Source organism: Pelecanus crispus, chromosome 3 (genome assembly GCF_030463565.1).
Source record: "Pelecanus crispus isolate bPelCri1 chromosome 3, bPelCri1.pri, whole genome shotgun sequence".
In the NCBI taxonomy this organism is placed as follows: domain Eukaryota; kingdom Metazoa; phylum Chordata; class Aves; order Pelecaniformes; family Pelecanidae; genus Pelecanus; species Pelecanus crispus.
In genome coordinates this window covers 21833806-22077598 of record NC_134645.1, presented here as the reverse complement: position 1 = coordinate 22077598, position 243793 = coordinate 21833806, and the positions used below count along the sequence as shown (strand labels likewise).

General features: G+C 38.8%; 1 protein-coding gene across 1 annotated transcript; it reads right to left on the bottom strand.

Moving 5' to 3' along the window:
* Positions 1–16072: 16072 nt before the first annotated feature.
* Positions 16073–148280, bottom strand: CHRM3 (cholinergic receptor muscarinic 3). The gene is made up of 2 exons (XM_075707864.1): positions 148183–148280; positions 16073–17894 (listed from the first exon to the last, which is right to left on the bottom strand). Exons 1-2 carry the CDS (start codon positions 148278–148280, stop codon positions 16073–16075), a joined length of 1920 nt encoding a protein of 639 aa, XP_075563979.1.
* Between the last annotated feature and the right edge of the window lie 95513 nt (positions 148281–243793).

Sequence of the window (243793 nt, the reverse complement as noted above, 5' to 3'; positions counted from 1 at the left end):
GCAGCTCCTTTCTTCTTTGGTCTACTCTGGAAAAGGCATTCACAACAAGTTTAACACCCTGTATTTACAGAGAATTCAAACTGCTCAAATATAAATAAATATAAAATTATGAGAAAGTTCAGAAAGCTAATGGCAAGATGTTATTCACTCTTGCTTTCTGTAACAGTGTTAGACCAATCTGTACATATGCTTCATATATTTTTGCAGCCTTCTTTGCAGTTCTTTATTGCAATTTAACAGTTCTTACCATTGGAGATATTCCATCTCGCCTAACCATCTACCATCTAGTCATTCTCCTTATGTTTCTTCAAACAACATATAGGGGAAGGGCTGGACATTCTACATGTCCTATTACTGTTGCAAATCACTCAAGCAAAATATATCCCTATTCAGAGGGGAGAGAGATCAGACTTATGCTTGAGAATTAGGACAACTTAGTTTCATTATACATCAAGTCAAAGAACAGCTCCTGAATCTGATGCTAATTCTTAAAGTGAAATATGTGGAAACCTCAGGTTATTTTCTTCCATGCACAGTCCTTCTTTTCCTCCTCCCCCCCCATCTCAACAAAATACTGATGTTTATTCTCAGAAGGGAAGATGTTGGCAAGTGTATAGCTTCCAAATCCAGGCAGCATGCTCTGCCACATTTGTGTATTACATATCCACAATAATTATGAATATCCATAATAAAACCATAATTATGCATAAACCCATAGTTGCTCCACATCATCCCCCTCTGCCTTGTCTATGCTCAGTAGATGTCTCATGTTAACAGTTATATCCCCTTCACATTTTCTTCCACCTTTCCACTGCTAAGTTTCTTCAGGGAACGCTGTTGTCGTCAAAGCTGTGTACAAGTTTTTTGCCTGTATAGATTGGATTTGTGTTCAGTGGCTCCTGTCCTGCCCTCCATCCCCACATATGTCAAGAGGAAAAGACACTTGGGAAAGAACTTCACAATCTTCACAGCCTGGGAGCCACAAAAAAAAACCCCACCCAAACCACCCACCAAAACCCTGTTTCCACAGTGTCTGTAGCCTTTTATTGTTACAGGTACAGACAGGAGAGGCCTATCATTGCAGGCCCTACAAAAAAGATTGTCCCCATCTTTCTTATAAGCCCCCTTTAAGTACTGAAAGGTCACAGTAAGGTCTCCCTGGAGCCTTCTCTCCAGGCTGAACAACCCAAACTCTCTCAGCCTGGCTTTGTAGGAGAGGTGCTCCAGCCCTCGGATCATTTTGGTGGCCCTCTTCTGGACCCGCTCCAGCAGGTCCATGTCCTTCTTGTGCTGAGGGCCCCAGAGCTGGATGCAGTGCTCCAGGTGGGGTCTCACCAGAGCAGAGGGGCAGAATCACCTCCCTCGACCTGCTGGCCACGCTGCTTTTGATGCAGCCCAGGATACGGCTGGCTTTCTGGGCTGCAAGCGCACATTGCCGGCTCATGTCCAGCTTTTCATCTACCAGTACCCCCAAGTCCTTCTCCGCAGGGCTGCTCCCAATCCCTTCATCCCCCTGCCAAACAGCCACACTTCATAGCTACAAAAAGATACTTATCTACCATATTTCAGAGCCACAGACCTGTGTATCTAAGTGATAGTGCAAATCCTTGCTGAAGTAACTGCAAGAAAGCAGGTGGAAGCGTTGAGGAACAGACTGAGTAATACAACCTCAGGTTTTGTTTGAGCAGCATTAGGAGCTGCGTTACTTTTTCTTTTAACCCAACCAAATGGAAGAAATACAAAAATTGCCATGAAACCTTTTCAGTAAGCCAACAATTTCCCATGCTTCCCCACTGATTTACCACTTCACAGCAGAATAAATGGCTTCAGATGAGATACAAACAACTCACCGGAATCCACATCTAGTTGCACACCCAAAAAGCTGTGAAGGGTTGTATCAGCTGTCTGACAGAAATGCTGAAAAACACAGCATATGGATATTTGTACAATGAAGCAGAAATGAATTTCCATTTTGAAAGCCTCATCAGGAAACAGCTTGCTGGCTGAGGAAAAGGATTTGTGCTTTTACATTTTCTTCTCATATCAGGCAGATGTATTGAGCTGCCAAAGTGGTAGACATTATTCTGGTTACAAGTCATGGGGATAGCTTATTGTTTTATTTAATAAAGCAGCCTGAATTATATTTATAAAGAGTGCAGCAGAGCCATTTGCATTAGGGTAAAGGCTGAGGGTTTTCAGAGAATTAAGAATGAATAGTTTTTAAGAAATTATGTTAAGGCTTCTGAACTGGAGCTGACTATGCAGTTTGGAGGTGCCTGCATCAGGAATTTTCTTTAGCCCCCATCCACAGTTACTTTAAAATTGCTTAAAAGCATCTTTAAAAACTTAATCTGGGATTTTAATCTATAGCTATCAGTGTCATAGCCTTACTTGAAGCAACTGATGTTTGTATGCAGCACCAATAACTCTCAAGAGTTTTCAAAACACAGGGCTTTCACCACTGGCATCCCAATAACCAGACCTTGGTTAAGACTATGCTGCACACTTGAGCCAAGCTAATCTCCCAGCCCATTTCAGCCACACAAGCCACTGCGAGAAGGTCCCAGACTCACCAGAAACAGCAACCAGCAGCAGCCTCCACCTCCCAGCTAGCATTTCTGTTAAGCACAACAGTCTGCCCCTGCCTTCCCCTTTTCTCTCTTACAGTGTAAATAGGTTAGTTTCTATCAGCTGGGAAGGCATTCCTAAGCTGGGTGGAGGGTTACTGCTTTCAGGTGACTGGCAGTAATTGCTAATGTGTGTCGTCTCCCTCCCGAGCCTGGCACAAGCAGATCAGTGTAGATCCTCTGCCGCTCCCTGCATCCAGCTGTGCTCCAGCTGCTTGAGTTACTCTGTGATCTACAGTTTGTATTTATTACTGACAGGGTGACAATGACAATAAAATTATTCCATCCTGGAATAAAAAGAAGAAAAATGGACAGGTGAAGTTTGATAGTGATCAAAAGGAAAGGCTCATGACACAAGCAGATAACAGGACATCAAGCAAGAAAATAGTCCACCTTTGTAGTAACTATACAAAGTAAACAAAGCCACTTCACAACATACATTTGTTTTCCTTTTATATTATGTGCGGCCAATGTTCAGGGTCTTCCCTTTGTTTTTTAGTATTTTGTGTATTTCTTCTAGCACTTTACTGCAGAGACCATCGTATAAAGCAAAACTTACTGTTTCTAGCTCCCTTTACTATCAATGTTATCTTTACATATAAGTTCCTCAGAACAGCAAGGAGTAAAATCAATTGAATCACTGTAGGAAACTTCTCCAGTTATGCCCATTGCTCACATGCCTTCTGCTGCACAGTGGCTGTAGATATGACACTCAGAAGACTGTAGATGATTGCATTCCCTAGCAACAAGTGCTCTTTGACATATGGAAAATACATTTGCCCTCTGTTACACACATAGCCTTTGGGTTGGACCAAGGGAAAAGCTGGACACGTGCAAGCACTCCATATGGCCGGGAATTTGCTGGTACATCCTGTCGTGTACAAGGGGTGGGAAGTACTTCAGCTGCCCATGGTTTGTGCTTATGGAGGCAGGTTTTAAAGCATTTCCTGCAAGGTGGAGGGAAATTGGAGAAGAGCTTTTTCACTGAATCAGATCTCAACATCAGGACTGATTTTCTAAGGTGCTCTGTAACTTCTACTCACGCTTGTTTTCGTAAGAGGTCTGAATGCCCAGCACTTTACAGAGCCCGAAAGGACTCATGGTATGATGTGGAAACCTTTCAATTAAAAAGTAAAACCAAAACTGGTAGGAAAAGAGAAAGAGTTTCAACTTTTTGTTCCCATTCACTTTCTGACGTCCTCTTGGGGTGATGCACTGAAGTGGTAATCTCTTCCTAGGGCTTCTGCACAATGTATCCCCGAAGTCTCGTGGCTGCACAGGCAAGAATAGCCCATGTATTGACTGAGCACTGGAAGACATACCATTAAAAACTCAGTACGCTATCTGTTTTAGTAAGGAACAGAATTAAAAGTATTAAAATAAAACTAAAAAATGTACTGGATATAAATGACAGCTGTGACGGGAAAAGGAGAACATCTTTCATGTTTTTATTGCTGCCTTAGAAGCAATTGATAAACAGTACACTTCATATATAAATGAGCATGTGTCAATATATGACAACAAAAATAAATTACAGTGACATAGTATTTAACTTTACAAGGTTGTACAAAATTTCCAAATATGAATAGATTTCAACTTAAAAATTTGAAATAAGTTAAAACTTCAACTATTCTGAAGACTTGAAAAATATACATACAATTTCACTCAATCACATCATTTACAGTATGATTTTTTTTAAGCTGTTTAGTCTTATACACCCATAGATTTTTGACTGTATTAGTGGAATATATCCTGCTATATGCAGCTTTACTGCACTGGGACAGTGAAAGGGGTTCCCTGAGGGCACAGAACAGGCTTTGAGTGTTTATATTTTAAGTAATTCAATTACATTTATTAACTAGAAATACAAAACCAAAGCACTATTTATCTGTCCTATAAAGAGAGACTGATTTATCTGCTCTTGCTGGAATTTCCATTGATGCCACTGAGAATTTTGAAGAAGGCTTAACAGCAGGATTGAGCTAAAATAAGTCTGTTCAGCCAGGATGAATTAGGTCACATTATTTAATGAAATATTTGAAGAATATCTGTTTTGTATTAGATCTCATTATAGGCTACGTAGATATATATGCACTGAGATATTTGCTTCCACAACTAATAGGAAAATATACTTGATATGGTACTTTAAAGTGATAGGATGGATTACGGATTGGTATTTTAACACCTCAATTATATGTACTTGACTATTTTATTAAATTTTATGAAGATTAAAAGCACTGGACAAATCCCCTTGTCTGTGAGCGTGTGATAACTGACAATGCCAAGGGTCTAATTCAAGCTGTAAAATAAGGTAGGGTAGAGGAGATTCATACCACAGCTGGATTGCTCCTGACACCTAAGATAACTTAGTTAATCTAAAGCTGGTGCAAACAGACCCTGTGCACTGTCAAAAGGGCAAAAGCTTGCTAATTCAGAAACCATTAGTAAGGAAACAGATAAAGGAAGAAATTTGAACAAACTGGCAGACGTGAGAAAATTGCTCAATTGTCAAAAATACAGGAAGACACTTGTGGAGCCAGAGGTGAGTCTTAAACTGTCTGCGATGAACTTGGGAAGAAAGGAAAAGGAAATCCAAGATGCCTATTTGTGCAACTGCATTTTCTCTTCTCCGAATATGCTAAAATATCTATGAGTGCTGCATCGGTAACCTGCAATCTTTCCTCCAAACAAATAAATGTTATATGTACATCATTTAAATGAGAAAGAAAAAAAGGACAAGTCATAAATGGACCAGAAATGGGCAATTCCTCATTTCCATTTTTCTGTAATGCTATTGGGAATAAAGGCAACCGAAGTTTAAAATTAAGCTGGAAACGATTTTAGAAGCCACCGTTTTTGTTGTGTGGCTATGCTGTCATCATGCAGCAGGAAGGAGGAAGGGAACTGGAAGGCGATACACGGCCACTGATGGCTTGCTGTGCTTGCTCTACGTTCTCCCAGAGAATTTCCTGCAGGCTCGTGCCCGGTGAGAGGAGGGAGCAGGACGTGAGGGAGGAGGTTTGGGATGCAAAGGAGAGGCCACACAGCGCAGCCCCATATTGTGGTCCAGGGGCCTGCCCACCCCTGCCCACCCTGGGAGGGGGAAATGTGCATTTCAGAAGCACAGTGGGGGTCTTTCCATCTGGAGCTGGGCTTGGATCAGCCTCCAGAAAAGGCTAGTGATCGCAGCTGCTAAGAGAGCACAGAGCAATTTCACCAAGCAACCAACTGTGTCACTGAGTGAATTAATAGCAGCCAAAGAATATTGCCACATATGAGTGGAGTCAAAATTTCCTCCTACAAATCTATGACTGCAAAGAGAGTCCTCCCAGGCTGAGGGGAATGACAGCTTCCCCAAAGGAAAGGGTCTACACAATGAAGACTTCCAAACACTTTCTCTAGATTGTTTACCCCTCTTGCAACTTCTAATCTCAAATTACTTTAATCAAAGCAATTACATTTTTCTTAATTGCTTGTTTTGTGTTCTGCCCCTGCGTTGGGTTCAGAGAGGAAAAAAGAACATGGAAGTACATTTCAAAAGTTCAAGCAACATCTAGTGGTTACGTAAACCTTACCTCAGCAACTGCTTGGCACACAGTGTATTATTGTACAATCAGATATGACTTTTATATCACATCATTTACTTTTTATCTTAACTAGCAAGCCACTCTATGAGCAGCAACTAAAGAAATGAGTTTTATCAGCTTATATTAATACAATTGTTATCAGGGGCATACAGGGTAAAAGTCATTTGTAGATTACAATAATAAATTTCAAGGAAAGTTCCACATGGGAAGGTGCCACCTGATTAGCTTTATGTGGAGGAGATGTTAAAGTATCTTGGCAGGAGAAAATCTCTTAAGAGCACAATGTTCCACCATGGTAGTTCAGTGGGAGCCAAGTTTTGACAGCACATTTTGGGCTGATACCCATGCAGTGAAAGGAGAAATGTGAGAGCTCACAAGACACCTGACCTGGGCCAAAGCGTTCACATGGCCGTCCACCTTCTGCCCTCAGGACTGCAGTGCTGGCAGTCATTCCAGAGGGGAGGACACCTACAAAAGCATCTGAGTCTCAGTATGTGTTCTCTTACTCTAGTTTTTATTAGTTGTGAAAGGGAAGGCTCCTCTAAAACATTGCTGCTGAGGAAAACAATTGCTTTCCATCATTATCCACCTCTACGCTTCCAGTTAATGTGCTAGTGTTTTGCAAAACACTGCCAAAATGAGCTAGGACTGATTATTCTTTCTGAGAGTTTACCAAGACACAGAATTTAATTAGTCAGCAGAAGAATTGCTATGCAGTTCAGGGAGCTGTTTGCAAAAAAGAGCAACTTGGTCAATAATTTAAAAAATGTTAATATTTTTTATAGTATCTAAATGGATGGCTACGACTAGATCGATAGATACCAGACTTTGAGTGAATGCTCAAGCACTGTCTTTTTATTAGCAGAAGGTGAGTGTCTTTCTTCTACTCCTTCCTAATTATTTCATAAGTTTACAGAAAGTTCAGCTCCACTGGTTTTGGCTGAAGAAAATCAGCGTTTGATAAGGAGTAAAACTACAAATCCTTTTTTATGAAAGTGATTTCTGGGCCACTTAATTACTGCCTGTGATTTGCCCATATACTTCAAAATCAGAAAGAACCAGGAAAATGCCAATTTATTTAAAATATTCAAGCCTTAAAAATATATATTCAGATATTGTCTCTGGAACTTGTTTTGCCCCGTAATCAGAAGTATGGCACAGAAAGCTTTCAGGTAATAGGAACAGGAAAACATATCAGGAAACACATAAAATACGTTCATCAGATTCCTGTAACGTTATCTCCCTTTGTAACACAAAAATACCTGCTATCTCCAAACAGAAGCAGGAAGCTTATGACTCTTTCCTGTTACAACTTGTCTTGACTGGTGTGGCCCACACCCTTCCGCCAGCGGCGGGGAAGGGGCAGGAGCTTGCTTCCAGCTTTGTGCTAAGCAGGAGTCCCGCGACTGTCGGTGCAGGGCTCTTGAGTGGAAGAGGGGCAAAAATTCTGTGATCGACTCTGCGGCAGGAAGAATTGGGGTATGAGCCAGCTGGGTGAGGGGACACCTCTAGAAACCCAGGAATAATTTGTGTGAAAAAAAATTATGTCTCCTTCACTGACCTCTTCTAATGTCTACAGCTTACAACTGCAAAACTTCACATTATGTTTAGCATGTTCTTCATTCTTTCAGAAAGCAATGAATTGTAATTCATGCTTTTTTAGGCTGTAACTTTTGAATAGGCATTTTTGTGCACTAAGTATACTGATTTCAACGATCCTTCCTTATGCAGCTTGCTTCTGAGACCGGGCATGAATCTGTAGTCTTACTTTGTATTTCACCTCTAACGGTGGATACTGTGTCAGTCAATATGCATTGTACAGAGTACAAAAAAACCCGCATCCATGCTGTTTAGTTTAAGTTTCTCTTGCATTCAGTGGTGGGGTAGTTCTTCATACTGATAATTCCTGTCTCACAGCAGGGAGAAAAATGCATGAGCCTAAGTCTCCTCAGACAGTACCAATAAATGGGGAAATGCGCAACTATTTCTGTAGCTACACTATTTTGAAAATGAGCCTGAAAGGACCTTCCATCATAATTCAGTGAAGTGTGTGGGTAGTGCAGGAGCTAAAGTCTCTTCTGTCCTTATACGCAGAAGTTTTTGTTCAGATTAGCCTATGGTCAAGAAACCACACCCATTTTGAACAAAGGAGCCAAATATTTACTCAGAGATTCTTCCACAGTCTGAACAGTGGAAAGGTTTTGTCCTAATAACACTCAGTTGTAAAATAAACATCGTAAATGAAGATATGAGGCAAGCAAATGGAATGTGTTTCTGAATCAGAAAAATTCACACCACTGGAGGAAAAAAGCTGCTTAACTCTAGCTACATCTGATTTAATATAATTTTGCAGGTGCTAAAACATGGCATACTTTATATTGATGGAAGAGGGCATTGAATAGGTATATTCAATAGGACAGCACTGAATCCATACGAAAAGTAAAAATAATGAGTGGCGAAAAAGTACTGAGCATCAGGATACACTGCACAGGTCTGTTCCTTGTGATGTATCTGCACAACACACAGTGCAGCACTGTGCAGGGTTCAAAGTAAATCGGGTTATATCTTTTACCCTCATGGTGTTAATTGGCCTGTGACACAACGATAATCATTCTTCAAGCAGACTCATTAAGCACAAATTAATGAAGGCCATTTCCTCAGCCCTTTGACATCTCTAGACTAGGCAGTATTTGAGGAGTGACTATAGTTGCCTCGTTACCCAAAGATTTCAATCCAGAAGAAAAATAGTCTCAAGAGGACTGGATATTTTGAAGCTACATAAGGTATCAGATTCTTGTCCAGAGACTTTCTTTCCATGGTAGTGTACAAGTTTTCTTGAGTATTTTAAGTAAATTAACTATGCCCCTATGAATGATTTGAAAAGTAAATTTAAGTTCTCTCTGTACAGTAACGTCTTGTGCTTTTCTGATTATTAGCCATGGTCAAGTAATGACTACCAGAGCATTCCAAGCATTCTTTCATTCCAGATACTGCACTAAATAACTTTTGTCCTGGAGAGAGTAAGAATTTCCCATCAAATTCCTGGAAAATGCATATATGTGCATGCACATACACCCAGACCAACAAATCCTGCTTTCATATTAATGCCTAATTATTTAGTCCTAGACTGCTATAATAAGGATCTCTTCACAGAGGCCTGGGTGGGGTGTCGGGCTGCTATGCCAACAGAGTGACATGTGCTTTTGGCTTACAGAGTCAGTCATACGCTGAACTTTTTTGGGCACTGTTTACATGTGTTTATTCACCCTTATGCAGGGAAGATGTTCACATCTATGAAAACTTTAAATGTCTTGGGTTTTTTTCCATGCTTTCTGCCAAGTTAAATAAATTTTATAGCTTCACTAGCTTGGAAAAAAGGTAGGTGTCCTCACCACAGTTGAGCTGAATGGTTTTATCACCATTTTCGGAAGACCTTCCCTGAGGCCATCATCATACAACCCAGTTAAACTCAGTCAAGTTTTTATTGTTTACAGAAACAGAAAAGGGTGAATTATCCAGATGTACTGTGCATTTCCCAGTCCTACCAGGCAAATGAGGTTTTTAAAGCTTGCACAATTCCACCTGTGGGACTGGCAAATTAAAAGTATTATTCCATGCAACAGAAAGGGCAAAGCAATAGGACGGGCTGAGGGAGGATGATAATTTTTTCCTCTCGTTTCTAATGGGAGGAGTGCTGTTCTTGTTATCTTAAATAATTTGCAGTGGTGACTTGCTTTATTTTGCCTCTATTTATTTGTGACATTTGCCTCAAACTGTTTTAATAGTGGCTGGATTCCTGTACCCATGCTGAGAAACTGACAGTGATGTTCACATGAACATAGGAGCTTCTCATATATGAACTCATATATATCTACTGTCAGAAATAGAGGCCTTTATTTTCCTATTTGGCAACACCAGAGTGATTTTGGTTAAGCTAATGGAGTTAAACCTTGCACAGTATTGATACAATAGCTCAATAAAAATGAAATCTGGTCATGCATTTCTAAATTTTGGGTAATGTCTGAAGAGCCAGCACAACACACTGAAAACACCACATTCAGAAATAAAGACAATGAAATTGGAGAAATATGCACTAAGGAAAGATGTGGAAATTTGGAGCTAGGCAGAGTAGACTTAAACACAGTTCCACTGTCCAGTTACAACTGACGAGGCATCAAAGGTAACATTTACCACAGCTGACAATTTCAGCAGAAGTTTGTATATATATCTGTATACATTACTTCAGGTGTGTGTGCGTCTCTCTGTATGTACATACACAGTACTATGTCATACATATATTATCCATCTGAGATATACGTAGTGCATAGAGATGTATAGGTACAACATGCATACCACATGATACATGTTGGAATAAGCCACAAAATAAGTAGCACTTATCTCAATGTTTTCCTGTGTTACCTGTACTCTTTCCATTAAATAATCTCTGTCAGGGCTAATTGAAACTCCCCTGAACCATTTTAATATTCAAAATTAAGCAAAAAATCCTCAAACACATCTAGGAGGGTATCTGGAAATAACTACAACAATCTTTCTTGAGAAAAAAAAAATTACAATCTATGTTATATTTTGAATGTACAGTGTGGGTGGTCAGAAGTAGTCAAAGTCCTGAATGCCAGTATGGCACAGTTAATGAGTTTGCCAATTAAGACGGTGAAGACCTGTCAGTGACATCAAATACTGTGATGGTCAGTCTCAGCCAATTGTGGTGCCACAGCATTTGAAATGGAATAAACACAGTGTATAGTTCCAAACACCCCTACTCATACTCGTTTCCAACAAATAGCATGATTAGATTAGCTACCCCCTGTCTGCTTACCTTAAAAGCTGAAATAAACATGCCCAAGTAACAGACATTACAAGTTAGTATTTTCCCCAATATCTGTCTGGCAGCTCCCAAAAGTAGAAGTAGAAAAGTGCAGAACCTACAAATGATCTATGCCTGATACAAGCAAAATCCTAATTAAATAAGGTTTTAAATTCTATGAAAACCTGAATGTCATACATGGTTTAGCTAAGCTTCCAAATAGAAGTGCTTGGGTATCATGGGAGTCCAGTTCATGAGGCAGAAAAGACAGCCATCATTATGAACACCTCAACTCCACCAGACATCTGTACATATCCTTTGGGTTAACAAGAAGCCATCTACAAATATACATCATTTTGACCTGCTCCCAGAAGCAAGTGCAGTGGTATTTGCATGGGTAAATACATAAAAGATAAAAGGAGTATACAAAAAAGAAAATCACAGAAGCTGGAAGCAAGTTGTGAAAAGGGACAGTAGATTTACACGGGTCAAAGAATATTCAGAGTTACCACAATGAATATGTATGTTTTTAGAAATTTTCAAATGCGTTACAATACGTGATGATTCATGAACTGGATGAAGTTCAAGCTAGTGGGGGCTTGGCAGAACATCCTTATGGGCAGGTCATCCCCGATGCCCCAGAGAAGGTCAGGTTTGGTGAACAGCCAACTTGTGATACAGACCATTTCTGCTGATAAGGACCTGGAATATGTGGATCCTGATCCAGTTCCTTTTGGTAAGTCTTATACATCCTTAGAAAAGAAAGTATCAGACCTCAACACTAACAACTGCTAGAGCTAGTAATGTGCCTTCTGACAGTCTAAGAGCAGCTTAACTTTGCATGGGAATAAATTCAAAGGAAAGAAAAAGCCTGATACCAAGACAAGCTTGTAAAGCACATTTTATGAAAAGAATCTGGGAGCCATTTGGAAGAGTGTGAGTGTTGGGAATCTCAAATATAAATTTGAACAGGGATGCATAAATAGTCAGATGGTCAAGGGGGCAAGTGAAATACAGTTTATAAATAGCTTAGCATGATACTCCATGACTATCCCTACCGTATACACGTTAGCATGATGCTAACCATATATTCAACATTACTGGTGCTGCCGATCGTGATCCTTTTGCTTTGATGTTTGCATTCTGTAGAGGCAAACCGAGTGTACTTTGGGACTTGCATTCACTTCTTACATATACAAGGTTGATAATGAGCCAAGACTTTTTAGAATATTCTTGCAGAAGAAATAAGGAAATATAATAAGACAAAATAAGAAAGTGAAGTTGTACATAATTGAGAAAGGTCACCAACTGCCTCAGAACATCTGTGTGGGTATCCTCACAAAACTGCCAGATTCCTTTAGGTCATTTATTGTTCAGGATATATAGATCCACAGGTTTAGACCCTGGGAACTGCTCAGGCCTTTCCTGTATCTGTTCAGCTTTCGAATAGTGCCACACTGATCTGCAGTTTACATTTGTAGGAAGCGTGTTATGCTGGGCTAGGATGAAGTGCTTCATGCACCATGACACCTGTCCCTGGATCTTTGGATCAGACGTTTCTCACAGCCTATACTGATACAGAAGCAGTAAACTTCTACCACAATTTTACATGAAGAAAGCCAAGCATATATTAGAATGTATTTTGTTTTCTTAGAGCTGTTCACTGGCTGACAGTGATTGGGGTCTATTCTACAAAGCTTTCTCTAGACAACCCAATGACTCCTGTCTGGCTATTGCCTCTGATTTTTTGATCCTTTTTGTATGGAGTCTAATCTTGTATTATTGCAATTAATGGAGATGATGCCCGGTCTCTGAAAAACCCGCTTTCTGTGTGAGGAGTGTTAATGGGACTGAGCTGTTTGTCTGCCCTCAGAATGATGCTTTCTGTCATGTTTCTGACCTAATTTTCCTCAAAACAGATGAAATATTACATCATTTGTACTTTTTAAGAGTAGCGCTGTGTCAGATTATACCTTTTGGTCTTGCATTGTTCTTCTTCTGCAACCTATCATGTGCGCCTGTGTTCATAAATAATATATCCACTTATGAATATAGCTAAAATTTTTGTGTGTGCATGGATTTAAAGCAAACACATAGACATCTAAAATACAAATTAATTTGATCCCCACTGTACTTGTAACACAGCCAAATTCTTAATATATTATAGTGCATATTACATTAAATAAATAATAACTAAATTGATCTATGCTACAATATGTGTATACATACACATTTTATGATGCCTGTAAATAACATTTTAAAGCCTGTTCACACATCAAAAGACAGGTTGTTTATTTCTCTGTTAAAACAATCCAAGGGTTTAACTCTTCCTATTATGTAAACAGTGGTGACAGCTGCTTTCAAGGAAGGTTACCTTCATTAAAAAGAATAGTTTCCCATCGTAAAATCAATACTAATATACCATAAAACCCCCTGATGAACTCTGGCTTCCTTACGTGCTCTCAGAATTTGTGTGTTAGGGGCAAAGCACTACTCTAGATATCAGAAGATAATAATATGGCAATATATATAGATATAGATATATATTTAAATGTTAAAACGTTAGTTAGGTCAACTTGAGTAATGAATATACTTCAAATATATGCTTCTTTCTATAAATAAAGCTCATTAATTTGCTTTGCAACATGGGTGCCTTATAAGTCTTTGGTTGTATGTGGCTACCAAACTGGTAAATGGGTTCTGGATATATTTAGCTCAAAATGCACTTGGACATATAGATGAAGCTTTAACTTTTTTGTGTGTTTTATGCTAAACTTGTACTTGCAGTAGACTTGCAATATCATTTACAAGCTTACCTTTAGGTAGACATTTTAAACAACTCATACAAAATAAAGATTTGTATGTCAAGAGTATTTGTTTTAGTGACAAGAAAGCTAGGTATACTCTATTCATTTCTCAAGCAGACCTTTATGAATCACTTTAAAAGGACGCTACAGCTGAAGACTGAAGAGCAATAATTATCAACATTAAATAAAACATTTGGTGAAGTATGTATAAATATTTCTTCATATGAACATAACACAAAATTAAATAGTTCAGATACACAGACACCATTTAATATATTTCCACTGTTGTCAAAATCATCTGTAAACACCATCTCACACTGAATACAAAAGCAGCTTTTACATCAGTTCTGTGTTCACAACACTGATGCCCCTTTGTAAAAGAAGATATTTATTTTGTTTTATTTTCAGCAAAATAAGAGTCTAAGCAATTAAAAAAAAAGTTTCAGTCAGTTCAAAGGAGAATACAAAATTATCTTTCAACATGTAACTAAATCAGATTTAGAACAATAGTGTAAAGTACAATCCTTTCCCCAGGGGATCTGTGACTTTTATAAATCATGTTTGGTGCAGACCACATCACAAATACCAGGAAATACTGGTCATGTCTAAGCTATAAATATTAAAGCCCTTTTAAAATTTTCGTTATAAAAAATTGCCAGGTTACTAATGGCAATAGCCACGTTTTTCGCAACACCGAATAACCTGACATTAAACAGACGTAGGTGCACTTTTCTTAATGATTTTTAAAAGAGATTCTGGAAAAGAAACACTTTTCAGTGAGCATCCTTCATGTGCAAAAATAAAGCATTTCTTCTACGCAAATCTTTTGCATTTGAAGATCACCTGTGCAGAAAGTGCAAGCGGGGGGTTCCACCAAGTTAAGACAGAAAATTACAACTCGACCTTTCATTGGAAGCCTTACGGATACTGTGCATTGGATCTGAGCTAGCTCTGAGAATGGTGGTGCATCCACATGGTGCAACTCAGGACAAGGCATCGCAGTGTCCGTGTGTGCCCCAAGAGCAGCGTAGCTGCCCGAGCACGAAACGGGGCTCCTGCTAATGGCTGCACCTACCTGGTTCCTGAGCAACTCCCTCTGAGCCTCAGCACTCTGCGGCCCATATGTGGACTCTCGCCATCCTACACCCTACAAAGATAACGTCATACTCTGCCCTGAATGTAGCCTTCAATTCCTTTCACCTTCGTCTCTTTTAAAGAGGCGTGATAACTTTGGGAAGAGAGACTGTGCTCAAGATTAAGGTTTTATTGGGCATGTGCCCCATTATAAAACTCTGTAGACTACTAGGCTCACAGGCTACGCTTTGGTTCTCTCCATTTGAAATGTGGACACCATATTTTGGTTTCAAAGATAAACTTGAATTTCAGGTGGCAAATAATGAGATACATATTTATAATATGATTTTCTGATTTTTTTTTTTTTTAAATTTCACTCATATAATTGTGATGGGGGACCCTGTAAAACCTAGAAGAATAGATCACCTCTTTCCTGGTATGTGTGTATTTTAGAGGTGTGAATGTATGTTATGCATACATACACACTCACACACACATATACATAACATGAGCTGCACACATAGAAACTCGGCAATCAGGAATCAAGGGGTACAATTAGCAATACACCGGAAGAGAATTAGACAGGAAGCTCTACCTGGACAAGAAGAAGCAATTTTGCAACCTATACAGTGTCTCAAATAATTTCATAATCCCGTTTCGCTAGCTTGCTACATCTGTATGTGACTTGAATTGAAAGTTGTTGGATTCCTTGGAAACAGAAGAGTTGGGCTAGCTAGATGTGCTTACCTGAGATCCCAGAGTGTATTATAATCAAAGAGCTGGGCAGATCAGTAATGGGTTTATAATTGCTATACAGCTTCTTGCAAATTTGTAGGAAAACTTTATTAAGTCTTTCATTCCTTAGTAAAAATGTTAAAGTTTGTTAGTTTTTGCTGAATGCAGACTTGATTTTTATATTAAACTGGATTTATTAAAAGGATACATAAGCCTGGCAGCTGCTTTCACGTCTTGATATTTAAATGTTTGAATCAGCACCCTGGAACCACCCTTGCACCCCAACCCATCCCGTCCCATCCTGTCCCATCCCCTCCTATCCCGTCCCATCCCGTCTCATCCCATCCTGTCCCATCCCGTCCTGTCCCATCCCATTCCCCCTTTGTTATTTTTTTTAACTGTTTAAAAAATACTATTCTATGAAGCCTCCCTAGGGATCCGCTTATGAAAAATGACGGACTGCCTTTGCTGATACTGCTGTTTGCGTCGTTTTCGTTTGTCACACTGGCACAGCAGTAGCATCTTGAAAGTGTTTCTGAATGTTTTGTTACACAGTGCATAGCACACGGGGTTCACTGTGCTATTGATGTAGCAAAGCCAGTACCCCAGGTTCCAGAAAGTTTTGGGGATACAGTTGCAAAAGGTGTTCACCAGAACCATGATGTTATATGGGGTCCAGGTAATGATGAAGGCAAACAAAATGGCACTGAGTGTCTGTGCTGCTTTCTTTTCTTTGATAAGTGACATTCGTTTTCGCTTTGTGATCTGACTTCTGGTCTTCAAGGCAAACTTTTTTGCCAGAGTTGCTTCCTTGAAGGACAAGGGCAGGGCTGCAGATGTCTTGGTCACTGATGAGATGCCATCAGAAGCTGTGGTTGTCTCTGCTGACCCTGGTTGAACCGGAAGCTTAGAAAAGCTCTTTTGGAAATTTCCACCATCCTGAACACTTCTGGGAGGCTGCAATTTTTTAGGTTTCTTTTCCTTCGATTCTGCGTCGGATTTCTGCAGTTCATCCCCTGACTCATGCAAATCTTCCGAGGAGGGTAGTTTCGTGGAATTGAGGATGGCGCTGTGACCAGGAAGCTTCAGTACGATTGAATAGATGGCTCTGGTCTCTGCTGCGATGTCTTCTTCGTCAGAGGAGGCTGAATTTTCAAGGGAGGCAGCAGCGTCGTTGTTGTTCCAGCTGTCGCTGCTGCTGTGCTCTTGGTCCCCCTGGTCTGTATTGGGTTCCCAGCTCTTCATTGTGAGCCAGAAGTGGCAGCGTCTGTATTTCCTTCGGGTAGAGCGTTTCATGCTCTGCTGTTGCAGCTCGTAGCTGCTGCAGCTCCGGGAGCTGCCTGTCTGGTGTACGAAGCGGGCTGCCTCTGCTTCACTGCCTGAAGCCTGCAGCCCTGCTAACTCTTTGGTGCGTTTCTCGGTCTCCTTGTAGATCCTCCAATACAAAATACTCATAATGGTGACTGGCAAGTAAAAGGCAGCTATGGCAGTGCCAAAAGTGATGATAGGTTCACTTAGAAACTGGATGAAACATTCATCAGGAGGTACAGTCCTCTTCCCAACAAAATACTGCCAGAACAAGATGGCAGGGGCCCAAAGAACAAAAGAGATGATCCATGCTAAACCAATCATCACCCCAGCCCTTTTGGTTGTTCGTTTGGCTCTGTACGTAAGCGGCCTAGTGATGGAAAAATACCTGTCAAAACTTATGACAAGGAGATTCATGACAGAGGCATTACTGGCGACATAGTCAATGGAGAGCCAAAGATCACAGGCCAAGCTTCCCAAAGCCCAGTGGTCCATGATGATGTATGTGGTGTAAAGATTCATGGAAATAACACCAATGATCAAATCTGCACAAGCAAGACTCAACAAGAAGTAGTTGTTGACCGTTTTCAGTTGTTTGTTAACCTTAAATGCAACAATCACGAGGATGTTTCCTATGATGGTCACCAGTGCAAGGATCCCAGTGAGGAAAGCAATCAAAACTACTTGCCAGATAGCGTGTCCACCCAGAGGGTCTTTGCTTGTGGCATTTAAGGACATGTTTGTTGATTCCACAGTGGAGAAGGGAAAACTCACTGTGGTCTGAGGGAAATCATAGCTGCCAATGAGCGATTCTGCTTCATCAAGAAGTCCCAGTCCATGTGAATCTCTCTTCCAGAAGGAGCTCACATTTGAAAACAGGGGCGAGGCCGAACTGTTATTTTGCATGATCATTGTGGCTCTCTGACATAGTCTGCAGGAGGGAAAAACCAAAAAACAAGTGAACAGGTGAAGACGGTAAATAGATAATCATCCGCATACTCATACATAAAATCCCTTCAGCACTTTGAAAGATGTCTTTAAAAGCCAAGCTGCCTGTGACACATTCCAAGTCAGATGTGTACGTGGTAACACATCTTAGTGCTCAGCTTACAGCTGTGAATTTGAGCTCTTTTGTAGTAATCATGTACTGTTTTCTTAAAAACATTCAGTCACAGAAGAACCAAAATCCCAGGAGAATATGGACCCGCAGTAGTATTAAAATGCCCCCTAACTCCAGCTCTTAATTAAAACACTCCCTGATGGATCTACCCTCTCTCTCAACTCTACATCTCAACAGCCCACTCTCCTGGAGCCTTCAAAAACTAAATGCCAGACACATGCAGCCACAAATACTCCAAGTTTGAATCAATGCTGGTCCCCAGTCCTATCCTGGCACTAGCAAAACACAGCCCCAGGCTCTGCTGCCTCCAGTTACAGCTAATGACAAACAAAAATATTGTTCTATCTTTTCTTGAACTATAGAGATACAAGCCAGTGTCATTTCACTGTGTCAATCTACTCTAATCTGTGAGGCTGCAGAGATCATTTCATTTTCATCTACATTTTGGCTACCTGATAAAGGTACTAAAAGTTCTCATTAGCACTTTTTCACATGCCACTGTTCGGTTTTCATGCACATTTTTATACTTGGACTAAGGATTTTGTACATCTAATGACTTCAAAATGTCTTTGGGGCAACACATGTTAAAATTTCCTTTAAAAATATGGTCTCTAGAGTCAGGAAGAAATGTTTGGCAGATGTATGTCAAAGCAATAATTAAACACTTTAGAAAAAGAGGAAAAACGCATGAAAGGGATTCATAATTAAGCCTTAATCCTTTTCCCCAAGTACTTACGTAAAATGAAGACATGCTCAGAATAGGAATTTGCATTTCCCTTATTTCATTAACTTCCGTGGTCAACCGACTAGATTAATTGTAATAAATCAATTATATCATCAAGCAGGAAGAATTCTGATGCTAAAGTCCATTGCTGATAGTAAATGTTAAACAACATATGCTGTCAAAGAGAAATGTTTGTTCGTTTTCTAACTGTGATTCCCTCCAGAGTCAATATATTATGGCATGAGATAATAATGAGTATCACGATGCACTGGTGTTACACAAAATATTTACCCAAAAGGGGAGGTTTTGGGTTTGGTTCTTCAATTATTTTCTACATTCTGTTTTACCTTAACTGTACTTGGTTTTGTTAGCAAGCCATAAGACACTATGTGATTTTAAAAGGTGCAGCTTCTTTGACATATGCAGTAAACAGACCACAATTTCTTCCCTTAACCCACACACAATAACTAACACAACACCCCTCATATTTTGATATGTAGTGTAAATGAGATATTAATTTTTCTCTTTATTAATAGGAAGACAAGTTTACAATGATGCTGTCTTATCTTAATGTAATTCAACCCACTTTTAATGCATTCATCATCATATCAGGCAAATGTGAACATAATAATAACAATAATAACAACAGTAAATATTGCTCTGGGAAATCACACAGTTAAATTTAACTCTTTTCCTGATAGAAAGATTGAAAATGTCAACCAACTTAAACAATTTCTAAAAAGAAAAATGGTAAGAATTTTATAAACTGTAAAATAACATCATAGAATCATAGAATCATAGAATCGTTTAGGTTGGAAAAGACCTTTAAGATCATCCAGTCCAACCATTAACCCACACTACCAAGTCTACTCTAAGCCAATCAAGGGTAGACTAGACTAAACCATGTCCCCAAGTGCCACATCTACCCGTTTTTTGAACACTTCCAGGGATGGTGACTCCACCACCTCTCTGGGCAACCTGTTCCAATTCTTGACCACCCTTTCCATAAAGAAATTTTTCCTAATTTCCAACCTAAACCTCCCCTGGCGCAGCTTAAGCCCATAACATTGATAACTTTGATTTTCTTAAAATCAAAGTAGGTTGAAACTAAAATTAACTTCTATCAAAAAACTGACATTCCAAGTTTTCTTTTCTTTGCAAAGTTCACAGGAAAGAAATGTGCAGTTTTGCATGAAATTTCAGGCAAAAAGACATTCTGAAAATTTGTCAAGCTGCTCCTCTAAAATGCTCAATGTATTTTACCATTTTAATTGTTCCTTTCCCAAGAAGATCTAAACAAAATTTTCTGAAAAAAAATCCACCATGTTTTTGCCATCTATTAGAGAAGCTGTGGGACACAAGATATTTCTTTTTTTTCTTCCTCAAGATATACTACTTCTGACTATGGGGGTGGTGTAGTTCAGGCCACCAAGCATACAGCAACATCTCCTCACCAATCCCTATCATTCTGTTTCAAAGAAGCTGCAGAAGTCAAATCTGCACTGAGAGAGAGATAGATTCATCCCATCTACACTAATGAAATGAAAGTCTGCAGAAAGCCATTTGCAAAAAGGCAAGCAGAGGTCTGGATGAGAAGCATGTTCTTGCTTTCATTCACACCCCATCAGGCACACTCATACCAGCTCACTTCTTTGCCTTGACCAAAGACAATATTCATTTACATGCCTATAAAAATGGAGATCCCACTTACTCAAAAATTACAAATGAAAGCCCATGGAAGCCCAACGTACAAGAATGTTCACGTTTAAAAAAGACAGTGAAGCAGTATTCAAGTTTGGCTTGCCCCTTCCAATGCCTGGGTGAAACAAAACCACAGTTCACTTGTGAGCAACCACTTAAGCAAGTGTTGACAATGTTCTTGCCAGTTTTTATGGGCCAGGATGGTTAGTTACGGTGGGGAAAAAAGTCTTTGACTTAAACAGGATTGCTGGAAACCATCGTTCTTGTAATGTTTTACTTAGGAAGCAGGCAGCTTTTCCAGAACTGTCAGATAGGATGAGGTCAAAACCAGAATAGTATCAGAGAGATCCGAAATAATGATATTTACTAAATATATGCCAGAAATGATTAATGTTATAGGGTGCAGACCTTTCTTCGCTGACATTAGGGACAGAGAGCAGAGGATGAAAGCCAGAAAGCATGCCCTTCGTAGACATACACTTGTAAAATTTCTACAAGGTAACAGCCAACATAGTCAAGTGTATTGATTGTGAAGTCTGACAGGTAAGTTTAGATGGCAATGATATCATTATGCTGTTTTTTCATAAAAAAAGACAAGCTGGTATCTTCTAATACACAAGAAAGGACCAGGCAGAAGATACTGATAAAGGAAATGAAACTTTCACTACGGGGCATAGAACAAAAACCGGTATCACTTAGAAGTGATGGTAGAAATAACACTATTACTGAGAAATAAAAATAGTTGACAGTTTGGTAGTACTTCCCATTTTCATTGCATAACACAACCGTAAACTAACCTAAGTATTAGCCTTGGAAGTCCAAAACAACTACCACATAAAAGATACAAATAATCTTGCAAAATTAATGTGTAAACGCTGCACTATCACTAAGTCCATAAAATGATTGTGAATCCTGTTTAATTGTACACTTTGAAATGGAGTTGCAATGTAAATTAACCAATAAATCCTTTCAGAAACGCCGTATTTCAAAAGACTTAGCACGAGGAAGCCTGGGAAAACTGTATTTCAGCTGCAGTCTTTCAGAGGCTGAACAAGCGCTGGAACTAAACCTTTATTTCTCAGGTCAGTTCTCCCATCCACTGGACTTCAAAGTAACTTCTCTAAGCCACTGTTTCAATGAAAACCTGCACAGTCCTCAGCAGTCCAGTGACTGAGGAAGAGGAGAGTGAGAGCAACCCACCGACAGCTCCCTGCTGCCCAATGCAATCCTGCAAGCTGGAACTCGGCTTTTTAAACCCCTCAGGTATTAAGGGGACCCCTAAACTTGTTTTGACTGGATTATTTGATAAATTGGAAGTGCTGGCAGGATGATGAGTACGGTCTTTTGTTATTCTGGCTCTTCTACAAGCTCCTGTAATTGAACTGTTTAATTTAATACAAAAATGTATTACCCATATGTTCATCTGCATGGAAAACACACCATCACTACCACCACCACCATAACATGCCAGATCAGCGCAACTGGATATTCTTCCCTTTAGGAAGCCAAAGCAAGCTAAGTTATCCATCATTTTCCAAAACTGCCATGCATTTTCTGCTTTCTCTAGAAGAAGTGTGACAGGGAAAGAGAAGGTCTCCTGGGTCCAAGAAAAAGGACAGCACGCCCTGCAGCGCAGCCTGCCAGCACCTGCCCAGTAAGCCCAGCTCAAAGACAGAATGATGTGCGACCAAGTGGGAAAGCAGCCACAAATATCTTGGTAAAACAAACAGTGCAGCACAGCCTGAGTGAGGCAAACAAACCAAACTGTGAAGTGAGTATAGGTTTATGTACCAGGATAAGAGTTTACAAATCGTTGGTACGGTACACTACATTACAATTTCAAGTCAGGGAGTAACAAAGGAAACTATTTTTAGCCCAAGAATGTATCATTACTTACCTAAGATTACTGCTATGCTATTCACCATGGTTTGGGGTTTTTTGTTCTTGTTTCTGCTCTTTAATAAGAGCTTATGGAATGAACAGGCCAGAGAACACCAGAGGCAATGTACCCTTCCCAGCATTATTCAGGAAAAGCACAGTACGGGCAATGGCTATGCAAACTTTCACATACATCCTTCCCAATGCACCCAACGCAGGAGCAGAGGCTCCTGCTCCATTGGAGGGACTGAGGTATTTGATATCCCACTGAGACCCATTGGAAGGGAAGGAGAAAGCAGCTACAGAAATCATCGCTAATTTCAGAAAATGGGTATAACACAGATTTAAAAGCCTGAATTTTTGGAATAGCCTAATTTATTGCAAATTGCTGTAAATAGAAAGTAAAATAGAATAGATGGTAGGAACAGTTCTGTCACACATTTTCACTGCATTTAATTTCTCTTTGCTTATTTCATATTTCAGCAGTTTTGTTAATACTTCACATTTCAATTTACCATATTTTTTCCTTTCCTTAAACCTTCCTATTCACAAACAGACAACCTCCATTTTTGCAGAGAAGTATGTTTTCTTGCTGTCTTTAAAGGGCTCTAAGATGCATTTTCTGGGAAGTCAGATGGCACTCTATGGGCTTGGCTGTGTGTGAGCTCAAAACCAGCAAACCTTGACGATTGAAGAATTTCACATCTCATCTGTTTTCACAGACAAGAAAATTGCTTAACTTATTTTTCTGTTTTCCTCTGCATTGCTATTGTATACAGATTAGCCTAAACAGCAGAGAACTCCATGCAGTGAATTATAAAACTGTTTTATAACATGAAGAAACCAAGCCTTTAGAATGCTTAATGCACTTACCTAAACCAGCACATAAGCTTTGTTCTAAAACTAATATTTGGTAAAATAAAAATAGATATGAATTTTAAAGTTTTCCTGAAATTATTCCCAAGATTACATATACTTATTTTTCAAATCACACATAGCAGGTTTTTTTTCAAAACACAATAAAGAATTTTAAAAACTTGAAATGAAAAAAAATGAAGATGCAAGTATTCACACTAGCATTCACGATTTTACATTTATTATATAGCAGCTCACATCACTTGCAGCTAGTGTAACACAAGATACAGGATTCCTTATGAATGCGTATGTGATAATAGGAAGCACAGTGTAATTATCAGTGGGCAGCACCTCAGATTTACCATGACTTGTACTGATGATTAAATATATTACACTCAATATAGGTTTGCCTCTTTGCGGAATGAGAATACAGAGCCACAGAAATCGATCCCATTATGAAATATCCTGGCCACTGTCTTATATGTTCACAGTCGATACAGACAAATAACTGATATAATCTCATACTTTTTTATATATGTACAAATAAGAATATATACGTACAAATGTCACATATAAAATGTGACAAAAATATGTGTATTTATATCTGCAAATGAAAGTATATGTTTGCAGATATTTATACACATATGTGTGTATATATATGCATGTGTATATAGCTATGCATATGTGTATATACATACACACACACATATATCTGCATATATATATACACATACACTTTTGTCACATTATTCCAAATATTGTAATAAGGAAAGATTATATTTTTTTACTAATTAGGTATCAATTTGATGTAGATAAAGCTCAGTCAAACATAGAATCATAGAATCATAGACTCGTTTAGGTTGGAAAAGACCTTTAAGATCATCCAGTCCAACCATTAACCTACGCTACCAAGTCTACTCTAAGCCAATCAAGGGTAGACTAGACTAAACCATGTCCCCAAGTGCCACATCTACCCGTTTTTTGAACACTTCCAGGGATGGTGACTCCACCACCTCTCTGGGCAGCCTGTTCCAATTCTTGACCACCCCTTCCATAAAGAAATTTTTCCTAATTTCCAACCTAAACCTCCCCTGGCGCAGCTTAAGCCCATTTCCCATTAAAAAAAAAAAAGCCCATATCCCACTAAAACTTCAACTCAAGCTCTTCCATTTTCCATCCATAAAGATGTTTTGCTTAGGCTTACTAAAATTACATAGATTTAATGTCAGAGCTTTAAAATCACTTTTGTGATCAATGAATTAGATTTGCTTATTAGTTGCTTACTGTGTTGCTGCTGTTAGTGTGTGAGGTCTAGCATGAGCAAACTAGGAACTAACTTCTTTAGTCATACGTGTTATTCCCCTTCCTTTGGAGAGGGTTTAGAGAACCTAACGCACAGCACTGAACTACCTGATCTGCATCCCCTGCTGCCCTGCAGTCAGCAGAAGGGAGCATCCCCCCAGGGAGCAGAGGCAGGGGGATGCTACCTAAAGTGTTCCTGCTGGGACGCGTAAGGATGCCACATTGGGAGCCCCTGAGACTGCCCACCTAACACAGCCAGGAAATTTGGTATCTAAAGCTGGGCCACGGGAAGAGCCTCTTTTATGCCTTAATTTGCCAATTAGCTTTTCTCAAACATCTGCCATCTCCTTACACTGCCCAGCTGTACCTGCAGCATCTACTGCGGGCCTTGCTTCCTTATACTCTGTTTGCTTTTACAATATTTGCATTTCCAAACACCTTACTTCATGTAGTATGAACACTTCACTGAGGGTTTTTATATTATGATAGGAACGTAACTTTGAATACTAATGTTTTAATGTCCAGTGATTTCAGTGGAAACATCTGCTTATTTACACAGCTACAAAAGTAAGAATAAATACCATGTTACCACTAGTACAAGAAAAGAAAAAAAAGAAAAAAACAGACATGTTGCATCTGTTGCCATTTCAAAAATCCAGATGTGTATCTCTGATCCTTTGCACTTAAGACTTCCATTTAAGATTGAATTTGTTACGTGAACTGTGTAATTCCCTCGCATAATTTTTCCAAATATGCCTTATATAACAAACACACATCCTGGTCTGCATAGTGAAAAGGACGGTGATTTTAACAGATATCCACATGGACTAAATAAGTGTTTCTCTGCTATTTATTATTTATTTATTCTTTAGCCTCAGTGACCCAACATACTCATTCACTTTTAGTTTCAAAATAATCCTATCTTGAAATCCTCCGAAATGAGTCCAGGGAGAAGCTTCAGAAACGAGCTACTAATCTCAGTTGTGATATGGCCTAAGGGCAGTGAAGGTTTATCAGGTGCAGCAGCAGCAGGCTCGCTGAAGGAACCGCGCTCTTCTTTCTCAGGCACGTGCACTTAGCGGTTGTTGTCTGAACAACTCATACAGAACAAAGTGAAACCTTCAGAAGCCTGAGCTTGGATGTGTCTACAGTTTTCGTATGCTTGAAAACCAGAGCAAATTAGGCCTTGCTTAATTAAGATTACAGTAAATATTGACTATCAGCTTGAATGGTTAAATCTATGAGGTGTGTTCTTGAAAGGAAATTATTTAAATTCCAGGCAGCTTCTCTTTCAGAGAGCTTTATTAAAATCACATCCCATCTGTCTAACTGATATTGGAGGAAACGGACACGCAGTCCAAAGCGAAGTCAGAATTACAAACAAATACTGAGAGTTTTACTCACTTGAGCACCCCAGTGACATTAATGCTGTGCATTGCAGGTGTCTGGGGACAGGAAGGTTTGGCTGAAGGGTGGGGTTACTACGTTGAATTTAAACGTGAAATTAGATTGAGATGAAAGAAGAATCACAGCCATTTAATTATCTCATTGATGCGTGAGGGGTGTATATTTTTTCCTTTGAGTAAAAACCTATCTATCTTAATTTCAATATTTTATTATATATATACACTTTTTTACATAGTATTGCTTAATATTTTGTTATTTATTATGATGTTGAATCGAAGTCATGATCTAAAATTTCATCGCGCGCTCAGATATCTCTTTATGAAATACTGTCCATTGACTCCACAGATAATCCTCCCAATGACGTATTTAAAGATCACATTAAAATGTTGATCATGTGAAATAAAGTAATGGGAATACTTACACTTAACTATATCGTCTTTCTAGATGTTGTTAAATGCTAGAATATGTTGAATAAGCATGGAAAAATCTGTCTCTAGATAGAGAGAGAAAAAAATTCAAGCCTTCTAAGTGAATTTCTCCTCTTCTACTAAAACGGCATCCTTCTCTAAAAAAGGAATTATGTTTGAGCAAATGAATATCAAGAAGAGCTTGTTACCAATGCTAGATAAAACAAGTAAATTTTACTGGATTTGTAATCCAGTTCTACTTTTAGTAATCCTTGCATGCATTTAAAATCCACATTTAATGTAAATATTAGCCTTTAAGAACATTTACAGGGAACAACAGGCTTATTAGCAGACCTCTTTACTATCTTTAATGAAACTGCTTTAAAACAAAGTAATCAACTGATTATGCTATAAAAATAAATACATTTTTGCTTTTACCATTTGCTCACTGACACAATATACCACCAGAGAAAACTGGGAAACAGCACAAACATTTTTCAAGTATCAAAGAAGACAGAGAGCCTGGACACTGAGCTTTAAAGAAGTTCACCTGACACCTGACACATTTTTCTAAATTTCATTTATCTGCAAGAAGAAAATTAAATGACAAAATGCTGTCAAGCCTTGAAATCAGAAAATTGAAAATATTTTTTTCTGGAAACCCTTTCCACGGAGGGAAATAAATAGCCCAAACTAAAACATAAATAAACACTCAAACCACAGTTTTGATTTTCTGCCTTTTCAAAACCTATGTTTTTTTCTACGCAAAATAATTTCATTTTCTGCCAGCCTCAAGCTGAATCTCAGATATTTTTTGACAAACGCTCGTGAAAGCAGCTGAGCTCCACTTTGGTATTTATTTAGGGAAAATAATAAAAAATGTTTGTATTTACATCAAGGTCTGGCAAAGAGCTATCAAAGTCTCCAGTCCAGATGTCATGTTTACCTGGTGTCAGGTCCTGTTATATGAAAGATGTCTAACATACATCATTTAAATGTGTTAAATAACATGAGTTTAAAGTTCTCATGAGTCTGAGAGAATCCTAAAAGGTTCTAAACTGTACTTTTGCTGACCACTACATTTTATACTGTAATTATGGCATTGCACACTGGTGCTAAAAATGCAGACCACCTACTATAGCTTTTGTTGATGATGGATAGTTTGGCAATTTTACATAAGATGCAATAAAGTGACTTGAACAATGCTAGGAAACACTCTATTACGGGAAATTTATTATTATTGGCTTTGGTGATTGAAATATTATTGCTATCTACTGCGGCAAAACCAACACTCCCACACGGCACAGATGGTTTACTTAAAAAGCTGAAAGGAAAAAAAAATTGTTGAGAGGTTTCAGACAGAGGAAAAAAATTGCTAAGAAATAGCTATTAACTAATGAAATATATATATATATATTTGGACACTGGAACCATTTATAATGAAATTTTATGAGAGAATCTTTGTGTCAGAATGATATGTTTTTAATCACATTGCTTATTTGTTCTAAATAATGCTCTAAAACTTGCAATCATAGTAATGTTCTAAAGCATTTTAGTTTGGTTTCAAGTGAAAATTGGCATAGTTGGTCAGAAAATAACATTTTCAGAGTGTGTGTTTATTTAATTGTATTACAGAAGAGAAATTCCTAACAGTTGAGATTTGGGAATATCCTTTCATACTGATAATTTGATCAAAGAATAAAAGCATATGAAATTTGCCAGTAATTTATTAAGGAATGGATCTATTGCCAGGGAGGTGAAGAGCTCTGGGTGTGCCCTTTTTATGAATTGTATTTCTTTAATACAATTGAAAGGAAAATGCTATGATGTAGTTGAAACAGAATATTTTTTACCTTAATGGAACACCTTGGTAATAAATCAGACGAAAAGAGAAAATGCTTTGTTTCAACAAGTCACTGGAAATATTTGTATACTACTACGTTTCATTATTCACGGGTCTTTCCATCGGTTTAAAAGTGTAGTTGAATACCCACTAGGTGGCACAATCGTCATTCAGAAGCAAGTCTGGACTTTGCAACCAAATCTTAACTAGTCTTTCATAAAGCTTATGTCTTATACGTGGAAATTATAACCAAATTATATCTATTCCTTGATAGGGACAGCAGCTAAAAGAAATGCATGTCATCCAAATATTGGTCTGAATCAAACTAGCAGCCAAATTACTGACAACTGCGTTTTGTGTTGTAGCCTACCAACTTTTTTTTTTTTTTTCCTGGAATAGACACATATGAAAGTCCTGGTGGAATCCGGTAATTTAATCAAAATGGCCCATTCCAAACTCTGACCCCCCGTATGCAGGCTGCCAGCCTCTGGGAAATCAATCGTAGCAAGCAGTGCAGACTTTAATGTAAGCAAACAATTGTTCTTTATTCAGATACAGACAAGTAATTAAATAATGCTGCAGTGCTATAATCTTTTTTAGGGTTTGTTTGCAGGGTTGTTTGGGGTTTTTTTTGGCTGTTTGCTTTTTTGAGTTACACAGCAAGATAAATGGAGACACGCCCAATGAAAATAGTCCTGACAGAGAAGGAGGAGGTGCTAATGAAAAATTTATTTTGAGTTACTCTACATAAATGCCTGTTGGTAACCCTCGTGGCAGGGTCCTCTTCCTACTAGCATGTCATTAGGTTGCTATATATTTGTTTGCTTGAATATCTGCCTTTTCTGCCTACTTGAAATATATCCCAGGAGTTTAAAGTTCTTTGAACTACAGTCTTAAAAAATCAGTTCTAGTATAAAGAGTGCACATTCACAAAGCTGTGATTTTATTCAGTGTGCGGAATGGACCTGCCACAGCAATTAATCGCAGTTGCACAGCAGAGCACAGGATTTTTTAAGACCCTCTTGCCTTATGGTTCTAGGAGGTATGTAGTAAAGGAGGCATGAGACTGAGGAGGAAATAGGAAGGACTCGCAGTTAAGTAAGTTAAATGTGGAACTCAAGTGTACTCCTAATTCTGTCGCAGGGTTTCCATATGCTACAGGAGGAGTGACTTATGCAGATCTTTAAAATAATATCACCTTGCCTTGAAAGGATACTTCGAAGCTGAATTTAGTAACACAGAGGAATTCCTCAACTTTCGTATATGCACTTTTGCAAAATGAACGATCTCGAACTGTATCTTTGCAGGTTTTCGCTGGCATGCTTCTAAAATGTTAAAATCATTCCATCAACAAAAAAGACGCTTTTTAAATTCAGAAACTATATATTCATCTACTATACTACAAGTTTTCTACTCACTATCTAGCTAACACACTCACGGTCCTCTGCACTCCCTCCTTGTTGCTGTTTCTGAGGATTCATGCATTCTAACATGGCAAATAGAAAGACATGGAGATATAATTACATTAGCTGTAAAGGTTGCTATCTAAGGAACAGGATTTTGCTTCTAAAATAAGAAGGTAAAGCAAACTCACAATTGTTTTCATTTGCTCTTTCAAATCTATAAAACATGCATTTTCTAAGCCCATTACAGTCTAGGATAATCAACAAAAGACTTAAAATCAGGAGTCCTAGCTAAATTAGAAGGAAAATATTTCTCACAGCTTTGCTAGGGTTGCTCAAATGGCAAATATAATATGTTACTTCTAGAAAGCAAGTGCAAAGCTAGAAGAAAGAGAATCTGCACCTAGAAAAAAATATCTCCTGCCCTGAAAGGTCAGAGGAATTTTAATGCTTGAACTAAGAATAGGGATGCACACTGCATGTGGTTTAACCGAGTCCCATTGCCCAAAAAAAGAAGTATTAATGCTTCATTAAGTATTAAGTATTTCCTTCCATTTATCTGCCTTTATCTTCCAGCTGCCCCAATTTTATGCCTTGGTTTGACAGTTAGCTGTACTTCCAGGTTTCTGTGGGTCTATCTGACCAATTATTTTTTAGGATCAGAAAAGAATTCCCTATTTGGTTGCCATTCAGGAGGGTATTTTGTTTGTTGTTTTTTTTAACCTTTCTTGGCAGTCCTATAGTGATACATGTGGGTAAAAGCTCCTAGGACTGAGAAGTCTTAATTAGGTAAGTACATGCAGCAATCCGTGGACAGACTCCAGATGAAGTAAATGGATTTTGGATTTCTGCTGGTGGACATGAGAGCAAAGGACACATGGAAACCTCAGTTGCTGCTCTGGGTACACTACCCTTCCATTTCTTGCAGAATGAAAGGTTTACTGTAGAAGGGCCAGTGTAGGCTCTGCCTCTTGTTCGCTTGCACCTGAGCAACAGCTCCCAGAGATGTTTTAAATTCAGCATTCCCAGTTTGCAGGAATTGTGAGCTGGTTCCCTGTGTTCAGAGAGAAGCTTGTACTGCAGGGTCACTATGTCCTCCTAAAAAACCTGCCCTGTGGGTCAGGGGATGCCCTTTGGAGAGGAAGAGGTGCAGGTAGGGTTTGCACCGGGGCTGGGGTACTAGGGGAAAAGCGAATGATCATCGTAAACTGCAGGTGCTTGTGAATGCTGCTGTGTTAAAAGCTCCTGGAGCCCTGCATGAAATTTCACTGTACAAACAGCAACAATTTGGATAAAGATAAAAGGAACACAGATTATAAAATACAGTGGAAGGAGTGAGAGAAGGCAAAACAACTCAATAGGTAGAGCATGGTAAAAAGATTATTAAGATGCAATCTGATAATTCCTTATAGGAACCTGAAGTCAGCATAGAAAACAGGGAGGGCATGCAGGCAATCATCCCTTTTGGGATAAGGATTCTTGTATCTCAAAGTAGCAACAAAATCACTTGAAATAAAAAGACTTTGCCATTAGTTGGAGCAGCAATTCTCTGTCTTCAGTCCTCCCTCTTCCCACGGTAGCCCTCATGGCTTACTCTGTAAGAAAGTGAGGCTATTACAACCACAGCTATAGTTAGGAGAGGAGTCCAGATACAATGGAGTGAAGATGTCAAGAACAGCTGGGGCTTGTAACTCCCTTCTAGAGAAATAAGCATGTTCAGTGATGAAGTATTCAAAATTAAGCAAGAAAACCAATTGCTTGAGAGCTGCTGGAAAAAATGCCTTTATCCTAAAGAACCTAAATTTTTGTTTGTCACAGCAGAAATACAAATTCAAAGAGTAGCAAGGGAAGGACAAGGGTTCTGTTAATAATATCAGATGTTTACAGAGCAAGATGGGTGCACAGAGTTGTTTTGGCATATATTATAAAAAATTCAATGTCTTATTTCTCCTATGTGTCACAGCAAAAGTGCCAGCGATGACCTTAGTGAAGAGAAGGAAGAAGCCACACTGCCTCCCAGACTTTCAGGAAACCCACACCTTGTGTTAAATAAATATGTTAAAAAAAAAAATCCCTCACCCAGTTACTTCAGTTTTACACCATTTCAGCTGAGACAGAGATCTGATCGCAGATGCTTGGTACGGTAGCATGAAGAACAGAGCTAAAAAGAGAACCAGGTTTCCAAAGAGACTAGGCGTTACGGAGGAGCCAGTGACTCGGCGCAGCGACCTGTGGCCAGGTGATGGCAGACAAACGTGAGCCTCTGCGTCAAGTCCTTCTTCCTGCCACTCCGGCTGCCGCAGAGCAAGTGCCTGAGCAAATCCACCATGCTTGCTCCTGAAATAGTCACTGCACAGGACCTCTCTGATTCAGTATTGTTTTAGGAGAGAAAGGAGGCGGGGAAAACTCGGTCTCAATAAAGCAAGAAGCATTAAAAATGACAGGCAAGAAAAAGAAAAGCCACTTGTTCCCAGGCTTATCCTTACATCAGCGAGTTGCCGTAGCAGAAGAACGGCACAGATAAGCAGTGGCCCATCTGATGCGCTGATGCCGCCGGTGATACCAGCAGGCAGCTAACGGACCCGGCCGCGCTGCGAGCCCCCACGGCTCCTTGCTGCTTGGGAGGCAGTGGTGGCTGAAAGGGAGCGAGTCTATGGTATCTCAATGAACCCACGGGCACAAGGAAAACACAATGCCTGGTTTTATCTGTATGCGCATGAAATACAGGGGGAGAGGGCACGTGGGAGGAAACTGGAGCTGGCTCCTCAAGCTGCTCGGTGCTGAAATATGATAAGAGGCTCGAGTCCACATCCTGACTGCCTTCGTTATCTTTTCTGTTTAAGTGACATTCACATTTTAGTGATAACTAATAATTTTCAAGGGTCAGTCCAGAAGTGATGTGCAAGGCATGTAACCATGTTATCATGAAAGTGAACACATGAATATTGCGTTAACATTTGAAAAACCTTGGTCTTCAGGATGTCAAACACTGTTGCATTGTATGATTATTGCCAGCAATAGCCAGGCAAGACTGAACAGTGCAGGAATGTGCCTGAGCTGCTATATTTATGCACAGCGTTTCCAGCAGAGTGGGATCTTTTGGTAATCCTTGTAGCTACAAGCATCCTGCATCCTGAGTTCTTCTGTGCACTTCAATGTATTGTTCTCAGATGTACAAACAAACAAACAAAATACAACCACTGTTCCCTCATTTGCTTCCCTTGGTAGTGCAGCAGAGCTCAAAGTTGCTCATACACAAAAACTTCTATGTCATAAATCCCTCATGACTTTACAGACGATGAGAAGTATTACATCAGTGGTCAGTTAAAACAACATGTATCCCTGGTTGCCCAAGAAGGAAGCAGTTTTCAGCATTTTAGGTTTTGGTCCAAGAGAGCTCTTGATATTTCTTTCTAAAAATGTTAAAGAGACTTTTGAGGGCACAAAATACTGTGAGATGCTCAAGGTCCACCAAAATAAAAACCAGTGTAACCAGTCTTATCTTGTCTTCTATATTGGTTATATTGCTGGTTTAACTCTGTCCACATTGTTTCAACAGTATGAGCTTTCAAAAAAGACGTATTAGGACAAGTTCATTCATATCAGGAAGATGTATTGTTTTCCCTTGTAGCACCAGAAGACTAATTTGAATTTGTAACAGTAAATTGAACTATAGCTGTGAAGAGGAATACACTGAAAATTACCTATTGACTTTGAAAAGGCATTTAGCATCCAGTGTCTATAGCTTTTTCAAAAATCCTACCCTTAATCAGCAAATGTGGCCCAATTTCAGAGATTCAGATTCTCTGCATTTCTACTGAAGGAATTCCAAGATCTTGAAGGAAGTAATACTAACTTAATTAATGACACTTAATAATATTAATTGTTGCCAGAGAACTGGTAAGATTTTCAAAAGGCAAAATGTATCCAGAAGGGACAGTTCTGAATCACAGTCACTCTTCTATGTATTAATATTTACCTTCAGTTTATTAAATGGAGAATAGTGCTTAAATCTCACTGTAGCCTGTTTTGTTCTGAGCTTGCTTTTCCAAATGTTCCTGTTTCCCCATCAATCCTTCTCACTAATCTTTGTTGCTGTTTCATGATGTTTCCAGCTGAAAATGTATCCATACAGTCAGTATTCTCCAAGCTCCAGTTTATTAGTGAATACAAATAAGCTGCAACTCTTTAGGATTCATGTAAACCTATCAATATTCCCATGCTGGCTGTGCTTTCAACTGCAAGAGAAATGTTCCGCAGCTGCAGCATATTAAAACTCAAAAATAAGGGTTTTGATGGCACTTGCACATTTCTGCCCTTTCATCTGTCCTTTATCACTCATTTACTCACAGGAGGAAGAGACTTTTGCTGCCGAGGTAGAAGTAAATTGTGTCAGACAAGGGAAAAAAAAAAAAAAAAGGGTTCATTAGTGTACCAGAGGAAACAATTTCTGAGACGCAAAGTGTCAGCAGAAATAAGAGTTTCACTCCCACGACCTTATTCAAAAAGGCATAATAAACAGCATGGCTTTTTGCTATTAGAAATAATTTTCAAATTATAGGACCTACATGAATCAATGTTTTACTAGAGCCTCTCTACTCATCAATACTTGTTTTTCCTTTCATAAAAAAAGAGGAAAAGCTTTTCTGAGAAGTAGAAATAAAAACGTGTGTTCTACTTGTAAAATGTGAGAGTTGGGAAATAATAAATGCTGACATAATTGGAAATATTGTCCTTAATTCCAATGCTGCAAGATTTCACACTGAGTTTATTTCAGCACACTTTGGTTGTAATTTCAACTTCTTTTTTTTTCCGAGTAATTTAGCACATTTGCAAAGCTTCTCGCTGCTCTTATTTTGTAATGTGAAAAAAAAAAAAAGAAAAGATTAAAACGAGCCTTAACATTACTTAGACTGCAAAATATGGCCATTGGAGGAACACAAACTGGAGACATGAATACACATGCAGGTTTGCTGGCATGGGCGAGGAGAAGGTCATGGAAATGGGGGGCACACCTAACCCCTAGTGTAAGAAGGAAGGGAGATACTGGTATCAGAGGAGGGAAACGGAAGACATTTAAAGCTCCAGCCATAATATAGTCTCTCATATAGGGAATGATGGGGATGTGGCTTACAGGGAGCTCACAGTCAGAGACTCAGGGATTTTGTGCCTTATACAGTGCACAAAATCTCTAGAGCTAATAACACGTTTGTGAGCCCTCATTACCCCAAGGAAATGAAAGCCTGGGATTTTACTCTCTGCATGTGCCAAAAAAACCCCAGGTATGAGAAGCCAGTGCGGCAGGGTCTCAGGTGCGCTATCTGAACTCCAAGTTTCTGAGCGCTAACTTCACTGTGCTTTCAGCTGGCTGCAATTTATCCAGGTGCATTGCTGGGTTGGGATGCTGTGCAGTAAATATCACAAAGTAACTTCCCAGTAACAGCCCTCACAATACGGCAGGTCAGAGTTCACTTGAGACTGTCAGTGATATTTGCTAGATTTTTTTCATTTATTCATTGAAATTTCTGCACAGAAATCAAGCCAACCAGAAAAACAGGAGATCAAACCTGGAAGTCATGAATCTGAGTGACCAAATCTCAGCTGATTGCACTCCTTACAGTGCCTTGCTCTAGTCAGAGGCAGGGAGCACCAGCTGTAATCTAAAGACATAGGTGGAGAGAAAATCAGCGTTTTGGTAACAAAACGTACAGGGATAACTGATATGCATGCACACAGGGAAGGATTCTGGGATGCCTCATTTTAGCAGTAATTGGACAATGAATCCATGTGGCTTTCCCTTTACTACCCTTTCCTTTTACTATATAACATCCATTTTTCTGGCTGCATCAAGTACTTGATCATCTCCCAGTCTGATTCATATCAATATTACAATCTTCACTCATAACATTTTCAAAAAAAAAATCTACATTGATATTAAATAGGGAAACTACAAAAATAATTTCTCCATTAGAAGGTTTCTTCAGGGCAGATTTTTCCATTAAGTAATTTTCACTGTAATGTCCACTTAACTTTAATTGATATAAGTGAAATGCAAGCAAATTCAGATCACTTAATTGTCTAATAGGTGCATATTAGATGTGGATGGCAACCAGGTTCTTCTTTCTTTAGGAATTAGGAAGTTGCTTTTTTTCTTCTAGCTTGTAAAGACATTTCCAAATAACTCAACCAACCATTTTGGTTCCCCTGAACTTGTAAAAACCAGTTCATAAGTCAACACTTTCCAATAAAAAGACCCGTTCAAACATCTTCCCCTGTATATACTCAGGCACTGAGTCCCTTGTGTGCGCATGTACACACACAGATGCAATGCTGCATGGTTAGAGAAGTCAATAGGCTATGCTGGGCTCTGTTCCTGACGGGATTCACTGGTGTGTCATTCTGCAAGTCACTTTAATCCCTCATTTTTATAAATGGGTATAAAATCCATTCACCTAATTGTGATGTCCAAGTCCCAATTGAATTATTCTGTAAGACATATGAATGCCTTCAGAAGAAAACTCCTTAAAGCTAATAGGGAATAGCTAATAGCTATTTAATTTGACCTTTTCCTTAAAGCCAGGTAAATATCAAACCTTAGTTTGCATGTCTAGATGAAATTTGATTTGAGAAACCCAAGTGGAACAGCGATACTTTCACAGCTCTCAAGCGGTGATATCGCGCCTCGTTAGAACAGCCACTCAACAGGACCCCAATTCTGCTCCCTTTGCTCATGTTCAGTAGCGTGGACATGGATAGTGCAAGCAGAGCTAGTGGGGAAATTCAGATCATTCAGCGTTGTGAAATGTTGCCGTCAACTGGATTAACAAATCGGTACTTATCAGCTCAGTTTTATGGGACTTTGCAAGATGTCTCTAGATGTGCCTGCTGTTAACCAATAAAGCCTGAAATCTAATCTGCAAAGGGTTTTGCGTGGAAGAGTCCCACTGGCTCTGAGTGCAGCCAGCCCCCGGTGTTCAGAGGCTTCATGGACTGACCCTTCTGTCCTCATTAGGCTTCATGGACTGACCTTTCTGTCCTCATTAGGCTTCATGGACTGACCCTTCTGTCCTCATTAGGCTTCTAGTAGGCAACTCGAGCTCTACACTTCCAGGCTGCTATGCACTATCTTGCTCTTAATAGATTTGGGCTTAGCCTTTTAAATAACAAACAATCCCAATTTCTTTTTAGTAATTTTCTTCTTCTGTTTGCTCTAGGATCTTCACCCTAATGTCTTCTAAATATATGCAAACTTGGGAGGTTCCTTATATCTGTGTTAATATGACTTTTCTGTAAATTTATATTGACCTCTCATTTTCCTTTCAGCTCATTTCCATCCATGCAAAACAGGAACAAAAACCTACTGTTCTTATTCATGATTTATTCTAATAACTCACAGATGCAAATAAGTTCATAAAGTGTAAAGTAGCAAAGAAAGATTATTTTTCAATTTTTTTTTTTCTTTTCAAAAATGATGTTAAGTCTGGCTCATAATAAAGGAAGGACAGCATTTATGTCTTCATTAAAAATGCACTCAACAGGAAACAATAATTTCCAAATACGTTTGCCTATATAGAAGTGTTTGTTTCCCTACAAGTTTAGAATTGTAGCTTAGAGAATGGATTCTGAAAAATTCATTAATAAACTGCATCAAAACTGCATAAAAGATATAATGCACCAAAATTGTTTGCTATATTTTCCACATTTTAACTACCCAGTCAGAAAATAATGATCTGCAAGCTTGTTATTTTCTATTTGCTTGGGTGATATTTGACCTTCTGTGCAAGCCAAGATCTGAGTGAGTGTGGGACATACATAACAAACAACTTTTTTTCTTTTTCCTTAAAAGAACTGGTAACATATATCCACTAGCTTTTTTGCAATCAGAGAATGATGAGGAGAACCAGTTACATTGCAATTCACCATTGGACAAATAGAGATGGTTTAATCCAGAACTATGTGTTGCAGTCAGGGAATAGATGGATGACAGTCTGAGAGCAGGAAAACAGCTGGACCACTGGGAAACATTCAGCTCCTCAGTGCTCTGCAGCTCAACCCTACAAATACCCTCTGCACTGGCCTGTGGGCTGACATAGTTGCATTCTCACTGCCATTCATGCATCCTCTGTGGATCAGAAGCATCTTGCTTGGTCTGTCAAACTTGTAAGTTCATTATTATTTTTTACAGAATGTATAAATCACTTGCAAGCAGAAGTTTGCATGCAGGTCTGTCCCATATATAAATATAAATATAAATATAAATATAAATATAAATATAGATATAAATATAAATATAAATATAAATATAAAATATATATATTAAAAAAACCAAAACAAAGGCTGACTTTGGTTTCTTGCCCAGACTTGCCACTCTAAAGATATTTTGAGTATTGTAAAAATAAACTCTGGTGTATTGCTTGACAGTTGTTTCTCACCTGTTTCTGACTACATGCAGGATTCCCACATATTTTTATATCTGTAGTCATGTTTGATAGTCTTGTTTCAGGATTTTGATAAGTATTGCTTCAGCAACAGTTTTAGAAAATTATTATTGCCACCTGATCTGCTGAATTGTTATTCAGATTATCACATCATGTTACATATTGGTGTAGGCTGGCCAAGAATAAGGTTTCACTGGAGATCAAATCAAACCACATCAAAGCAAAGCAAACCAAATCACTGTCCAAATCAGAGCTGTGGTCACAAAACCATAAAACCTTTAAATGTTTAATGGGGAGCACAATAGTTTTCTGAAGAGAACTGTCTGATGGAAACAGGAGTGTGGATTAGATAATCCATGATGTGACCCTCAGACTTGTGATCCCAATTAAAATATGGTCTTCATTCAGAAAAGCACTTAAATAAGTTCTTCATGCACACATTTTCTTAAATCCAGTTAAATCTGCTATAGATTTAAGATGTGCCTACATCTACTATGTTTGTAGAAAGTATGTTTCCTGTAGAGACCACACACACAGTCATGACTGATAAGCCTGAAAAATAAAGCAACCTGAACGTAATGTTAAGCAATTTTAAACCTAAACAAAAGTTAATTTGATTGACATGTTGCTTTTACACAGGTGCTTTTAAGATTCCAAGGAAATAAATCCTGCTGATACTCGTTTTACTGCTGACATCCATCAGAGTGTGTTTAAAACACTGTGCTTTATAAAATATTGGAAATTTATTATATAAAGTTCCCAACAGCAGGGTGTAACATATTAATTGTTTCACCATCTACTAATATTTGGACATTTTCTCTAACTACAGAAATGCTCTACCCCACACACCAAAATGGTAAAAAAAACCAGTGAAATAATAATGCTTATCATTCATAACCTAACATATTTCCACCAGCCTATGGCACAACTGATCCTAATCTCATTGAATAGATTTCAAGTTTTTTTCCTTAACCTCTTCTGTAGTTCATTAAGGACCGCAAAAGAATACTAGAGGAAGAGGTAATTATTGCAAAAAGAACTGAATAAGTTACTTCTTTTCGCTGAGGACCAAACTGTGACCATTTAGTAGCCCTGACAACAAATATGGCCTGTGGATCACTTTATCCTTTCAACACCGGCCTCTGTGAGCGGCCAGCCAACGTGTACGCACTAAGGAGATTTTCCTCTGCACCACATCGTCTCCTGACTATTTGATGGAAGTTTGCTTGAAAAGGCAAATGGAAAGAGATCTCCTGAACCAAATACAGCTGCTTCTTACACAACCGCTGCATGAGTCCTGGTGGAGGTCCTTTAATCTCTTTAGCCATTGCATGGTTGCAGAATGACAAGATACACTGAACAGACAATTCGACAAATCATGTCAACAACTGCTCTCTCAAGTACCACAAAAACCCTCTCCCTCCTAATTTCAGTAGCTTATCTGAAAGGTATTGGTCCAATATGTCCGACGTAATTGATGTCTCCAATGAAATAAATCCCTTGAATCTACAGGAAGTGCGTCTGTTTCCAGACCTCAGCATGGAAAATGTTTTCTCTGTGACTTTCAGTACTACCTATTTCTACTGAAACTTTTTAGAATCTACAATCTAATTTACATATAATTTTGTGACTGATGGCAGAGCTTCAAAATGGTGCTCTATGAACTATGGAAAAAATACTGGCTACATCCAAAGACAGTTGTCATTTTCGTAGCTCAGTGAAAGTATATTTGGTTTCCAGGTATCCCTGAGGCCATCATTAATGAACGTCTTCAGGCAAAAGGAGGGCAAAATGCACCTGGACTTCTAAAAATTTAGTTCGACAAACAACTTTCCAGTTGCAGAGTTTTTTCCAGATTCTTCATGAAACTGCAAAAAAGTATATAGACTTATCAGTGTAAAAATGGTACATAAACGTAACTTTGAGCAGAGAAAGTTTTGAAGAAGACTCATTTGGTAGAATGACTGGAGCAGCTCAGGACAGACCATGGGTAAAACTGGCCATGTGAAACCCCTATCTTTGTTCAGAGGAACTGTTCCTTTTTTTTGGTTGGAATGAAAAGCCAATAGTTCAAATTAATTTTTTTTTTTTAATTTGGAATCCAAGCAGGTTTTCATTCTGACAATGTAGAAAAATTATTTCAGCGTCAAAATATTTTACTTTGATGATGTCAAAAAGCATTTTATATATTTAAATTTTTAAAATATCAGTAGTTAATTAATCAGTAGTCTACATAATGCATTCAGACCCTTTCACATCTAAAATTTCAGTAGAATTGCTATATTCCAGAGAAAGTCTTCAATTTCCTGAAAAAAGCATTTAAGCAGCAGAAATTGCTGTATCTGAAGCTTTCTGGCCAGCTCTATCTGTACGGCTTATAGATATGAAGTAATCTCTTACTTCGCTGAGGTGCAGACACAATCTCATTAAAAATGTTTAAAGTAGAGTTTTCTGAGTCTCTTTTTTAAAAGGCTTTGTATGAAGCATCAGCCATTTTTCCATCAAGCACTATTGCAGTATTGACCTAAAAGGCTTTGCAGGAAGCTCAGGAAAACAAACTGAATTACAAGAAGACAAGAAGGGTCTCTTGGTCCTCTAAATGGTGTACAAAACCAAACTGAAGGACTGATCCAATAGCACTTATTTTTTATCCATCTGAAGAATTAGAAGAACCATCACCAAAGGAATGAAAGCATCAAGGCTCCAAAGATGTGAAAGAAATCTCTGACATGATATACAGGACTAAACCATTAGAGACAATATTGGGATGCTGTCCAGTGCCAGAATCAGATATAAGGCTATGCTAATTATACATGTATGTTTTTAGAAACCATTAGCATGTGGTATATGGCATTCAAGTATTGTCCTACAACTATAAGTCATACTCACTCACATCATTCTCATTTGGATTATAATCAAAACCAAAGCTTTCAAACCTCAGATAACTAGTTGGAGCTGAAATTCTTCCAAAGTCCCAGGCTTTTGGGGGATGAATTAATCAACTTTTAAGAAGAAATAAGTTAAAGTGATAATTTTAGGGCTAAACTTACAATACTTCCAAAGAGGTGATCCTGCCACACAGCCTTTTAAGAAGGGAGGAAGTGGTCCCATCTGACATACCTGGCACTGCTGAGGGTCAGGTCAATCTTTTACTCTAGCAGTCAACCTATTTTTATTTTTTTTTTCTAGTTCTGACAGTGTTTATATGACTTTGAAACTAAGTTCCTAATGATATCATTTTCAAAGGTGCTAAGTCTGGTTTTCACCCTGAGCTACTGACTATTGTATATGAAAGTCCTCAGAAGTCCAGAACATCAAGACCAAAGACGGCTCAAGGTGAACATCAAACTACAGACTCACAAACTTTTAAGAGGTCTTGGCTTTTAACTGTTTTGTGCCTCAGTTGATCTATCCAAGTAGAAAAAAAAAATTAATTGGAAGGCTATTGTGAGCTATAGCTAATTGTTTACAAGTGCATTGAGTCTATGTAATTATTTTTTAATTTCTTAAACTCTCAAAGATTTGCTAATTTGTCTTTCATTTTTTTATTATCTCTAAACACGGCAAACTACTCTTTCCCAGCAAACATAAAAAATAGTTCTGTATGGATTGAAAACCTTATTATAAAATCCAGCAGAGTTATAACAAGCACCATCATAGAAGTCATGGATCACTTTTTGCAATGAAGAAAGGCGTTACATGGCTGACCTTTTAAAGCAAGTTAATGCTGCAAATATTGCGGCAGGGTTTTTTTGACAGAACACATTTCCTACCGAGGGCAACTGCCCAGGTCCTTGACTTCCCTGCTCACCCATACTTGGCAACCTTGCCAGCTTGATAGCTCATTGTGTTGGAGCTCTGCTTTATATCCAGAAGGAAACCTTTTCCTCAGACTGCCGTGTTTCTGTTACCGCGCTGCTGCAAGGTGACGCTGCGCTGCTGCCTGGCCACCTCTGTTAGCGGCAGGCAGACAGCCCAAAGCTGTTCCCTTGTGGCTGCTGAGTTGCAGAAATAGGGACTTGAAGTGCAACAGGCACATCTTTACCTGAAGGATGAAGGTGTAACTCCAGCATGTTCTAGAACATATCATGGACCTCTAAGCGTGGCTCTGCAGATGCCAGTGCTGAAGGGACACGAGCCTTCTCGCAGGCATGAAGCAGTATAAGGGGGACAACCACAGCCACACTCGTGCCAGCAGCGCCCAGCCCCACTTCCGTCCCCTGGTGGGAAAGCGCCAGATTTGGGCAGTCTCGTGCTCAGGTAGGATTTGGGTCCAGTTCAAATGCCATTGGAAGTTTGTCAGAGAAGAGTCTCAATTATGACTGACTGCAGTTGGTTATGCACACACATACCATTTTTTTTTTTCATTAATTCTTTGGGTTTGGGTTTAGTTCTTAAGTTTAAATTAATGGGAATAAATGTACTCAGCATGTTTGAAAATTTGAACATGTATTGCTCACCTGGCAATTTATTTTGAAGCCTGATCTTACACATTAAAGTTTTAGTAAGTGCCAGACCATCTCCAGAAACTGCACTTTCAGTATTAAAGCCCCTCATTTCACCCACTGCCTTAGTCCATGGACTTAGTGAAACAAACTTCCGTACATTATCAGTCCATAAATTTAAAAATCGTGGTTAAGTCTAAACCAGCTTGTTTCTAAGCAATGAAGGAGGACATCATACCTCAGTAAAACCTATTCCTCTGCCAAACTTTATCTTTCGTTTTTCCAACTTGGCAGTAGATATGTACAAAAGAGATCACCAGTTTGTTCCTTGCCAGGGATCAATATATTGTGCGTTTATGCATTTATAGAAACACATACACACACACTCCAACTTAAACAAATAGGTTTGGGAAAGTTAAAAGTACATCATAACAGGAGTGAAGAGAGGACAGTTTAATGTATTGTTTATGGGAGTTATTACTACCAGTGCCACTATAATGTGTACATGCATTTACAGAGACTGCTGGCAAGATTGCCTCTTTTCTCTCAGACCACATCTTTAACTCCTGCTAATGGCAGTTTATTATCAGGGACAAGTTAATCAAGGCTGGGCATATCAGTCAGGAGTGAAGACATGCATGTGAGAGTATGTGTATTCATATGCACACATACATATACAACTCTTCTAGAATGTCTTCTTAGTGATTATGGAATATTTATGAAACTAGAATGGAATGGTTATTGATTTTTTTTATGGCTGGCATAATTTCCTTGTACTATTTATACACACCAGATATTGTTTCTTCACAGCCATTTTTTATAAGTCATGAGTGAAATGGGAAATAACGAGGAAGAAAAATCAAGGATCTACTACATGTAGTCATCCAACTACAACTATTCTGTGAGCAATACAATATATATACCAGTGAGTTTCTAGTAGAGCATTTATTAGTTTTCTGTGTCTTTAAATGAGTGGAATAATGTCTTTGTAATGTAAGTGCTTTCCTGTAGCACACAGCTAGCTGTCTCCCCTCCTGAGGAAGCAGGCTGCACTGACATTCCTTACTTGCTCCCTGAAAAATTATTCCAGCATATACTCCACCCAGGTACAAGAGGGGCATGGGCTATTGAGAGATAACTGGCTTTTCTCAGCTAGTTACTTTTCAAGTGATTGGTACCTCTCTCAGCACTGGTATCGCACACACCTGACTCAGAGCAGCAGCTGGAACTGCATCTCTCTGCACAAATAGGGAGGCAGCAGCTTTTTGGACTTTCTGTCCTTTCTGCCTTGAGCACCTCTTCCATATTAGTAATAATCTAACCTTGAATATGACTTCAGCAACTCTGAGGAAGAAGCAATTTACATCCCCAAATTCCTCCTTCACACCTATGCTTGCAGTTGCCTGAGGAAAATAATTTTATTGCACCAGCTCTACTACACTAAGCAGAACCTGCAATTCCCAGATACCTACTACTTTAAATAAATGCAGGAGTTAGGCTGGGGTAGATTTCCCACTATCTTCTTTCATGGATACTAATTCAGCTGATAAGAGGATCTTCTAGGTGGTAGTGGAGACCCCATTTACAAAGGCTAGAAGCTTCCCGTTCCTTTTATGGAGTGTCAAAGCTAAGGATGTTTGCTGGAAACAAATAAACCAGGCAACAACAGAAGGGCTGAGGGTGGCCTGCCCTCTTCGCTTGAACACTCCTCTTGGTCTGCTGCCAATTTCTCATTTACTTTTTCCTCTGTCTCTGTATCTCCATCTGAGATTCCCAAGGGCTCTTCATCAGAATCCCTGAGCCTTCTCAGATCTTTTCCAGCCACGTAGGTTTGTACACAGGAGCCCCTGGCACAAAAAGGAATGAGCCATATATAGCAAGTTTGGCTGGATTTCTCCTGCTAACAGTTCCCTTGTACAGACATAATTCTCAGACTACAATGTACAGGTAAGTGCAGTGGTTGTTTGGGAGTAAAAATGTTTACTGAGATTCTATGAAATTCTAAGAAAAAGTGTGATCGATATATACTTCATATTTCTATCACAGTAGCATATATGATTCAACTTTGCTTTCAAATTCTACTTGTAACAAACAATGCCAATTAAGCAACCAGAAACCAGCGGTAAGTGAAATATGAGCTCTCATTTCCTGCAGGAACTTCTGACCTTCTAATATTTAATTTTGGCCCACCTTTAAAATTGGACTGCAATGACTTACAGCACTTTGCATCTATACAAGAGAGTATTAAGCCATGTACTATCTCTGCAAATTCAATTTTTAATTTCTGGCTAGGCTACAGCTGGTTCAATATTCAGAGGCAAGAAACTTCCAGGACATACTGAGTCCAGGTAAAAATAAAATGAACTCACTGCTTATTGAGGAAAATATACCTGAAAAATTCATATTGATTTTTGCCAAGAGAATATTCTTACAGAAAGCTTTCATGCAAATATTTCTACTTCTTGGAAAGTATATATTTTCAGAAAAAAAAAATTATATGCACTTAATTTCCCAACTAGCCAGAATACCACCCAGATATTAAGTATTTGAATTAGAAAGCTCTTAAATCCAAACAGATAATTTTGCATAGTTTAGATATAAATCACACACACTTACAATACATGTATCAAATCTGGTTTTGACAGATACTTGGAACTGGATTTCATAGCAAAACACGGTTCACTAGAAATATTAAAGTTCTTTTTTCCCATTTGTCAGTGAATCAGAATCCTCAAGGCCAGGCAGCAAGTGAATTGTGGGCAAAAGCTACAATTGTACTGGGTATTGAATCATTCCCAAGGGACACTGCATTGGCTGCCCTCCTTTACCATATTTGTGCAGGACCAGATAGTCCTTGCACACTACCAAACTGCTTCCCAGTAGCATCTCTTGGAAAACCCACTGGTGCTGATCAGAAAAATTTACTATGCAAGTACCTGTGTAATTGCCTATGCAAAAAAATTGTCTATGCAATTTATTTTGACTCAACAAATGAAATATCACTTGCAAATCTGAGACTAAGAGTACAGAATCAGAGCATATTTTACAAGAAAATTAGTGGAACAAAGTAGAAAAGAATTATAAACATAATCCTTCTGTGAAAGTTATCTTTATGCTATTGCTATACTTCATGGTCATATTATTTGAAACATTAACTATCCAGATTAACTTGGGGTAGTTCATAATATTAACCCTGAATTTTGGACAAGTTAAAAAATAAATTGCTTTGGAGAGACATCTTCATCTTTTGATGTCTTTCCTTTAATGCTGAATTAATCTTATTTTGGTAGTTGTTTAATAGGTGAACTGAAAACTTCATAAGCAGGAACGGATTTCAGGCTTAAGGTTTCATAATTGATTCTACAACAGTTAACATCCTTAACACTTCAAGCCTGCTTGGGAGCTATACACCCCCACACTACTTCAGCAATAGTAATATATGTTGCAGCAAAGGGAGAATGCTCTTTCACGGTTCTGAACTGAAGTTTTGCCCTCTGGAAGAAAGACAAATTTACATGATTTAAACATTTTTTTTTCATACAAGTATGTTTTTATCCTTTAGTTATAAATTAATTTCAGTTTACCTTAGACATCTTCATGACCCTGTGGCCTTATGTGTGTTTCTGCGGTACTTTGTATTGAGAAGACTGAAGGCTGAAAGATATGTCAGTTGTACCACAGTGTAATAGAGAGTTTTGTTCCAGCCAACTTGATCTGTACAAGATACTTACAAACTAAGTAAAGATTAAGAAGAAAAATAGCAAAGTTTGAGGAACAGGACTCCTTGAGTTATGGGAAGAGAGTGAGGAAACATATTGTTTAAGCAAAATGACAAGTACAGGGGAAACACTTAAAAAGTTGAAGGGCAAGTAATTTTGGAAATCATATCAGAATCAGTGAGACATTATTATTCTCACAGGTTGTGTCTATATCGTCAGTGAAATCATTCCCAGCAATGAAGCACAAGTGTCTAAGGAATAATGCACAGGCTGACAGTGGGGGGCAAAAAAATCACAGCGTAGCTCCAAGAAAGGGAGGATTGTATGTAGTGTCATAAGAAGGGTACACAATTTTATATGAGCAGGAGGGAAGATTTCCTGGCACCATGAACGATGAGGCTTTAGGATATGTCTGAAGCTCTGAAGGAAGTTCCTAAAATGCTAAACTGTCAAACTAAACAGACTAAACAGGCAAAGTGAGAAGGGAAGTACTGTAAGGAAGAAACATATTTGCAAGGAGATGGGATAGAGGGTCCAATGAGTTTTAGCTGTCTACAGTTTTTACAACTCTATGAAAATGTATAGTTTTTTAATTTAATCTGAGAGAAGAGTTTATTTGGCACCTAAATGTTTCATGATGGAAGAATCCAGTACTAGAGAAATGAAAGATTTTTGTTCTCTGCTATTATAGACTCTGAGAACATATTTACCTTTTCAGATCAAATGTTATGTGCATCAGGAACAATTGTAATAGAAAAAGCTCACTTCACATTCACACCTGAAACTCAATAAAAATGTGATTAAAGGTTTTAAAGTTTTCAACTTCTGAAGGTCTCTTATCTACAATAAAAAAGGTTTATAACATCTTTTGACACATGAATCACATTTTTTGTGCCCTTTTGTGCTCATAGGATCTTGTCAATTTTCAGTTCCCATGAAAAATACTTTTCTTTCTTTAGTTTTTTGGAGTCAGTTATGGTTTGCTTGCATTCATGCAAAAAGTACTAATAACAGTAATTTGAGTAATTGTTCCCACCAATGAAGACTTACTGTTCATGGACTCCATCCAGCATAAAAATTCCTCTTGCTTAGAAAGCTACAAATGCAGCCTGTGCCACAGGATGACCAGGCTGAAACAGGCAGCTCTGGTGAAATAAGAAATCAACAATGACGATAATGAGAGCTAAAGCACTTCTGTAGCAGGAGTAGGGACATTTAGGTGCTATTATTTTAGACTACGTCTACTGATGAAGACCTGTGCTTAATAATCTCTTAATCCCATGCTCCCCCATACTTTTTATTCTGAGTCTGTCCTTTTCTCTCAACTGGGGCTGAACAACAAAATTGCTGTGCAAACCTCAGGAAAGTAATCAGAAAATATATATAACTTTATTTGATTGGTGGAAGTGGGAAGTTATTGAAAACCTGTCTCTGCCACAGCTTGATAACCAGGAGAGAGTGGGAGGTGAAGATGTTAGCTCAGTAAGACAGAGATACTGTTCATCTCCCTTAGGTGAAGTGGAAGAGCATGAATGGAAGAGTCACACAGCTGCAGGTGGTGGCTCATCGCACTCCTGCTGTTACGGCCACCCATCAGCCGGCCGGTGGTCGGGAAGCTGTGAAAGGGTGAAAACTCTCCTTTTGCATCAGCTCAGTCAAATGACAGCCCTCATGCCATGGTGGGACACACATGTAAAAGCAGTAATCCTGGGCAATGCAGCTCACTTGTAACGTCTCCTGTGAATATGGGAAATCCAGATTACATGGGTAAGACCCATGTCAGAGATGCAACTCCACGCCTGGAAACGAACTGCTTATAGTCCACTTGTTTCTAAACACTACAGAGATAAATTTGGAAACTAAGAAGGAAATGTGTTAGGTGTCAAATTAAAGCTTCTATTGTGTTTTCAATGTGAAAAATATACATGCTGAAAATAGGCAATTGCAGTAATGAATCATTTTAAGCAAAATATTTTCATCCTCAAAAAACTGCTGTGAACAAGAGATTTCCTGTATTAGCGTACCCACAGACAAAATTCTCAGCGTCTGGTAACTTTTGCTACTCACTCACTCCTACTTGCCTTTCCCCCAGCAGAAGTGTGACATTACAGTGTATAATTGTATCTTTAATTGTGGTTCTTCACAGTAGAGTAATAGATAACAATAACAAAAATAATTATTCCTAGTTTTCACACTACATTTCTTCTCAGTATATATGAACCAATAATCACAAACATATCTGCAAATCCATTTTTTACTTTGGAGGCTGCATACTGAGGGCTTACACTTATGACCAAATCCTTAGAAAGATTTTCTTCTCTGCAGAATGACATTTTTTCATTTGTGACAATCTTTTTTGTCAGTTTGGTTAAAAACCTTGATCTTAGATATTCTTGACACATTTTCTTCACAAAGCAAAAATGGATTTATTCTACTGAAATTACATGCTGCTTTTATCCTAGTGTATAAACAAACTGCCAGCCTAATTGGAAATGTCCTTTAAAAAGAAATTTTGAGATACAAAATCCCTGCAGGAATCAATTACAAGAGCAAGCTATTCACAAACAGAAGGAAAAAAAAAACCTGAAAGACCCTGCTGCAAATAATGATGGCTGTAGAACAGTAGAATTTGCTTGTGAATAATACTTCCAAAAAATGTTCGATGCTGTTACACTTCTAATCCTCTCTGCTAAACCAGACTATTTAAATATATTTTCTATTTATTTTTAAGTTTATTTGTGAAACAAAGAAAAAGGAATGTATTTTGTTCACTACCAACAGTGTAGGGTGTGAAACTGTACACAGGTTAGTCTATAGGGTTATGTCTACTTTTTTCAAAGACAGCAAGAGTGAAAAAAATTGGTAGTGAATTACTTTTAAGACACCAACTGGCATTATCACATGGTAGCCTAACCTGTAATGGAAAAAAATCATGATGAGTAGACTGACTAGATGACATTTATTTCCAGAGATTTACCAGGAGATGAAATGTGATGTGAACTTGATGTGAACGTTGGCCTGTATCTAAGGGCAGCTGCTGACTACTTGTTGAGTTCAAATGCAATACTCATGATTTGGATCTGCAACATTTCGCAAAGTACAGTCAACCATCTCAGTGGAATTTCAGAAAGAAAAGCTGGAAACCACTGATGCCTCACATCAGGAGTCACTCTCTTCCCCATGACTCTTCTGCAAATATAACCAGTTTCATCTACAATAAATGTAAAACACTAGTAGTATTTTTAAGAGTAAAATGCTACTTATTGCTGAAACATGTATTAGAAGATTCTAAGTGGGTGACTTGTCTCAGCAAGGTATTAGAAAAACAAGAATACGCCTTCAGGATACGAAATGTATTAGGAAACAACTCACAACCTAAGCTGGAGGGTCTACTTCACAACATCTTACCATCTCACGTGAACATACTGCATGATTTTTACAGCTTTGAACATTCATGAACGAGTGTTTCTCATGCTTTGTCCTGCAGTCCTCTCCACCTGACAAACTGTGTACTGTCTTGGAAAGCTAGGCCTGAACATCAGATAAAAGCATCTGAAGAAAGCTGTCTGCTTCCTCCTCAGGCCTAATTGCCGTCCCTATGCATAGTTCCTTCTTGTGAGCCAAGGCTGGATATTGTGTTTTAGAAGTCCACAACTCCTCAGAATAACACAAATCTATGTATTCATTAAACACTCAATTGCCTCTTAAATGGATGGTGGCATCTGCACAGATTTCACCACACTGCGCCGAGCAAGTGGTAATTTTCCATCTGTGAATGGTGTTGATATAGTAGCAATCAGCCTTGCATCCAGGCCCAGCTCTACATTGCGCCTACCCAACAGCAATGAAAATTAGAGAGACATGCTGCTTTAATTAACAGTGCTGCAGAACCTCTGGCCATTTACAGTGTCTCCAGCCAGTCTCAGACATGCATGTTCTGCACTGATTCGTATTGGCTCAGGGCATACATATATATATATACATCTCCAATGCCAGAACACAGACAGAATACCAGAGGTGCCACTTTTGGGTGTTACTGGCATCTTACTTACAAAAGTTGGCAAATGCACAAGAAGCGAGGAATTATGGGATTCCATAACAGAGTTAAAGGAAAAATCTAAAATATCAATAGACATATATTTTATCAGTCTTTGACAGGATTCTCAGGAAGAGAAGAAATATGGGAAACTTAAAGAGAGAGGTTTGTGAGTGAAAGCAAACCAAGTGAAATGTTTCTTCTAGTCCTAATGAAATAAATAGGATTTATGTGGTTACTAAATATACTCAGTAAACACCCACAACGGACACAATCATCAGCCTTACTATTGAATTTGTATAGGGCCTCTGTACAGGGCATCATAAACCATATTCTTTATAACAGATAAAGCTAGCAATGGTTCTTTTGTGAGATCCAGATGGATTTGGCTTGGTATGAAGTTCCTTTGTATGTTTTCCTGAAAGGGACTTGAATTCAAACATAAAATCTGTTTTCTGACTAGTTTAGTATATAACTGATGGTAGCATATGTTATTTATTATAGCTTGCTAGATTTTCTGGTTGAGGGCTGTACTCAGAACTGGGCGAAAGGCTTTTCATTAGTGTAAGCAAAATGAAGTTATGAGGAGAAAACTGCTGGGGATGCAGGCCAGAAAACAGTTACATTTTGATGCGTTGTGCAAGATTTCAGGGCAGAATTATCTATCTTTCTTCCTTCAAGCTAATTTGATCTCAGTGGAGACCCAGGGATTTTTCCTACGGACTTTAGCCTATAGTGATGGCACAATGTGGTTGAGACTTGACCACAAGGTATGAGCTGGCTTAAATATTCCCTTACTTTGCAAATATGTGACGTAAGTCCCCAGAACCATACTGGGGACTTACCAGGGACTGCTCCCACAGGCAGCATGGAGGTGAACATCCCACCTGCGCAGAAGGTGTGTTATGAAGTGGAGGGCATTTGAGAAGATAAGGAGGGAAGATGCTCTGCATCCGTCCACCTTTAAATCTAAACCTGTGTATTGAAGAGAAGTCAGGGAGGAAAGCACAGTCAAGAAGACTTGTAGATACATCTAATTACCCCAGGCAGCAAGTGAAAGATTAATTCATGACCTGTGGAGAGCGGAGTTGGGGAAGCGAGTGCCTCAGCTTAGGGAAGCCCAGTGCCTGTGGTGGTCTTTCAGCACAGTGCTTCTTACCACAGGCTTTAAGAGGCTGTAGAGCCTAAAGCAGTAAGGAGCAACAGAGCTCCAGCAGACCTGGAACACCTTTTTTGGGAAAAGTGGAAAGTGATAGCAGCCAAATCTTCTATTCCCTAAGTCTTAATGCAGGTCCTAACACAGTAAAGTTAATTGCAAAATAGTAACTACATAGGCATATTTTAGCAACAGCTAGGGTATTAAAAGTGCTGTATTTGATATACATAAGATTGTTGCAAAAAATGCATTAGAGAAATCTTGTACAAACAGTGATTTTTCCACACTTCATGGGCTTCTTCACTTGTTGAATTCAAAACACAAAAGAAAACCAGAAGTGGATACACACCATTTCAATTTTACACTCTCTTCAAGTTCAAACTCAATTTCAAAACTCAAGCTCTTTATGATATGTCACAAGTGGTGTTCCCCAGAGCTCAGTTTTGGGGCCAGTCCAGTTTAATGTTTTTATCAACAATCTGGATGAGGGGATTGAGTGCGCCCTCAGTAAGTTTGCAGATGACACCAAGCTGGGCAGGAGTGTTGATCTGCTGGAGGGCAGGATGGCCCTGCAGAGGGACCTGGACAGGCTGGATCGATGGGCCAAGGCCAGCTGTATGAAGTTCAACAAGGCCAAGTGCCGGGTCCTGCACTTCGGTCACAACAACCCCATGCAACGCTACAGGCTTGGGGAAGAGTGGCTGGAAAGCTGCCTGGCAGAAAACGACCTAGGGGTGCTGGTTGACAGCTGGCTGAACATGAGCCAGCAGTGTGCCCAGGTGGCCAAGGAGGCCAACAGCATCCTGCCTTGTATCAGGAATAGTGTGGCCAGCAGGAACAGGGAAGTGATCGTGCCCCTGTACTTGGCGCTGGTGAGGCCGCACCTGGAATACTGTGTCCAGTTTTGGGCCCCTCAATACAAGAAGGACATTGAGGTGCTGGAGCGTGTCCAGAGAAGGGCAACAAAGCTGGTGAAGGATCTAGAACACAAGTCTTATGAGGAGCAGCTGAAGGAACTGGGATTGTTTAGTCTGGAGAAGAGAAGGCTGAGGGGAGACCTTATCACTCCCCACAGCTGCCTGAAAGGAGGCTGTAGTGAGGTGGGTGTTGGGCTCTTCTCCCAAGTAGTTAGCAATAAGATGAGAGGAAATGGCCTCAAGTTGTGCCAGGGGAGGTTTAGATTGGATATTGGGAGAAATTTCTTTACTGAAAGAGTGGTTGAACATTGGAACAGGCTGCCCAGAGAGGTGGTGGAGTCACCATCCCTGGAGGTGTTCAAAAAACGGGTAGATGTGGCACTTCGGGACATGGTTTAGTAGGCCTGATCGTGTTGGGTTGATGGTTGGACTGATGATCTTAGACGTCCTTTCCAGTCTTAATGATTTTATTCTAGTTTTACTTTCATTAAAAAATAATCCAGCCACAAAGCCAGGAAACAGGAAACTAATTACTACTCTACCCTTAATTGGTTTAGTGTGGACTTGGTAGTGTTTAGTTAATGGTTGGACTTGATGACCTTAAAGGTCTTTTCCAACCTAAATGGTTCTATGATTATATGATTCTATGTTTTGAAATTGGAAAACACGTCTATGCAGAAAGGTAGCACAAAGTTTATGCAGCAGTTAGGTCCCAATAAGGTCACCAAACTTTAACTGAAATTTCTTCCTAAAGCTGTATTAGTCTTCTCAACAGAACTTTATTTCATACTAAATGAATACTTTTGTTAAATCATTACCCAAATATACATTCATGAAAATGCAGTTAATCTAAAGGAGTACCAAAGAAGTACCAAAATAGTATCGGTTCTTACAATAATAATTTTACTTTTATAAAGTGCCTTCATCTTAGACACTACTTAAGCATCTTATGTATGTCTGCAAAACACATTGAGTTTCTAAGATAAAGGTGTCTAGATAAGAGTACAATATCTGTATTAGGGCTCTTACATACCTGAGGTGATACAATACAATTGCAGTTTCTTATTTACTATATTTTCCAAAGATATTCATATTTGTATATATACATTCAAATGTATAATTATCATATTGTAAAAGATAAAAACAAAAAAACAAAAAAAATCACCACACCCTGCTCAGCTTTCAAATATTTTATGTTAATGGTAATGAAGAGTGACTGGAAATCTAAAAAGACAGACAAACAGAACTGTGATAGCTAAAAATGAGAGGTATCTTTCAGTTTTGTTAGGAGCATAAATTTCTGTAGTAACTTAAATGAATTATAATTTTTAATTAATTTAAATTACTACAGAACTGTGTCCACAAGTTATGAATTTTGCCTCATGAAAATGTAGTTATGCTTTCCTCTCAACCAAGAAGACTGGTTTGTTTCATATCCAGCCAGGCTTGCATGGAAAGTCACAGATTCATTGCATTTGACTGGTCTGAGTTTTTCTGTAGGATTTTCTTAGGCAAAATTTCATAATGAAGATCTTAGAAACACTGGATCACACAGCTAAATTGCTGTATAGTAAAGAAAAAAAAAGACGGAAAATTTGTGATTGATAGTGCTGTTATATTAGATATTCTGACTATAAACTAGGTTGTGGTGAGAGACCATTCCTTCCTTCCGTGTTTCTACTGCAGCTCCCTACAGTGACGGGTCACCCTATGACTGGTGTCTGCAATAACCCCAGGCACTGTTGTGCCTTCAACGTATAACTGACCTAACACTTCTAGCCAAATTAAAAATGTTTCCTGAATTCTTCTGGTGCTTCTCCAAGACGGAAGGTAGTTGAACCTGTCACCTCTGCTTTCGTCTGAGGTGCAGAGAAGGCATAGTTACACATTTCTGAGTTCAGGTTTCAGATGTGGAAAGACAAGTCTCCTGAGCTGTGATTAAAACCCATTAATCAGTTTAACCTCCTGAGAAACACATATTTCACCTCTTGCCACTCACATCCTCCCTCCCTCTTCTCCTCCCTAGGAGATTCCCGTGCCTCTACAGAGGCAACAGAACGTAAAAAAAACCCAATCAGTTTTCTAACAAACTTTTAAAATGTTTATGTGCTGGCTTCATTTCCCATTGATTATAATTATTAAATGCCACTGCATTTAGTTCCTGTTCCAAATCAGAAGTAGGAAGCCCAGACTTTACTGTAAGAGCTGTTCATTCATTACTCTTCATCTGGTTATTAGCAGGAAGTGCTAAATAATCCACAAGTTCCTTTATTATCATTAAATGTCAAATCTTACTCTGCAAACACAAACAGATCCTGTAATACATCAGATCCTCTAATACATCACCTAAGTTTAACTGCCACGACCAAAATAACCAGTTATTTCTTAGCCATGACACAAAGATGTTTTTCATTAAAAGAAGCAGCAAGTTATTTTTAGATGAAAAAATTATGTTTGTCTTCTATATACCTCCAGTAAGTACGCAATGAACACAGTGTTTACAATGTAAATGGCATATATCAATCAGCAATCTGCTCATACTTGTACTTGATGGTCAAAACCCACCAAAATGTTTAAAACATCTCATGTTCTGTTTACTACTATCAGTTGAACTGACTGCATGCTTTCAGCGAAATTTAGGAATCAAACTTACAGAACCTCTGGTTAGTTTGCTGCAAAGTGGTCACTGCAGTCTGATAGGCAGTATTTCTTAGTACCTGATCGCTGAAATTGAAATAACATGGGCTGAAATTGTGATTCCAAAAACAAAGTAGCAATACAAAACTAAATAAAAAATAATTCATTTCTAAACTGAGATTAAATCACCTTCAAGGAAAGCCTAGAAGCAGCTATTGTAACTTTCACATTGATTCCTTTGAACTGTATTTTAAATTTCAGGGTAGTGTGGAGAAAAGGTTTGGAATGTTAAAATAATTTTTAGGAACTGCAAATCTTGCAGATCGATTTATTTTCTCATTTCTGTCAATGTAAACTTAGAGCAACCTCACTAGAAAGTCGGGAGTCACTCCAAGCTTGTGCTGATGTGAACTAGAGTAAAATATAGTCCCATTAACCTTTTCTTTCCTTGATTTGTCCCTTGAAAAGCAGCAAAGACTACAGGAAATTAAAGAAATTATCCTGTGGATTATATTTCCATAAGACTCTGCAAACATGTCATTTTCAAAAGCAAAGGAGCTACCATTAATTTTCTGCTCTGCCTAGAGACCATTCAGAAGAAGAGTTCTAAGAGCTGAAGAATAATCATCCTTCTACGATGATCAGCCCTTGAACTCTCAAGATGAGCATGAATCATCACAACTAAGGACATATGAGTATACATATAGCTGTGGATATATCCACATATATGGGACTTTGGAAGATGGAGCTAAAAGACTGTAATCCTTGCTTAGCATGGCCTGGTTTGATGTTCATGTCGGGTGATAAAATGCCTGTTTGTATCTCCCTTACGAATACTGAAACTTGCACCAGCTCTGATTTATTTTGAATAGTTCAAAACATTGCTCCCTCCAGCCTAAATTAATTTTCATCAACGTCAAGCCTTGTCTGCTTCATCAAGTACAAACTACATTTTACAGTTGCCATGACAAACCAATAACTAGTTTTGTTTCATTATCAGAATTATTCATCAGTAATTCATTAAGGTACAACTGCTGCCTACAGCTCCTCCCCTCTAACTATATCCTAAATAGTCTCCTGCCTGACATTATGCTAAAGTTTGCTTTCCAGACTCAGAGTTATATTCCTAATGCCTGTGTATATGATTTTGCAGTTTTCATTGAACTGATTTGCAAGGAAGGACACCCATACAAACCCTACCACCTTCTGCATACAAACACTCTTTTCTTCCTTTCTCCTTCTCTCACACACAGTTATATCAAATGTCCTGGGAAGACAACATTTTAAAGCTACTACACGGAGGTGAATATTTTTATATCATATACTTATGTAAACAGGTTCTGAAACATACAGTTTGAACTAATACAGCATTTCTTTTCCAAATTTAATGGGTCATCCAATCGCCATTGAGTAACATAAGAGAGGTACATGAATGCTTTTAACTACTCTTCTGATTACAGATAACAACCAGGAATATGGACCTTGGATTGTTAAAATTCCTTTCATTTCTAAAACTATCCACTCCCAGCTCTGGTGATAAAGAAGGACTGATTGGTATTACCATCTTCCTTTTCTTTTCTGCCTGCAAAAAGAACTAGGCAGTGTATGCTGGATATTTTCATGGATACGCAGACCTTCTATCATAGTGTAGTATTCATAAACTGTGACAGATATTTCTACAGATTGGCAAAGCAAACAAAATAGAATATAGCAACTGTAATTGAGGTTTGTAAAGAAACTTGGTGGAGTGTTGTTCAAATAAAGAAAGGTCCTATGGTTATTTGCACTGGCTTATTCTAAGCCATAATTATTTTTTCATTTTTAGTTATGAATTCTCCTTGGGAACACAATAGAAAATTTGGTATTTTTTTTCCTTATTTCCATAAGGGTCGTGTACAAAATTGAGAATGACAGCCCAGACTTTTACGTAATTGCCTTTTATTAAATGCAAAAGCTACACACAAAGAGTCTGCCACAGAGAGAATACTAATCTCATTATTCATACCCTAGGCAATAGTGTTTCTGGTCACAAAAAGAGACATTACAAAGTATTTAAAAGTTGTACTGATATATATTAATGGCTGTTAAATTACCAAAAAAGTTTCCTGGCATGACACATGCAACTCTTCTCTCTTCTGGCAATGGCACAGAAGTGTTCAGTACAAATAGTGCTTCTGGAAACAGAGACTTTCACTTCCTAGTGCAAATACATGTTTTGTGCTTCAAAAAAAGACACCCAAAATGACCCTATGGATGACTTTGAAGTATTTAATTGTGCCGCAGAGATTCCTGCCTCCTTACCCTTATTTATCAGATTTCCATAGAACATCTAAGAATTCACACTGGTAGGTTAGTTTGTCACCAACAGACATGTAAATATTTTCTTTGGAATGCTCCAGGAGGGGATCAGCTGAAGGGTCTGCAGGCACTGCTCCTCCCCTGCTGCTGCCTCACTTCTTTTCTTGCCCTTCTCTTCCCTAGAGCCTCCTGGCAAAGGGGTTGGGAAGTTTACGAGCACCCTGGCAGCGCTGCACTTCAGAATGTGCATGATAGCAGACGAAACCCAAATCTGTGATATTGCAGGACCTGACCAAATTATTTTCAGCTATCTTTGATGCATTGATCTCAGTTTTCAGTATGTTGCCAGGTTTTCATGGTCAGCACACTCAGAATAAATACTAAGTTTGGAAAGAGTTCAGCTGCTTTTGAAATACCTAAATAGGAGCCAGATTTTGTTTTTAAAAAACTTAAATTCGCACAGTGCCAGTGTTGCTTCAATGCTTAGATGTTGTTCATATGTAAATGTTGCAAAACTCAGGTAAAATATAATGCTTATTTTCTGAATTGTCCTTCTAAACAGGACAAAGGAGGAGGAGAATATGAAAGAAGAGAGAGTTTCGCTCTCTGCTTAGCTGGAGCGCTACGTAGGAAAATGAAATGATCCTGAAGTTTGGAAGGGAGTGTGTTACAGCGTGACCCTGGCAGACTGCATCACAGATTGCAGGAGCACCACCAGTCTGAGCTGACTGCTCCTCTCCTCCATCTCTTGAAACATTACCTTGACAGGAAATTTTTGTTTTCTTTCAAAACAAACTGAAAAATTAAAGCAGAACAAGAACCAATGTGGAGAGGGCACACTGGATGATGAGGCTAGGGGAGAAAAAAGGGAATGAGCAGAAGAGGTGAGAAAGGCTTTAACATTTCAAAGGAAATATTCTTGTCACCCTTTCTGAGCTGCTCTTTGACATTTCCTATTTTTGCAGAGCTTTTGATATTGGAACACTAATAATGGACCTTTTAACGTGGAGTTCAGCATGTAATTCTGATTTCTGGCTATTCAAAGATCTAAAGTCTGAGTTGTTTTGAGGAATCCTTTCATCAAGGATTCTTTCCTGATTTGTCCATACAAAAATGTATTTACATTTATATGCTGTATTTTCTACATGCTGCTAGTCTGAGTACACTGACCTATTTTCCAGTTTTGCTAGACACAAGATAGTCATACATTATGATTTTAATTTACTGTAAACATAATAACAAACTTAACTGACAACAAATAAATATATAAATAAATAAACAGTGGGAGTCAAGGACTCCAGGAATGGAAAAGCCTGCAAGAAACCAATGCTCAGAATACTGATTTCTGATAAATAGTAATAGCATTAAAATATCTCTCAGTCTGACATTTGGCTGAAAGTTGTGTATTGATTGTACCGAAGTGATTCCACAAAACCCTGCTGAGACAGGCAGTGCTAATCAAAAAAAGAATGAAAAACTTCAACAGGAATTTCATCTTTTCAGAAAATGAACAGTAGGATGAATGTTTCTTGTACAAGCTTTTAATTGTTTCTAAATTATCAGCAGTCTTTTGACAATGAAGCAGGTGGATTATAACAGTTGCTCTAAATGCAGAGGAAAACATCTTTGCCAAATGAAGGAAATGTGCATTATTGCAAGCCTGTATTGACCACGTAAGATGAAGAGCATGTCGTTAAAAACGACAGAGCAAATTAACCAGTTTGATAAAACATGTGACAGCTCCCTGGATTTGCTGACTACTTTACATAATTACAATAGCTCTTCAATAATGTCACTCTCCATAGATCATTTTAGTCGTTTGCCCAAGGCACATTAATTCTTGTCGCTTTTCCAGTTTAACTCATTTACCTCATTCCTATTTACTCAAGTTTACTCTTTTTTTTTTCTTACCCTTGATCATTACCTACAGTTTAATGTAAGCCAGTCCTACGAATTCATGGCAGTCGTTTCAGGAAAACAGAAATGTGAACCTCCACTTATGCAAATATCATACTCAAAACAGCAGACCAGCTGCTGTGCTCCTGTTTGCTGAGGAAGAAAAGCCCTGTGCCAACATTTCCAAAATTGGATACCAAACCTATGCACCTAAATGTATGAGCATAAATCTGAGCTGCTGATTCAGAAATTCTGAGTCACTCAGTAATTGCTGGACCTCCCAGGGCATGCAGGAAGCACACGGACCTGAATTCTTCATCCAGCCCAACTGAGAGACTGCTGCCCCCTCTGCCAACTCTGCCCCCCCTTGCTACTCTGCATTCATCTTCTACCTGCAAGGAAACAGAGGACTGACAGCTTTGGTATTTCATGCAGCAGCAGAATACGTCACGATGGGAATGTACCTCCTGAATTCCCAGGAAACCTCACGGGAATACCTGGGGCTCCTTTTGCAGTATTTCTGCCACACAGCCCCAGTGCACCTGCTTCCAGTGTGGTGACAGTCATTTAACACCCTAGGATCCTAATCCAGCGTGATTTCCTTTCAGGTTATAATTACCTTGCAGCTGGCTTTGTTTCTATCTACCTCAAACAAAAGGCGACTTTTAAAAAAGGAGTCATTATTCATAGCATGTGCTGAACAACTTATGTCCTCCTCCTGCTTGCCTGGCACTGCGTGCAAAACAAAAAGAGAAGCTGTAGCAGGACTCCACAGCTTGGAAGTTGTCATATACTTGGTACAAGTAAATACTGAAATTTGTTAAGTCCAAATGTAGTATGACCTCAAAAATAATCTCTATACCAGTTGCTTAGATTTATCACAAATTCCCTTTTCATTCCAATGCTGCCTTTTTCAAATTCACAAAATAGTGGCTAAACTTTCTTTCCTAGTTGGTAGTTATCCATAGGCTGGAAACTTCATGAAGCAAAATAATTAAATGGTCTAGTTTGGAACAGACAAGTTAGCCCCATCAGTCCATACATTAAATGACAGAAAGCCTGACAGCAGAGAAAGACAAAGGGAAGAGTAAATAGAAGCAGGTTTCCAAGAACTCTCTCAGTATTCTTCTCATACATTATCTTGTATATGATCTGGATTGTTTGGCACCATACGTGACGTTGCTGGCTTTCCTGCCAGAAATCCCAGGGCTCAGGGACCCTGATAGTTAAGAACTTGTTATATGAATTGCTGCTTGAAAATTATCTTTATTAAAGGAAGAATAATGGCATAGCAACCTAAGAAACTGTGTTAAGAATGGTGTAGCACTGAAGACACTTGCAGTTCTTGTCACTGCACCCACATGGATTCAGAAATTATAACCATGTGCTGCATTCTACAGTAGTCTCCTGCTACGGCTGTTCTTTGTAATACCTCAGTAAACACGCTATTTTCTAAATAGACTGAAAGAGTTCAGCCCCTACCTTAAAAATCTATGCAAAAATTGTGCATAAATTCCTTTGATGTGACTGCTAGACTTCTAAGCTGCCCTAACAGGCAATTCTGATAATCTGATTTGCTTATTACAATCTGTTTTTGCTTATTTTGCTGCAGAATTGTGGTTTTGTTTCCTTAAACTACAAATCATACTGCCATATTTCACTCCTTTCTGTCATTTTCTTCTATTACTAACTTAAATAAATGATAAATAGAAATATGACATGAATTTTTGCTGAACATTTCAACAACATTTCCACAGAATCCTTCACTTCCTGGCAGTATTTCTTTCTGGCTCAGGGAACTATTCAGATTCACTAACTCTCCTATCTTGAAACTAGTAAGACCTTACTGACCTGTTTCCAGCAACAGTCAGAAGAATACTGTTGGCCTGCTCAACAGGCACAACATCGACACCTGGTTAAATTCTGCCACCATCCATGAAAAGCTCTTAGAAGCCTTTGACTTTTTATTGAAAAGGCACATACCTGTGCTCATCTAAAGTACTTCATACTTCAAAACAATAATCAGATCCATTCAAAATACAAAAATTATTTGTTAACATGATAGGAATGTAAGATATCGCACTATCCATGTCATCATTATTGTCTTCTCAGAAACTCATTTAGTGATTTTTTTTTTTTTAATAGCAAACAGAAGGTTGTACTGAAAAATAAAGACCTTATTCTTTCACGTATCCCAGTAAATAAAGCAGAAAAGCTGAAAAAAAAAAAATTTGTATTTTATATAAAGAGAACTGCTTTGAAATGGGCTTTCATAATGTATCAATGATTTGCTAAAGGGATCTACTGTCATTGCATTTTGGCTTTCAGCTCTTCTCACTGTTGTTTAAGTAGTATAATCAGTTCTCATCTCATAGCACAAACTGTAAACTTCAGATTTACAAGGAAATGAAATGTGGGAAAACAAGCAGGAGATGGTAAAGCAAACACATTCATCTGCAGAAGGAAACTGCCTCTCAATGTATTTGTTCAGAAATAAATAAATGGATATCACAGAACATGATACTTAATGTAATTTGTATTGCAAGCCAGTTAAAAAGGGAGAAAAAAACAAGTGAATTGCTTTATATTCAAACCTTTCCTTTGAGTCTTCACTGATTCTATGAACAGAAGTTAACCTGATTTTACTTAGACATCACCCATTCTGCCTTTAGTGGGAGCTTCGGATCAGTTAAGTCTCAACAAGCGGTCACCCACTAACAAATAAAGATACAGCTGTTGCCCAGAAGGGTGGACAGTAATGATTTAGCGTGACATTAGAAGCAAACTCAAATAGTGGAAAGGGGATTGAGCAAACAGAAAAGAAGCACGAGTGTCAGTACAATAAAATGACAGGAAGTTATCTGGAAGGATATGCCCTAGTCGTCCTAGAGAAAATGAGAACTGAAAGGTTGGAGGCAGGAAAAGGGTCCAGAATTATGTGTATTTGAAAGCCGTTCATATAGAAAGGATAGGGTCATTCAAGGAAAAGAGAAGACAGTCAAGCTGATATACCTTAGTTTTGGACATTCCTGTATATCCCTTTGTCATTTCTTGATCTTGCAAAGAGATTTGCCTTATATCTGCTTATTTTATACTACATTCAACTCCCTTTGACATCAGGTTGAGACAACGTCCCATGACATATTTAACTTCACAGTGTAGCTGTGTGCCTCAACACTTGCTCCTGGGCCAGCCTCTTTCAGCCTCTGCCTCCATGAATAAACTAATCTTGGGACTGCCCAGTGGCTCCAGAGCGGTGACCTGGGAGATTTACCCTCTGAACCCCACAACACACTGAAGGAAAAAAGAGGCTCTGGATCACACCCTCATTTCTAGGCCATTGATCTCCCTCACATAACCACCCAAAAATATAAACCTGGATTATTAGAGTCAGCCTTTCTTAAGGATGGGATGGCCTAAGACACTAGGTAGGACAGCAAGGGGCTCTTTTTATTCAGCAGGCCTCATTTCAGTATCTGCTGTGCATGTTTTGTCATTTTGTATTCATAGGTACTGAAACTGTATAAAAAAGCACAGTCAAAAATTAAAAACAGTTTTGTCAAATGTTACCCAGAAAATATTGCTGGCCTTATCCTCTTGCATTTTACCACACTGTGCCTTTATCGAGGTAGACAATACTTCTTTGTTCAATACTGCAAGCATTACAAACATTAGGATAAAAAATAAAAAGTAACTTTAAAAATATCAAACATAAACTTTGCCTGACATCATGCTAAGGCATATTATTAATGATTAAACTATTGCAGTATTTATAGACTCAGTAAATTGCTTGTTAAAGTCCATTACCATTTTTCTTTTTATTTCTTCTGGCACTTTGTCATTTATTAGCACAGTAAAAGTTCCTGGAAGATTTAACTGCTATTACCTATATCTTAACATGTTTGGCTTTTTTACATTTATCCTGGGCTTGGACCTTTTTTTTCACTTATTATGCTGGGGTTTAAGTTAATGACAACATTGCTGGTTTACATTCTCAGTTGCAACCTCACCTCAATTTTGTCTGTGTCTGGAAAGTTAGTGCTCTCAAGCTTCAATGGCACACTCAAAACTTAATAACCTCTCCCTTGAATTAGAACACTGCGACCTACGTAAACAACATTGAGTCAAACTTCAACCCACCAGGGCAAGAATTACAGTCTCAGTCATAATCAGATGAGGCCATGCCCCGTTGCGGCAGCCTTCAGGGATGGCTGCAAAGTGCTCATTTTCTGAACCCTGAAGAAGGAATGTGGGACATGAGGCACTTGAAAGAACAAGCCTTCACAGTCAGAGCGAAAACAAATCCATAGCAGAGCGGCATGGAAGTGACTCTGAAATCCTGTCAAATGCTGATTGGCATCCTGTGGTGCTTAGGAAAAGTTGGTTAAGTCTCACTACAACTCCCAGAGCTGGAAGAAAAGGAAATTCTTTTTTTCTGCAGTTTGATCTATCAAATTTATGGGAAAAACTGGGGAATTTTTTTTTTTTCTTCCTTTCCCCTCTCCCTGCCTTCCAGAATTACTGTCTGGGTGGAATTTGACACACCTGTTCATTTGTCTTAGCCAGTAACTAGCTCCAACTGTACTGGGCTAAGCTGGTCTGGAAAACCAAGGTACACTGCCGTTGTGGTGGATATACACTGCATAATAGGGCCCTGGCATGTGACTCTCGAGACTGCGTGCTGAGGGTCCAGGAACTTGTCCCTGCATGAGGACATGTCCTGCAGAGGTGAGAAAGCTGGCTGTCGGACAGCTGGTGGCAGCCAGTCAGCCCTCAGTGGTGCAGCTCCAGAACAAGCTCCTCCACCTGCTCGGCTGTGCGCATCTCACCCCGTCTGTGGCTGAGACGTCCTGGTTGCTTTAGTCAGCGCAAGCACTAGGTGCTGACAACCTTCCTCTCCACTCCCAGCTATGCCTTCCAGCCTCCGCCTTGTGCCAGCATTAGGATTCGAGCTATTGTAGATAAACTCCATGTATCTATCTGTGAGGTGAATTTGTGGTTGGATCGGGTTTGCTGAGCCACTGGTGTTTGGCCACAGGAGGGAGAGGACGGGACGGCCGGGGCTCGCAGGGCAGTATTGCCCCTTGGAGCTCCAGCTGGCACTTTCAGCATTGAATGCAGCAATCCTCAAAGAGAGTAGAGACCTGCAGGCTCTCCATGCTGCTGCACAGGCTTCTCTGTCCCTGGGATCATCGTAGCAAACAGCATCATGGCGCGGGCAGGAGTGCTATCCACCATCAGCGACTAGTAACAGTGCAGGCCAGTGAGTGACAGAAAACTGTAGAACATAGCAGGGAATACTGCGTCTGAACGGTGACAGCTCAAGGCTTTCAATGGACCAATCATTATTGTGATCTACCTAAAGCCTTTCGTGCTTGGCATTTAGTTTAAAACAAACTGCCCTCAAGAAACATCCAGTACTCTAGATCAGAGACTTGGTAAGTAACCTGAAATCATCTGTCTTGTTTCAAGCTGAATAATAAAACTAAATATACTCTGTAAAACAAGAGCGATGAATATTTCTGTCCAAAGGTTAGAGATGTTAGATATGTTACAGCAGCTCTTCAAAATTCAGCTGCATTAGCAGACTCACAGGCTCCTAATAGATGAAAACCAGTAATATGACAACTACATACATAAATGAGACAGCACCTGAAATTCCAGTAACAAACAGCTAAACCAAGTGCATGTTATTGTAACACTCACTCTGTGGGAATCTTTCAGGATTTCGTAGTCAGAGAATTTTAAAGGTTAGGTGCTGGGACCTTCAGACCCCAGCCTAAAAAGAAATGCTTACAAGTTCACAGCGTCAGCTAAGATGGTAACACAATTCTAAAGTACCACAGGAGAAAAATAGCACACTTGAAGCTAAGTCATCAGGCAGTGAAGGTAGGAATTACATTAACTTTGGCGTCTTCAATATTTTTATCTTGCAACAGGTAAGTAAGGGATGGATGCAGCCACAAAGGTGATAGGGATGGTCGCAGCCTCTCCCTTGGAATGTGAATGCTTCCTATCCCACTACCCTGCATACAACCGCACCAGGACTCCAACGAGGGATGTCCAGTGTGAGGATCAGAAGACTCTTCTGAAGCAAAGTCATATCAACAGCAATGACAACAGCAAGACAAAAAAAAATCTACCGTAAGACATGGTTATATAGAGGCACAATGGTACAGCACTTACTAAACAGCACTGCCAAGACAATGACCGTTCCTTGAAAAATTCTCACATTTTTGTATTTGCTTTCATCCTACATTAATGCAAGCACAAAAGCTTTCCGACTTTTATTGTAGGATGACTTGAAGTGTGAGAAACTAAACTGTGCGTGACTGCAGGCCACTACAGGACAAGGGAAACTGGAAACTTACCTCCTTTATCTATCTGCTTTGCAAGTTTGGGACATGCCCTGTCTCCCCTTAAGTAGACTTTCCATGCTGCACAAAATTAATGACCATATTTTTGACCTGCTTTGGTTTACTTTTCTCCAACCCTGCAGCTACAGCAAAGAACTTTAGGTATGGAAAGGGAAACCTAAAACTTGTTTTTTTTTTCCCCCCATCTAGTTCTCCTTGTCAGTTGCTTTAAGGGCTTTATCGAGCTCTTTGGAGTGCTTCTACCTCCTTACTCTTAATGGATTCACTCCATGTTTTCCTATGGGCATTTCCATTTAAACATGCCACGACTTTAGTTTTTCCTTACACCAGTGACACTGAGCGAATGGTTCCCTCCTCAAGTAACCATCAACCTTTAAAAAGTACTTGTATATCAGAATAAAGCCTTAGCTGACCCCACCCTCAGTTAGCCCACCCCACAGCAGGCAGAAGCAGGAATGTGCATGTGCAGCCCCTGGACACCAGAGGCTGTGGGATTTCTCGATCAGAAGGGTGCTGTGATCAGAAGGGTGCTTTCCCCTCATAATGTACTCCTACATTTTAATCACACAGCCCCTGAATCACAATCTATTTGCTTGGATTTTTTTTTTTTTTTCTGTTTTTTGTTTTTACACAATTCTCAGGCTATAATCTTAAAATTTGGTACAATCTATAGAAGTGTTTCTCTAACTTTTTGAACACCTGACTCATCTTTTTTTTGGTTGTCTGTATTGCTCCCATAGAAGGCCTGAGCTGTCTTAGAAGACAGGATTTCTTGAGCTTTTCCTAAAGCTTTTCAGTCAGTCTCAAAGCCTTTGTGATCCTCAGGAGGCGTTACAGCACACTGCTTGAAAAACACCATTCTGCAACGAAATATATTACCAAGTCTTCCTTATGAAGGAATTGAATTCAAAATCTGACAATACAAGAAGAATGTGGCAAATTAACTACAGGACAAGTTAAGAAAATCCTCCAAGAAAGCACTTTGATTGGTACTCAGGTTACTCAGGGCTTTATTAATTGCCTATTCACCCACCTAATTAAAATACTTTCCTGAAATAGCGATGAGCAAGCATTACAGAAAATTTTATTTTAGTCTCACATTTCCCTTCAAAAATGGTCAGCCTTTCATCTGATGAAAATTAAATAGGATAGATTAATAAAGTAGAGTAATACAGAAAACTCAGCTGAGACCATTTGATTTTTAACAGCTTGTTCCCTTGTACCCAAGAGCTTAAATAGTCCTCTATTTCATCTTTTTGATTACTTTGATATGTGCTGCCCTATCCTCTTGGAACCATCTTCTAGGAGGCTTATTGATTTTGTGAGAAATCCATTTTCTGGTTTTCCAACAGGCTATAAAACTGTCATTGTCCATATGATGAAATTCTTAATGGTGCTTTACATATTGGTCTTGTTTCTCCTTCTTCCATTCCCCTTTACATGCCCCGAGAAAATTCCCCGAAGGCACATAGATTCTTTTATCTCTATACAGTCCTGCAGCTCCTTCTGCACCGGCTCTCAGAACCACTGGGATGTGACCCTGCAGTAGGTGTGAATGTGAGCAGGTGCTTTTCATTGCGGAGTTTACCTTATGTGGGATCCCTCTTATTGCTAAGATGGACAGCTAAAGGAAACTGCACTATTGGGACTGTAGAAAAAGGAACAACATTTCTTAGATTTAAAATCAAACCAAAGACTAGGAACTGTTTTATTAAAACTCCTAATAAAAGACCAACAATCCAGATACCAAAATGGGCCTGGCTGACCCACACAGTGAGAAAAAGTCCTGTTTTCTCAGCATTTCATATGGCAGCCCCAGCCCCAGCACAGGCAGCCTGCAGCAGCTCCAGCTGTTGGAGAGGGACCTGAATGGTTTCCAGCTGCTCCAGTCAGCTCAGTTCACCACTGGTTATTGCTGAGGCTGCACTTCACCTAGGAAGATTTATATCAATAAATAAGATTTTATGACCTAAAAGGAGAGGATTGTACAAAAGTTCACTGAGTTTTTTTGGATATCACCTGACAACACTCACAGTAGGCACTTCTTATTCTCTAGTGCATATCAATGTCTTTCTTGGGCATCTCCAGCACAAGATTGTTTCTAGTACTAAAGCTGGGGAAGAGTACTTAGCCAAAAAGGGGAGAGTAAAATTCTGAGTCTGCCGAAATATTCACAGCTTCATATTGAAGCTACCACAATTTTCATTAAAAGAAAAAATATGACTCAAAAATACGTGGGAAAATGTGTTCTGTCCCAGGAAATCTGGGCACCCTAGCTCCAGCTAATTTGGAGAAAATCCACAGGTTGCCATCTGTGCTCCCTGCCCAACGAGGATAGGGACTTGGCCAAGTGGAGTTGGCTGGGAGTGGAACAGATGGAGAAGAAAGGATCATCTTTCCAAAGGACAGTACAGCTGCCTCTCCTGTGTGCACTCACTCCAGACCCTTGAAGGGAATTCAGCCAGAACTTCTGCCATGGATTTCACTGCAGTAATTGCAACCCCTCACATAAAGACCATTGCATTAAGCAATTATCTAATCCTAATTGCTGTCTGGATGAAAGTCTAAAGGAAATTGTTTAAAACTCTAGAAACAGAATAGTTTAAAAGAAACTATCGGAATTTGAGTCTATGGAAGTCAGCATGAATTTTCTTAAAAGTTGAACTTAACAGATTCTTCTTGCTATGATTCTAGTTCAGGATTTTTGTATGAATAAAATAATTTTTGCAGTTCTTGTTCTTTTTGTACTGTGTTTCTAGCTGGAAAAAGTTGGAAGGCATTCAGAAACTAGATTTCCCACAGTTTTTGACTGCTGTCTAGCTTCTGCTAGTTAAAAAAGCAGTTAGTGCTGAAAGTACTGTTTTCAGAACTAAAGGTAAAAAAAAAAAGTGCCAGACAGACAATATTTAAGAAGAATTGTTCTAAATTGTTCTAAACATTTGGAAAACCTCGATGAAGTGTGAAAAATTAATAATTTATAAATTAAAATTTCCCTATTTTTATTTTACATTTGAAAAGTTAACAAATGAGAATGAAATTCCCTATGAAAAATTTAGTTTAGCATAAAACTTTATTTGTAGAGGAAGCCCCTCATCTGCCTCTATCCCTGAGCAGAAGGCTGGCTGTGTGCTGTACCTGTTCAAGAAGCAGCATGCACTTAAAAATGCCTCTTTGATTTTGGTAGATGTTATAAATGGACTTGATAGTGGCTGACAATACTATCACTTTTTCTTAAAACATGCAAACAGGAAGTCTTAGCACTCTTTTTAAAAGTAAAGTTTCAAGTCAGGTTTGATAAATATAATGTTGTTTCTTGTATGTTCTTATCATATTAGTGGAGTATGTGTTGAAAGCAGGATATACCTTCTGCCTCGGACTATATAAATCTGATTCATACAAGTCTGATTGCTCCATGCTCCATTTGAAAGAAACTGAAGAAGTTTGAATGATTTTGTCCTTAAACCTTATTTCTAAGGATTCTACGGGCATTCCACAGATGCTGCGAGGCCATATGTGTTGACATTAACGCTAAATAAAGGTGCTGTTATATGCACATTTGCAACATGAAGTGTCAGAACCACTCATATACACAGAAAACAAATGTGAATTTCCTTGAGCTACATTGATCCTAGCAATAGAAACAAGAAATACAGACTCTGAAACAAAGCCATGAGTTTGTGTTCTGTATTTATGTGTGTTTACAACTGCTTGTTTCTTTTTTATGTTCTTATTTATTAACCAATTATATAATCTGGGGTTGAATCTTGGCTTTGTTTTAAACCTCCTGCAAGGCACAGCACAAAGAGCAGCCGTCCCACGAGCAGACTGAGAAATGTCACACAGTTACAGCATCATCGTTGGGCGCCCTGCAGCAGGGGCAAGAAGCAATACAGGGCAGCAAATATCTAGCACAAACTATTTCCTCCACAGTGGAGGCAGATCAAAGGCCCTAGGCAGCCCTGGAAGAGATTCTCTCTGTCCATTCTGGTTTTTGACTAGGGAGGTTGGTCTTCGTGTCCTGCAATATGCAATTCGGACAATAAATGTAAATGATGTACCTTTATTCCTCTGCAGAGATGTTCTTGCTGACTCATAGGCCAGTCTCCTGATAAAAGAATCACATTTTTTTAATTTATCATAGAATCATAGAATCGTTTAGGTTGGAAAAGACCTTTAAGATCATCCAGTCCAACGATTAACCTAACATTACCAAGTCCACCACTAAACCAATTAAGGGTAGAGTAATAATTTCATGTTTCCTGGCTTGGTGGCTGGGTTATTTATAATGAAAGTAAAATCTTTAATAGCCGCTCAGCTGGACAAAATTGAGCAACAATATATAGCAGTCACCTAAATGCATGGTCTATTTTTAAAAAATCTTAAAACACAGCTGACTTCTTTAGGAGCTATAGACTTTTGAAAACATGTTCCCTCACGCCATGTAGCTGACCAGTTTAACTAGACAACCATAATTTTTCCAATTAAACACAGTTAGGAACTAAATTAGGAAACATGACAAGGATCTAGCTGACTAATCTGTAATCATCCTAGTAATTCCTGAACAGTAGGAGTAAATATTCTTATATAGATAACCTTTTCATCATTTTAAAAGACCCTACAGAAAAACACAAGAATGAGATGCTAGATCTCCCAGGCACTATACCACCATACAGATCTCTTTCTAAAGGAATTTAAAATTTGAATATTAGAATTAGGAAGCCTGGTAAATTTATGCCACCTTTATTTCACCCTTCAGGGCACAGAATCAACATATTTATCCAGCATTTTGATTAAAAATGTTTTCAGATGATAGCAACCTCTCTTTCTTATGTGTTTATATGGAGATTATGACCATAGCCTCTGCACCTCTTCTAGAAACAATGTCTTGTGAGATGGAGAAATGTTAATGCTCCCAGTTAGCAGAGTGGGGTGGATTAAACTGTTTGCTGATGGTTATACAGCCACGTTTACAACAGAATGGGAGTTACGTGTTTAGGGCCTCCTATGGCAGTGCATCGACCAAGGCACAGATCTACCCCTCTGACTACAGCACAGATTTATCCCTGGGGTTTGGCTATCAGTGTTTATTTTGGTCACCTCCTGGATGAAACTTGGACCCTACTGGAAAAACCTTGCTGTGAGCTTGGAGCTTAACAGTTTTCTGCAACTGTTTTTGCACAGTTTCTTTATAAATGTATGATAGAGTTTCAGTTGCAACATTATGAACTGTTCTACCCATACATACTCTTTTCTCTTCAACAAACCCAAAGGACGTGGCTAACACCTCTTTCATAGATAATACTAATCAAAGTTGAGTTGAACCCAGAACAGAACAGAGCAGAGACATCACTTGCTTAATCCAGATGCGAAAAATAATTCTTCTGAGCCAACATTGTCCAAATAGAGGAAGAATACATAATAATATACCTTATTTTTTGAAGAAGGAGAAACCCAGTATAAATCAAAAATCCCTTTATTGTATAACTGGAGACTCTTACAGTTAAAAGCAATACCACCATAAAGAAAAAGACCAAAAAAAAAACCCACTAAGGAAATGAGCGATGTCTGGAGAAGCCCTAATTTAGGTAGGTAATATCTTATGTTGTAAAATGTACAAAACAACACTGCTTATTTGTGTGCCAATTAGTAAACTTTGGTGTGTGACACTGAGTGGAGGCATAAATAATAAACATTTTGGTTGTTGTAAACAAACAAGTTATTCCCCTACTAAATGGGATGGAGGAACTCACTTGTAACTGTTGAAAAAAAAGTACTGTCAGCACCATTCACCACTCACAGAAATTTTGCCATGGGAAGAGAGCCCAACAAGCTGCAGCAGAAGTGTGCTGAATACAACCCCTCCTTCCCTTCCCAAACCTCCCACCCGCACATTCCTGTTTTCCAGAGTTCGGCTCTCCTTTCCCTACTGATGTGTGGGGTATGGACAGTTGACTATAAAGGGTTTATTATTCACTCTCCTTTTGATAGCAACAGATTAAGTTTCTTAATTTACAAAGAACATAGATGTTACATAGTCTACACTAAGTGTTGTTAATCATTGCTTGTCCATTCACTTTATTCTATAAGATGCCATGCATACCAGGATTTTACAGCTGTAAAACTTTCCCTTCAGGAAAGACTAGACAGAGTTGTTGCAGTTTGATATCATACAGGGTGACGTTTTGCCCAAAGACATCAGTATTGGCACAGTTGCAGGAGTGCGGTGTGGCCAGGAAGAAGGGGAAATGAAAGCATGCTGCAGCTGTGTGACACATGGAAGCTGATAGGAGGACACTACTTGCCAGAGAATGGAAAAAAGTCAAATGGCAAAATGTAATATCTGAAGTAGAAATAAAGTGGAAAAGAAATAGAGGGGATGGTTGAGAAAATATATGATATGAAAGACAGCAAAAATGCTCAAAACTGAAGCATTATACCTATACCACAGAAAAAGTACCTGTACTTTTCTTGCTGAGCAAAACATCTCTGGTGAGGCCACACCTGGAATACTGTGTCCAGTTTTGGGCTCCTCAGTACAAGAAAGACACTGAGTTGCTGGAGCGTGTCCAGAGAAGGGCAGTGAAGCTGGTGAAGGGTCTGGAGCACAGGCCTTATGCGGAGTGACTGAGGGAACTGGGATTGTTCAGCCTGGAGAAGAGGAGGCTGAGGGGAGACCTTATTGCTCTCTACAGCTACCTGAAAGGAGGTTGTAGTGAGGTGGGTGTTGGTCTCTTCTCCCAAGTAACAAGCGATAGGATGAGAGGAAATGGCCTCAAGTTGTGCCAGGGGAGATTTAGATCGGATGCTAGGAAAAATTTCTTCAGTGAAAGGGTTGTCAAACATTGGAACAGGCTGCCCAGGAAAGTGGTTGAGTCACCATCCCTGGAGGTATTTAAAGGACATACAGATGTGGCGCTTAGGAACTTGATTTAGTGGTGGACTTGGCAGTGTTAGGTTTATGGTTGGACTCGATGATCTTGAAGATCTTTTCCAACCTAAATGATTCTATGATTCTAGCAGAGATGGTCTGAAATACCTCGTGCAGTTCTGGCCTCCCGTGTTCAACGAGGAGGAACCACAGACCACAGCAGAACAGAGACTACCTATGAGGAGAACAAGGGGGACTCACCCTGGGAGTGGAGTCATGCTGGAGGCTGAGGAGCATGACTTCTTCCCATAAAAACAGCAACAGGTGACTTGTTCCCCCTGCCCAAAAAGGGAGGGTAGCTATGAACAAAAGTGAATGCACAGTACAAAGGTGTAAAAACAGATGTAAAGGGAGTTACAGTGGTATTTGAATGCAACTATAAAAAGGTCAAAATATAGTTTAAATCTGCTCTCCATTATACGTCCCAAGACAGATGGAAAATGGGACTTGATTTAATATGTTGCTACCCTTTTTGCACAGTACATTTCACTCGAGTCTCTCAATATGCATGGCACTAGATTTATATTCTTAGTTAAGAGTCGTAAGTTCTTCAGAGTGAAGCATCAACTGCCTAGCATGAATCTGTGCAATGGTGTGCTCTTTTAAGATTAAAAAATGCATGAAATGTCCTGGAGTTGAAAGCAAAAAATCAGTTAGGCCGTCCATTAAAGTTACTGTTCTGTTTACAAATGCAATGTACATTAGCAATGTAGGAGAATATAAGTAGGATTTTATTTCCCAGAAAGTCCTGTAATTACAATGGGAAAAAGAGTTGATATTCAGTCAAGTTTTTGTTTCACGATGGCTGCACATGCAGTCATGTCCACAGCATGTGAGCATATGGGTGAACATTCTCCACGTGCAGCGCAGATGCCGGTGCAGCCATGTGCTCTTACCCTGACATGGTCTCTGCTATCTTGACGAATTTTCCTTCAGCGAAATGAAGTGTGTTTCTGGGGTGGAACACGGCAGCTGTTTAATGGCACACAGCGATGCTCTGCAACAGTGTAGGATAAAGTCCAGAAAGGAATATGATACTGTATTTAACATTTCCTAACGGGGGTTTCCCTGTGGCTGTCTCTCTTGTTAAGTACAAGGAGGACAGTAAAGCCGCACCTTTCATCCTATTTTTCATGTACAATACTGCAGCTTGTAAAACAAACCACAGCTAAATGTGTATGAATTCATATGGAAACATAGGGGTAGGATAGAAGCACAAAGATATCTGGACGTTTCTTCTACTTATGCCACTTGACTAGCTGACTATTTTCCCTGGGAGACAACCAATTAAATAACTTGAAAATTATGTTCTGAACCTTTCCTTTCTCAGACTCTTTTTCTTATTCAGCCACATAAAAGGGCTATAAAACTGCAGAATTAAAATAAAGCAGCTAGGACTTTATCCTCTGCTAGTAAACCAAGATGAATCTGACAATTTGTAGAATGTGACCATCTAGGGAAATGAGAAAGGTCTTATGATGTTTGAAGTCCTATCATCTCATACTTTAAAAATGTTTTGAAACCTCAGTAGCTTGGAACTGAGTTAATTCACAGCCACAAGGAAATAGGTAACACTTAATTTGAAGTTGTAAATCCTTTTAATGGTATTTAACCATTTGACACATTGGACAATTTCCACTCAGGGCTGACAAGGACAGTAAACAAAAAACAAAACTAAAATCGCAGAAATACCAAAAAGATTAAAGATGCCTTTGGCTGTGCTCTGGAGGCGTGAGCTCTATCATCCCATCTCAATGCAGCATCGAGTGCACAACATTAGAGCAGGACACCAGTCACAGATCAATTTTTTGTGTCTGTGTTTATACATAAAAGGATTCACAGACAAACGGGGGAAATGCAACTGATGGACTGGGATGCTTTTCAGGATCTTTTGACAGCAGTGATCACAGAAATGCAAAAAATGTTGCAAACACTGACACTAAATTATAATGTAGTGAATAGAACTGTTGAGAAAATGTTTATTAAAAATATTATTAAAAATACAACCAATAAAGACTCTCGGCTTGCATAAAAGATCACATGCATGAGTCTAAAAAATTGATATTCAAAGTTGAAATTTTATCACAAACACGTCCCGCCTTCATTCAATCCTCATCACAAAGAAAAGTCCCAAAAGAGAAATATGGTTGGTGGGCTGAAGCTTGCATTTGGTGGACAAGAGAAAAATGGCCACTCCTTTTCAGAGAACTTTCTACCACCATGTTCTTTCTGTATTAGCTGAAGAGCTCCTGCCTTGCTATTTTTTTGCAGGTGCAATTACTGCAAGGCATCACAGTGACAGAGGCAAACATTACAGTACCCAGATCACAGTGGAGGCATCACACATTAATTGAAGTTATCTCTCAGTATTGTATCTCCTGGAAATCAGTATGAATTATGCTAAACAAATGTCATGTTCTCGCTACAAGAAACAATCCTTAATAGCCAGAGCTGGTTAGAGAAAAAATAATTGATGGCAGACTTTTTCATTAGAAAATGTTATGTCAGACTTGAAATGTTTTGCTGGAACATAACTCTTTGATTACATCATTGGAAACATTTCAAAACAATTTGGTTCCAACATACAGTATTTCATTTTGATCAATCTTGCATTCAGCTGAAGTAATATATGTGATAAAGTACATATGATATGCTATACCTATAGTTTATTTCTATGTATTCTATATACTTTATTGCTTATTAAAATTGTACATTACAGTAAGGCCACATGAATTCCAAACAATAAAATAATTAAATGACAGTTTTGATTTTTATGTATGGAAGACAAATTTCAAAATATCAGTTTCCCAGAAATAACATTTGCCCACCAGTTCCTCTGAGTATACAAGACAGGACAGGTAGGACCTTTGATCTCCCCCTGTCCAAGAGCTTGAATTTCCAAAGGAGAGGAGGGGAAGGAAAGAGGAGTTGGGCATGACACATTGTTAGTTTGAGATCTGAGGTCTGTGAGGCTTTATAGCTGAACCTCCCCGCTGACCAGCCCTCAGTGGCTCTTGGCCAGCGTGCATCCTGCACCCCTCTTTCACTGTAAGAAACTGGAGCCACATGAGAAGTGGGGCACCAATGGGACAGAAAGAGTTTCTGAGGTGGGACTTGATGATCCCTGTTCTCCAACCCAGGTAAGTTAAACCAAAATAAACCTTTCCAAGTGAACTGTCTCCTGGAAGAAGCCAGATGTTCAGAGTTACTGCCGTCTGTGTCTCTGGGGGTTATAACATTGTACATTAAGCTAACACAGAACTTCTCAGTGACTGCCTGGAACAGCACACTTTTTGCCTTCATGTTGGTAGATACCAACCCCCCTTCTGCATATGGCTGCTGAGTCTTTCATGTGAATCATCAGGCTGTCTTTTAGCTGTATTTTAATTTCAAATACTGAATTTCAGTTTTCATTTTTGCTTTGGTTTCACCAGAACAAACACACCTCAAAAACTGAAATTACTGTCTTAATACAAGCTCAGAATTTTTGCGGTAGAAAAAGCTGCCACTATATTGAGGAAGCAAGTCCACACAAGAAGAACACCATTTTGATTAGGATTGAGATGCAAATTTGCCTACTTCCTGAGCCCACTTTTTTTGTCTTAGGAGTAATTGGAGAAAGACAGTGGAAGATTTAACTTTAAAGAAGACCTCTTTAAGGGGTCTAAAGAAGACTACCAGCCGTCCTCTGTACTGTGGTAGAGATGTGTGCACGGCAGGCCTGTGAGCAACATGGGTGACAAGAAAGACTAGTTGATTTAGTGGAGTTGAACAAGTAACAGAGATCCAGTGGACGTAAGGACATTTGAGGGTGAGGAAGCTCGCTTACTGCACCTGCTCTGCATTGCAGCTACACCACACTGAGTAACGATGGAGGCCTGAGACCAAAGCCTGAGTGACACAATGCTTTAATTGATTAGACAAATAGAAGCATCACTTCATTTCCATAATCCTTCTAATTTCTGGACTTCACACTTAATATGCACAACCAACAGTTTTGGATTTAAAATAATTTTATAAAAATTAAGCTCCCTGGACTTGTTTTCTAGCTATGTCTGGGCTGAATATTATAATACATGCAGCTCTCCAGTGATGGTACAGTAATGCCTGCATCATTTAGATACTGCCTCTAGTTTCTCAAGGTACTTACTCTGGTCTCAATAATGAACAGATATGACAATTGTTTGTGGTTAAGTATTCTGCTTTTTTTTCTTATGTCTCTTCAATGCTTTTCTCTAGCACATAGGAAAAATAAATATGTCAAGGACAGAACTGGATTTGCAAAGACCAAAAGCACTTAAGAAGTCTTTGGAGGTTTTTTAGTGTAGTTTCTATCCTTGCTTCTTACAGAGACATGGCTTAAGTATCAAACTGTATCTGTGTGTAAATATATGCACTTTTTGTGTCCTCCTCTTACAAGCCTTTGAGTCATCTGCCAATTTAATTCACATTTGATATGAAGAAAAGACCTCAGAAGTATGAAATGCCTACAAGTATCATGAAAAGTAGTGTCTGGATAAAAGAGAAGGACCCTATCTACATCGTATTCTGGGGAAATAGGACCCTAAACTTTGATAGCAGAGAGGTGTTAAAAATGTCTCAACTATAGGAAGAGCATCAGAATCTCTATCTTAGTAAAAGCCAGGGAGTCTCATCTGAACACATAGATCAATTGGGTAAAAGCTTCATTCATTTCACTTCTCATACATTTTTTCCCTTTTCCTGCTAATACTATATACCATACTCTCTCTTTGTTCACTTGGATAGCAGATAACTACAAACAAAGCATGTATTTACCATGCAGTATTAGTTCCCAATTCCCCAGAAATTTAAAATCAGACCCATGTATGATAGCAGGGCTCATTTTAATTTGGTATTATTTGATACTATGCTGAGGTACAGATATAATTTCAAGGAAGAATACAGCCAAGTATAAAACTTTGTTTTGTATTTTTAATATTCCATTGTGCAGAGATATTGTGAAAAGTGGTCAAAAAGCATTAATAAACCTGAAGGTTTGAAGAATCAAAAGTCTTCATTTTAAAATTGGGGGGGGGGGGGGCAATGCAAAAAACTGCTTAGCAACTTGAGAAGAGTTAGCAAATGTGATGGACGAAACGTGGAGCTGTCAGAATAAATTTTCATACAAAGATCTGAAAAAACTCAACAATCTGCTACAGTGGAAAAGCTGTCTCGCTAACTTAACATGATGTAGGAAGGCATGCTTTGGCAGTAAGAACAAGTACTGAGAGTCAATACAAGAGTATTTCCTCAGGTGCAATATTAAATATATTAGCACTAAGTGCCTACTTCTAAGGAACAACGTAATCTGTAATTATTATTTTCCGCTTTTTCTCAGAAAAAGAAAATTGTCTGACACTCCATTAGCTTGTATCAGAGTAAGTGAGGATGGAATATAATAATCTCAAGAAAATTAAAATGTTGTAAGTCTAGATAATGAACAAGAGGTTATTAGCCAGTGAGTCAGCTCTCAACTTCAATTTTTGTCCAACCTTGAAAGTACCTACAAATGCCCTCTCCAAGCTGACAGTTCTCTTGGATTTTAACTTGAGACAGACATGTAGACCTAGCAATACATTTATCTGGATAAATAAGTGCCTGTATCTCTCCTAACACAACGTGGAGACCCAGACTTTATCGGGTGAACCGAGGTAACATCTGTGCAGCTTGCTTTTGCACAGTGTCCTGGTGCTGATTCAAGGACAGGGAGAACTGGGCTCTGGATCCTTCTCATGCTTACATGATTTGGACCTAAATCTCCTTTATTTTGACTCCTCAGGACTCACAGGGCTGTTCTAGCACCTCCAGACAAAGGTCATGAGCTCTCATAAGGAAAATGATATTCTAATAACTCAGGAGTTAATTAATCAGAGATTTAATATTATCAGAAAATCATCTCATTCTTCCTCTGCCTATATAAAATTAATCTTCTAACATGTATTTTTTACTTTGATTTAAAACTTTTATGATAAAGCTCCTATTATTTGTATAAGTGGACTCTTAAACAGCTTAAAGATCTCATAGCTAATAAACTTCCTTTCCCTGTCAAATTCAAATCCTTTTCATCTATCCCATCACGTCTAGCCACATCCATTTGGAGTATTCTAATCAGTTCTTTTCATGCTTACATCCCTCAAATGCTTGTAGTTCTTATCTTCCTCTTAGAAAATACATTTGTGATTTTGATCTTTGTGAACCAGTTCTTTGGTGTCTCAGTTGTATCGATTCTTTTGTTACCCTTTCTGAATACCTTACTTCGATGCTCCAAGTGTTGTCAGCACTTGAACAACCAACCATCCAGATTCAAATTTTAGGTGTAGATTCACCAGTATTCCTATTGTGTTAAAAGTTTGCACAAAAGCAAGTTACATCACATCTTTGCAAATTCACATCACTGTTGCTTTTTCTATTAATTTGTTTCAGTGTTAATTCCCAAATTTGGTACAGGCACCATTCTTGTGTTCTGTATGTTGTAAAGCAGCCGGAACAAATAGGTCCAGGTGCATAAGTGTTAAGGGGTCCTAACCAAATCCAGAAATAGAAAAAAACAGCCTGTGTTCAAGATCATTTTCATTCAGTTGTGTTTGCCTCCAATAGCCAATAGCAAAATGTTAGATTGCAGGTTTCCCCAATAAAATAAAATTTCAACACATAAATCCATCTTTGTGTCTGAGGCCCTTAAATTAGTATTTTCTGTATGCTTTTTGGGGGGTCGCAAGGAATAGGTAACTAGCATCATCAGAAACAGTGTTTTGAAGGAGTAGGTGATGTGCAGAGTACTACTATTGCCACAAAAGCATAATGTATTAACTTTCCTGATATCAAATATATGTGCCATGCCTGATTTCAAATGGTAAGTAGATTTCACGTCTTCAGTTTTAGAAAAGGTTACATATGAAAGATCCTTCCTGACTGTGAGGACACACAAGTGCCAATAAAATAGAAGAAAAAAGATATAGATGTAAAACTAAGGTTAATACAAAGAGTGGTGGAACTGGTATTCCAAAACACCTTGATAAATGTTAGAAAGTCCTTAGTCAATTATGATTAGTACTCTCCATCTGCTGTGGACATTAGTAGAAAATAGGAACTTATCAACTGTAGGTGGCTCCATGACAGAAAGTATTTCCGTGATTCTACTTAAACAAATATTTAAATTGGAGCTAAATACCACGGACTGGTAACCCCCCTGAATTATTGTGATTTTGATTACTAAATTCCTCTAGAAAGTTTGCAAAGATCCACTCTGGATGGTGGTAAAATACGATTTAACACACCAGTATCTGATGAAATAGTGATACAAACCAAAATGCAAATAGGTAGCAAATAATGTCAAATTAAAACCAGAAAGAAAACATATACAGATAGGAAAAAAACTCATAGAAATGTAATATCTACATTTTTTAGAAAAGTAGGTATATACAGCTGAGAAAAAACACCCTGAACAGAGTCACATGCAAAGTGGGTCTGTCATCATCCAAAAAGCCCTATTCTACTACAGTATTTTCGTTAGATTCCACATCTTCTTGGTGTTACAGAAATTTCAGTTTTAACAAGAATTTTACTTTTTGCAAAATATATTTTTTCCTATATAAAGTCAGCAGACACAGATTTTCAGAAGACCACTTATTTAATGGCTGTTCATTGCTTCACTGTGTGTGACAGGAGTTCAACTAACATGATGCTTGAGACATTTTTAAGATTCACAAATAAGAAAATAAACTGTAAAAATATGCTTGAGATTATTTTTTTATTCATGCAGTGCAGCATCTATCAGTTTACATGTATGGCACTCACAGTTGCTATTGTTATCCACTGAACTGAAAAATCATTTAAGTTCAGAGATGAGCCTTTTAAACTGGCCTGCTGGGTGGAAAGGGACACTGTATCTCAGTGAAATGATTTTATCTAGGAAAAAACAGAACACTGAAGCTAAGGAAAAGACACACAGCCCCCCTCTAGTCTTTGAGCCAAAGTACAGCCAAGAATAATGTGTGATATTATCAGCAAGTATTACTGTGGTTCTCTGTAGGTGGCAAACATAATACAAGCATTGGCAACCCAGCAAATAAACTAATGGCAATTTTCAAATGCTGTAATGGAAATGCCAGGGCAATTAAAGAAAGGTCAGTAAAACATACACACACTGGCAAGGATCCTAACACTTAGAAAACAACTTAAGAAAGAAATTAGAGGGGTTCTATTCACTCTCTGAATATACTATCGATGAAGGACAATCATAAAATGATAGAAAAATGTATGAATACACATATATATTCATTTATATATATGCTTAGTTATATGTCACAGGAACATTTCAAGGATCTGATTACTGGTTGCATTTTCAAAAATAAAGGCTTTTGACATGAAATCATTTGCGACCCGTTTTTATTTTTAAGGCCTTATATGGTTCTGGCTGGTGTCTGCAATCTGCCAAAGAGAAGGCTGGACAAAGTTAAAGTTAATAGACCCTCAATTCTCCTTTAATTGTGGATCTAAGGATGGTATTACAAGATTTTATACTGATTAAAGTACACTTTGCTGTAGCTGGTTTTGAATCAAATCCATCCCCTCTGGCTTCTCACACACAGCTCACGATACATTTTCCTGTCAGGGACTGACACATTGCCTCTTTTGCTGAGTTCCCTCCAGGTGTGAAGCAAAAAGGGCACACAAGAAACATCTGACTTCCCTTTAGGTTTGCAGGCTTTGGGAACTGGGTAGAAGTATTTTTCTCTGGTCCTTCGGTCCCTGGCTGCGGTGCCACTGCAGTCAGCCCCAGGGACAGATCCTGCATTCCACCCCCTGTCAGAAACCCTCCTCCCTTCCTCACTCAATGGATGAAGCATCTCCCGCATCGCCTCTCGTGTGCAAACACCCCTCCTGGCTTGGCTTCTCTCCTTACCGTGGACTTCTCCAGCAGGAATTAACGCTCAAACACTGTTTTTAATAAACAGTGATGCCCTTCACTCTTTTGCAGGTAAAGCATACAGCAGATATTGCCACAGGAAAGCTCCAAAACTCAAATGCCCCTGTTCCAGTCATTCAATTCAGTGACTACTTTGGAGTATAGGTCTCATGAAAAATACCATAAGAAAATAAACATATGAATTCACATTTTACAAAACTAAAAAAGTCCCCAGTAAGAGCATTGCTGCGAGAAAATGAAACCATTTTCTTCCTTGTTGTACCTCCTGAAGTTTCAGATTTTCTGTAATATTTCTCTGAATAGTTGAGGTGCTCCATACCCTTATGTGAAGGGAAACCTCACTAATTTTGCATATCTGATAGATGTGGACTGAATATAGTTATGCAGAGTAAGAAAAGCAAGGATCCTGGTTGTAAATTGAGTAATACCCAAGACACACGTTGTGTAGAGAGTAAATAAGACCATGTGGCACTGTAAATGAAGACACGAGGGGTCCTAAAGTTTCAAGTAGACAGACAGTTAGAAATGCTAAAGAAACCATTTTCATTAACTGAAAAATGTTATTAAATTATATTTAATAAAATGTATCTAATCTACTAAATGAACTGTCAAAATTTTTTTCTGAATCCATTCCAATGTTACCAAAATTTCATATAATAATATTTAAAAAATACATTGAAAGTATTGAAATATTAAGTTATAACATATCCTCAATAAAATGCAGTGATCCTCAATTCGGCATTATATCTGGTTTTGATGTTTTCATTACATGCTAAATTATAAACATCAGAGAGTCCACCAAAATTTCAGATTATTTTTGCTGAATCATTTCAAAGCAGATTTTATTTTTACTGGGTTGTATGAAGAATTTAGAGGCTCAGTTCTGATAGAAAATGAAACTACATTTCAAAGCCCTCAGAATTCTTCAGAAACATGTTTTTCTGCATTTCGTATAGCAGTATTTAAACTTTGCCCTTGTCTTTGGACTGATGTTCAATCACAGCAAAACTTGCAGTATTCTAGTACATTTAAATACGAACTGTCTTACCAGACAAACATTGTTTTCAAATGGCTATTCAAAAGAAAGAACTATGAAAGAGGAAAGGAAAAGAAATGGAGAATGACATGGAGCATGAGAAAAGAACATCGGTGGAAATAAATGAAGGACAAAGCAGAAAATACCAAAACAAAAAGGGAATTTAAGCAGGATTTTTCAAAATTGTTCATTGTTAAAAGTCCAACGTTAAAAGAACTCAATTTCTAAGCTAGTTTTGTAACTAACAAGAGCAATTAAAATAACCATTTTTTAATTTTCATTAATTGGTTTATTTTTTTTTAAGCATTGTGATGCCAAATAATTTTATCTACTCTTGCATAGTCCTGTAAGGAAAGAGAGCTGACCACTGAGGGTAATGCACTTTGAAATCAGATTCAATTTCTACATATCCGCATACCAGATAATCTTCCAGACAGGGACAGCTGCAGCTTGAGTGGGGAAAGGGGAAACAGCCTTCACACGGGAGCCACACAGCAAGGAGCCCCAGCTGCTCCCCGCCTTACCAGCTGGATGGTGCTGCAGACTGCCCAGCTATCGTTGCCTTCTACCCAGTAAACTCGCCCCTGCCGTACTTGCTGTGTTTCTATTTCTAACAGGAAAAAAGAATCAAATATATCATAGAGCAGACACATAAAAATGCATCAATAACAGAATTGGATTAGTGACTGCTGATAGGAAAAGTAATTAATTTCACATTACTAACCTTACGCTAATCAATACTAATATGAAATAAACTGCACTAGATGTACCCATTACTAAGTTAAATGTCCACAATATGGGATCACAGCTCTAAATTACTCTGAGTTTATTTGTGGTGAGAAATACAAGTAAGGATTATGAGTAAGCACAGTGTATTTTGAAACAAAGAGTTTGCAAGAGAAGTTTACTGTTTGCATACCTTTTTACATGCATATCAATAATGGGTAAGGAACTACTGAAGGTAAGCACAACAAATTTTGTATCTGTGAATCTTAAGCCACCTGCAAAATTGTGCTTTGGGGCTTTAACCTCAATAAAAGGTGCTTATTTTGTGGGAATTAGCCTCGAACAGTAGCTTAGTATTTCTATTATTTCTAGAATCATAGAATCATTTAGGTTGGAAAAGACCTTTAAGATCATCCAGTCCAACCATTAACCTAACACTACCAAGTCCACCACTAAACTGATTAAGGGTAGAGTAATAATTTCATGTTTCCTGGCTTGGTGGCTGGGTTATTTATAATGAAAGTGAAAACTAGGAATCATTAAGATGGGAAGGACCTCTAAGATCATCAGTCCAACCATCAACCCAACACCACCATGTCACAAAGTGCCACGTCTACACGTTTTTTGAACACCTCCAGGGATGGTGACTCCACCACCTCTCTGGGCAGCCTGTTCCAATGCTTGACCACTCTTTCTGTGAAGAAATTTTTCCTAATATCCAATCTAAAGCTCCCCTGGTGCAGCTTGAGCCCATTTCCTCTTGTCCTATCGCTAACTACTTGGGAGAAGAGACCAACACCCACCTCACTACAACTTCCTTTCAGGTTACCATTGTCTGTATAAGTCCATAGGTGGTCATAGCTGATGTTTTTCTAAAATTTCCAAGAGGGCACTGAATATGCTAGATGTCGTATAATCACTTTGTGTTGAGCATTTGTAGGATCCATTGATTTTAAACATTCTTTTGTAGAGAGCACGTGTTCACAGATTTTGTGTTATGGCTTTGGTGCTTTAATTCACTATGTAAACAATTAAAGCAGCTAAATTAAATCTTTCTTTAGACTTCACTGACTACTGGCAAGATAACCACTGGCCATAGTAGAAGATTATCTGCTTCATTCATATGAAGACATCCACCCACAGGCACCTAAATTTATGTGTCTTAATCTCCAACTGAATCTTACAGAAATCATGCATTTCTTGCACATTATAAGCGTTGCTGTCTTAAAGCATGAACGGACATGCCTCTTGGAGGACCGCACAACTGGAGTTCACTGGATCTGACACTGAACATGTGAGACAGTGTCAGAGCACCATGTAGTGGTAGGGAGACCACAGACTACCAATTCAGCTCTGCACACGATCGCAGGGAGGCACCCAGCAGGATAAAAACCCTTGAGGACTGGTGGGAAAGACTTTGCTCATTCTCATGGCTGTCAAATTGACATGATGTGCAGCTGTAACCTGGGGAACAGAACTACCCACTGTGCCATTCAGGGAAGAACTAGCAAGCAACCGAAGTGTGTATGAGCTTTAAAACTTCATTTTTAAATTGCAAACTTGTTTTGCAGAGTGAAACTTTACAGGAGGAAGTTTATCTTTTCCTGATAGACTAGCTACTTTTGTTCTGAAATCACTGAGAGAAAAAGGAGGCTCATTATGCAATTTTTGAGTCACTTGCAGTACAAAAACTTATTGTAATTGGAATCGTGTCTTTAATTAGCTTCTTGATTTGATATTTGGGATTTCTGCAAATTGGAAAAGACATTAAGAATTGCTAATGCTCTTGCATGTAACCTTCACTCTCAAATTTCAGTGGCCTCTCTAAAGGACAGAACAAGGAAATGTGAACGGAGAGTTATAACTGTATTTGTGGAGATTCTTTTTGGTCTTTTAAAGTACACTTACTCTTCCTACTTACAGTATTTATTTGCTAGCATTTCCCCATTACAGTTGTTCCAATTTCTAGATATAATGCAACTTTATGTTAGGAACACAAAACTAGTATGTGTCTTCTGGATCATGAAGGCAATGTTAAGAAATCAAATCCTGTAATTCATAAACATATCAAGCTCCAACCCCATCTAATTCCCCCCTCCCCTCCACCTCCTAAAGGCTACAGTAAAGTCCTTCCCATTTGCTGGCTATGAATGGTCTTCCACTCTAGTTCCAGCACCCTGGAGGTCCTTCACATGCACAGCTCCCTTCTGAAGCAGCTCCTGCTGTGCTAGTCACCTATGCAGAAGGACTACTGCAACATCACCCACGTGCCAGCTAACAATCCTCAGCATGGAGGAACCACAGAAACAAATCTGTTGCACTTTTAACCTACAATTAATTTTAATTAAAACCAAAAAATGACTGCCCCTTCTACAAGAAGGAGGCCCTGCTTCCCATTCCATTCCCAAGGTGTAGTGGGCAGCCAAAAAATTTAAGATGGCTCAAGCAGGACAAAAGTGAAACTAACGCACCACAGACAGCACTGCGCCACAGGCAGGAAACAAGTTTCTTTGTAAATATGTTATAAAAATAATACAAGATTCGATTTTACTAATCTTAAGTTCAAGTGAACTTCTTTTGAACTCATAGGAGTAGTTCCATTTTGAAATTCCTGCTCATTACTCATTTGACACATGTAAAATACTTCCTGGGCGACACAAAAAGCTCCACATCCTCACAGCTTCCTCCATGAAGTCAAACTGAGCATTTCACTGAAAGGATAATTCTCCTTTTCTTAAAAGTAAGTTGTTTTTGTTGGATTGTGCACCTATGTTCTAGATATCTTGAGACTGTACAGTTTTAATTTTTTTTCCACAAAACAATAAACAGAGGCTTTTACTAAAGTCAAGCACACTAAAAGCTTAGTACTGGTAGAGATGAAAACAAATCATTAAGCAATTCTATAAAGTGACGTATTTCAAAGCTGTTGAAATAATACAGAATAAAAAACCCTACCATTGTCTACAGCAGATTTTTCTGGGGCAATGAATCACTTCTATTCTTCTCTATGTGATTAATTTTTTTCCACTTGTAAATTAATATACTGCTAAAAAATCTGAAGTGAGCAAAACTGGCCAGGTAGCTAATTAAAAAATTGTACTGTATAACTCGTGCCTTCTCCAGAGAATATGCAAGCAAGACGCAAATATTTAAAGACAAAATAAGGGAATGCAGGGACTTCACAGACATACTTTTCATGAAATTTAAAAATCTATCTATAAAAATAGAATATTTTTTAAAGTTATGGGCAAGGTTTTCACTTTCTGATCAGCCAAATGTCTGTGGTCTTCTGATCAAACAAGGTGCTCCCATTTCCTCCTCTCCCTAAGGAGATGTTAATGAATTTCTTTACTGTGAAGCATCAAAAGCACTCTAAAAATTAAATTATTGGATCACTATTGTTTTTAATTTAAATATATTGTATGTTTGATGCATTTTTCTTCTAATGAAACAGATCTGTTATTTCATTAGCCTTCATTTCTCTAAGATACATAATACTTAATGTAATATTACGGGGTTTTTTCTACCCCTGAACATTCACAATTTCCAGGGAACAACCTATTTCCTGTGATTTTTACTGTTTGCTAAAATATAACCATCGTTCCACTATCACTACGGCTACCAACAAACTTTGTATTGAATTAAATAGTCACAAAATTAACATGTTTATTCATACTGAGTAAAAATGATCATGTCCTTCATCACAGAGTTCATCAAGAACATCAAGGTTCAGTAAGTTTTCTTTTCTATTGTCTATACTAACTTTTTTTCCCCAGCAAAAATACTTGGCAGATTTCTAGCATATTATATTTCACAAGCCTACCATAGTGCACAGTATTGCTCCTGCTATTACCTACTTTCAGTGAACACTCTTCAGGTTGAGAAACATCCATGACAAGGATGTGTCTATACTTAGTGTGCATTTATTTCACCATGCTAACATTTTACAGTGGTTCATGCACAGATTCAGTTCACCAAAACATGCTACTGAGCTACCCGAGGCTTCCTTCAGAAAGACCTTACCAAACAGGAGCTCTGGCAGGGAAAAGCGAGGTACAGTTTAGCCTCTCTGGTTCTAGCCTCTGGTATGTGAGACATGCAGGACAGATGTAAAGTTATTTTGGGCCAGCAAAATAATTCCCTTTCCAATTGCACGTACATACCTCTTGTAGCTCACACAGGCATGATCTCTTTGGCTGCTCACAGGGTAACAGAGCAAAACACTGCTCCTTCCTTGTGGTTTATTCAAAACCATGATTAAGCTTTTAGTATGTGATCTTCTCTCAGTATACTTTTACATGGTTAAATCCCATGCAAAGTATGGGCCCCTTACCAGGTCCCCAAAAGCAGTGCCATTCCCACCTTGGCCTGAGTTCCTTTGTTTGAGAAGTCCATGTAATGGTCAACTTGCCAGAGCACATAGGCCTATCTTCACAGGAAGATGAACACGATAGCTACAACTGGATCTGGATGAAGGGATTGAGTGTGCCCTCAGTAAGTTTGCAGATGACACCAAACTGGGTGGGACTGTTGATCTGCTTGAGGGTAGGAAGGCCCTGCAGAGGGACCTGGACAGGCTGGACCGATGGGCCGAGGCCAGCTGTATGAGATTCAACAAGGCCAAGTGCTGGGTCCTGCACTTGGGTCACAACAACCCCATGAAACACTACAGGCTTGGGCAAGAGTGGCTGGAAAGCTGCCTGCCAGAAAAGGACCTGGGGGTGTCGGTCGACAGCCGGCTGAACATGAGCCAGCAGTGTGCCCAGGTTGCCAAGAAGGCCAACAGCATCCTGGATTGTGTCAGGAATAGTGTGGCCAGCAGGAGCAGGGAGGTGATTGTGCCCCTGTACTCAGCACTGGTGAGGCTGTACCTTGAATACTGTGTCTAGTTTTGGGCCCCTCAATACAAGAAGGACATTGAGGTGCTGGAGAATGTTCAGAGAAGGGCAATGAAGCTGGTGAAGGGTCTGGAGCACAGGCCTTATGAGGAGTGGCTGAAGGAACTGGGGTTGTTCAGCCTGGAGAAGAGAAGGCTGAGGGAAGACCTTATCGCTCTCTACAACTACCTGAAAGGAGGTTGTAGTGAGGTGGGTGTTGGTCTCTTCTCCCAAGTAAGAAGTGATAGGACGAGAGGAAATGGGCTCAAGCTGTGCCAGGGGAGCTTTAGATTGGATATTAGGAAAAATTTCTTCATGGAAAGAGTGGTTGAGCATTGTAACAGGCTGCCCAGAGAGGTGGTGGAGTCACCATCCCTGGAGGTGTTCAAAAAACGTGTAGACGTGGCACTTTGTGACATGGTTTAGTGGGCATGGTGGTGTTGGGTTGATGGTTGGACTGATGATCTTAGAGATCCTTTCCAATCTTAATGATTCCTAGCTTTTACTTTCATTATAAATAATCCAGCCACCAAGCCAGGAAACATGAAATTATTACTCTACCCTTAATTGGTTTAGTGGTGGACTTGGTAGTGTTAGGTTAATGGTTGGACTGGATGATCTTAAAGGTCTTTTCCAACCTAAACGATTCTATGATTCTACAACTGACACTGTCACTAGTTCTTACTTGATAATTTCTAATGTTTTTTCTGCCTTTAATGAGCCAGATTCCAATCTTGTTTGTAAGAGGCACACAGTGGTGGATACACTCCACTGCCATGTCAGGGCAGAGCCATCCAGAGACAGGCTACACTGCCCAGTCTAAACATAATGAGTCAAGATTTTGGCCCTTTCAACACAGAAAAATAGGTGTAACATACACATAGGAAATAATCACTTGTAAAATTCATGTTTCAGAAGTATTTTACTTTAGGATTTCCATAAAGCAATAGCTACCCTAGCATAAATATTTTCAACTTAGAACAAGCATTTCTATTTTTTCATATGCTACTAGACACACTTCTAACCAGGAAAAAAGCATTAAACTGGTTTAAAAAAAAAAAAAAAGTATTTTCATTTGTGAAGTAGTGCAAGAAAGTTCCCCAAGTATCTGGAGCAGGAAGTGATTGCTTTACTGAACACACAATGCAAAGGAGGAAGGAACATTTTTATGGAAACAGTGATGTGTAAACCAACTAATAAGACTCACCACCCCTTTTCAAATGGAGTGTAAGTGATAAGCTTAAAGTAGCCAAGAATGATTCCTGACCACAATGTTTTCATCCTGTCTGTACAGTTTAATACATGGACTGTTCCAGTCCTCAGCCACAGTTTCAGTCCAAAGTCCTTTAAAATAAAAGCTCTGCATGGACTGTAGAGGGCTCAGTCTACATCTACAACACAGTGAGCAGAGACCCTGAATGTGATTTTTTTTAAAGAAGATTTTCTTTCTTCATACATGCCTAATTTTATGTCACTACATAAGTGTGGTCTTAACAACTGCATTTTTTCAAGCATAATATCGTTATGAAATTATACACTGATTTGGATCCCCTAGGGCAGATTCCTGGTCCTATTTACTGAATGTAGAGTTAAGTTTTTAGGAAAATTAAAGTAAGGCTTCACTGACAATCCCTACACCTTACTGCAGTCTTAACATCAGGTTCACTCCTCTTTCTTAGATGTAAATCAGTGTAATTAATTTTCATCTGATTCTCACTATGGTTTCAAAAAAGAAAAATCAAGTAAGTTTTCTCTTGGGAAAGCATCCCACAGGGAAAGAAGGAGAGAAAAAAATGCTAATTCCCAATGCACAAAATATTAGGTCAAATTACAAGCCCCATCATAAGAGATGGAGGAATTGTGAAGACTATGGCACCAATTGTGATGCTTAGGCTGCATTTTCCCCAAACTGCTGCTCTACCTGGCCTTTGCATTGTGCAAGTGAGTGGGACAAGGAGAAGGGCTGTGGGACCATGCCCATTACTCTGGCAGAACCCCTCAGGTGAGCTGTGGCAAACACCAGCAGTGCTGCTTTCCCCGTTTAGCCCCCACTACTTTCAGCATCCTTCTGACTGCTCTGGTTTACTGGGAGGAGACTGTGATGTACATTTTATATTGCTTTTAAATCACTGAAAGCAAATTACTGGATAAATATGAATGCAAATGAGCACACTGTCATAAGATGTACTCTCCTCAGCGTAACTCGCATGCTGCTTGCCCAGCGTAGGATCCTATATAGAACTGAACTGTAAAACTGTTAAAGGAGTTTTGAGCTCTACTGCTGTGCTGCTTACCAAAACAGGCACTCACAGAGACAACACTACTGACATCACAGAAGTGTAAAATGAACCATTACGAAAGGTTTGACTTTAACAGCTCTTTGCAGAGTTGCAGTACAATCATAACTGCAATCTTGAGCACATTCTTTCCATGACTCTAAACGAGGCAGGTGTCCTGATTCATGCAAATGAGGGGTATAAAACATCCCAAATATTCCAAGTCATTGCGATGAAGCAAGACAACCTGTGGCAACCACAGATGTGGAACAGTGAGGCATTGTTTTTTTGATGTTGCTGTTGTTGTCAAGACTGCTTTGAACACTTCACTGGCCAATGACTGTAGCCCTCAACTCCATTTAAGTGCAGAAGAAAGAAACAGCATTTTAATAGACATTCCACTACCTGCAGTCTTAACCCTCTCTACAGGGTGAGACAAGACAAGTAAGGCAGGAGAAAGCCATCTTATTGGAAGAACAAGAAGGACTTCAAGGACTTCTGCCCCTGCACCACAGTCTACTGTGGTGCAAATGGATATGCCCCCCAAATGGATAAAGCTTTCACTAAAGTAACCGCAGTGATGGCAGTTCTTGTGCGCTGGCCCCAGTCCAGCTGTCGACAGGCTAGGCAGCAGTAAATCTGCCACATCTGGCAGCAAAAGAACAGCACGCTGGATTTTGGTGCTCTTTCAAGTTGCTGGGTTCATAGGCCTTCACACAACTGGACAGAGTTGTGTCTTAGGATGTCATTTTCCCACAGTGCTCAGATGTAAGCAGCAAAATCACTCTATGCGAGTCTGAACCTTTGGGGACTTTTCCATGTTGTTCTGAACTGATTCGTGGAAAGAACAGCGATCCCTGTGTTGCTTAAAAGGAAGAATAGACACTTCTGTAACTGCAATGGTTATCCCCTGCAATCCTTCTGGGTGTTATTTTCATTGCATCTTTAGCCAATCTCATTAGAGCTCCCAGAAGAGTTCAGTTCCTATTGACTGAGGAAACATTATAAAGACAATTGACTAGGAAAACCTATCCAAGCACATCTCTGGCAGGAGTAGACTTATTTCCACTGTGTAATTCTAAATCCCTTTTTCGCTAGTAGCACTTTGATAGCAACGGCCAGGTGGCTGAGATGATGGGACAAGTGGGTATAGGTGAGATACACAGGCTCCAAAGATTATTCGTGGGCTGGATGACAGAAATTATGCACTTTTCCATTACTTCTTCAGTAAATGACTGTCCACAGTAACTTTAAGGCTCAGATTTTCCAGGATTGTATGACATGTTCAGACTGTTGTTTTTTCTTCCTTAAAGGCTGACCATATAGTCACTCAGCAACATACTAGCCAGCAAGTTTCCTTCCTTGATGTCTTATTATATAAATAATACTATTTATAACATTTATATAATAACTGGTTTAGTGTGTTCATCTTCATTATAGCAAACAAGTTAAAATAGGCTATACTAGAAAACAAAAAAAATCTCAGTCTGAAATGTAATATAATGCAGCCCTGACACTAATGGGCATAAATGCTGCCCTACTTCAAAGTCTTCTGCCTGTCAAGTTTCTTTCCCAAGATCTCCAAGAATTCACTTTGGTCAGGTCAGTGCCTATGTTTGAGCCACTGCTGCTCCGTGGGCATTTTCCCAGTGTTGAACCACAGTGACAGAAATCAGGTCGAGAAAAAACCTCACACAGCTTTTTCATCATAACTTTTAATATAGGCCGACTAGTTCTATTGCAACCAATAGTGTGAATCATGTTTTTTAAAGGTCATCAGTTCTACCTACTACTACAAAGTTCTCCAAAATACACATTCACATCTGGTGTCTCTCCTGATGGAACAGAGGACAGTAAAGAACCAAACTTAGGTGTCACTCTACCCAGTATTTTCATAGATAAATCATGCAGCAGATACTGCTTTTCTTGAAGGCTGGCAGATATTAAAACCTCCTTTCATGCACACCTGGAAATAACAGCATGACTCCTGTCATGGGTTGAATGTTCTCATTAACTGGCAACTCACCCAGTTTTTGCAAAGCAACCTCCTGCCACTTTGGGTAATCTTGGCCACCGTATTCAGGAAATAGTGAAGTGCTAAATAAACGCTCCAGAGATAACACTTCTCTGCCTCTCTCTTTGTATCTAAGCCCACATACCTACAGGATCCAGAATATGTGGTGCTCTTGAGGGTTGATTTCTCCCCCCCTACATATGTGCAAATACTGCACAAGGTTCACTGGCAAGGCCATGGTTTCCTTCTATAGTCTGAATTCTTCTTTCTGGACCTAGGTGAACTGAATTTTAAAAGGATCCTGGAAAGTCTCTACAGATTACCTCAAAATTACCTGAATTGAGAGCATTTGCCAGAGGGAGTGACTTGCTAAAATTGACTCTGAACACCTGGATGTGAGAGACCAAGAGGCTTAACATTATCTACCTGTCAGTGTCCGTCAGGTACTGTAACCAAGGAAAAATATGTCCTTCCAATCAGAGGTGCCGTTGATAAGAACAGGTATAAAGCAGAAGACCACAGGCAACAGAGGGAAACTGTGCTCTTGCTAATGAAGTTAAATGATGACATTTGTGGTGGGCAGCATTGAATCCTGAAGGTGACTGAAATAACAGGAGAGAGAAGAACTCATACCTTGTTTCTTCCCTCAGATGTTTAAAGTTCCTGTGCTAGTGCTTAAAGGATAGTCAACAATGTAGGACACAGATTTTATCTGTGATTTCTCTCTGGCTGTGTTTGTGACACCACACCTAAAATATTCCAATGATGGGAAACTTTCATTCCATTACTACCGACTGCCCTGGAGCTGAGAAGCAAGTTTACTGGTTACGGAGTGTATCATACACTCAACTGTTACTGGCTCAAATGCAAACTAGCAGGACAACTACAGTTATCTAAATGCTCACTAACTCTTACAAGCAACATCTTTATTTAAGATATATAAGAAAATAATGTTGACATAGCATGTTATTCACCTCTGATGAATGCTGCCTGACCTTTTAGCACTCCCAACTTGATAAGATGTGTCCATCCAGCTTTCCCTCCCAAATAGGCATCAGCAAGACTGATGCAGACAGATTATCTGTGAGCACACCACCACGTGAGCTGTATGGTATGGTTGTAATGAATGGTGCACAGGCAAGGCTGAGCTGCTGAGCAGGCTGTGATGGCGATTAGAGGGAGACATAATACTTTATGGGAGGCTGTACCTGAGTGATGCCTGGGGATGACCTCACTGTAGTGGAAGAAAAGATTTATGGTGCTGAATGTCTCTTTTCAGTACTGTGTTATGCGGACAGCAAGGGAAAGATGCTCCAGCAGGTTTCTTAACAGACATATAGGCGATGTATTTAGGTCTTCGGATAAGAGAAGTATAGTGTTAAGTGGCATTATGTGTATAAGAGGCAAGGGACTGGATGAGGAGGTTTAGAGACTACAAAATTTAGCAGACATTATAGTGATTTTTTAATGGAATAAACTGTTTTCGAGGAAGAAGCTCCTGTCCAGTGCAGTTCCAAGGAAGGAAGAGAGTGTATTTGTTGTGTTTGTAATAGAATACAGTGCAGAGGGTAGAGGTAAGGTGAAAAGGGGTGCACCTGAGGCTTGGCAAATAATGGGCTGGATATTCTAGTAGGTCTCCCAGGATTTTGTGCTAATGATTTCTTTTTTTTTCACTGAGTGCTTTAGTCAATTACCCTAAAAAGTGGTAAATGTAATAAACATGTCTTACGTCTACATAGTTCTGTGTAGCACTGAATACTAGGGAAATACCATAGCATTAAATATTTGGAGATGAGAACAAAAATAGCATTCGGATATTATTTAATTTTCTACATAAGAAAATACTGCTTCACAGAGTCCAGTCTCATTCTAATGTAAATCAAAGATGTTAAGCTAATTATGTTACATTAATGAATAATGGCCTAAGAGAGGACCCTGGCACTTAGTTTTCTAAGTTTAGTCTTTATAAAACCAACAAGCTCTTTCTGACTTCAACTCTAAGACTGTGAAGCACTCAGAAAATGTTAGAAAAGGAATTCTGTGCTTGACAGATATCACTTGTATGAGCCATACCCTTTAGTAACTGCACCTGTTTGCCACTATCTCATTTACCACACTTGTAAGGGGAATGTTAACCAAGAATTATGCAATGAACTAATTGCTTAGGTGTAAATTCTCACTCTTCTTTGCCAAAAAGATGGCTACATGAAATGCAGTTCATATTTCTTAATTAGAACTACTCAACTGAGGGCAATTTGAGTTATTTCTTGAAGAAGAAAAAGAAATCAATTTTGAAAAAAAGGACTGAAGGAATGGCACTCTTAAGTTAGCCTGGCAGATGGAAGTTGTGAGTGTAAACTCTTAAGACCAGGAGCTACATAAAATTCAAAGTTTAACATAAAAACTCATTGAATTAAAAAACAGAAACAGGTTGCAGAAACTTCATTTCTAAAATCACATATACATGAATATTGACTGTACATGGCAACACAAGGAGATGGGCTAGAATGCCTAGAGAAATAAATAGTTTACAGGGGTTGTAAAAGCAGAGACAAGAAAGATAACTAGGATGATGGCAAATTGAGAGCTTGAGTTGGACCTCAAAGTACCACAAGACTTCCTGGTAAACTCCCAGTGAATTCCAGGCAAGATTTGTTTTCTGTCTTAGAATACATTCCCAGTTCCTAGCTCCTTAGAATATATTCGCATTCCAATGACCCATAAATGTTGTAGCAAATAGGTATTGGTGGAATACAATAAGCTCTGGCTACACATTCACTGCTGCTATCTGCACATGAGTATTTAAATTGATAAAAAGCCAAGAGATCCTGTATCCGTATTGTTTTGACTTTGAACTGCTACAAAGTGGAACAGCTTGCAAAACAATGACCCATTGCCTCTGTTCCCCAAATTGCACAACACAGGCTCAGGGATAGCTTTGTCATCCCCTTGCATATTCTTGCACTCTACATAACCTTTCAATCTCAGGTCATAATGCTAATGACACTGTGGATGATTGATGTGGAAGATTTACATATGCTTTAATTTCAAAGCAACCATTTGAAGCAATAAACTAAAAATACAAGGGGTTAGAAGCAATTCCTGTCACTGCAAAGCACACATTCCAAGTTTGTTAGCAAAATAAAAATCCATCTATAGCAAAGACAGCAGTTGCTAAACACAGACATGAATTTCAGCTGTGGTCAGGAAAACATAATCAGTTGAATGTAAAAGAAACCAGTGTCTCTTGAGGAGATGAGATTGCAGGAACATATGAACTTTATAAAAGGAGGTGTACTGTTAGTCTTGGTCCTCTGAAGATAATGAGAACCAGAATCTCATCAAAAGTGTTATGATGGAATGGGAAAAAAATTCAACCTGATGTGGACTGCAGACAGAAGAGATGATTTGAGCTCAGAAACAAAGAAAAGTCTGCTCAGCAGCTAGATGCTTTTAAAGAAGGGCAAATTGAATTTAGCAGTGGCATGGAGATAATCATATAAGAGATTATTTTTATGATATACACCGAGACATTTTTCCATGCGGGAAATCAGAATGTCAGAGGGAAAACACAGCTAAATGATTTCAGTTTACTTTTCTTATTTTTCTCTTATGTTCACTTTGAATGCATTTCCTTCGTATCCCACACAGAAAAAACCCAGAAGGTATATTTCTGTTTCTAGGCACGCTGCATACTCTGTACCTGTTTCAGTGAGGTCAACGTAGAACATAGGTGTTTGTTAATATAGAGGAAAAAAAAAATCAAAATATTTGCAAGAAAACCCACAACAATTAAGAGAAGGGTATAATCTGGGTTATGCGAGTTTACTGGTATAATCACTTAGTTCAGTATTATGATCTTGCTCTGCTCATGTGGCACAAACCTTTTGCATTAGTCTTCAGTGCTCCCTTCTGTGAATAGGTACCTTATTGACTTGCCCTCCACAGAGTCCGCATGTTACATAAAATCCTATTCCAGTGTCTTTTGGGGATTTGCCTTTATTAACAAAGAAAGTAAGATAAACTTCATCTCAAAAATTCAGTTGATACTGTTTCATTTTATTGAGCCTGTTGCTAAGATGACTACTCTGGGACTTCTGAGCCCACACCCTAGATTCTATCTTTTCAGGCAGCCACTTCCCCCTCTTACATCCAGAAGTTATGAGTCATCTGCCTCACTGAGCCAACAAATGCCTCCTAACCTTTTCCAGGCCTGGGAGAATAACAGCAGAAGGAGGTGTTCAGGCAGATTCTAATGACCTTTTAAATTAGAAAGACTGTGTGGGACAGAATTTGGTCCTAAAGGTCTTTCAGAAAACACACATTAGAAAGTAAATGTTAATTGAGCTGTCATTTCAGATAGCATGGCATACTGAAACACTGTCTGATATCTACCAAGAAGAACTATTTCCAGGTCTAAACCAAGCTAAACAGAGTGAGGGTTCTTCAGCATTGGTGGCAGTGATTTATTCTAGCATGCCAATATTTCATTATAATTTTGCAGTCTGAGCGTGATCTTGCATTTCTCTTCCATAGATAAAGGCAAATCAGTCACCCTTCAGAATGTGTGAAGCCAAGTTAAGGCTTTCAACAGAACATGTATTTTCATTTCGCTGAAATGCCTTTATTCTAACACTTGCAGAAGTTCAGAACATTTCTTGTAACCATGACCCTGCTGCTGTGAGAAGCAAGAGGCCTCTTAAGTTGATCTGCATACAGCCTGTTGGGCGTTCTCAAAAGCACCACAGGCAGATCCTTTTTCAGAAGCCCTGACCATCAGTATATCTGGACAGATGGAAGTTAGCAATATGCCAGAGACATATTTTCAGGCTGCACGAGAAAGAGTTATTTCTCACCAGAGAGAAGGCAGGAAAATTTCTATTACCCCACAATACGATACACAACTATAAGGGTAAGAGAATGTTTTCTTCCCACCAACTATAAAACAGAGCTTCAGCAGAAAAGAATATCAAATAATGGATCCATGGTCTAATCAGCAAGACAGCTATGACACGTTCATTAGGGGAAACATATTTAGTTCAAAACTGACCAGCCAATAGGAACATCTGGCAGAAAGGTACTTCTATTATTTTGAGAAAATACACAAAATACAGTATCAAGTGTTTCAACTTGAAAAGAATATGATAGTCTATTCATTATAAAGGCTTAGTTGCCAAAGCACTTTCTTACATAAGGAGGTCTATCCTGACCACCTCAGTTTTCTTAGGCAATTGTAAAATGCCTGTGAACTATATCATGTTCATTTTATCCTCTCGTTAACACTAATGTCACCCCAACACTACTAAATTATCAAAGAAAGATCTCTTTTAACACAATAATTAGTATGTTTCAGTGATGCCTATACAATTTTAATCCATCAAATGCTACGGGAAACAATGCATTTGTCATGGGTGGGACCGATTAAGGTACCTGAACACTGCAGCTGTGTCTGTGACTTTCCATAATCTTATTCTCCTACAGCCGTCATTTGGTGTGATTGATGACATGTTTGCAAGTCTGTTAGACTCATGGAGAGTTTAATGATATCCAAAGGCATGAATGAGAGGACGTGGGCCTCTCACATTTCAGCTCACAACATTTTTCATTTCAGAACATTTCCATAAGATATCAAACAATTTAATTTTTCCTGCATTACTCTAACGGAAAATAACTGTGAGGGTTTTTTCCATGTCAGTCCCACCACAATTCTGAGAGCAAAGGGCTGGCCACTTTGTTTAAAAGATGGAACAAAGATATCTCCTTCCCTGGTCTTTCCCTCCACATTCTTTATCGTCTACCTGCTAGGGGATTTATTCTCAGCACAATATGGACATTATTCCCTGCTGTCAAAGAAATATGCAGCAGAACATCTTTTCACGGTGTTTCACACTGTTTGCATTTTAAAGGTTAGAATACAATTTCATTTTTTTTCTTAACGTGTTCTGGCAATTAATAATGGTAATCAGCATTGTCAAAAACAATAAAAAAAATTACCTGAATTATCTATAACATTTAAATATAACTACATACAATAACAGGTTTTGAGCCTGTAAAAGCCTCTAAATTTGATTAGCTTTAAATTGGTGTGATTACTTGTATGTGTCACAGTTAAGCACAGGAAGTATTTACAAACTTACAGGATGACAGGTTTAGACTACTGAACTTTGTAAAGAGTATTTTTTCCCTAATGATTAGAGCACTAGACCAAGACTGAAGATACACAGGTTGCTCTTCATAAGCCAGTAACCATCTGCATTACTTGGGGGAAATCTTTACATGTACAATTCAGGTGCCTTATCACTGAAATTTGAGCCAGAGACTTTCTTCAGCTTTGCAAACTGGTATAACTAAAGCTAAAAACATAAGGGAAAAGTTTTTGGATGGGGAAAAGAGTTTGCAACACATTTCCAAAAGTATGAGAACTCATATCTTTGTGTTCCTTTCTTGTTAATTCATTTTAGGTGAAAACGGTTTCCATTCAATATTGTTGGTATTTCAGCTACTGTGTGCCAGGTGTTCTTCAGCTGTCTGTAATTTCCTGCATACACTGTACTTTGTTGTCAGTCTAAAAATCACTTGTCATTTTATTTTTATCATTTATGGAAGAACTTCAAAAGTCTAGATTTTTAATTCAGTTTGGAAAAGCAAATTGGTGTGAGTTAAGTTTCAGAAGTGGGCAGTATATCCATCAGTAAGGGCTCTGCAACCGGTCTGGTTGGTCAGTTGACAATCAACAGGAAAACCTGATTTTACTGCATGAATTTTCAAGCATCTGTAGAAATTACAATGCTGCTGTAGACCACAGAAATTTCCTCTCAGATTAGAATCAGTTTTCATCTTAGTGAAGATGTGATTTCAACTGGACCTAACCAACACCATAAGCAATCCTTTGTACTACTATTCTGAGTAGAATTGTATATGTGATATATACAACATATACAGCTCTATATTAAGGGCAGAATTTTATTTTCAAGCTTTCGTGGTTTTTAATAACAGCAGACACTTGTGAGGTATGGTGCATCATTTTCTTTGTTAGCTTAGACAGTTGTATAAAGATGGGATTTTCGGTAAATATTAATTTCAGTATTTTCATTATGACAACATGGCAGCATAATTCAGCTTAAAGGAAATAAATATTTTCCCTACTCTTCTCAAAAAAACAGAGTAATATAAGTGATGAGATCTGTAATGGCTTGCTGCATCCACAACCATGTTATTTTAACAACAAAAGACCAAAAATGCAACAAATGAATGTGTGAGACTACCCTGATGCAAGAGGAGTATTCAGGCAGGGAATAGACATGACTAGGATTGCTAATAGAGGACATAAAAGATAGGTTACCAAGACCCATTACATTCCATAGCATTTGCAGAGGTACACAGGTGTGGGTAATATGCATACAATACTAATAATGATATTAGTGCATAGATTCTGCTTCTTTGTTCTCAACAAGTGGTAAATGCAGCTGCTGAGTTATCTTCAAAGGGAGCCACAGTAGCTCCCTTAGTTTTGGGTTGGGTTTATGCCCGACCCAATTTCACCATAATTTAGAGCACAAAGATGCGCTATACAACACTGGGTCTGTAAGAGCCAACAGCTCTTCAGTGCTTTGGAAAGGAACACAAAAATTTTTTTTTTCTAGTTAATGTTACAATTTTTTAAGGTTTCTGGAGCCAGTCTAGTACCCTGACAGATGAAGTCCTCAAACACTTGGGGCAGCATAAAAGAAATCATAAAAACACCTCCGCTTAGGCTCCTCAAAATGTCTCCCTGAAGTTTTCCTCCACCATGATGACTTCCAAAAAAACCAGACAATGTATATAGATCGTGCATCTGGTGCAGGCATAGTGAGTAGTTTTTCATTGTTTCCCTGTATTCTGTTGTAAGCCAGTGGGACAGTTTATCTTCTTTTCTTTTTCTTTTTGGTATTTTTATTGCGCTTTGTGCAAGAAAGCTCCTGAGCATTGTATTAGTACTAACAATTAAATAACATTCTTATGATCAGACAAGCTATTCTACCTGATTCAGGGTCAATCTGAGGAACTTCAGTGAGGTTAAGCAAGCGGACTCACTTGGCTTAAAAAACCTAAGAAATAGATCAGTGTTATAATTTCAGTCCCCAAAATTTAGGATATTAAACTATTTTATAGAGGGAGACTTATATCTACAGTTACAGTAGACAAAATACAAAGTACAGTCAGTAGCTGGGTGAGGAAGTAATTTTCCTTTACGGTACAATTATAAACCAAGTACATTACAGTAGGTGTTAGTATTATTAAACATGTTTACTACAGTAGTACCTAAAACCATGCAAAAGATGAGCCTTGTAGGATTTTGTACTATGAAGAGATACACAGCAAAAGACCATAGCTATCCTGAAGAGTTTATAGGCAAGGAAAACAATATAGGTACTGGAGGGAAAAATTGTACAAAAAATGAGCAGTGTGAGCAATGCAATCATGGCAAATGTTAGTTTTGCGACAGGAATGAGAGAACAAGGGGCTGAGGTGGGACCAGGAGAGAAGGAGGCAATAAGAAAGGGACAGCTCAGGCGGAAAAGAAAAGACAAAGAAATGTAGGTGAGCATGACCAAGATAGAAGCACTTGGGACAGATGTGAAGTAAAACTGAGGTGAAGGGTGGTGGCAGAGATTCAGAGCGGACATCCACTAAGCAGAGGGGCAGAGACAAGTCTGCCAAAACTCCAGAGATAGCAGAAGACCACAAGTAGCCTGCAACAACAGCTGGCTGGACTCTATAGACCCTCTATTTGCCCACAGGGTTGCCCTGGACCTGCTGGGAGCTTCCTTGGCAGGTCAAGAGGCATTTGGGAACAGGTTCTGCTGGACACATCTGAGACAGATGACCCACTGATTTGTTCTTGTATTTGTGCTCTTACACCATTATATTTAGAGAAGACCATGCCACAGAAAATCAGTTATTTGCAATTTTGGACCATGGAACTAAAAAGTAAAGCACGTATGACACCTGCCTTAAAAATGATACCAGCCATCATGCTTTGATTGAACCAAATCAGCTCTGCAATCAAAATAAAGTGAAATTAGGCACTTCATTCTTGAATAGACATTACTTTACTGGTATCAGTGTATCTCAAAGAATTAGGATAACTGTCAGTCACAATACAGCTTTGCTGTTCACTATTTACTGACATATTTTCTCTGCCCTAAGCACAGAGCGAGGAGGCAGTGAAAATCAGGCTGCACATAAAATCTTTTTAGCAAACAGCAAGACAACTGACAATGTAAAATTAACAAAAACATTGGAGATAGTGTGGGGTTGTTTTCCTCGTTTTGGCATCACCAGATGAGTTTCACAGCAGAGAAGCAAAAGGAGCATATTATACATAGGACTGCATGTAAATTAACGGTAAAGGACATGCGGATACAATTTCCTAGGGCAAGGCCTGTTCCTGTAATCAGCTACACTTAGGGAAATCTCTGACCCCACAGAAAATCCCACAGAAGCCTTTGGAACTCCTCTGGGGGAGTGTTTGGTTTGGAAGGCTCCGGTTTCAGGATCTGCATGACAAATTATTTTAAAGGTGTGTTTTTATTTATTGGGCAGGTACCCAACCTAGAAGGTAGTGAATATGAAGAAGACCTATTGGTTCAAGCAGCCTAAGAGATGCTTCTAGAGCAACGCTTTCATAAATGGGTTATAAGACCAATAAGCCATATGAACAAGGGATGTCTATACACACATGTACAGGGAGGAGGTAATTTTATTTCTGCAGATAAAATTGGGAGAACTTATTATAAACAAATACATGCAGTTCTGGTGGATATGTTGTAAAAGAAATAGAAAATTAAGAGTAGGTGCAGAATAGAGAGCTATTTTTTTTCCAAACTGTATTTTTTCTACCTTACTCAAAAGAAAACTGACCCATAATCTATTTAGTGTATATGTGCTATCAAAAAGACAAAATATGAAAAGGATCTTCATTCTGTCAAAGAAGAGTACTGGAATTAGTGGCCTGAAGCTGAAGTAAAAGTCTGGAAACAAGCAAAATGCACACATTGTCATGGAGTATAGTCATCCACTAGGAAAACCACTGAAAGAAGCAACAGATCCTCCATCACTTGATGTCTTATACATCATTCAGCAAGTCACTTACTCTTTAATTTAAAGTGTTTTAGATCAACACAAGAATAACTTGGTGAAGTTTAATGATTTCTGAATGTTAAATGAGGACATATCTGTACTAAGTATAAAAAGAAACAAACAAAAAAGACACAGATGTACATTACTGACTTCTCTCACAGCTGGGGAAGGTTTGGCTTTCTGAGAGTGACAAAGAGAAGCCCAGCTCCTTGCAGCAATCTCCCTGAGACTTCGCAGCTTCTCAGCTTTTCACTGACCTTCCCTTTCAGTTCATCCTCCACAATTTTTTTCTTCTATCTTTTTTAAAGGAGATGCTTCTAATATGACTGGCATACAGCTACTTAACAATCTCAGTAAACCATAGCCGGAGCTGAGGAGTCTTCTCTTATTGCCATTCACCCGACTGTTTTGGTAGAAGACATTCCTCCTATCTAGACAGCACAGGTGTTTCTTTCTTTCTTTCTCTCTTTCTTTATTCTTTGTTAACAATACCTTTATGGCCATCTTCAAATTTATCTTCTTCTATTGAGGCAAAGTGCAATGCCAAGCTGAACAAGGAAACACTGCATAGTTATGAAAACACACTGCGTATTTTCTGAAGTCGGTGCCAGCTTCTGTGTGTTTGCAATCAAAGCAAATTGCTATGGAATTAAATGTTACAGGTTTTCAGACAGAGAAAGAAAAGCAATGAAGCTACTTCAGAGTACCCAAGCAAATAATAAATGACAGCCACACAGAAACAGCTCCTTGGCCCTGTCCAGCCCATGACATAACTGCCAAGGCAGAGGACAGAGAGATGAGAGAATATTAAACTTTTGGGGGCTTTGGGAAACAGGTGGAGCCAGAAGCATAGTGAACAGTTCAAGGCTTCCAGGGCAATGATAGCAAAAGCTGTCAGCTTGACCAAGGATAATACAGGGAGCCTGAAAGCAGGAAAGGTCTTTTTTCCTTGTCGGATACAGAGCTAACAAACTCAAGGGAACTTATATTCTTATTTTTTCTTACCAGCAAGAAGTCCTGTTGTCATGTGACCTTCTGCTTGCTTTTGAAGGTTAAGTAATAAGTAATGAATTATGAATAATTCATAATTAGTGAATAAGTAATGATCCTTTTCAGAGTGACTGGGATTGACTTGCTGATTGCAGTATTTCAGAAAGAAAAAGCTTGTAGTGAAAACAGGATCATTCTGTTCAAAGAACATGGAGAGAAAACATGCGAAAAGGCTTTATAATAAAACTCTTCAGAGAGAGGTGGAGGAAGCCAGGTTTATTTCTAAGGACTGTCCTAGAAGCATCTCTATGGGAATGATGTATTAGGTACAATTTCAACCCCCAAACGAAAAAGTAAGTTCCTAAGCTTGAAGAGAGAGAAACTCTGTTCCTGTTTTCTTGGAAACCCTCCAAAAAGGGAGTTTGCAGAGAACACATGCAGGGAGTCCGGAACAGATGCAGGTCCCAGTGCGCTTGCAGTGCGTAAGTCCATGTAGGCTTAGCAATGCCTCAGGCTGGCTACACATGAATGGTACTCAACATCACTGCTTACAGGTATTATATTTCTGTAATGTTTACCTTCAAAATCAATACTTTAGAGAGGCTTGACTGCATTATATCAATAGTGTAGGACTAGAGGGACTGCCACTAGACAAATATTCTCTTCTGGATTGAGGACCTAGGACAAGCATTCCTAGGTCAGGTAATAGAGAGAGGCATTATCAACATAAAATTATATTACTTTTTCCTACCCCATTCTCTTCCCACTGATTCCTCCTACCATAATAGTTCTCCTGTACCCATATCTCCCATCTTCTGCTCCATATTATAGCTCTGGCAATACTCACTCCCCTTCCTCCTGCAATAATCACCTGAATTTTTCATTTGGTCAAAAAGACATGCTATTTGCCCCTCCAGTGGACTGAGAGGCATTGCTTGTCTCACAGACAAGCAGCATGCATTTATCTTCTGGCTAGAAGACACTCCCGCCTATTGGAAGGAGTGCTCCTTGGGCTGGGCTTCACTGGGCACTCAGCGCACACCCTGTTTCTACTTCACTGATGAACTTTGCATCACATCAGTGGGCCAAGCAGCACTCTGCTCTCCACTGCAAGTCGACAAAACTGGGTCACAGGCATGGGCTTCATCCAGAGAAAAAATATTAACGTCTGCATCTCTGTTACAGACATGAGGAAAGCCCGATGTAGAGAACAAGAGGTGCTTAAAATGTGCTTAATAGCCTACCTGTGTTAGTTCTGTCTGTGCGAAAGAGTTAGGATTTTGAAGCATGATTTCAGGCGAGTTAAGAAGGCTCCTAAACTGCTGCAAACTCATGGAACTATATGCGCAGTTACTTATCTTTCACTAGCAGTTTTGCCCAGTATCAGGAAAACATGTAGTTACGAAGGTTTGCTTGAACAGCTCCTCACTGCAACTGGAGATAATTTGCTGTCCCAGCAATTCCTCTGCTGCTGACTTCACTCTCCCTCATTTTCACGTGCTGAACATCACCAGCATGTCCGCTGGATAGTTTGACAAGCAAGTCCTCTGCACTGGACTCCAGAAAAGCTAGGAAAAATCCATAATCTCACATTTGATTTGATAGAGCTAAACAACATGAACTCGTGACATATGAAAAATGACAAACAGGTCATGTATTTAACTGTGAAACAAACTCCACAGGGGATAGTTTCAACATAACATCTGTTATGCATAAGAAAGGTTATGTGCTGGGTTTATTCACACCCTTTTTAGAGAAAAGCACACTTAGCCCAAATGATAAACTGTCCAAATTTATTTTATACATGTGGTTTTAATTTGGGATTTACAGATTGCATCAATTTATCTGATTTTCTTCACATTACATGAGGGAAATTAAATATGTATTATGTTAGCATGAAACATGTTTTCCCTAAAGCACTTTTTTCTGTCCACAGTGATTAGGGTGGCAGCACCATTACTGTTTGTTGTTCCCACAGTTTCTATTTTTCTACTGAAATCCAAATTTGGTTTTGTTGTTAACTCCATCACTCTAAGTAAGTTTATTTGGAAGTTATTTCCAAGAAGTGTTCTTAAAAACAGAGCCAGAGTCATTTGCATTGCCCTAAAGGAGCTAATTCAAGGCATTTTTAAATAGATCAGAATGTGGAGACGTTTTCCCAATTTTGTTTTTTTGTCAGTTAATTTATTGTACCTTAATAGTTTCAGCAGAATGAAATATCACTAACTGTACTCCAGTGAAACAAAAGTGAATTTTACTATAATCATCGATTGTGGATGCAAAGCTTTAATAGAAACAGCATTTTATCTTACCAAAATACTAGAAGTGCACACATGTATATATACGTATGTATATATACATGTATGTATACAACATATAGAAGTTGACTAGTAAGTCTGTTTATACTTAACTGCTGCACAGAGATCTACCAGCAGCACAACCTCGCTAAGAGTCAGGGTGTCTACCTGTGACCTAAACCGTACAGGCTTAGGAGGAAAAAGCAGGAGCTGAAGCAGGAATAACGGGTAGGAGAAGAGGCTCTCTTGTGACCATTTGATGTTAAAAATTCTAACTTTTTATGATAACTATAACTAAAGAGGTACTAAATACTGTCCCTTTATTGCACATAAAAGTAATGGATTATGTTTTTGGAAAAAAATCTGAAGCTGCATCATTAAACGTTCATCTCAAGTCACTGATTCAGAATACAGCAGTATCAATAGCTTCCTTATTTCATTAATTAACAATGAACAACAAAGGAAAGCATAAGAGGTTCATTACATGAACCTTTGTGAAGTTATGTGTCCACTGTCTGATAAAAATTTAGGTTTTATTTTTTTACAAATTCTTATGTATAGGATTTGTATTTTTTGTCTCTGAATCCATATGTTTTGGCAGTGTATCTTCACATAATACAGGTTAACACAAGGTTAACACTCAGGGGTAACCTTTTTGTTTTTCTACGCACACGGAAGAAACAGTTTTCACATGAATTGCCTTTATTAGAGACTATGAGCACAAAATAATCTCCTCTCTCCACCAAGATTACCGCATGCGCATCTGGCATACCAGTCCGTGCTGAGAGGAAGGCAGTAATGCTTTCCCTATATCAACAGCCCAGGCTCCTGGGAGGCTAAGGGTGCCACATATCTAGCACAGACACAGCACTGCACAGTTAGATATGATGGCCATGACCTCTCAGGGGCTGCCGTAAAGGTTTGCACATGGTTACTGATTTCTTTTGCCACTGTGAGCATGTTAAGTGCTAAAATGCCATCCCTGCAGGCAATGTGCTCTGGCATTTTCTTTCCATGTCTCAGCTGTAACCGCTGGCCTCGCGAGCGCCTTCTGTCTTTGGATGAAAGTGCTGAGGACGCGTCTCCTCCTCTTACCTAACAGAGCCCAAAGACATAAATCCCTACTTTCAGAGACACATCAATAATTTGTACATAGTAAACCTACCTTTGTCTCACAAACTGTGTTTCACAAAGTGGTGCTGAGCTCACAGCTTGGAGTACAAGGGAAAGCAGCAGCTCATTTTACCAAGTGGATGTCAGCTGAAACACAAGACTACAACCAAAGAAATGCACAATAAAGGGGCTTGGAATTGTTCTCACCATTTTCATGTTTTATTACTGCTTCAGTGCAATTCAGTAAGTAACAATCCATCACAAAAACACAGTAAATATGGTTAATTGACATCTATTTCACTCTCGTAAAGTAGTGTGCTTCTGTATCTTAAGGAAGCTCCCAGGTGATTAATGATTTTTTTTTTCCCTCTCAGGCTAAAGGATCTAGGGCATTTTACTTTTACTTCTGGAGCTCTAAATGATATTGCATGGTTTACCATAACTGATATTATCCATACCACTTGACCTGAAGACACAGAAGAGACACTCCTTTGCCAAAATGTCATATAAATTTTAGAGCATGTTTTAAAATTACTTCAGTGTAGGAATTATATTGCAGATCTTGTCCTACATGTTTTTATTACCCTAAAGAAGGACTAAACCATCCTTTAAGCATTGCTTTCAATAATTCAGCCAGTATCTTGGGAGGGTGTTTGCACTGCTTTACCTGCAATTACCTCATCATGTTTTTGCAGGGTGTTTGATAAAACAAGAGATAAAGTCACGCATCAGTGGACAAACTTAATTCACTTAAGGCACTAAATTCACTTAAGACACTAACAGTGAACTTCAGGCAGTAAGAGTTGAAGAGGAGGAGATAACCTGCACAAAGCACCCACGCACCAAGCACAAAGTATCCTGTGATTAGAAAATAAAACATAAGGAAAATTTTCCTCACTGGCCAGAGAGGAGTATCTAGTACAAATTCCACCCTGTACTCTTCTGAATATCAAGTGAGCCTCACATTTTAATAGATAACGGTTTCAGTACTGGAAGCTCCTGAATTAATCTATGTGGCATTAATTAAAAAGACATCTATCTTAGAAAGTGTGTAGAAGAAATATTGATTGCATCAACCTAACAATTATAAAGAAAATAAAAAAAGAAGATGGAAAGAAATGAAGAACCTGAATTTCAAAAGCTTCTACTTCCTTGGAGAGAGGAGTTTAAGTACTGCATGTGGGTCACCCCGCCAGGGTTCTGTATGGGGTTTTTCTCCTTCCCTACCTTTTTCCCCTGGAAGGAGGTCAGAATATCCCTAATAAGAGTGACATAACTAGCAATCAGTGCTGTTTAGTCATTCTTCCTCTGAACTGGTGATTGTCACACAGCTTACATTAAAAAAAACCACAGCAAAAAAAAGGTGAATTTTTCACCTGTACTTCAAGCTCCACTGGACTTTTGTGTAGTTCTAATATGTTTACTGTGGATGTTATGTGATTTTTTTTTTTTTCTTCTCAACACTACCTAGACTCTGTGTTTCCATTTGAAGCTTTATAAATAAATGAAAGAAGCACAAAATCCAGATAAACCTGCTGAAATGTAAGATACACCCAATCATATTTAACTGAGGAAAACAAATAGGCAATTGCCAAAAACTGAAAACCCTTTCCAAACCTCCTGTAGTCACAGAGTATTCAATTATTTTTGAATAATTTACTGAAAGCCCCCAAAATTTCTGCTGTTCTAATTTTGATGTTACCGAACTCTCTATTGAACACAATGGATAATTGAACTAAGTTTACTCTTACTTCAACAGTAACCAAAATGGGCTACTAGAAAAGAAGAAAGAATCCAGAACTTAATAAAGAAAAGAAAAAGCTGTATTATTTTTTGTTGTGTCAGTATCTGCATACTTGTAAGACCATTCAAATATCTTTATTATTAGCAATTTTACATCAAGAAACCATTGAAAAATAACTTCCTTTTCATTTTAGAATATCACAAGTAAAAGAAGAAAATTAATAATTAGCAAGTTAATAAATTAATTTTGTTTTATCTTTGCATTTTTCTGCTAAGAACTGAAAAGCATTTTGCAAATGTTAATTATCCCTCTAAGTTGACTGTTCCTGTTATCAACATATTTAGAAAAACTGAAGCACAAAAAGTACCAATAAGTGCTGAAAGTCAAACAGAAAGTCAATGGCAAAAAGGAGTATTTCAGATTCTACAGTCCTGATTACCCACCCACAGTCTTCATCACACAACGACACTCCTCTTTCTCTGTGAAGACAAGATGATTTACCACTGCCTTCTCCATAATTGGAATATTCATAAGCAATTATAGCTGCGTTCAAAGAATGTTCTTGGACTCAAACTCTTGAATAAAACTATTATCAAGCATTAAAAAAAAAAGAAACCACATGTTCACAGAAAATAGCACATACTCATTTTATCAGGCTGTTTCGACTCTACGAAATCCATGGAGTTGTACAGCAAATTTACTACTGCTTCTGTACTTTTAGAGACCTTCAGTCTGGTAACACCTGTGACAACTTTGACTCCAAATAAGAAATAAAGTCATTATGATCCTGTTAATGCGGACCCCCAAACTGAATTAACTACCAAAGTCTCTACAGCTTACAGTATGTCTTGCAATAAACATCAAGGAAAAAAGAACAAAATCTCTTCAGATTTACCTGAGGAAATGTAAACAATTGACAATACCAGAGCAAGTTGAAAGGGTCGTACATGAGAAAGCTGGCAACTTCTCAACTTCCAAAGTTATCCTTTTAAAAGATGTATTTTGGCAATCGCTCCTCTGGAACTGAAAAGCAAGATACTACTTATTTTACTTCAGCCTAAACCCTGGGCTTCACCAGGTTTCGAAACAGGCGCCTGGAGAGCTAGAATTGAAAACAAAAATAAAAATAATGAACAAGCTGCACCTGCCCTAACATTTCTGCTCAGTGCAAACCAGGCTGCTTAGTATTGTCTTAGCCGATCAGGATACTTCCCTGCACTAGTAAGGAGCTTAGATTTCACTTCGCAGCACGGGGTGCTTTACCTCATGCAGAGGAGGAAACGTTAGCTCTGTGCCAATTCCACACCTGTCCCGGAGCTGTTAAGTGAACACCCAGTTTCAAAGTACTTTGACAGCCTGGGTGAAAGCCCCGGCGCAGGGCAGTGCCTCCGCGGCCGCTGCCAGCATGGCTCTCCCAAGCAGGCCAGCCGCTTCGAGGTGAAGGAAAGCAGGAGCTGGCAACGAACGGGTGCTTTCTGCACCCAGAAACTACAGCCTTATCGAATAAATATGCTTAAAAATTCCACCCACGCACTCAAACCTGGCTCTAAAGCAAACCTGGAAGGCTTTGTGTCAGTGATCCTCAGGCTGAAAGGATTTTGTTTAAAACCCAGGCGCACGCGCTCAGCCTCAAAGCAGTCACACGACTCCCTCCTTCCCGGCCAGACGGGCCGGCAGTGCTGGAGGCTCACCGGCACCTCTGCAAACCCCTCACCTTCACAGAGTCCCCCAAACCATGCCAGTGAGACCCAGTGAAACGCTGGTGCCGAGGCCTCCCGGTGGGCAGAGCCGGGAGGGATGTGGGCAGCACTGCCGGAGGCGAGCCCGTAAGCAGCCGCTGCTGGGGATGCACAACGCGGAAAAGGCTGACACCGAGAACCCAGAGGCAGGGCAAGTTCACGGAGGGGGAAACTGAAAAGCAAACCAAAAGGTGATGTTCCGGCTTCAAAGAAATAAGTGGCAAAACCCACCCCGGATATCTCTGAAGCCTCCTTACTTTACTTTAAGCAAACAAGAAACCTGTTGCTTATAAGCAAGCTAAACTGAGCTAAACTTTTGTACTACAAAAAAGTGAACCTTTTGAGTCCACCAGTACATGCTGATAAACTTTACTACGAAATGATTACCACTAACTTTGCAGAAGATGACATGAAATTGCAAGGCAGCTGTACATACACAGAAATTCTAAAAATTTACACAGATTGTTCTAAAGTCGTCGAGGGCACCTTTTCTCTAATGAGTCAAAATGATGCATTCTTAAAACTGACTTCAATGACATTCTAAGTAGTAGAACCTGCTAAAAAAGGAGTGGTAGTAGGATGTCTCTCCAGGTGTGTTTATTCACTGGCAGTTTGAAGAAAAATCAGATGTGTTGGGTGGATTTATTTCAGATGTTTGCAATAATATGACTTAGGAAAAATATTTCAGATGGGACGCAGAACTTATTGGTACCTGCTTAATGAAGCAATGGAATGACTGTTTTCAGTGTCAGAATGTAACAATGGGCTTACTTCCCATTAGAATTTGCTCTTAATAACTAAGCGGAAAACCACAGACACCAAAAGCCACAAAGTCCAAATTTCAACTTAAGTTCAATACATTTTCAATGTGAATATGCTGTATTTCACTCAAAATCACATTTTAAAAATCCACAGGTAAATAAAAAGTGTACAAATTTCTTTAGATGTTTTGAAAAAAATCAGTGTGATTTGACTTCTGGCAGAGAACATATGGCTTTTTTTGATCTATGTGAGTTCTGCTCTGCTCCCCCTGCAAACACTGCATATCTATCATTCTGTGCATTCTGGGGCACGGTGCATTGAAGTAAAGCATCCGCCATACAAGAGCCCCTGAGCTGACAGCTATGTTTTGCAGACGGACCTTGAGAGATAGATGTCCATCGAGTTCTCTTTGGTGGATGGTAGAATGGTTCATAACACTGCAGGATAATCTCTGTGGACCATTCTTTTGCAATAATGGGAGACTGGCTCTGGCTGTAAGTTGTAAGACAAATGACAAATATAGACCCTTCCTCGAATTTCATCAGGAAGGTGAAGCCATCTATATAGGAAAAATACTTGATGTATTATGAGAAATTATATTTTACTAAATGTAACTGGATTGCAGTTTTAGGTGTTTAAGATCCTAAGTTTTTTCTTTAGAGGTGGCTGAAAATGAATAAACATAACCCCCATAAATTGGCAGGGGGTAGAGACAGAATCTTTCCATTTGAACACAAATATGTGAAGCCCAACTTTCAACTTTTGGCTTGTAAAGCTACTGCCTTAGAAAACTACTAATGAAATGCAATCAAGAAGGGAGATGCTCTAGATTTAGCTGTCATTTGTTGCTATGAGAAGTAGTGGAGCAATAAATGTAATACCAACTTAACTGTCAAACTCTTTGGCCCAAGAGAAGATCTGCAGTGAACCAAAACTTTCTAAGAATCTACTGAAGAATCCAGCTGGTAATTTTCACTACACTTTAAGATTTTGTTTCCACAGTTTAAATTGCTAAAGTCACCTTTGAATGCAATGGAAACAGTCCAAAGTCTTTGGCAGGACTCACAACATGTACACTGACTCTCAACACGTATGCTGTTAACCTCAAATTTCTCCATCATCGGCAGAGTCTATTTGCTGAAGAACTGGTTCCATATGTAGTTAAGTTACAGTTAAGTACAATGTATGCACAGAAAAGTATGTAAGAGGATATCCGAGGTAAAGCAGAGATACAAAGGAGGATAACATGCAATAATTATAACCGCACATGGTGATGACTTTACTTCTACTGCATTGTTCTATCTTTCTATTTGTTGAATGCATTTGTTCTTTATTGCCTCATATTTAAAGAATACGTAAAGTTGACACTCATCCCTGGGGAGTTCAGCTCTGGGGAAATGACACACACACACAACCCTGAGAAAAGATAATCAAGAATGAGTCTCAAGAGATTCAAAATTCAAATGTGGTTTGACTGAAAAAGTTGAAGATCAGAGGAAAACATCTTTTTTTCTCAAATATTTCAGCTTCTGCTGTAAACAAAGATGAATTTTTCTCGAGTTTTAACCATAAGTAACATTGCTGTAAAGATCAAGTATGCAAAACAAAATTAAATAAACAGGACTGATTCATCATTAACACTCCAGTTGTTTCATACTGCTCTGGTGAAGCAGTAAATCCAGAAAATCCATGTTGTTAAACCAGCTTTATGGCTGTTCTGCATCACCAAATTGGCACAGAGCAACTCATCACAGACACGTAGCACAAACCAATTTGAAAAACCTCTTCCTGTTCTGCACATCTCTGTCCTCTCTCCTCCCTGAGCCATTGTTTAGGTATATTTTGTGAAAATTAGCTTGAGGTAGGCATCTGAACAGACCTGCTGGAGGAGCAGCTCAGGCACTTTCCAATGGATTAGCTGCAGCCAAGGACACATCTGCCCCTTTTGCAGGATTAAGCCCACTAGCCGCCCTCCTGCTCCTTTGACCCATCCTGTACTTAAAGCCTATATACAATTACTTTCATGTTGTTACTCACCCCTGAAGGAGCTCCACAACATAAAGCTGGTGCAAACTGAAGATGATCGCTAACCCTAACTCCTGTCATAGAGCAGTGCCTGGCTGCAGTCCAGCACAGAGCCAGGGCAGGACTGGGATCAGTGAATGTAAGCAGTGCAAGCAGATGAACAAATCTAATGATGTGCTACTAAGAGCTGTAACAAAAGGGGGGGAAAAAAACCCTCAAAACACAAAACCTCTGGAAAACAAATGGGCCTACGATGCATACCTGCAATTTGTAAGATACTGCTCCGCAAAGCACTTAACGCTCAACTGAAGTTGAGCTCCCTGAAGCACTTTAACACACTTCAGTTTCAAATGAAACACCTCTTACAAACACTTCACGACAGTTTCCGGGTGGTGAGGAAGGGGCACCCACTTTGGCACTATGCACCCCAGGGTGAGAAAAGCACGACACGCAGAAAAGGCGGTGGGAGCGTCGCAACGGTGCTAAATGCACTTAAGGCCCCCTTCACGTGTGAGAAACTAATCCGCAGCTGCCCAGCTGCATGCAAGCGGTTTCCCAAGCTCTACTTGCGTCTGGCTGGCTGCCAGCCCATTTCAGAGGTAGGAAGTGAAAGTGAACCTCCTTACCCATTTATTTCCTTTAGAACAGGGAAATAACTTACGGCCTGTTATCCAGGTCAGGAGATAACAAGGTGCCCTCCCCAGCTGCAGCTCTGCACTTTCACCAGCTCACCCTGCCTTTACACTCGCAGCCATGCTGCGGCTCTCCACTTCGGCACTGCTATTCATGGCCATGGCCACAATGTAACTGCAAAGCCCACATTTCCTCATACTAAGACGACTTTTTTCCACTTCCAAACCAATTTAATCCCTGTTATCAACTGAATTAAAAATCATCTTTTCCTGATAGGCAGGGAAAAGAACGAAATACTTTGTATATCCTTTATCCCTTTTATTTCCAAAAGACCAGCAGAAGAGTTCCATTCTTAGGAAAGTCCAGGGGAGATTAAAAGGCATGGAAAAACACATTGTTAATCAAAGTCCACCTATAATTGCACCAGGAATAATACACAGCAAGATTTAGATGCAAATACGATGGTCTAGAACCCCACATAAAGAAAGAGTTCAAATTCACTGACATAAGGACAAGACAGACATTCACTTAGGTTGTATTCATTGCTGTCTCAGTGGATGACTTGCAAAAACCACCTTTGATATATTTACCAACTAACACTTAACTCAGAAGAGAACATCCGCAGACACACTAATGTTAGACTAAAATTCTCCAATGTTTTACACCTACAGGATAAACGGTAGGTGGGAGAATGGAGAATAAATACAGGTACAGAAATGTAAGTGCGGAGGCTGATGCTGACAATTTTGAACAGCCCAGCTGTCACTTCTGTCACCACGGGTTGCATTTCATGTGCTTGATCCTCCCGGAGATGAGGATTCCCAGTCCTTAGCTTCTGGCCATTCAGGTAGGATTTTCATTAGGTTAAATAACCAATTCTCTGTTCAGTTACTGGCAGCATTTTCAGCTCAACTGGTAGAGGAATCTACAGCACTTAAAAAATCTGAAAAGCATTTACATGGTTTTCAAGAAAATTATGCACACACATTGAATCATTCCTTCCTGCCCTCTTTTCATTGGCTGTGATCACACTCCTTTGAAATGAGATAAAATTACAAGTGTGCATTCATGATTAACTTTAATTAGCAAACACCTACAAATCAATTATTAAATTGTCACCTAATTAGCAGGAATAGTAAGCTGTCAGAAGTAATCAGTGAGAGAAACTTCAGAGAGGGATGAGAAAACAAACAGTGCCGAGCGAGCATACACTCAGAGCCAAGTTCAACACCACTGAAGAGGAATTGAGACGGGGTCTAGGAGGCTCTAACCTGTCTTCCTGTTCAAGTCATGAGGATATTCAATAATTTCTGTAAAACTGCAGATCCCCAGGCTTCACTGCGAGTACAAGAACAAACGAATGGAGCTGCAATACCAAGATGTTGTGTTACTGCACAGTGCTCCTCCGCAGCACACGAGCTCAGGAGTTTAGGCAATTTTATTTTCTGTGTATTTTAATAACATTATATAATCTGGAAACCTCTTTTAGCCATATTCTAGCAGGCTACAGAGAGAGACAGGAACATGTTCTGCCATCCTGGCCTCTCTATTCTTTCCCTGTTTCAACTCCCTTCCAAATCTTGGCTCAGATATATAAACACCAGGAGGATTCGGTGGCCAGGGCAGCCAGGCTATTGACAGAACTGCAGTTTCTTTTGTTGAAATGGATGGGATCCTTGTAAGAATTCCTAGGGCCATAATTTTGGCTGGTAATGTCATAATTCATAGGCAATGTGATAAAGTGGCTCTGAGCTGTGCTTCATTGTGACTATACTTTTTTAATATTAGAGAATGCACGTCATAAATCATTCCAGTGAGGGAGGAAAAAATTTAATTAGAATTTGCATTTCCTGACCAGCTTATTGCATGAGCATATGCATCATATGTTACCCAGGGTGGAGTGTAGGTGCTGGTTTTGGAACAGAGTAGTTGGACTCAAGCACCATTCAGGTAATTTGGTCCTGACAGCAGGTATCTTGCTGAATTTCTGGTGGAAAAAGACCAGAAGATCACTCCCTTGGTGGATAGGGCAGTAAAAGAATTGCACTTATGTTTTGTTTTTAAAATAGATTACTCCAGTAATGCAATTTCATCTGCAAACATCTAACAAGGAAAAAAAACAAACCCAAACCACCAAACATGTTTCCTTTCTTTTTGCCTTCCTGAAATGAAACACCGTGCAGAAAGATCTTTATTCATCTTCTCTCCAATACCACTATTTAAAACATTAAGTCTTTCTTTACAACAAATGGAAAAGCACTACTCATGTAAGTAGCAGTTTTAAAAATTACAATGTGCAGTGCTCTTTATATGAAAAATCATTTATTCTTTTAATATGTAGTGCATAGAACAATTCCCTTAAGTATTAGTGTTTCTGACTCGGTATGAATTTGGCTTTCTCTCTCCTAAGTTTTACTCGTCTAACAAAATCATATCAGCACAAATGGCATTATGCAATGTACCTTATAATGCTCCTAATGTAAAAGCCTGTCTTAGTCTACTTTCACCAGAGATTTCTGCCTATGCTTTAACAAAGGTAAATGAAAGGAAAATTTGGAGTCTTTGAAAATTTTTATAAAGATTAATATGGCATAGGTTCATAACAGGGAAAAGTGAAAATATGTTTTAAAAAAGCGAGTACCTAAGAATGTTTGGCCTAAAATACAAGTTTTAGAACGGGCCCAAAGCGTGTAAGCTGTTGTTATCAAGACCATCAGTCACTGAAAACAATCACTGAGATGGTCAGGGTAGTGACCTGGCAATTTCAGTACCGCCTACACTTTCTCCTTGCTGAAATCTGCAGCAAACTTGGCTCTCAAGTAGAAGAAAATATTTTATTTTCCATCTTATTCTTTCAGAAGGCTACTCAGAAAAGACCAAGAGCTAAAGGCTCTAATGACCTCAGAAGGAGATACGAGGATTACTGTGAATACTCCAAAGTATTCACAATATGCTCTGCATTTCCCAGGCTACAGAGCTGGTGAAAAACTAGAATCCGTAAAACGAAGTGTTCTCAGTCTTGTTGTAGAAACTAGCACCCTTCTTCCTGACAGAGGAGAATCACAAGAACAGCAGTCATTTATGCAAACTGTATGCTAAGTTCTGAAACCTATTCTCCACTTACACCTTTGGCAAGGCAAATGATAAGGGGATCAATAATGCAAAAGCCAGTTGATTAACTGACTACCTTAATCTCTGATCAGAAAGGATTGCCGTCGTGAGTTTCCTGGATGACGCAATGACTATTTAAGAGCATACGTTTGTGCCGGAGCAGTTTTCTACAATCTGGTTTTGCTTATGAAATGATGCTTCCTACAGGGACATTATTTTTTCAGAGGACCAGAATGATTCATAATCACATCATTGCCTTGATTGGAATTTATTACTTCTCTTGCTGTATCTTACACCAAAATGACGGGTCAGCCAGCCAGAATATCTGTCATGCTAGACAAGAAATACCCTCTTGTTGTACTGATAATACAAACTGTTTATTAAAAAACCTCGCAAACAAAAAAAAAGAAAACAGGTGGAGAAAAGATTTTTTGCTAAAGACAAGCAGCTGAAATCCCTTTCAGGCTTATCTGCCTGAACTGAAGATTATCTACTCCTCATGCAACACTAACTATGATAAAGAAAAGCATACTGCCGTGTTTTGGCACTCACATGAAGAGAAAATGCTGGTCTTTGAGCTGAAATAAAAGCACCAAGAACGTACTGAGCACTGCTGCTGCTAAGTATTTTGTACAGAAAAAAACCCTTAATACAGGAAATTCATGGTTTTGCCCTACTAAAATATTACATTCACAGCAGTGTAACAGAATTCAGGAAAAACCTGTCACAAATTTCCTTCTGGATTGAAGAACAGCGCAATGACAATAGCATGTTTTCTACACAAAACCAATGTGATGCCAAGACAGGCCCACAAGGCTGCTTCCTTCAAAGACTTGACAAACACAGAATGAAAATAGAACTCATCCCCTGATTCCACGTAACAGTTATTAAATTTTTAATACACAGAAAGCAAGTGTTTCCTCCTCTTACCTTTAACAGGCATGTGCTGAAAGAATGCTCCAAGACATTTTTTCGTATGCTGGTGATAGAGGAATCCCTGACTTACATAGGTCAGCTGCCATAGCACAGTACTAAAATTGTCAGATAAAGTGGTCAGAATTACCCAGTGGCTTGATAAAAATCAGCTTACTTCAGATCTCATCTAGAGACTGGGTACAGATAGCTATGTGTTAGAGAAATGTCAAATATTACAGGACCAAAAGGACAACTGAGGAACAAGCCATGAACTTAGAGTCCTATACCTATTATCTGTACTAATATAGGAAATGTAATCTTATTGTTTCTGAGTCATATAAATAAGTACTATGAAATTTAAAATATCCAGTGTTCTCCTTTGAACAATTCTGTACGAGTATAATGTTTATGCAAATATAATGCAAATTATTATGAAAGGATTGGCATAACTTCCCAAACTTTCACTCATGAGAGAAATCTCCCAAATGGATGTTAAGTTCTCAATATGAAAAGAAAATCTATTTACTCTGTTTGCCATTTTCCCGCCTCTTAAATTTACTAAAACAATGAAAACACAGTCCATGAAAAAAGGACCCTAGGAAACACTTCCACCAATTTAGCCTATGGATCAGTGAAAAACACAGCAATCTCTAATGAATAAACATTGAGATTTCTCAAAAGAGTGAAATCGTGACATCCCACAGGATCTTCCATCCATGCCCACTTGTGTCTCCCCGAGAATCAGCAAAACCTCTGGATCAAGGGCAGATGGATCCAGCAAAACCTCAGGTTTTATTTTGCCAGGAGTATCAACCAAAGCAGCCAGTCCCGTCTTCCGTACCTTCCGGCAAAGCCATGAGGCTTCTGCTCCTGGATGTAGTCATGCCTGCTTTGACCTTTTGTACAGTGTCTCTTTTTGAGCTGCAGCATTTTGCATCAGCTAGTTCATTTGGAAAAGGTTTGCATTTTAGGATCCATTAATGCTCCACTAGAAAAAGAGATAGCTAATATTACTTTCATACCCTGTTGCAGCAATCAGCAACAGTGAGACTGGTTATTTTTTATTAACCAATTACCTCTAAGTAAGGAAAAAAGTTTTTAAAAACGTAGTTACGATGACCAATATTTCACAAAATTAAAATAAAGTTTTTGGATATACAACCATAGGATTTGAGTGACAACACTTACGGAAATATAACATGAACAAAAATAAACATTTTACCATTATCTCATGAGAAATAAAGTTTAGTAGATAAATAACATACACTACGATACAGCTAAATCATCTGTCATGTTTGCATAAGTTGAGAGGAGCTGAATTGTTGTTATAAGTGCTAAGGTGCACCAGTAAAATAAAGGTTATCCTGGCATTGATGTAGAGGTACAAGTGGTTCAATGGTTGCTCTTTATTACCACTTGTAGCACTGCTAAGATCAGCAGTTAGGGATAAATAGATGCATTTACCTTTATTTAAGAAGTGATCTTTCTACTAAGTATAAGGAATAAATTCAGAACACAGCAAATACCACAGTAAAGTGTTTCATTAAGTAGGCTCTTTCTGGAACTGCCGGGAGGTCACGAAAGACTGAACATCTTTCTGTCAACCTGAATACAACTACAAATCCAACTAGAATAAGCATCTCAATTCTCAGTCACATGCATCAAACATGGGTACTATTGCTTTTACTATGCATTGAAGACTAAACTGATGTCCATCTCTGGAAACTTTGCTAGCCAATGACACAAAATGGTAGGGCTGGTACTCATGAATCATATGTATCTATATACGCATGCATGCACACTTCTTGTGACAACAAAGCAGCAGCACACAACACTGAGTTCTCTGTGGTAAAAAGATGATCGGCATCACGTCCTTGGCAGAGAGACAAAACGAGGAAGGAATATCCTCCCATGGTCTCTGCTGAGAAATCTGGCCAATATTCAGTCTCTGCTGTGGAATCTTTACTATTTTGTAATCTTATAACATGCAGTGGTTCTGCAGATACTTATCAACCAATACAAAAATGGTGATGAAATTCTGTTTTGGCACTAAGTCTTCTTTTAAATAGAAAATGAAGACAATTTAAAATTTCCCACAGATTTTGTTTGTACAAGTCAGGCTCCAAATCAAACCCAAGAGACTGAAGAATTACATGCATTCCCAGAAACATATGAATACTTTGAATCAAGTGACACAGTCACATGCAATGTGGGTACCATCACTTTTACTCTATATTCACACGTAAACCGATACTTGCTTCTGGAACCTGTGCAGTGATAATACTAATGGTCCTCAGTGAAAGCCCAGATCTGCTCTCAGCCCAGAGCTTCATTCGTTCATTTAACCCCAGCACTCAGGATTTACCAGGAACAAAGGATGCCTCATTCCTTCTGGAGTGTAAAAACAAAATGGTGACACAACAGTTTATTGCTGTGCTCTGTTTTATGTCCTGTGCTAGGGAAATCTACCTCTACCTCTAATCTACATCTACCTCTACCTCTAATGGGACAAATTATGCCACATTTCTTTGAACCTTGGAAATAGGGAAGCAGAAATGGGACTTCGGCAGCAGATCGCTTGGTCTGTCAGCTTTCTGTAATTTCAGAATATAAATTTCTAGTGTGGCTGCACAGCAGCTACGATTCATTTAAATCAAGGCAACCATGGGCTTGCTGTTCCTCAAGTCGCTAGCCACGTACTCTAGCTCTGTCATTGTACCAGCACTGACACTGTGAACCAGAGGAGTGAGCTGGAAAGTAATCACTCTTTGCAGAACTGCACTATCTTTATTTGAATGATTCTCAGCTTACTTTTGGAGGTTGTTAAAGATTTGATCATTCAGTTGTAGCTCAGGGAAAAAAGGGTTACGTGCTCATGTAGAAGAGTTGACTGCACAGGGACTATAAAAGCTGTGACCTCTTGAAGCTGAAATGGGGTCTCTGACCATGTAATGTTACATGTTGCTAAAGCTGAAAAAGTAGGACAAAGCTACCATGGCAAAAGCACCCCAAGTTCCCAGCTTCAAACCTAAAACATCAGTATGTCATGGATGGTTTTAGGGCAGCTTGAGAAGTCGTCCTTGCACATTATGCACATTTTATGGCCTGTGATTCATAAAATACTCTGTCAGTCATGAAGACAGTGAGCAATCAGAAGTCACTTAAATTAAAAAAAATTGTTACTTTAAAACATAGTAAAAATGGAAATTTAGAGACAATCTCCAGGAAAAGGGACGGTCCTGATTTTATAACCCAGTTTAGGGAGCACAAGAAGGTGGAAGAGTAAATACCGCAGGCACAGCTGCGTTCAAATTCACTCCTCCTGAACGAAAGGACCAAGAAGGGTCTTCAAGAAACACAGCTGTGGGAGAGGAGAGGGACTGCACTTTCAGGGAGGGGGCGGAGTAGATGTAGCTCAAATTATGGAGCAGTTTAATTGGAGTGTAGGTTGCTGCAGCCCCCCAGCCCTCAGGCCTGGAGCAATTCGCATTCAGCCTGGTCAGCCCCTTGCAGCTTCCTGTGGTCTCGCAAATGGTAGGGCCAAGGCCAGAGCAGGGGCCAGAGCACAGGGCCGCCCCAGGGGCAGGGACACAGATCCTGCCTCAGCTCCCCTGCGGAGACTGCTCTGTGGAGGAGAGCTGCTGGGGCAGAGCAGCTCTGGAGTGGGGACACCCTCACCAGATTGACAAGCTACCTGTGGCAATTAAGAAGGAGCCTTTGATTTTCTACAGACAATACAATTTTTGGTAAAATGTTTAGAGAGTGGTCTCAAGCTAACCTGAGAGGTGAGAGGCACATTATTTCTCAAGAAGAAGGTAACGCTAATAAATAGCGCGCAGGCAAAATCCGTTCAACAGGGAGCAAACCTAGGCTTCTCAGAAAAAAAGATGCATTTCCCACCAAGCCATGAGTGTCAATGACTGATAACATCAAGTGCCAGGATGCAAAGAGATCTCCCTCAGGCATGAGCTAAAGCCCTCCTGCCACAGGCAGGAGGCAGGGAGACAGGTGGCAGGGAGACAGCATTCACTTCTGCAACGCTCCCTGGGGATTCAACACAGGAAGATATCATCAATCTTAAAACTCTGCAGAAACAAGAGACTTGTGGGGGAAGTCGCATAAGTGAAATATTGACCATTCCTTAAACAAAGCTTCCATCCCATTTACTGAGATTTCAAGTTAGGTATAGGCATACTTACTGAAACAATTCAACCTCAATTATGGTGGTGCCTTAATTGTAAGGCTTTTAGTCTACATCTTTCAGCCCTGTTTCTCTCTCTGTTGTTATTCTGCTGTCATTGCCATTTCTCTTCCTTCCCTGTATGAACAATGTTGTATAGGGATAATCGGGTCATTTGAAAAAACCCTCATTTTTACTGAGAACTGACAAAGCGTTAAAAACCCTTTAAATGTATCAAAAGTAGGAAACACACTGGTATTTCAAAATGAAAAGCTTTTAAAAAGAAAAAAAATACCCAAGGAAAAATAAAAACTTTAAATTACTCTCCCGAAGACCTGAGAGGATGAAATCCTTTAAACCCATTAATATTTTGGCATCAGTTTGCAGTTATTAAAACCACGCTTGACTGAAGGTTTTCTTCATAACACTGAGTTATAGAGACACTACACAGAATTCAATAACTTTCTTTGATTATGTGCTACTTAATTCAAAATGATGCCCTAAAGGTGGCAAAAAAACCCCGAAACCCACACCCCGCCTCAAAAAGCACATCAGACTGCCCCCCCAAACCCCCTAAACATGTAAAGAGGGGGAGTAGCACACAGCCCTTTCTTTGGCTTTCTCTGACACCTCACCCTGGGGTCAGGATTTCAGAGGAGTCACCAGACTGGCTGGTGAATAAAACAGAGATGATACAAACTGCTGCAACGGCAAATCTTCATCTTTACGTGAAAATATTGAAGTTAATTCAGAGGGGGGGGGAGGGGAGTCCCACGCTCTTTGAAGGCCACAATGCTCTAGCTCTGCAGGCATCGCTGAGCTTTGGTGCTGCAAGCAAAGGAGGGCCCTGCTGGCAGCACTGCTGGGCGATGCCCAACTGCAGCGCTTCACCTGCGCTCCTGGGACAGCCTCTGGGAGCAGGAAGCATGGGTTCCCTTCAAGCAAATGATTTTCCTCAAACCTTGGTGTCGTGGTTTAGCCCCAGCCAGCAACTCAGCACCACGCAGCCGCTCGCTCACTCCCCCTACCCCGATGGGATGGGGGAGAGAATCGGAGGAGTAAGAGTGAGAAACACTCCTGGGTTGAGACAAGAACAGTTTAATAATTGAAATAAAGTAAAATAGTAATGCTAATAGTAACAGTATAATAATAATAATGATATACGAAGCAAGTGATGCACAATGCAATTGCTCACCACCCGACGACCGATACCCAGACAGTTCCCGAGCAGCGATCGCTGCTCCCTGGCCACCCCCACCCCCCCCCAGTTTCTATACTGAGCATGATGTCATATGGTATGGAATAGCCCTTTGGGCAGTTTGGATCAACTCTTCTGGCTGTGCCCCCTCCCAGTTTCTTGTGCACCTGGCAGAGCATGGCAAGCTGAAAAAGTCCTTGACTAGCATAAGCAGTACTCAGCAACAACTAAAACATCAGCGTGTTATCAACATTCTTCTCCTACTAAATCCAAAACACAGCACTATGCCTGCTGCTAGGAAGAAAATTAACTCTATCCCAGCCGAAACCAGGACACTTGGTGAATGCTTTAACCAATAAGCAAAAGATACTTTTTTCCTCCAACTGCACTGTGTGCCAAAAGCTGCTGACTGGCTACAGCAGAAAATTCACAAGTGCAAGAGGATGTTTCACTTTTCTCTGCATGAAAGGTGAGCCACAGACCCCATGTCCCTCCTCAGCATTTCCTGGTGGCTCTTTTAAGCAGATTCCCATGCAGTGTGATGGCTTTTTAGGTGTCATTTCCTATATACTGTAGAAGGCGCTAGGTGCACAGTTTAAGCTCTCGTAAGAAAGTATAGCACCCAAAAATGCAGTTTGGCAATAGTCAGTGTTCTGCAGTGAAGAGCTGGTTAAGTCTTGATATGTCTAGGGCTCATGCCCTTGCCAGAAGATTATGAATAGAGCCTAAATTAGAAGTCAAAAGTAACTATTTAAAACAATTTTAATCACTTTGAGGCAGGAAATATTTTATATACATATATTCTATACATTATATTTGGTGCGATAGTAAAAAATGTAACATTATTTGTATCTTATGGCCTTTAAAACATTTCAATGATTATAAAATAGTTGGTCTGAGAATAATTTGGTCCTGATAATTACATAGCTTTCCCCCCAGTGATCAAAAGATAGAATTAACTATGAATAATCCATAAATAAGTTACCTTCAAAAACATGTAACTGAAAATATATACATGGACCCAAAGCACTTCAGCTGTAACTGAAAGGACACCAGTAGATGAATTTGGAGAAGAGTGAACTATTCCATAGGTTTTTTTGAAGATTAATTGTAGCATCTGGAATACATTAAATATAATTTGATAAATCTTGAGATTAGGGAATTTTAAACCTTTCTTATTATAGACAACATATAATTCATAATATAATTTAATGAATTAAGTTTTGGCTTTCGCTTTGTCCATATAAAGCAATACCTGATCAGTTTCAGTGAAATAAGCTTTCATTATAATCATAAGTATTACTTGAGAAATCTACCATAGATTAGTATCTTTATCGCATATACTCACTTTAATCATGTCCTGAACTTTCTAGGCAGAAGAAGAAATGAATTTGCCATACTAGGTAAGATGAATGAAAATAAAAAATAGGAAATTTGTGACTGTTGATTATAATGTTATTTTCTTGCCCTCTGTGTTTTCTCTTATGACAAAAAAAAAAAAAAAAAAAAGAGATAGGTGATAATAATATAAAATTAATGACCATAAACAAAAGCAAGGGTGGTAAGAAGTCATACAAATTGTAAGCCCTGCACTGCTTTAGAAAAATTGGTTATTATGAGAACCAGGGAAGACCTACTGTAAATGGCTCATGGAACATCCTATAAAGTAGTTTCAACATGTTGTCTGTAACATGCAAAATCCAGGAAAATACAAGTTTACTTTGTATCCTGAAACACTTTCTCATGGTGAGTTCTGCAGGCACATCACACAGTTTTGTAAAGTCTACTTTCCTTTTTATATTTCTATGTTTTTAATCCAGAGCAGGTTATTCTGAATGGTGTCTAAGGGACTGAAACATGCCAGGTTCTTGCCCAAGTGAGCATACAGCAACGTCGTGATGTACCAGCCCCGTCCTACAGGGCATGCTTTGAACATCGTGCTCATGCCCAGTGCCCTGCTGACACCCGCTACTGACACCTGAGTCCTCTCAGTAGCATTTCTCATCCCAGAGATGTCTTCTGCCTCCTGATTCCTGCTGCTCTCCAGTTACAAATAAAATAATGTAATAACTTAGATGTGTTTATATAATATCAGCACATAATAAGTCCTAACAAACAAAATCAGACAACCAACCAAAAAAAAACCTGCCCCAAAGGCAATGTTTAGGCCAAGTTTATCCTTCATCAAAGTCCAGCAAAACAGTGGTTTAGTTTTTATTTTCTTAAGGTTAAAAATGTTGTAATGTTACATAAATACATCTGGGTTATTGAATTTTTAATTTGCAATTTGAGATGGGAGAGCAGGAAAGATCAGTAGAGAGAAGGTTGGTTTACGTATCAATTTTGGTTTAAGACCACAGTTTTCCCTTATTTGTGCCCAGGGAGAAATATACAAGTGTTTTATTCCCATTTAATGAGAGCAAAAGGGGTGAATATGTTCCTCAGAAATTTAATTTGTAAAGTGAGAAGTTATTTGGTATCAACAGCTGTTGTATCAACCAAGGCAGAAGATAAATAGGCTGTCTTGATGACACATATGCAAAATGTGGATCTAGAAGAGTTAAGTGTCTTTGAGAATGCTTAAAAAATACCCCCAAAACCTCAAATAATAAACACAAAAGGCCAAATAAATCAAACATTGATGCTCTTCTAATTTGAAAAGGGCCATGCTGAAATTCCACCTTATGCTGAAGACAAGCTCAGCACATATTTTATTATTAAATTCTGCTTAAACATATCATGGCATAGGATTATGAGGGGAACTCAGAGAATTTCTTTGCCCATATGACTCTATGTAAAGTGCTGCATGTATCACGAAGCGACAGGTTCTTACAAAAGGGACTAAGCAGGGGTAATGAAAATGCATGGCTGCAACTTGTGCACACCAACCACGTACCAAACAGCAGCCTGCATCAGCCAGATAGAAAAGCAACCAGCATGTGCCTATAGACCAAAAAACCAGGAAAATAAACGTCTCTGGAGGTGCATAAGATCACAGAGAAACTTCCTGCTGCAACACAACTCTCAATTGTGTTAGCGGGCACAGTATTTCTGTCATTGCTGCTTAGCTGATTAGCTGGCAAAATCAAGCTTCTGAAGCTTGAAAACTCCAGAAGAGCCATCTTCTACTCATCCTGGGCTTCCTGCTGGAACAACTCAGGCATGACTGTCTGTCTCTGGATAGAGCTGACAACATGGTTCACCTTTTATAGTTAGAGGTTGCAGACCCTCATTAAAAATGTATTCTGGCTGTGCTCCGAATTAATGGCTTTGACATTTTAGATGTATTATATGAAAGAGAAACATCAGGCCTTGCTATATTTTCCTTGGACTTGGCTTTTCAGAGCCAAAGAAAGCCTAAGAGAAGCCTGCAAATACTTCCATGGATAGAGGCACTGCAGAGTCATTGGCATAATTTAAAATCCAATATGGCCAAGGTGAGTATGGTTTGCAGGGCATGCTACTTTAAATTAAAAGGAATCCAGCGCATTACCAAACTAAAGACTCTTAAGGGAAGTTTATTCATCTTGCATATACCTTTAAGCCTAGCTATAAAGTTTGAGATTAACCAAGATATGCAAAAGTATTTTATTATCATTTTCAGTTCTAAATGTCTAAGCTGAACAATAGCTGTCTGATTCCATTTGGCCAAAAATCCATTGGTGAAATGGTGAGTGCACATGACCCATAAAATCAATGCAAAGACCGATGCTGACAGTCCATTTCACACTCCCTGTTCAACTAAAACTCTAGAAGCTTTAATAGTTACATGGGCAAAGAGACTTTAGTTTGATGATACTAAAGGTTAATCATGGCTGCGGCAACGTGAAGCCCACGGTCAGTTAACACACTGACTGCACAGCCTGTCTGAGAATTTGGTTAGATATGTAGGCTGCTAACTTGAACTGAACTGTCCTATTATCCCACATCCAGCAACTCTAAGCCAGCTGTGAGATGTTTGTATGAGGCACATTATCTTGAGTGATTACGCTGTAGATATAGCTATCAGTTTACAACAGTCTGGTAGATAAAAACTCCACAGCCTATTTTGAAAACAGACCAATATGTATTTTACAGGACTTTTTGCGATGCCACCATGTTCTTTTCACCTTGCTAATTGAAAGCTAAGAAGGAAAAAGTAGTAATTCAAAAATAATAAATTGATCTTTGAGATGAACTATACATATAATTACTTATCGATGTTCTAGTTCTCCTTACCTTAAATATCAATGGCATCAACCAAGCAGCTTGGCAAGACGGAACCAATTCACCTCTAAACAAAGATGAGGTCTAAGGATGTCCTTACCTATGCAGGAACAATGCTGACTGTAATTATCAAAAATAGTAGTTACTATCTACTGAAAGGACAGCACCTCTGGAGAGGCCACTCTTGTTCTCAGTGCTGCCACTGAGGCTCTTGTGATTGCTCTCCTGGTTAGCTTTCGTTCCTTCAAGGAGCTTCACACAGAGACCACCACAGAGAATTATTGATTCAGTGAACTTTACTAGGAAGCAAGGCTAAACACAAGACTAAGTAACAGAGGTCACAATAACCCCTTGGAAATGCAAGCTGGCTTTAGGCACTTTGTAGTTCTGCAGTCATCTGCAGTACCAGCAGATGCTACCCCTTACTGTCATACTCCCAGACCTTACAATGTTGCAGGATTTTATGTCTGTCTTAAGGTGTGTTTGCAGGTGGCAGAATGGGAGAATTAGTCTCTTTACCTTGAACCCATGGAAGTTATGTCAAAAAATTATGCAGAGACACAACTGCAGTAAAATGACAACAGCAGCCTTTCAACAGTTTTGCCAATTTCTTTACAGACAGAAATTCATAGTTTACTCTTACAAAATTTTATAGAAGATTATTCTAATTTTTACTTAGTTTATTGTGGATTTTAAGCAAAAAGAAAAACATACACAAAATTTATAGCCATTTTTTTCCTAAATAATTAATAATAATTAGAATTATAAGATCATAGAATCATTTAGGTTGGAAAAGCCCTTCAAGATCATCAACTCCACCCATTAACCTAGCACTGCCAAGTCCACCACTAAACCATGTCCTTAAGTCCCATATCTACATGACTTTTAAATACCTCAACCACTTCCCTGGGCAGCTTGTTTCAATGCTTGACAACCCTTTCACTGAAGAAATTTTTCCTAATGTCCAATCTAAACCTCCCCTGGCACAATTCAGGCCATTTCCTCTTGTCCTATCACTTGTTACTTGGGAGAAGAGACCAACACCCACCTCACTACAACCTCCTTTCAGGCAGTTGTAGAGAGCAATAAGGCCTCCCGTCAGCCTCCTCTTCTCCAGGCTAAACAATCCCAGTTCCCTCAGCCGCTCCTCATAAGACTTGTGCTCTAGACCCTTCACCAGCTTCATTGCCCTTCTCTGGACACGCTCCAGCAACTCAGTGTCTTTCTTGTACTGAGGGGCCCAAAAGTGAACACAGTATTCAAGGTGTGGCCAATCACTTCCCTAGTCCTCCTGGCCACACTGTTTCTGATACAAGCCACGATGGTGTTGGCTTTCTTGGCCACCCAGGCACACTGCCAGCTCACATTCTCTCTCTCTCTCTCTCTCTCACCCCCACCCCGCCAGCTGTTGACCAACACCCGCAGGCCCTTTTCTGCCGGGCAGCTTTCCATCCACTCTTCCTCAAGCCTGTAGCGTTGCATGGGGTTGTTGTGACCCAAGTGCAGGACCCAGCACTTGGCCTTGTTGAACCTCATACAGTTGGCCTCAGCCCACTGGTCCAGCCTGTCCAGATCCCTCTGCAGGGCCTTCCTACCCTCGAGCAGATCAACACTCATGCCCAACTTGGTGTTGTTTGCAAACTTACTGAGGGTGCACTCAAACCCCTCATCCAGATCATTGATAAAGATATTAAACAGAACTGACCCCAATACTGAGCCCTGGGAAACACCACTTGTGACCAGCTGCCAACTGGATTTAACTCCACTCATCACAACTCTTAGGTCCCAGCCATCCAGCCAGTTTTTTACCCAGCGAAGAGTACGCCCATCCAAGCCGTGAGCAGCCAGTTTCTCCAGGAGAATGCTGTGGGAAACAGTGTCAAAGGCTTTACTAAAGTCTAGGTAGACAACATCCACAGCCTCTCCCTCATCCACTAAGTGGGTCACCTTGTCATAGAAGAAGATCAGGTTAGTTAAGCAGGAAATTCAACAGCAATACAACTTCACTGCAGGAAACTGAAGAGTCACCTGCATGACTGAACTACTTGGCAGGAACACAAAATATGCTGTGCTGCATTAGACTACTAGGCATCAAGTTGAATATTTTTTACTTTGATGAAAAATACTAGATATGTGTAAACTATAGCTATTTCAGTTTGCATCAAGGTGTCATTTAGTTTCCTCCGTGGTTTTGTAGAGTCTAGATCTTAAGACATCTTTTGAGTTTCACATATAAGATGCAACTACTCCAAAAATCTCAGAATGGACATAATCAAAGCAATTATACTTTGATCTGAAATCTCACCCGGAAGCCTTGGAAACTGAGCTTTGTCTTGGAATTTGGCATATATAATAAATCTACTCCTGCTACCTACAGATGACTATGGTGTCTCATATTAAGTTATTTCTTTCCATTCTTTCCCATTAATGGCTCTTACTGCAAATTTGCAAATGCCATTCATTATTAAATTATAACAAAAGCAGCGGAATACAGGCACAAGAACAAGCAACATTAAATAGTGACTGGCAGCAAAAGAAAGAAATAATCCAAGAAATCAATAGGATATGAAAGAGACATGGATTTTTTTTTCCTGATAACATAGATCACTGCCATTTTAACTCATGGACTAATTTAGACTCATACGTTTAGCCTAACTGTCCCATTTGCCCTGGAAACATGGTTCCCACTATAGTTTTCCCTCACTTCACATATTTCAGTACAGACCCTCAAAGATATTAAAGCAGCTAATTCCTGAAGAGGTCAGTGACAGCAAGGAGAATCCAAGCCAATCATGTTCATGTGGGCCAAGAAGAAATGGAAATGCACATTGCTAAGAGGACACAAAAATGGACGGGCAGGTATAGCAGGACCCAGGTACGAGGAGGAATCCTACTCTCTCTGGGGGTTCCAGCTTGGTCTGGAGTAATATCTGTATCAAACCTAGAATTTATGATTGAGTTTTCTTAATTTTTGCAAAATCTGGAAGAGGTTATGCTGCCCAGAGTACCAGTTCTTTGACTCTTCCAACATCTGTTTATGTTAAGCAGAGGGAAAATTTAAAGTTCCCCACTTTCTTCCATACTCCTCCAAAGTCAGTCTGTCATTGGATCAGTCCTTGGCTCAGCTACTTTGATTACATGCTGGCATAATGTATTATTTAGGAAAAAATTTCATACTCATGGATCAGAAGGTCTACAAACATAATTTAACTGTTATCTAAACCAGATGAAAATCATACAGGAAATTAATCTGGAAAGAAAAGTATGTGTGATAGGCTAATCTAATCACTAGTGTAACTCGTTTTAACTCTGGTTAAATAGAGAGACACTCTTTTGGGAACTGTCCTCTTGTTCCTGGAATATCTCTGCAAGCATAGAAAGATCTGACAACACCTTTCAAATAGCTCTATTTATATTAAAAAAACCTTAAAGAAAGAGTCAGAGGCAAACTTCTTCAAAGTCCCCGGGATTAGGACACTAAGAAAATGAAATTTTTAAAAAAAATTGTAGATATATCTACCAAAGGAAAAAAATTAAAGCAAAATTTCCTCTTGTTCATCTTTTCTTTTTAAACCCATCTGCTATTTTTACATTTTTTTTTTGTCCCTGTCTCACACAGAGTATTCAAGTTAGGATAGGTTACTGTATATAAGATTAAAAAAACGAAGCAGGGTGGTGACTTGGGAATGAGATAGCAATGATTGTGATAACTGTATTTCCCAGTCATCTCTGTGGCTGACAGAACTGAGAAGATGCAAAATAAGGCTGAAAACATGGGCCACGGCAGGATATCAGGATTCCTAACAGAAGTCCACGGATACGGGGTCCCCTCTGCAAAAGTTATGATTTGTAGTGAGCACACGTTAATCCATTTAGCATACCTACATTAAAATTATGAGAAAAGTAGGAGCAGGAATAGAAAAGCTAAGAAATGCTAACATATGTTTTCAACTTTGAAATGCAGCCAGTGTTTCTCCCTAGTGTAACAGGAAGAGCTGTGCTTTAAACGGGCATAACAATACAGATTTAAAACTTTATCTCGAGCCCATCTCTGAAAATTTCTGGAGAAACTGAAGGGCTTGGTCTTAAAACCTTGGCAGATTAGGAGGGTTTGCCGCATTACCTAAGCGCAGCATCCTTGGTCTGTGAGGAAAGTCTGAAAATGGCTCACACAGAAACGGAGCAACCGGGAGATACAGTTTCATATTAAATGCTCACAAAGGACTATGAAATTACCTTAGATTGGGGGTAAAGCAGACTGGTGATTATAGTGATCCTGCCAAAAGATAAAATAGGATGCAGGTAAAAATCATTATACAGATCTAAGAACACATTTCTTAACCAGAATTAGGGTAATATAAGCAAATGCAGTAGTATATGACTCAACATTCTCTGGAGTTCTCGGAGAGCTCATAAAAAGATATTATTGTGTCCACTCTTTAAATTGGAAAACTGGGAAAAGAAAGTGAAATGTTCTTTCCTGTGCTGAGACCACCTTTGAAAACAAAAATGCATACCCAAGCAGATTTTATTGGAAAATGTCCTCACACACCCATTAACATTTGAGAGATCATGGTTGCATTTTCCTTTTCTTCATTAGGAGAAAAATGGAATTTAATTTTTTTAAAGTATAAATAGGATACACAGACTTATATTTACCAGAATATCAACTAACACAAGGTCTGGAACTTTTACATGAGAATACAGAGATACCGATTCAAACCCTCTGCTTGACTGGTTTAAAGCAAAGACTGTCTCCTACATAGCATCATAGGATGAATCATAGACTTTCAGAATGGTTTGGTTGGAAGGGACCTCTAAAGGTCATATAGTCCAACTCCCCTGCAGTGAGCAGGGACAGTTTTCACTAGATCAGGTTGCTCAAAGCCTCATCTAATCTGACCTTGGACACTTCCAAGGATGGGGCATCCACAGTTTCTCTGGGAATCCTGTTCCAGTGTCTCACCAACCCTTATAGTAAAGAATTTCTTCCTTATATCTAACCTAAATCTACCCTCTTTTCATTTAAGACTGTTAACCCTTGTCCTATCACTACAGGCCCCGGTAAAAACGCTCCATATTTCCTATAAACTCCCTTTAAGTATTGAAATGCCACAATAAGGTCTCCCTGAAGCTTTCTCTTCTCCAGACTAAACCACCCCAAGTGTGAGTGCCTTAAGCAGTTGTTTTTCTTCTGAGGTGGGTCCACTTTTTCTTACTCCTGTTGGTGCTTTCTGAATCGTGCTCTCCCTCCCTCCTCCTGCTTCTCCCAAGAAAATTTCATTGAAACCAGGTTGTTCCTATTTTTTCTACGGATGACACTGCCATCCACTCACTAGCTCTATTCTTTGCTACGCTGCCTACACAGAGTTAGAATCACTCAGATTTATTTCCTCCTTTACTTAAAAAAAGTATAATTCTGTATACCTATTTAGGCTGAATAAGGTTCTGAACTTTCATAAAAGATTCCGAGCACTTGAAGGTAGGTAGCCTCAGCTAGCTCTGAAACACATTAACATTTCTTTGGTAGTACCTGTGAAAAGCATAGGTATAATTGAAGACATCATAAATAGGCAATGAAGAATAATGGATTGACAGTAAGTTCAAAGAGCCTCAACTACAGGTGATAAAGCATGGAAGATGAAAGCATGGAAGATGGAAGGAGCTTATTTTGACTACCTGAATCCTCAAAGTTAGTGGACTAAGAGACAGCAATAGTCTCTTGGCCTGCAGACTGAATAAATATGTTGTGTAGATTCACCAGATACAACTATGATATCATGTTGATGATACTTTTATGAAGGTACTTTTTAGATACTGTTTCATTTTCAGGGGATGGGAAGCCAGAGCTAGTATTTTGCTTATTTAAAAGGTGACCTTGCTCCAAGAGAAACAGCAAGAAATAGAACTGATATAAATGTAAAATATCTCTTAGTTAATTTCTTGTTTTTACAAATATTATATTTCTTCTCCACCTCATCAAAGGTTAAAATCCAGTGGAAAAAGGCTTCCTAATGGCTGAGTGAGTGGCAGCAGCATTTGTAGTATATCAGAGACTTTTCCTAGACATATAAGGTATCTTGAGTAGGGTGGAAGTTTCTGATGCCCCTCAATGTGTGAAAACCAAACAATTTTCTCCTTCATTCAAAGTATTTCCCTCCTGCATGCTCATGAGCAGCAACTGGGCTCGGTGAGAGTTAATCTATTTGCTTACCAGTTTCCTGAAGCTCTTCCACTGCTTCCACCGTGACAAATTCCCTTGACTTGTCCCCATTCAGACTGACTAGGAAGGGACAGACAGGATTGGCAGAAGCTTTGTTTTTGAAGGAAAACAATTTACAGAGGAAACTTCATGCAAAACAAAAGGGAGGACTTCAGTGTTACATTGTGTGCAATAGCGAATAGAAAAAGAATACTGCATGATATTTTCAGCCGCACAACGAATATGTCATAAACACTAATGGCAGTATTGCTTAATGGGCAGGTCCCTAAACATGATTACATTTTGGCAATGCATTGTTCAGGCCGATCCATCTGGGAGTAATATTTCAAGTTGTCTTCTAGGGACTTGGTCTTTTTACAAACATATGACTTGACTTCTTTGGCATAGCAGAAATTTCTATGGGGATACTGATTACATGGGAAGTAGAGAAAGTTTTCCTAGAAATTAGCCAGAACATGAGGAATGAATTCCTACAGAAAAAAAGAACAAGCACAACTTTGCCTCAACACCTTTTATCCTTCCTTAGCAGTATGAATGCTTCAGGAAACCCCTTCCACATCAGAACACAATACTGGACGCGTTTGTTTGCATATGTGATAAGTGATCAATTCATATCCAAAAGATATTGCAATATTTCTACAGGAAGGACAGCATTAAAAGTGATGGAGAACATCATCTAGCAAGCAATCAACATGTCCACTATAAAACAGGAAGTGCTTTGTGTTTGCAAATCCTCTTGCTTACTAGATAAGAGTGTGTATTATGATCCAAATTTAGAAAAGTCTCTAAACAACCCCTGATTCAGAGTTTCGATGTACGTTCTACTGTTTCCCTGTTCCGCCCTTGTAATAGGAAATAGTTTATTAAAAAAATAAATAAATCATACATTTAGAATGACCAATCCTGACTGTAGGGATCAGGAAGGACCCTGAGGATAGTATTGTTACTAAACATTTTTTTTTTTTCTGGTGACTTTTGAAGAATATTACACCAGAATTTACTTTGCAACTATTAAAAGGGAATAATGAAATCAAATTGGCATTGGGCAGCTGTACTTTCACGTGATGTGATTTTTGTGCTATTGCAACCTTATCCCTTGTATTACCTGCCAGCTTGCTCTAATGCAGTCTGCTCTAAGAAGTCATGCTTTGAACAGATCACCTGTCCATTGTGTTGATTTTGTAGAATTTCTTCCTTGCAATACTGATGTATGACAATTAAACTCTTCTAAAATTGTATTAAAGCTTAGACCATATCCACTCCTGCCCACTTGTCAGATACCTCTGTGGAGGGCTAAGCATAGCAACAGATACTTTGATACAGCCGTCTGCACGTGTGGATAAGAGAGCGCCATGCTTGCCTTCAGACAGCTGTGCTCTCAAGTCCTTGCCTATGGAGCTCTGCTCTGAGCTGGCAGTCTACCGCAGTTTATCCATGCTTCCTATCCAGTCATTATCAGAAGTTGCAGATGAAAGTCACCTGTACTATTCTGAGATTAACAGTATCCTATAAATGTTCTGCTTCCTTGTCTATTACTTTTATGAAACACACATATAAGCCCACTCAGTTGCTGTCAGCCAGATGCCCAGGTTTTTCCGAGATGCGTCTGCACGTATAAAAGCACTGATCGTGCTTGGTTTTTGCTGATGAAAAGTAGATAAGGTAGACTATCCCAACCACCCTGCTTTTCATACATCTGCACAAAGGTGACAAATGAAGGAATGCACAGCTTTTCTCAGTGCAATAGTTTTGCTGCTGCTACTCAGCTCCCTGTAAATGGGGCAGAAAAATCCTGGGTTTGAGTCTTTCCCACTGGCACATATCTCGGAAATCATGTGCCTGTCTCTGACCCATTGCTCACTTACAACTGAGTTTACAGCCATTACCAACATCTAGTAAGTTTGGTATTCTGGTATTCAGAAATAGGTTATTTTATTCTAAAAAAAAAATCTAAAACTTCTAAACTGTTGAAAGTTTACCCTCCTTTAGACACTTCCAGAAACCCGCAGCCTAATTACTCCTTCACACAATTTTTATGAAGATGGTGCTATTACAACTGTCTTGCCAAAACAAGACGTTAATCAATTTGTACTCTCCTTTATTTTCTTATATACGTTTTTATATTTAATTAATGAAAAGTAAAGATCTGGCTATTATTTGGCACATGCTTTCCATCCACGACAACAACCACATAAAAGTTGAAAACATAAAAATCCACATGTATAGTTCACTAATAGCCAGACCACTGAAAAGAGCTGGAAAGGAAACTACTGAAACAAAACCACTGAAGTCTCACTTATTCTATCTGCTTTTAGGTGGGAAAATCTTTGATATTTTTCTGAAAACTTATGTAACTAGATAGCTCACAGAAACAATTCATTCTTAGATGTAACAAGTCACTATTTAGGTTATTTATATCAAACTGTATGAAAAATTCAGAGTTAATGAAAAAATATAATTTTAAAATAGAAAATTTTTGATGCAAAAACATTTGATATATCTGATCATGTTTAACTTAAAAAGTCAGTTTGTGATGATAGAGAATGTGTAGACTGTCACTAAAATGAAAATACGTGCTATTACATTTCATCATAAATTTCAAGAAAAAAGATGTTTTCATTCATATTAATTGTATACAATACTATTCTATTTTAAAAAAAACCAACCAACCAAACAAAAAACCCAAACCCAGACCATACATTGTATAAAAATATAAAATTCTGAATACAAAGTCCAGCCTTTTTTAACTATTAAGTTAATAGGAGACCAAGAGCAGTTACTTGTTTTTCTGTATTGCCATTATCATATGCTTATTTAAGCCTCACAAAAACAGAACAACAGAATTCCACTGGTTTTAAACTTGTAGTCATGAAGGAAAATGTAACAAATAAAACAAACAAATGCATACATACACATATACATAGATAAGGAAAGGAATCCCTTTGCCTTAATCTGCAGGGAAATTTCTAAATCTGGTATGTAAGAAATATATATCCCTACGTTTTGGGATCTTTACACCAGAAACTGAACTAGAAAATCAAAGCTGTATTATTATTTATGCTGCAAGCATCCTAAATGAAAAAGATCTGAGCAAGAAGAAACCAACTGAGAATACTTTGTGTTTTTCTCAAATACCTGACTCACAATCGGTTCCTGCACTGAAATAATGGAGTCTCCTCACTACCTCATGGAGATACAGTCAGTTTGTGTACAATTCTTTAAAGCAATGATTTAGAGGGTTTTACAGCCACAGAAAGTAGCTTTGAGATCTAATCACTAAGGCAGAAAAAACTAGACTCCCTGGAAGCAGAGGCTTAAATTCTGGCAGGCTCACCTCATCCTTTCATCTTTCAGAGGTAGATTAAATTCTGTATAGCTTAGCATATAGGGGTCCTCCACAGGACTTTTAAAAGATGAAGTCCTATCTCCTCTAAGTGTGGCTAAATATAACATCTTTTCTCTCTCTCCACCCCCCCCCCCCCCCCTTAGAAATAAGTCCTAGCAACTTGAAATAATTTTTCTAAAGATATTTCTCTTTTCCAGGCAGCTTCCCACCTTCCTGTCTTGAAAGTTTTGAAGCTTTATTTCCTTGAATCTCTGTTTTAGTATAAGTGATAGACACTCTCCTGTAGAATTGTTCTACTCCGCAGGCAGTGTTAGCAGAAATCAGGGCCCAGAAGAATACAGGCATTTCTTCCCAGTTCAAGACTTGCTCTTTTCATTCCCTTAAACTGCCAAAAGCTAATCAGACTCACTGAAACCACTGAAATACAATTTAAAACTATCTTTAAAAAGAGGAAGAAACCTCAGCAAATATCCCACATTATTGACACTCTCCAACAAATCCCTATATGTACTGAGAAACAGTCTGAGCAAATTAATGACAGTGGCTACTACAGAGCTTGGGCTTAAATTTTTACATCTAAAACCGTTGATACAAGTAGCAACAGTTGTACATGTGTGCACTAGGGATCTAATTTAAGCATTTAATGACATCTAATGCATTACACAACCTTATACATTTTTGGTAGCTACCTGGACAGTTTGTCTCAAAGGCCTCTTCAGCAATTACAGATAACCAGAAAATTGCTAATAGAACCCTTGTTACTGCAAAACATTTTGGCTAGAGAGAAAAATGGATGTATGGATTGGTAATGCTTAGGTTTCTGAGTTTTACTCAATTAAAAAGAAGAGTAATAAGAAAATGGATTTGTCAGTACTTCAAATCTTTAGTAATCCTGACTGGGTTTTAGGCATATAATCCCAATAGTCCCAAAAAGGCAGATGCATAAAGATAATGGATAATAATAATTAGTCAACCTCGGCTGCTATTTAGAGGAAAAGGAATCACTAGGAATGGATGCAGTGTGAAGAAAGTAGAAATGCAGCTCATCAAAGAGGCACTGGCTTGGGCAAACAAAAGACCAGAAACTTAAGAGTCCACATCCTCTCCCCAAGACACACTAGGTAATACCTTGGTATACAATGCAACTTATTTTCCATGGAGTGAGAAATAAAACGATATAGTATATCGCCACCAATCTTCAACTTGATGTTCTCCATATGAAAAAAAAGAAGACTGACATGAAGCACCTGTTGTTTCTTTCCTCAGGGGCCTTTATGTATGCCTAGTTCGTTAACCATGCCATGTCTGTTAATGTTTCAGAAGGTACAGTTTTAAAAATTACTCAGAGTAACACAGCCTGAAGATCTGGCTCAGTACTTGGGACAGATATTATATCCATTTAATAAAAGTGTCACTGACAAATTGTGTGTCAAAACGTTGCTTCTCAAGTTTTCTTTTACAAGTCAGTCAAGCTGGTAAATGTCAGCTGATGAGCAGCCCACTATGTATTTTTCAGCCCACTCGAGCCTCCAGCTGTTCAAAACCCTCTGCATGGTCACACCAGGGCTGCAATAACCTTAGATGAAGTGGTACAGGAGTGGTGCCTAGAGCTCACCTGAAAGTCAGAAACTAGGCTGAAAAGTCCCCTCTTGCAAGCTGTGTTGCCTGCAGCTCTGTCACCTGGTGATTACATAGGAAATGGTCAATGATTACACACAAGAATTTGAGACCCTGGTCATCAGACCCCGCAGATGTCACAAGGCAGTGGAAAAATCTGTGAGGCAAATGCTAAAAAGCGAGCACAAAGACAAACTGAAAGAGATCTTTAAATTGCTTGGGCAGACTGCCAGTCACAAAGAGAAGCAGAGGGCGTTTGGGTTAGTGAGTCCATGTCCTTGTCAACATGCCACAGAAAGCTCTGCTCTCGGTTGTACAACTTCTCTATTGATCTTTCCCAAGCGTTGCAATACCTTGTCTTGGCCATCCCTTAGGCCACAGTTTGACACGGCAGATTTGTTGTGCTGTTGTTGAAAATACTTTTCACTTCACTTTAAGATAAGTATCAAAGCAACAAAAACAATTCTTTTAATTAATTAAAGGGGTCATTTAATTAGTGATTTTGAGAAGGGTTTGAAAATGAAGAATCAGAGTGAGTCATTCATTTTACACCTAGGGCACAATCATTCCTTAGTGTCAGTCTGTCAAACACTGTCAACCTGTTAATATAAATTAACATAAGGAATGGAATATCTTCCATAGAAAAAAGTAGAGGCACACTATTAATTTCCTCTTTTCTATTAATCACTAGGATAAGTTTTACGAACTTGCCAACAAAATAATTACAGGTTGCAGTGAATGTGACTCTAACTCTTCTATCATGCACACTGCATCAGTGCATGCTGCAAGCCTAAGTTAGGGCCTACTTAATTTGTTCTGAAAGAGTGGGCTTCAGTCAAAGTCACCTATTAAAAATCCTCACTGAACAAACAGAGATTTTAAAATGCTTTGAACATTGAGGAATCTTTTTCTTTTGTCACATGCAAACAATGGTATTAAGTTAGATTTAAATCAATACAGGGGCTGATGTTGAGAGTTGCTATACCTTAGGGAATCAGCCCTTAGCACCTTACTTGGTAGGATCAGCTCTGCAATAGTATCCCAATAAAATACAGGCACTTTTCAGAAGATATGCACTGGCATGAAAGCATAAGCTTTGTAATTCACCCAGCACCAAGCAAATCAGCAGTGACCGTCTTGCTAGAGCTGGCTGTGAACCCCTCTAGCTTCCATGCACAAGTGGTACACTGTGCCCAAGAACTTTAGATAAAGCTCAGTTTTATAATTGCTTATTCTTCTGATGTCTAAAATGGCAAAAGGTTGAAAAATGCCAGGGAAAAAGTACAAATGCGGCTTCTTTCTTTGGACCATTTCCTTTCCTCCTACATTCTCTGCACCAAAGCAACACTGATTACTAACTGCGGTTGGACTGACACCTCCACTATGATATTTTTTATTATTTGTATTTTGATAGCAGCCACCAACACATCAGACATAACACATTCCCCAGAAAACTCATAGGCTAAATAAGAAAACAAGAAAGAGATGGCAAATGCAGTATGTTTTACGTTATATATGTGTGTTAAAAACTTTTTTATACGTTTAAGTAACTTAACACATCCTGAAGTATATCTGACTTTAGTATTGCAATCTTTCATTTTCGCTTGCTCACCACAGTGTTTAAAATAATAATAATAAAAGAGTATGATTTTGAGGGAATATTTCAAGACAGTGCTATAGCATCATGAAGGACAATATGTAAGGCACAAATGTGAGATGAGCTTGTAGTTCAGAGCAATGCAACTAGAAAAACAGACCACGCAATGTGTTATCATATGTACAGAAGGTTGAAAATATTTTGTAATGAAACTTTTGGACATTTTGGAATTAAATGATTTTCCTTTCCACATCAACTATCTACTTGAAAGTTGATTTTACTTATAAATTACATTGAAACAACAGATTTGGTGGACTTGCAACTGTGTTCCCCTATGACTTGTATTCTGAATAAAACACATGAATCTAGTGCTTTGCTGTCATTCAGAGCATGGCTGGATGGCAGCTGTGTGCATATGAAGACAGAGTGCAACAATGAAGTATGCAAGCAGTCAAACAGACAAATTTGCAAATTCAAAACAAAGCCTCATTTTTAAGTCTTGGAGTTCCTTGTTAAAGGAAACTCCAGTTACCTCACAGCTTTAGCTATGCACCTTTATGACAGCTACATATAGACATTTCAGCAAAATCCCAAGATTATATCACTATGATAACGACTAAAAGTTCCCTCTTAAGTCCTTGCGCATGAGGGATTACAAGGAGAATGTGACCGTCACCTCGTGTATGGCGGGTCTGGAGAGGAGCAGGCAACGCGAGGAGGACATGGCTGCAGCGAGAGCCAGGGAAAGGGATGAAGGGACTGCTGCCCTCCCACCCCACCTCTCCAGTGTTTGCTAACAACCTGAATTTCTCCAAGGGTTTTTGTTTCTTTGTTATGATCAAGCAGTCAGCCCTGAGAGTAGGACCTGAACCACCTTGGCATGCTGAGTTTCAGTTGCTAATACAAGCATACATTTACCTACAGAAAGATGGACTTCCAATGCACAACGCTGGCAGATTTTTAATGAGGAACTACCTTTTTATTCAGCCTACCACAAACCATCCCAGCCAGAGAGCTAAACAAAATGTGTGGTGATTTATACATATAAATTTATTAAAATAATAAAATTATTCTCTATTAACTTTAAAGTTGGTGGAAAGGGATAGGAGACAAGAAAGGAAAAAAATGAATTAATCATGGTGCAATTTAAGTGCATAATGAAACATGTTTGAACAAATTACATAGTGTGATAGAAAAGTTTGGATTGGAAGGGACCTTCAAAGGTCATCTAGCCCACCTCCCCTGAAGTGAGCAGGGACAGCTTTAACCAGATCAGGTTGCTGAGAGCCCCGTCCAACCTGACCCTGAATGTTTCTAGGGATGGGGCATGTACCACCTCTCTGGGCAACCTGTTCCAGTGTTTCACCACCATCATTATAAAAAATGTCTTCCTTATTTCTAGTCTGAATCTACTCTATTTTAGTTTAAAACCATCACCCTTTGTCCTATTGTTACAGGCCCTACTAAAAAGTCTGTCCCTGTCTTTCTTATAAGCCCCCTTTAAGTACTGGAAGGTCGCAATAAGGTCTCCCCGGAGTCTTCTCTTCTCCAGGCTGAACAACCCCAACTCTCTCAGCCTGGCCTCATAGGAGAGGTGCTCCAGCCCTCGGATCATTTTTGTGGCCCTCCTCCGGACCCGCTCCAGCAGGTCCATGTCCTTCCTGTGCTGAGGGCTCCAGAGCTGGACGCAGCACTCCAGGTGGGGTCTCACCAGAGCAGAGCAGAGCAGAGGGGCAGAATCACCTCCCTCGACCTGCTGGCCACGCTGCTTTTGATGCAGCCCAGGATACGGTTGGCTTTCTGGGCTGCGAGTGCACATTGACGGCTCATGTCTGGCTTTTCATCCACCAGTACCCCCAATTTGGAGAAAGTTAAAAAACAATACAAAAAAACTCAGATCAATTCCTATTTGCCACAGTATAGTAAATTCAGTATTTCATTACAGAGTTCATTACCTCTATTATTTAATCACATGGCAACCGTTTATAGTAGGAACAAAAGCTAGTTTTAAAATGCAGACAAATAACACCAGAGAAAAGGAAAAGAATCTTATAAAGCAGAAAGGAAAAAGAAATGTTTCCTAAGGATATACAATGAAACTGTAAACTTATTTAAGCCTTAATGAAAATCTTAGAAAATAGACTGAAGAAGTAATTTCTTTTGTGACTAGGTCGTCTTACTTTTTTCATAAAACTTTCAGGTTCTGAGTCAATACAAAATGTTTAAGCTTTTATATTTTGTGCCACGTTTTTCCCCCTCAAGGTTTACTCAGTGTAACGTTAGGGAAAATTTGTGCATGGCTTCTTTTTTGTATTTCAATATTGTTAATATTTAGCTGTAAAGATTTATTCTCCCATGGAAAAAATATTTTTAATCACTTGAAATTAATTTATATGAAACACAAAGCTTATTTCAGACCTTATATGGGGATTAATTTGAAGTTAGTAGCTGGTTTAAAGCTGACTAGAAAGTGGGAATAAGGATTGCATATGGGACTGGTTTGCTTCTATTATACAACCTGTTTCAGCTTCTGTAAGCTTATATGTGCTTAGACTATTTCTACAGACACCCATATTGCAAAGCTGTCAATATTAGAGGAGCTTGGCACTACAGATTTACTGCTTTCCATGCTGTTAAGAACGAAAACCTGATTTAGTTCAGCCTGTATGGTCTCTTGTCACAGGGTGAAAAAAGGAAGGTGGAATAAATCACTCTTACAATTAGATAGTTCACTGAGGTTTTCCAATATTTTCCTAGTCACCCTCTCCTGGAAGTCATATTATCTTACCAGGTTCTCATATGAAACTGAGTAAGCATAAATTTATAGCAAGAAAAGAAAGGAAACTGTATGTATACCAGCAAATCACACGCACCCACATGCGCAAACATGCATGACCTTAAATCTGTAGATACACAGAATACACACACATGCATATATGCATGTATGTATGTATGTACAGCATCTCCTCTCTGCCTCCATGCTACATTTATAAAGTAGGGAGACTAATGGATTCTCTTGCTTGTGTTGCAGCCCCTGCTCAACAGTTACCCCTGCAAGGACCCTGGAGGAAGCAAGGTGTGTGGTTTGGACGAGCAGACTCTAAAATATTCCAACAGAAGAAAGCCTCACACTCCACGGTTTTGATACAAAACTTCAGGCTGGCTCACAGTCTCAGTGCCAGTATGAGTTTGATTAAGTTGAACATGCACGACACAGTGATGGTAATCTGTCATACACCAATGCTCAGCAGGTTAGTCACCAGGAATAAAGCAGTGAGAAATGAAGGAAGGTAGGCAAATAAAACTATAGTGATCTACTGAACAGAAGGGCTTAGAACACAAAATGGGAAAGACTCCTGTTATAATGACACTACTTTTAATTATATATATTCAATGAAAAATAAACTATTAGAGAGAGAGAGTAAAATACTTCCAATTAATGGAAGTAATGTAATGTTCAAACTTAAATGAAGTATTTTTCCCTTGAGGGTTTTACTGTACTATTTTATTTAGCTTAATGTAATTTAAATTATAAACAGAATGGTTTTCTAAGCCCCCAGAGAAATGTATTTTATTTATAATGTATTTCCTTTGAAGTGGTTATGGAAATCATGCTCTTCCTGAAGTCTGTCTCACATACCACCTACTGCTGCAAACTAGTCAGTCCTCACAAGTTAAACATGATCAGTCTGGTGAAGTACGTGACAAGAAAACCTAAGATTTTTTAAAAATGCCAGAGGAAATAGAAATTTGTAATTCCAAAAACTAACAGTCTTCCCTCCAAAAAAAGGTATTGAAAGATCCTTGTTGATAAAAGTTATGTTTTTTTCAGAGGGAACGGAACTCAGCTATAATCATGCCACTTGAGTTTCTAATGCATGTAATGAAAGAAGAATTGTTCACGCTATACCCCAGAGGGATTTTCAGCTGAGAGTAATTTTATTTTGTATATTAAATTTAAATATGTAAATATTTCCATCTTTCATTTTAATCACAAATCCTTAAAAAAATTAATTCTGGTATAAAAAGCACACTTTCTTTCAGGATGCAAATTACAAATGACCAGTTTGTGTCACCTTTTTTCCTCCAAGTGATTAAAATAATCTATTTATGAATACATAAACAAATATGAATGAATAAATTGAACCCCAGTCTATGTGCTCTCCTCACCATCAATAGCTACTGCATAGTCTCAGTTAAATGACTAGAGACAAAGAGGAAATTGTCTATAGAAAATTAATTTTGGCCATTAATCATCTTTTTAAAGCATAATAGTACCCTATCCTCATGGATAAATGATTAACTCATGTCCTGGTTTCGGCTGGGATAGAGTTAATTTTCTTCCTAGCAGCAGGCATAGTGCTGTGTTTTGGATTTAGTAGGAGAAGAATGTTGATAACACACTGATGTTTTAGTTGTTGCTGAGTACTGCTTATGCTAGTCAAGGACTTTTCAGCTTGCCATGCTCTGCCAGGTGCACAAGAAACTGGGAGGGGGCACAGCCAGGACAGCTGATCCAAACTGACCAAAGGGCTATTCCATACCATATGACGTCATGCTCAGTATATAAACTGGGGGGGGTGTTGGCCGGGGGGCAGCAGTCGCTGCCGGGAACTGGCTGGGTATTGGTCGGCGGGTGGTGAGCAATTGCATTGTGCATCACTTGCTTTGTATGTTATTATTACTATTATTATTATATTGTTATTATTATTACTACTACTACTATTTTACTTTATTTAATTATTAAACTCTTATCTCAGCCCAGGAATTTTTCTCACTCTTGCTCTTCTGGTTCTCTCCCCGCCATCCCATCGGCGTAGGAGGAGTGAGTGAGCAGCTGTGTGGCGCTTTCTTGCCTGCTGGGGCTAAACCACAACAACTCAACACACCAGCTGCAGATATACAATGGTCTAAGCTGTGATGCTTCTCCTGAAATAATGTGAAACCAAGTCACTTCAAAGGGAGTAAGCAAGGAAGCACTGTAAGATTTGGCTGATTGTGCAACTGCTTACAGCACGACCTCATGACAGGCATAGTCACAAATTGCATACGCTTTGAACTGGTTATTCTTTTTGTCAAAGCTACTCTTCTGCTCTAACCTACTACCAAAATCTATAAATTAATAAATAGATAAATAAAAATACAAGTTCTCATTAGCTTCGGATTAAGAACTTGAATAATTTTTCAAGGGATAATGTATAGGAGCAAGTACTTCTGTGCCACTACTCTGTAAAACAAACATCAATGCTCTGGAGTTAAAACTGTTTGACTTAGTAGATTTTATCAATATCACAAAGTTTCAGGTAGACATTTAAATGTAGAAAGAATATTTTTACCACAGTTATGACTATATGTAACAAATATGAATGAATTTTAACACATGAACATTTAAAAAAAAATCAACCTGAATATACTGCTGTACAAACCTTCTAAGAAAAGACATTTCCTCTGGCTTTTCTTAGATCAGACATTATCTAGTTCACAATTGAAAGTTACACCAATTTTGTCAGAATTTGCACTTTGTATTAGAGTGCCAACCAGTACCACAACCTTTGCAGACATCTATGCTTTGCTAAAAGCTACTAAAGCACAAGCATTACTCACGTGAAATGACAAATGCATGTCATAGTGACCATTACCCTTGCGTTTGCAGCAAGATTTTAAGATTCTGACAGCCCAAATGACCGAGTTAATGTACCTTTGCTAAGCAAAATGATGCTGCTCCTCTTGACTAATGTAATGTGTTCAGATGAACTGACAAATTCTGTTTAATGCACTGCCCACTTGTGGGTAGTAAAGCACATTCTTTTATTATTTCTTTATAAATATAATCCCTTAAGAGTGTAAATCTAAAGCAATCCATTGGATTTATTTGAATGAAAGGCTTTGCTGTTGTTAATTTAGTATCAGAAAAAAAAAGGTATGACCTTCTGCCTTTGTTTTGTTTGAAAACTTTGTTACTACATTTCTTGTAGACAGATGATATGGTTTGATGCTTTAACCCTTTATTTTTTGCTCACTGTTTCCCCCCTGTCACATCAGAGTCTAAGTGACAAAAAATATATACTTTTACGGGGAGAGAGATGTGGACTCTAACAAAATTTGCAGAAGTAAATTATATGAATTCAGGTATTTCCTTTGTTACTTTCCTTTTAGGCTAAAGCTGAATACAGTTCAATTCCGGTTCCTTTGGGGTACTCTGAATTTTGGCACCAATTAAAAAATTTCCTGCCAAGGAATAGCTGTGCCACTCATACCTACAGAAAAGGCATTCTCCTCGGACTTGATACCGCCTCCAGCATAATAAATGTCTTTTGGGATTGTTTTCCTGCCCATCAGTTACAGCTGGGGAAGATTTTGGATACTGACAACAGGGAACATGAATCTCTTCTCCAATCCACAGCTAGCAACACACTTATGAATTGTGACAATTTAAATTTAACTAGTAAACCAGAAAATGTATGTGTTTTCAGTATTTTTTTTCATAGAAAATCTGTCAGCTGGAAAAAAAAAAACCAAAACCAAACCCCAAAACCCAAACCCATAACCTTTCACCTTACACAAAATACCTGAAAGAACATCTAAGTAAAACTGGAATATGGTCAACACAACATGAAAGGCAAAACCAACTGTAAGTGACTATGGCCAGCTGTGTAACAGTGTGCAAGATACCATGCCCTAATTTCAGGATATGAAAGCAGGGGTAAGCATTGTTTCAGGATTCATCTGAGACACCTGTTGTTAGTATTGAAGCCATAAAGATTCACCAGTATGCTATGAAAATGCTTTCCTGAGGTGACTTGGCTAGAAGCTTTATCCAGACAGAAATGAGTGACTGAAATCTCAAAACACTCCAGAAACAATCATAATAAACTCTCAGTGCCACAGCCCCTAAAGCAAGGATATGAGGAGAGATGTTTTCTGTGTAAGGAGAGTGTGCCAGCATGTGTAAATACAGGGCATCTAAACCACTGCTACATATCCATGTTTACAGTTCATTTCCACAAAATTAGAAATGCAAACCAAGGTGGAAGTTTTACAGAAATGTGTAAGGAATGTAAAAGAAACACCAACTATAACATAGACATAAAGGCTGCAGCCTACCAATTCATGTAAATTATTTTAAATGCCACTGCAATGGAGACATAAAACAGCATAACATACAAGGGAGAAAGCAGTCAAGTGATAATGAATGCTGGCAATTTAATCCGAACAATTTAGTTCTTTGCCTAGGTTTACTCTCGCAGCGGGAAATGACTTGTTGAAACTAAAGCCAGCTAGCATATCAAAACCAGAAGGGAAAATACACTTTTCAAGAAATTGAATTTGACTTGTTAGATTCTCACCTCTACTATAGCAAGACTATATTATTCTGCAGGGAAATCCTAGAGATGGAATATCAGCTATATTTTTTAATTTGTCTGAAACTCATAGAAAACTTGAAGGTTTGTGCAGAAGTTCAAGATGATCAACAGGAATAACCTGAAGGCATCTGCCTCCTAATTACCAGTACCATGACACTGCTCTACTCCTCTTAAGAGAAGCATAGAGGTTCATTCATATAAGCCTGTTCAGCCTAGCTCTTACCCTGGCTAGCTCTTACTCCGCTAGCTGTGCAGTTGTAATAACAAGAAGCTCAAGATTTGCCAACTGCTTGAGAATTTATTTAATTTCTCTGCCGAGTTTTGTGCCTAAGCTGAAATTTGCGCCACTGCAGCTGCTATTAAAGTTAACTCAGGTACGCCTACAGGAATGACAGGCATTGCTGTGTTCCCAGCACCCACAACAACTTAAAATAGATGTGGCAAGGAGACCAAACACATTGTGACATATGATGGTCTACAGCTGTGCATCTGTTGATGATAAAACACATCGCAAAGTTGGAGGGCCTTAATAAATGATTTTGTAGTCCATAAATTCCAAGAGACCCTGACTTCACAAAGTGAGCACTGTTGCCAAAAATCAGCTGTTTCCCAATATGTTGAATACATAGAAAGTTATAAAACGAATAAATGTTTCTTTGAATTTTACCTACATGGTCCAGTGAGGAACATCAAAGTGACTAGTTGGATCAGGCACTGCGTAGCTCTGTGAACTCCTCTTTTGGAAACAAAACTGGTAGTGTGTCAGCATGTAGGCTGTGAACAAAACAAAAGACAGAAGAAAAATTATTAAAATACATTATGGACACATGGAGGAGACACAGACATATAAGCCAAAAGGCCTCCTTTGGACCAAGAGAAGACAAAAACTATTAATACTTTCTATTGCTGAAAAACGTCTTTTTTTTTTTTTTTTTTTTTAAATCTTAAGAGACCTACCTGAAAATATAACAACTCAAGCATGCATGCATCACACAGATCTGGAGCAGTGGTAATAAGATAGTGACAAGCCTTTGGGCTGCTCATACCTGCCCCCAAAAGGCTAGGTATGATCACAGTATCTTCAGATGTTTTTTCAAACCCAGTGACCAAATTGGAGTGAGGATAACATTTTCTCTAAGACAGCACAAAGAAGTCTGCAGCTGAATCAGCAAAGGAGCCTGGCTGGCTTGTCCCTGGAAATTGGCACCTCTGGGCACAGAGAGAGATGGGATCCTGAGCCTGCCCAGACCCCGGGAGCGGCTTGACACAGGGGCAGAACAAAGAACTGGGCTCTCCTTTTCTTCCCCAAACTATGCAGTCTCTCGAGTTAACTAATTTAGAAAGCTGCTTTGGAATACTAATTTTCATGTCAAAAACGTAAAAAGGTAGCAAAATAAAACCCCGTACATTGTATTTTCAGATGCATTTTATATACTGTTGCTTTTAAAAGTTGACATGGCTACAGAGGAAGCAAAAATAACAATAATTAAAACCTAAACAACATACTTTCCTCTGCCAAAGTTGTAAATTCCTGAAGTTGGAAGTGTGGGAGAAGGATTAGCCACTGACTACCATGTTCCATTTCATTATATATAATTAGTGCCAAGTGGAACCCTGTGTCATTATTACCCGATTTATTGCACGCCATTGCAGCCTAGGGTTTCAAGACCCCTTTGAATAACTTAAACACAGAAAAGCAATTCTGAATCAATAGATGCTCCAGAATTTCACCCAGTGTCTCAGCCTTTACCAGCAGGCCAAGGGATTTCACCTGCAGGTGTTATAATAAGGAGGCAGCAGACCAGAGAGAACACACTGGCTATGCTGGATGCTCAGTTTCTCAGAGAGAAAAAAAAAAAAAAACCCAAACCAAACCAAAACAACAACAACAAGGTTGACATTAACAAACAAGACTGAGACTATATTCCAGTTCATTTTCAGAATGGAAGAAAATACATATTTACTACCCATGTACATTGCTGCACACCAACGCAGCACTTCTAACACAGCTCTGATATACCATTAATCACGAAAGTCTCTCCCTCCTCTGGTAAAACGCTCTCCTGGAAGACAGCAATTCTCTGCACTAATCCTGCACAGCCAAGAAGTGCAATGCATTCGAGTGGAAGCGAATCGGAACACACCCTTACACCAAATGAAAACAAGAGAGGCTGTATTTGCGAGAATGAGTGAAAAAAGAAGCAGATCACATGAAATACGGCCAGGAAAGAAGGAATACGCACCATTTGTCTTACAAACAGTGCCATGCAGTTCTTAACTGGAAGGAGCCTGGACACGTTAGTGTGGCAAACCCTCTCCTGAGAGCAAGCTTTGATACCCTCTCGGCCCAGATGAACGTTTAGATGAGAGACAATCATAAAGCACTGCTTTTGCTAAGCACATCTTTGCCGAGCCATCACACCGCTCCTTGAACGCTCTGTTCCTGCCACTGCTCCCAGACAGACAATGCACAGGAAGCCCAGCACAAGGAAACTGGTCTGCACTGAAGGTCACTGAGCAAAGAAAGCAAAACTCTCAGAAAGAGGCAAGGAGCAGCCAGGTTGTTCACAGGCATCATTTAACCACCTCCCGCCTGGAAAGGGCTTTCACCCCGTAAAGGGACGCAGAAGCTCTGTAAGGACCTCGCGGAGCCTTTGGTGGGAGAGCTCGATCTTTCAGCTCAGGAAGGATGGTTCTAGACTTTTCAAAACAGCAGCTCTGGTTTCAGTACTTCACGCCAGTGATGCAGCAGTGAATCCACACCTGAGTATTTCATTCATCTATTAAAACTACAATTTGCACAGCATGTACTCATTATTGTTTAACTGAGGTCACTAAAGGTCCTTGGTGGTACCCTTACATACTGTCACCCATGAAACAACAATGACAATTACACTTAGAAATAATTAAAACAATTAAAAAATTGTTCAATTATTTTTTTATACAGAAAGTACAAAGGATGAAAAGCATTTCTCATTCACACTACCAATGCAGAAAAATAAATTTAAAAAGTCTGCTTCGTGAGCAAAACCAGTTTTAAGTCACTTTTACACTTTTAAGACTACAAAACAATTGAAAAGGGAAGCCTCTTTTTAGTTAGTTGAGCCTCCTTGTAATTGAGAAATTACAGTTTCTGACAATTGAAACTGGAATTTTAATAATGCTTTGTAATTTTGCTCTTATCAAGTTACTATGTTTTTAGCTAGCAGTAAACTAATTCATTATTAGCTTTTCAAGCTATTCTCAATAAAAAAAAAATTTCTTCCCGGTAATTTTCTACTACATTTTAATTTTATGCCATTACTATCAAGAATCCAGTTCTACTCCCCTAACAACGCAGGTTGTGACTCAGAGCTCTGGAATTCATTGCCCTAATTTACAATAAACTAAGACTCCTCAAATAAGCTTGTGCTGTTTGTATATTCAGCTACAAAACTAATAAACTCTACTTTTTATGAAAAGCAATCAAAACCAGTTGACAATTCAGCTTGTGCAGGACATCAAGGTCCATTTAAAGCAACCACATCAAAGTTTTATCCCCACACATCTTTCCACCTTGGCTCAATGTGATTCTTTTAGAAAAGGGAGAAAGGCTGTTATTTGACACAAAGCATTTGAAGGTAGATGCTTATAGTTAACATGAGGGTGGACCTGTAACATACGTCATAAAATGTGGTTGCTAACCCCTTAAATACCCAGGATAAAATCAGGGAAGATGGAAACCTGGTTGATTTGTATTTTATACCTGGGAAACAATGGTTTGAGCCATTCTTCTGTGCTGATACAGTTCATTAGTCCTCCTTTATTCTTTCTGGGTATCCTGGTTTCGGCTGGGATAGAGCTAATTTTCTTCCTACTAGCTGGCACAGTGCTGTGTTTTGGATTTAGTATGACAATAACATTGATAACACACTGGTGTTTTAGTTGTTGCTAAGTACTGCTCATGCTAGTCAAGGACTTTTCAGCTTCCCATGCTCTGCCACATGCACAAGAAACTGGGAGGGGGCACAGCCAAGACAGCTGACCCAAACTGGCCAAAGGGCTTTTCCATACCATATGACATCATGCTCAGTATAGAAACTGGGGGGAGTTGGCCAGGAGGCTGTGATCGCTGCTAGGGAACCAGATGGGTATCGGTCAGCAAGTAGTGAGCAATTGCATTGTGCATCACCTTTCTTGTATATTATTATTTTTTTTTCCCTTCCTTTTCTGTCCTATTAAACTGTCTTTATCTCAACCCACATATTTTACTTTTCTTTTTTTTTTATTCTCTCCCCCATCCAACTGGGGAGGGGGAAAGTGAGTGAACGGCTGTGTGGTGTTCAGCTGCCTGCCAGGTTAAACCACAACACTGGGATACTTGTCCAAAAAAACACCCCAAACCCAATAAACTAGATTCCTAGTTTTTCCTTTCATTAAAAAATAAGCCAGCCACCAAGCCAGGAAACATGAAATTAATTATTACTCTACCCTTAATTGGTTTAGTGGTGGACTTGGTAGTGTGAGTTTAATGGTTGGACTGGATGATCTTAAAGGTCTTTTCCAACCTAAACGTTTCTATGATTCTAAGACACCCTCCAAAACCCTGCCCCAGCTATCAGCATGAATCCTGGACCTATTTAAGCCAACATCAGCCACCTCTGATCTGAGTTGCTCTGTCTATGCTAGAAAATTTAATTTGCAGGGTGCTTCTAGGCATTGGCACTCAGTCTGCACTATTAAACCGTGAGACTGGTCCTAGCAGGATTTTAGCTTGGGCATTGTTTGGCAGGCAGCACAACCAATGAACCTGAATTAGGCTCTGTGCACGTGGGCACACTATGGAGAGGAGGGGACTGGGATTTCTGGTATTACAAATACATCTGTGATTACAACACCTTAAAAGATGCCACTGTCTGGACAGGTGGGTGCTGTGTTCCAGGGACAGAACTGAAGATCACATTTTATGACTTGTATGATTTTTCCCTATATTCATAAGAATCCCTGTTTAAAACAAGAAGTGCACCTGTGTGCGGCCTTTAGCTTTTTTTTTTTATTTTTGATAAAAACCTCACTTGAGACTAGAATGTCAGAAAGGCCTTTAAATAAGAGAACTACTTCTGTGGAAAGCAAACTCTGGATACAGTAATTTCTGCTTTGTTTACTTGATAAGATTAATCTGCATGCATTGACTGCACTGAGAAATTGAGTTCCTGTGTTTATACAGAGGTGTATCATGAAGTAGGTTTCTCACTATCAGAAATAAATTTCACAGACTGGTAAAACTTCATACATAACAAGGTGGGTATTTCACCTGAGTGCTTATCAACAGTTGATAAAGGTGATCTCCTGGGTCCTTTTTTTTTTTTTTTTTAAATGAACTTTTTTTGTCTTGCTTTGGAAAGAAAAACAGGGGGAAAAGAGAGGAAAAGAGAGGAAAAGAGAGGAAAAGAGAGGAAAAGAGAGGAAAAGAGAGGAAAAGAGAGGAAAAAATTGGACTTAGTTACATATTTGTATTTTCTTGCCTAAATAATCTATTAAAAAAAATAAATCAGCACTACTACACATCACATTTATCAACCTCAAAAATGTCTATATGTGCACCTGCACAGATAAAAGGCACTTCAATAGTTTTATGGATATAATCCTGATGACTTCACAAAATCAGAAAAAAGGCATATTACAATATCAGCCCTACAGCTTGTATTTCCAGTGGATTTTAAAGGGCAGGAAATCTTTTGATTCTTGAGCTTCAGGTATAAAAAAGTCTGCAAGCTGAAAGAGATGTCTCAGCCTTGCACTTCTTTCACTGGATCTCATTAGAAAGAGGTTAGAATCATTCTGGACCAAGACAAGATCAAAGCTGGATGGTAAACATTGCAGTTGCAATCTTTTATACACTTGAAAAGCACCTCTGCACTGATATGAGAGGAAAACATGCTACACCTAGTTCAAAACAGAATTTCTTCCTGGGAACAGGTTTTTTTTGTTGTTGCTGTTCATTTATTTTCACATTCTTAGAGTCCGTTTATAAAAAGAGATTTTTCTTGTATTGTTGAGAAAAGGAATCAAGCCAGTTTCCAAGCACAAGCAGCTGATTCAATTCCCAGCAAGCACACATCAGAAGTAGGTAAGAATTTTGAAAAGTTCAGGTACTGCAGAAATGTACAGCTTTCTATAGATATTTCAAAAATGAGCACTATCAATAAATAAAGAAAACATGGGTCATGAATTCAGAAGAATATGTGGTAGAGTCAAAATAAAACAAATTTTTTTAGACGTCAAAAGTGAAACAAAATTGTTTACAATATTTTTGGCAATGCACTAGAGAGGTATTTTCAGAATTTTTCATTATGTATTCAAAAATTTGTGTTGCCAATGCCTGAACTCACTGCTCAAAGGTTAGAGACTAGACCTGTCAAATGGACTTTAAAAGAAGCACAAGATTAATTTTAGCTCCATGTTAGTTATGGAAGTAGTCTGCAAAAAGATTAATCGCTTGATGTGCTCAAAGATCTCATTGCAATCACTGGCTACCAGTGGTCCCTTTGCACAAAATCCAAAATGATGGTATCATCTTCTCTCTAACCCTAGCCCAATAAACATGTTAATACTGTATTTCATGTTGAACTGCTTCAAAAGGCTACACTAAGGAAGAACAGTTCTAGAACATCCTACAAATTAGATGGAAGGAGGTGGCAATGGCTCATTCTACCAACTTGGACTTGAAAGATAAGCTGATGTCCTGTGTTTGTTCTAAACACTAGCTATAAAGATAAATTCTTCTTATATTGTGCAAATGTCAACTAAGTCCCCACTGAACTGAATCATCTTCTGCATTTCTGAGGTTGTAGCAGAAATTCTGTAAGGTCAAAATAAGAGGACAAATTTAATGTCACACAACAGTTCATTCAACTTGCTCAACTTTTATTTTTTGAAGATGACTGAAAACAGTAATATTATGCCCCTTTCATCCAGTTTAACCAAGATAAAAAGTAAGGATTAGCATCCTGAATTTAGACAATATCCTCAATGAAGAGATGTCAATTCATACTACTGACTCAGCCAAATCTGTTTCAGCTGCTGAATAACTAGAAGGCTTCATTTTATTTTCAAGTTCTGAGGAATATGGTAAAACAAAATCCAGACATTTCAGGTATGATTTTAATTTGGTAGTCTCATAGCTCAAAAATTGTTCAGTCTAGACATATCACATTTGTTTCACTCTAGAATAGTGACTTCAGCATTTTATTGGCAAAGTTGAGTGGTTATTTTGTAAATATTCAATTAGATCTGCTTAGCGTAAAAGTGTTCAACTCAGTTCAGTTCACATACAAAGCATCTCATAAGTGCACTACAGTGTCTGAATATAATCAATAGCACAAGCAGTTAGGAAAAAGGAAAACATCAGGAAAAATCAACTACTAGGAGAGTGCATCAGTTTAACTACTATTTATTACTTATATTTTCTATATCTGATATATAATCACGAAAGTTTTCTAAAATTAGAGAAGTGATTAGAATCTCTTTTAGATTTTTATTCCTTCCGGTGCTTACTGATGCCTGACTTCCAGCACCTGTGGTTTTTAAGAAAACAAAGATTATGGTTTTTAAACCAAAGTTTGTTAAATGTCATGTATAATTTTACATGACACTACAAGATAATCATGGCTAAACAGACCAAACAAGGAAGCTCACTATTTGGTATACAGTTATCAGCATTAATAATTTAGGAAGTGGTCCCACTTAACTTTAGATATCTTTACAGTTATAGGCATCTACCCCTGAGCTGTACAGACTCTGTGAAGTTAACACAGGAAGAGCTGCCACATCAAAGGACTATTCAACAGAGCTGATATATCTTAGTTGTTTGCCCTAGGATGAGATGAAATAAGCCTTAGGAGGATCTCATGTCGTCCCATCCATTACACAGCACATCTAAATCTGGTTTGATGAAACCCATCCCGAGCGTTCATTTCTCGTGTTCATAAATCAGTATCTGTAATAACTGTTTTTACAAATCCCTTTCATCCACCGTTTAGTCTATAAGCATCCTGATATATCCAGCCATTTAGAGTGAGATTAAGCTCCACTATATATATATATATATATATGTATATATGCATGGAAAAAAAACACAAACCCCTTCTCATGGAAGACAACCTTATCTGAAAAATATGTCTTGAGCAAACATACTGCTCCATTTCTTCCATGCAGACTTTCACTATTAACAGTTACTCAAAAGTTTTAAGATATTCAGTACCCCCTTATTGACAGCCTTTTCTCCACCTATCACTGCAATTGAGAAAGATGTTTCCCCCTCCTGTGGTTTTCAGTGTCACTGATTACTCTAAAAAGGAAAATAAAAAATTAAAAAGTCTCTCGAAACATTACAAATGTCAATATTTCAGGAAATATTTGGGTGTGACTCACAAGATATGTGTGGTATGTTAAATCTGAGAGAGTGGGAAAGCATAAGTAAAGTTTTCAATTATCATATGAGGCAGCTGAATGCGCTGTGAGTAATATGCTGCTTTATCAGTTGGAAGCAGATGGACTTTCCTGAAAAGGGATGTTAAGTCTGTTAATGGAAATGTGCTGCCTGTTCACTGGGGCACCCAGGTAGGAAATGTCCCATAATTTGGTCTTTGCTAACTATGCCTGCTAGGCAGTAGAGGAAAAGCTCAGTAATCATGAATTTCTTTCTAAACTCCATTTTGTGCCAAGTGTACACAAAATTACCCAACAAGTGTCTTAATGAAACTTCTGATGAAAAATTACGGGGTTAATGCAGATGTTTATAAGCACAGAAAATAGATAAGCTGTTGGCAAGAGGTGCAATAATCTCCCACACTAACCTACCAAAATCCACTCTTCTACATCAAAAGAAAGTTAACAGTATGTATATGCAAACCTTAAACAACCCCCTAAATGAACCCAGACAATGGCTGCAATGCGGCTTTTATATTCAAACTTATAAACCTATGTCTGGGCAAAGCAAAAAGGTGGTGAAATATTAAATGAAATAGTAAATGAAATATTAAATGAAATATTAAATATTAAACTTCTTCCACACCCAAGAGTTACGGACACAAAAACAGCTGTAATTGCATCTACTGGAATTAAACCTCTTTATCCAAGAAGTTTCACTAAATCTATTTGCAGAGCTGAAGAAAAGAAATGCCCTATTTTTTTTTTTTTTTCCTTTTTTTAAATCAAAGGGTAATTTTAAATCCTTACAGGTCAGAAAGGAACCAATCATTGTAAAACTACCACGGGGTGAAGGCATAGAAGCATAGAATCATTTAGGTTGGAAAAGACCTTTAAGATCATCCAGTCCAACCATTAACCTACACTACCAAGTCCACACTAAACCAATCAAGGGTAGACGAGACTAAACCATGTCCCAGAGTGCCACATCTACCCGTTTTTTGAACACTTCCAGGGATGGTGACTCCACCACCTCTCTGGGCAGCCTGTTCCAATGCCTGACCACCCTTTCCGTAAAGAAATTTTTCCTAATTTCCAACCTAAACCTCCCCTGGCGCAGCTTGAGCCCATTTCCTCTCGTCCTATCGCTAACTACTTGGGAGAAGAGACCAACACCCACCTCACTACAACCTCCTTTCAGGCAGTTGTAGAGAGATGGCTTTGATGCCAGCATTCAAAGGGACAGGTTGCCCATTTCAGCTCTCGGTGCGTAACAGGGAGATCTGCAGTTCTTTATATGAAAGCCTAACCGTACTTGAGCCCCAGGACTGAATACATATAGTTATGTACCATTTACAGACTAGAGCAACATCTAATGTAACACAAACCAGTGCAGGAAAAGCTGCTGATTTCAACTTTTAACTAAGATTTCTCATTGCTAAGAATGCAACTTAACTGCTCGCTGTTTTTCTGTGTTATTTTGAACAGCTCCACAGGCATCAGGGCTGAGGAGCAAAAACTGAAGAGAAGCGCTCGCTTCAGGCACACACTCCTGACCCCCTATGGGAGAATATCATAAGTAAGCTTTGTGAGCGTAACACACCTTCGCTCAGCTCTGAAAATGTGTTAAACTCTGTAGATCACCTGCAGTGTGGCTTTCTGTGCGGCTGAAGTTGAAGATCTGTTAGGAATTTTGTACTGAATTAGTATACAGAACTTCAGTATTGGAAAAAGCAGCTCAGCCATTTCTTTCCCTATCAATATCTTGAATTTTGTTTGACTGTTCATACAAACTAAAAACCTACACAGCTTTTGGCTGGTGGGGAGAAAGGGCAAGGAAGGAAAAAAAGAAAGGAATGATACATGGGAAGATTACAACCGTGATATGAAACCCTTGTGTCATGCCGCATGCTGTCATTAAATTCACAATTTAATCAATAAATCAGATTTCCAAAATTACAAAGTATACTATGTCATCCCAATACTTTACTAAAACTAGACAGACAGCCCAAGGGAAATAAATCAATGGCTTTCCTATCACCGTTTAACTCTTCTGCTCAGATAACAGAGGTTTGGCTTTGCACAGGATTTATTTAATTCTGAGCATTAGAAAAAACTTGCAACTGATTACTAGTGAGTGCAGTAGTAATCAACATTTGTTGCTGATATATGTTTACTCAGATGAGTTAATATGAGAAAAATACTGTATATAACTCTGGAAGTATATAAACTTGGTGATATATGAGATTAAGCTCTAAGGAGGATCTATGAAAGGAATAGAATGATCTATACCCTACCAGGACAGAGAATCAGTGCAAACCAGAAGCTCTGTGCACTTTATGTAGGCTTTGACTTCCACAGGCGATATCATAAGAACAGGCACTTCTGGCTGATTCACTATAATCACTCCTGCGTTGCAGTGCTGCTTTGCTATTCTGTGACTTTGCAGGTCATTATAGTAATGCAAGTGCTATCATCTAGACAAACCGTAAAAGTATACATTTCCTTTGAGAACTGACAGCAACCCCAGTTGCATTTTCTAGCTGGGATAAGCATGTTTTTTGCCTATACACATTTCCTTCTCTATTTCAATTTAAATCAAAGAGCAGTAGTATTGTTTCTATACATTCCCAGTAGAAGTGATGTGCCCTAAAGCATAACGATTCTGTTCTTCCTGTATATACAGTTTTCACAGCAATGCTTTGGGAAGCAAAGAAAATGATAGGGTTTTTTGATAGAAGATATGAGTGGAAGTGACTTAGATTTTTAAATATTTAAGAAAAATAAGATGCTTCAGAAACTAGGGAGAGGATTCATATCTGTTTTCTTTTCCCTGTACAGGCAGAGGTGAAAGTATACTGAAAGCCCATGTTCTTTTTCAAGAAAAGGTTAACCATACCAGACCAATCTCTGATGTGAACCAGTGCTGCCAGCAATACTAAAATTTGCAGGTACCTAGCTAGGTTCTGTTAAAAAAAAAAAAAAAAAAATCTTTAAGCTAATAACCAAATCTGAAGGCAAGACGGTTAGATTAAAAGCGACTGTTGCTTTTGATTTTGTTTATTATTGCCTTTCCCTGGAAAATAGGGTACAGTGTATTCCCTACAAATATGTTTTATTTAATGTATTTTCTGCTTCTACAGGCACTTCAGCTATTGGCAATGGCCTTCATTTCTTATACTCTCTTCCTGAGACATCCTGTAATTGTGGCTTTTGACCTTTTATTGTAAGTCATAAGTTACATGTAAGGTCTTCAGTGGCCCCCAGGAGCATATGAGAAAAATGTTTTGCGAACATTCTGAACTAGACATTTACTGAATAATCGCAGTGTTGGGGGATAATCCTTAAAAAGACAGGTGCTTCCATTCCTATGGCACACAATCACATTAGCTTTATGTTTCTGCTGAAGTAATGCGATTCAAGACTTAATAACGGTATTAAATTGCATAATTAATTTAGAGGCATTAAAGCACACCAAGATGTATTGAGACAATTAAGATCTTTAGCAACATTGCCTTATGACAGTTGCTGCCTCTGGAAGGCAACACAACATTAGCATACAATCAGCCCAGCCAAGGGCTCTCACTGGGATAAGATTTTAAATTACTTAATAAAGACTTTACAGAGAAAAATTCTGTGATCATCTTCATGGGGTTCATGAGTCAAGTAAGGTCCTGATTTATTACAAGCTAACAATGAAATTACAGAAATTATGTATCTTGCTGACATTACAGAAAGTGAGACACAAAGCTCAGCTATTTTTCTAAATGCAGTAAAGAGGAATAATGTCAAAGCTGGAGTTAAAACCCCTAAGGCTAAGCTCAGATAGCAGTCTTGCATTAGTATAATGAAATGCCAGTGCAGAATACCCAACAGAACTTATTGTGTTGTTTTTTTTCTCACAGAAAATGGGCCAATATGGGTAACTTCTGAATTAACTAACTTCAGGAGGAATAATATCACTCCAGTGTTACAAAAACAATAACTGCATCAGTTCTAAAAAACACTGCACCTTTTCCTTCAGCAATATCCCTACGGCTCAATTTCCCAGAGACATAGAAAATGCCCTGAAGAGGGCTGTTGGTACCATGTAACTTAACTACTTACTTTAGTCTGATATGAATCATGCCTTGCAGCAGCCTCTCTCCATGATCATAGGAAAAAGCCCAATGGCTAATTTAGATTAAACATCCAACATCTAGACAGATAACTTTAGGCAAGCTGGATTCCACCCAAAACTAAGTCAAGAGTCTGAATAAAAATCTGGCCTTTTCCTTCTTATAAAGCAGTGAAACTGTCAAGATCTGAAGATTTTCCAGGCCAGCAAATGCCACCTTCTTCACAGCCATCTGAAAATGGTCTGAAAGCCATTGATTGCTAAAATAAACTTCTAAAGCTTATATCAAGTCTGCCAAAGCAACATAGCTCACTCAGTAATTCCTATATTTCTACCTGATTTGTTTGGCTATTGTTTAGTTAGCAACATTTCTGAACAGAAATCAATGCATTAAGAATGTGTAATGAGAAAATGAGTTTGACATCACATACAGGCATAGTTAATGTTTTATGGTTTTCTATCATAACACCCCCCCAACCTCTGTAAACATATGTCAGTGGAGAAATCAGTTGGTTTTGTGATTCATTACTAAAATTTGGCTTTGCCATGAACTCTGCCAAGGACAGCCTGTTGTTGAACTGAGCCCTGAAGCAGAGCGGAGAGCAAGGCGTTACTCTGCACATCTGCTCCAAATTCCCTCCTTGTTCTAAAGATAATGCATCCCTTAACTATCCTCATCCACAGGAAAGAGACTGTCCTTGCATTGACTGGATTATTCTGAGAGCACAAAGCTATGATACCACCCATTCAGCACCACTCATGCCACCTTCCTTTCAGTGTAGGGGTCTCAGTGGTCCCGCAGACATCTTTCCCTCCTCTGTATGCCTTGGTACAGCATAGCTCAGCTCCAACAGCTGTACTTCATGCCCTCCTATTTTTTTAAATAGTGCTGCCAGCCAAGTAAATATATTGCTTACAGACAGGAAAACTAGCTGCTTCAACTCTGAATGTTATCATATTCCTATAGTTATTAATCTCTTTAAAAAAGAAATTGTCTGTATGTGCTTTTTTCCAGTTTAGGAATCAGGTCATAATCTCGTTCTATATTAAGTCAATGAAAGAAATCCAGCATCAACCCCCATGAACCAAAAACAATGCAAAAAGAGAATCAAGCATTCCTAATTGCTCAATATTGGTCCTGTTCTGGAAGAAAGCTTGGCAAGGCACTGATGAAACTGTTTCTGATGTCATCTATTCCTTTGAGTAGTACAGTTCTCTTACGGGGACCTAATTTAAAGGGAGTATCAGTTCAAACAACAGGGTGGTTATACTTTAATAGCTAGTAATTTTCAAGGACAGCCCTTCTACCTTGCAGCAGATAAATAAATTCCATCTACAAAACTTTTTTCCCTACCATGTAACTTGAAAGAAGTGAACTTTTCAAGGGCCTGCTATTTGTATGGTTACACAGTACAAGAATAGCTCTTTCTCAGCCCAGCAAACAAAAAGAACAACTGGAAACATTTTAATAAGCCTGTAAAATTCAAAAAACAGTGTGAAATTATGAGAAGTGTGTTGATGCCTCAAACACTGTTATATATGCATTAGATGTAAAAATGTCACCATTTAAAAGCATACCACTCTGTGCTCTGAAAGAGAAGAAAGCAGAGTAAGGGAACACATGATGGGTAAGAGTAGGGGTCCAGCAATGCAAGCCCCCACGTTAGGTAAGCCTTCAACCAGGTGTAATTGTCTTCCTATTTCAGGCAGAGAGTGGCTGTTGGTTGTTCACTTGCAAATTTAAATGAGATGCATTTCAAAGCAATGTTCGCTAGACAGAGATTTGCTCTGGTGCAGAGAATAGAATTTTATAATGGACATGACTTTGACAATTGTTTTTACTTAAAAGAAGCCTATCTTTTCACAGCCGTCTAGCATTCAAATGACTTTGTAAACTCATGATATTCTCTCCAATCAATGTGCAACCAATCCGTGACTGTTTACTTTGGACATGACCTTTTCGCTAAGATTTTATACTTTAATGAAGAAGCATGTACCTTGTTTGGGGGAAAGGAGCAAACTCCACTCTGAACAAGTATCTTTCATAGTTTGTTTCTGGTCCTTCTAATGGTGCAACAGTACTTACTTACTATACAATAGGGCAGATTTGCTGGGCAGTACCCTGGTTTCTTCTCGCAAGTCTAAGATTATTAAAACTCCTTTAAATTCACATGAGGTTACTAGAAAAATAGCTCACCATCAACATACTCTGTTGCTCTAGAGTGAAAGGTTATTGCCCATATCCTTGCCTGCCAGTAATCCCAATTATTAATTAAAGCTGTTCAACCCAACTACCTACTCAACCCAAAGCTCAACTCAGAAGAAGTCACTCCACTTTTGAATGCACCTCACTCAAGATGAAGAGTCAAGATCACTGTTTCTTAAAAGATGATGTTGATAGAATTTTGCAATAAATCCATGCATAGCATTTATCCTTATTCACTCTTAAATGCTAAAGCTTTTAGGGGAAGGAAAAAACCCCAACTCAACTGAAAACCAACCAAATATTGCCAGGAGCTTTAGGGTGATCCTGACATTGCACTGTTGGAAGGAAGTTGTAGGCTTTGCTGAAATAATGCTGCTGCACCAAGCACCCTGCAGGCCTCGGTGCCAATCAGTTTGTACAGCACAGCACTTCCCCTGGGCTCCTCACACACACCAGCAAGTCTCATGCCAGGATTAGTGCCAGAGTAACAGAGGAACCACACAGGTGCTCCAAAACAAAGCCTCACAGAGAAATTGCCAGTTACACTTTTCTTTATTTCCCTTTCCTTGCCTTTCTTAAATATAGGAACGTTTTTTCCCCAACTTACAGTGCCTGATCTATACACTCTCCAATCTACCTCTGTCTCTTGGTTTAAGAAACTAGTTTGCCAAATTCTCCTACAAGAATTGGTAAGATGGCAAGATTGCTACGTGCTCTACAGTGGCACATTCCAGAACACTGCATTGCAGATGCAATCAGAAAAATATGTTGAGCTGTAGCTTATTCAGTAAAAGGAAATTAAATTTTTCTTCTGCTAGGGAACACTAAAGTTTCTTATGTCCAGATTAACTGTATCTGCTAACTTTAATTTTCCAGCCACAGGATCAAAAGATCAGCTACTTGGGGATTCTATATCTGTAAGAATTTAAGTCAAAAGATAAAAAGGTCCAAAAAACCTTTTAGCAAATATATAACATCAAGAGTAAAATATAGATACAGATCAAGTAGTAAAGCAAAACAACAACAGGAAAAGAAATTTAAACTCTACATCATTATAATTCCTCAGCTGATGTTGAGGAGTGGTTTTTCCACATGACCAGAGAAAAGTCTAGGTGAAAGTTTGTAAGAATTTTAATAATGAAAAACCTTATTTGCTATTACATAAGTTCTTTTACTTGTTCAGAAATGAGAAAAATAGCAAATTCCTACCTCAGGTTGATATGTCTTCAAATACTGACATTACAGCAAGGAAAGGAAAAAGGACAATTAGAAAATGGTTGAATTCCTCCTAATGCATTATCTGCAACTTCTCCGATTTCACCTTTTTCACTTCCATCAATAAAACCCAAGTTCCTCTTTCCAAGAAGGTATTCTTACGTCAATGTACTGTTAATGTGGACAGTTCTTTGTATTGCCAAAGGAATTCAAAGAGTCCAGCCAGATGCAGTCTTTTCGATCTGTGTTATTTCTTCAAATAGAGACCAAGCCAAAATTAAAAGTATTCCGGTTTTATATGCTTATTCAAATTGAAATTATTTTTGAGCTTTCAGAGTTTTAGCTATAATCGGGTATCAATTTCTGCAGAAAACTGTTGCATTTTGAAAAAAATCAAAAGCATTTTGGAAAACAGTTGTTCAAGTGAGATGTGGTTTTGGTTTTATCCCCGTATTTTTTTCAACTTTTTTTTTTTTAATGTGATTTCTAAGCTTCCTCAAGTTTTATCTTTCGTTTTTCTTCTCTGGCAAGTAGTTATTCAGACAACAATCTTGACTATCTAAGACAATAATCAATGACAAAAACCAGAAAGCAGGTATTTTACAAATAACTGTCAAGTCCACTTGTATGGTTAGGTAACATCTTAATTGAATTGACAAAAAGATATGCTCTCTATTGTTAGGTTTCCATTGTTAACATACTAGGCTGGTACAGGTTTTGCAATCTTGAATATTAAGCATCAAATTTACTTGAAGTTGAAACTCCATACCATAAAAAAAATGCAGTTGAGTTGTACTTATAGGTAAACATTCTCTTTCAGGGTGCCTGAAAGCCCACTAGGCTATAAAGAGCCTCTGGTTATCTATTCATAATACAGAGCTACAGCCTAAGAATACCTACCAAAAAGAGAAAAATTAGCATACAGACAAAAGTCACATAAAGCAAATTTTCTTTTCCAATTTAAAATCAAAATATCTAAATTTTCTTTCCCTTTGTCTCTACTTTGAGCCTTGTTACTCCAAAAATTTGCAAAATTATTTGCTATAACTGGGGTGGTTTGGCTTTTTACATGCTGATGTGGAACACAGCAGCCATCACAACAGACTACCCAACTGTCCACATGCCTTACAGTTATGCAGCACATTCAATTTACACCATACTTTTGCAGTTTCCGGCTGTACACTAATCTGCATCTTTGCAATCTGTGGCAAGACATAACTTGCAGATCATTTCACATCCGAAGGGCACTTGGAGGGGACACTGCATTTAAGAGGCCAGGAAGCCACTTCATTATGAGGTTAGCTCAGAAGTTCTTCCAGCGCATCTAGCCCAGCTGCCTGAGGAGCCCATCAAGAACCAGATGTTAGAAAATATCTTGCAAGAACTTGCCATTTGCATCCTGTGATTACCATCCAAGAAGGAAAAAAGGTGGAGGAACCATCTGATGTGACAGAACCGCTGGCAATAGCTGCATAGTTGTATCCTGATCAAATGATTTACAAGAGTGTTTGAAGTAAGAGATGAATATTAACAGGTAACTAATGATGGACAGCATGTTTGCTAACAAAACCTAAACATATTTTAGCAAGGAAAATACAGATTTTTTTTTTTTTAATCTTGCCAATTAGTTACGTATTTTTGTAATAATATAAACGTAACTTGCTTATTACCACAACAAGAGACATGTAGCTATTATAAATGGCTAGGATGGTAAATGTGATGGGAGTAATTTATTTTTCCTTTGCATTAGTCTTGTGTTTTGTTTTACAAAATTAACAGGGTTTTTTTTTTCTTTCACTTGTGCCTGGGGATACATATCTGTACTGTTCACAAGATCCCCTACCTGGTTTACAAGCAGGTAATAAATGAATAGTGAAATGGACAGATTAACAACCTATTTTAAAAACTCAAGATGAGTTTTTGTTGAACTATCAGAAATAAGACCTATAAATGTGAAGATATATTTAAAAAGACACTTCTTAAACTATACTCTCTTCAGCTTTTTTTGCATACTTTGTAAGATTTGTTGAAACCTAATAAAAGTATGTATTTCTAAGGAACTGCTTCTGAATTCTACAGTTCATAGATTCAAAATAAACAGTTTGCATGAAATTACTTTAAATTCATTAATGATATAAGAACCTCATTCATTCATGTTCCTGACAGGAACATCTACTACAGAAAGCAAAGGTTGGAGTAAGCAAATATCCCAGAGAGTAATGAGCAAATTACTGTCTACCCTCTGTGGAAATTGGTACATTTTCTATTAATTTGCCAAGTGAGTTTCAAACCTGGACAAATTAAACCAAACTAAATGTCTATAGGAGACTGTTCTGTAGTCTCATTTGTGGAAACCTGGATCTTAACACTATTCTAGCTGTAATGTCTGTTCTGCTTCTCGTCTCTGTAAATGCCCTGAACATCATCAAGTGAGAGACAGTAATCACAGAGAAGCTAGGCACAGTGGATCATCTATCCTGGGAGCATGACTAGAGCAGAAGCATCCTCTGTTACCTACTCTTACACAGTATCTGCTGTGTTTTAGCTCTAGCAGATCCAGACTGAAGGAAGGCCATTGCCTCAAAAGCTAGTAGAGATGAATGGAGAAACTGAGACAGAAACTGTTTGTTGTTTTTTTTTTTTTTTAAAAAAATAGCAGCCTGAGCACACTTGGCCTTGGGTAATTTGTCTTGTTACAAGTTCCCAGAGACATACATGGAACTCAAAGGAAGAGACGGTCCATAACCTACGCACTCTCCTTGAACCAGCATTCCCATCAATGTTTTACTCCCCATCTCTAAAACAATCAGATAACTTTCCCTTTGAATTGTGACTTCAAAGCAATCAAAGTTTTGGATCTGAGAAAGTTTTCTGATTATATACTTAACCTAATAAAAAGTAGCATACAGGATGATTTACAAAGTATTTTCCTATAAAGGATGACAATTTCTTTGGAATCTTTCCTGTTCCAAGCATCCCTGGGATGATCATTAAACCCTGGCAGTTTAAAGACTACCTCTATGTATTTATCAAGTCTTACTCCAGCTCTTACAAGATAAGATGAAAGGATATTGTAACTAGCCAGGCTCAAGAGTTATGGCAGTCTAAAATGCAGAGCACTTTACTTGATGACAGATTTTTTTTTAAAGTAGAATTTTGAGTGGGTCTTTTTGTTGTTGTTGTGGGTTTGGTTTTTGGGTCAGGTTTTTTGGTTTTGGGTTTTTTTTACCTAAAGTAGGATAAGAGGTCATAAAACAATGTAAGCCAAGTCCACAGGTTCAATCCCTGCTTACTGCAAGGGGGTTGGGCTCGATGATCTCTCAAGGTCCCTTCCAACCCAAAGCATTCTATGATTCTATGATTCTAAATGGAAAAGGACAGTGTCTTCTAAAGAGACAGCTGAAGTGGTCCAGTAGCTATATAAACAAAAGGAGTATTATAAAATGCATTGGAGAGTAAAAAACCTCTCTAATTTTTGTACAAGAGTAAACACAAAACATAGGTAACTTCAAAATGCATTGTAATTGATGACAAAATCTGGCTTTTATTCGCAAAAGTACCCCCCCCCCAAAAAAAAAAAAAAAAAAAATCAACACCCCCCCCACCCCACCCCTCTGGTTCTAGAGGTTTTTGCTTACAGTATTACAAGTTACCTGAGCCTTTGCTGAGAAATGTGTTTTGATTTCAGATCCAACATTTTCTCTCTGCAACTCTCTGCTTTCTCTTCCCTCTAACTATGTTTTGTAGCACACTTGATCAAGTGGGTCTCTCCCACCAGGATGCTCACACCAAACCCATGACCAACCTGGTTGCTGACTGGCCTACTGTAATAAGGCAAGGTAGCAACAATGGTCCCCCTTCCCTCCCAAAATTAAGTAGGATATAATATTCAAAAAACATTCTGAAAAGAAGAGCAAGCAGCAGTCTGAACCCTACTATATCATGCTACATTTGAAAAAAAGAATCTTATAATATAGTCATACAAATGCAATAATGAAGTCTGTGTTTTCTTTCATCCTTCTTTCCCTCTTTGTCTTACTTTCTCTTCCACTTCTATAAACACAGTATCAATCTTTTAACTTACTTTTTCTTGAGCTGTAGCATATTTTTTTTTGTGGGGGTGCCTCTAGCATTCTTCAGCCTCTAAAATCTCCTTTTCATTTTCATACCCTTCCCCTCTGTCTCTCCCTGTTACTGAGATGTTCCCTGTTCCTTGTCTTTCTTCCCACTAGATCTCATTTCTTTGAGCCTTTTTTCTCTTTCAGCAATTTTTTGATACCCCTCTTAATGATCTTTTTCAGCAACAAGTAGCATCTGAACTGCTGCATCAGTGCCACGGTAGTTTGGAAGTTTAAAGTGTTTTAATGGTGTGTTTTGAATTCTTTTGTCAGTCTATTTTGTTGATTTATACTTTAGACTTTTATATTCTGAATGGGACTTTTCATGGGGATTTTGGAGGAGAGCAAAGCAAACAACAAGCAGCAATCTCAAAATAACAAAAACCAAACATACTGCTTTCATCCCCTGGCAGCTTCTACTGCCAGCTGCCTTCAGAAGGGCAAGAGATGTCCTCTAACTCAGTCAGGACGTGGAGACCCACCACCACTGTGTCCAAGGGAGCAAAAGAGGAGCAGAGCCTTTCTTTGCCTTCAAGTAAGGAAGCAGAAAGGACATTTAGAATTTGGACATATTTCAAAAAGATGCCCTAACAGTGCCAGAGAGAGAGAGAGAGAGAGAGAGGAGGAGGAGGAGGAGGAGGAAATGCATCACCTCTGCTCGAATTTACTTTTCCAATGTATAGGTTGGAGTTATTTATCTCTGCATGTCTCCCTTACAACATATGGTAAGGAGGGCATGAACCTGGTGATGAGGCACACTGAAGTTGTGAACTAAAACTATGAAAGCCCGTAAAGAAAAACCCTAGGAATCTGTTTTGATATAAGCATAGGAAAGAGAAAAGCAAGTCCAAGAAATGTGAAATTTATTCAGGGATATTTACAGATTACCAATATTTTATAATATAAAACCTGAATAGAAAACTAGATATGCTATTTGCTTTCACATGCTCATTAAAAAAAAAAATGAAGGAATAAAAAGAAAAAACAACTGAAAGTTTCAATTCCTGGGGTTCTTTGTTGCCAGTCTGGCTTGGAAAATTAATAATGAAGACAAGGGGATATAATCCAAGTTACAGGGAGTATATCTACTTCTTCAGATGATAACATGATAAATCTTGACAAGATATTTCACTTTCCAAGAATTCTCGTATATTCACAGAAAAACGGAAATCTAGGAATTAGTATATCTTGGGAAGGAAAGGCTCTTCAGCAAGAGCAAAACACCCGGGTGGATCAGAAACAGCTACCAAGTGTCATTAAAATGCCTGAGAAGATTTATTTCCAAAGGAAGATATAAAAATCAGATGACTTGGTCTGAAAAACACTTGCTGAAGAATCAGAAAACAGTAGAAAGCTCTGAACAAGCTAACCACCTAGCTGACAATTTTTCTGAGAGTCTTCTGACATTTCTTTTCTTGTTTTAGGCCACAGATTTATACAGTTATGCCCTTGGGTAAGTATTTCCATTTTTATTCACAAACATGAAAATAAAATAAATCTAAGACTCATGGCTGTAGACAAACACCAATCCAACACATAAAAAGATAACATCTCATCCCATTTTCTATTTTCTCATTTTCAAAGCCAGCTCCATGATTTTGGGGGGCCTGCTTCATTATTCTGATTAGAGTTGGGCAATTCTGGAAAATTTAAGCTAATGAACCTTCATGAGTTCACAGAAAGAAAAGCATCAGTGAAAGGAAAACTGTCTGAAGCCTGACTTTGCTAGAGAGTTGGAAGAATCTGCTTCTAAATAGAGGATAAACATAGAGAAGAGTACCTTACATCCCATCCTGAAAAGCATGTCTGCTGCTAGGAACAGTGCTTACGTGGACAGAAAGGTAACATCTTTAGTAACTGCTAACAACCATGGGGAAGTTAAGGAACGAGGCCATACACAAAACTGGAAAAGTATGTTAAGCCTACTCAGTTCTTTCTAGCTATTGCCAAGCATTTGAGTGGCAGCTCTGCTGGCAAACAAAAATACAAGAAAATATTTTTTTCTGAAAACAGATTAAGATTAAAAACATATAATTGTTTGTGCATCTTTAGCATTACTTCCATAGAGAGATGCAAATTAGAGCTAGAAGCTTCACGGCATTAGAAAGATGACTAGGTTTTGGTAACTATCAAGTAGAAGAATGTCTAGAGAAGAATTGACTACCTACATCCATTTTTTTTTTTTTTTTATCATATTTTACTTAAGATTTAGGTGCTCTGATCTGCTTTAAGTGGTCTGGTTAGACGACGAATACTTCAGGCAGCTTAAATGCAGTACACTCTGTGTTTTAATGGCTGCAAAATAAAACTGATCAAGAGAGTTAGGCCAGAGTAAACTTTCTGACAATGTCCCTCCCAAAGACCTTTTAGCATCTGAACTAGATTAGTGTCAGTACTCTCATCATCACGCTTGTGCATTTTCTTCTATTACATAAAATTAAATCTCTTGTAAAAAAACCAAAACAAAACGCTTCCCATCTATACCTAGTGTAAGCAGCAAGGCAAGTCCTATGCAAAAATGCTTGTTGTTCACATGTATCTCCAATGCTAGTTCCAGAAGAAAATTAACATTCAAACTCTGAAATTTCACAGTAAATGTAAATTAAGACACTTCAAGCATATAAAAAGTGTATGTCAGAAATCTTGTTTTCACACAAGCAAGTCCACTTCTGCTATCAGTGGACTGAGGGTTTTTTGTATTTAAAGCAGATTAAAGCATTTAACCAGAAAATACCAGTGATATGACCGATTTCTATTGAAAATTGTTATGATGTTACTCATCACTTGATAGTATCAGTTGATACTATCGCTATGTTTGGTTTTGATGAAAATGATTGATTTTTAATTCCTAGCATCAGCTTTTCAATCCATTTCAAATATTATAGAAAAAAAGATTTATTCCTCCTGTGCCTGACTGGCTCATATAAAATCTCTTTATGTTCCACAGCACTGTGCATGTGAAGGAGCATGTTAGGAAAATACCATCTTCTCTTTTTACAGATTTTATAAAGGTGAAATGCCTGCTCTGTTACAGATTCTGGCAGAGCGCACCATTTGGTCACTTATTCCAGTTCTCGAGAATGGAGAACATGACAAGAAGTATCAGCTTCTCCATTTTTCAGAGAATAACAGTATCAATTGAACTTGGCAGGAAAAAGGTATGATCATAACTTGCTTTTTGAAGTGGGATCAACAGGCAAATGCCATCTAAAACAGATCATGGCACAATATTGAAATGAACCTGAGAAATACATGGCACCGGCAGAGCTTGTCTTAAGCACCCAGCCTTTACTCCACTGCAACAGTCATTAACTATTTTTCTCTTTTACATTCCACGCAGCACTCTTACTTGGCTCTCTCAGAGCTACGTGTTTGATGTTGACTTTTGCTAAGCAACCAGTTCCACAAATTGTGAGATGCTCATTTCTGGACTAGAGCTGTCTTAAGCTAATATGTTTAACCTTCTGCATTCACTTCTGTGTGTTTCTCTTTGCTCCTCCATGCAGGCTGTTACTGCTCTGATGTAGTGTGATGTATAGAAGCATAAAAGTGGTAGAAACTCCCAATCACACACGTTGATAAGTTTGAACAGAAATGAACAAAAGAATTTTGCCTCTTTTTGGTGCAGATTATATCTGTATTTCTGTGTGATCTTGTAGGGCACAGATCAATTATTAATGACTACAAAAGTACAGTCTGAGATGCTGAAGTTAGAAACATTTCTATTTAATAATAGATTTTTTTTTTCTTTTTATAAAAGTAAGTGATAATTGCTGTTACCTAATGTATTAACATTTTTATGAGCACTACAAAGCTTTGAAAGGTATCATTCACTTCCATTTTTGCTGGTACTGTTCCACATCTGAAGCCAGTTTTCTGTTGAATTGGATTACCAGTAGCTTTACTATTAAACGGCAGCAGCAGAGTTATTCACAATGTGACAGTTACATCTTTGTATCAGGAGAAACGTACTCATAGCGTTTAACCAGATTTTAACTTCACACACTTTATTCTAGAGCCAACTGCGAAATGCTTCTGAATGATGCGTTAAATCTTATAGCTTATTTTGCTTTTGTCGAATGGAGGTTATAACCAGTAAGCTATCTCTCTGGATGTGTACAGAAAGATTTAAACTACAGTTTATGATATAAAATATCAGACAATCTCTTGGCAATCTCCTTTCTTCCTTTTTCTACCTCTCAAGAAAAAAAGATGAATCAGTTTTCCAATCTGTTTCACCACATAGCTGCACAAACAGTTTACACACAGGAACGTGTGACAGGCAGAAAATACCAGACTTCAGCATAGCTGGATATCTGTATTGTTAAACCCAAGATTAATACTGCTTTGAAGTTGTCGGTGCTGCTGAGACCGCAGAGTATCCTTGCCTTCACATGACTAATGAATTGGAGACAAATGAATTATTCAGAGTTCTTAAAAGTTCACCATCTATATCTGCAGAAACTGAGATCGCACAATTAGGAAACAATGCAGAACCTGCTTGCTCAGAAGACCTATCCCTTGTTTACTGTAGAAGCAATGTTACTATTGGCACAGTTATTAACTATTGTTAACAGCTCATACTGACACTGCAGAACCATCATATCCACCATATTCCAGAAAATGAAAATGGCTAGGAAATAGTTAGCAATTGCCTAATTATTGTTCATGATTAAATACAGAAGAGAATCCAATTAAAACTCTTAAATCCCAGGTTGAGTTAGAAGTCCCATCAGTTGGAAGAGATCTCTATGTTAATAAACTATAGATATATTTCACTGGGATTATTAAACACCTGGCCTTACATGGGCTTCACCAGGAGAACTTCCATGAGAAGCATGATGGACTAGTTTTATAACTGGGAAAATAATTTGTGTACAATGATTTCTGGATTAATCTAATGTAAACCAACTTTTCCTTTCAAACCAGAAGGAAGAAGCCAATTCCCTTTTTTAATCAACAATGCCAACTTTATGCCTTTGCCACAGGCAAAAGATTTTTTTGGGTTAAATTGTGAAGTACTGTGTTTGATACAGTGGCATTTCGGAATTTAGAAAGGCAGCATCTGAAGACCATAATGAACATCAGTTCTGAAAATTTACCCAGGAGATTTCTCAAATGACTAGTGATTCTGGTTTTTCTTGTCTTGAGTTGAACACTTGAACCACCTTTAGTGGACACTAAATGCCAGTCTTGGCCCTGTTGACTTGTAACAGCTGGTGCAAACATTGGATGCCATATACATGCATAAACTGAAGAAACAGCCATTTTGAAAAGAGTTTTAAAAGGTTTTCTTTGAGTTTCATTCACATAGATAATGACAAGGAAGCTCAATTGCCAAGAGGGGACAAAAAAACCACCTACTGTTCTTGAAACTAATCTAACAGAATTATCCTGTACATATTATGCACCCAAAGACTTATGATAGATTGTGTTAAAACCTTTTATTGCCATGAGATTGGACTGCATGCATCACTTGCAAGTGGAAAAATATCGCAGGAACGATAAGAATCACATCAAAAAATACATTAAAATCTTTACATCACCTTTAATTCCATGGCCATTTTCTTTGCCTCTGCTTCATCATTTTAAAAAGAATGAAAGGTAACAAAGTTACTACAGCAGTAATACCGTACTATATACTCCCCCCTGCCCCCACCCCAGCAGAGATCTCCCAAGACTTCCCTTAAGGCTGGTTGGGAAATTTCTAGTTCATATTTTACATTTTGGACTTGAAAGAGGTGTAACTGTTTCATCAACAAGAATAAATCAGAGCAAGTCAGAGGCTTGGTCTAAGAGCTGAAATGGTTCTTGGCTGCTTCTGAACATAACCAAGGATGGAAAGTACTTATGTACGTCCCCTCAGTGTTCCAACAAATCTCATATATGCCTCTAGATTAAGCTTTTAAAAACACCAACTACATGGCTTGTGTAATATTTTCACAAGCAGCACAGCTGCTAAAGTCATTTGAATCTATCAAATTATGCTAGATACAAGTATTTAATAATGCAGTATTACCTTCAGAATAGCATATTTAATAGCATACATTACCTAAGAAATAGAATGCATTCTAAATATATCTTTTTAATAACTTAACAGTTATGAAGAATTGCAGTTCAGTAAGTTCCTCTTGTTCTACTGACATTTATTTTATATAACAACCTAATTAACATTCAATGTTTCACTGATTATTGTTGTGTTCAATGATTATCTTAACCCTTTTTGCTAAAACTGTGAAATAATAAATATTATGGACATAACACACATAATCATATACTTTACAAACAATCTGCTAAATTCCTCAAATCCAAAAGCCATTATTAACAGCTATTTTGCACTTCAGCTAAATTCAAATTTGGCCATTCTGAGTTGGTGGCAACTTCTGCCTTGGCAAGACTACACAACCAAAATGTAAAAAACAAAACAAAAAAATAAGGCACCGGAAACTGCTTAGTTATTAAACAGAGAACAACATTTAGTCACATGACTACATTCTAGCAAAATCCTTTGAGCCTTTTGTTGGAGCAAGACACACATTTCTGATGAACAAAATAAAATCTAGTCCATTAAACATTTGTGTGTCAGCCATGCTTAGCAAAAAATCTTTGACTGCAGCTATGTTACTGAAATGTAAGTTGTGCCATGTATCATTTCAATTAGATAAAGATTTGGACAGGAGCTAAGCCTTCCCCGCCCCCCCCCCCCCCCCCTTTTCCATCTTGACTGGTTATATGCTGGCTGTGCCAACAGAGTGGATAATGGGAGAGAAATTCTACGTAAGAAAAAAAAAAAAAAAAAAACAAACCATACTGAATAGTTCCCACTTTCTGTTTGCTGGCAGGAGGATGTGGGGACAGACTGCCCTAACCAAGAGGTGGCAGAGAATAACTCCTTAAAACCAGACAGACAATGGAATTCTCATAGCTAATAGAAATTGAAGGCTTAGTTTGAAAACACCTCATTATTTAGACATTTCTGTATGGGTAAGGAATTTACTAACTCTATTCTTCACACTTATCTCTGACTTGCCATGTAGTGGTGCTTGTATTTCAAGCTCTTAATGCTGCTCTAATATTTCTTAATGTGTAATTGTACTGCAAGGTTACATATCTCTGACAATGTGCAAAGTCCTGTTAATGATAAGAACACTCCAAAATGTGAAGAATTTTCCCAACAGTAATCAGGCAAAGAGAAAACTCTGAAAAAAAGAATTATCCAAAAATCATTGCCATCCAAAATGCTCCCTAGAAGCAATTTTCCATTTTGTTAAAGCTGGGAAAAACCTGAAACTGTAAGAGCAAATAAGACTCAAAAGCATCATTCTCCACCTTGATGTTGTTTTGCTGTTGACATCCTTCCCCAAACTCCTAAAGGAGGCACCTGATCAATTACCCCTGAGCAGTCACTAGTCCCCCTATGTCCCCCCAAGTGCTCTGGTTGGGGTGCACAAGAGGCAAAACAGACAAGATAGGAAGAGCTGGGAGTTTTGGGAACAGCTGTAAAAGTCAATTATATATTTGAAAACACTTGAGAAACACAGAAAACAGTATGTGGGATTACCCCTTTGATAGAATGTACCCTATGCTCCTCACCGTACCTCTGGACTGAAGAAGTATTTCTTCGAAATGATAGCTCTTGCTATCTTCCTGAACTTTAGATGAACCGAAGCAGAGAATTCATATATTTTATCTCTTTTTTATATGCACATAGGATGTAAAGATATAAAAGTTACAGTATAAATCAGATGTCACCACCTGTCATCTTTAATATCGGCATTGCTTTTCTGAAACAGAGTAATCTACTGGAGGACGACACGCAATCTTCCCTTATGGCACGACTTACACGTACTTTGTCCCTTCCTCTTTTCTCCCATTTTCACTTGCTTTAGTTTTATTACCATTGGCCAGAAAGTGCACTCTAATAAAACTTAGCTAACCTGTGTTTCATGTTCAGCCCAACTTTCAGTAAAGCCAGCAGAAGCCCCTGCAGTGAACCAGCAGGTTGAAGAGGGTGCTGGGGAAGAACCAGCAGATGAGGAGCCCCGAGATGCCAGCCCAGTCCCCACTTCTGCTGCTGCCACACCACAGCAAATTAATCATGTGGTGAGTTGGTACAGTTTACATTTTAATCTCTTTCCGTTAGTAACACCTCACTGTCACACCTACTGCTGACTACAATGAATTAACATGAAAGGCTCTGCAGTATATATTGTATACTTACACCTAACAGCTAGATATGACATGTTAATACTCTTACATATTTAAAAAAAAAAACCCCAAACTTAACTTCACTCAGAAGGCAAAAAGACAGAATATAAATTCATATCAACTTCAGGGAAGTCAGTGAGTTTACATCATCTCAAGAGTTCAAAAGGAAGAGCTTGGAGTCCTGCCTGGGATCTTTTTGAGACTGAAATTCGCTCTGGGTAATGTCAGACCAGTGTAAATTCTGAGGAAGCCCACTGAATAAATATATATATATCAACACAACAGACTGGAACCTATTGCAGGATCTTCCTGCACTGCCTATAGCACTACAAATGAAAATACTAGCAGGTTTTCAACATAAGTTAAGGGGGTTTGGGTAATATTATCATTTAGCATGTCATATCTAAATGGCACCTTTAGTTCATATAAATGTCACCTAATTAGTTCGTATAAATACTTTTTGTGAAATTTCACCAGCCTTAAAATTTTAGAAAGGTCAGAACTGATAAGGAGAAGCACACATATTCTGTCTGCCCCTGTTTATTATTTTAAATTAAATTATTCTGCAAAAATACCAGATAGATAATGTCTTTGGTCTGTAGCATAAATAAGATGCCCCTGAGACAATGTTTTACATAGACACATGTTCCAGTCCGTCCTCAGTGGCGAGATACACATTATTCCAACCAACACTTAGAAAAGTAAAAAGCACCAAGCGATTTCATACTCCTTGTTCACTATCATAACTTACTCAGCGTCTTTCTTATTATAATAAGAAAAAATAAAAATGTCACCATAGCTTCCACATAGATCCTTCCTTTAAGTATTTTGACTTCCTTCTTTTCCAAATACATAGCATTTTTTTTCCAAATAAAGCAAAATTTAGATCACAGAAGCAAGTGATTTGCTGAATTTCACCTGCCTTGACAAGCCCTCTTATTTACTTTCAATACATTTAAACACTGCAGGATTTACCTTTTTGCATTTAAAATCCATAGCCTGAAAATAAACCCAGAGTGTGGAGTTGTATCCCAACAATGTATCCTTAGCAAATGCTGATAAACGGGCCACAAAGCATGGCAACAAATTTTTATAATCCTACATATATTACACCAAAACTCCAATAAGAGGTTTTATAGTCTTTAATCCTGCATATATCAAAACTTAGATAAGAGGTTTTGTTGTCTCCAAATAGATATAGATGCTTCAAGACTGATTACAATTTTTATTTCTCTTACAACAAGGCTTGAAACAATTGCTCCCATAATTGGTTTTCAGATGGAATAAATCCAACATTTCAAACCAAAGACGATGGATAAAGAGAATAAGAGAACATTAAGATTTTAAAGTGTCTCATAATTTTTTGTTTGTTTGTTTTGAGACAACACTACTCTGAAGCCCCAGAAATAAAGACTGGGAATCATACAGATTTTTTAAAATTAGCTTCAGAATATTTCTAAAATGAAATGCTTCATAATGGGACATTCTTAATATTAACATGAAATGACTCCATCAATCAAAAAAAAATTACCTAAGAGCTCTTTTGTTTTCTATACCAAAATCAATTCTGAAAGTCATTCAACAAAGAGTAGAAGGGTTGGAGACAGAGAAAAACTAACTCTGCTTTCTTCTGTGTTAACATGAAACAAAATATTGTTGACCATTTTTAAAAAAATAAAGGGTAAATAAGTCCAGATTAATACTAGTGTTTTTTGGGGTTTGGGGGGGTTGTTTGTTTTGTTTTTTTGTTGTTGTTGGGGTTTTTTAATCTCTGTATTTGATATGCTGATCACCACCTACAAATAATGAATTTGGACTAACTTCAGGCTGAAATCACAGACTGCAGGCCCATATCAAGCGTTTTCTGCTTCATTGTTCAGTGGAGAGATTCAAAGTCAGAAGTGAAGCATTTTGAGAAAGAGGTTGCGGTGAATTAAAAGTACATGAAATATTCAGAATCTCCAAAGTCCTTTACTTACAATTTTGGCTTCTAAACCACATTTTTCTTCCAGTTTAGTTTCACCACAAGCATCTACTTTGCATGCTCCAAGATGGCTTTGCAACATGAACAAAACTGCAGATCAGGAGATTTGCTCCGTGCGTACACTCTTGAACTAAACTAAAACTCTCAGTAGACCAACAGTCACCGAAAGGACACAGTTCGTTTCTGTCAGGCACCCTCCTCCTACAATTATTCTTGGATTATGGAAAACGTAAACAAGATAGCTACATATACAGTCACATTAGACAGTTACTATAATAGAGTGTGTGACACTTAATATTTGCTTTTGACTCTGCTGAACTACAGAGTCAAAATCCTTGCTGTTATGTGACTATAAGGATATCGCTTATATTTGTATAAACTCGCCCACTGAAAGCTACTTGAGGAATAATAGAAAAGACCAATATTCACTTCAGCTGAAGACAGTTCAACTGAAACAGGGTTTCCTTTTTGGCAAGACAGCACATTTATGTTCTAAGTCTTCTTTATTTCTTTCTAAAACTTGGAAGAAAAAATGAACAAAATATTCTAAGCTAAAAAAACAGAATCTGTGTGCCTTTGTTTTAGTGGTGTGCATTCTTTGACCAAAAAATGGTTGTGCACCTCTGTAGGTGCATGATAAAATCTGACATATAACTTGTCTATGCTTTGTTAAAGCCCCTTATTCAAGACAGATTTTAAGAATTAGGCAGATTTTTAGTCTTTGTTCGCTTTATGACTCTCATAGTGACACTGGCTTATACAGACTGAAGTTACAAGCCAGGATATTGATGGCCTAAAAAGTTGGAGTAGGAAACAAAACAAAAATACAGACTTAACATTCCATTACTACAAAGTCATTTTGATTCTTCAGCTGGATAGAATAGTGATGCTTGAGTTTTCTCTTGAAGGAGGAGGTATCAAACCAGCAGCTATACAATTTTGGAGGAGGCAAGATCCCCTGAATTTGCAACAGCAAATGCTTAGTCTCCGGAGTCCAAGACAAGGCAACTGTAAAAAAAGTCTGATACCCTGTCAGGATGCCAGTACTAAACATGTTCAGTATGGGCAAATAGGCTGAATATGTTAAACACAGATTTAAGATTCTTATTGCTTCATGCTTTTTTTGTTTATGCAGCACTTGATCCTCATTCCTGTGTCTTTCCCTCTCCTGTCCTTGTCTTCTGCTTAAATCAAGCAGACAAGCTGGACAAGCTTAGCTGAACTCTGAAGTGATATAATTGCTGTGATAGGCTAAATGCAGTAAGCAGCCTTGCTTCAGGCCAAGAAGTCTAGGGATAAGTGACCAAACTATATTAAAGTCAGCTGAGGCGTGGGAGGGGTTCAGGAGCATAAAAGTTAAAGCATACTCTTTTATAACTGATAGCCTGTCCACTATATTTCACTCCTCTGTATGGGAAGCAAACTTTGGAGACAGACCTCTCCTTTCCATCCTCTCATCCCTTCACACATTTTTCCAAATGATTAGACCATTTGGGAGAATAATTTTGAACAGCCGTTGCCACTGAGACTAAAAGCTGTAAGGAAAAAATGCCAATACCAACATTAGCGTTTCTTGTCTTCAGGAGGTAATACTTTCTCATAAAATTACTGCACATAAATAAGGAAAGAAAAATTTTAACTTCTGAATGTCAAGAATATATTTTTTGTTGTTTTCCTTTTCTATTTTCATATGCCGTTAACATTAATGGGAGGTATCTACGCATAAGGGTGGCCAATTCCTACACGCAAACCAGCTTCATGATAAACAGTGATGCTGTTTCTCATACTGAAAGATGATTCTAATACAATACTGAACTTTCTAACTCCACACAATTTTCTTATATGGGGCATGAGAGGAGCTGAGTATGAGTGACTAACAAATGAGGTTGGTCAAAAAGCCTAACCTGTTCTTTAAGATGAGAAAAGAGAGAGACACATGAATCCTTACTTTTTTTTTTGCAGGCACCTAAAAAGGAATACTGCTGGCTTGTTTCAGACTAACAGGACGCATACTGTTAATCGTTCTTTCTCTCTCTTTGTAATAATCTCCTAATACAAAGACGCTCCCTAATATAAAGACATATTACATCCTTATAATATTAATATTATAAATTATATGAATATAAATATCTAAACTATATAATATATAAAATCTATAAAGCCATAATATAACATTATAATATAACGACATAAACTTTATATTTTGTAAGGAAAGTAAAACTAGTATCTGTACAAATGGAGTAGAAATTAAGAGCACATTGGAAATAGGTAATAGCAGGATGCATGTGTTTATGGCAGATTTTTGTGGTTTCCACTGCTTGCTAAAAATTGTCAAGTGAAAATATGGGGAGGGGGGCTTTGTTCATTGTGTTTTAAGATTTACATAGATACAATTAATGTTTTACTACCACTGGTTTATTAATATAATGCTATAAAACATTCTGAGGGTAAATATTGCATGCAACTATTACTAGTTATTTACTACAAATCTAAATATATTTTCTATAGAATACGTAAATATACAGATATATCTAAATATAAATTCTAACATAATTTTACCATTTCTTTAAGTACAAGCTCTACATGAATTCAGTGTGATAAAAGAACAAAAATCACCTAAAAAGTGTTCTATAAAAAGGACATGGAACTGTACATGACAAAAGCAAGAATTCATAGCAGGATCGAATGTAAGGAAAACGTGTAACCCCTCTGCAGTGCAGAATAACATTTCTTCACATGAGAAAATGTTTTGTTATAGCTGGTCACGTGGACTGCTGAAAGTCAAAGGCTCAGTGACAACAGACACTATAAGCACCAGACACAACTTCAAAAGCACTGTAAAAAGTCTAGATAAGAGCAGTTGTTCTGGAAAGCAATCCTCTGTGTGTCCTTTGCCCCGGCATAAATAACTGTGCAATCTAACAGTACAATCTGCTCTTTCTTCTGCCCTTACCATTTTTCCTGCTCGTGCATAACCACAATAGACACCTCAACTCTAATGAGTGAGGTAGGGGAATTTTATCAGAGGTAGAGAACAACATAAAGAAGAAAACAGATTTTAAAAAGGAATCTAACAAAAGGTCAGAGGAAAAAAAACCTCGCAGGTTGGCTTTTTTTCTAAAGAAACAAACAAAATGAAAACCCCAGAGACAATTCACATGAATTATGTCACAGTGTTGTAAAAGTGAATATCCTGAAATAATTAATCTCAAGAACTCTCCAGGACAAAAGAGGTTTGAAATACTTTGCTTTACAATATAAGTCATCATTCTCTTTTTTTTTTATCTCAGAATCACTTCACTGCGTTTTTCTTTCTTTGCTTCTTTTCCTACAGTATTTATGCTGATTGTACTGACTACTCCTGGGTTTGCTTGCTTTAGTTATAGGTTAAATAATCTTGCTAATAAGCCAAGACTCTGAAGTTTGTTTCTGGCAACACAAAGTTCTCCAAACATCTTACCTGTATAAAAAACAAGATGGCTTTCTTTTGATATTTAAGAAACAAAGAAGTTCAAAGTGAAGCGCTTCTCTGTGAACTAATACTTCTTGTTAAACATGCTGAGAATCTCTAAAGATATGACAGATATTTAAAATATCCCACATAAAGATACCTTTTCAGGTAAGTTTGACAGCAGTTTGTAGAAGACGTAACATTTCTGAAAGTTGCAATCTCATTCCCATTTCCTCTATAAATCACTCTCTCACAGGAAGTTAATGGGGTATAAGGCTATAAAAGCTAAAAGATTAGAAGTGGGAAGAAGCCTCACCACTGTAACGTTAATCAGCAGTGGTGTGTCTTATACATGGCATCTCACCATCAAAACATTATTGCTTTATTTTTGAGATGCTTCTCCTCCTGGATTTGGAATTTAGTCAACTTATCCTTTCAAACCAACTGCTAAAGTAGCCATGAGATCACATAATGGTATTTCTATGAGTAACTGTTATGCAATTGCAATTGCTATAACTGCTGTTAACTGGGTTTTTCATCTGAACTTGAGATGAACTTCTCGTGGAAACCAAAGTTACCTTACAACTCATATATCCATACAAACTATAAAAGCAACCTCTATGAAATTCAACATATTAGGCTCACATGATATGTTCCATTAAGGACATTTTTTGTACCTACATAATAGCCAATAGTTTATATATACTTTTAAAAATACAATTCTATGCTCAGATTAAATTCTTATCATCCACAGTTAAAAAATCCATTATTGAAAACAATCCCAAAATATTTTCAAGTAAAAATTTGTTGCCAGAATGAAAGGCTTTTTCTAATCCATTCTACCCTTATACTTTAGTAGAAATCACTGTTATTTTAGGGAAGAGATATTCATTTTGCCAGATAAAAAAATGACCAAAATAGTGTATTTTTAATAAAAATATAAGATGAGTAACATAAAACAAACTTTCCTTCCAGGGAAAAATCTCCCACCAATCTTAGTCACTCCATTGAAAAGCAAAGCTTTTCAAAATACCTCAGTGCAGTAAATTGCAGATACCAAAATTATAAGGTAACTTACTCACTGCAGCTTAATAATAAAACTAATTGAAAAATATTCAAGAAGTATATAGTCACATCTGATGATGTTTTAGCAAAGTGAATAAGCTCTCAGTACTGGTTTTTAAATACAATGTCCTAAGTTACTAGCAGGGATCCCACTGTACAGTACAATATAAATGCACATAATACAAGAAAGTGGTAGCACTTTCCTGAACAGATTAAATGAAGTTTAAGCATCAAGCCTCTTTCCAACCTATCAAGATTTTAGTCAAAACACTGGGCAAACTGCAAAGGAAGTGGCCACATTGTTACTTATAGCTAACAAGTACAGGAAAATTTCATATCAGTTGGAGACAAATATAAACTCCTCCACAATTCCTTAAATACCAAATACAGTATTTTTGTTTTCTCTACCAATTACTACTGTAGATCTCTCTCTCTTCTGTATTAATTCAAAGTGCACTGGAAATACAGCATTTTTCCAGGATGAGAACAGGGGCAAAGAGAAGAGCAATGGGTAGGTTTCTCAAAGACTTTAGAGAACTTTGTTAATACTTCTTCTGGTGGCATGCATAAATGCTACTTCCAGTTGAGCTTCCTTTGTGCTACATTGCGCCACTTCTGCTGCTATGTTCCTTTTTCTCCTGGACACTTCCACCTCTTTCTTCTTCTCCTGTGTGCTGTCCTCTTCTCCTTTTGCTCTGCCTTCTGGGCATTTTTTTCATTCTCTTACCACCCTTCCTCCAAGCTTTTTAAAGTCTAGAGATGAAACAGACAGCTATTTCAGTGGCCACACAAAAAAACAGAAGAAAAAATAATCTTTCTTCTATAACTTCAGTTGACACCAGGTTTACAGAACCGTACTGGCCTTCAAAACCTCTGAGACAAGTCACTCAGGACAGCAAAAATAAAGCCAACCGATGGCCCTAAGTGGCATGCACCCACATACATATTGACTACAGCACAGATAAGGGATGGGCTCGGAGTTACTAGATTAAAGTAACTTGCTTCTCAATATTGAGCTTAGGGACACAAAAGGCACTACTTCTTTCACAGTGTAGCAGTTGCTCTTGTGCTTGCAACCCAGTTCTGCATCGACAGGTTTTGCCATGATTTTCTGATAGCTTGGTGCATATGAATTAGTACTAAGAAACATCTTCCGGGACCAAAATCCTTGAAGCTCATGGTAAACCCACAGTACTGTATTTGACTTTTCTAAACTACAAATACAGAAATGCTGACAATTATCCATCTATTTTTCCCCGGTATTTCCCTCTGGCCATTTGCTAAGTGGACAGATGGATGCTGTTCAATAGCTCACTTACCCTCTGTCATTACACCCATAGAATAGATTATGGGTACACAGTACTAATGAGACCTTCAGAACAAAATATTAAATGTCAGTCACCCTTGGAAACACATAGCAAATTAGAACTAATTTCATGTGTACACCACAGAATTACAAATTGATTTTGACACAACCAGAGTAACATAAAAAGCCTGTAACAGAAAGCAGGAGGATCTGGACTTCATAATCAAATAAAACACAGATGCACATTAGAAAAATATAACCCAGCTTGGTGACTCAGCTACATCTCGTGGGTACTATTATGATGAATGAAGACGGCTGCTGGATCAGTACAGAGTTTTTACTCAGACGCTCTCCCAAATCAAATTACAAGTCAAAACAATAGGGAGGCAGGTCAGAAGAGCCCGTAGCCTGATGATCATGACTGATACTACAGTGAGGTGCTCTGATTTCACTACATCCTTTTACATTTACCGTCCTCTTTTCTGCGCCACCCTAGCAGGGTGGGGGGGTGGTCAGCGGGGTGTCCTTCCACCTCCTGCTGTCCCAAGAGCCTCTTGGACTGGACATCATTGGAAGTGTTCAAGGTCAGGTTGGATGGAGCTTTGAGCAACCTGATCTAGTGAAAGATGTCCCTGCCCAAGGCAGGGGGATAGACCAGATGACCTTTAAAGGTTCCTTCCAACCAGAATCATTCTGTGCTTCCATGGAATGTAGGAAATGCTGGGGCAGGCTGCGAGGAAATCCTACATACACTGATATGTTGCCTGCACTTATAAAGATTTGGCCTTTCATATGACAAATACAACTTCAGTGTGCTAGACAGAGCCCCTGAAGGGAGCCAATAAACTCTGATTAGCATCGTCACCAAGTAGATGTTACAGTACACTCTTCTTGTAATAAAACAGAAGGCAGAGAACTGCTTGTATGCTCAGAACAACCAAATGTGCTTGGGGACAGATTCTCCACTTCACTACCCCAGAAGTGCACTGGTATGACTCCACTAAAATAAGACTGTGTTAAACAGAGTAGCGAAAGAGATGGTTATCTTTAACACTCAGCTAGCCTTGTCACCCTGTATTTCTTTTATGGAGCTACTGGTGGGTGATCTAACATGAAAATTCCTTCTTTCCCATCAAGGCAGTACAAGCACTACCAGAGTCCTAGTAAGACTCATTTTGATAGTTTAATGGGACTTCTGTGGCTTGCATACCTTATCCTATCACTGTTCAAAAGAGCATTTAACTGGAAATCCGTATGTATCGGCACTGCCAGACAGAGGTCTGGAAAATCTGCTGGTTGTTCTGAAATATTTTAAGCCACTTCCTCACCCTTTCTAAAGGGGAAGAAAAATTTTAGCAGATTGCTTTTCCTGGAGTGAAAAGGTATTAATGGTCACAACATGTACAAAATGAGGGCTTCTTAAAGAAAAGAGAGAAACAAAATATCAATTAGTTCAAAGATCATGCAGTGTTTTAATTAGAGTTCTTCCTCTGAGCAGCTGAAGTGACAGAATTGAGCTATGATACCATTACAGAAATGAATAATTTGAAAACTGCTACAGTTTTGGTATGAAAACAGGAACCATAGGATTCCTCCTCTTTTCCAGCAACACAGCTTGGAACAAGCAGACCTGAGATGAAATCACCACCTGTGTTCAACACAGGCCATCTGAAATTACCCACTATGAAATTACCTACTAAAATCTTTTCTAAGGATTGCAACATGTTGTGATGAAGTGCCCACAACTAGATTTGAAATGCTATCACTCACTAACTTTTCAGCATTCAAACACCAATTGTAAAGGTAAGGGAAGATGGAGAGGGACTGTAACAGTAAATATCTCGCCTTCTTTAGAAATCACTGAAAAAACATAGTTTTCAAATATTTCCAACTACTATTAATCTGTTCAGCATGTTTCTAATTAAAACCTTCCCAGCAACCCAAAGCCCACGTGTGCTTGAGTGAATTAACACAAAAGATAAAATGATATGCAGCTCAAAATGTCAAACCACAGAATTACCTGATTTTCAGCTTCCTAAGACTCATAATCTCTCTCTCAAGGCATGAACATTTCTCTTTCTTAAATCTTACAGTTTCAAGGTTTTCTTTGCACAGCTCATGGTTTCAGAACAAAGTAGCATATTACTGGCCTTCTACTATTTTCCTGCAATACTCTACATAAATATTTGGAGCCCGGGACATCAAAGGGAGCTGTCACTCCCTCAAACTAACCCTGACTACTGAACACATTAGGAAAGCTCTCATCTCTTCAAAAGCTTGTCCCGTATGATGTGTTTGGGTTTCCATCCAGCAGCATTTTATCAAAAGTGCTTCACACTCACTTTTCAGCTTCCAGGGAAAAAAAGAAAAAAGGGAAAGGAGAGAAAAAAAAAAAAAAGGGGGGGGGGGGGGGAACCCCATTAGAAATGTTCTTTGTCTCCTGGGGTTTGAACACATCTGTTTCCAGAGAGCAATCAGAGGCTACAGCCACATCAGTCAGTGGTGTGGCGCACAACAGCTGGCGCGATGCAGCAGAGCAGCCGGTGCTGCGAGCAGGGCACGTGCGGGCACCACAGGGCTTCTGCTTCACACCAGTCCCCCGTCCCCTGGCCAAACCTCCCCACTCAATGTGCAGACGCCCAGAGAGCAGCCACCCCGCAAGCCTCTACTGTCACTCAGGAGCGCGCATGCTGCCGGCTCTCCCCACAAATGCAAAGCAACAGCCTCTGAAATACATCCTAAGAGGGAGCAGCTCTTTGAAAATGTCACTTGGTTTAAGGGCTAAGAGAGCCCTTTTACAGAGCTGTGAATGGGGATGAACCCTGTCCACATAAACAAAAAAACTCAGCCATGAGCACTGACAGTAAGAAGATGTCCATTTGAGAGAGAAGTTTGGGGAATTAAAGGAAAAGGCACTCTTCCCTGCCCCAGCACACACGCTCCCTCCTGCCATGCTGACTGGCTAAGAGGAGGCCACGCAGCCTAATCTAAGAAAGGCACAAGTCAGCATTTATGTCCCTGAGCACAGAGACTCCAACATTTCAAACCAACTGCTTTGACTCTCATTCTTCAAAGAGAATGTTTTATTACCTGTCTAAGGGAACCCCCTCTACAGTGGCTAATTCAATTATTTCCTATAAAATACATGTAAATAGCTCAGTATATGTATATTACATGGAACAGTAGGGATTTCACACACACACACATATTTCCATGGTTCCATCAGAGCTGCTCCATATAACAGTAAACAATTTTTTAAATCTCATTTTAAACGTCTGTTGTGCTTCAGAAGTCTGCTTATCTGTATTAAAATATCTCTACATTGGATGAAAATTTTCTCCTTCAAGCTAAAAATTAAAACAACCCTAATTCCCTAACCTCTTCAGGGAGATACAATAAACTTTCTTCTCAAACACACACTGCTCAAATGAGAATGGTTTAAATTACCTGTTAAAAGGCTAGTGATGACATGCAGTGGAAGTAACAGAAAGCTTTGTCTTGTACTACTTTGCATATTTAACAAGACTCCATAAACATTAATTCTCAAAAGAAAATTCCAAGGAACCTAATAGAGAATTTCTACCATGGTGTAAGGTAAACTACAAGGAAAACTACAAAATCATTGTCCCAGGACAGAGAAATCTGGATACAAACCCTGGCTTAAAATTCACCCTTTGCCTCTGAGATGCACGGGACCAGCTGTGATTTACAGCCCAGCAGCGAGCACTTCACCTCCTGAGGCTCTGTGGCCACCTGCCTTGGGCAGCCAAGTGCTGTCCTGGGGCACCCACTGCCTCTCACCTCCAAAGCCCCTGGGGATGCCTTTGCTCAGGAGCAGCTGCTTGGTGCGATGTGCTGAAGGTATCCAGGAGAGGGCAAGGGAGCCTAAAGAAAAGGAAGGGGTGTGTGTGTTGGGGGGGAACAGCCAAAGTTAATCATGCATCCTTGCTCTCTTTTGCCTGCAGGATGGAGAGTTGCCCCAGTAATTCATTACCAGGCCTCCAGTGAGAGCTTGTAAGAAAAATGTGCCTAGAGAGCCTGTTGTGTCTCCTGTTGTTGTAAGAAGTTCAGTTCCATGCAACAAAATCTTAAGTTCAGTGTCAGCGCTTCAGCAAAGCTTGAAGAAATGAGGGCACATTGCTTCCAGTGACTGGTTTTAAAACATGACACAGAGCACTGGGAAACATGAGCTATAAGGAAAATGAAAAATGAGTGATACTAACCCACCTGCTTTTTTGGCCTGAAATGAAAGAGATCAGATTCAGTGACTGGGACTTGCCACATAAGCTTAATTTTGGTACTGTGAGTAATTTCTCTAGACAAATTATTCTGACTGTATATAGGCAATCAAAAGAGAACAAGCATCTAAAATTATACAGTTAACTAGACCATCCTCACCTGCCTCGGTCAGCCCAACCTTCTAAGTTCAATAAAAAAATAAGATTAAGGGGCAAAGTGATTGGTTTGTAAGGTTTCTTCTTACAAGAAAAATTCAGTCTTCTTGTCTCAGTGACAGCATTTAGCATAGACATGATGCGCAAGGTGGTTTGTCTTCAAACAAGTTGGACAATATGACGGTTCTCTAAAATTCATATAGATTCACCACGACCAAGTTTAAAAATCAAAATTGGCTAGGACGGGGAGGGGAGGCCTTCGAAAATGTTTTCCAGTGGGTGTGGGGGAAAGCGTCTCTGGTTCAGCTGAAATCAACTGAGGATATTGCTACAGCCTGAGAATTTGTATGATTTCGATGCTCCCTCCTGGCTTCAATCTATGAATAATCCTCATGTTCACTTAGAATGCAAATAAGGATATTTTATATGTACAACAGGACTTTTTATTGATTAATGCATTATTTTTCAGCCTGCAGGAACATTGCAGAATGAAACCTGGATCTATGAAAGCTAACAGAAAGTCTGTCCCACCTTTCTAGAAGAGAGGACCTTGTTCCATGCTCATTATTTTGATCCTCCAAAAGCCATATTTAGGCATGAGAAACATACTGGTGAAAAAGTATGCAAGATAGTGACAAGGCTGATTGTTAACATTAAATGACTTCAACATTTTTTTTTTTTTAATTAAAACTTTACTCTTCAGGTCAACTAAAAGTTTTAAAGCTGCACTATTTCTCCCTGATGTTCAGAGCTTTAATAAGTAACGAGTCTCTCAGTATTTTAGGGCTGTCTTAATAGTTCTCTAAGGTGTTCTGCACAGTTACAGGCCCATGTTTCTTAAGCAGCATTAAGAACCTCCATCAGGCATACAATACATCTCTCAATGTTCAGAAATGATGCAAGTAGATGATGGCCATCTCTGTCCCTTTTATTTCCTGTTTAATTATCCCTATAATAAATTATTAATATGATCCTGCATTTTATTGACTCATCTGTGCACTCATTTCAGGATAGGAGATGTAATACTTTGAACAGTCCAACACTGTAATTCATTGCAATTGCCTAAAGAGAAAATTTTGGTGAATTATTTCTCATGACAGTCACACCTAGGAGAATGGGGAGCAATGTCAAAGACAAAAGATGAGCATGCTTAGGTACTTCTGAGACTAGCTTTACCACACGACAAGTCAACATACTTTTCTTTTCCTACAAAGGATCTTGGTGCATATTATCAGTGCAATGCAGGAAATATTATTGAGTTTCAGTCATTAACCTTGTAGGATCAGAAAGTACCTCCTGAGTTGCTGACTGGGGTTCCCTGTTACTGCAGACACTGTATTACAAAGCATTTATAAACATGTTCAAGATGAGTAATTGTAAGGGCAAATCTTACTAATTAGCTTTTGAACACTACTTTCGAAGCTTGTTACACTAGCAAACCAAACTGCATATGTAATTAGTAAGATCCCAATAAAACCCAGTAAAATACTGATATGATGGAAGACAAAGTAAACTCAAAGTCCAAGTGCTTAACTGCCTAGAAAGTAATTTAAAAAAACTCCACAATAATACAATAGGCAATGCTTTAAACTGAAAACAAGATACACTTTTATTTTAAAAACTAACTCAGTAAAATTATTTCAAGAAAGATCCAGGACCAGGGTGCCTGGATGTCTCAATAAATGGGCACAAAGATTGTTCTAGATCTATCCTAGCAGGATACTTCCTTCTATACTTACGTTACAAGAAAAATATCTGTGCTGTCTGGCACACCTCTGCAAGTATCGGGAGAGGAAAATGAAAGTCAGGGATGGCATCCAGCTGAAAGTCAGCTTGGATGTCACAGCCTGTAGAGAAGTGCCCGGGCGCCACTGCAACACTGACAAGGTGTCTGGATTAATAGAATAGACAGGAGAAATCAATTAATGGCCTCAATGACAGGAAAGGCAGGAAGGGGTGTTAGAGTTGGTGCACAGGCTGTAGGAGAAAAGCCACTGCCCCTTTTCAAAGGAAGTTGTTTCTGAAAGACAGGGATGGTGCTTGGCTGCCTGGCATATACTTTTCATCTCTGGGATTCCAGAGGGAGCCTGCTGAAGATCAGAGCTAGGCTTGGAAGAAAGTTACACACAAACAAACACGAAAAGGAAAGGAAAAACTGGCACGGAAGAGACTATTTGCTTTCTAATATCATGTAAAAAAGCTGGAGCAGGGAGACTGAACAGGAGTTAAAAGACAAATTTTGCTTTTGATTTTTAAGTATGTGGTTGTAAGATTACCTTTGACTGATGAACGGGACTGCAGGAGAGGTGAGAGATGAGAAAAGGATGGGAGACAGCAGCCTCTGTACCCATCAGCCCAACTCTTCGGAGGTAGGAGGGCCAAGGAGCTACTGTTTTCTGCTACGAGAATGTGAAGAGCAGGCTCCAGGCTCCATCTGAGCCTGCCTTTATTTGTTGTAGCTCCCTTGCCCTCTCCTGGATACCTCCAGCATGTCACACCAAGCAGCTGCTCCTGAGCAAAGGCATCCCCAGGGGCTTTGGAGGTGAGAGGCAGTGGGTGCCCCAGGACAGCACTTGGCTGCCCAAGGCAGGTGGCCACAGAGCCTCAGGAGGTGAAGTGCTCGCTGCTGGGCTGTAAATCACAGCTGGTCTCATGCATCTCAGGGGCAAAGGGTGAATTTTAAGCCAGGGTTTGTATCCAGACTTCTCTGTCCTAAGACAGAGGTTTTGCATCTCCCTCAGTTTCCCTTGCTTTATAAGTAGAAATGGTCTATTAAGTTCCTCCAACTTTTTTTTTCAGAATTATTGTTATGGAGTGTTGTTATATATCCAAATCAGTATGGAAGGACAGAAACTTTTCATCTGTAGGAGTTTCACTGAGCTGAATATTTCTTCCTCCTCCCCCCTTTTCACATGTACCTAAGCATACAGGTACTTCTCATCCTCCCCTTTTTTTGCTGTAATTAATTCCCAGGTCTCAAGTGTTTCTTATAGAGCCTTCCTGCTGTAACACTCCAAGTTGTAAGAGATCTGAGCCATTTTCTGCATTGCTCAACGCGAATGGAAAGTTCAGGCGGGAGGCTGGAGTCCTGCCATGCCTCCTTCCAGATGACGGCTGCGCCAGCTCTCCGGTTCTAAGCTATCCTTCGCCAAGGAATTAGGACATTTTGTGCTGGATGCCCAAGTTCCTTCTCAGTACCTCATTTAAGCATGATGTATGAACTCAGCTCTATGGAACATGAATGTGTGCATATGTCTATAATCATCTAAGGTAACAATCATATACAGAGTTAAAAGATTTGAATTCTGTGATCTTAAGGAAGTCTGAAAGTTTCCATAATGCTTAGTCACAGGCAATATATTATCCTGATCCCAGCTGCAGACTGCAAGATTCTCATTAAAGGTAGCATGCCCTGAAAAGGCTTTATAAGCATCCACCACTTCATCAATACTTACTGTTTTGCAGTAGAAAATTACAAACTAGGATACAGCACTTTGTGAATGATAACAGGTAACTTATCAAAGGATAGAATAGTTTAATTCTAGATGTTGTTAGACACTAACTGGTACTAGAGATATTTCTCTGTATTAGAGATTATGCCTCTGTTAGAAGTGATTTATTATGAGAAATATTACATAGATCATTAAAATTACTTCTTCCCCCTCAAAACACCTGGTAGAGGACACATCCTTAGTATACAGAAATCAGAACAAGTTGCTGATACATTGTTAGGACTCTTTTATGCCTGTTATTCTCATAGAGAAGTAGCAAGGAAAGACATAAAAACACAGAAGCCTGCAGAAAACAAAGGAAACTTTGAATGCCACTACTTAATGTTATCTGTCCCTTTTGTGCTGCCTGGAACAATATTATAAAGGATAGATTTTTTTTTTTTTTGGGGGGGGGGGGGGGTGTTACATTTGGTTTAGATTTTAGTGCTATTTTATTGAACAAAAGGAAAAACTTAAGAGCTCTGGAAAAGAGCCGCAGCACAAGGATGTGACCAAATACAGAGTCACTTCATCAAAGTTTTGCATTTAGTCAGGCTCTCAAACTTCATTGAGGTATCTCCTCACAATCGCATCTCTAGTATCACTCCAAATCTTCATACAAGATTTCTCTCTTCTGTCACATACCCGTATCTCTTTTCCCTCTGGACGTGAGCAGATAACCCAGAATCACCCTAAAGAAAAAAGCAGCAGGCTTATAGCCATTGCTGGACGTACAAGGACTGTAACCTGCTGGTGCTCTGATGTAGAGCAACAACGATGAGTTGCCTTACAAATTTCTGAAACTTTTATTGCAAAGTCAGGCTAGTACAACTGCTTTCTGCTAATGCTCCTGGATGGGTGCTTATCAAACACTTGCTCGCAGTATTTCAGAACAGGCACCTAAATCGTTCTAAGTGCAGGAGACAGTTCATGATGTGATTTGCTGGGAAGAGTAAAACAAATATCCTTCCCAAAGCACTCAGAGTCATGAGTAGCCTCTGAGCTATCTTTCCAGGACAGGCAAAAGGGGACCCAGGCTATGACCATGCATTTAGGTGGCCACACAGTATAATAATCTCTTCCTACATGACTAGAGGCTTTGCCCAGCGGCCACCAAGGAGGGGTGTCCCTGGGAGCAGCCCCTTCCCTCTGAGGGTGTGCCTTTCCCTGCCATCAGCCCTGTCCTCCCCGGGCTCAGTGCGCTGCTGTGGTACAGCCAGAGAAACGCCAGAGATGCTCCAGATGATTCAGCAAGATGCTCTCATAAGCATCATCCCCTATGATTTGACAGAACGTGTTGAGGCATGTACAGAGCAATGGAAGGATTTAGCAGGATTTTAAAGCAAATTCAGAAAAGAGACAAAAGTGACACAAGCTAATCGAGCGGAAACACAAACGGCTTTCTGACATCGTTATTCTGTGGTTGCTGAGCTCCTTCAGAGGGAGCTCAGTGGAAAACACATCTGAAGCCTGTCATTACACTCCATAAAGAGATGGCAATTGGCAATCCTCCTAATCAGTCTTTTGTAGAATTACTTATATCTACAAACATCAGCTTACTCTTTCTTGACAACATATCTTTTAATGGTAATAAATATTGAGTTTTCAAATCATAAACAATAAATCATAAAAAAGCTTATTTTTTCCTTATATTATGTAAAACCACTACTGCAATACCATGTATCCTGAAATATATTGTAGGGTGTTTGAGGGTAGTTTAGTAAGAAATAAATGTATTTTAGTACCACAGTACTACAGTGAGTTGCAATGACTTGTGACACGGAGGAATTTTTGACTATTGGCAGTGATAACCCACTTAGCAAAGACATACTACTAGTGAAGATAGAGCTATGCTCTACGTAGTCATATTTTATTCTAATCTTCAAAGACATCAATTAGCACAGTTTATAGTATGCTACAAAGATTTTGCTGTTCAGAAAGCTTTTTATCTCCATCATAATTAAAGAAAATGAAACTTTGTTTCCCCTTTGAAAAGTGCGAGCATTGCTTTCTAGCAAGGTAGCAGTGTACTCCTTGCCAATTTTAATCAAAGCAACAGCACTTGCTACCAGAAGTGGAAGAAACCTGCTTATTTCATCTACTATTTTGCTTTTCAAATCTTAAAGGAACATTTTTGTTCTCTCATCTCTCAGGTCTTTGCATGTCTTCTAAAAAGCTCTGTACTCTCCATCTCACAGGCAGAAGCTGACTCATCTGTCTGTCTCCTGGAGGTGCTGGTAGCCAGAGGAACCTGGCAACACCACGCTGGGACCAGGAGGCTGAGCAGAGGCAATGCCAGAAGCCAGGGGGGGTGGGAGGCCCCACCCTTGGACATTTTCAAAACCTGAGTGACCAAGGCTAGGGGCACAGCCCAGTCGATCTATGAAGTTAGCCCTGATTTAAGCACTGGATTGAACAAAGTACCTCCAGAGGTCACTTCCAGCCTTTGCTGCGGCTTCCCCCACCACCCCCGGCCCCAAAAAGCACAAACTTAGCATAACAATATTAGCTCTTTTTGTTTTCAGCATAATTCTATGACAACTTCTCTCTTCGTGCTGAGTACATCATCTTTTAAGGAATATTTAAATATTGTCTGAATAGCATACAGGAAGATCTCCCTAGACACAGGAATGCGTTTGCTACTTCCTAACCTGTAGATTTTGGCAAGCACACAGAAGTCACATATATCCATCAATCAGCGTAACATCCAATAAATACCTTTTTGGACCTTTAGCCTACTTTAGATTTCGGACCATTTTTACTCATCCTCTATTTTAATTGGCACTCTACAATAAAGGTTCTCTCACAAGATCACTGGACATCATATATGTGACTTTTTTTTCCCCCCCCATTAATTCAGTGAAAATAACAAAAAAAAAAAAAATTGTAGAGAAGGGATTTGATCTCTGCTAACGAAAGAAACAGAGAGAGAAAAAGGCAAGTAACAGGCTTCAGAATTGCTGTGGAGAAATAGGTATGATTGGCAAGTACAAAATGTTGCAGAGGATACAAAAAAGCACAAAACCTGGCTTAACGGTTGTTATTTCAATACCTACAATATCTGAAGAGGCAAACTGTATGCTCTTTATTTTTATTCACCATAAGCACTTTCCACTTAGCAGATGCCAACATACGTTTTTGACTAGAAACACACAATTAAACTTGCTTGGAAATAACCAACTGCAATTGGTAGGGGAATAAACAGTGTTGAGCCACTTTGTGCTAGCTTGCAGGCAGCAGTACCGCCCAGCAGGACTATCTATCAGCTACAGTAGCCAAGGCAAGTTTAGGAAACCAAAATGTTTGACCGTATGGAAATCCATTTGAGGACTGAATGGTAATTGTGGAAGGGGGCAAAATAGCCCCTACAGAAAACAAAAGCCAGCTGTGATTCTTATACAGAGAGCCCGCTGCAACCACTCTGAATTGCTAGTGTATTTTCAGTATTATTTATACCTCTCCATCACCACAGTTGAGACTGCAGGATTTTTTTGGTTGGTTGGTTGCTTGAGTTTTTTTGAGAAAATCCCCAAAACTCCAGATGTTCAGCTGTAGCCCTCGACCATGTTGCATTCTGCAACTCCCAGCCTGCCTCACTTCCAGCTCTTTGTTTATATATTTTGGCTTTCATATTTTTAAGCTTTACTAGCTCCACACACTCCATTTTATTTTTGTCCTACCCTCAATTACATCGTCTGTCACCAAGCCAAGAGCTTCCCCTCAGGAGACTGGAAAGCCACTTGCCCCTTCCCATGCTTTACTGACTCAGTAAATACAATTCCTAAATTTTGGTTCAGTAGCATTTTAAATGTTCCCCCGAGATTTCTGAGGACTGGAGCTAACCTGTTCAGCCCAGTAAGATTTGAAACAGGCCAGCATTGGCAAGCATAAGGGAAGAAAGATCCTCTGGAAACCAATGGTTCAAAAAAGCCTCTTCAGTATGCTGTGCAACAATTTATGTAAAACTAGCTGACGGGGGGGGAGGGGGGAAGAAAAATAGAAGCAGAACAAGAGTAAACCGGACAACTAAGCAACAGAACCAGCCACCCAGAGTTCAGTGATCAATAAACAAAATTTAACCATATACTAGTTAATATCAACCTTTGCCTTTCTTACCTTCTGTCTCTAGGTATCTTATCCAAACCAAATAACCCAGATTTTTATTGAAATGAAAGTCATTAAAAATAAATAAAAAGGATGTCTTTAAATTATCCCCCAAACAGAAGGAGTTCCCGCACAGAAATTGATAGAAAAATAGAATATGCATAAAATTACATGCTGAAGACTCAGTTACCAACTAATACTTGCCAAAATGCATGTCTGAACTGTATCACACTTTATGTCACTATTACTGTGGAAAAAAACACATAAACTGCTTTGCTGATAAGAACCCTGGAATGCCTCTGTGGTCTAATAGGAATAAAAAACAGAGAATGGAGATCTCCTACCTGCCTCCCTCTGCTTCCTTGGCAGCAATAATGTACTCTATACGCAGATTAAGACACAAATTCCATTTATTCAATATTAGTGTGAAGGGGTTTAAAGCCCTTACAACAGGGAAGAAGGTTAAGTTAATGCCATCTTCAACAACGTGTGAAAAGATGAGAGCAGTGTTCAACAGCAGGAACAAGTTCAAACACGGTGATGAGAAAATTAACTGACCAATTAATTAGCCACAAAAAGCACCTCATTTGACGACAACTTAAAAAAACATTACACCACAGGCATTGCTTTGTTTGCACTTGTATTTGCTAGGAGCCCGAGCTACCCTCCATGTAGTGAGGTATTTTCCAAATCCTCACAGTACTGTGACACTTCCTGCAGAGTTAATTCCGATTTATCCTGGGCTAGAGAAGACTATACATTAAAGCAGCACGCACTTAGGGCTCAGCCCTGCAACGTGTTGAATGCTCTGGCCCCCAGCCACCAGAGCACTTAGGCACATGTTTTATTTTAAACACGCGAGCAGTTCCGCTGAAATTCAGAGAGTCGCCGTATGGAAACCAGATTATGCCCCAAAAACGGGAAGCTATATTAAAAACAAGAGCAAAGCACAATTTAAAAGTAACACAATCATTACACTGGATCAGGTAAATCTATCCTAGCAGACAAGTTGTTCTACAGCACATTAATAGGGTCAGAGAGGTCTCCCAGCCTGCCCATGGCTCAGGTACGCTCCTAAATGGGCCAAGCATGAGAAAACGATTTCACAGAAAGTACTGTGAGCATTCAAAGGAAAATTCAGCAACATCATCCACTGCCTCCAGAACCAAAAAGAAAAGGCAGAAACTGAAACCTGAAGGATGTCCTCAATTCTTGTCTGGCAGGCAAGGTTCTGTGCCCGTGAAGGACGTGTACGCCCTTCACAAAAGTTGTTCAAGCTTACACTGCCTTTCAACAGCTACTCAGGTCTGGCAAATTTCTTTCTTTTTTGACAGTGACATAAGCAATAGAACTGTATGAATTACTCCCCTGAAAATGCTATTAACATTTCAGTGTTAAAATTACACTGTGTCAAGCTGCAGACAAAAAAAAAGTTGCATTTGCAGAGTACAGAAAATTTCTGTAGACTCAGTGCTTCTAGGATAGGATGAAAAAAAAAAAAGAGATCAAGACCACTTTTACTTGTGTGCCTAAATATTAATTTACCTTTCAGATGAGAAAAACGAAACTATTATTGTGTCCTATTATTATGATCAGATATTCTGAAATGTGAATCTTCCATAATGCACCAATTTTATTTGAAAACAAATGTGCTTTTAATTTCAAGATCACAAATTAACGTTAGCATATTTTATCTCTCTTGCTCAAATACATCTGCAACAATTTAAATAATTTTTGTTACATACTGTAATCTGTATCCTGAGTGACAACCTCTGCACTGGTTATCAGCTTAGAGGGATGAGATAATAAATAACCCCCTTGCTTCAAGAAGTATTTTGTAATGTAAAATGTCATGGCTCAGTAAAGCAGTGCTAGCATATCTTAGCAAATTCTTGTATCGGTGACATTTTAAAACGTTAGAGAATAGGAACTTTAAGCTAACAGATCAACAACATACAGTTCTTGATTTTGCAGGATGTGAAATTGTAATGCATCCACCACTGCAGCTGAGAGCACTTCGGCTTCTTCAACACCATTGTATTAAAAAATAAAAATAAATTTAAAAAAAGAAGGAAAAGTCTAATTAGAAAAGCTTTCGCTGGTTTCAGTCACTGCTAGTGCACACAATACCCCCACCTTTCCCCTCCGCCCCACAAAATCATCACTTGTTTTACCCGGTTTGGTGGGAAACAGGGATTGAGAAACTTGGTTCAGGGCTTTGGGCTCCTTGATGACAGGATCAAACAACACGCACCTGAGCTACAGGTTGCAGACCTGCAGATCTGCACAGCGGGGCCCAAAGTTTTGCAGCTGAGAGAAAAGTTTGGGATGGGATCCTGAGAAGCAGGCTCCAGGTGGCAGTTCATGCCGGTCCTTAGGACACAGCATTTCTCCCACCCACCTGGGCCGGGGGGACAGACCCACCATCCCGGGATCTGGCAGAGGGCAGGAGGGACAATCACAGCTCTGCAGTGCCTGATCTGCCGGGAAAGAAAGAGCTGCAATACAGCAACCTCAGGGCATGCAAATACAGACTCCAGCTGTGAGAAAGAACATAGCAAAAGCAGAGGGAATAATCTGTTTGTGCCCCAGCAGGATGAAAGAAAAGCTAACGAGTAAATTAATTAATTGCCTCTATGGATTGCATTCAACTGGCAGTCTCATGCTACAGAGAATTATCTTTTGCCATGGCTGTAGGAGCAGCTAGAGTTCAGAAAGCTGACAAATCTTCAAGTGGGAGAACAGGGACTTCAGGTTAAAAATGAGTCTTACACGTTCCAGAGTTCGAGTAAATAACCACGGGGGGAAGAGGAGGGGAGGACTTAAACACAGGACATAGTCAAAAAAATAAAGAAAAAGAGAACAATTTCATCATTGCATTCGGCTTCATGATTAAGTGCAGGATTAGCTGAGAAGGGGAACTGCCTGCACAAGAAAGGGCAGGCACAAGCAGGAGGGGGATACTTATCAGTCCCATGAAGGTTTTTGTCAGATGCAAGAGTGCTTCAAAGCTGTAAGAAAAGGCATTTTTAAACATATTTCAGCATATTGCTGTTTAACATCTAGATCTGTTAATTTTTTCTTGTGCTAAGACTCTTGTCTTGTAACACACCTTTCAGGTGCTGAAACATTCCCAGCCATTTCTGTCACTCCAGCAGCTGCGATGCACACTGTTCAGAAGGATGATTTCAATATATTTCCCCAGTGCTGCAAGAACTCTGTTTATAACTTCCTTTTTGGCCCTACCCTATGGTGCTTAACTCTATCAGTTATCATCAACACAACAGATTAGGTTACTGAGCCCTGACAGCCTGTAAAAAAATACCCAGTTCAAGGTACTACGGTATCTGTTCTGCTTCTCCTCATGCCAGTAGCTGCTCTGTAGAAGAGCTGCAGCTAGGAAGTTCTGTATTTGCTTGTTTTAAGGGGGATCCCATACGGATAAACAACATCGTTCTTCAGACCCAATTAGATTTAGCTGACAATTAAACAGTCTTATTACGTTGCTATGCCACCGTGTCTTACTGGTCTCTGATAAATTACTGAAGCTGTTACGCTGCTAAAAGCTACCCCTCTTCCATGAACCACTGACTGTATATGTACAGAACTAGCAAGGTGAGCTTCAAATACAGAGGAGCTCAATATCAAAGGGTCATATGAGCCATTTCATATATTTATTAAATTCATTATTTATATTTCAGAGCTGCTGCAGGGTCCAACTGCCCTAACAATTAAGAACTTCCCTTCTCACTCCTAACCTACATTTATACATAGTTTATACCATTTTGTCTTGTGTAAAAATACTCTTCCGCTTAATGAGGGTTGGTCTTCATTATTCTCTTTCAAAGATAATGATAGTGAGAGAAAAAAAACCAAAACAACAAAACCTCCTAAAACAGCACCACCACCTCAATAAAAGCCAAAACTGTTTGAAAAGCAATTGGTGGCAGCAAACAAAGCAATAATCAGTTTCGAATCCATAAATAAATCCATCAGTAAATAGGGGGAAAAACATAACCTGTAATCTGTTTCACAAGCAAGGAGAAACAAGTGCTGTAGTGACTGAAAAGGCCTGTATAAAAGCAGACACCCAGATAAAGCAGAGACTTAACCAAGTCATCAGAGCTTCTTCATGCCCTCCTACAGAACTAAGTAAATATTAAAGAGGTCCATTAAAAAAAAAAAAAAAAAAAGGGGTAAATTTCTATTTGTATTGAAGCCCAACTATAAACCTCATTTGGATGTCAATTTAATCATTATTTCACCAAATCACTAAATACAAATAGGAAACAAAAGCAAGCCCAATCAGGACTTACAAGAATACCTGAAGTAACTACTCCACTCTTACCACTGAAAATTTTGCCCCTTTCCCACCGACAAGGGAGGGCTCTGAACGAACTGAAGAGCAAGGGACACAAGCGATCAGGTGTTGCTGGCAAACGGGGACGGGAACTGCACTGCAAAACAGCGCGAAGTCTGGACAACGTCCCCTCTGCACTGCACCCCCCAGCACCTGGGAGACATAGCCCAGGCACCCCTGTGAAGAAAGCCACGTTACAAATCGTGCCTTCGAGGCACCTTTAACCTCTTTTGTTGGAGCGCTGCATTAAGCTACGCTGGCATCGCACAGCTCAGGACCGGCTTGCAGCCCTGCTACCCCTGCGGGTGACACAGCTGTACCTGCCTCTGCAAGCCCAGGATCAGATTTTGGGCAGGCATACCAGCAGACAGCTGATCCCCACCTCTGAAGAAAAGCAAGGAGATGGTGGGCTGAGGAAAGATAACCAACCGTGTCAGCATCGTAGCCAATGCATGGTGAAATCAACAGCTTTCATTTTGCTGGTGCTGGGACAGGCAGAGATTTCCGCACACACGGGCACAAGCAAGTTCTAGATGTTATATTGTATCGTACCTTCCACTACGCATTGCTGTAATTCCTTCCCTAAGCAATATGAGAAGAGTTCGTTTCCAGAAATAAAGGTTACACCCAAACTGATCGTCAGCTGACCAAGACGGTCCGAAACACCTTACTAAAGTTAATAACTGCTCTCCTGACACTACTAAAAAGGTCATTACCCCAGATCAAACTAGACACAGTTCACAGACCTAATTATAAGGAGCATATTTATAGACTTTTACTAAAGAAAAAGCTGAACAGCTGCATAATTCAAAAAATTTCTCCACATTCCACTCGATCTAAATTTGATGAATTTACAAAATTGTAAGTTTGATACACTGTCAGTTTCTCCTCTGTTAAAGTCCTGAAAATCATTCCTGTACCAGCCAATATTAGTCCACATACTTTCTACTTTTCAAATTAATTTGAATCATAAAATCTCTGTGTCGAAGCACAAAAAAGTTGACACAAACATCACCACTCTGGGCCAGAGTAACCAAGCAGAGTTAATCAGAGCAGTTTGCACATTTGGACAAGTAGATTATAAAACAGAGATAAGTAAATATACATACAGTAGAGTCAACTGCTTTGATTATATTTTGTACAACTGCAAGATGTGTCTAGAAAAGACTCACAGCAGGAAAAACAATAAACAGAGAGCCCAGTTAATTAATACTGCTAATTTAACTTGTACCCTAACACGCCACATACTGTCATCTGCACTCTGTCAAGGAGTAGATGGCGACAGTTCTCAAGCATTGCTAGTAAATTATTTTCATTTTGCCCTTTCCCTCCTAAACAAAACACCACGGTGGCAGAAGCTGCTTGACCTTTCTAAGGAAGAGATTTCCAAAGAAGCACTCCCACCCTGAGAGGTAAGTAGCAGAAAGCCTTGAACAGCAGAGAAACTTTCTGACTTCCAAACAAAAGATATCCTATTTCAAACTAGATATGCACTTTTGCTTTCTGATTTCTGCTCTATTTTCTTTGCACCTCCAACATGTGTAAGAGCACACAAACTAGCTACTAAACTGACTTGCTGGTCTTTTCCCACCGCGTCACAGATGTCTTTAATTAACCTCACCTATTCTTTTCCTGGATTATGAATTTTAATTTATCCATATACTCCATAAGCAGAGGACAAGCCCTACAACTGCAGTGAAAACATAGACATAATGCAAGCATATCACTCATCACAGTAGGCCACGAGACACTTGTTTTCCCCAGATCTCAGGGATCTGCAGAACTTTAAGAGACTGCAAAAGAGCTCTGACAAACTTTCTGTGGATATCACAGAAGTGAAGTAACCTCCTGGAAAAGTCTGCTTCACTAACTTGTAAATAATTTTCTTAACCACACTATTTCACAGCTGAACAACAGCAAGTCCCAAAATCATAAAATGACACTCTGCCATGGGGCTTCTCTTTGAAACCTCAATGTTAGCTACTGCTGTGCATCTCCAGTCAAGATGGTCAGCCTTGTTTTATCCTTGCCTTTTGTTTCCCCAAATGCCTGTCCCTTCCATTTTCCTCCACCTTGAGACCCTCTGACGCAATGACAGGCTTTTCCTAATGAGCTTGTGCCCGGGCACAGCAACCACCATCCTCTCAGTTGAACCTGGGGAGTATGATCTCTGCAGAAATGAAGTTGGTTACAGTGAACAGATGCTCCTATATTTGGGAGCAAAACTCTTTGGCCACAGTAGAGGAATTTTGAAGCTCTTACTTCTTATGCTTAGCGCAATTCCGCACATAAACGGGGCGGCACATAAAGACCCACACTGTAACAGCTAGTCATGGATTATGGGTTAGTTACGCTAGAATAGCTACGCATATTAAATTTGGGAGAAAGGTGATGGTTTATCGGTTTTAATTGGCATAACACAAAATTCCCCTTTGGGAAAATCAACACAGTTTTAAAAGTAATTTCTTGGAAAAGTAGCATGGATTTAGTTAGTGGGGGGGAAAAAAGTATTCACAGAATTTAACCTTATTTTGGGCTGCTAGAGTTTGGGAAACTTACAAAAACCTCAGTTTTCAAAAACTTCCTGTAATCTCCTGGTTCCTAGGAACTGGTGAGGACGGGCAAAATACTGCTGGAAGGTAGTGACATCTATGCTGCCCGGGGATCAGACACAGGGAAGGAGGGAAAGGGGGAGCATGTTCAGCTTCAGTGCACAATGAGCCCTTCTCAAGTCTGGTGGTTCAGTGCTGTTCCTGGCTGGGATGGCCAATCACGCCATCACAAAAACATTTCTCCACTTAGTTCATTTTTCACCTATCACATCAGGAAACTGAAACCTTAAGGATTAATCAAGTATTTGAAAAAAAATAATATAGCTATATAGTCCATCAAGTTTGAGAAGTGTCCAATTATTCCGATAATTTAGTTCGGACTGAGCGTAGGCAGCTTTTTAAGTGCATTGTATCACATACCTTCAATGAGTGAAAGCATTCTTAGCAACAGAATAACCAGATTATGACACATTTCTTTGTACATGAATACTGGTGTCTTGCTTTGGCCTTCCTCTCCTGCATGACCAATTTAAGGAAAAGGAGAGGAGAGGCAAAGGAAGAGAGCTTTATTTCAGTCCTTCAAGTAGTTAGGAGTTTATTAGTAATCAGACACCTTATAATCATGAATTCAATCCAAAGTTCATAGAACACTGGGAGCAAAAATAAAAGTCAAACATAATCAAAAACTCTGTCAACAGTGATATGGCTCACAGAAATGTGGTATAAAAGCAGCTGCGCAAAACACAGTTTACATACAAGATTTATAGCTTTCTTTAAACTAACCAAATAGAGGGGAAGCCAATGTTAGCAGTCTCATAGTACTCAGTCAAGTGATGATAATATGACAGTATTATTTATCCTTGGAAATAACCATGACTCTTCAGGAACAGCTGAATTAGCCCTTATCTTATAAACAGCTGAGGATTACAGACATATGTAATGGCAGAGGATGCATGCAGCCCTCCCATGGATAGCATCAGAGTTACAAGCTCCTTCTTTCTCTCATCTGTGTCACCCACAAAAGGCTGGGAGCACTGGACAACATCACCCCACATGGAGTCACCATGTCCATTCTAAACACAGAAATGAAGTCACCCCTTCCCAAAGCCACATCCTTCTAAAAATGGCCAAGGGTTCTCTGTCTCTCTTGTCCAAGTAGATTACCCCCAAACACAATGGATGAGAAGTTCCTACATGTTGCAAGAATACTTTTTTTTTTTTAAAGAATAACCCATCTTGCTTGTTCACAATGTGAATGTACTTGAAAAGGATTTGAATAGTGCCCTCCACATATACTCCAAGGTTTCTATTTATTGATTTATTTGAAAGAGCTGCTCTTATTGTGCACAGGACAGAGAACTGGCAAATTTCTCATTTAAAAAAAAAGAAATCTATTTTGAATTGTGTATCCTCAATTAGGCTCTAGTTGTTCTGCTTTCAAAAATGTGTACTAGATCTTTAACGAATATGGTGAGCTTGTGCTTGAATCAGCTCAAGTATGTGAATTTTCCAAACAAAAGAAATCTAAGAGTATTCCTGCTCCATAGCTGACTCACATTCAGAACTAAATCAAATGCATGACTATTTTATGACCTTGGTTGGAGTCAACACAAAGTTGAGTTGCACTGCAATTTAAATTACCTCCAAACTTCTTTTGGCAAGAACAATCCCTTGATAGTAACTAGCACTATTCTTTAGAGACCTGATTTTCTAACACCAACACCTGCATTCACTTAATCTGAGTTTTTCAGACTCATTGGCATCACCTGCTGTAGATGCTAATGCGTTGCTTCAGGCTTTTGTTGGAAAGGTTGTTTGATGCCTCAATTCTCACAAGATTCACTACTTTGAGGCAGATCCTTCAATTCTCACAGGATTCACCACTTTGAGGCATACCCTTCACTTCCTTCCTCTCCCCTGAGCATACTCACACCCACAAATCCTCTCTGAAAAGCCTTCAGCTGCTCTTTGATAGCTATGTAGCTGGGCAGCCTATAAAGCAATTAAATGATTTTCCTAACGCGAAAAATGCTCTCTCCTTCTAACGTAGTAAAGCCAAAATATCAACAATCTTTCAGGCAGGTGAAAGCACACCATGAGATATTTTAAATACCTCTTTTACGTTACTGTGGTGTTACCTATTTCTATGTGGAATAATTTTTTTCCAGGCATTTGAAGCGAAGCCACCTAGAGAAGGAAACACAGCAGCTGCTCAACTGTGCCAAGCGACAAAGCAGCTTAGACAAAGAATTAAAGAACAGCAGACTATGTAATTGAAATGTAATAGGAAGGTTATTACGCAGGATGTAATACAAGCTGAAACCTGGTCAGGATAACCCCAAATGGCACATTTTCTTTTATTAGTACAAATGGTTGAAACTTGCTGTTATTTCTTATCTGAAAGGTTTCAGCTTTAATGCATGGCATTGATTAATTAGCACTCTACAAGAAGGTCTTGTGCAATGCAGAGTCAAGCCATTAACTTTACTTGGCTGAAGATGAAACTCAGACTCAGACTGTAAGTATTAAGTCCTGAATAAAGCTATATATTCTCCAATGGGAAATAATTTCCACGCTACTAAAATGACCACATTGCTGTTGTGAAACACTGACTATTTAACAGAGCACGGCAACACCCATTTCACTTAGGAGACGAAATGAAGACTGTCTAATCCATGGAAAACTACAGATGAGTAAACACGTTAAACGGATAAAGCTCTTGCCAAAGAGAGGACATGGCAAAGACACTAGAATTAAAAAGTATTTGGATAAAAGCTACTGTAGTGAGTAAACATAGGCAAGACTCTAGTTTGACACTACACTGAAGCATCACTGTATTTTTGTAGCTGATCCTGTGTAAGGCAAAAGAATCTAACAGAGGCAAAGATTTTTATTAGTTCAGCTAGTATAGGCAACATGAAAGGCAGTGAGCAGCACGAGCTTGTCCAAAACAGAAAAAATAGTAAAAAACCAACAATAAAATAAGAAAGACTAAGATTTTCTAGAAAAGAGGTGACACAGGATTCAATATAAGAGAAATTGTATTGCACAAACTAGTTAAATGAGTATTATTGATATACGTTACTCTTTTCCAGTAACAAATAGGAAAAGTAGAAAATGTTTCAAAAAGTCTTGCTTCTCCCAATCTTATTTTGCAAGCTAGTTTTAATAAATTTAACATTCTGCTATATATATATAAAAAGGCGGCAGGTAGAATACAACATGGCAAGTGTGTTATTTCTGTGAACGTTGAACCATCAAGCAAAGAAAAGATCTGAAGAACACCACTGATTTGGATTAAATGCTAGTATAATTGAAGACTTTTTTTTTTTTATTGTGCTATATAATAACAGTGGTTAAAGTACTGTATCTTCCAGCCTGAAAGTTTCTATCATTTTGAGAGAGCCTTTGTGTACTTAAAATGTAGAACGCACTTGAACAAGTGCGGTCACTCCAGAGATGCAATTGCTATAGCTCCAACAAAATAAAAAGAACTATAGGAAGCACTGAGCTCTTCATGCTTATCTCGGCCTGTTTTTAAAATAGGAAATAACAATATCGCACAGCCAACTCCAGAGGGTAATATATCCCCTTCTAAGATAAGTATCGAAGATAGATGTAAGAGGAATTGCCTTCTGGAGTTGCCTGCCTCTCCCCATTGACTACCGAGAGACACCAGATGAATCCTACCTTTATAATAAAGACCTACATAATAAGAGATGCACAGTAATGGATTCGGAACACAGATAAAGCATGCAATTTAAAAAAAAAAAAAAAAAAGAAAGTATAGCTTTTATTTTAAAGGAAAGAAATTACTTTCCAAGTTTTCTCATCTCTCACATGAGGACGATCCTCTTTCCCCGCCCCCCCAACCAACTTCTGTTTTAAACTGTCTCTGTATAATTTAAATTTTTCTTTCATCTTTTTATATATGTGCACATATGTCTATATAGATATATATACACACATCGCACAGAAAAAAAAGACACCAGTTAATGACATGCACCAAACTAACATTGAGATGTAACAGCATATATTAATTCTTAGAATAATAAATAACATCTCACTAAGCCAGTGGTACCAATTATTCAAAATCAGTAGTCTGATGTATCTAAATTATTATTTCCTTAATATTAGCATGGCAAAGAACTACTTTTGATAACAATTCTATTCACTGCAGCATTTAAACAAATAACTTAGCAGAAAAATTAAAATTTGCCACGAGCAATGCTTACCCACAGAAGCTTATAGCCCTAATTAGTTGCTACAAACCACTGTAAAATGCACTCAGTTCACATAAAATGCAGTCAGAAGACATGGTTATGTAAAGCTGTAGAAAACAGTATAATACAAAGGGAAACAAAATGAGAGGAAAGCTGATAGCAAGCGTTACATGGTTTTACGAAAAGCAGATGTTAAACTTAACAGAGAAGGACATTAAAGATTAAGTTAAAGATTAACTCCACAAAAGACGGTCCTTAAAGTTTTGAGGATTTTATGCTGGTTTACTCCACCTTTGTTAACTTTCTGGTAAAGAAGACTATTCAGTAGCATTTCAGTGTAACCAGAGAGTCTGAAAAGGTGAATGTTACATACAAACAGTAGTTATTCTATCAGAAAGTATGACTGATCTACTTGTAAAAATCTGCACTGATCTAGTTTTCTAGCAACAGCTCTGATCTCAATGAGAGAGTTCTCTCCAAGCTAACAAATTGCCAATATCAGATGCTTTTATTGACAAAAGTAAAAAGGGAAAAAAAAAAAAAGAGTCTTATCTAAATTTCTGAATAAATTTACTCAGATTTAATATAGAGCTCATGTAAAAGCAATGAATGCAGAGTTGAACTGTGGATGCCTGCTGTAACAGCATGAATTAAACTTACGAATCTCATTCTTCCTTTTCTCAAGCACTTCATTAGTCCTTTCTCAAGTCTAGATTTCGTTTCCCTGAGCTGAGAAATGTAAATTGCTTTTCAGAAGCTATGTCTTTTCTACCAGTTTCCCCTATCCCCATTTCTCCTATTGCTGATGCTGGCTAAAAGAATAATCAAAGTTAGAGGAGATATAGATACCATATGCATTTGATCGGTTGAAGTCAGAGAACTGCAGCGATTCCTACCTAGCTTCTATGTTGTGCTTTGCTAAGACTACTTTTCAAATGAGTCTTGAAATGATTATGCTTAATTTGGGCACATGTCCTTACAACAGTTCTCTGCTATTAGATAAATTATAAGATAACATTGGTATGTTTAAAACAATTAAAAATAAAATGAAAAACAAATCCATACCTCATTGTAAAGGTAAATTTCAGTGGCCTATGTTGTTCAACGGTTTCATCAGTGATCTGCTGGTTGCCAAAGAGGTCCCGTTGGCAAATACACAACTGACAGTAAATTAGGGGGTGTGCTGACATGGCTGATGGCAGAACCTCCAGCCGGAAAGACCTTTAATACTCTTGAGGTTTGGGCCAACAGAAACCTCATGACATTCCCCAAGTGCCAGGGTGGGTTCATGGCACAGAATAACCCCCGCTCTGAGTAGGGACCAGGAGTAGAGGGGATGGGCAGCCAGCCCCCGCAAGGGCAGAGCCACGGCTGACCTCATCCGGGTGGGCGATGATCCCGCCTGGAGTAGGAGGAGACCTCCCAAGGGCCTTTCAGCCAACATGTCCCTGGGTTTTATAAATACTCATGAGTATTCTAATTATTTAGATGATTGGGGTTTGGGGGGGGGAGGGGGAGGGAATGTAATTCAGTCTCTTTAAAACCACTTTTTTTTTAAAATATATTATTTACTTTGATTATCAAAGGCTTGCTTTCCTCTCCCACAGTTGGGGCCACATAGCTTTTAAATATCTCAGTATTATCTTGTTTATTTCAGAATTATGCTCATATAAAAATCTAGTTCCAACATGTATATTTATGTAACATAAACCTCCAAAACCTCCAAAATAATAAGCATTCAGAAAGGAACTCTGCCCGCTATCTATAAAAGAACAAAGAAAAAAAATACTGATTGCTCTAAGCAGCATACTACTTTTATTATTTTTTTCAGAAGTCCCTACTGAATCCTTTCTGTGAGAAACTCCAGGAATTATCAAACTCAGGCTTCTCAGGGATACGGGAAGCACGATCTGCCTCCAGCAGTCAATGTCCACCAAACAGGAGACGGATGGATATATTTAGTTTTTCTTAAAATGAAACAAAGTCCCATTTTCTAGGCACATTTTTGGGTGCTTAATCCTAGGTAACTTTATGGTCCTCAATTTTCATAGTAGGCATTTAGCATATTTTCTCAAGCTAGGTATCCAAAATTAAAACTGTGTAATTAATTACACTGTAAACCAGGCTGCTGTGTAGGTCAGAAGTGTAAGCAGGCAGGAGAGGCCACACCACATACAGCAATGCCATGTGCCACCTCCTGCCAGCCCAGACACTCTGAGAAACATGAAAGGAGAACACACAAGCACCGGGCAGCAGATTTGCCTAACACTTACAGAGACTGAAGTAAGCAAAATTCTGAGGTGAACGATCAAAATATAGCAACTGTTGGGTCCTATATCATGGAAAAGAGCTTCCTCAAAACTCATCTGTTGCAACCAACCAAGAGGAACCCAAAAGAGGTGGTGAGGATGCAACTGCTGGCCTCTCTTGGCCACACAAGTGATGCTGGCCAGATCACCTGGACAAGTATCTCAGTGCTGTGAGCATGCCAGTGTGAGAACACAAGTGGGTAAAATCGATTAGATTAGGGATTTTCTAAAATAAAGCCAGCTCTCCCTTCAAAAAGATCTCTCACTGAGCTAGTTGCACTAATTTCCCGCAGCTCAACAAGGTCTAACTTTGAGGGGAGGAGCTGGTGCTGCTAGGGCATCAAAGGCAGTTGAGCCCTGACATGGCTTTCCTAGATCACACGCCATTTAAACCCTTCCAACTGTCCAGGATTCTCCCCTGTCAAACTGATAATGGGTTGGATAGTTCTGTACTGCATCTTGGTTGTCCGTTGGAAAATTAACCTTCATAGCCGCAGAACAAAGAAACCAAACAGATCTGAAGCACTTACAGTATATTCTCATACCACTTATTCTTAATGAGAAAAAAACCCCACAGATTAGCACTGTAAGGACAAAAACAAATACTCAGTTTACTAGTATTTGCATTTGGCTTTTTTTTTTTACCCTAATAAAACTGGAAAGCCTTTAGTCTTTTGTAGAAAATGGTTGCCATTATTTTTTTACAATAACACAGTAGAAAGGCTAAAAATTAAATATTAATTCATTGGATATATTTTGAAGCAAGTTTGCTGGAGCTTTAAACCCAGCACTTTCTTTAAAAGCCTGGTGCAGTTAAAAAGCATAGAATTTAAACACAAGAGTAATGTTAACACAGAGCCTCTTCTCATTGCAAGCATCTTTACTCATTTACTTTTTTTTTTTTTAAATGCAAAAAGCCCACGGAAGTAGTTACTTGGTACAAATAATTTATGAATTCAGAAGAAAACTGTGCACAAATCCAAACCTATAGAAAGTGCAAATATTTTCCCATCTCCATTCAGATAAAGAAATTGCAGTTCATTTAAAGCCAAATCCCATCACACTCACATTAGAAGGATGCTCTTTAAGACGAAGTAAAACGATGCACTGATCAGTTGACTAATGCATCAGTCAGGACATGCTGGTAGAGAATAATTAGTCAAGATTCCCTACTAATAGAACTAATAGAACACTGGAACGTATTCAGAGAAGGGCAACAAGGGTGGTGAAGGGTCTGGAGCACAGGCCTTATGAGGAGCGGCTGAGGGAGCTGGGGTTGTTTAGCCTGGAGAAGAGGAGGCTGAGGGGAGACCTTATTGCTCTCTACAACAACCTGAAAGGAGGTTGTAGTGAGGTGGGTGTTGGTCTCTTCTCCCAGGTAGTTAGCAATAGGACAAGAGGAAATAGGCTCAAGCTACGCCAGGGGAGGTTTAGATTGGATATTAGGAAAAATTTCTTCACGGAAAGGGTAGTCAAGAATTGGAACAGGCTGCCCAGCGAGGTGGTGGAGTCACCATCCCTGGAAGTGTTCAAAAAACGAATAGATGTGGCACTCTGGGACATGGTTTAGTCTAGTCTACCCTTGATTGGTTTAGTGTGGACTTGGTAGTGTAGGTTAATGGTTGGACTGGATGATCTTAAAGGTCTTTTCCAACCTAAACAATTCTATGATTCTATTCTATGAAAAGCATGAGTAGACAGCACATCAGCAGCAATGTGCCTTAGGTTACTGAGCCTTCCCTTAACCAATACCTAACTTTGAGGTTAGTTTCTCTGTAGCTTTTGAAGCTTCTGTGGCATAATTTATTCAAGACTCTTGACATAGTGCAGTCCTTTTGGATCACAGTATCAGCTTGAAAATGAAGTACACGGAAGTGTGTGGAAATGAAAGGAAAAGGGCAAAGGGGAGTTCTTGTTTTATTTGAATGACTGAGGCAGCATTAAAAAACTAGTTTAAATTCACCGAAACCAGAAATTTTCAAGACAAACACTAACAGTTATTCCTTTGCTTCTGTTTATTAGCTGCATGCATCTCAGTTCAGGATATATCTCAGTTGGATTGTGATTACTTCCATAAATAATGCATGCTTCATTTTGATTCTCTCAGTGTACCTGCTATGCCATTTATTCTGGCATCCAAACGAAGCCTGTGGTGCGTTTCGACAGCCCAGCTAGCAGGTGGCATGGCAGGATGGACCCAGGTTCACTGAATGTATCTGTGTGAACTCTGACGGAACAACACTCTAAGCAAAATCAGTGGCAGTCTAGAGACCCCTGAATTTCCACAGTAAGGAGAAAGTAATGGAAATAACAAAAACTGATTGGTTTTAATACTTACTAATGGTGATTTACAGTCAAAATATAGCACTTCAGTTACAACAGTATCTGTAAACTGTGACAAGCCATTAGCACAGAGAGGCTGAAACACGAGTTCAGGAGCAGAAACATCCAAAACACAAACTTTCGATTACTTAGTGTTGGTATAGGAGGTTTCAGTACATGGTTTTTGACAGATTGTTTTGAGTTGAGAAATTGAGATCCAGGGCTAGACTTTCTCCATGTTTTCTTCTTGTTGCCCACTTTTTTTTTTTTTTTTTTTAAAAAAAAAAAAAAAAGTCAGGCAATAGGACTGTAACAGTACCTAGCAGTTGCTAATGTTGTCCCTACAAGGACTTTGGGATACCTGCTACGGTTTCTTTACTGAGCTTCCTAGACTTAATTTCAGTGTGCTTTCCGAGTAAGTGGATGCAATTATGTACTAAAAATTCCTTCGTTATTTTTATAACTGAACATAAGGTCTGTACCACTTATCTTATTTGTGGATGTCCTGACCTTTAATGTTTTATATATTCTCTTTTTAGTTACCATAAATGTCTCCTAAACAGCACCTGGCTTCTGCTCTTTATTGCTTCTTTGCCATCCTGTGCTGACTTTACACATTTGATATCTTTAAAAGAATTTGTTCCATATTAAAATACCATATGAATTTTCTCAATATATAGGAGACAATTAAGATTTTCCACTTTTCATTGGTGGTGTTTGGTTTTGGGTTGTTTGTTTTTTTTTTTTTTTGGCGGGGGGGTTAAGTCTTAGTGGAATTGACTGCTTTCCAGCCACAAAAAACTAACAAAGTTGGTATCAGCTGGTCCAATGCAAAATGAAGATACAGAAGACACTCAATAACTACAAGCTGATGTACAATTTTGCACTTCCAGTACTCCTTCCTTGTAAGAGATTCCATTTCCCTTTCACGTAAGTTCTCCTCATATCCTAACTTCTCTAAACACCTGATTTCATCATCTTAACCTATCTTCCTATAGCAGGTTTCCCTGGCCTAGGTAATGGAGGAGAGGATTTGGGAACAAACTGGAACTGTTATTATGATTGTTATTATTTTACAGATTCTAAATGTATATTACTGTTTTGAATATTGTTTCTTCTGTTATAGGGTTTGAATTTGATAAATAAGGCTTATTTAGCATCCAAATAGCATTCCACAAGCTACTGTAGTAAGGGCAGAAAATCCTCTAGGTTTCACATCGTGTGCGGTGACATTCAGCTTGCTTCCGGATGTCCACCTTAGCTTTACTCTGGTTTGAAAGCAGTAGTGGGGTAACTCACTGGGCTTTTGAGAGCCTACGTGAGTCTTGAGTGGATACAATAGTGAAGGGGGGATGAAGATGCCCTTTCACACACATGTCCTCTTTGCTTGAAGAGTTTTGACTGTAAAGAACAATTCTGACAAATAAGACTGCCAGAGCAAGCAGTGGGTTTTTTTAAATCATCAGGGCAACATAAAATGGCATTTCTTAATTTAAGACATCATCACACTATTCTTTCTTTTTTAGTTTGGCCACAATGGAAGAACTGTGGACTGGATTCTCATGCTGGTGGACACAAGGAATAATTGCAGTAAAGTGTGGTGCAGCAAACCTCTGGAAAAGGAGACAAAATCCTGCAGTGTTTACACATATGGGATAGACATCCTTTCCTCTGTTTAAAGAAGTTAGTTCTTCCACCAGACCTGCCACAAAGCCCTTATTTCATCATGAATCGGTGCACATTCAGGATGCAAAAACAGGCTCAGAAATGTATGGCACATTGCTGATAAGGAAGAGGAGAAAAGAAAAGGTCAAGTCTTTGAAGCAAATCGGCTAATTCGGCAAATAAAAAGCCTGGTTAGGGAACAATGCAGAACTCAATGAATACCCGGGGAACTGCCTTGCAGAATCAACAAGCGCTAGATAACCCATCAAACAATATATTTTTTTTTTCCTCAATAATTTGCCAGCGGAAACAAGTGAGGTGATGTTTTCTTTGCTATTTATCTGGCTCCCTGGTTTCAGAGTTGTATGGTTAGTATCTGGGAGACATTTCATTTGAAATGCAAAGCCAGCTGAAATTGGTAACAGAGAGGCAGGCAGAAGATGTCCTCCAAAGGATGAAAAAGATGTGCTGTATGTCTGTCCATTTCACTGTGTAAGTACCTGCTTCCACCAAAAATAATAGTAACCAGTGTTGCTGGTAAATGTCTCTAGCCATTTATATGAGATATTTAAACACATCTTTCCATTATCAAGTGCAAACACACCTCTGGAAACTGTATTGCTTCTTAGTCCATTACAGTACTTAAGCATATCATAAGAACGGCTTTGACTAATGCTATTAATTTGCCTCTTCTATTTTCAATGCTTGCATCTCTCTGCTTTTCTCATTACTACTGCATACCTCTAAGGACTCTGAAACCTAGAACAAGAATAGAAAAGGAAAGATGCCTTTCATTCTGGCATGTCAAATCTTTTCTAACTTGAACCCTAGACACAGGCTTAAAGTAACAAACATTTACAAACAGGTCTTAACAATGGCTAAGCAACTATTCCAGAAAATTCAGTACCATTCACAAATAAACTTTGGCGTAGAGCCATGTCAAAACCCTTAAAAAGGAGAAGAGCAAGACAGTGGGGTTTTTAACCTCAAATGCTTAACCTGATACTTGGACAGGAGACTGGGCTGCTATTTCTGGTGTGTTAAAGAGCAGTCAGTGGAACATTTTGATATCCAAATTTGGTTTGTCAATGCGTTTAGCCAAATGAACAACTAGTGCTTTGGATCTCATTATTGCATGTCTGGACACTGTAAATCAGAAATGATAGTTCAGTTATACTATGAGGAGCCTTGCTTTTAATATTATTGTTTATACAATACTTAACATTGCTCATGGATACTATAATCAGATTAACTGTAGGCACAAAACATAGAAGCAGTGCAAAAATAAAACGGAAAACTTGTTTCTAAATATTTTCTCCAATTAATTTTTTTTCCTTGTGTTTTGAATTATATTTGTAACATAGTTACAGTTATTTTGTTCTTAAATACATTGTGCTATGTGTCATACTAAAAAGAACATTTGCCTGGAATCTAATTTGAACTAAGACATTCTACATGGAGGTGAAGACGCTTTCAAGCTGAAGGGAAAGCTAACATTTCAAGCTGTGTATCAGGATCATTGCACAGCTCTAAAATCATCTAAAAGAGAGAAAAATTTTGTATGGCTATTTTTTGAAGGTAAGTTTTTAAAACATCCTCAAACAGCTTAAGAGCTAGGTTGTATGTATTCAGTAAATTAACAACCCTAGGCTAGTCCATATGAAAACAATGGGAATGACATCCAATGAAGGTCATTGCAAACTTTTAGTTCCTTCTCTGAAGTCAAGTATTTAATAGGTATATACAGGAACAAAACTTACCAAGGAAAAGGAGAAGTATGTATCATGTTTCAGATGACTGTAAATCATCCAACTGGTAGCCCATTATACCATATGCTGATGAAAGATTTTGCCATAACCATCAAGATCTTAAAAAAACAAAACAATACACACAAGATAATCAGACATGGAAATAGTGAAAACTGAGTGTTTCTTATTTAAAATACAATTTTACTGCTCTGGAAAGCATACAGACAGTTAGAAATGAGCCTGTTGCACACCATCGCCATCCAGCAAGAGCTTCTCTTACAACCACTGCAATGTATTTTGCTCAGATACTTCATTTGCAGTTCTTTTGCAGTTTTTTGGGCTTTCAGCTGACTTTTCAGGATTCAGATCTTTTACTCATTATTGTTTAATGATGCTAGTGTTATGCATCAGCATTTTACTCAAAACAACATTTTCAAACGCTGTTTTATTTTCTTTTTTTGTTTCTTTTATGGAAGACTTCACAGTGCACTTTCCAGCAAAGCATAAAATCCACATGCCAAAATTAACTAGAAAGGTGCACGACGGGGAAGAGCACCGCGTGTGAGCAGGCAGCCTGGCTGGGCCTGCAGCCTGGCACCTGCATCGGCAGGCGGCTGACAACGCCAACACCTCTAACACAAGGTACTCTGCTTAATTTGGGTTGGGAGCTCACGTAGAACAAGGAACACCCATCATCCCATCAACACTAACGTATTCCTATTAATTCCATGTTTCCAGTTCACTGAACATGAAGGCCAGAGCAATACGAAGCTCATTTGAGAATCCGATCTCAAAGTTGCACTTTTAAACACAGATGATGGGCGGAAAGGCAAGAGGCAAGCTCCAGGCCAAGTGGCTGTATAGCACTGAGGTAAAAGGCAATGGAGTTTCACTGAATAACGTATAACATCACCAATTTTCAGCAATCTTGTTTTCTCCCAATAAATCTGTCATAGAGCTTCGTGAAAAATTCTTTTTACAGAACCATTCTTTCATGGTTCCTCCAAATTCCCAGAAAGTGCAGACACTTAAATGGAAACACTAGCTCAAACTGAAAATTTGAAAAATTTGGGTTGGTTTGGTTTTGTTTTGGTTTTTTTTTTGTTTGGTTCCCCCCCACCACCCCCAAAGCAAAGGGGATGGAAGAGTTCTACAACTCTTGAAGCATCCCTTTCAATAGTTTGAGATTTAAATATTTCCTCTCTAAAGAGGCTTTTATTTCAGTTATATTTAATATCAAATCTTAGGTTAAAAGAAAGTCAAGACTAAAATGAAAGCATGATCCCAGCACAGTGGTTGCTCTTTCGTGCAACATTTTGGAAGTGGGGGGTTCCAAATCATGTTTTTCATCAGATACAGAATAAGATTTCAAAGATCTCTCTGAAGTGGGGTTTTACATTTTCCATAGAACTGCACAGATCTTAAAAGCTAGGGAATTGATTTTCTTTTCACCTTTAATGAGAAAAGCTTAGGTAAAATGAATACAATTTTCTGACCATTTTCCACAGATTATTTTTGTCTGCATCAATCACACTTTTCTTTTGCCCCCTTCTGCTGAAATTCTGCATCTAAATTCTGTTAATAGCTAAAGGGCAGCTACCCGACCCTTCCAAACATTTAACCTTTCTGGTCTGCCTTTCTTCTCTAAAAACCCGTTAGAGATGCTGAATTACAGGCTCAGCCAAGTGATACATCAATTTATGAAAATTGGATGGGTAGAAAATGTCATCACACAAATTTACTATAAGGAACTCTTGTCCAGATTTATTTTACAAGGGAAAGAATTTCTTAATTGTCCGAAACATGGGAATATTTTATCGTAGTGGAGACCTGTATGAAAGTTAAAACAAATATGCTTAGGAAAAGGCTTTCTACTCACATGCAATAGTTTTTGATGTGCGTGTTCTTCTAAATACTTTTCTGTACTCATTTTCTAATGCTTTTTCAAAGGACAAAATTACCTATTTTCAAGTATAGTCAGGCTTCGTTCAGACAATCAGCAACTTTAAGCAGATCCTACACCAAGCTACTTATTGCTGCTACTTCTTGCGTCCCTGCTGTCTTTTCAGCACAAGGGAACAGGAGGGGGGAATTGGTCCAACTCAAAAATAACTTGTCAAAACCTTCTTTTTTTTTTTTTTTAAAAGGCAGGTCTGTTTTCCCCACTCAGTTCACCACTTGGCTACAAAACCCACAATGCTGGCGTAATGGATGAGGTAGCGCAGGGGTAGGCATAGAGAGGAGATGAACTGCTTAACCTGCCACTGCTACTACTGAAATGCACATCAAACTGTGCCCTTCTTTTGAGAAATATTTTATTGGTGAAGACAGTATTCGTATGAACACATTAGTATTTTAACCCAGTATTGCAGGTTCGCAGCTTTGCTCTGTCAATGTATTATGCAGTACAAACTTCTAAAATAAGACTTTCTAAAGACAAAATTAAATTCAAATAAAGTGTGAAAAATGTGGAACAGAATTGATATGGTTATTCAGGATCTTTTACAGGATATTCTCTTTGCTTTCTCCTTAAAGTCTGCAAGAACCAATATCTTTATGATAAGCTCTTCCCATAACTTATTTAGATAAAGTAATCTATTTATTTTATTCAAATGACTTTCTTTTTATCGTTTCCAGCTCTGAACTTATGAAAGGAGATCAGCCTGGCCCTGCCAAGAAGTGAGGTGGGTAACCAGATAAATAGTTTTTCCCCTACATTGCTCCTTGAACAGGTTTAGACTTCATTGAATGACTTCCTTCCAGGTGATTAAAGGACACAAAAAAAAGTAGAACAAAAAAAACCCACTCAAACAACAACAACAAAATAACTAGAAACAAACCTTTAAGGTTTTTGGAGTTTTTTTATGTTTAAGAAAACTGTGAGGAGACAGTTTTCCACTCTCCTAGTTCTTTCCTTTAAAAGATATAAAATTAATGTGAGAACTCCAAGAGCCTTTTTGATATCAGTACATGCTCCCCTTTCCACTAAAGCAGTATCTTCCCCAAAATTTTCACAAACTTCACATGTTCTTTGCCATGTGAGAAGCCGTAGAATGTAGAAAGCCATTAATGTGCAAAACGAACATGGCCTGGTCAGATAACTGCTGCAGTCACATTATAATTTCTGAATAACTACACCTTTGTTTAAATAATTACACTGTCATAACTTGAGGTAAACTTGCAGCTGAAGTAAATGCACACTATTTTATATGTCAATGGACTAGTTACATACACATGATCGATCACTGCGTCTAAACTGCAAGAGAATTGACTAACTGCTGTGAAGTACAAAGTTACTAAAACATTTTAACAGAAGCCTCTGACCATCATTCAGTCACACCATTGAGGGCTTTGTCTTGTAGGATTAGATTGCCAAACTGCTCTTAGGGATGCTTTAGTGACCAACTTAAAAACCTGGAAATGGTGTTTACACATTCTGCTGACCACCTTAATCCTTCAAGACAACAGCTGCAGAGCCAAAACAATACAAGTTTTGGCCTTCCTGTGGTATTTTGACTGCCCATAAAATTAAAAGCCATAAAAAGACTTTAATGTTTTCAAATACTTTAAGAATATAAAAGAAAAATAAACCTTGCAAGGATTAACATAATTATATTTTGAGTACACACAAAACCAAATAAGGTAGTATTAACAATATAGAGGCTTTTTAAAGGAAGGTAATAAATATTAGTGAATGTTACAAAACACCTGAAATGCAAACAACTAAAAATCTACTCATTGTACCCAGGGTCTTGATCTGTTCCCAGCACTTAAGTGGCACACGTGGACAGTGAGAGTTTATTTGCAACTTCACTACTGGCCACAAAACATCTGGTTGAAATCCAGGGCACTACAGGCCTGTCAGCCTGACCTCGGTGCCAGGGAAGATTATGGAGCAGTTCATCTTGGGTGCGTTCAACTGGCATGGGCAGGTCAACCAGGGGGATCAGGCCCAGCCAGCATGGGTTCATAAAAGGCAGGTCCTGCTTGACCAACCTGATCTCCTTCTATGACCTGGTGACCCGCCTGGTGGATGAAGGAAAGGCTGTGGACGTCATTTACCTGGACTTTAGTAAAGCCTTTGACACAGTCTCCCACAGCATTCTCCTAAGGAAGCTGGCGGCTCATGGCTTGGATGGGAATACTCTTCGCTGGGTAAAAAACTGGCTGGGTGACTGAGCCCAGAGAGTAGTGGTGAATGGAGCTAAATCCAGTTAGCAGCCGCTCACAAGCAGTGTTCCCCAGGGCTCAGTTTTGGGGCCAGTCTTGTTTAATATCTTTATCGATGATCTGGATGAGGGGATTGAGTGTGCCCTCAGTAAATTTGTCGATGACACCAAGTTGGGTGGGAGTGTCGATCTGCTGGAGGGTAAGAAGGCCCTGCAGAGGGATCTGGACAGACTGGATCGATGGGCTGAGTAAGGCCAATTTTATGAGGTTTAACAAGGCCAAGTGCTGGGTCCTGCACTTGGGTCACAACAACCCCATGCAACGCTACAGGCTTGGGGAAGAGCGGCTGGGAAGCTGCCTGGCAGAAAAGGACCTGGGGGTGTTGGTTGACAGCCAGCTGAACATGAGCCAGGAGTGTGCCCAGGTGGCAAAGAAGGCCAACAACATCCTGGCTTGTATCAGGAATAGTGTGGCCAGCAGGAGCAGGGAGGTGACTTTCCCCCTGCACTCGGCACTGGTGAGGCCGCACCTGGAATACTGTGTCCAGTTTTGGGCCCCTCAATACAAGAAAGACATTGAGGTGCTGCAGCGTGTCCAGAGAAGGGCAACGAAGCTGGTGAAGGGTCTGGAGCACAGGCCTTATGAGGAGCAGCTGAGGGAACTGGGATTGTTCAGCCTGGAGAAGAGGAGGCTGAGGGGAGACCTTATTGCTCTCTACAACTACCTGAAAGGTTGGAGTGAGGTGGGTGTTGGTCTCTTCTCCCAGGTAGTTAGCAATAGGACAAGAGGAAATAGGCTCAAGCTACGCCAGGGGAGGTTTAGATTGGATATTAGGAAAAATTTCTTCACAGAAAGGGTGGTCAAGAATTGGAACAGGCTGCCCAGTGAGGTGGTGGAGTCCCCATCCCTGGAAGTGTTCAAAAAACGGGTAGATGTGGCACTCTGGGACATGGTTTAGTGGGCATTGTGGTGTTGGGTTGATGGTTGGACTGATGACCTTAGAGGTCCTTTCCAATCTTAATGATTCCTAGTTTTCACTTTCATTAAAAGTAATCCAGCCATCAGCCAGGAAACACGGAATTGCTACTCTACCCTTAATTGGTTTAGTGGTGGAGTTGGTAGTGTTACATTAATGGTTGGACTGGATGATCTTGAAGGTCTTTTCCAACCTAAACAATTCTATGATTCTAAATGGCAGAGAGAATGCTACTAGAACAGAAACTTTAATTTTGCACTTTTTATTGTTTCAAATTACAGTCGCACCTACAACTACATGAAAACCAGTGGTCCCTGTGCATCAGCATTACATAGGGACCGCACGTCCCTGCAGCCAGCCCCTGCGAGGTCTGCAGTGCCCCAGCACAGGGACTGGCCCCAGTAACCACCTCCAGCACAAAGGGCAGCCCACTCCGAGAGCAGAGGTTCTAAGGTCAGCAGAATACTAAAAGACTCAGACAGTCTCTGAGGATGAAGTAAAAGTTTTATCCCGGATTCACTTCTCAGAAACGGAGACACTTTTAGACTGCACATGTCTCACTGCCATCTCCGCAAAAGCCCTTCTAAAAAAGGGCAATTTCGCGAGTGTCCAATGCAGCTACGTAAGTATCCAGATGGAATGTGAATTTGCAATTGTTGTCATTAATTAGAAAAGTTGCTTTGAAGGAAGTGAACGTTATTGACAAAAGTAGTTTGCAAGCATTGTTCTATATCAAAATCTAAGCTGTCATTTCAATAAAGGCAAAGTTTTTTCCTAACAAGCAACCTGCACTGAAAACTAATTAGAAACCACAGGTATTTTGTGTGTATTTCACAACCAGTGAAAGGCTAATCTCAAATAGCTAACTACAAATGGCTTGGCTTGTACAGATATAATTCATGAGTCACACACACTTTACGGGCAGGTTATACAAGCCTGTCCCAGTGCTGCTCACCTTTAAGGGCAGAGTGGCATGCAGTCAGTCATGCAGTGACTGCCTCTGCTACTCTGCATGCATCCTTCTGAGCCAAAATACATATTTACTATTAGATACATATTTAGTTGTTGGAAACATTAATTTTCACTCACCAAAGCATATGACAGAGGAGAACATTTTGTGTACCTGTACCTCTAATTCTAAGCATAATTCTTGACCCTCGTTCATTCTTTTTTAAAAATTAGTCAAACCCATGGTTGCTACCTGGTATAATGTAACAAAAAGAAAACACAAAAACCCAACAGTGCTGCCAGCTACACACTGTGCAAACCAGGACAGACACACTCTGTAAATGCATACAAGTGCTAAAAAGCTTTCATGATAAAACACTCAACGTACAGCTTAAGTCATTGACTACATTCAAACTGATTGCTGTTTATACAGTTTTCTTTATTTAAATGAAAACCTCTCATTAGGTTTGGTTATGCTAAGATTTGCATCAACAACATGCTAAATGCCAACTGATTATTACAACACACTGAAGAATAACAATATATTAATTGTTTACGGCAGGAAGAGAAACTGGATGCATTTGTCCCCTTATAATGAACAAAACATATCCAAATGACCAAATATTTTGGCCCCTGGCAACTACTGTAACTGTTGTTTTAATCAAAATTTGTTTAATGTTATGAATATGCAATATTTAAAAACTCTGGAGTAGCATATTATTGCTTGAAACTCTCAAGTTTGTTTTAACAGCGAGACCTTATAACCACAATGTCTAATGAGCACTGATAAAGTGCTTTTTAGTCCTTATACAAACTCTACTAGCCACTGCCCTATTTTCAAAGTGTAACCAATTCAGCTTACACTTGCAACAAAAAAAAAAATCTCCTACTCAGAGGCCAAAGAATATGATTTTTCCATTAATATGCTATTTTCAAAAAAGAAAAAAAAGTCCAAAAAATAAATGTAATGAAGCTGTATTCGGAGCACAGTTAATTAAGAGTGCATCTGGCAGCATGCATTGTTAAAAAAAAAAAAATCTGAATTTTCACAAAGAATTGGCTGATACTAACTTTTCAAACAATAGATTTTCAGTCTCAGGAAGAAAGGACTATTTACCTGTGATCTCTGAACAATGAATACTGCTTGTAGTAGAACAAGTGAGACATCATTTACACTTCTTTTGCATCTTTCTTTGTTTTTTTCTCCATAACGATCCCCAACCTTACCACATCCTCATTCAGTGTTTGCAATAAATTTAAGGTTATTTGCCTCAACACTCTAACACTATAATGTATTTAAAATTATTTATGATTTTATTATAATTTATTTTAAAATAAAAATTCTAGTAACTAATTACTGATGAACAGTGTCAATTTGGTTTGAAATTTAGGTAGGGCTCCATGTAGTCACTAGTGATATCTATTATTTCTGTTGAGTATTTTTTTAGTAGTATTTGGATAAACGTTTTGCTCCTAATTTCCCATTCAAATCATGGTCTTCATTTATGCTATTTACTTCAGATCTGCATGAAGTCTCACAATGCTATGTCGATATTTGTCTGCCCATTTTTTTAAGCTTTTTGTGGGAAAAATACCTGTTTTGCTGCTGTAAGGGAACAGAAGAGGAATTGACTTGTCAGTTTACATCAACAGGTTCTGAATATCACTTATATGCATGGTAATAAACTGTGCATTTAATATCATCTATTTTTTTAAAAGCTGTGTAATTTTAAAAAGACTTTCCTCCTAAATCAGTCCATGAACTTCCCATGTCGCTCTCTTCCATTAGCAGGACATCAGGCAAAGAAATAGGGCTAATGTATTTCCTGTGAGAGCATTCCATTCTGAGCAAATATGTAATGACAATGTGACATTTGTTCTCCAGCGCTGTGGTGCACACCCTTTCTATGATGCAAGATTAACTTTCATGGCAGTATACAGTCTCTAACAGATTCTTGACCAATGGCCATCAGGAACAACTGTGCTCCATCCCTTATAACTACCTATGTCTTCTTTTTATGCTAGAGGAATAGCTTTATCTTTCTTTTTCACCTTGCAGAAAACTGCAGACCCACCAGAATATTTTTACCATATCAGCAGCAGAAAGGAGATGGCAAATGCAAAAATACTGCTTCTCAACACATCTGAATTCTGTGAACAGCCATTGATACTGCTTGGCAGAGCAAGTATTTGTATCTTCATATTCTATGAACCAAATAATATTTTTGGGAACTACAGAAGTTCCTGTGCAGCCTGTTGTGCTACATAACAGTTAAAACCAAACCCATCTTTTTCTGTACTGTTATTTCATCACCTTTTGCCCAGGTGAGATATGAATAAAGTAGGAGGGCAATGAATAAAGTCAGAATTGGTGGTTTGAGCAGATATTCTACCATCTAGCAATAAGAGTTCATTAAAAAAAACAAGATCAAAAGATTATGACCCTTTATCCAGGAAAGAATCCATATCCAGGATTGACTGTGGATGGAGTCTGAGAGCTGAACACAGTTCCTTTGGTCAACTTACCCTCACACAGCAGCAAAGCGGTTGTGCTTAGCATGTGCCCCCAGAACTAATCCTTTAATGAACTGGTGTTAATTAACAATAAACCTCTAAATATGCCAGCCATATCATCACTTGTGAAAAAAATAAATAAAGCTTGAAATACCACCTACATTATACTGTAATAAAACCTGCCTAGGAGAAATGAGGTTGGAACAGCTCCATGGCACCTCCTCCTTAATGCATGTCAACACCAGCAATGCAGACTTAAACTCAGAAGTGAGGGGATGACAGACTGTTTTTAACCTCTTTAGAAGGGTCATTCATCCTCCTCTTCACTGTTGTGTAGGACACCCAGCTTGGTGCAGCAAATACCCACTATACACAGTAATTGGGATTACAAAATGTGAAAGCGATCCTGGTTTCTTGGGAGCAAAGATAAAATTTAAGATGTGGGGGAAAGAAAGCAGCCATTTCAGAGTCTGTGGATTACAGGATGAAGTCTCACTGTCCAAGGTAATTTAAGCAGTCAGTAATTGACCATTATGCAGTGCACAGATTGATATTAATCATGACCTTATAAATAAAACTGTTCAACTATCTTTCCATTCATGGCCTTCATATTAGTTGCATTAGTTGTCTTCACCTAGCAACTTCTGATGTTACATGTTTGTCTAGTGTTCATTAGTTGTGATTCCCTTATAGTCACGTACTTGGTCGCTCTCAAGACTTCCTCTAGGGCCCCAGATCTTGCTCAGTGTTTTCTTCTACAGAAGCAGGCGTGAAATGCTGATTCCTCCCCCCACGCCCCCACCCCCAATCCCCCCAAAAATACAATGAGAAGGAAAATAAAAAGTTGCACTTCAGAATGGGAAATAATTTATCTGTGTCATCTAAACTGAAGAAAACCCATTAGGGGCAGTGCGAGAAACTAGGTTATCGCAAAATTGAAAGATTTGAGGATTAGTGGCAAGACAAACTTCCCTGATACTTTGTCTTTCAGAAACACACAGGATAGTCAAATATGTTCCCAAAACTTCACATCCTGCTCTGCTGACTAGAAAGAAAACTGAGCTCTCATCTCCTCTGTGCATTGGTGCTGCTTTTTGCTAAACCATGGCCAGCACTTATGCGCTTACAATGGTACAGTCAAGCATCAGCCAAAAACCCGCAGGGATGTTACAGAGGTTTAAGTTGGAACATATGGGCACTTCTCAAAGGATGCAGTGGAGGAAAAAAAAAAAAGTTTTAAAAACTGGTTGGGAAGAAGTTGAAAAGTGTCAATACTGTACCTCACCTACCTTGTACATGGATGAGTTACTGAACATTTGCAGTGTTGCTTTACTCTGAAGCTTGCTAGTGATGCTCTAAGCAATTCACAGGCTGCCTCTTTAGAGCAGCGGGTTTGGGGAGAGGGAAGGAAAGAACCTCAAATCAGCGAATATAGGAACCAGGAAAATTACTCTCTGTCTCTTGGGGAAGGGAACCAGCTGGCCCATTCGTCAGAGCTTTTTCTTCTGAGTGACCAAAAAAATAATAGAGGTACCAGAGACAAAGTCAGCAAATTTTCTTCTCATTGCTAGAAGAATTGTATTGGAAGTAGCATCCTGAAAGCAGGAGGAAAATCACAAGAGATTGGAAGAAAGCAGAGTTAGAAAGTTTCATTACATCTATCTTTCTGTTAAAATACCATATAGCAAAATCTCTAAGGAACAAGTAATTTTGCTATAATGAATAAGATGTACAAAGTTCAAACAGCTTTGAGGTAACAGAGAATATCCATCAGTTCACAATATATGCAGCTCTTTAAATTGCTGAGCAAATTAGTTCAGCAGATGTCTTCTGTTATTAGGGCATAAGTACATATTGTACAAACCCCAGATAGTCAAGTTATATTACTGATTTTAATATGCGTGATAAACCCCAATGTTTAAAAACCCATTTTTATTACTGTTTTAGCATAATTCTTATTGTAACTTAACCCCAGGCAACAAAAAAAGAGGGGAAAAAAGTCAGCAACCTTTTCCCTCAAAATTAACACTGCTTCCCTGACCAAAATGTTGTTAGCCAAATCCAAATATTCCTTTTCAACATCACTCCTGCTCTGTGCTATTATAGTGACTAGGAAGCTCCTTTTTTGGAGAAATAAGAAGAGACAGGCAGTATTTTTTCTGCTAATAAGATATAAACAAATAAGATAAAGAATTCTGATACTACAAGGACGTACTGTACTTTGCTATGTGGTAGCTTTATTAGTAATAATTATGAGAATAAGTTACACACAAAAATCATTAAAGAGAGATTAAAGGCTTATGCTAAACCTAGAAAAGCTATGACCTAAAGGCTAACCTTCAGATATTAAAAAAGCTTCCAAAAGGCAAGCAAGAACAGGCTATATATGGAGGGATAATCACTTCATAAACTTTAGGTAGATGTCTGAAGAACCATATCATTCTTGTTTTGTTTCTTTAGAAAAGGAATTAGAAATACAAATGGAAAGAGAAATCATAGTTTTCGGTCTTGACAGACCTTCAGTAGAACACCTTCCTTTGAAACTTCTCTTTATTCCATACCTTCTCTGTAGATGAAACCGGTACAAATGCTTCTGCTTAAGAGACAACAGTATTTGTACCGTCAAAATAAAAACACTCCTCAACCTCTCCAAGTGGATTATAACTTTGCTAATTCAACCAGTTGGTGTATAGGTTTCTATGCCAATGAACTTTTTCTGCTTTCAAAGACCCAGAAAGAATGTTTTAGTCATTGAAAATTTGTACTTTGAGGAAACTCCAGAATACCCATCCCAAATGCTGACTTTATTCCCTCACCTGGTAACCAGGCTTGAAGAGTTCAGCACATGGCCCACATGCCCAGAAACATCCCTGTGAGCACAGCAGCAAAGCCTCGCTCCTTCTGCTACAGACAGGCCAACAGATTTCTACCTGCATTAAGGGGGTCAGGCAGTGTGCAAAGAAAACTGGTTTAATACCGTGTTTGAATGGTAAGCACCACTATCTACTGTCACAAGTATTCACCAATACTCTCCTGCTTTTCCCTCTGCCCTCTGAAATAGGCAACTACTGAAGGAGAAGAGCATAAACATCCATCACTTGCTGTCACTTAACAATTAAATCATTGGAGAGGAGAATGATTTCAAGGCTGGTGAAGGCTTAAAAGACAGGTTACCATTCTTCTTCTACATTCTATTTCAAAATCCTATAATAAAACAATTAGAATAATTCAATATAACATCAAAGAAAGATGTTTTCGTTAAAACACAATACGCTTCTGCGGTCACAACTTTGTCCTTCTATCCTTAGTATTCATGATTATTATCTCACACTACCCACAGAAGCATGTAAGTTCATAAGTGTACTTTATAAGAACACAGTTATCCTGTTGTTTTGTAAGAAATCCTACAAGCCTACAAAACTGTGATCCAGTATTGCAACTGGTATCAAAAAGGTAAGGTGGGGGCAGGGGGGCAGAAGCAGCTGTGACTGTTTTACCCTGGTGGGACAATAGAAACTGTTTTATTTCTTTCATCTAACAAATACAATTATTGATTCTCTCTCTCTCACTCTCTTAAAAAAAAAAAAAAAACAACAAACCACCACACAAAAAACCACCACACACCAGACTACATGTAAAAAGTGATTTCTATTTCATTCAGGCGCATTCCAGAGCATGTGGTGTCCTAGAACTTGCAACTTTTTAAAAAAACTCAGAAATTTTGTTTGAGATCTTTTTTTGCTCAAGAGACATCCTTTCCACATAGAAGACGCTTAACCATATTGTTTTATCAGTTCTAAGCTTTTTTAAAGTATTAGAGGACTTTGAAAAAACTAGTCTGAGTTTTGAACACACTCAAAACAGATTTGTGTGTTTGTTTCCAAAGAGTAAGTTATAAGGAAGGATGGACTGACATGTTTTTACTTAGATTTCTGTTGTGTTAGTTTTGTCTTTAAGAAAGAGTGGAGTCCTTGTTAACAAAAAAAAAAAATTCTGATAACTAAAAATGCCTTAAGTGCTCATTTTCATTAGTATTTTGCTACCATTGTTGTTTTTCTTAATAGAAAGATGATGTTCTTCCCAGACATTCTTTGCAGAAAGCCTGTTGTACTTTGTGTCCATTCATTTTGCAATTTGCTTTAAAAAAGTCACATAAGCTACAGGAAATCAAGATTTCAAATACCACAGTATGCCATACAGTACATGCAAAAATAAGATTATATAGAAGGTGGTCATCAAATTTAATCCTGTTCTCCACTGTAAATAATTAGAAGGATACATCTGAAATTCCCCTAAATCTTTTAAGTGCTCATAGGAGATCCATTGCTATGGCATCATAATTCAAGTTCAGTAGCAAATTTCAGACATTCAAAACAACAGCAATATCACATTAAGCTTATCAAATATCAACCAAAATGTTGCAATGCCTAGCTGTACGAAAATTACAGCACTGACTGAGTTCAAATCTTCTGTTTTCTCCATCTAAATCCTATTGGCATAAACTGTAAATGTGACAAAACTAGAGACTGAGAGGAAACGTAAATTACATTATGGTAAAATAAGTTTAAGGGTAGGCTTAATACTTTTTACTGGCAGTGAGCATGACTTCACTAGACAGTTTTTTAGTTTTAAAATCTGTAGTTCAAAATCAGGCAGATGAAAGTATGAGAGGTAGAGTAACATGAGTCAGAGTGATACAATTGCTGCCTCAGAAGGCATAATTTGGCTGTAGCTACCAAAAAATCCCAAGGAGTCTTCTATAGAAGAAAACCCCTAACTCAAGATGGTAGATTTCTTATTTTCAGCAATAACTTCATCAAACAATGTACCAATTACACACAGAGAGACAGAGGAGCTGAAGACTGTGAGTTCCTTTCTAAAAAACCATTTGCTTTTAAAGCAAATAACCTGTGAATTAATGAAAACAATGAGATGCTCAACAACCCTGAACAAAGCTGATGAGGAAGTACGTGCCAAAACCATAACAACCTTAGGGTTACCTGTAGAAACCAGTCTTGGAGTTGAGTTTCAATATATCCCAATGAAATCAATAAAGATCAATACTACCTACATCTGTAATTGCAACAGTACATGACAATTCTGACAGGTGAGATCTGAAACACACTGACTTTTCCCTCCAAGTAGAGTTAACCAGCAATTCCTCAGACACTCTGATGACAGGGAACTGTGTTTATATTTCAGATGGTGACCACAATAAGTCAACAAACAGTAATGACCATCTCTTTCCAGGCAAAACAAACCATTTTTGTAGCAGATTTTGTTTCTCAAAAGGTTTCTGAAAGACAGTAATTGTAAATGTATGATTTTAATCTCATCTTGTGGAATTTGTGCTGAAGTTCCCTTTGTACATCCAGCCAAACTAAAGATTTTCCTGCCCAGTGACCTGAAAACATTTGATTCTCCCAAAGATGCTAACATCTTCCTTTATAAACCAGAGCATAGGCCACTGAAGTGAGACAGCTGAAGAATTCCTAATAAGAAACACAGGCTTACAGACTTTATTTCATATAAAATATGAACTACATCATAAATTCTCCTCATTATCATTGTTTCTTCCCAAGTACAATTTATGCATGGGTGGATTGTTTGGTTTTCTTTCCTTTCATGCTTTTCCTTTCCTTAGTTCTTTGTCATGCTTGAAACAGCTTTTCTGGCTTTTTAAACGCATTGTCTGTTCAGAAACTTGTAGGAACACGAGTACTGCACTGCCTCAGAGAGGGGTCCAATGAGCTCAGACTGTCACCTCCAACAGTAGCCAAAAGCAAATGCCCAGGCAGTAACATAAGTGATCCCCAAGCATACCCCACCTTTTTCCCAGCCTCCAGACACTTGTCAAAATCACTGAGCCACATGTGGCGTTGGCTTCTGTGTATGGTATTAACTCCATCTCCTAAAATACCTCTGCAATTCTTTACAGATTCCCTCACTATCCCAAATAAGTTTACACCATCAGCAAACCTTGCCACTCAGATGCTTGCCAATGAAATACGTGTTCACCCGAATGAGCAGTTCTAATGTCAGGTTGATCAATTTTTGTAACATCAGCTACGATAAAATCATGATAATACAAAATTAAGAAACATCCTCTTTACAAGGTGGGTTTTTTTTTTCCCCAGTTTTCAGTGAAAACTCTCCAGCATGGAATACAGATGTGAGTCTCCAAGTTTATGTGAGGTTTCTACAAGTTTCAGGATGAATAGGTAGTAGAAGCAGATGCTAATAATGAAAGAATGCCGAGAAAAAGAGGGCAAGAAACACTCAGCCTTAATCTGTTTTGCTTTGCAGCCATTCTACCTGCTGGCACCAGGCACATCTGCAGTTCTGTTCTAGCACTGCCCTTTGTGAATCAGGTCCACCCAGAGAGAGGAGTCCTGAGAGGAAGATGTAGATGGCATAAGACAGAAAACAAATCCACAAGAAATAGAGCTTAGTTATTTTCATTGCTTATTGAACAAACTGTTTTAAATTCCAGATCTAACTGAACATCCCTGTATCAGGAAGAAAGGATGTTGTTTTATATAGTAGTCTATAAAGCATCCATTACTAAAATACTGCTATTACCTTTGGCTGAATTTTCTGTGCAAGTATGCAAGACAGGTACGTAACAGAGCTTACAAAGCACGCTTTTATACTGTAAGAAAACACATCACAAAGAAAAACCCCATTGCTGTGAAGAAGGAATAAGAATGGTCTATCTGTTACTATTCTCCCTTTTACAGACTTTAGTGACTGGATATTAGACATTGAGAGAGGCAAAGATCTGTGTCTACACTGAGCTATGCCCAAAACTGCACGTACCCAGGGCTGGATCGATGACTTGGGGAATGCTCTCAGCTTATCCCACCATGGGCATCCTGGCAGTCTCCATCAGCAAGCTGAACAAAGCATCTAGTGGCACGCCTGCTGGTAGCGGAACTCATCTATACGAGAGCCTTTCCAAGCCAGCTGACCTTCGCCTTCCTGGTGAGATCTGGAGGAGATCTGGATTTCCAGTGGAGGCAGAAAGACTCCAAGAAAATGCCCTGCAGGAGCAGAGCAACACGGGGGCATCAGGAAGGAGGAGGACTGGCTGGGGGTGTCAGATGGCAGAAACCTGTATTCATGTCTGGAAAGTTTCTTTCAGCTCCTCTATCTTAATAGTCCAAGACTCTCAAAGCATTTTAAAAGTAAAATAAACAAGTTAACTTCTTTAAAATCTGAAAATGACTACAATACAGAGAAGAACATCTTCAAATTTGTATCAACCTTATGGGACATTTCTTGTTTTCCATCGCTGGTAAGCCTTCAACCAACATTTTCCTTCTCAAGATCTTGTGTACAACCTGTACAGTGGCTCATTCTGCAAGAAATTAAGTACTATGTCACTGGCACAGCTCAGGAAAACAAAGTTAATAAGGCAGTTGTGTTACTGCTTGCAGGACTGCCTCTTGGACCTCCCCATATGCTACTGAATACACAGCTTACTACAGCTGCATCATGTGTGTGTGCCCATAAATATGCAGAAAGTGTTAGAGAAATACAAGAAAGTAAATGCTAAATCCTCAGCTGGGATTCTGTAGCCTAACTCTTAAAGTCATGGGAATCTCCCTGATTTCAAAGAGCTGATAGCTCCTTAAGCTAAGGGACCTTATACATTAGCACCCTGAAGGAAGGCAACAGAAAATGCGAGAATAGATATAAAGGGGCAGGAAGCAAGAGTAAGAGGGGAGGAGAATTACAAAGTGAAAGGCCATGAATCTAATCAGATTTTATGTGTTCATCTCAGCAGCTCTTTGAATTAAGTAAAAAAAAAAAAAAAAAATCAGTGCATGCTTCAGGGTGAAAGGGAGGGGAGAAGGCCGCTGCTGAGCAGGTACCCGTGCACTAACTGAATGTCAGGAAATTTCTCTATTTGATACAAAGACAGAATTTGTCACTTCACCCCCCTGTTGGCAACTGTTCTGAACAAGATGCGCAGCCACTACCACGGAAGGCAGAAATGACTTAAGGCTCTTGAGATCAACAGCTTGGTACTTGCATGGTATTTACAGGGGAATGCTGCCAAGACATTGACCTCTGACAAAGCCAGAGTGTGTGAATCAGTGATGTTCAGCATAATCCCCTCGTAAAATCTGATGGTGAGTCACCAGGCACAAATAGCTTCCTGCTCGTTTTGCAAACAAGGAGGCGGCAGGAAAGGGATGAATGAATGAATAAATGGTTTGTATATTTCTTTTCTCTGAAATGCTGGCTCTGAAGAGGATACAGGCTGAGGGAAGGCAGGAGTGGTACAAGCACAGCGGTCGCGCACAGATATCACATATGGAAAAGGGTAAAGAAAAGGGTCAGAGAAAAGAAACAAACCTAAGACACAGCTCCAAGCAGGAAGAATAACACCCTTTCAAGAGTGACTGATTCTCAGACATATTTTCAGCTTGAGCATTGCTCATCATTCTTAGGCCTGAAGAAGTAACGTCTGTCTTCTCCATTGCAGAGCTTTTACAATCTCTCTTCCTTAAAAGATAAGTACTCTCCTAAAGTGTAGCTCTGTAGTAAGCACTGACAAAAATGTCTGTCTTCAATAATTACACCTATTCTGGGTTTTTCAGATAAAAGTATTTAAATGACCCGGCATATTATAAAGGGCTTTATGAACTTATGGCTGGACAGATAACTCCAGTTATACATACTCATATAGCAACAATTAAAAAAAAAAGTCATCTGTTTTTCCTGAAGGTAAAGAATCGGAGAGGTCTATAAAATCGTTTAAACTTTATTTTTCATTAAATGTGAAAAGGACCTACCACGTATCCATGTACAAAGCCACCTTCAATACCATATAAAAAAGTGAGTGTTTTAAAGGATGATTTTTCCCTATGAATAATTAAAAGGCAAAATTTTCCTTACAATTTGTGCCAGGTAGGGAGCTGTAGCTGTACAATTTTCTCTGAAATCTTCTAACAACTCACAGGTAACTTACCTATTTTTCAGTTCATTGCTTGGCTAGAGATACCTAAATTAAATCTGGACATGTCACGTCCTTGGAGTCACCTGTTTATACCAGGAGAGTGTCAGGAAGAGATCTGCTTTCAAAGACAGCAGTGTCAGCAGATGCCGTTGTGATTACGGTACTAGACTGACGTTCACCAGGAAGACGATCCATTCCTTGCTTCAACATACCATTCCTGCCATGCCTTGAGAAAGTCCTTTAACTACTTCCTACTCCACCTTTGAAGAGGATTCAGGTGTGTGAGAGCCTATCAGGTTATAGGAATTATATCAAGAACCAGGTTTAATCAGGTTGCATCTGGATTTGGATTCATCAAATCTCCCTAAAATGGATTCCCTTTTTTGAAACATGTATTTTGGCTTCTGAAAAAGGTGAAAATTTAAATTAATATTTTTAAATTGTTATTATTGCTTCCTGCTGTAAACATGTGGATCAATACTGAAGCACTTAAAATGCTTTGGCATGTAGCCAAATAATATGAAAAATGAGATTTCGCTTATATCATTTTCCTTTTTCAATTGTCAAAATGCAAGTTTCCTCTGGTTTATCATTTCCTGGTAAGGGCCAGTTTTACTAATCACAGATATCTACAGAAAGCTCATTTGGCTATTTAGAATTCCCTTGTGCTCCATAAAAGGCAATTAAAATTCAAGTTCATGTTAAGATGTCTTTATCTCATCAGATGCATGGATGATTCATTTCTGCTTTATTACTTTGATGTCCAACTGGAATAAACTAGGTTTAGGATAGCAGAAAGAACTAAAGGAAACGAACCAAAAAGGATGGGCAAAGAACGGGAGTGAAGGGACCCAACACTTTCATCTCAGAAATGCAGATGTCTGTTAGAGCTACAGGAAGCCTTCACATATCAAACTTTCCATGTTCTTGTCAGAAAGCCACAGGGAAGAGACCTCAGCTCCAGGGACAGAAAGCCAAGAAAACATAACACTGCTCTGCTCCGTTCCAGTGCAGGAACTTATGGTACCTCCAGGTGCCTTTGCATAAACACGGCAATTTATGCTGGAGGAGATGAAGTCACAGTCAAGAATTCAAAGACTAACTCTAAGGGTAAAAATACTTATTTTGCAATCAAAACCAGTTTGAGTTTGGGAAAAAGTTTATCCAGTGAATCTGTGTCTCTGCCTACTAAGACAGAAAGGTGCTCCAGAACATTTATATTGCTCCAGATTTGTGCCAGTATAAGTGATGTGACAATCCAGAACTATTTTTAAAAAATGCTTATTACAAAAGAAGAACGGCTCCTGAGTCTCAAAGGAAAATAAAAACCTAAAGAAAGGTGTTTATCATTTGCAAAAAATCCCACATACCATATTCATTCCTGCATTATCTGACCAGCATTTCTATTATTACTTTGTACTCAGCTATTTGTAAAGTAGCAATTAAACATAGTGAATTAGTTTTCAATCATTCCTGAAAACATCTAGAGCCATCAATAATGTTTGATGTACAGTTACTGCCAGTACACAAGACAGGGGTTCAGCCTTTCAACCACAAGATAACAGATAGAGCTTTCTGTATTTTCACTTTTTAATGCTGCATTTCATATCTATTTTATTTTGAATCATCTTGCTTTGTAGAAAGCTTTTCTTTTGTCCCTATTTTCCCCCCCATTTTCTGTTATGTGTAATATATTATAATTCTTTCTGCGCAGATTTATGCCAGTAGACTTGTCTCCATGCTGCAATATGAGAATATTAGTAAAAGGAAAAGAATCTAAATTTGTCAGAAGTTTTCCAATTACTCTACTGACAGGCATAAATCAAGCTACACCACAGTCACCAAAACTTGTTCTTTGAACCTCTAACCATTTAATAATGAGACACTGTCAATATCCCATACAACAGAAATTATTTGTTCCCTAGAAGTTACAGCCTGAAGTCAGAAAGCAGGCTTTCCCTTTATAAAAGATATATAAATTACATTGCACTTCCTGAAAATCTTCAGGAGTGAATCACAGGCAGGGAATGAGGAATAGTTATTAACTAACTTCCTTGAAATCCCCTTACCAACTGGTGACAGAGGTAGGGATGTAGAGATGTTTTTCTCTCTCTCTGGTGCCAATCACCTGGACTGCACCAAACCTTTCGTACTTGTATTTTCTTGCAATAGTACATGTTAACTGAGGCATGGAGTAACCACAAAACTAAATAAAGGATATTGTCACAACAAACTGTGCAGCTTACACATAAAACACAGAACCCCTCAGGATTACTGTGATTAACTGTTACTGTACCGGTCAGAATTGGTACATTTATTTTTTGAATTCAGAAGTAAAGGGGTTATGTGGTAAGAGCATAAGAGGACTGTTATTAGTGGAGGGATTAATAGGAGAAGAAAGCCCTACATGTCATTCATTCCCAAACCAAGTCTTCAGGTAAGTGCACTAGGAGCATACTCACTTTGTAGGGAAGAGCTCCAAGACCTTCAACATGCATTTCACTCCAGGTGTATATTGGCATTTGTGAACACAAGCTGTGATTCTGGAGGAGCAGCTCGGGGCATGAGCCCCTCCTGCCACTGCAGGTGACAGCAAGGAACCCAACACCAAAAAACATCCCAAGAGGGATCTTTTGTTTGGTAGTGTTTTCCCCAGGCCCACATCCTGCCCATGGCCACGCAGGGAGACCTGCCAGCCTTGGTTGTCCCAGATCTGCAAGGCATCCCTGGCATCATACCTGGCCACCCTGGCACTTCATTGCCCAGCCAGAGGACTGCTCAGAAAGTTTTGTCCTGGTCTTTAGGTCAGAGCACCGAGGGAGAAGAGGAGGAGAGGTGCATGAAGTAAGAGGATGCAGCTAAGGTGACACATGGACCCAGAAGTTAACAACTTCTCCCAGGTCCTACAGTGTGAAGCTATGTCTGTGTTACTAACAAATACTTACAGCAGGCCACCTTTGAAAGAAAAAACTGGAGAAGCCGCCTGACGGAGGGAACGGAAGAAGCCACAGAAGAAGCCTGAGTAGGGGACTGCTTTAGCAATAGCCACATGGTGCCCCCATGACACAGGAAAGGCCAGCTGGCCATACAGATGGGATATTGCCACAAAATACATTTAGTAGAGCACACTGATACACCAAATCTATCACGGGATAAGCAGAACCAACAAGCTGCAGAAAAAAAATAGCCAATTAGAAATAACTCGAAGAATATAATCAGTCTTAAAGACATAAGCAAGATTAGCAAAAGCCAGTTTAAAAAATATTTGAAAAGCAGAGAGTGAGAAGCAGGCGATGCTTATCAAAATAAAGGGTGCTGTCTCTCTTTCGACAAAAGCTGCAATAGGTGAAAGCCCTAAAAGCATATTCTAATAAACTAGCCATTGCCCAGAGACTTACTCATGTGCTAGAAAATGCCACCACTCAACAGAGAGCAGACGGGTCGGAACTGGAACGATTTCCTTACGGTGACATTTCAGCTGTCAGGTTACAGTAACTGAAGCATAATGTATGCACAGAGCGCTGCTGCAGAGAGGCTACTCACCTGCTCTGACGACAAGGTGACCCTTACCTTAGACATTCCCCATCTCCTCCCAAAACCAACTTATTTGGGTTTGGTGTGCTTTGTTTTGTTTTTTAATAACATCGCCTGTCAAACACATTGTTGCAATCTATTTGGAAAACCTAGTTTTATTTTACTTTTGCTTGATTTCACGGTAGGTGTGCACATCATCCCAAAACACATTTGTGTTTGCTTGTTTTATACTACCAGACCAGCTCAGGTCAGCCAAGTATGTTAAAGCCATGCCCCCTCCTGCTTCAGTAATTGTGGAAGGTTTCTAACTGCTTCTTCCACCCGAAGTGCAGCAGGGATAGAAGACAAAAAGAGGGATAAGACCAAATAAAAAAAAAACCCAAACCCACCACCAAAACCACCCCACACCCACCCACAAAACCCAAAATCAACTAAAAAAAAGAATACACGACCCAGTAATTCCCAGAAGAAACATCTTTGTAATGACTTTTTTTTTTTTTTTCCTGACGTAGATATTTGTCTGCTAGGAACATGGAGAAGACTCTGAAATCTGTAATTCACATAAGCCACAACCAGTACACCAACTTAACATGGACCAGGACAGGAAGCACACAACTGTATATGCTAAGGCTAAGAGAAAGTTTTTGAATTTTTACATTCTTCAATGGAAAGCATCCTTGTACTCATATTTTCATGAAGAACATTTCTCAAAAGGTCCAGAACACAGGCTTGCAAAGCAAGGAAGAGCAAGACCCACCGCACAAAGCCCAGAACAAGGACTTCACTGAAGCTGGGTGTCCCAACCAGCACCCTGCACCCCACTGCACAGACGAAGGGGAGGAGGAGGAAGAAAGTGCAGCCGTCTCCTCTTTTATCAAGACAAAATGGAGACTTTTCATTTTTTGTTTCCTTGTTGGAACAAAGCGACAATTTTGAAAGTGCTTTCTTAAAAGCAATCTTTTTGGTTTTCAACCAGCATCAGCAATAATCCCTTACAACACTTAGATCAAGTGTCCGCTCCAAGAGTTTGAAAACTGTAGTTCACATCAGATGTTTGCCTTTAAATGGCAAATTGCTGATTCATTTCTGATCCACCACGCTTGATGTTCACATCCTCTCTTTATAGTAGCCCAACCCTTTTGTTTCTTCCCTGCACTTTCTTAAATAAGCTTAAATAATTGCCCATTAGGTATAATAAGTGTTGAGGATAATACTGCAGCGTATTTCAATTGCTTTCATAAATCAAAGGAAAAGATGCTTGTTCTATTTTCTTAAAGGATTTCCTTTATGGCTGTGTTATCATTTTACTTCTACAATTAGCCTACCAATTAATTTTCAAGTTTACCTATGCTTTATAACTACTCAAACACTAACAAAAAAGACTAAATACTTGGTCATTTCTGAACCAGTATAAACTGAAACGTCAGTTTCCAATTTTCAAAATACACAGGCACAAAAAATTAATTTTCCTTTAGAATAGTTTCAAACAACCAACTAATTATATATATACACTTTTAAAAAATTACAAATACTTTCCCGTACCGCTGTGAATTTTCGAGAAAACTTTATTCTCTTTAGAAGTGCTTTCCACATAGAGGGAATACCTCAAAACTCAGCACTAGGGAAATGCTGTAAGTATCAAAAGATAAAATTGCCAAACAGGAAAAAGGGAATTAATTTAAATGTTAATTTAAAAGCAAACTACCAAGGGTGGAAAAAAGAAAATTATGAAGCACAATTCACTATGTTTTCTGTTTTACCTGCCTTAAAAATTATGATAAGCTAGATTTAAGATTTCAAACAATTTTATAATCCAAATCATGTAATTACCCTACCTAGAAAAGAGACCAGGATAAACTCCATTGGTGTGGATATGAAATGGGACTTCTGGTTTAATTTCCTCTGAGAAGAAGCCAATTCATGCTTGTCAAAACCAGGTAATGAAGCAACATGCACTAAGTAGGCAGTAAGTAGGGACCAACAGGGAATTTGCATTAAGACCACACCAGTGATCAGAAACAAACACTAATGTGTATGCAGCTGGTGATGGATAAAAGGACTGAAATATTGAAGCAGAACAAAATTATTTTTTCATTAAAAGACAACGCTAAAGCCATGAAAGAAGCAATAGATGTTCTTTTGTTCTTTGAAGAAACTGATATACTTAGAATCAAACTAGCTTTATTATTTGTTTTCTTTTAGTTACATTTGAAGAGGAGCTAGATGCCTGGCACTGTGTTCATTGCCTTCTAACTATAAACCACTTATCTGCGCAGAGGAGGAAAACTGAAAATACCATGCCACAAATCCTTCTGCACGACTGTTTTTGCGAAACAAGGAAAGGCATGGGACGAAAAGCAGATTTCTTAATGACAGAAATAATATCTAAGAGTCATTAGCAATTCCATTTTTATTTTATTCAGATCAGAAGTCATAGAAATTCAAATATATAACCTGGATAAGGGCAGGTTTTAGCTTTTTACCTGTTACTAGTTTTTATCAATGTAGAATTATGTAAACAAAGAATCTGCCTACTATCAATGAAGCATGGCACCTAAAAATTACTATTTGTCAATCCACCTAAACAGTCAGTTTTCTAAGATAGCTGGGCTCTTGAGAGCTGCCTTGATTCTCAGCAAAGTTGCTAGTTACTAAACAAGTTTTAAAATACAACCAATTCTTTTAAGCCAACTTATTTTGGAAAACCAAAATATTGTTCCCTGAAAAGGGGCGGAGGGTGGGAAAGAAGCACAGGCTGACAAAGAGTGAGGCTCAAGCAAGCTTTGAACACTCCCACAGGGAAATAGTGTCAAAGTCACATGTAGATGAGTTTGTCCCAACTTTGGACTTGTTTTTTCTTAACTTGAACTTTATTGTTTCTTTTCAACATTGTCAACCTGCTATAATTACCATTTCATTAAATTGGTAACACTGCAACTAGTGCTCAACTTGACACTTTATTAATCAGAGGAAAGCACTCTTCTGTAAATCTCCACAATGCTTATGTTTGTGATTCAATAATCTTTCTGTTTCCTCTCTTACAATTAAAGATGTATTGTCTTCTATATATTATGCAGGTTTTCTAGAAGCTTTACAGTTTAAATTTCATAGAGAATGGGTTTAACTGAATACATGGGGGTAGATTCTTGAAAAATATATTATTCCTAATTGTCCTAGCGCATGAAAAATTGCCATCCTTCTACCATTGAGGACACATTAAGATTTATGAACCATTTTTGTCTGAACTCCAATTTGGCAGAAAGGACTTATAATTATCAAGTCTTTCAAAGTAGTTATATTAATTCAAGCAGAGTAAAGGCTAAACACTAAACAGTATTACTAGAGCAGTTTACTACAGCAAGGAGATAGAAAATATGCCACGTGTTAACAAAGTCTAATAGTTAACATTCTTTAAAAATAAATGTTATTTTAAACACAGAAGAGCCTCTTAAAAGTAGTTATGTGGGAATAAGTACTGCTGCTTCGAGCAAATTGATAGAACCACTACATGTAATATTTTTCCTGTTTTTCTTTTCCTCTCATTAAAATAATTTTACCTCCATCTGATGATCCTTAGGACTTTAATTCTCCCTCAGGTGGGCACATAACACAGATCCTGCTATCCACCATGCCACACCACAGTAACTGAAGAACCTTCCACAAGAGAACTCTTCTCTTTTAGTTTTCTGATAAATGTCAATTATCATATATTAAAACAAACAAAACCAAACACAAACAAAACTTTTTGACATTGAATAGCTTTAGAGATCAACTATGAAATATAGTATTCTCTGCTAAACTCATTAGTTTTTAAATTAAGTCAGATCAGTGACCTACGGCTAGATAAAAATTATGTGATGCTTATTTCAAGTCAAGCATTCACAGAAAAAAAAAATCTTCCATAGCACAAGTACCTGAAGGAACTGTGAATTTTACTCTGAAAAGGCACTCCCACGCTGGTCCAGCCCCCGCTGTATCGATCAAGGGAAGCTCTATGTGACAAAGGCAGTACTAAAGCTAAATTTATCTTCACCGGAACCAACCTCAAGAAGGTGAAGCTTGCAAAAGTACATCCACCACGCAATGCCAAGCCTGATTTCAAACATCACTTTTTCCTGATTGAGTATTTCAGCAGCTTTGGACCTTTTAATAATATACATCTGCATCTTCAGTAAATGAAGTATTTCAAGAATTTTCCCCTCCTCCTCCAAAAGAAATTAATTACAAAAATTCCCTAAATTGCCCAAAATGGTAGCCTTTACAGGAATTCTTCTTATCTGAAGAGGGATAATAATTTCATTCCATCCTGAAAGCCAACCCAGTTTCCACATCCCTTCCCACCCACATTCCCCTTACACTTAACATGAACTTAAGTAGCTGCTTTAATGAGTTACACTAAAACATTTTTAACTTATGTATAGATGCTATCCATCATCGCTGGTTCTGTTTATACTCAGCCAGCTGGCTTAATTAAGTGGTAAGCCAATGCAAAGGTAGAAAGTTAAAGAGATTCAGCAGAAATACATACAGAAATGTCATGCAGAACAGCAGTAAAGTAGAAGGGTGATATAAGACATGACGATCAGCAAGAGGTTTTGGCATGAAAACATTTTCTCCTGCTAATGGTATAATTCAAATTATCTGGCTGCATCAAAGAGAGGCAGAAGCTAGTGTCTAAAATGATGAAGCTACATGATGTCTAAAAATGAAGCTACTGCAACCATAATAAAGATTTGCATTTATGAGCAGAACCATTAGATAATGCTACATGCCATAAATTAGTGTGCCCTTAATACAGCATTTGGAAAGAAAGACTCATGATCTACCACCCTTTTTATGGCTTGGCTTAAGCTATAAGGGTCTGCATCATATACCTTCCCAGAGGATGAACACAGATTACTGTTATTGGGCCCCTGCATACATAGCACAACAGTTATCAAAGTTGCTCCAAAACAATCTTTAGGATGAAGGATTCTTTGGTACGGGCATGGGTGTGATATCAAGCCTCTCTACTACTTTTGGGAAAATAATTATCTTGCTTTAAATCTCTCTTCTAGTTGCTATAAGCTAGAATATACAGCTCTCGCTCGCTTCTCAGTACATTGAAAAGACACCTAAAATATCCTTTCCTAGTACCTCCAGTTTACCTAACCTATGTTTTGCTTCACATTCATAGGGTGTCCTACAATGTCATAATATAAGCAATCAGCAGATTTCTTCTGTTCCTCCAGAGGGGCTGTCCCTGAACAACTTTGAACCATGACAGAGAAGGAAATTCTGAGAAGTGTTCTCTGGCCCCGCAATTTGACAGCACATGAAGATTATCAGGGCACCTGATCACAATTCCCCCACAAATGGCATGTTGACAAGTGATTATTAGGCAGCCTACACTGTCTCAACCACATGCCAGTTATAAGCGATATGCTGCTAACTGCCATGTGTAGAATGCCACTTTATGGCATCACAGGGGTGTCACGTAGTACATAAACATCTGCACGTGGCTTAGTTAAGTACGGAATTTTTTCAGTACTTAAACAGCAGATTATCAGGTAGATAAGCCCTGGATGTATTTTCCTGTGCTGCACCATGACATCAAATCCTGCCAGCTGGAACTGTCTAGCAATTTTTCTAAATGTTAAGGGCTAAAATGAAATGTAAATTTAGAGAAAGGAGAGATGGGTTGCTCCTCTGAAGTTATGACTAGAAGGCAAATCTGATTACACATAAATCACAAATAAAAATCTTTAAAGAATTGACTTTGCATCTGTACAGAAATATTTACAGCTATAGCAAGTTACTGAGACATCAAGACAAATCCAGAATTTAAAAGAAAGAAAAGCTCAACTTTTTAGTCTACTTTTCTAAGGAAGCTGGCCCAAAGCCACATAAAAATGTTACGTTTTCACAGTGTTGCGGATCTTCTTGAGGAGGATAGTTTTAGTCTTTGGTCTCTTGGCTCAGGTTCTAGACCATAAATTCAGGATTAACACAATGTAAATATATTAAAAAGTCCATATAATGTCAAAAAATATTGTAGCTTTATCCAGTCAAATACACTTACACATTTCCTAGAAGATGCAATATGTGGAACTTCATATTTGAATTTCCCTTGTTAATCTCTTCTGTCAGATGAGGAAATCTCATTTGATTGACAGCCCCCCAGCTGTTTCTCAAAGTGATCAAAAAGATACATTTTAAAGCAGGATTTGAAGTAGGTAGCAGAAAACACTAAAGAAAACTAGGAAAGGTATAATTACTAAGGGGTTTTTGTTTGTTTGTTTTACTTTCAGGCACATAATACTGTTGCATCTTTCAAAAAGCCACTGATATACATGGGCATACTCTTAATGATATAAAAAATACAAAGAACATCATTTTGAATGTTTAGTTATTTCTCACAGAATGGTAACTGGAAAATATCCTGAAGTGTACAGAAATCCAAAGGTCCAAACTCACCAAAATTGAGTTGAATCAAAAATGCCAGGTCACTAAGGTGAAGAAGGCAGTTCAGTTAATATTAGTGCAGCACTCCAATTAGCACTGCTGAGAAGCAGCATTTAACCTGAGCAGAACACACATCTGACAAGGCTACACTGTTTATTCAAGGTTAACTCAATTATTTTCACATGGCATAACACTGTGCCTATAGATGTACCAGGAGTGTTGCAGAAAAGTCATCTCTCAGGGAGGAGGACCATAACAATAGTACTTTTAGTACCAGTCTTTGAGAAAGTCAGGTGTCACTTCCTCTAACTATATTCTAAGCAGGTATTCTAAATTATTTTTTTCCTTAGTCCTGATGTTTAGTAGACAATCAATGTGAAAGATATCACAGGTAAATAGATAAAAGGAAAAATTACCATTTTCTGGCATTTTCCAGAAGCAAGGGACCCATTTGCAATGAACACTGATCTATTCTGGTATACAGTAACTCTAAGAATAAAATTCAGCCAGCTGCAAGCCATAACTCCTCCTGGAAACCTTGCTGTGGCTCGAAGAATCTTAGGACTAAATTGATATTTTGCCACTGCTTTAGGATGGTACTCACCATTGATCCCAGAGGGACCAGGCAAATGGTGCTTTCAGGAATATGGGCTCAATGCCAAATACTAATCTTTATTTAACAGTGTTCACTTCTCCCTTCTGTTGCATGTGTGAGTTGCTTTGCATATACAAAATTAGACTTTGAGTCACTTGAGCTATTTGCTGTGAAGGACCCAGGTCCATGGAATCAGACCCGTCAGTGGATTTGTCATCGGTTTTATGATATTTCTGAGGAACGAGGAGCAAGGAGCTAGAAATGGAGATTTCTTTTTCTCTTTGTTATTATTGACTGTCAATAATAAAATTGTGGTGTTTTTCATATATATATTTTCCTCAAACTTTGCTTTTGTCTATCCGAAGAAAGCCACAGCTCCTGACACTGCCAGGTTCTCATCAGACTCCTCTCTTCAAACTGTCAAAGTTCTCACAAGCTAGGAATTTAAAATGAAATGTTTAGGCTCAATCAATTTCCACTTTATAAAGACATTTGCTGTTTGTCTGTTTTCAGAAAATTTCTAGTCAGCTTTAAACAGTGTGCATGTCTATACAGTGGGCTTCTCAGAAATTGTACTCCAGCATGATCTCAGGTGTTAAATAATAAAATTACGGAATTAAATAAAAGATCAAAGCCAGGAAGAAGTATTAAGATGAAAGGCAAAGAAGAAATATGTTTTCAAGTCATATTTGGAAAGAAATTTCACTAGGAAATTAAATTCATGAGGCATTACATACAAATGAAGTAGAATGGAGGGGGACATTCCCCATTTTAACTTGCAGAAGTATATGCCACTGTGAACAGAAATAGAGAGATGCACAAAAAGAAAGTAGAGGAAAAAAGTTTCTTAAAACAAGCCAAAAGAACCCTCCTATGCAGAAGCAGA

Excerpts from the sequence above, each read along its gene's own strand:
- CHRM3 (XM_075707864.1), bottom strand. The coding sequence starts at position 148,280 with ATGCTGACACACTACCAGTTTTGTTTCCAAAAGAGGAGTTCACAGAGC. Across the intron at positions 17,895-148,182 it reads GATGTTCCTCACTGGACCAT|ACTATGTCAGAGAGCCACAA; the intron begins GTAGGTAAAATT and ends TCCCTCCTGCAG.